The sequence below is a fragment of the Mustela nivalis genome (assembly GCF_964662115.1).
Source record: "Mustela nivalis genome assembly, chromosome: 10".
Classification (NCBI taxonomy): Eukaryota; Metazoa; Chordata; class Mammalia; order Carnivora; family Mustelidae; genus Mustela; species Mustela nivalis.
In genome coordinates this window covers 68763962-69052319 of record NC_139029.1, presented here as the reverse complement: position 1 = coordinate 69052319, position 288358 = coordinate 68763962, and the positions used below count along the sequence as shown (strand labels likewise).

Genomic DNA, 288358 nt, shown 5'->3' with positions numbered 1-288358 from the left:
TGAAGAATACTTTAAGAACTGGTTTAAATCCTTTTCAGAGCTGGTTTAAGTGTCTAGAAGTCTCTCTCGGTGGAAATGCTCCTCTGTTGCTCATTCCCCTTCTTCGCAGCCACCACGAAAGGGTCTGTGACCGTGCTGGAGTCCTCGTGGGAATAAACGCTTGTGTTGTGCTGTGAGGCAAAGAAACGGTGAGGAGGCCCTGGGGGTTTGGGGTGGGGGGGCGCTCTTGGCCCTACACGAAGTGTCCCTGTGTGGCACTGCCCATGAATTCCTGGTTCTTCTTCCATGTTTTCAGCCCGATCCCTTTTCCCAGGAACGTCACCCATGCCGGTTCTCCTTGTCTGCCCACCCCCTGAACCAGCTCACCCCCCCTCCTGGAATTCAATGCTTCTGAGCTTCCAGTGGGCTGGAAACCTGGCTGCCGAGAGAACACAGACCCCAGGAGCCTGGGGGGGTGGAGGGGGGGCTTTGGTATTTGACCCAGATACTTTCTTCAATGACATATTTAAACCACTCGGAGGCAAATTCTCCCTCTTTTTCTATTCCTCTCTCCTTGCCTCCCACTCCCTCCTAAAAAACCAGCTAGGTTTTTGAGGAATCCTGAATGCCTGCCAGGAGTGTGGCTTATCATTTGTGTCATTTACCGATTATAGATTCCTCAAGGGCAGTGGCTTTCTTAACATCTGAGCCTCCGATCCTGGTCCAGTGCTTTCCTGGTAGTAAGATTAAGATGCATAGATCATAGGGTTTAGTGACCAAAAGCAATCAAGCCTTAGGGATATGACAGAGGGAGCCAACTTCCCGTATGCTGTCTGTTTCCACAGATCAGTCACCGGCTGTCAAGTAACCTGGATGTCCGTGGTTTATGTAAATGTGAACAGTCTGTGTTCGTCCTGTTCCTCAGGTACGTGTGGGGCTCCGGGCTTGGCGGTGTGGACGTGGTCTCTGTTTGTAGCTCCAGATTCTGGGAGGTAACCATGAGCTTTAACTAATTATACCCTACATCACCCCCAGGAGGTAGGTAATGATTATAGATGTGCTGGGCTGAAGTAACTCAGAATGTCTTAATAATCACTTAATAGAATCTTATCATGAGAAGCAAATTGCATTAAATGGGCAAATGAAGTTGACTGTGAGAAGCAGAGTTAGGAAATAAAATGCTATGGGGGGTTTTATATGGGAAAAATCCAATTAACACCTTTTTAAAAGAGTTGGCCCCATGGCTTTTTCATATCCCTCGCAGTGCCTATCACAGGGTTATGCCCTGAATGAATACTTTCTCAATCAATGTGAAGGAAATTATGGGTAAAAGGGGGGGTGCCTGTGAAGGGTACATGGGGGATGGGGAGGCAGGTGCAAAAGCCATCTGAGATCACAATTCCACTTAGCAGCAAATGGCAAAATGATTTGATTGTGAAGCCACTGGGACAAGCTTTACAAGGAAAGACCCAATTTTCCCCTTTATTTTATTCTTAAGCAAAACGGCTGGTATGCAAAATGCCGACCAGGTATTGTGTATGCTCAGTGGATGGGCACTGTTTATCCAAATCTGGGGAACCATAGTGTTGAAAGGGCCAAGCCTGGATGTTAAGGCAGCAAGATAACAAAGTTGGTGAGAGGAGGGGTCAGGTAGTGTAGGGTCCATATAAACATCCTAGGTTTGATGGCTAGAATTTTGTGTTAGCCGGGAAGATAGGGAGACACCATGGAAGCTGCTATGAAACTCTCGTGACTCTGAAGACACAGAGGCAGGTGAACTGTCCTCCACTGAATGATTCTGGGGAGCATAGCGGTCAGTAATGGAGCTGGGCGTCAAAAAAACAAAAAACAACATGGAAGGTGGTGGAAAGGCATGCACAGAATCGAGAGAGCATGTCCAAGATCCACAGGTCCAGCACGATATGCAGGGCGATCCATGTAAAGTGGCAGACCAAAGCAGCACCCAAAGGTGGATGCTTGTGCCTGAGACTCAAACTGGACCCTAGTTGGAGCAACAAGAAAAATTGTGCTTCAGAAATAGCACACAGGATCAATGGGTCCTAAAGCTGAATCCCACAGCCAGAACACACACATATATGTACATATGTATATATACATTCATACAAATGGAAAACTCCCAACTAGCCCATGAGGACCCCCTAAGGAGCGCTGAGTGGAAAGGGGAGAAGAGTGAGCCTTCGCTTTTTCTACATACAGCTGCGTTATTTAATTTCTTCCTTTTTATAAGGAACATGCATCCAGGTAAAACAATTACCACATAGTATGTTAAAAAATAAAATGGGAAGGTAGTAGAAGTGCGTATCACTTAACAGAAAGGACACTGGGACTTTGATGTTTGTGAAGAGAAATTGCCTCCCTTGTTACTTGAAAGATGGACCCTAAAGTTGTTTCATAATGTTTAAAGGGGTGCTGGGACTTATTTTTCTCACAACGAAAAAAAATTCTCTTTCTTCTGGATGCTCTTGTAGCTCCAACCATACTAGGAGCCTTTTTGTGACCACCGTTTGCTTGCATTTCCTTTACTTAGCACCTCACGTGCTTACTGCAGCGATGCCCTCCTGCACTGCGGGGGGTCCCTAAATCAGCCTCATTTCTCCGGTCCTGAGACCCAGGCGCCACTCTGGCCATTACCGCCTAATGGCATGTTCTGTTGCTTATGTTTGTCTCATATCTTTGATGGGCAGACCTCGGGGATGCATTTTCACGTCATTCTAATTGAGCACGGAACATTCTGTTTTTCTGCCCTGTCGGGATGACTAATGAGAGAAAACAAGCAGGTGCAATGTGTGGTCAGGGTCATTTTCCTCCCGTGGAAGACCAGCAGCAGCAGAGGGCACAGCAGCAGAGAAAATGAAGAGGTGACCCACACTTGTCCAGCATCGCCCCAAAACTTGAGTTGCCTGCTGCAGCTTCCTGGACCAGGCTGGTTCTCCCCACAACATCTCCGCATTAATAACCTAATGGATTCTCCGAACTGTGCTCAGATGTGAATCACCGATGCTTCCAGAATGCAGTTAGGCCTCTCAGCAGAACAGATTTCTGCTGACTCCTTGAGGAATTTTAATAACATGTCATTTAGCAAATTAGAAGGTGAAGCAAATTAAATACAGTAAATCAAAGCAAAGCTGGAAAAACAAAGTAGATGCAAGCAGATCTTTTCAAAGCATGCAGATTTGAAAATGTAAGGTTTCCAAAGGATTAGCAAAAAAAAAAAAAAAAAAAGGGAAAAGTTACCATAGCAACTCCTGAAGTCCTCCTTGCTCGCTAGCCTCCTCGAGGTTTCAAATGCTCCGCCCCATCGAGGGGGAGAAGTGGGACACGTTTAAGGACGGTTTAGGGTTGGGTTTGTTTGTTTTAAATAAGGGAGATAAAGAAACAGGCATGCCTGTAGAGGATTACAGTTCACCTTTAAATGCCCTGAGCAGCTCTCTAATGCAGATTTCAGGAAAAGAACAGAAATGCCTTCAGTAATGAAGACTGATCGCTAGGTGGCGCTGTTGTTCCGCTGCTGGGGCTTTCCCTTCGCTAGAGAAGCATTTTCCTTACCCAAGCAGGTGCTCTTCCCTGAGCCACCCTAACATCCATGTGTTCAAAGAAGTATCTATAAAGTATCTACCAAGTGGTAGAAACATGTGGGTTTCTCCACTAAACAGGTGAACAGAACAGTCTGCGGAGCTCCGAGAGCAAGAGAGGCAAGTGATCAAATGCAATAATTACACGATGTGGTCAGATCAGGCTTCTGAAATAGAAAATAATGGTGGGCAACTGCCTTTACACAAACTGGTCAGGAAGACCTTTCTGCTGAGTTTTTAGGCTTCACTCCACCATCTCCCACACACAAAGAGATGGAGGATGAGGACCAAGCAAAGGGAGGGTGGGGGTCACCTTGACTGGGGCACAAGCAAGGAAAAGAGGAGTGTGGGGAAGGATAAGCAGAGAAGGGCTGGATGGTACAGAAACGTGTAGTCACGGGAAAGCTGAAGTCAAAGTTCAGCTTTTATTCTTAGGGCCAAGGGAAGCCTATGGGGAGTCTCAGTAGTAAAGTGAGGTTATTCAACTGAAATAGTTTGCTTTTCACACGGTTTTAATTCCTGTTTTATCACCTTTATTTTAGATCTGTGGAAACACTTAGGAAAAAAACATATTCAGGAGAACAATTTCACATTTTTATGCAGCTATTTTTTTTATAGTTATAAACTATAGGATATAAAGCTTAAAATTTTTGCTGGTGGGGAAGAGTTTAAGAAGTCGGAGAGAAGCAGGCAAAATATTCAGTGAGAGAACACTAGGTTTTGATAAGTCAGAAAGCTGAATTTGGCAGCCCCTCCTCCTAGCACTTCATACTGTGTTGTCATTACTTTCTACCTTGTCTTCTGCTCGCACTAGACTCTGGGCTTGGAGGCAGGAGACACACTTTAGAGATAAGGACTCTCTTGTCCTTCTGAGTAACAAATGATTAGCATAGGAAAACCGTAGACTCCAATGTTGGAGGGTGGGATGGATGAATGGAGGAATGGATGGGCAGGTAAAAGGTAAGAGGTGCCACAGCTGGATAAGTGAGACTGACTTCAGCATTTTAGTGACACTTTCTCAAAGATAAATCATTTTCAACTTCCAAGTGTAAAACAAAACATTTCTCTGGCCTACTTGCAGATGTACCAAATATCAATTGAGCACCCCCTGTGTATTAGATCAGGTATACAAACATGAGTAAAACATCGTAACAATCCTCAAGCTACTTACGGCCAATAAAGGACATGAGACCAAGCATAACTGATCCACAGTTTATTTTTTTGAGATTTTATTTATTTGACAGAGAGTGAGAACTGGAGAGAGAACGTGAGAGCGCACATACATAGAAGGAGAAGGAGAGAGAGAAGCAGACTCCCCGCCAAGCAGGGAGCCTGATGTGGGGCTCGATCCCAGGACCCTGGGATCATGACCTGAGCAGAAGGCAGATGCTTAACCCACTGAGCCACCCAGGTGCCCCAATCTACAGTTTAGAAAGTGTTATGCACACAAAATGAGGTGTGCAGGTGTTGAGAAGAGGAAAACTTTAATAAAAGTGACATGTGAGGGTGCCTGGGTGGCTCAGTGGGTTAAGCCACTGCCTTGGGCTCAAGTCATGATCTCAGGGTCCTGGGATCGAGTCCCGCATCGGGGTCTCTGCTCAGCAGGGAGCCTGCTTCCCTCTCTCTCTGCCTGCCTCTCAGTCTACTTGTGATCTCTCTCTCTCTGTAAAATGAATAAATAAAATCTTTAAAAAAAAAAAAAGAAAAAGTGACATGCGAGGTCCGTCTCAAAGAAGGGGAGCTTCCCTTCTGGGATGACAGAGCCCTGAGCCTCCACTAAGAGCTAGGAGTGGCGGCTTCTTCCTGAACAGGCCGTACCTAAAGGAAAAGGAATGCAAAGCCTTTTCCTACCCTCTCCCCATTTTGCGAGTCCAGGGTGCTTCTATCTCCCAGGGCATCTAGACAGCCCACCTTCCTAGACCGTAGGCCACCATTGAGTATGTTCTGGGAGAATGTTTTTGTTTTTCTTCCCTGTCAGGGTGACTTTCTGTCAACGCTCTGAGCAACGTCCCTCATCAGGTAGGAAAATACAAGTCAAAATACCACAAAATGTTTGGGTCAGGGAGTCAGCCAGAGCTTCACAAAGCCATGGGGCCTTTTAAAATGGCTCCATTTTGTTAGAATTGTTTACAAACATGTGATTTCCACCGATAATAGATTTTAGTCCGATTCTGTTTTCTACCTTATTGATGGTTTATGGAAGATTTCAAATGCAGGTTTTGAAATCCATATGGATGGAACCAAGTGGTGGATGGAACCAAGCGGTGTATAGCTTGTCATCTAGAGCTCAAGTCGCACTGAGAACTCTGCAAGGTTTCCTTTTTAGGATGGGACTATGGAGAGTAACACATTGAGAACAAAGAATGAAACTCCTCCTTTCTGAACCAATTGAAGGCATTTTAATGATTGCATCCCAGCCTCAGCCCGGCAGGTAAAAAGTGATTGCCCCTCTTCTAAAGAAGGTCCGAACCAGCCTCTAAAACAAAGCAAAATACCCTGTATGCTGTGTGAAACACAGTAGAGAATCTGGAATGCAGGTGAGCCCCGGCAAGTGTGCACAGAAATGGCAAATCGTCCCTCTCCCTATGGTTCTGACCTTGTTTCCACAAATTGCAGGCACCTCACCGCCAGTAAGATTCCAAAGGAAAGAATGGAGATTTTGTCTGTCCGCCCTCAGTGCCAGTGGTCAGGGACAGCAAGAAACAAGCTGGTGAAGTGGGTTCAAATGCACATTCGGTCACTTCTTCACATGCTCAGATTTCCTAGATATGTTATTAATTCCAGCTACACCAGCGCTTCCCAACACTGCCGCCCCAGCCGAGCAGCCTACAGAAGGGGAAGCGTGTGGCGTTATGTAGCTGTAGGTATGGCAGCCACGAGGATTAGGTTAGAACCTCTCGCAGTGGGTCAGGTCAGGGCTGGAGGCTGGGGAGAAGCCATAGCTGCTAGGCCATGTCAACCCACCTGGAAGACTCTGTCCTCCACCAGCAGCCAAGGCCACCTCTGTTCCAAGATTCCTGAGACTTTCTGTAGGAGATTTAGGGAATAGTTGAGTCTAAAGCCTTGGGTCTTACAAACACCAGCGCCACTTGGCTTCATCACAGAGGACCTCTGGCTCGCCTGCTTACAACTCACCATCCCCAGAATTCTCAGGAGCAGAGCTGATCTAGAGATAATCCATTCTTGGGCCATGGCCACAAGTCTCCATCTGGATCTATTCATGGCGGGAATGGGGGGAGAGTGGGGGGGAGTGGTGGTAGAAGCCCACTGGGCTCAGCAGGTAAGGCAACCCGACTCATTCTAGGCTATCTTGCATCCAAGAGCCTTGGGAAAGTGAGTATGAGCAGTGGAGAAATCCATGTTCTCCCTCCTGCTTCACAGAAGAAAGTGTTTTCTTGTCCTTCGTGAGTAGGATTGCCTATGTAAATATCCAGAAATGAAACCACAGGTAACCAAGCAGTGCTGACCCACCTGCCGGCAGCCTCTTCCAGAAGTGGAACAAACTTGTGCATTCCCAGTAAACTGTCAGTCAAGCCAAAACAGTTAAGATTTTATTTTTAAGTAATCTCTACCACCAGCGTGGGGCTTGAACTCACAACGCTGAGATGAAGGGTCCCACGGTTGTCAGAGCCAGCCAGGTGCTCCCAGGTTAATTGTTACAAAACTTAAGCTGAGTAAATAAAAACTGAATGAACCGCAGCTGACTGAATGGAAACATGGGTTGTTCGCCCTGTGTGATGGTGTTCCCCTGTGGATTCTCCTGTAACTCCTCTTTGAAATCTACCCTTGAAATGGACCATGTGAATATGTCACAGCAGGATGCCTGAGGGGGGGAGGGCTGATTGGCTTTTATCCCGGAGTGGGAAAGGAGGGCCATGTTCAGCACATGGTCACCGGCATAAATTCATGCTTTTCCCTCACTCCTTCACATTGTCAGCAGGCTCCAGATTGGTGCTTGCAGACAGCTGGGGCCTTTGTTTGCGGTGGGAGGAAGGGGGGCGCTAGCCAGGAGTCTCTTCCCAGGGTTTCTGCTGCTTAGGACAGTGTCCTGGCCTCAGCTGCTGGGCCAAGGGTGGGGCCGGATGATTCCAGATGGCAGCTACTGAGTGTCTGCACCCCAAAGCGGGGGGCAGGGGGCTGCCTCAGACTTGCTGGAGCTCAGGTTAGTCCAGGAGGTTCCTGGATTCACAGAATCCAACAGCAATAGGCTTATGTAGGGTTCTATTATAACACAATTTTTTCCAATATCTCCATAGTTACTACCAGAAAATATTTACTGAGCTAATTTTGACTAAATACCAGGCACAGTGCCAGGCAACAAGTACAAAATCAGCAAGACAGATCTCAGCCTTAAGGAGAATGGAGAATGTAGATAAGTAAACAAATAAATAAAAAGATATTAGCACTGATGAAAATATTGGTATTAGAGGTGAAGGAGTTACTCATCAGTGCCTGTCTGAATTGGCCAATTTGAGCTCCGTTTTGAAGGGTGAGTCGGAGTTTTCCAAGTGAACCTGGCTGGGGACTCCAAGCAGAGAAATGAGAGTGTGGGTGAGTAGGTTGCCTTTGGAAAACTAGGTGCACTTGTTTCTATTCCCGCTTTTACAAATTACCATAAACTCAGCAGCATAAAACCATACAGATTTATTACCGTAGAGTTCTGGAGGTCAGAAGTCCAACATGAGCTAAAATCAAGGTGTTGCGTTCCTTTCTGGAAGCTCTAGGGAAGGGTCTGTTTCTTTGCCTGTTGTAGCTTCTAGCCACTGCCATGTTCTTTAGCTCATGGACCCTTATTCCATCTACAAAGCCAACAATGACAGTTTAAGTCTTCCTTATGTTCTCTTTTCTCCTCATTATGTCTCTCTCTGACCACAGCCAGAAAAAGTTCTCTGGTTTTAATGATTTATGAAATTAGGTTTAGCCCACATGAGTAATCTAGGATAACCTCCCTATCTCCAGGTCCAAAACTTCAATCACATTTGCTAAGTCCCCTTTGCCATTTAAGGCAACATAGTCACAAATTCTGTGAATTTGGGGATTAAGGGGTACACGTCTCTGGGGGGCCGTACTTCTGCCTCCCATACCGTGCATCAGTTTACCGAGTGACTTGGATGGGCCAGCATGATTAGAAAGGGTAAGTTGGAGCCCGATCATAAAAGGCCCCTGTGTGTTGATTTAAGTAGTACTCAGTTTATCCTTTAAGGGACCAAGAGCCACTGAGGCTGTAAGCTGGGGGTTTCCCTCTTAGAGATGTCTTTGCTGTACTGGTTGGTCATAGGAATCAATGGGGGGATTGTTTGTTAGTAAGGCAGACTTGAGATTCTCATTGAGTAGGTCCAGGGTGAGGGTGCAGGGACTGGTTTATGACCAGTCGGCTTTCCAGTGCATGACTACAGAAGGTAGTGGAGAATACGGCAAGTCTGGAGGTGAGAGACCAGTGAGGAGGCTGTGTCGTGGGTCCCAGCGAGAACTAACGAATGCCTAAACTAACATAGCAAACAGCTCTGCGGATGGAAACAAGTAGGCGGATTTCGGAACATTTAACAGGGAATTTTGGCAGAACCATTAGTGATCTATTGGATGCTGTGCTGGCAATGCATGTTGTAGAATCAGACAGATGTGAGTTCAAATCCTGGCCCCGGCCATCCCCTATAAGCTAGTGGACTTTACTGAAATAAAATCTCTGAATTCTAGGATCTTTGACTATTGCATGAGGACAATAGTATGAAATTTACAGAATTTATATGGATTAGCAAAAATCTATCTGAGGCGCCTAAAATATAAAAGGCACTCAGAAATGGCTGCCATTCTTTTTTTTTTTTTGACAGACAGAGATCACACGTAGGCAGAGAGGCAGGCAGAGAGAGGATGAAGCAGGTTTCCCGCTGAGCAGAGAGCCTGACTTGGGGCTCAATCCCAGGACCCCAGGATCATGACCTGAGCCAAAGGCAGAGGCTTTAACCCGCCGAGCCACCCAGGCGCCCCATGACTGCCACTCTTATTATTGTTGTGGTGGTGTTTGATGTTGTTTTATGGTTATAAAAGGCGGTGGTGGCTGACAGAGAGGCTAAAGATAACTCTCGGGGTGCTGGGCTTGGACGGCCAGAGGACTGGAAAGGCCACTCACCCAGACAGAAAATCAAGGAGGGGGAGCAGACTGGGGGTGCATGAGTTTTGGTCCCGAACGAGCTGAGCAGGAGGTGCAGTGGGATTCCGGGTGGAGAGTCCAAAACGGAGAGAGAGATACAGGTTTGGAGTCAGAAAAAAAGAAAATCTGGGTAAGAGCTACGGTGTTTTTTCCATGGATCCGAAAGATGTCTTTGAACATGAGCCGCAAAACTGTAGGAATCAAAAGAACTACTAATTCATCAAAGCCTTTTTACTGCTTAAATCACTTGGTGTGTTATAATAATGCAAAAGTAATTACCATGTTCCTGTTAACATAATAATACCCTGACAACCGAAAGGCGTGCTTAGACAACCACAAGGCCCTAAACATTCATTCTGAGCCCTCACAGAGCTGTTTGGTTTATGGTTTTACAAGTTTGCTGGAATCGGGGTCACGAGGAGGTTAATAGTCGGAGCTAGGATTCCTCTGGAAGCATGGCGGCAGCCCAAGTGCAGTTCTCTGCAGCACCTGGTTCACTCTCTGGCTTTGTTAACCCAACCCTGGACCACCTGTGAAAGGCCTGCCTGTATCGTTAGCAGTGCCCACTTTGGGATCTGCTAATTCGGCTCTCCTTCCTGCTAGAGCTTTAAGGCGTCCATTTCTTCTGTCTATGGACTTGGGAAGAGGTCCAATTCCTGTTTCTCACTGGTACCTGAGGACCCGAGGGTGAAGCCCAGCTGCCTTGGGGTCCCCCGAGTCTCTAAGACATATGATCCTTGCGACTTGGAGTTCATCTCTAGAACCTCCCTTTCAGAGTCAAAGCTTTGGTAGTCTACAACTAAAATCACTTGGCAGATACCCTCATCTAGGTCCCCTTCCAATCCCTCTAACCCACAAGCAGAAGAGCTCGGGACTGGGAGTCAGAATTTCTAGGACAGAGTGCTGGGCTCCCCATCTTCCAGCTGGGTGACCTGGAACCAGACACGTAACCTCTCACTAGAGCAAGATGTATCCATTCCATGTTTTCATTTTATTTTAAATACATATCCCTTGTTCAAATGAAATCTGAAGTAGAAGCCAAAAGTACAAAGCAGGGAACAAGGCACTGTGCCATAGAGGTGTGAGGATGGCAGTCCCAGCGTCTGTTCACTTGCCCCCCTCAACCCAGCGGAGCCCCTGAGGCAGCCCTGGGCATCTTTACACAGTACACTGCAAGAGGTCCCTTAGTGTTCTCATGGTCTACCCTTCAGAAGTTCTGTTCATTCCATCTCCTTACTGGAACCCGTCATTGGCTACCCAGGGGTCCAGAGATCATGTCTAAACTCAATCTTTCATTTCAGGCTCCCCCCAGCCTGACTTGGACTGACCCTTCTGACTTCAAATTCTACTACATCCACCACTGTGACCCTCTGGTCTCATGATGGTCCCTGAATCATACTTACGTTGTCCTGCCTTTTTACTCAACTCCTCTCCCTGACTTACACATGTGTTAGTTGTCCGTTGCTGCTGCCCCACATGACCATATCTCAGTGGCTTAAAAATATACATTTGTTATCTTACAGTTTGAGGTCTGAGGTCAGACACAAGTCTCTCAGGGATAAGTACCAGTGTTGACGCAGACTCCTTTCTCTTCCGGAGTCCTTTCTCTTCCTTCCAGCACCTGGTGTTGGCCCTTTCTCCATCTTCAAAGCCAGCAATGTTGGCATCTCTCTGAGCTTTTGTTCTGTAATCACACCTGCCTCTGCCTTCCCTCTTCTCCCTCCCTCTTCTACTTCTGTGGATCTTTGTGGTTACAGTGGGCCACCCAGATAATCCAGAATAATCACCCCACCTCGAGACCCTTGATCACATCTGTAGAGCTGTCTGATGTAATCACAGTTTCCAGAGCCTTGAACAGTTTTGAGGGCCACAGTTCTGCCCACCACACAGCCCCGTAGCCATCCATCCACGCGCTGTGTGAGTAGCAGACTTGACTGGGGAGTGAGGAAGATCGTAGGGATAAATTAATGCTTCATTACAGCCACCCAGACTACTGCAAAGGAACTCCCAGCCATAATCTTGTGGGTCTTCCCACCTCTGAGGGTGGTTCTCTGGCCATTTCCCACACTGAGAATGGTCACCTCATTCTGTTCCTCCCACTGCCTCTGCCCCCTCCCCCTTTTGCTTCTCCACTCTCTTCCTCTCCGCATTGATTGACACTGAGAATTCTAGGTTCTTCTCACTCTGTTACACAAAACACTTAAACTTCCTCCAGCCCGGGCTTCCAACCTCGGCAACCTTGAAAGGGCTCAGCTGAACAAAATGGCTTCTGTCTAATGAGAGTTACCGCCTCAGAACATGATTAGTGTTGTCAGTCCCAATTTGTCCCTCATGGCAGTGACATGATAACATGGTAACTTGTCCATAAACATGGTGCCACTATCCACGTCAGTGCCACATTTATACATTTTCTCTATTTTAGATGAAGATACCTCATAAAAATGTTTTAGGAGTTATTGCCGGGGGTGGCAAAAGAATGGAAGCTGGAGTTCATACTTTCCCTTCTCATGAAAGTAGAGACAGTTGACGTGAGTGATGACTCTAAATAAAAATGTGGACTTTTCAAAGACTGGTTAAAAACTGTAAGCTGCATCCCTCCATGGTACTCCAGGATGAACCCTGTCTGCATTTTAATTGATATAATTAATAGATGCAGTGTTAAAATCTATTATTATTTTTTTCTTTTTTAATTTTTTATTTCTTTTCAGCATAACAGTATTCATTGTTTTTGCACCCCTCCCAGTGCTCCATGCAATCCATGCCCTCTATAATACCCACCACCTGATTCCCCCAACCTCACACCGCCTGCCCTGTCAAAACTCTCAGGTTGTTTTTCAGAGTCCACAGTCTCTCATGGTTCACCTCCCCTTCCAATTTCCGTCAACTCCCTTCTCCTCTCCATCTCCCCTTGTCCTCCATGTTAATTATTATGCTCCACAAATAAGTGAAATCATATGATAATTGACTCTCTCTATGCTTGACTTATTTGACTCAGCATAATCTCTTCCAGTCCCATCCATGTTGCTACAAAAGTTGGGTATTCATCCTTTCTGATGGAGGCATAATACTTCATAGTGTATATGGACCACATCTTCCTTATCCATTTGTCTGTTGAAGGGCATCTTGGTTCTTTCCACAGTTTGGTGGCCATGGCCATTGCTGCTATAAACATTGGGGTACAGATGGCCCTTCTTTTCACTACATCTGTATCTTTGGGGTAAATACCCAGTAGTGCAATGGCAGGGTCAGAGGGAAGCTCTATTTTTAATTTCTTGAGGAATCTCCACACTGTTCTCCAAAGTGACTGCACCATCTTGCATTCCCACCAACAGTGTAAGAGGGTTCCCCTTTCTCCACATCCTCTCCAACACTTGTTGTTTCCTGTCTTGCTAATTTTGGCCATTCTAACTGGTGTAAGGTGGTATCTCAATGTGGTTTTAATTTTAATCTCCCTGATGAATAGTGATGATGAACATTTTTTCATGTGTCTGATAGCCATGGCTCCTTTTTAAGCAAAACTCCCAAAAAAGAATTTCCCTTTCTGTATTTTCATTGTTAGTGTATAAGAAAGCCATTGATATCTGTACATTGACTTTGTATCCTGCCACGTTACTGAATTGCTGTATGAGTTCTAGTAGTTTGGGGGTGGAGTCTTTGGGTTTTCCATATAAAGAATTATGTCATCTGTGAAGAGAGAGAGTTTGACTTCTTCATTGCCAATTTGGATACTTTTATTTCTCTTTGTTGTCTGATTGCTGTTGCTAAGACTTCTAATACTGTGTTGAACAAGAGAGGTGAGAGTGCACATCCTTGTCATGTTCCTGATCTCAACGGGAAGGCTGCAAGCTTTTTCCCATTAAGGATGATATTTGCTATGGGTCTTTCACAGGTAGATTTTATGAAGTTCAGGAATGTTCCCTCTATCCCTATACTTTGAAGCGTTTATTATTAACACTAATAAATAACCCCCCACACCCCTGCACATATGGAGTCCTGTTTTTTAACTTGGAAAGGAGATTGCCTTTTCTTTATGTTCTGGGATATAGAGGGTGGGTTGTGTTTCCCACCACCAAGTGAGAATTGGTGTAAAGGGAGGTGAGTAAAATAACAGATATACCCTTTCACCCAGGATGTTGGAACAGAGCATTGGCATAATGGATGGAGTGTTTTAAAGCCACACATTAGTATTAACATCTGTGCAAAAACAAGCTTTCAAACTGTGAACCAACAGGATTTACAGCAGACTATTAATTCTCATTCTGCTGCTGAGTTGGATGTGTATTCTCAACAATGAGTCACTCACAGACCCGAGTTCCAAGAAACAGCAATGTACAGCCCCTTCCCCCAAAGAAACACCGGGGAGACCTCTGAAAATTAATTCTCACTCTTGTAACTAATGACAGATCTTCCTCCGCTTATGATGGGGTTACCAATAAACCCACCATAAGTTAAAAATACTGTACGTTGACAATACATTTAATACACTTAACCAACCAAACACACATCATAGCTTAGCCTAGCCTACTTTAAACGTGCTCAGGCCACTTAGCTCACAGTTGAGCAAAATTATCTCACACAACACCTATTTTATAATAAAGTATTGAATATCTCATACACTTTATTGTAAAGTATTGAATATCTCATACACTTTATTGTTTTTCACTGAAAGTGAAAAACAGAATGGCCATATGCATATAGAACGGTTGTAAGCATGTTGGTTATTTATCCCTGTGATCTGGGGCTGTCTGGGGGCTGTGGCTGCTGCCCAGCGCCACAAAAGAATATTATGCGTGTATGACCAGGGAAAAGATCAAAACTTTATAATGCAAAGTACAGTTTTTCCTGGAATACAAATCACTTTCCCATGGTCCCAAAGGAACCCAAAGGAAACAAACATTTTGTTTCCTATGGTTGGCAAATAGAACCCTTTTCCTATAAAGTTTGTGAACAAAATGTGAAACTTTCCTTTATATAGTGGGGACTACCAGGAGAGGCCGTCTGTGGGAATGTGAGAGTATTGTATACCTTTTCCAGTAAGATGTGCCGTGATTAGGAGGGCCCTGCTCATTGTGGTCAGGATATAGTGGAGAAACATGGAGAACAACAAAAGCTTTCACTTCCAAGAGTACAGCTAACTCATCACTATTTGTTAAGACAGAGGAAGGGTTAAGTCACTCAGTTCCGGGGTTCCGGGGTGGCTCAGTCTGTTAGGCATCTGACTCTTGATCCCAACTCAAGTCATGATGTCAGGATCATGACATCATGGCCCTGCATCAGGCTCCATACTCAGTGGGGAGTCTGCTTCTCTCTCTCCCCACCTGCCACTGCCCCCCCTACCCTGCTCATGAGCACTTGCTCTCTGTCTCAAATAAATGAATAAATCTTTAAAATAAAAATCTCCCAACTTCAAGAAGTGAATCAGTTTCATATCTTTATCACTTCTGCCCACCCAAACAAAATGAGTATCACCCATGCAATTTTGAATATCACCTTCATCCCTCAATAATTAGCTCGTCATTCATTCATGTGGCAAATACTCATCAGGCACCTGTTGGCATTGTGGTTGGTGCAATGAAGGAGAAATGTACTTGGCAAGGAGTACATCATTCAGGCCAGAGGGCAGGAAGGGGAGGCATTCGCTCAGGGCAGTGACTATAGAGCTAGGCCTCAGTGGGGAGTGGAGAAGCATTGGAAAGCAGGGGGGTGATTCCATACAACAGACGAAGGAACCAATGGAAGGGGAGAGGTAGAAGGTACATCAGAGAAAGAGCAATGACAGGTAGAATTAGATCAGGAGAAGGCGGGGGAAGTTTGAGGTTAAGGACATAGGACGATTGATTAATAGTGAATGAAAGAAAATATTTTTTCTTAATCCTTTGACTCTAGTATAAAGATACCAAAAAGCAATATAATAACCAAAATGAAGGAGGGAACTGTTTTGGAAGAACCTTAGGAACTCCTGGGTCCCTGACAAAAGAGTCTGGGGATATGGCCACAGGAGTTGGAGGAACACTTTGATAGAACCAGGCACCCAGCCTATAAAGAAGGGGATAGCTTAGCTAGCAAATTAGAGCACAAAATTTAGGGCTGGTTTGGGAACCCCTGGACCGAATACTGTCCAGCTGAGGATATGGAGCTGGAGAAGCCAGGTACATTATCTGGAGCTCTGCCAGTCCTAGTGTCTCCAGGTCTTAGGTTCCCACACCTCCTCTCTGCTTCACCTCTTGGGAATTCCAACAACTGTCTTCTCAACCCCTACCCCAGTGATTTGGAGCACAAGGACTCCAGCAAGGGGTTCTGGTGACCTCAGTTCTGGTCCCAGCCTCTGACTTTCCTGTCATAGACTAGAAGTCAGGTTCTGAAGTCTCTTCTGGCCCCAGACTCTATCAGTCTTGTGTCCAGGACACCTCAGCTCCAAGATGGAGCTAAATCTCTAGAGGAGTGAAGTGTGTAAACCTGGCGATTCACAGACCTGTACCCCTGGGGATGAAAATACATTATATGTTTATAAAAAATTTAAAAAAAAAAACCAAATCTCTAGAGGAGAATGTTCCAGCATGAGGATACATCTGAATTTATAGAGCAGTGAATCCACAGAAACATCCTGTGCTCCCCTGAGGGAGCCATGATGAAGCCCCATGACAACCATGTATGTCCGAGAGACTAATCTGTGGTGTTGTGTAAAGCTGTGGATTGTTTTTTCATTCCTGCTTAGTGTCCCACTGTGTGTATCTACCAGAATTCACCCATTCTTCAGGCGATGGGTGTACAGTTGCATTGTTTCTATTTGGAGCTATTACAAATAATGCTGCTGTGAGAATTTTTGCATCTGCCATTGGACTCACTTGCATCAAATGTCTGTAGTGTGTCTGGTAGTGGAGTGGCTGTCTCACAGGGCATGTGTACATTAAGCTCTGGTAGATTTATACCGTCAGAGATGATTGTAAAGTGATTTCACCAATTCTACACTTTCATGAACAATACACTAGAGCTTCTGTACCTTCAGTCAACATGCAGTATTGAGAGACTTAAATTTTTGCCCATCTGGTGACCTTGTGGTTTTCATTTTCATTTCCCAAATGAATTGATGCCCATCAGTTGATTATTGGCACTCAGGACTTCCTCCTATGTGGAGTGACCATTCAAGTCTTGCCCATTTTCTAATTAATTTGTATGAGTTCTTTATATATTTTAGATACTAGTCCTTTGTGTATTTTTTTTTTTAATTTATTCCTTTGAGACAGAGAGAGAGAGCATGAGCTGGGGGAGAGGAGAGGAAGAGGGAGAAGCAGGCTCCCGGCCGGGCCAGGAGCCCAATGCAAGGCTCCATCCCAGGATCCTGCGATCATGACCAGAGTCAGAAGCAGACACTCAACCATCTGAGCCACCCAGGAGCCCCTCTGTTATGATTTTATATTGCAAGTATTTCCTCCCATTCTGTTGCTTGTCTTTTCATTCTTAATGATGCTTCTTAATGAATGGAATTTTAAAATTTTAATGTGGTCTATATTTCAGGGCTTCTCAAATACCTGTGGCAGACCCATTTTGGGGGATGGGGAGACTTTAATTTCCAGTCAGCCATAGACTGATGTTTCTATGAAATACAATACAAATCATCTAATATTCAACTTAAATAGAAAACACATTAAAATATTTATTTATAAAAGGAATAAATATTTATATAAAGGGGGGGGTAAGAGAATTAAGGGATGTGAAAGTTCTAAAGCCAAGTGAGTAGTTTCAAGCTCCTTCATAATTACCTTTGTCTGCACACAAACCCTCAGACCCATGGGCACACACTTCCCTGGTCTGGCAGCCACAGAGGTCAGGCCAGATCACAACCAGTCAGGGGGAGAGCAGCCCTTGAAGGCTCTGGCCACCTCCTACCCTGGTTTAGTTCGCTGGACTTTCCACACCAACAATTCAGTCTCTACCTCAGATATCCATGGACCTTGCCAGATAGCATCACTCAAACCTCCTGGCTAAGGCTGCCCTTTATTTGAGCCAAAAGAAATTGCCCAACTTTGAATTCCATGCCAGTTCTTTTTCTTTATTTAATTTTTTAAGGAGAGGCATGGCTGGAGGAGCAGAAGGAGAGAGAGAGAGAATCTTAAGCCGACTCCACTCTGAGTGCAGAGCCCAACACAGGGTTCAATCTCACAACCCTGAGATTATGACCTGATCCAAAATCAAGAGTTGAGCACTTAACTGACTGAGCCACCCCCACACCCGAAATCCCATGCCAGTTCTCAGCAGATCTTGCCTGTGTGATGATCACAGTCTTAGGCAGGATAGTGATTTTAAACATATATCCTCCCGAGAGAGAAAGAACGAGGAGGTGTTACTGCCTCAGAGGATCACGCCTTTACAGCTTCCTCCTCTTTTTTTGATGGGCTTCTGGTGAGAAAGTATATTTCTCAGGCAGTTGTAAAGACAAAATGGAAGTATAGAGACAATTACTGTCAAAATTAAGCCAGTCCTTTCTGCTTTCTTCACTCCCCAAATAGGATTTAAGTACTGGCTTGGAGGACTATAGTGTATGCAGTCATTTCCCATAACCATGACAAATAACTACTATAAGGTCAACATTATTTGGGTTGTAAAGTAAAATTCCAGAGTGAGCATGAAACTTTATCTTCATAGCCCAGGCAAAGAAGCTAAGGCCCCAGAGGTTTAAATAATTTCATTCAATGAACAGTAATTTTTTATAACTTTTTATTGTGAAATAAAACAAAAATACAGAAAACCACACAAAACAACATATAGCTTAATAAAGTATCACCGGTCAAACCCTTGTAATCACCAGCCGGTTGAAGAAATAAAACTTCACCAACACTCCAAAGATCCTTCCACGTGCTCTGACTTTAGTAAAGTTAAAACTTTACATTTCTTCAAAAGTAACCATGCTGTTGATTTGTACAAATAATGAATGTCCTTATGGTTCTTTATGGTTTCACACCCAAATGCAGGTCCTTAGTGTAACTTAGTCTCACTCATTTAAAAGGTTTTGATATATCTCTCTTAATCGATAGCTTCTCTTTCCCTTTTTTTTTCCTTACACTTCCATTAAAGAACACTGGCCATTTGACTTAGAGCATTGGTTCTCAAACATAAACCTGCATCAGAATCACCTAGAAAGCTCATTACAGTATAGATTGCTGGACCTCACTTCAAGAATTTCTGATTCGGGGGCACCTGGGTGGCTCAGTGGATTAAGCCCCCACCTTCCGCTCAGGTCATGATCTCAGAGTCCTGAGATCAAGTCCCGCATCGGGCTCTCTGCTTGACGGAGAGCCTGCTTCCTCCTCTTTATGTCTCTGCTGGCCTCTCCGCCTACTTATGATCTCTCTCTGTCAAATAAATAAATAAAATCTTAAAAAAAAAAAAAGAATTTCTGATTCAGTAGTTCAGGTTGGGGCTTGAGAATTTGCTTTTCTAGCAAGTTCCCAGGTAGGTGTGGCTGGTCTGGGACCACACACTGGGACCTGTGGAATTTTCCACAGTTATGGTTTTGCTGATTGCATCCTTAAGATGCATTCAAAATGTCTCGCTGTCCTCTGATTGGGAGCTGGATTCAGAGGCTTGACAAGATTCAAGTTCTCTTCCTTTGGGGAGAATAGATATCATGTGTTCTTTCATCAGGAGACCCAGAAGGTGTGGATGGCTCTTTTTTATGATATTAGCAGTGATGGATGTTCACTAGATACATTAATTCACTGGTAGTTGCAAATTAGTGACATTCAAATGATCTAATTTAGTTTTCATTTATTAGCTGGAATAATTTTATAAAGTGATGCTCTCCTTTTCTACTCTTTGGTGACACAGTGGTAAAGTTCACATAGGAAAGGCAGGATGAATGTTTTATTCTTTCCATTTATTTACCCGTTTTCCAGATAATAATAGTTTCCCTATTATCCTCCAAAGTTGACCACTTATTTTTATATTTTAAAAATATTATGAACTCATCAATTCAAGTATATTTTATGTGATGCATTCATGGTAGTTATTGTCATTTACTGGCCTCAAATTACTCCACCTTTGACCAAGGGAAACCTCTTCAAGATGGCCCTTGGGGTTTTTTTTAAGATTTTATTTATTTATTTGAGAGAGAGAGAGAGAGTACATGCATAAGCAGGGGAAGCTGCAGAGGGAGAGGAAGAAGCAGGTCCGCACTGAGAAGAGAGCCAAATGCAGAAGTCAATCCCAGGACCTTGTGATCATGACCTGAGCTGAAGGTAGATACTTAACTGACTGAGCCACCCAGGCGCCCTGGCCCTGAGTCTTTTTGACACAACGTTGTAGTTTTTGACAGTTTCCTTACTGTCTGGGATAACAGAATCTTCTAGGATCATTTTGTGTATTTCTTGCCCCATACCTGAAATCAGCTGTTTCTCCAAAAATAAGAAGTCTTGGTTTCTTGAAATAGTGTTTCAAGATGATAGTCTGAACATTAGGGGTATTCATAGGTACCTGGGTTTGTCCCTGTTTCTAGAGCTTTTCCATGAAGACATACAGATGTACACACACCTATGCACATGCACACACACTCACACATACTTGTTTTTTAAAGATTTTATTTATTTGATAGATAGAGATCACAACTAAGCAGGGAGGCAGAGAGAGAGAGGAAGAAGCAGGCTCCCTGCTGAGCAGAGAGCCCAATGCAGGGCTCCATCCAATGCAGGGCTCGATCCCAGGACCCTGGGATCATGACCTGAGTCAAAGGCAGAGGCTTTAACCCACTGAGCCATCCAGGCGCCCCATACTTGTTTTTTAAATACTTCATGTGTTCCTACTGACATTTCCATTCGCATATCAAAACTATAAATATCAAGACTCTTTTCTTTCATATAAGAGCTCTGGTTCTCAGGGAACCTGCACAGCTCAGTTGTTAAGCATCTGACTTAGCTCAGATCATGCTCACAGGGTCCTGGGATAGAGTGTTGGGTTCCCTGCTCAGCAGGGAGCCTGCTTCTCCTTCTCCTTTTGCCCACCCCCTGCTCCCTAGCTCCCTACTCGTGCTCTCTCTCTCTCAAATAAATAAGATCTAAAAAAAAAAAAAAAAAAGGACTGATTCTCAAGAACACAGTGGGTGATAGGATTAGAATATCTCATCAGTATTCACTGGCTTTATCCCACATTAGAGTCTCAGAATAACAAGACTGACGCTATCACCACGAATTATGATTACTGAAAATAGCTACCCATTTTTTGCAATGTTATCCTTATTCTCATTCTCTCTCTTTTTTTTTTTTTTTTTTCAAGTATAGCTGCTTTACATCTACGTTGTCACACCATACCACCCTGACATGCGGTACTCTCTTCCTATCAGCCGGCAATCAGTCTCAATTCAACAACGAACAACACCTTCAGTCCTCACCATCAGCCAATACTTCAAAGTCCCTGGAATCATTTTGGCTGTCTCGGGAAGGGCTCAGGGGGACAATATTCTCTGCCTTCTTGTATGCTGATAACAGGTTGTGCTTTTTATACTGGAAAGTCATTTTGTTGGATATAATATTCTTTCATTTTCTTTCTCCAAGCATCTAAAATATGTCATTATTCAAATTTCTACGGCATGGAGTGTTACTGTTGAAAAGTCTGAAGACATTCTATTTTCATTCCTTTATCAGGCACTTGCTCTTTTTGCTTAGATGTCCAAAGGCTTTTTTCTTTTCCTTTAAAATCCAGTAATTTGATATACCATGTTGGTCATCTTGGGTTGCTAGGGTCAGTTAAATGGTATCCTCTTTCATGATATACTTTCAAATCTTTTTTTTTTCCAAGAATTTTTTTTTTCTTGAATTAAAGTGTTAAGTATTTTTTCTCTGGCATTTTTCCCCCTTCAGTGGCTCTTATTATCTGTACAGATCTTTTTGCATGTTTGAAGTATTTGTACTTCCTCTCAATATCTTTTTGATTTTTAACATGTTTCTTTTTCACCATCAACGTCTCTTAAGACATATTTATTGTATTGATTTCCTTCTGTGTTCTTCGCAGCTCAGATATCATATCGAAAATAACTTTTTCTTTCATTCTTCATACTGAGTTCTTGAGTTTTGTCAAATCTAATTTATGCTGTTTTCTTATAATCTTCTTTTCTGGATGTATTTTAGCTTGTTTTGAAACAATAGGCTACCAATTTAATTTATTTTAAAGGCACTGTCTTTCTTGTGTGCTTTATTGACTGCAAGGGATAAGTCTGTCCCTTATTCTCTTTGTGACAACTTTCTTTGGGATTTGATCTTGATTCCTTTCTGCGGCTCATTTTTATTTAATATTCATTCAAGATAGCTTTTCTAACACCACAGAGCTCCCCCTTCTGTTTACTTGGTTTTTGTGTGTGTGTAGGTTTAGAAAATGTGAAGAATTGTTTTCTAAGATCTGGCAATTTCCTTCCACGACTTTTATGTGTACTTCTCTTTCCTTGATCTCTCTTGTCTGTGTCCTGCTCAACTTTTTGATTCCACTTCTGGAAGAGTGTCCTCAGTTTGAGTCCCTATCCTAGGAAACCACTGAAAAGTTTGAAGCAAAAAAAGTGACACAATCTAACTTAGGTTTTACAAGGATCCCTCTGGCTGTTCTGTGAACGGAGACAGCAGGGAGAAAGCCAGAGGTAAACAGGGAGACCCATTAGGAACCATCGTACTACCAGAATTGACAAATTTTATGCCTGAGGAAAGCGAGAGGCAGATGGTTACAAGGTTTCCTCTGCTCTTGGAGAGTAGAGCATTCCTACCTTCCCTATGCCAAAATGGCACAGAGTGCAGAAATAGTTACCTTCGTTTATATGGAAAATTTTTTTGAGTGTTCCCAGACCCTAAAACTAACCTCTCTTAGGCTTTTCTGATACTTCAGGACATATCTTGCTAACAGATGCACGAAAAAAATTGAGATAAAGCACAGAGGCTCGAAGACACAGTTCACAGCTGTGGGCTTCCAGCTGAGCTCCTGAGTATAGTTCCCAGTTACTCGGGAAGGAGTTTAGTGGCCCTGCTCTGCTTCAGGGGCTGGGGGGAGAGGGGGGTGGGGGGGTGGGGACGGAGGGGACACGCTGCCTCTGGGACAGCCTGCTGTGACCTCCCCACTTAATGCTGCTTTCACTTTTCACTTTGTGGTTGTAACCTAAACATGAAAATACTCTTCAGCTCTCTTTCAGTTAGCAGAAGCAGGTGCTAATGTAGGGCTTTCCTAAAAGCAAAGTGGTATAATGTGAACTTTCAAAAAGCAGGGGATGCCCCTGTAACTTTCCTGAGCCTCACAGCTGACAAGCGGCAGACAAGATTTTCAGACCCAGGCGCTTGGATTTCAGAATCTGTAGTAGACAGCTGCCCCCTGAGGCTGCCCCCCATGTTTCAGACCTTCTGTATACATTTTTGTAGTTTTCCACGTTAGAAGCCCCAAAGCAGCATTTCCCAGATTCCTTGGGGCTACAGAGCAGAGGCCTGTAACTTGGGTTTCACTCATCAGACGCACCCAGGATGGTGCCTAGTTAAATTTTTCATTTGTTATTTTTTTTATTGCGATGTAATTCACATACCATAAAATTCACCCCTGTAAAGTACAGTAGCGCTTTACAATGCAGTAGTTTTCAGTGTATTCATCATGCATGTGGCCACTACCAGTATCTAATTTGAGAATATTTTCATCACCTCCAAAGGAAACCCCATGCCACTACCAGTCATGTTCCGTTCCCCCTTCCTCCCGTCCCTGGCAGGACTTATTTCCTTTCTCTCTTCCTGGTTTTGACCGTTTGGACATTTCATGTTAATTACATAATATGTGGCCTTTTGTGTCTGGCTTCTTTCATCTTAGCAGAATGTTTTTAAGGTGCATTCATATTACAGCATGAATCAGGCTTCATTCCTTTTTGTGACTGATAATATTCCATTGTATAGATGTACCAAATTTTGTTTATCCTCTCTTCTATTGATAGATAAGCAGGTTGTTTTTACTGTTTGGCTATTAAGAATAATGCTTCTAAGAGGGATGCCTGGATGGTTCAATCAGTTAAGCACCTGTCTTCAGTTTAGGTCCTGATCCCAGGGTCCTGGGATTGAGTTCCCCATTGGGCTCCCTGCTCCAATGGGAGCCTGCTCCTTCCTCTGCCTGCTACTCCCCCTGCTTGTGCTCTCTCTGTATCTCTCTGGCAAATGAATAAATAAAATCATAAAAAAAAAAAAAAAAAAAAGAATAATTCTACTATGGACATTCATGGGCAAGTTTTTGTATATTCACATAATTTTGACTCTCTTAAGTTAGATTTGAATTTCAGATAAATAATGAAAAATATTTTAATATAATTATAGCTCAAATATTGCATGTGGCAAACTTTTATTTTAAAATTATTTGCTATTTCTCTAAAATTCAATTTTAACCGGGAATTCCGTATCTTATCTGTCAACCTTACCGAAGGGAGTCTTGGATAAAGAATGCAAGAGAAATGCAAAACAATGAGAAATGCAAAACAATGCTAACAGTGAATTCCATCAAATAATTAAGAAAGAAATGATACTAACTCTACATTGTATCTTCTAGATAATTGAAGAGGGGGAGCACTTCCTAGCTCATTTTCTAAGGCCAGTGGCATTCAGACAAAGACATTATGAGCAAAGAAACTCTGGGCCAATACCCCTCCTAAGCATAGATGCAAAAGTTTTCCGCAAAAAATATTTGCAGCCTGCTCCCTCCCGCACAACCCCGCCCTGAGGATCGCTCTAGAAGCACTCTCTGAAATTCAAGAGTATCCAGGATGGGTGGTACAAAAATCATTATTCTAGAGTTCACATTCTGCCCATAGATCAAGCTACAGAGAGTGACATACTGAGATGAACTATTTTGTTCCTGTGTAGAACTCTTTCTTTGTTTTCCAGAATTAGTATTTTAAGATTCCCTATCATAAATGGTGGTATGAAAATCATACATGTACATAGGATGTACACATTTCAGTAGGAATATTATCAAGGGTCTTATCCATGACATTTCATGTTTATAGGAGACTCAGAATCAAGGAAGACTATATTCTTCTCTGGAATATTAAGTTTTCCTTTTACTTTATCTTATGGAACATTCTAAATCCTGTAATCAATTGGGTTTCTCACTTCCTTTACCACTAGAAATACTAAAGCCAGATTTGTGGCTCATCTCCAAAAAACAGAAAAGGACATTGTTAACATTTTGTGTGCTAATCTTACCTTTGGCTTTGCTATCCTCTTAACCTTAAGAGTGTCCTATTAAATTTTTTTTTCAAAAGACATAATCTGTAACATATGTGTGTAAGGTGTTCCAAATTCCTTGTAGAACACGTGGTTCTGTTTCTGCGGGTAGACCAGCCAGGGTTTCTTTACAGTGTATGCTGATAACAGCAACTAGCAGGATCCTTGACAGCCTAGATTCAGAAAACTATATGATATTTTAAATTACTATTTTGAATGGGGGGAAAAAAAAGATGTATGGTGTGATTGAATTCCAGAATTAGAATGTCAGGCTTATAGCACAGAATTAAATCCTGGAGCTCCCTGCTCGACTTCAAAGTAGGTGCTCTTTCTCTTGGTTAATTAGAATTTAATGACAAATTCTGGTCCCTCTGGAATTTGCCATTTGAGCAGATTTGGGGGGGCAGGGCTTGATATTTCAATAAATACAATTTTCCTGGAACTTCCATATATCTGTGTTAACTTTTCCTTAAAGCCAGGAGTGATATGATTATTGTGGAGAGGTAGCTATGGATTTTGTACACTGTTTATATTTTTAAAGAGAAAAAAAAAATAACCCCAGGGATTTGGCAAAGCCACAGATGCACATCCCATTTTTTCCCAGAGTCAGTCTGCTTTAAAAAATAAACAAAAAAATATAAACCCTGTGATGGTTAATACTATATGTCAACCTGGAGGATGTTTTTAGGTGGGATTCAAGTTTAAATTGGTGAACTTTTGAAAGCAGATTGCCCTTCTTAATAGGGTAGGGCCTCATGTAATCAGTTGAAGGGCCGGCTAAAACAAAAGACCAACAACCATCTGAAGCAAGAGGGAATTCTCCACACAGCCAGCCTCTGGATCTCAACAACGCATTGGCTCTCCCAGAACTGCCAGCCCACACCACAGATTTTGGGCTTGCTGACCTCCGTTATTACATGAGCCAATTCCTCGTAATAAATCTCCTTCTCAACATATACACATATCTTATTTGTTCTCTTTCTTTGGAGAGCCTTGAATAAGACAAACCCACAAACCAACCAACCAAAGTTGTGTTCCTACTTCAGAAACAAGGAGTTATAAATTCTACTTTATGTCTATAAAACTGTGAGATATAGCACATTCAGATCTCTTTTTCACTTTGAGAGAAGAGAAAAATAAATTCTTTCAACATGCTTGCAAGACTCCACATGCTTTCAGAATAAACTCACAGAAATATTACTTAAATGTCACTGCAAGGAAAACAGGCAAGTTTTGTTTAAATAGCATGTCAGAGATTGTATTTGGTTGTAAGTGACTGAAACCTCTAAAAACAGTGGCTGAGGCCTATACAAAGGATGGAGAAGGCCACCAGGGACCTGGGTTCCTCTGGGCCTCAACACCCACCACTTTCAGTATGCGACTGCCATGCTCATGAATACGATGAAAGTTTCACAAGCTTCATACTAGAGAATGGGTAAGGCGAAGGGCTAAAAGTGCCTAAACCACTTTTTTTTTTAAAAGCTAGGTCTATGGATGGTGGCTCAGTTAAGTGTCTGACTCTTGATGTTGGCTCAGGTCTTGATCTTAGGGTCGTGAGATCCAGCCCCACAATGGGCTCCATGGGGCGTCTGCTTTAAATTCTCTCTCTCCCTCTCCTCCTGCCCTTCTCCCAACTTACACGTGTGCACTCTCTCTCAAATAAAGAAAGAAAATCTTTAAAAAAAAAAAAAAAAAAGGAGCTTTCTAGAAGTCCTGCCCAGCAATTCTGCTTACAACTCCAGCCTAAGGCTAAAACCATGTCTCTTCATCACTGTTAGTTACACAGAAAATGCAGTTGGGCTCATTGTCACCTTGAGCAGAACTGGGAATCTCTTGGTCATAAAGAAGGGGAGAGCTGATGCTAGGTAGGCAGTAGGAGTATCTGCTACTAAAAATTATGCTCAGGAACCATGAAGTCATTCCTGGGATTTGAACTGTTTGGGTGTCCCTGTGCCCTCTGAGTGCCCGGTAGGAAATTAGCTAAGAAAAAATTCAGCTTTTGTCAATTTCCTGGTTACCTTCCTATGGACATAACAGTCCTGAGTGCACTGGTTAAGAAAACTGAAAGGTCACCCTAAACCATCAGAGAATCAGTGTTCTGTGCCTTGCTTTAGGATGCTCTGCCAGGAGGTGGCTAGATGTGAGATGATGTGGGGTGAGGTGAGGTCCGCTTCTTCAAAATAGCTGTGGGATCCAGCTTGGCAGGCCAATGGATATATTCGGGAACATTTCTGAACTCTCTAATTTTTTTCTATTTTCATCTTAGTGATCCAAGAAGAAATTTTTTTTTGTATATTATATCAATAAAACTTCTATGATAATATATACATGAACATTTTAATAGAATCAGACATTACTTAAGGAGGCATTTCTCAGCTTGGAGTTTGCAGACACATTCTTAGGGGCTGTAGCGCTGCTTTCCTTAATGTTTCTGGTCAGTACTCAAGTTTGAGCAACCTGCTCCAGTGGCTTTGAGCAAAGGCTTTTGAAGAGGGACCTACCTGGCATCACTAGTGTCCATTGACAGCTTCGTTTCCTTGGAGGTGATGCTGAGACACTTGGTCCCGGCACTAAGGATCAAGCCCTTCTCACAACACTGAGTCAACAGGCACTTTAAGAGAATACCACGCAGGGAGAGGGTGGTTGGGTTGTGGACACTGGGGAAGGTATGTGCTATGATGAGTGCTGTGAAGCGTTTAAACCTGGCGATTCACAGACCTGTACCCCCGGGGCTAATAATACACTATGTGTTAATAAAAAATAAAAAATTAAAAAAAATAAATACTATGCCTCACTTTAAAAGGAAAAGAGAGAGAGGGAGAGAGAGAACTACCACGGACGGAAGCAGGATATAAAAGGCATTTGGGGGCGCTGCTCCTGCTAGCAGAGGGAGCTGCCTGGGACATCTTCTGCTCCTTGTGTCCGCTCTTGCTGAAGGGAGCCGCCAGAGGGCGCAACCTTGCTAACAGGAACAAACCAACCCGAGAGCACGGATAAAAAGGCAGGCTGGCTGGGAGAAAAACCCGTGGCGAGGTTACCCAGGACAAGGACCACGCTCGGTCTTATTAATTACTGAAATCCCAATACTGGGCCACTGACCTGGTACACGTTATTGACTTAATAGTTTAAAGAATGAAAGCATACAATCTCCTTGTATGCTTTCATACAATGAATAAATGTATGACTTACATCATGATGAATGTAATGAATGATCACATTCATTCATTAATGTATAAATGAATGAATAAATGGATGGTGACCAGACAAAAATGATTAATATTTGGATTCACAATCATTTACTATCCCCTTTCCTGGGGATTTAGTTTTCTGCCTGCTTAGCTTCTCTGCCTCCCTTTCCACCTTCTGAAGAGACTTCTGTCTTCCATAAACTTGTTCTTTGGGCTTTTATGATGAAAAATAGAGAGACAGATGGGTTAGCGGGTGGAGTTTGGCTTTCTGGTGCACTGTCTCAGCGCAATTCCCTCTGTTCTCCGTGGATCCTCCCACTTCCCCCATCAGAACCCACAGGGATGATCACTAACACAGAATTCTAAGGCTGAATACGGATTTCTTTGGCGGTTGTCCTCTATCCCCCAAATACGTGTCTGCATAGTAATAAATAGAGGAGACACTAGATCAAGAGCTGAAATAATCTAAATAATGTGGTACTGGCAGGTAGAGGAGTTTTGAGGGCAAGTTTGAGGAGAGAACCATGAGGCTTATGACAGAGTGTGGGAAAGGCTAGAAAAGGTGGGGATTTGAACAAGTGTCGACATATGTTAGGATCCCATTTAACGTTCTTTTACAGATCTTCTCTTTTCAGAGATTTTCTTCACCTCCCAGAAAGCTGATAGAGTTCCCTTTGGCAGTGCTTCTTGAATGTTAAGGCTGCTATAATACTAGAGCATACTAATCTCTGGGTTTAGAAGGATTGCAGAGTAAATAAATGAAGAAACAAAAGGACAAATGAAGAATGATAATGTCTCTTCTTCTGTCTCACATTCTAGTGTGAGTCATCCTTGACTTAAGGAGGAAAATGGAGGTTGTTAGCTTTCCCTATGGGGACAGGGTAAGTTTCTACCAGGTCACTGAGCTCCAGGAGCCCAAAGAAACTCTGGGAGAGATGCAAACCAGGTGTGGCAATCTTGAGTCACAACTTGGAACTTTTTTCCCACCGAAAACTAGCCAGAATGTATTCTGTTGCTTTTACTAAGAATGCTATTTAATTCAGGATAGATAAATACACAGAGATTATATATGTATCTATAAATACACGAATAGTCATCTTTATAGCTAAATAGGTTAAAAAGAAAACCTCGATATGATAAACATGACTTACTTACCTGAAAATATGCTCCTCTCAGTCATCCATTTTCCCCTCTTGTTCTTAACATAGCTAACTTCTAAAAATATCAATGGGGGTGCCTGGGTGGCTCAGTGGATTAAAGCCTCTGCCTTCAGCTCAGGTTATGATCCTGGGGTCCTGGGATTGAGCCCCACATGGGGCTCTCTTTTCAGCGGGGAGCCTGCTTCCCCCCCTTTTTCTGCCTGTCTCTCTGCCTACTTGTGATCTCTCTCTGTCAAATAAATAAATTTTAAAAATAAAAATATCAATGAAGGGTGCCTGGGTGGCTCAGTCATTAAGTGTCTGCCTTCGGCTTAGGTTATGATCCCAGTGTCCTGGGATCCAGTCCCGCATTGGACTCCCTGCTTGGCAGAAAGCCTGCTTCTCCCTCTCCCACTGCCCCTGCTTGTGTTCCCTCTCTTGCTGTCTCTCTCTCTCTGTCAAATGAATAAATAAATAATAAATAAATAAGTAAGTAAATCTTAAAAACATCAATGAATGATATTTGAATAAGAAGATGAAGCACTGAACTTTATAAATTAAAAGGTTGGTGGGTTTGTTTGTTTATAGTTTAAGATAGTTTTAGCCACATCAAGAAAGGGCATGGCCAAGACAGTGGCTTATCCCTCCTGCCTCTGCCTGACATCCTGACCACAGTCTGTTCATCAGGTTCAGGTTGGGTCTATAAGGTCTGCTTCAGAATTCTCAGCTAGGCCTTTGAGTTAGGGTAGGGTGTGGGTGGGAAGGCAAGCCCTGAGACAGTTAAACTGCTCCCTAAAGCAAGTGATTATTTACTGAGAAAGGGTTGTCTTGGTCTAGTCAGTCATGAGTTCCACAAGCCTAGCATGGAATAAAGAGGGAGAAGGAAAGAATGAAAGTCATTGCCAAGGTACTGTTGGCCAGGAGGAAAGCCAGAGAGGATTCACTTGTGGCTCTGACGCCCACCTTACCCCCTCAGGATCCAGCCAAGCCCATCTTGGCAAGGGCAGCTTGGACAGCAACCACCAAACATGTCTTTGGCCTTCCTTCAACTCTTTTAGCATCTACAATTGTGTTAGAGGTGACCACTTAGTCCCCATTGCTCATGTGCCCACAGAGGGAAAAGAATTTCCATTCTACTATCCAGAAGAAAAGAACACAATCAACTTCCTTCTGCCCCTTCGCTACCTCTTCCTCAGGGAATGAGGAGGACTTATCAAACCCATGAACTTGGTAATGGAACTGAGCACACGTGATTTGCGCGCTCTCTCTCTCTTCTTCTGAGCTGTAAGCCTCCGAAGGCTATGTCTGTCAGCTCCACTCTACGTCATAAGTTACAGGGCCTGTTCCTATTGTGGAAAGGTAGCTTGTCTGAGTCAGTCCCTTGGTGGATAAACTTCTAGAAGAGGGAGAATTGGGGCAAATTCTACGAACTAAAGCCACAAATCTAAAGCCATTTTTGTGTCGTCTGTATCTTATTTCTTAATTCATTTGAACTTTGGCAGGACCTAATACAGTGACAGATGTGAGGAAGAGAGGAACAATAATAATTATACCACCCTCAGCAATGGCTCAACTTGGCCGACTCCATATCTCTTAACCCATGCTGTTCAAACCGACTAATAAGAGACCAGGTGGCATATGGTGGCTTGCCAGCATTTGTGAAAAATGGGGGTATCTGATTACTTCCTCACAGATGAAAAAGGAGATGAGTGTTAACCTTTGAGTGGCCAGAATCTCTTACTCCAGTCAGTCACAGAACATGGCTTCCTGCACATCATCAACTCTAAGGCAGTAGGACAAAACACCAGTCAACCATACCGAGAAGATCTAGAAACCATGGAAGGCTATTTAGGGCCATATTTGTCATCAGCTGGAATATAAACCTAGATTTTAGTGATGCATCAGTTCACAGAGTTTGGGAAAGATGTCCACGGTGCACATGTTGGAAAACCAGGATGCCAGGTCTTTTCTGGCCCTATAAAGAGATTCAATAGGAAGAAGAAGGGCATTAAGTCTAATCCTTCTTCAGTTAAGCCTGGGAAGATTAAAAGAGGAATTCCCAACTATGAATTAAACTTTGAAAGATCACTGTCATTAGAATTTCATATTTGCTAGTCAGAAACATGAAGAGGATGAAGCGGGAGGCAGATTTGCTGCCTTTTCAGGGAAAGAAGAGCCAACTGCCAAAAATGGAAGAAAGCCATAAATCTGGGCACTGGCCTAATTGGAAAAGTAGAAAACAAAATAACCTATTGCAATTTAGTCTCTGGATGGAAGGCTCTGAAGATATAGTGTGCATTACCAACACTCTGTAAGAGAGTCACATGAGAGTAACCCAGTTTGACCTCCAGTGAAACCCTGGACTTGGTGGAGAGGGACCCAATATGGGGTGGGGCGGGGGGTGGGGGGCACGTGCAGAGAAGATACTGAGTCAGCAATTCTCTTCACACATCACCCCACCCCGCACCCCCAGCCCGCCTTCAGGCATTCTGTGGTTCCACCTATGCAGGCTGGGACATGGTTCCCTAATAACTAGCAAACACCATGGAAAGGGACTTTATGGTTCTTAGTCAAAGAAGCAGCTTCTTTCCTCAGTTATATTTTTTCCTAGGCTGAAGGGCATGGACACAGTTTTCATCTCAAATGAGATTTGAATAAAGTGTGTATAAAACGGCAGCAATCCTGATAGCACCGACTAGGTATTTGACAAGAGGTATTTCTTACTTTTGTTTTATATATTGAATACTCAAAATTACTAATCCCCACAAGAAAGCTCACCTGAACACCCACTTTGTTTAAATTTCATGTGGAAAGACCTTTGACCCTTAACTATTTGAACATTTGGCCGTAGCAAAACAAACAAACAAAAAACCCCTATAATTTCTATAAGAGGACCTTTCTTTTTAACCAATGACCTGATTCAACTCTGTAAACCCCATAGTTACCACTAATTCATAGAAATTTGACAAAGAAAGTTTCAGCTTTTCATGTTGGTGGAGAACATGGTGATCTGTAAGGGGAAAAAATAACATTATTCTTTACTTTCACGGAGCTAGAACTTCTGGGAATATGTGAGATTGTAAAGTTAGGGAAATATGTGCCCTTTTGGTTCCTTCACTGTTAGAATACAATGAGTTCTTTTTCTCTTGGTCTTTAACTTGGGTTAAGAACTATAGGTTCAGGGGCGCCTGGGTGGCTCAGTCATTAAGCGTCTGCCTTCCTTGGGCTCAGGTCATGATCCCAGGGTCCCGGGAGTCAAGAGTCCCACACTGGGCTCCCTGCTCATCAGGAAGCCTGCTTCTCCCTCTCCCACACCCCCTGCTTGTGTTCCTTCTCTCACTCTCTCTGTCAAATAAATAAATAGAATCTTTAAAAAAAAAAAAAAGGAACTATAGGTTCAAAGAGATATTTGTTTTGAGGAGGGAGTGTATGCTGGTTTAGAAAGCGCTGTGGTAGTGGCAATGTTTTCAGCTGCAGCAGCAAAATTTCTTTATCTTTGTTGTTCACCGGATTTGCGTTAGAATGATACTTTGAAAATTCATTAGACCGGTGATAACACAATGGCATTTAACCTGATACTCAGAGGGCCCAATGCCTTCATGGCCCTGCTCTGTTCACACAGTTACACACCAATAAAGGGCCTTTTCATTCTATTCTTTGCCTGTTCTCTGAAAGCCACTGCTAAGGATTTTTTTTAGTCTCACGTCTCCTAACAACACATTTTTTTAGCCCATAATAACTGATGTTTCTGGCCAAAATCCTGGTTTAATCCTGATTTAATGGTTTTCGAAGTTCATACGCATAGACTGGTCAGGTTGGATTAGGAGACAGCACAACACGGATTGCTCGCTCCTGCTTGTGCCTGAGTTCCTAGTACAGGGCCTGGCACATAGATACTCACAGATCTCTACTACAGGCATGAAGGCATAAATCGGTAAAGCCACCAGCACGGTGGGATCACCAAACCTACAGCAAGAGGAGATGACTCAGAACTCAAAGCACAAAATTTACTTTTACTAGCTTCTGTTGGGTTTTTCAAAAAAAAGGCCTTCCTTGACACTTGCACCTCCCCCTAAAAATTCAAAGTATGCCAATGGGTGAATGCTATATGCTTACATGTCTCCTGGTCTGCAGTTACTTGCTCCCACTGGTTCTGTTGGAAGAGGTTTTATGTCTTTGTGGAATCTAATGAGGCATAAATCTTTGTACCTGTAGGTCCACACTGAAGGGTCTTTCATTCCTTTGGGGGCTGAGTTAAAGGCGGACATTCAATATGACCATCATTCTGGATGTTCTGAAACCTGGCCAAGGCTGTCTTAAAGCTAATTATGAGAATCTGTGACCGTTAAATCACTCAGCTATGTCTGTTTCCCATTCATGCCTCATTAGAATGGAAGCAAAAACAATTGAAACATTTATGGACGTATTCTCCATCGTTTCCTCCCCTACCCCTTTCATCAGCTACTCTTTCTCTATCTTCTCAGAGAAGGACTATGATAGGAGGAAACAAAGAAGAGGGTACTTTTTCCAGTATGTGAGTTGTAAAAGTGCACAGAAAAATATGGGAGGGACTGTAGTTGAGGAAGAGCAAGGGTTCCCCAGGTTGCAAGAGAAAGCAGTGTTGAAAATGATAGCTCCCTGGGAAGTTGTCTTGGTAGGTCTTGGAGAAAGACCCTGCACCAGCTCCTGGGCTCGGTCTGGACTGGGGAGTAGTGGAGAAGGATGAGGCTGGACAAAACCCCAACTACGATTGTGAGGTGCAGAAGATATTAGTCTTTGCTCTCCCAGAGAGAACCTCAGAAAGTAGGGAAATCCCAACGAAGAAATGGCCTTGGAGAAGCTTGGATGGCCCACTGGGGTGGGCGCAGCAGTATGCATTCCAAGGACCTAAAACGGACCTAGAGGTAGGTTAGTGACCCACCCAACCTGAAGACAGGAGAAAGAGAGCGAACGCAAAGATTAGTGGGTCATGGGGCACCTGGGTGGCTCAGTGGGTTAAGCCGCTGCCTTCGGCTCAGGTCATGATCCCAGGGTCCTGGGATCGAGTCCCACATCGGGCTCTCTGCTCAGCGGGGAGCCTGCTTCCCTCTCTCTCTCTCTGCCTGCCTCTCTGTCTACTTGTGATCTCTCTCTGTAAAATAAATAAATAAAATCTTTAAAAAAGAAAAAAAGATTAGTGGGTCAAATGGGATGATGGATGTCTCAGCAGATGGTAAGTGCGAACAGAAGACTTGAGGATCAGATAGACCGTCCGCCACCCAAACCCCCAACTCTAACACTTGGATTTCTAGACACCTCTGCAATTTAGATGCAACTACAGGGAAAAGTTTGAGAGTATCTTAGAACTGACAGGTTTTTCTATTATCTTTCTAGAAAGCCATGTTAAAAGAGACATTAAAGAGGGCACGTGATGTGATGAGTACTGGGTATTATATAAGACTGATGAATCACTGAGCTCTACTTCTGAAACCGGTAATACAGTATATGTTAATTAATTGAGTTTAAATTTTTAAACAAATATTTTAAAAAGAGACATTATGTTTAGTTGTAGAAAAACAAAGCTGGGGGCACCTGAGTGACTCAGCTGTTAAGCGTCTGCCTTCGGCTCACATCATGATCCCAGCGTCCTGGGATCCAGCCCCACTTAGGGCTCCTTGCTCAGTGGGAAGCCTGCTTTCCCTCTCCCTTGATCATGTTCCTGTTCTCACTATCTCTCTCTGTCAAACAGATTAAAAAAAAAAAAAAAAAAAGCTGTTTCTTATACATTTGTATTTGTAGGCCAAGATTTAGACCCACAATATTTAAGAAAATTCGAATTGGCTAACAATTATTGAACACTCATCAAGTGATGTACCTGGCATCGTTTTAAGTGCTTTATGCGTGTTCATTCATTTAGAAGAGAGCTCCTTTGTTTATGAAATTTGATTTGATTTTTACAATGTCCTTATATAGATCACTTTAAAAAATACTGTAGTGTTGGGGCACCTGGATGCCATAGTCGGTTAAACATCCAACTCTTGAGCCCAGCTCAAGTCTTGATCTAAGGGTTGTGATTTCAAGCTCCATGCTGGGCATGAAGCCCACTTAAAAAGATATACCGTAGCGTATTTCCTTTTTTAAAAATTTTATTATTTATTTGCTTATATATTTAAGTAGCCTCCACACCCAAAGTGGGGCTCAAGCTCGAACTTGCAGGAGCCAATCTGGCACCGCACAATAGTGTATTTCTAACAAGAATCATTTCCATTTTACTATTTAGGACTGGATCATCTAAAAAGAGGTTTTTATTCTGGATAAATTCTAACAAATACAAAAGTGGAGAGGATAATATTACAGAACTCCATGTACCCACCTCCCAAGTTTTAGAATTATTAACCATGAATAACCAATCACATTTCCTATCTTGAACCAAATCTTAGAAATCATATCATTTTCTCTCTATATATTCAGTATGTGTCTCTAAAACATGAGGCTTCATTTCATGAAATATCCAGTGTTTGAATATCCCCAATTGTGTCAAGACTTTCTTTCAACATCATTAAAGTCAAGATCCAAACAAAGTCCACACATGACACTTGGTTGATAGGTCTCCTGTCTGTTTTATTCTTTAAGCTTCCCTCTCCTATTTCTAACCTTGTATCTTATTTTTTGGAAAATCCGTGTCACCTGTCTTGTAGATTTTTCCACATTGTGGGTTTTGCTGATCTCGGCCTCATCATTTAGGATATTCCCACGGCTGTTGATTCCTGCAGTGCTTGCTAATCTTGCTAATTTTTCTGACTACTCCATCCTTGCATCCTACAATGTAGCAGAGCCCTGACTAAAAACAAAACCAATTTACAATGGAGGTTTGATAGTGGGAGGACGTCATCTTTACTTTTAAGGATGCTGAAGCTTTCACCTGTGAAGTCTAAATCTCTCATGTTTTGCTGAATGAGAAATCCCCACTTCCACCCAACTCCGTAGTCTATCTGAACAGTGATTTGCAGATGACTCACCCCTTGTCTCCGAAATCTGCATTTAAACAAAGATAAACATTAACACACGTAAACCATTAATTTGTCTTGGCTTTTGTGTCATACTCCTGTGTTTCTAATTTCATTTTGTTTACCAGACAATGTCTGGTGCCCTGGGATTTGTGATATGCTAATCTGCTCCCCATTCACTGTGGGATTGAGGTCATCCCTCTGGGAACAGGCTTTCATCTGATTAGACATATTGAATGGCTGATTTATTTCCATTCTGGCCTCTGTAGAGCAGACAGACAGCGGGCTCTCCTTTGGGAGAAGGTGGGCCTGGTTCTAGACAGCATTTGATATACTTGCAGCTGAGAACTCCGGAAAACAAAGCGGAAAACAAAGCGGGGGCGGGGGGGGGTGGGAAGAGGGAGGGTGTGTTGTCTTCAGGCAAGGTAGTTGGCAATTTGCTGATGGGAGAAGCCGTCTTCAGGTTGACATACTATAGTTGACATGTGTGAACGCTGAAAAGGTACTATTATTATTTTAGCTTTGACCTTGTGGGTGATAATAGCGTTGACTTTCAGTCACTCAGCTGGCCTCAGAGCTCTGCTATCGCTAATGCTCTTTAAAGGCTAACGGCCCTGTTAGGTAAGGCATACAGGTTCTAGGCGGCTAACCACATCCTTAACTTGACTTTGTTATAAATAATTCCCGCTTACATATAGCTTCCAGTCTATTTTATCTCTGGGGTGAGTACAGTTATTTTTAATGCATCTGAGTTCTAGTTTATAACAAATGAATTTGCAAGCAGAAAAAAAGCTTAGAGAAATGAAAACCCAGAACCATATTACTGGAGAAAGCACCTCTTGTGTTTGAATGTTCTCTTTTGAAGAAAGATATTGGTGCACTCAGGAGTAGAAACTGGTGAACACTGCTAGGCCGGGAGGGATATCAGAAGCTTGTGAGTCCTCCTAAAACTGATGAAGTCCCAGAACCTAAGTCAGGTTCGGTGGGGTGAGGAGGTTCGGAGCCGACGACTAAAGAAAGAATTCTTAAGACGTCGTTGGTGCAAAAGGTGATTTATTAAAGCACGGGGACAGGGCCCGTGGGCAGGCGGAGATGCGGCTGCCCCGGGTTGTGAGGGGTGGTTGGTTATATACACAGGAGTTGGGTAGGTGAGGACAAAGGGGTGTTCAGAAGGGCTATTGGGGCAAAGAATACTGTCAGGATATTGAAGGCTTAGTTGCTATCAAGTAAAGACAATTGCAAGTCTGGTGGAATGTTACATTCCTGCTATCAAGCATCCTTGTTAATGAGATTTAGGTTTAGAAGAAATTTAACTTTATTTACTTTTCCTTCTACTTCCACCTCCTTCGGTTTTTATGGAGGGGAGGGTAACATTAGGCTTGAGGAACTGAGTTCTGTGTCTTTGGAAATTGGGCTATTGATACGGTAACTTCTTTGTTGTAATCTCAAGGACATTTGCAAACCAAGGGAGACTCCTGTTTTGCAGGATTGCGATCTCAGCAAGTTAACTATTTATCATTTTATGGCAGTCAAGGGTGCCTGAGGAATGCTACACCTATGGAGGGGAGCAGATGAAGGGGGGGGGTGCAAGGCGCCAGCTCTTGCTTTGTCCTCAGCCAGCCTCCTGCTCCCTCATCAAAACCATGGTAAAAATGCCTTTAAAGATTGGAGGGAATGAAAAGGAGGCTGCTTGCGAGGTAGGGAATAATGCTTAACTTTACAGGCTTGGCAGTTTACAAAAGGCTCTGTCTTGCATTTTCTCATTTGAACTTCATGACAACCTCGAGGAGTGGGATACTATGACCATTTTTCAGAAAATAAGAGAGGTAAAGGGAGAGTAAATGGATCACAGAGTCAATAAGTAGCAGCATATGAAAGGAGGTCTTTGGAGCCCCTCTGCACACCCCCACCTACAAGGCCTCTGCACTTCATGGGCTCAGCCCTGCCATATTGCTTATGGCTGCTCTCCCCAAATCCAGACACCCCATCAGTCCCTCTCCTGAAGCATCACAGTAGCTTCTTCTTTTTTTTTTTTAATATTTTATTTTTATTTTATTTTTTATTTTTTTTATAAACATATATTTTTATCCCCAGGGGTACAGGTCTGTGAATCGCTAGGTTTACACACTTCACAGCACTCACCATAGTGCAGTAGCTTCTTAACTGGTCTTTCTTCCTTTCCCATCCCTCTGAGCCAACCGAAGCTCAAACTCTCAACCACTTTTTTCCTCCAGACTCTCTGGTAGTCAGAATAATGCCCCTTACCCTGGAAATGCCTATATTCTAATTCCTGGAATCCATGAAATTGTTACCTTACATGGCAAAAGGGACTTTGTGGGGTTGATTAAATTAAGGAACTTGAGGTGGGGAATGGCCTTTTGGCTGATCATCCTGGATTATCTGAGTGGGTGAAACGTAGTCACAATGGTCCTTATAAGGAAAAGAAGGTCACGTGGTGAGGGTGGGGTTGGAGACAGGGAGAAGTCATGGAGGGATATGAAGATGCCAGGCTGCTGGCTTTGGAGGTGGAGGAAGGAGCCACAGCCAAGAAATGCTGGCAGTCTCTAGAAGCTAGAAGAGGCAAGGAAATAGTCTCAATAAGTTATGGAGGACGTATGGCCCTGTTGGCACCCTGCTTTTAGCTCCCTGCACCCATGTTGGATTTCTGCCTTCCATAATTATAAGATAATAAGTGTTTATTGTTGAAAGTCACTAAGATTCTAGTAATTTGTTACAGCAGCAATAGGAAACTAATACATACTCTATATACTAATACATAAGAACACGCCAAGCTTGTTCTGACTTTAGGGCCTTTGCATTTGTTTCCTCTGCCTGGAGTACTCTGTCCTAAGAGTTTACAAGGACCATTCCACCTGAAGTATCCTGCCTGCCTGTCACTTTCTGTCACATACTTTATTTTATTTTTGTCATATTATTAATACCATCTGAAGCTACCTTCTTGACTAATTTGTTTTCTTTTTGTTTCAGCCAACAGCAAGTATAAGGTCCCTGAGAGAAGTGTCTTATCTGGCACACTTTTGTTGCTATGTCCTCGATATTGGGGACAGTGTCACACAGTGTTCCTCTGTCTTACTGTAGGCAGACAGTAAGCAATTTCAGAGGAAGGTTAGGAAAAGAAGTAGCAGAACAGGTACACAGACTCGGGTCAGTTAATTTCTAAATATTTATAAGATGGATCTCTTTCTAAGCCACCTCCTCTCACTCTAGAAGGTTTTTTCTGGAAACTTACTGGATTTGGAAATGAGTGAGAAGTGAAAATATCTCACCATGCCTTTCTCTTCATGGTTATCATTTTGTTAGTTTCCAAGTGAGGAAAAGAATGGATCCATTTTAGAGGTCCTTGTTGACTATGACACTCTAAGACCTTTACAATACCTGGGACATTTTTACTGTATACAGAGTAAATTCAATGTATATATTCTATTTTTGTAATTAGAAAACTCAAATGTCCATTTAGCTCCTTTCCAAGGGGCCAAATCTAAAGAATAATGAAATTTGAGTGATTCCTTACAGAGATTTCTCTCCTCCCCCTACTTGTATGTGTATTAACAGAAACCATAATGCCATGCATTTGCATGGGGTAACATGGATCTTCTAGAACATGTCGTTTGGCATTTGTCAGGGAACTATGGGTATCAGTGTTTCATAGATGTCAATGAATTGTCCTAGGGTATCTCAAAGAGCTAGGAAATGTTAATAAGTGGAAGGGTTGCTGAGCTCTGAGGGCCTAGGCAGAAGTCTGCAAAGGCATTCCCCAATCTCAGCATTACAGTGGTTGATGTAAGTGAGAGGTAGGGAGATGCAGAAGAGAAGGGGAAATGACCCCAGGCATACCAGGCATATAGCACTCCCCATGGACAGCTTCCCAGGGGCAGGAGTACTGTCTCTTTCTGAGTCTCTCCATCCAGAATCCCATGAATGGATCTCACTGGGTTCTATGCCTGCCCCTTACCCAACTGCCATGGCCAGAGGGCACAGTACTCTGTACTTGAGACTACTGTGGAAGGCGGGAGCAAAGCTTTCTGAAGGGAAACAGGATGCTGTTACCAGAAAAAGAAATAGATGCTGGGCAGGCAAAAGCAACATATGTCCTCTACCTTCCCCAAATGCTGAAGGTGGAGTTTCAGGCACCAGGACTTGGATAAGGGAGATATTTCTGAAGTGCTTTTTTTGGGTCCTCAGATAACACCATGTTACCACCAACCTACTTAAAAAGCATTAAAGAGCCATCTGGCCTGGGTTTGACTATTCTATCCATATTGCTTGCAGTTCTAGCTTAAATCCCTTGGCTTGTAAATCAGGTAGCAGCATTGAAATATTCTGAATTCTGAAAATGTTGAGATTATAAATAGTTTATCCTATTTTATAAATGCAAACAGCAATTCCGAGAACTCTAGCATCTCAAAACCTCCAGCAGGGTTTCTGGGTGTCCCTGTCTTATTGTGTTTGTATTATATAGTTTTAAAAAGAGGACATTTTATTATCAAAAATTATTCTTACACTAAACAAACCCTATAGCAAACTTTCTGGACAAGTAAAAACTCCAAATGCTTATTTTGGTTTCTTTCTGGTTTTTTACAGTAATCTCTACATCAAAGATGGGGCCCCAACCCACGACCCCAACCAGCCAAGCACCCCTGCTTATTTTTGTTTCTTTCTTTTCTTTTCTTTTAAAGATGTTATTTGTATATTTGACAGAGATCACAAGTAGGCAGAGAGGAAGGCAGAGAGGAAGAGAAGGAAGCAGGCTCCCTGCTGAGCAGAAAGCCAAACTCGGGACTTGATCCCAGGACCCTGAGATCATGACCTGAGCTGAAGGCAGAGGCTTTAACCCACTGAGCCACCCAGGAGCCCTTATTTTTGTTTCTTAAGCCTATGTTCACTTGAATATTTCAGAACCGTACTCGTGTTTGTTTGTTTGTTTTTACTTCCTCTACTAGTTTTGTGGAAAGTGTGTTAAATTTAAAGTGAGTTAAATTTAAAGCGTTTTTTCTTAAGCAAATGAAAAGTGAAGGGTATTAATTGTATTGCTCTGGTAGTGTCTCGTGTGTTGCTGATTTGCAACATATAGATTAGATTCTTCTTACCTTTTTCTAAATTTTACCTTACAGAGCCCTTGCTTAATATTATTTTATAATATTTTATTTCTCATTACTTATATTTTATACTTCATAGATGATTGGACGAGGTATTGACATTTATTTTACGGACTCTGGTGACAGAATAAATTTGTAATTTAAATATATTACAATCATGTCTTCTATGATTTGTCTGCCACCCACTTTTCCCAGTTCCTATTCCACCTAAGAACTATATTACAGGTATCTATTATTTTCATTTATCCTGCATCCCTTTTTCTTTGGTAAGAGCACCAGCCAATTTCACTGCTCCTCCTTTGTTCCACATGGTTCTGGGGGGACTGCTAATTGTGGTAACATTGACTCTGGTGGAGGATTTTAGTAGTGGTCCAGGCTGGCGTGGTTGACCATGGTCCTTAGGACATAGTGATTGGTCCAAGGCGGGCACATCACCTAAGCTGAAACAAATAAAAACTCTTCCCAGAATTTTCTGAAATAGATACCATTCTCACCTCTTTTTGGTGGCAAGCAATAAGGAAGTGCCCAAGAGCTACCATTTTCCATGTTCCCTACCTCGTGGAGAAATCTCGTCTACAGTAGAATAGAATGTGGTCAACTGTGCCAAGGGAGGAAGACGTGAGAGAAGGAGACAGAGAATGCAGGCAAATATTTTTTCAGGATAATATAATGGAAGAAATAAAAGGCCAGGAGAGGTGAAAATATAGTTATTTTTTAAAAGATTTTATTTATTTATTTGAGAGAGTGAGAGAGCAGGGGAGGAACAGAGGGAGAGGGACAAGCAGACTGTGCATTGAGCATGGAGCCTGAAGCAGGGCTCGATCCCATGACCCTGAGATCATGACCTGAGCCAAAACCAAGAGTGGATTGACTCAGCCACCCAGGCGGCCAGAGAATATACATAAAGAAGTGCTTATAATGCAAGACCATGGACTCTAAGCTAGGTCAGGAGGGAATGAGAATCTGAGGAATAGAGACAAACAGAGTGAGAGGACAGTAGGGTCAAATGAACAAAGTGCCTAGAGGAGTAGAAGGATGGTTTGAGCTGAGGTATAAGAAGGCAAGTGCAGGAAATACAGAAGTAATGCACTTGAAACTGAGATAACTGAGGGCTACAGTTGTAAGTGACAGGGTCTAAGGATAACTGGGTTGGTGGCTGAAGTGGAGCGACAGAGGAAATGACCACTGCAAATAAAGAGGCTGAGGAATGGAGACGCCATGAGATTGGATGGACCATTCAGGTAGGAAAATGGAAGAGAGAAAGGGAGCATACCTGGTGTGGAAATGTCGAAGAACTGGAAGATGGGAGAGGGCCACCGCAAGAGGGTCTAAAGGGACGTGCAGTCTGATGGCATCAGCTTCAAGGCAGCTCACGGGGGAGATCAAAGAAGAAACCATAGTTTGGAAGTGGCAGGGAGAAGAAAGAAGAGGACCTGTACCACCTTCTGGCCCGGTTCGTACATGGTGTGGGAGAGGAAATGGCTGCCACTCATGAGGGCTGCAGGGAATTCAGCGTCCTCGGGGAAAAGCCAGGTTTCCCTCTGAGCCAGAAGGTGAAGGGCCTGGTCAGAGAAGACAGTGGGTATAGGGCACTTTTCTGATGACAGAGCCACGTAGGGATTATGATTTGAGCGGTGAATTTGACTTGGGAAACTTGGGCTTCTTGAGTTCACCAAGATAAACATCTAGACAAGACAAGGTACCCTGGTGGCAGCTTAAAGTGAGGGGATAATTAATTCTAATTATCCTCAGAACTTGACTCAGGCAACTCTTCGATGAGGAGAAAACAAGAATTAAATTTATTGGAATCCAGTTGATCCAATAATAATAATAATTCCAATTGGAATCTAGTTGTCCATCCTTCTTCCTTAACAGCTGGAATTGGGCCCCTTCTTATCCCCACTGATTCTGTCCTGACTTAGGTCCTCATTACTTCTTCCCTGCATTATTATGGTTGCCTCCTAATGGGTTTCTCTTGCTGACCTTGCCTCTCTCTAATGCATTCTCTACCATTTCTGCCAGAGTGTTCTTTCTAAATCACTCATTTAATCAGGCACTTTCTCTGTTGTGACCCCACTGAGGGCTGCTCTAAATGCTTCAAGATAAGATCCGAACGTCTTGAGGGGAATGGCCCTCAGTGAGCTGACCCTTGTTCTGTCCTGCAGCCTCATGGAGCCCAACTCTCCCACAGGCTCAGGCTGTTCTCTTTGTCTGCAATGTTTAGCCCCCCTTTTTCACTTGATTACCTTTATATTCATTCTTTTAAAATAGAATTCAAATCTTTGAAAGAGTATACAAGAAAATGGCCAGCCTGGTTATGCTGAGAAGGGAAACTGGGCATCCTGGTGGGGTGGGGGTAGGAAGTACAAGGGTAACCTTTCATAACATGCCCCTTTGCACATTTTGGATTTTATGCCATATGAATGCATTGCCTCATCTTTAAAAGTAATGAAATGTAAGAAAAAACTTAAAGCATCAAATGGACCAAAAAAAGATATATATAACTGTTTCCTCCTCTCTCAAATCTTCCCCAACTGGACACTTCCCTCCATTGAGTTATCACTGTGCTTTCCATGTTCCTCTAGCATTATCATTCTATATTGTAATAATTGCAAACAGGTAAGCAGACTTCATACTATCATAGCCTAAAAACTCCTGGAGGAAAGAGACTCAGTCTTAAACATTTTTGACTCTCTGGCACCTTACCTCTAAGCTTTGGTACATAACAGGTGCTTGGTAAAAGTTTGTCAAATTAATGAATGAATAGAATTTCTGTGCAAAAGGGAAACAAAAGATGTGGAAATAATCCTGGTTATTTTTACAAATGATGAAATCAGGCCTAGAGATGTTATTTATTAAGGATTGGTAGCAGAATAAAACTAAGAATCGAAATTCTCTGGAGTCTAATTTTAGCCCTTTCACTCTAGATAGCCAATATGGTGTGAATGGTTTCTACATATTTGACCCGAGGCCCTGGGTTTTCAGGGAATTTCTGATTTTCAGTAGACTGCTGGTTTAACCTCCATTAGGTTATGGGTCCTAATTTGGCTTCAGAATCATATAACCTAGGTATCTCATAAATTTGACTTTAGAAATCATGAAACCTGAGGTGCCTGGGTGACTCCGTTGTTTGGGTGTCTGACCCTTGGACTTGGCTCAGGTCGGGATCTTAAGGTTGTGGGTTGGAGCGCTGGGTTGGGCTCTGGGCTTGGCAAGGGGTCTTGTTTGTTCCTCTACCTCTGCTCCAGCCCCACTCATGCTCTCTTTCACTCAAGTAAATAAATAAAATCTTAAAAAAAAAAAAAAAGAAATCATATAATCTAAGTAGCTCATAGAACAAGCTTATATTCACAGAACTCACAGGAAAATCTTGTAGTACAACTCTTTATCTTAAATGTAGTTTTAAAAGCTGTGTTTTATGTTACATTTTCCTCAAACACACAGTGTGGTAGGCATAGCTATACACAGTGTCTGTAGGGATGAAAGAACAGCATAGGGAAAAGTGCCCACGTCCACTCAAAGTGGTATATTCAGTTCTCATTTGTCAGCATTTACTTGCGGACTCTCCAGGGCATGAAAGCAGTGACTAATTTTATTTTATTTTACACAGAAGTCATGTTTTTATGGTTAAATGGTAGTGTTAGTGATTACCTGACCTAGATTTTAATTGGCCAAGGAAGATCTTCTGGGACTTCATGATCACTGGTCTTCAAACTTTGTGCTTACACACCTCCCTAAAAGAATTTTGAAAAGAACTTGTATCCCTCCTGTGTTTTTATGTTGCCACTTGTGATTTTCATCATAACTTCGCAATGGGTGTGATTTCTAGTGTATTGCAACTCTTGAGGTTTTAAAATAAAGTTGTTAGGTCTTTTTCTATGTATCCCAAAGAATTTAAATCCCACAGAAGTTGTTACCCAACATTACTCACTTAGATATATATAAACTAGCCTTTCTCTAAAACAGTCAGAAAATTTATATTTTTCCTTCTTCTTGAACTCATTTCTAATTTCCCCACAGAATGGCATTTCGTTACATATTTTCATGCTTGAAACATTTTTATCAATCATTACCTCATTCTGTGTAGAGTGGACATTTTAACTACATATTTGCATAATTTTATTCCCTGTGATTCCAGGTTCTAGGTGTTAAAAATGTCTCTGGATGGAGTTATCACTAAGATTATTTGTCGTACACAATTGATCGAATGGTGGCTATATTAAAAATTGATAACTACCTTGAAATATTAAATATAAGAACTTATTGGAATTGTATGTGTGACTGAAATGGAAGGGGCCTTTTCTTTTCCAGGGGATTTGTATATGAATATTATTTATATTCTGAGTGTATTACTGAGATCTGCTCCGATTCTTTTCATGCATTTGACACTTTGTATGGATAGAAATGTTGAGGTGCTTTGTTCACAGAAATAAGTAGATGGGAATGGGAGGAATTTGCTGTAGCGGTGTTACTCAATTCTTTGAATTCTCCATTATGTGCCAGAAGTCATGTGATGATCTATCATTTGAATTATTTTTAAAGCTCTGTCAGGAGACAGTTCACCACTTATCATAGTCATCTCTTTCTCAGGACTAACACAGGCTTCTATTTTTCCGTGTTTTTTTACACCTGGGTCAAATCACCAAAGGAAGGAGTGGGATCTGTGAGAACGACTTTCTTTTGCTAAGTAGAAAAATGGCAGTTGTGGAAAGGGGGTGGAAAAGAGACTGCAAACCTCTTCTCAGGCAGATACATTTTAGGAAATTGTAGAAATTGAGGCTGTGGAATTCTCTTCAAAATATACCCATGCTCTGTACCACTTGGAGAACCCCATGTAGGTGGGTGGAGGGTAGTGAGTACATTTCAAAAATTACTCTTCACCAATCAGCAAGCATTTGAACAAAAATGATTGGACAGCACCAGAGATAAAGGCGGTCCTAAGAGGTTGGTAATGACAGGTGGTTAAATAAATGAAAAAGAAAGTGGGTAAGTTGAAAGGGCCCTGTGAGCTCCAGTTCTGAAAGGTACCTTCTGTGTAATTTTGCACAAATTATTTAACCTCTCCCTGCTTAAATCCTGACTTAGAAATAAAGGCAATAATGATACCTGCCTTGTAAGGTTGTCGTGAGGATTAAATCAATTCATATGCAAGGCACTTAGAATGCTTGACCAGTAGTAACCACTCAGTACATCATCAGCCTTAATACTAGTTAATGATTAAATATGACACGAAAGTGAGGGCGATAACTCCTGAGAAAGTTAAAATTTACTACTACTTCGCTATTACTGACGCGAACAGGTGTAGTTGGTACATTAGTGAAAAGGGAGGTTTCCACTGCAAATACATGGCAGAGTGAATATTCTCGCTCGCGGTTTGCACTCTTAACCATCAGGCTACGCTGCCTTTCCAAACGCAAGGGCAACAAAAATAAATGAAAAAGAAAGTGGATGAGTTGTAAAGTTGTTCTTCTGCGGTCAAAGAGCAGCCTTACGTTAGGCAAAACGTATAGTATGTTTATTTGCATCGTGGATTGAAAAGCGTTCTATATCTTCTCTCCTTCTCTTTTGTAAGCACAGAAAAGTCCCATTATTTTCATCTAGGACACCGCCCTCCCCCCCTGCACATATACTTATTACTAAATATATCATCCAACTTTTGGTGCTTAGAGGTTTGGGGGTTTTGCCTTGCTACTGTCACTGGGGCCTCAGACAGATCCTGTTCATCTGTTTTATCTTTGTTAGATAAAAATTAGAGGTTTTTTTCTGATATTATTTTATTTCCTTGGTATTTCTAATTGTCCCCTCCCCCTCCCCATTCTAAACTTGGGTTTTATGTTTGATAGCATATACCATAAGTTGAAAAACACAACAAAGAGCTTGAAACCCCTCATTTGAATAACATCGACTTCAGGAACAGCTGCTAAGATAAAATAAATCCAAGAGAGCTCAGCAACCAAAATGCAATTGCTTTTCTTTTTAAAGGGACAGGCAGATTCACATGTGATTCTCTGTCTTAAGCTGTTACTTTAAATCAATACCATATTTTAATTGATATCGGAGTTTTTCAAATCTGAAATTTGATGTGGGCAGTTTACCCAGCAGATAGTGGATTCTATTCCACAATATTTCAGCTTGAGCAATTATTTGATGACATCACTGATAGTGGTTTCTAAAGCAGGAAATAAAATCCATCAGAAACCAAGTCTCCAGATTTCTTTTTCACTGACACTTCAGGAGAAGAAACTTTGCCTAGCAAGAATAAATAATGAAATAAAAAAGAAGTTTAAAAGTAATATAAAATAGAATAAAATAAATAAAAATTTATGAATAAATAAATAAAAAGAATAAAAAGATATGAAGTACTTTGTTGATTGCAACACTCAGCTTTTGGTATTATGATTCTTATTAGAAAAAACTCTTCATTAAAAGTTATATAAAAGTCTGGGTTATTATTTTTATTTTTTAAAGGTTTTATTTATTAGGGAGAGAGAGAACATGAGTAGAAGGAAGGGCAGAGGGAGAGGAAGAAGCACCCCTGATCAGGGACCACCCCACCCCTGCCCTGCAACATGGGGGACATCTTGACCTGAGCCGAAGGCAGACACTTAAGTAAGTGACTGAGCCACCCAGGGTCCCCAAGACTGGGTTTTAAATGATAAGTAAAAGCCTTCTAAGACTATCCAGCATATTAAAATATCATCTTATAGAATGTATAATAATAAAGAGATCATTTATTCTATAAAGATGTCATTTGCCTATAAAAAGATTTATCATAATTTTCTTTGAAACACCTGGTTTCACTAGAACCTTTAGAATATGATTTGATTTCTGAATGAATAATTTACACGTGACTTTTTCTGAAGAATATCTATAACCTGTAGAGCAACTACTAGGAAGAAAACAGTGGTATGGTCTAAAAATTTCAAATAGCAAATCATTTTGTGAAAAGCTGTATTGAAATATGCTTTAATTTTTCTGTGGTTTCTGGCCTAGTTAAATTAGTAAAAAAAGAAAATATAATTTAGAAAAACAATGATATCTTAGCTATATACATATAACTCAAATTATAGAAACCATTCCACATTTCACCCACTTCTTGAATTATTCTACTCAATCACTCCTTTGCTAATAATCCCTATTCTTCATTTTTCATTTTTTGGCTCACTTGACTATTTCCACTTGTGAGACTTGACTATCATACCCTCTGGTCACTTTATTCAAGTACTATCAGATAGGATGTTTTTGGCTGCAAGTAACAACCTAACAAGCAGTGACCACAAAGCATTTATTGTTTACTAAACTGAATGTCCATGGGAAAGGAAGCCTCAGGATGATTTGGGAGCTCAGTAAGGTCAACATGGACCCAGGCAGCTGGGCTAGTCTTTCAGCCCAAGAAGTCTGACTCAAGAACCTTGGCTACACTCTACTTCTTCCCTAAAATACTTAGACTGTGACTGTTCTGTCTTCCTGGGAGATTCTGAGTTCCTGTTGTGAGCAGGGACCTTATATCCCTCAATGCTTGGCACATGGTAATCATTCAATAAATATTCATTGAGCCATTGAGGAAAATTTCAAGTGGAGAGAGGCTAGGACTATGTGAAATAAAAGGGTGCGTTGGGGCAGAATTAAATCAGTTACAACTATTCAATTTAATGCTGGATTTTTGTGCTCTGTGGTTTTTAAATAGGTTTCAGTATAACTAAAAAGGATTTGGGGTCATTTATAGCCCCCCCCCACGTCCTTGGAGGGTCTTTTGTTGACTGATCAGTGCTCTGGGCTTAAATTTGCAAGTTTAGAAGAGTAGAATGAGTCAAGTTGCTCAGAGAAAGGTTTAGAAGTCACTGTAGTCAGCAAGGTTAGTTTTCTGCTTGTGTTTGTGTATGTACTGGGGGCGGGGGTCAAGGGTGGGGGATGGTGGTGGTAAGCAAAAACAAGGGGGCTGAAGGTGACACCCAACAGCAGATATGTATGATTGGTAACATTTAATTTCTGTATTTTATTATTTTTAAAATTCCAATATAGTTAACATACAGTGGTACATTAGTTTCAGGTGTACAATACAGTGATTCAACAATTCTATACATTACTCAGTGCTCATCACAACAGACACACTCATTAATTCCCTTCACCATTTCACCCATCCCTCCAGCCACCTCCTGGTAAACATCAGTTTGTCTCCTATAGTTGAGAGTCTGTTTTTTGGTTTGTCTCTTTTTTACTTTGTTTTGTTTCTTAAATTCCATACGGGTGTGAAATCATATGACGTTTGTCTTTCTCTGACTTATTTCAGTTAATATCTTACTCTCTAGATTCATCTTTGTTGTTGCAAATGGCAAGATTTTTTATGGCTAAGTAATAATCCAGTATATATGTGTCTATCTAATTATATATTTATATCTATATCTATCTATCTATATGTCACATCTTCTTTATTGATTGGCGAGTTTTTAAAAAGTGAAGTGTTATACACTATGTGATGAGACCCCATAAGTTTTCAGTAAAAATATAAAAATCATATACATAGTAACACTGGATACTAAGGGAGATGAGTTTGTGTCAACGACTTGTGCTAACATCCTCTATGTGTTTTATATCAGAATTCAGGACAGTCTCGCTTCATGTTCAAAATGCTCAAAATGATGGCCCAGTGTGTGTGTGTGCTACGTGTGTTTGCTGCATTTACAAAGGGAAGTACGCTTCTCTCCTGGAAAGGCAGGGCTTGAGAACTACTCTGGTTGATACCTTACCACCTTTCTATGATAGTCTCTTATGATCCCTTGAGTGATTTATGCATAGTTGAGTTTTGCACCTCATATTTTAAAATTAACAAGTCAATATCTGGGGACAAGTGGAGAGTTGGAAACCAAAGTGTGAGAACTTAATAAAATTCATCTGGCCTTCTTGCTCAGAAAGAAACCTTACGAAAAAGAGAAATAGGAGAGCAAAAACCCTCAGCAGACCAGACAACAATCTAAAGCACTAAGAATGGGATGCCTGGAAGGTGATCAGGCCATTGTCTACTGTTCTGCCTGTTCCAGTTCCTGGGCGGCCTGTTGGGGTGGGGCAGGTCATGTGGAGGGATAGTTTTGTTTTGAAATCTTCACCTCAGTGGAGATGAAAAGAAAAGGGAACGGCAGTGGTGGGTTTTTCTGCAAACCCAGTAACACTTTGTATGTGGCTCAGGACTGTCATTTCAAACTGGATGACTGCTGGCCCAAATCCAGAGGGACTGGCCAGAAGTGAATCATCTTTGGAAATGCGGCACGATGCAGAGAGTCAGTCAGCTAGTGAGGGGAGCCCTGTCTAGCCAAGTGGAATGCCAACTTTTAGAAGTCAGAAAGCAGAGCTGGTGGTCTGGTCTCTGCCTTTTGCCAGGCTAGCGGAGGGAAGATGGCCCCAAGGCCTTACTCCAGCTCCTTGTCCCTGTGAAGTACTCCCTCACCACCCCAGCCCACAGGGAGGACTCTGAAGTCCTTTGGGTCTTGAAATCCATCCTAAACCTATTATGCAGTTAATTACAAACAGGCTTAAATTGATCTTATAAATAAAGTGAGGCTATGAATAAGAGAGTTATTAGTACAATATCCAGTAAGACCTTGTTTATCCATTGTGCCACTCCTGGAAAGGTGGTCCTGGCCAGAACACAGAATAAATAAAAGTGTTGCCATTAAGGAGAAGTGACTCAGCCCATCTTCTCATCTGTTACAGCATACAGGCTCTGACAAGAAACATTCTCATCTCCGTCCAGAAATTGTTGCGGTTATTGAAGTCATCCAGATGGTATGAATTGCCACAGAAAGCCTTTATAAATTTGTTCATTACTCTCCAAATTTAAATATACACATCAGGAGAAGCTGTGGGACCTAAACTTTTCCTGTGCTATGTGAAACACTGGTTTCTAAGGCACACATATGAGTAAATAGGGAGTGGGTTATTAATACATGTACTAAAGTCAGAGGTCATTTCAGCAGAATGAAAATATTTTAAAATTACAGGAAGTCATGCTTGTAAAGATTCGTGTGTAACAGAAGCTAATGAAATGTAAAGCAGATGTTCCTTCCCTCCTATCTCATTCCCTCCCAATCTGACAATCACTAGTTTGGTCAGCAACCCTTCCGTGCGGGCACGAAGGGGCTGTGGCTGTGGAGACAAGCACACCCAAAGTCCCTGTCTTCATGGAGCTTCCATTCTTGTGGGAGGAGACAGACCACAAATAAGGAAACAAGTCGACAAATAGAATCAAGCCTGGAAAGCTTACCTTATGTATGGAAGTGAGGTCTGAATGATGAAAAAGGATCAGAGTTTAAACCTTTGTGGGAAGAGCCTCCCAGGTGGACTGAATAGTAGGTTCAAAGGGGCCAGAGGACCGAGAAGGGGACCGCTGCATCTCTGGAACTCTGTGTGCCAGAGTGAGATTTCCAAGAGGGGGATGGGGGCCAGATCATGTGTGTAGGATTGGGTAGGGAGTTTAATTTCATGCTAAGTACAATGAGAGGTCATTGAAGGTTTTTATTGGGGGTGGAGGGGAATAAACAATCTGATTTTCATTTTTGAAAGACTCTGATGTAGAAGGTGCAAGAAGTTTGAAGACAGTTTGGAAGAGATTCATTCATACACATACATACACACACAAACATATATATATGTATATGTTTTATAAATACTTTAAAAATATATTTATGTATATATACACATATATACACACATACTTTTTCTGCAACGTTACTGGTATACATTTTTAGAACTCTTCCTCTTTGAAATTATGTTCAGAGTCAGTTTATTGTCTTAGAAAATCAAACACATCTTGTTTTTTGACCTTTATCTATCCAAATGTAGTTACTTCGTTGGAAAAACACACGTTTGGCACTTTAACATGGCTCCAGAATGTGTTCATTAGATTTGGCTCAGGATAACTTTCGGATTGTCCCAAAACTCAGATTGATTCTTAAAGAAAGAATTTGTTTCAACAAATTCAGTACCAACTGATGTGATACCTTTTGAGCAGCATCTATGGACTAGGTCATATATATAGCCCATCAGGGTGATGACTTTGAAATGAAAAACCATTCATTTGAAGTTATGTTTCTTCATTTACCAGATAAGTACTGAGCACCAACCACCAAGTACCAGGTACTGTTTTAGGCACTGGGGATACATCAGTAACAAGCATGTGAGCAGTCTGGAGGAGATAGGCAGAGACAGGATAGGTTAACTCAGCCGCTCAGTGGTGTTTGGGTTCTGGGCTGCTTTTCCTGTATTTTTCTTTCCTTTCCCTCACTATTTTGGGATGTGTAGTCAAATGCTCTACCACTGAGCTATACCCCCGACTATTTTGGGATGAACCACAACAGCTCCAAACATGTCTTGCTCACTAGAGGACGGCCAAAGCAAGAGATGAAGACAAGACTTTTCGGTTCTCAGGGATAAAACTCTTCCCCCAAAGTCCAATACCCTCCCACTTCATATTATATACTCCCCAGAATTAAGTCATATGCTCAGCTTCTAAACTGGTGGTCAGGCGGCACCTGGGTGACTCAGTGGGTTAAGCCTCTGCCTTTAGCTCTGCCTTCTGCTGTCATGATCTCAGGGTTCTGGGATTGAGCCCCACATCAGGCTCTCTGCTCAGCATGGAGCCTGTTTCCCCCTCTCACTCTCTGCCTCCCTCTCTGCCTACTTGTGATTTCTCTGTGTGTGTGTGTCTAATAAAATCTTTTTTTAAAAAAAAGAATAAACAAACTGGTGGTCAGAAAACAGGGACAGAGCATCAAGACAGGTTTAGACCAGTGGTTCTCAAAGTATAATCTTAGGAACCCTGAGGCAGGGGACATTGCCAACTCCCTTTCAGGGAGAACGCAGTCAAATCAATTTTAATTATAAGGCTAAAATGTTATTTGTCCTTTTTACTGCCATTCCTTTATGAGTGTAGAGGCCTGAAATAGTACAACAGACTGAATTCAGTGGATATAAAAATCAAACTACCTTCCATTAGACCAGACATTAAAGAAATCTACAAATTTTTAAAATCATGATGCTCTTCGTTGTATTGGAGGAAACTAGTTATTTTCCATAAAAATGTGCCATTTATATTAAGATGTAATTTTTATTTTTTTAAGTAAACATCTTAAATTAAAAAAATTTCTAATAGTATAAATATCAATTGATGTAACCCATATAAACAAAAGCTCCTTGAGGCCCTCAATCATTTTTAGGAAAGGAAAGGGTTTCCTGAAACCAAAAAATTGAAAACTGCTATTCAGAAAGATCAGATACATCCTTGGGGGTGGGGGCGGGTTGGAACTTTCCAGAGCTCACTTCAGCCTTACCCAAACGTTCTTAGAATCCAGCTCTGTTAGTGGTTAGATCACAAAAGTGTGTGCCAGGCTCTACTTACTGAATTGATTGACCTCAACTCTTTTAGCTACCTAAGAGTGAGCACTCCCTTTTTCATTGTGGCGGGGCGGGGGCGGGGGTGGGATTGGGGGGAAGATGGTCAAAATGAAGCCTTGTTATGTCAAGAAAAAACTGTGACGTGACATTAAGCTGTTTCCTAGGATGGGAAGAGGTGTGGAATTTTGCAGGCGGACAGTGGACATTTCAAAACCCCTTTTGGGAGGAGTAACTCCCTTCCGCCCCCATCAGTATCCTAGGTTAGTGGGTTAGGTAATCACTGGTAGATTGGTTTCCTCTTCCCCATTAGCCCTGGGCTCATAGCGTTCTTAGGAAGATGGACCCTAACAGGCTCTTTGGGCGTCCTTCACCTATGCTTACCAGCATACAGCCAGTCTCCTGATGGCTTAGGCCAAAAGCAAAGACGATTTCGTTGTGCTCGGGAAGTTGTCACCACAGCGCGCTCATTTTCTTGTCTCAGTCTTTCATCCAGGATTGGGGGTCAGTGCGTGGCCACTGGGGGCGGGGGAGGTGGGAGCACGACTCCGACCCTTGTTCCTCAGTGTTCGTATTTCTTGTTTTTGTCTCATACTATTTAGGTTTCAAAGTGCTCTCAGAAGCCTCCTTAAAATACCAAACCTGTTTCTCCTCTCTTGAGTAAATTCATTGGCTTCACGAAAAACAAAATGCATCAAAGCACATCTTTGTATTTATAACTCAACTCGTATTCCTGCGATTTCACCATCTGATCCCCTTTTTTTCTCTGGCCCCCTTTCCTCCCTGGAGAATTTTAGGCGGACATGGAATAGGGGACGAGCGGATCTGACCCTGGCTACCGGTGCCGCACAGGCATTCATTCTCTCTGCACATAGTTTGCCGAGTGGGTGTGGGACATTTCTGCATCAGCTCGTAGTTCACGAGGGCCATCTGTTAGTACTCTCGCTCTCTTCTGCCCAGGTCCGTTTCTTTGCCCTAATTTTACATCTAATTTAACCTGGGCTGGGTTGTTTGCAACCACAATCCCCGACGCCTGACGCTCCCTTCCCCTGGGCCTGACCTAATTCTGGGTGCCGGCTGTTGTTTGGTTTATTTCTCCACTTTTGCCAGCGCACGTGGGTCTTCTGGGAGCCTCACTTTTGCTTCTCGGGTGGGTGCTGGGGTTCACTGAGGCTCGGAACACGCGCCTTAAAGCAACCACGACTCGCTTCCCCCACGGAGCCCAGGGGCCCCAAGCTCTGCCCGCGTAAGGAGGGGGCGGGGAGCAGGACCCGGCCGGGTGAATCACAGGGCGTAACAGGTGCCGCAGCCGCAGCTGCGCCCGCATCCCGCTCCGGCTCTGGGGATAAGGTTTTCTTTTTCTCTAGGTTTTTTTGGAAGGGGGGTGGGTAGGAGGCTCCGGGGGCCAATGCAGGCCGCGGTTGTTCATCGCCTAGCAACTGGCGGAGCCAATGGGAGGCGGCGGGGCCTGCGGCGCTGGCGGCGCGGGGGCGGGGTGGGAACCTTGCGAACCTGCCGAAACAGGGGGTGGCCGTGAGGGGCGGAGCGAAGCCGCGCCGGGGGCGGGGAAGGCGGGAGCCCGAGGCGGAGGCGGGGCCGCCGGCGCTGGGCGCTGCGTGCCGCCGCGCCTGTGCGGGCCCTCGGGGCTGCGCGAGCCGGTCTAGGTCGGCGAGCGGTGAGTCCCCGCCGCTCTCGGGGGACGTGACGGTGAGCGATCCCCCCGCGACGGGGATTGTGACGCGCCCGCCCGAAGAGGGGCGGGGGCGCCGGCAGAGTCTGGGTCGGGCGCCGGCGGGGAGCCGGAGGGCGGGCGCGGAGGTGAGCGCCGGCACCTGGCTCGGCGCCCCGCTTCTCGGCGAGAGGCTCGGCGCGGCCGTTGGGGCCGTTGGAGGAGGCGGGCGAGCCTTGACCCCGGCAGTGCCTGGAGGAGGAGGTGGGAGGTAGGTGCCAGCCCGGGTCCGCTCCCGCAGGCGGTTGCCACACTGAGCCTGCGGGAGGGCTCTGGCCCGGGGAGCCCAAAACCTTCTCTGGGATGGAGAGAGGGTGGCGCCTGGTGTGGGATGACGAGCGACGCGGGGACGTGGGGGAGGAGGGGGTGGCCAGTTTGGGGCTGCGGTGTGTCGCTCGCGGAGGCTGCGGAGTTTGCCGGCTTCGGGATTTGTTGGGGCGAGCCGCAAGAGGCAGTCCTTAGAATGAGTTACTGAGTGGCCCGTGGCCGCTGCAGGGGAAGAGATCTAGTTAAAAGTCAAGGGGAAGAGCTTACATCATCTGAACGGCAGGCAAGTGTGAAAATATTTTGGTATAGAATTTTATAGTCAAGAACGGTAAACCGAATGGTGAGCTCCCTGCCCGCTTTTGAGCCTATGCTGGTCGCCGTTTTGCAAGTCACTTGGGCCCAGGAAATGCAATCAGCTAAATAATCTGTGTTTAGCACATGTAATGGGGGGGGGGGGCGGGAATCTTTAGATTGTTACCTCATTCCAAGGTCCAGAGTTGTGATTGCCAGAATGTCATCTTGCAACGCCGATGCGTTCTTGTTGAATCGTTCAGAATTGAGATCTCGCTCTGGGGATGGGGAGCGCCATGGGGAGAGGATTAGAAGAGGCAGTCCTCCAAGAGTGGATCAGAAGTGTAAGTGGAAGCTACCTGCAGTTTGAGATTGTTGGGCTTCCCTGACAACACAGATTAGAGTCTGTCTCTGGAGTTGGTTGTGAATGATGGATGCCTTGGAACATTGCGTGGCTTGGGAAAAAATTCTGGTAGTCTTGATCCAGAACTGAAAGGCAGGTGTGACTTGACACATTTACGAGACTGAATAAAATTTGAAGGGGAGGAGCGATCTGGAGAGAAACAAAAATGCCGTTAGAGTTAAACTTTAAGTCAAGCTGTCTTGAAATTTAGAAGAAGTTAGAGGTAGATTTAGGAACTTGGATTCAGTCAGCAAAAGTTAATCCATCAGAACTCCTCTCCCAGAGCTATCATAACACAGAGGCCTGGGGAGCTTAGGTTATTCATTCACACTAAACAAGTAAAAGCTAATGACCAATCTGACCCTCTGTTGTGCTTGCTGTCAGTAAAAGTTCCTCAAACAAAATGGTTCTTTGAAAAGAGGATTAGCAGCGGGTAGTTAAAATGACGGCTCTTTGGGGGACTTGTGGGGCCTCTTCAGCCAAGTCATTTTATCCCTTCCTTCCCTTCTCTTTCCCCATCTGTGCCTTGAAGATAAAAAAGCCCCAGGATTAAGTAACGTGGGTGCAGCAGCTTGAAGATAACTGCAGAGACTGTTATTGTAAGATGAAATGTGAAGATCTCCTCATAACACATCGTGCCTTGTGACAAGACTTGTTAAAGCACATTCCCTTCCAGACATGCTGAGGTGCTATATGAGAAACTACAGTGTTCCCTGTTCAGATGATTTGTCAAAAGCCTGAAGGCCACCACAAAGATGATATTCTTGGGTTCTCAAAAAACCTGACCTAGCTGCTCTTTGGCAAAGCTGGATATGACATGGGTTTCATTAAAGTAGACATTTGAGTCTTCTGGGTAGTATGCACCTACAGATTAAAAGGTTGAAAGATACTGACCCAGAGTTGTCTGATTTTAATTGATTTCCCGTCCTTAAATTGGAGACATTCCAAAGTGTTTTAAGTGATTTGGGGGGGGGGGTGTATCTTTTACAGTAGTTGTGAATATGTCTTATTGGTTTGACTCTTTGCTCAGGACACCAAGGATTTTGATTCTCTGAGGGCCTTTTTGTGTCTTTTTTCATGTGATGGTGATTATGATTAGATGGTAATGAATTCACAAGTTAATGAGATGAACTGGAATAGAGAAGTGCACTATTCATTATTGCTAATGGAAAACAACCTGAAATCTTTACTTTTGATAGTGGGTCAACAGTATACATGGTACCAGCAGAAATACTGAATCCTGCTTTAATAAACGCTTTCAGAGCTGCTTCTTGCCAGGCCTGAAGAGAGAGAAAAGATGAGTGTTGCCTTGAGGAGTTTGTTTTTAGGAAATTAACAGTGCAGTAAGGGAGAGAGAGCAAAAATAGAAAATGAAAATTGCAAATATGACAAGGCTTTAGGAAGGGGAATTTCAGCTGTGTCTTGACAGAAGAGGAGTTCACCTGGTGAGTGCATGGTGTCAGGTCCTGCCGAATACACAGTTGAGGAAGTACTGGTGGATTGGTCCTTGGAGGCAGGTGCGGGGTGTGAGTGATGAGGTTAGAGAACAGGGCTGTGACCTTGACCAGTAGGTGCTAGGGAACCTTTAAATGATAAATGATCCAGGGAAGGTACATTTGATATTTAGAAGGGTATTTCCACCAAAATTGGTGATTTGAATGATCTGAAAATGTTCTGAACACAGTCTAAGTAGCATCTAGGAGACATCCATCCTACTCAGCAATTAAATATTTGAAAGATAATTCATTGAAGCCCACAGAAACTTGAGGAAGGCAGAAATGATTATTCATACAACCAAGTTTTATTGAGTATGTTTTACTTTTAAGACTGGGGGAATAAGGATACAAAAATAAAAAAGATACAGCTCTATTTTCAAGCAACTTGCAATGTGATAAGAGCTAATAAAATTATAATGCAGTACAGAATCTTAGTGTCCTAAGGGCCATGGGGAAAAGAAAGATTCCAGCAGTGTAGGATTCTGAGATGAGAGAAGCCACAAACTCTCTTTCAAATTAAAAATAAGTTCTTAAGTAGAAATTAAACTACAACCAGTTAGCCAGTAATATTTACAGTTCTCATCTGTTAACTCTTGCTTCCCACAGTGCCCTCCCTCCCTCTAACTCTGCTGAGTCAGACTTTGGTTTTGACTATCATACTATTAGCTACACAGTCTTAGGTTACTCTTAGAGCTTATTTTCTCTGTGCTTTAGTCTCATTTGTAAATTAGGAATAATAATATCTACTTCTTAGGGTTGTGATTAAATAAGAAAATATGTTAATATCCAGAATGGTGCCTGGAAAAATAAATGTATCGGGTATTTAATATTATTTATATTTGATATAAAAATGCTATAATTGAATAGGAATTAACTCAAGGACAGTTTTTTTTTTTTTTTAGTTGCTAGTGAATACATGAGCATCTAATAAAACCTTTCTACATTTAAAGAAGTCTGTTTTCACATTCTGTGAAATGAAGCTTCGTGAGCAAATGATTTATTGTCTCCTTATTTGCTGATCACTTTTCTAAAATCCGATTTTCATTTCTACTGCTCAGCTTTGTCATAAAGTCACTAATTGCCAAATCCACCGTATTTTTCTATTCAGATCTTGCTCTTTCACGGCATTTGCTCTGCTGTTCATCACCCCATCCTCTTTAAAAAAATTTTTTTCCCTTGGCTTTCCTAAAACCCACCCCTGTTTTTATCTCCTATATCTAGGTCCCTTTGGCTCACCTGCTACATGTTGATGTTCTTTGGGGTTCTTTCTGCTGCCTCTTTTTTCTTTTTCTTTTTCTTTTTTTTTTGTCACTTTTTTCTGTGTGGATTCAACTACCCACATATATGTTGATGACTCCCTAATTCTGCCCTGACGTCTTTTGATTTCCAAGCCCTAGAGTCTTATCTCCATTTAAATATCTTATGAGGGCTTCTTAAACCCAGTAAGTTCTACACTGAGGTCATTATCATCACATACTCAAACCCAATTTTATTAAACTTACTCCTCTGTTCTCTTTATCTAAGTGACTTTGTTCTCTATCTACTACCAAAGACTGACTTTTACATGAGAGAATAAATGCCTCCCTTTTGTATACGTGCTGCTGAAGTGAGCACAAACCTCCCTTTTGTATACTTGTCATCATGTTTGTCAGTCCAACTTCTGAAGTATTTACCTGACCTTCACAATTCTCATTATCATGGCTAAGACTATCAGCCAGGCCCTGACCATTAATTGCCTAGTTAGGTATAATACTTTTGTGCCATGGCTGCTGAAAATGGAACCTTAATGTTTTGGAAACATCAAGCTGGGAGAATATTGCTGGAAGTGTATTACGCTAAAGAAATCATAGCACTATAGATGAATTTAAAATCAGGTATAGAATTTAACAAGTGGGCAGTAGCTATCTACAATCCAAGATGGGCACCAGGCATTGCATCTGCTCTTTATCTGAGAGTTAGTCTATGTTATGAGGATCCCAGTCTTGAGTTTGTTGGTCCTTTGCCAATAGATTATTTGCTTGTCTGTACTTTCCTATCTATAGGCTGTCATCTTCAACATTAATCTTTTATTCTGTATTCAAGTTCTAGAAATATCCTTGCACATAAGATCTAAAATATAAACTCAAGAAGACATCCTAGAAATCTTCAATAAATGCAACTCATCATCAGCTGTGTTATTTTGTAATGAAGAGTTGGGCCCAGAGAATTTATATCATTTACTTGGGATACTTGGTGAGAGTCAAGAGGAGGACAGGATCTGTGAGGCTTTGGAATCATAAATAGCTAGTTTTTATTCTTAGCTTCCATATTATTAAAAGCTAAGTTTTTATTTCCGCCCCCAGGTTTATAAGTAGACAAGTTACTTAATCTCTCTGAGTCTGATTCTTCCATCAATAAAATGATGTTCTATGTCCTCCTTTCTGGGGCCATTGTAAGGATGGCATAGCTGATGACCCACATCAACTGAAAGTTGAGTGCCCCCCCCCCCAGTTTCTTGTAATTAACTAGTACGGGAGTTTCAAGTCTTCCCTCCTTGTCCATGGATCCCATGTAGATCTGAATGGCTCCATAGGTGCTCTGAAACTATAGCCGAAACTGCTTGTTCTTATACTTTTAAGATGGGAGAGTCACTGGCTTTGGATTCTGTGACCCCAAACAGGTTAGCCCCTGCCTTGGCAGTTGTCAGTTTGAGGACCCAGAGCTCTTAGTGTGTCATAGCCAGGACTGGGTAAAATTTAGAAGCGTTTGACATATTTGAGGAACAGTGTATATATATATATTTTTTAATTTATTTTTTATTTTTTAAAATATTATGAGACAGAGTGCACACACACGTGCATTCGTGCATGCACACGTGAATGGGGGTTTAGGGGTAGAGGAAGAGGGAGAAGCAGATTCCCTGCCAAGCAGGGAGCCCAATGTGGGGCTCAGTCCTGGGACCCTGAGATCATGACCTGAGCCAAAGGCAGCTTAACTGACTGAGCCACCCAGGTGGTCCTTTATTTTTTATTGTATTTTTTTAATGTAGGCTCCATTTGGAGCCCAGTGCAGGGCTTGAACTCATGACCCTGAGATCAGACCTGAGTTGAGATCAAGAATCAGATACTTAACCAACTGAGGCACCCAGGCACTCCTGTATTTAAAAAAAAAAAAAAAAAGAAAAAGAAAGGAAGGAAGGACTTTCAGGTACAAAGAATTAGTTATATGGATTGGCTTAGGACATATTTTTGTAACTGATATGTTTACTTAGTTTTAATACTCAGTACTAGCTACCATAAGTAGGACCTTGACAATAATCTCTATATGACCATTAGGGCCCATCCAACCCTTTGCTCTACTTGTCTCACCTGAGGCAACTGTTTACTGAATCTTTTTTTTTTTTAAGATTTATTTATTTATTTGAGAGAGAGAGAGAGAGAGAGGCAGAGTGTGAGTTGGGGAAGGAGCAGAAGGAGAGGGACAAGCCGACTTTGCTGAGCCCAGAGCTGGATGCAAGGCTTGTTTGTATGTTGCTGAGATCAAAACCTGAGCCAAAATCAAGAGGCAGTCACTCAACTTCCTGAGCCACCCAGGCACCCCCTGTATACTGAATCTTACAGCCATCATTCTCTTGGTATCTTTTAAAACATAGCTTTACTGCATCTCTGAGTTTTCCAAACACATTCACGATTAACACCTATGTCACATGCCCTGTCTTCTGCGGCGTTTTTTCACTTACTATAATGCTGAAATTCATCCACTTAGTATTTGCTGACAGTCCTCTAGATTGTGTGTCACTGCAGCTTCTGATTGTGGCATGAGATTCCATTTTGCATATGTGCCACAGTTTACTCATCCTCCTGTGGAGGGGTGTTCACATTGCTTCCAGGGTCATGCTCTTGTGCTCCTTTGCTCCTGTGAGGATGCCACTGTTGATGTTCCTGCCTCTTGGCACATAGATGCAAGAGTCTCTCTGAGATTTGTAGCTGGACATGGACTTGCTGGGTTGTAGAGTGTGTGAATAGGATATATCAATCTCACCTGTCGAATTTGTTTTTCAGAGGTTCTCCCTCCCACTGAGGTTTAGTAAGCCTTAGCCAGACACTCTCTAGGACTATTATGTTCAACCTCCACCGAGTACTCTGGAATACTTTTGCATTATTCCTGAAATCCATTCCGCAGCACACTTAAGTCAGAATCCTTTTGGCATTCCATATTCTAAACTGCTTAAGTAGAATTCTAACTTCTTCTGAAGCACATTCTGCAGAGTAGAACCATGATCTCATGTTTGATGCATCAGAATCCCATGGAGGTTCTGTTAGAACACTGATTTGTAGGTTCCACTCCCAGAGGTTCTGAATCTTTAGACCTAGAGTGGGACTTGAGAATTTGCAATTTTTTCTTGAAGATGTTGTTTGAGAGAGACATTTTATTTGAGATGATGACCCGAGTTGAAGTCAGAAGGTTGACGGACTGAGCTACCCAGGTGCCTGGAGAATTTGCATTTTTAACAATTTCTAGGTGCTATATTGATGCCACTAGTCCTGGGACCACAATTTGAGAACTGTAACCTATGACTGAATTTGAGGTGAGTCATTGAAAAAGCTACTACAGATAAATGATTACAGAATTACAAATTCATGAATTATGGTAGGTTTTGTTGTTGTCATTATTGTTATTCCCATTGTCTTTAATACATTTAGGAATAAAATATCAATGAATGGTAACTTTTTTTACTTGATTTTTTAAAAAGATTTTATTTATTGACAGAGACCACAAGTAGGCAGAGAGGCAGGTAAAAAGAGAGGGTGAAGCAGGCTCCCTGCTGAGCAGAGAGCCCGATATGGGGCTCGATCCCAGGACCCTGAGATCATGACCTGAGCGGAAGGCAGAGGCTTAACCCACTGAGCCACCCAGGCACCCTTTTTACTTGATCTTATTGGCTACTTTCAACCTTACAAAGTAAAATAGATGTTAAAACAGTGTTTCTTTTTTGTTCTTAATCCTCTTGTAAGAATATGATGCTTTCTTACCTATACATTGGAAGAATTTGAAAGTGGTGGATCATCTGTAAACTATCATGCTCTTGATTGATATACAGGGCCACCTTGCTACTTCCCTGGCACCAATCAAGACTGAATTGAACACCATTCCAAGGTGCAGCATGGCTTAAGTGTGGATTGTTGTCTATCAAAGTATTAAAGGAGTATACCTCACACTAGTAAGTCATTGAACTTAGTTGACATTTGTTCAGCGAATGTTTTACTGGATCCTACCATGGGTCATTTATGATAGTTCATGGCAAAGCAGAGTACAAACAGTATGATACCAGGCCTGTTGACCAGGAGCTCTGTTTAGGTGGTGGAAGAGAAGTTTCAGTACAGGGAGATCTACCTGGAAGCACAAATTGAAGGGAATGGCAGTTCGGGGAAAGCTTGGCAATTTGACGTCTCTATTCACTAGATTTTTTCAAAAATAATTTTTTTGAATTGCTATAACATCTAATGTTTTGTCTGCTCTTACGTAGTTCACATCCCTGTCACTCATTTGGAATAAGGATGATCTGATTGTAATTTCATCTCAAGGTGACTTGGTAGAAAAGTGAGTACCTGTGTTGTGTTCAGTTTGAAAAGCAGCTCACGTACTATATATTCCCTCATCATCTACAGTAAAGACAGTAGGGTGTAATAGTTAAATGTGTTGGAATCTTGGCTTTGTCACATTCTAGCTGTGTGACCTCAGGCAAGAAAGTTCTCTGGTTCTGTTTTGTCCTCTGTAATGGGGTGGATAACTATTTGTGCTATTGTGAGAGTAAATGAGTTAATACACGTAAAATGCTTTAAATTGTTCCTTGTAAATGGTTTATGCTTAATAAATTGTTATTAGGATTTGGTAGCATCTCGTTTGTTGAACAAATGGTTGTGAAGACCAGGTGTGCACATTGTTATAACAATGTAAAGAAGACATTTTGATATGAATAGCTCTACTCAATTCCATATGAAGTCCCATGAAAATGTAAAAAACATAGATAATAGGCAAAAATTCTCTAACGATCATCTAGTTCAACCTCCTTATTTTACATATGTGGAAACTGAAAACGAGAGAAATGGTGAGCAGCTCAGGGTTGCTCAGGAAATGCTAGAAGTGGCCCTGAGAACCCTAGGCCCTGCCACCTGGACTCATGCTCTTTCTCCATCCTGTGCGTCTTCCCTGATGTGACAGTGCCGTGAAAGACAAACAAAAAACGACAATTAACAAATCATTTGGGGAGCCACGACCAAAACAGATGAAAAGATTAGCAATAGACGTCAGTGTACAAAGAAATATCAGATGGTGTGGCATAACTCTAAGTACACACCTCTGTGACTTCATCAGCTGCTCTCTTGAAGGAGAGAAATACACCTATCAGTTGCTTGAGTCATGGAAGGTTGGCAGAGTAAGAACATTATTTTTTGAAAAGAATCTCAGTAGTTATAAATCAAAGTCAGTCTCTCCCCTCTTTTCTCCTACCAAGTTTAGATTAAAATAAACCAGAGGAACAGTTCCCCTTTACCAGGTCTGCCAGTACTTTTCTGTCTTTCCTCTTCACAGCCTTTGGGGTTTGGGGTGGGGAGATGGGGCGAGTCTTCCCTGATGGGCTAGATCCCCACAGATTACCCTCCAACAAAGCAGGGCCTCAGTGTGAAGATTTGTATGCATGAATATGTGGGAATGGTGCTGGAAGTGTTAATTCATTGGTGGAAAGAATTTCTCATTTGTCTACGTTATTTCCACTAAAGGGTAAGGGTGCTACCATCTGGGATTGAGGTGGGAGTATTTCCACACACAGTATCTCATTAATTCTGCATGAATCCACTGCCTCTAAGAATTTTACAAAATAATCCATGCCCCTAAAACACTCCAGCTCTGTCAAAAGGTACTATTGAAGAAGTGAATGTAGGTTAGGTCCACCCCTCCCTCTACCCAGGATTGTCATATGAGTAACAGTTTGTAACTTTCCTAGACCTTTCTCCTAAGTTTAGGTAGTATTTAGATAGTATAATTTTAAAAGAAAATGGTGATCATACAATTCTTATTATCCATAACTTGTTTTTTTTTCTTTCTATACATGCAGATCTGCCTTAATAATCCCAAAGTAGCCCATCTTTTAGCTCTACTATCCATATTGGCTTTTGACTATTTGTGGGTGACATTTAGATTGTCTCTAGTTCCTTGCCATTATGATTTGCTTGCTTATTTGTATGATGGGATATGTAGTAATAGACGCCCAAAAGTATAATTGATTAGTGGAAAGGTTTATAGATTGCAAATTTTTGTAGACTACTAGATTGCCATCTAAAACTACCAATTACTGACCGTTGCTAACCATTACTGACCACTGTTCTGTTGCCCTTTAATAATTGGGTATCTTAGTAGCTCTAGGACATTCGTATACTTTCTAACCAATTTTTGCCCAACAGAGCTGCAGATTGATTGGTTAATCTGGAAATAAATATTTCATACTTTTTGTTACTTATGCCATTCTACTGTTAATTTTGGTGGTTGAGAGTGATGCTATTCACACCCATTGCATCTGCTTATCACTGTAATTGCTTTTTAAAAACATGGGTTTTTTTCCCCCTCATTTTAAGATAAGCACATTCACTTATAGAAAATTTGGGAGACACAAAAAAGTAAGGATTACCCCTGTGTGGGGGGATTACTATATAAAGAGATAGAGTTCTTTTTTTCTTAACAGATTGGTTTTGTTTTCTGTTTTTTCCTGTTCTTATATAAAGTTCTATGTGTATAGAGCAGAATTTATACCTATATGTATATACTCCTATAATTTGGGGCTTTTTTAAATGACCAAATAAGGTCATGTTAGATAATCATTCTGTGACTTTTTTTAATTAACAAATACCAGGAAATGTTCCCAAGTTACTAAACTATCTAAGAATAGCTAACATTTATTGAGCACTTGCCATGTACCCAAGACCCTGTGTTAAGCCCTGTGGATGCATAAACCTATTTAATAAGGTTATCAATTAAATTTTAAAACTTAGTGTGTTACTTAGCCATATGATAATCCTTTGAGACTAAAGACTGTTTTTACTCTCCTTTTGCAAATGAGGAAAATGAAGGCCAGAAATCGTTCAGGGCTACTTCATTTGTGGGTGGTGGAACTGGGGTTTGAAACCAGGTGGTCTGACTTTTAACCATGTACTTTTAACCATGATAGCATACCGGTTCTCATACTGCAGCAACGGTGGATTCCAGTGTGTATGTAGGAAGCTTAAAGTAGAGCTCCCAAAGCTACGAAGAGGGTGGCTTTCTAATGGCAGATTCTGGCCTGGAGATTCAGCAGGATTGTATGCCTCAACCCAAAGAGATGCACACGCAGTTTTTCCCATAATTTGTGTCTTCATGCCATCTCGTGTAGTCCTGGCCCAGCTGAAGGTACCGGTTAGGGAGTGGTGGCCTTAAGGATCCAGGGGAGGAGTACTGCTTCCCGGGCCTCTCATCCCCGGAAGCAGCAGAAGAGGATGGGCCCTCGAGTCTGGGGAGGAGGCAGCTAGCCCCTCTGTGCCTTGATTTTCTTAACTGGAAAAAGGAGATAATGTAGGATTGTTGTGAGGATTGGCTTTATAATACATGTAGAACATTGAGAACAGCGTCTGGCACGTGTTTGTTCCATCAGTTCCCTCTCCCCAGGTCCGCGGTGCTTAGTTTTCACCTGTGACCTCGTTACATCCCCACAGCCACCCTCCAGAGAAGCTGGTGTCATCCCATTTTCCAGGTGAGGACACCTGGTCACGCTATGAGCCCAGCTCCGTGCACGCTGTACTCCTGGGTGTCAGTCCCTGGAGCCACAGACCCAGCCAAGAGGGGCAGGTGGTGAAGGGAACACCGAGGTTTGAGTTTCAGCCATTCAGATATTATTCAATTTTAAGTTAGGAGGAATTTGTTTCTGTGGGAAAGTACACTATTAAATTCTGCCACTCCAATGAATTCGTTTGGATTTTAAATTTGTAAAAGATGCATTTTCTCAGAAGTTGAATTAGTGTGTTTCTACACTGAAGTGCACACCTGAATGGTTTTGTGTAAGGCAACAGCAGTATATTTAATGGAATTAAAATCTGTATTCTCCTTTGAACAGACATATAGATGGTGGTATTAATTTTTAAATCATATATTTGCTTTTTGAGAGTAATGACATCTATTTAAAATATGCTGATAACAATTTTTAATTTTTATGACATTTGTAAGATAGGAACACTATTTAAAGGTTTTGTTTTAATGATTTTATTTTCTTAGCCTAACAATTTGGTAACTCTGACTTTGTGAGATTTTGCCCAAATGTTTAATAGGTTACAAGTCCTATACAATATTTAGAAACCTAGATGGTATACTGTTACTGCTTTCCTGTATAATGAAAGTCTTTTATTTCCATACACTTGATTGAAGTTTTAGACTTCTGACTAGGTAGGCAGTTGCGCCTTCTCAAGTTTGAATATCAAATGAACTTGAAAAGAATACTTAAAATATTGTATTGTGTGAAGGAAATCTTATAATCAAGACACTGCTTATGTTTCTGTTGAGCTCTCTCTCAGCTGGTAGATGTGTTAGAGACTTAGAAGATGAAGAGAGTAATACTTTCCTTTTAAGGACTCACATCTTCTGCCTCTTTTCCATTGCTGTTTTCCTTTATCTGCCGGTGCTTGCTGGAGTGAACATTTTGATTTACCTGAGTTACTGAGTCTTGCTCTGTTAAGATTAGTGGAGGGAATACAGGAGTGTGAAATGTGTAGTACGTGAGAGTCTAGGAACGATGAAACAAATTAGTAGAGAATCAAGAGAACCTGTGTGGAAGGAATAATGGTGGTGGTTGTTCTGGGCTTGGAAAAAGTGTTAGATTTGGGTTAGGAGAAAGGAAAGCGCAGGCTGGAAGTGGGTGGGCCATATGTGGGACGCAGTTCATTTTATAAACATTTACTGAGCACCTGCTTTGTTTCAGGCACTGTTTGTTTCAACAAAGATCCCTACCCTGTAGGAAAGCCCATAACTTCCTGTAGAATTTCATAAACCATTGAGGGAGGCATCCACCTATAATAATATAGAGTGATTAATTGTACTACTGAGTGATATTGTCATAAAGCTGATTGTTGCACTTGTAGTATATGATGTCACTTTAGTTATGTTTCAGCTAAAGACAGATGAATTATGGAAGGGACTCAGAAATGTATATATATTTTAAAAATCTTATCTTGGTTATCTATTGTTGCATAATAAATTACTCTAAAACTTTGCAGCTTGAAACACCAATATTTATTTTCCAGTTTCTGTCAATCAGTAATCTGGGTGTGGCTTGTCTGGATGCCTGTAGCTGAGGAGCTCTCACTAGGTGGTGGTTGAGGTATTGGTCAAGGTTGCAGCCATTAAGGTCTAACTCCAGGAGAAAGAATACTTCTAAACTCACTCTGTGACTCTGGGCAGGCTGCAGGTCCTCCCAGGCTGTTGTCTGGAGACATCCTTTAACCTTGCCCCACCAGCCTGTCATGGGGCTGCTCTTTCATGACAGAAAGAGGGATCCGAGAGACAATGGATGATAAGTGATCCCAAAAGGAAGCCATGTCTTTTAATCACCTAAATTTGGAAAAGAAATCCTCTTGCTGTATTCTATTTGTTAGAAGCTAGCCACTAAATCCAGCCCACAGCCAGGGAGTAGAGGCACCCTAACGTGTGTACACCAGTTAACAGGAATAGTTGGGAGCCATCTCAGAGGCTGCCTACCCCCAGATTTTACAAGTGATTATTGTATATTGAGACCTTGAGACCCTCCTTCCCTACATTCTCCCCCCCCCCCTCTTCTGGATAAAAGGAAGAGGAAAAACTAGCCAAGGAACTTTTCTGATGGGGGGGGGGGTGTGATTAACCTGAACCACAAATATTTTTACTGAACATCTATAAACTTTTGAGTTTTGATGTTGTTTTAAAACGGGAAGATGAGTTATTTCACCCTCATTAAACTTTCTATAGAACTGATCTCCTTTCTGAAAATTGTTTTTAAACTTTTTTAAAGCATAGTGTTTCTAAGTGAGAAAAAAGCTGTTGTTTGTGGTGTAGCAGAGCAGTTTGTAAGTATGCCTCAATTTAAGTAGTAGGCAAGTCCCCTTAAGGATTGTATGCTCTGAGTGGAATAATTTCAGGTGAACTGTAGGACTCATTCTTTTATTTATTTATTTTTTTAAAAGATTTTATTTATTTATTTGACAGAGATCACAAGTAGGCAGAGAGGCAGACTGAGAGAGGAAGGGAAGCAGGCTCCTTGCCAAGCAGAGAGCCTGATACGGGACTCATTCTTTTAAAGAAGTTTGATAGAAATCTTTTGTATTCTTTTAAATAGAGGTTTGCATGCAGTGTAGATATGTTACGTGGTGACAGAGTGATAAAAGCATTTTTGAAGAACAGATCGATGTCCAGGCTTCACAACCGATTAGAAATGGTGGCCTTAGGCAGTCCTGTTAGTGTCCCTGAGCCCAAGTTTTCTGTCTATAATATAGGGAAATATATATGAAAGAAAGTGTTTTGACATGAAGAATGGTAGATTTATGAAACTTATTAAAATCTTCATTTCAGAAAGGGTATAATTATATTAAGTTCAAATGTCTCACTACTTCCCAATTTTCTGTCAGGATTTTAACCTAGAAAATGCTGTTAGATAATTCTTAAGGTCTGCGTAATCCTTTTATCCAGGAAAGACCACAGTGCCCTTGCTTATTTACATCCGAAATATGGCAACACGTTAGGGAAACCAAAGTAGTTCCTCAGAAAATAGTAAGATAGCATTTTAACTGGAGTTATTGCAGGGTTTCTGCAATTAGTAAGATTTTCTGTTATGTAGCCTGACTGACTGGAATGTACATTGAGAAATTCTTGGGATCAAGGAAGTTTATTAGGTGCCTCTGTACATGTTATCCTCTAGGAAGGAATAAATGCATGTCTGTCTGACTTAAAGATTAGGAGGACGAATTCTTATGGGTTACTTTATAGATTTGTTTTTCTTACTTTAAATTATTTCAGGGTTATTCCTCAACAATCTTAGATGAATAAAATGACTTTTACAGGGTGGCCAAATTGTTTAATCTTCTGGATTTGCTCATAAAATTCACTCCTGAAGGTGACCTGTCTTAGAATCTGGGTGGCTTCCCTAACCATTGATGTAAAGAGAGAAATGGGGGTTACTTGAACCAAAATGTGATTTACTGTCAGCTTCTTCCCTTTCTTCTTCTATAATGAAACCTGTAATAAAAATGCTAGTTATACCCAGGTTCGTTCTTGTATTACTTGTCATCCGTGTGCATGGTCCACTTTCGAATGCTTCGCTCTGACTTGATTAGTCTACAGTGTGGAACTTCACTGTGTGCTCCAGCACTCAGCTTTAACCGAGTCCTTCTTGGCTGCTTTTGTAGCTTTCAGGTTGTAATGCACCTGTGACAGTATTAGACTTATGCAAAGCAGAGTTGCTTCTGTTACCTTTTTCCTTTTGCTTTTGAAATTCGTATTGATTATCGTATCTTTATAAAATAGTTTGTAACCTTCAACAGTGAAATTTGACTGCTTGAGCTAGAATAGAGTAACTTGCTTAAATTAGTCTCTTGGTTTTGGCTTGGATATTATAGTCTGGTTAGGTAACTTTTATCACAAGCACCCTCCTAATGTGTTATTTGGTGCATCATTGAACAGAAGAGAATTTGTAGAAACTGTAAGATTGTGTGAAATCATATACTTTTGGTGACTTCTTTGTTTTGTAGTGCTTCAAAGTGGAGTCTGGGTTTTCATTATGAACATTTGACTAGACCTGAATATTTCAGAGTCGGTTGTTGTTTTTGTTTGTTTGTTTTTTGTTATTCTAATTACAGGGCAGGGAACAATTCACTGCCTAAACCTGTTGATGCGGGAGAGCTGAATTCAGGGAGAAGAATAACTGACTGAAATTACAACTTTAAAGGATGGATGTATATTAGACATTTTGGTGGTTCATCTTTCTGTATGATGAGAAAAGGCACGTAAGGCAGTGTTGTGTCTTATTTTAAAAAAACAACAGGAACAAGGTGGTCTTGGAAAAGTGTCTGTGTGTATTTTCTTCTGATCCCATCCCTGCCCTCAGCCTAACGAATACAAAGAATTAACCCCATGGCCCAACGTGTTTTTATGAGTATATCTGTCCCCACATTTTCTAAGATGCTCAGCTTTTATTAAGAGCCTTTTTTGTTGCAGGTTTTGAAATTCTGTCATTTAAACCAAACAGATCTGTATCCAGATGATGGTGGTGATGGTGGTGACGAAGACAACCAACTGACACTCATTTCGTGTGTCCCATATGCCAGGCCGTGTGCTGAATACTTCTTTATGTGCATGATCTCACTTAATCCTCTGGGGAAACTGTGAAGTGAAAGTCATTATTATGTCACCAGTGAGGAAACTAGGGCTTGGAAAGGTTGAGTAACTTAGCCAAAGTAGAGCTGGGTTAGAGTGGAGGGGTTTATTGTCCCGTAGATCCCGTTTTGTTTATGCCTGCTATCTCTGGAAGTGAAAAGTAAAATCATTGTCATTTTGGTACAGACTCAATCTTTATCCTGTTCCTCCTGTGGCTGATGGCAGCCATATAAGGACAGGGGGAAGAGTTCAGGGTACTCTCAATAAGGCACAAGAGTAAAAAAATATCAAGAGTCCATGCCAGACCGGGTAACCCCCTGTATGTGTGTGACACTAACATGTAATACACCACACAGCAGCATTTGCACTAGTGTATGTGGCAGGCCACTCTGTGGCCTAGGAGGCATCTTTGATTTCTCTTTTGCCCATATTTCATTCCGTCTTCCAAGTTCTGAAGGTTCTATCTCCAGAACCCATTCCTGGTTTATCCATCTGTGTCTGCTTCTGATCGAGCTGTAGTGAAAACTGGCCTTCTTGCCTGAACTATTGCAGTGGCCCAATATCTTCCAGCCTCCCACTGTCGCCCACCTGTAATAAATATACGCAAGAGGGTAGAGGGTAGAGTAGCTGAAAGGGATCTTTTTCACACCCTAAAGAAGATCCTGTTGGCTTTCCTGCCTAAAGTCCTTCACTAGCTTTTCATCGCAACTTAGAGAAAATTCAGCTTCCTGCCGTCTATCCTTGTGTACTGTGCTCCAAAGGCACTGGCCTTCTTTATGGTTTTCATACTTACCAAGTTCGTTTCCATTTTGGGTCTTTGTACCTGCTGTTTCCTCTACCTGGTCTGCTCTGGTCATTGATCATCTTGTGGCTGACTGTATATTATCAAATATCCGCATCCCGGTGCAGCCAACCTTGGTGAATCTGAATATCCCACTCCAGTACTCCCTCACGTTACTGTATTTTGTTTTCTTTATAGTTCCCATCACTCTCTGTTATGTTAATTTATTGCTTTGTTATCTGTTTCCACCCCCCACTAGAATGTGAACTTGAGGGCAGGGCCTCCCCTGTGCCTAAAAGAGTGTGCCTGTCATGTAGCAGCACATTTAAAAATCTATCGAATGAATGAAAATTTTCATCTCACTTCAGCATTCCATTATGAATATTTCTACATAATCTCTTTAAAAAAGATTTATTTATTTATTTGAGAGAGGGAGCAAGCGACAGAAAGCATGAGCGGGGGCAGGAGAGGTTGAAGAGCAGACGGAGGGCGAGAAGCCGATTCCCGCACCTCAGAGCAGGGAGTCTGATGATGCAATGCGGGTCCTGACCTCTGGGCTCTGAGCTGAAGGCAGACGCTTATCTGACCAAGGCACCCCTATTTCTCCACAGTTTTAAATATTCAGAATAGGGGTTGTGAACTCTGATTCACAGTCCAGATCTGGCCTAAAGACTTATTTTACTTGGCTTATTAAAAAATGTTGTCGTTAGGGGCTCCTGAATGGCTTAGTCAATTAAGTGGCTCCCTTAGGCTCAGGTCACGATTCTAGGGCCCTGGGATCCAGTCCCACGCCAGGCTCCCTGTTCGGTGGAGAGCCTGCTTCTCCCTCTCCCTCTCCCTGCTGCCCCCCCAACTTGTGCGTACTCTCTATCTCTGTGTGTCAAATAAATAGATAAAGTCTTTTTTTTAAAAAAAACAGCCATTAGAAATATAATTTACATCCAGTCAAGTGCCCAGATCTTAAGTGTACAGTATGGTGGCTTGTGCAGCCTTCTCTGAGCTCAAGATGCAAAAGGCTCTCTCACATCCTGCTTCCAGCTGCGTCCCCTTCCCATAGGGTACCTTGCATAATCTTTTTAAGTAGCTCCTCACATTTACGAATTGCGAGATTTCACATAAAAATTCAGAATTCCAACATCCCTTGAATGATGGAAAGGTAGCAACACACGATCTGTTTTCTCTTTTGGCCATTATATGGCCATAATAATGTATTATAGCTGAGAAGCAGGTGTCCAGAGTGGTGGCACCAGTGCTCTCCAGTTTGCCTGTAGCCTTCAGTCCTCCTTCTACCCCTAACTTTGAAATCAGTTCCTAGTTGCCATTTATAATTTCATTTGAATTTTTTTATGATGGAGAAATATTTATTTCTTCCATTTTCTCTCTAAAAAAGTAGAAAAGTGACGGTAAGCTAAAAATTTGTGTGAAATGGTTACATGGAAGGTCCTTAGACTTGGTCCACTTCATTCATATGTATCGGTAGCCCACCCTAATTCCACATGGTTGTGTTTAAAGGTGATCTGTTGTATAAATGTGTCATTTATTTAACTAGGCTCCTGTGGAGCATGTAAGCTAGTTCCAGTTTTTTGACATTATCAAGAGCAACGTGTAGATGAATCTTTGTACAAATCATTTTTTTAAAAGGTTTTATTTATTTGACAGAGAGATCACAAGTAGACAGAGAGGCAGCCAGAGAGAGGGGGAAGCAGATTCCCTGCTGAGCAGAGAGCCTGATGCAGCCCAATCCCAGGACCTGAGATCATGACCTGAGCCAAAGGCAGAGGCTTAACCTACTGAGTCACCCAGGCGCCCCTGTACAAATAATTTTTTTTTCTTTTCTAAGGTTTTATTTAAATTCCAGTTAGTTAATGTAACAGTGTAATATTGGTTTCAGGGTACGCTTCAGGAATTTGCATGTCATCATCCTTGTGCAGGGCCATGCTGATCTCTGTATTGTTCTGATTTTAGTGGATGTGTTGCCAAAGCAAGCACAAATCATTTTTTTCTTAGGATAAGATTTTAAAAGTGGTATTTCTGGGTCAAAATATATTTTGTTTGTAAGATGTGATACACATTGCCAAATTTCTGGTAGTGGGATGAATTGATGTGATCTGTCTGGAGAACAGTGTGGGGAAGTATGCTTTTTCTATAGTAAATAAAAAATTTTTTTTCTGCTCATGTAGTTAGTAAAAACAAAAAATGAAAATGCTAGCTAAGAAGTTTTTCATCCTCTTATCTGTAGAAATAGCTTGTATTTTATTTTTAAGGATATATCGAAATCTTTTTTAGTACCATGTTTAGTACCATGTTGTACCTTAGATTTACATTGTGAGTCAAATCATGTACTGTGTACTTTGTATATGAAGTAATGTGAATACCTTGGTAGAACTCGATAACCCTTTACTCCTGATTCTTAAACACACACACCACACACACACACATACACACATACACATACACACATACACACACGGTTATAATGAGCTCTACCATGCTCTATATGGGAGTATATGGAAATAAATAATGCAAAATCCTTTTTACCCATTGATTTTATATTTGCTTTTATATTTTTGGTTAAATGCTACTGTTTTACAATTTGTTTTTTAAGGAGATGCCTACATAGAAGGGTGACAGCAGCTGGACTGAATGTTTCACTGTTGAACTGGTTCCTCAGGTAGCCTGGCTCTGGTGACTGCTATGGGAGAGTGGATGACTGTTACAGACCCACATCTGTCTTCAGGTAATAGAGTCTAAAAGGAGTGTAAACTAAAGTGGTTTTAATTGTAGTGGTGAATTTTTAAATGAAACTGTAAAATAATTACCATAAGTATTGAAGATGTGACTAGAGAGAGACATAAATAGTTGTAAAATATCCAACTTTTATCTTCAGAAAATTCATATGGGAAAGCTAAGAATTGTGCCATAATTAGTGGGGTTCAGTGCCTTTGATAGATGATGGTTTGTTATTATTTTGGAGAAGAATGTTTATGTGTTTGAAATAAATTTATTGGCTACTTCAATATGTTGCTGTAATTTGTTCCTTTAATACATGACCTTTGACTCAGGTGATTCTTATCTGTTATTTTTATAAGTCTGAAATACTATAAATTAAAGTCGTATATTGTAGCTTAACATGCCTACTAAGGGCACTCTCGTATCTTCTTGGAAAAAAGTTCAGTTGACTCTTGGATAACATGGGTTTGAAACGTGTGGGTCCATTTATACATGGATTTTTTTTTCGATAAATGTAATATAATACTGTAAATGTATTTTCTCTTATGACTTTCTTAGTAACTTTTTTCCCCAGTTCGCTTTATTGTAAGAATATACTAATGTTGTGCATATAACATGCAAAATATGTGTGAATCAGCTGTTACTGGAAAGGCTTCTTGTCATCAGTAGGCTGTTAGCTGTGTAGTTTTGTGGAAGTCACCAGTAGCACACAGCTTTTCTGCTGCGTGAGGGTTTGGTGCCCCTTACCCCTGTGTTGTTCAAGGGTCAACTGTATGTAGTTTTCATACAAAGAACAGTTTTGCCTTAATTTGAAAATTGTTAAAAATATTTATATAATTCAAAATCTTTGGTAATGGAGGTAGTTTGCTTTGCACGTTTTTTTAAGTTGTTTAAGTAAATGCCTTTTATTCTTTCAGAAAGCAAAAATATCTGTCAATATACCTCAGAAACAAAGATGTCTCCATCAAGTTTATACTCACAGCAAGTGCTATGTTCTTCAATACCTTTATCAAAAAATGTGCACAGTTTTTTCAGTGCCTTCTGCACAGAAGAGAATATTGAACAAAGTATTTCGTATCTTGATCAGGTAAAAAAAAATTTTGTGTGTGAGAAGCAATAGCCTGAATCATGTTATATAACAAAACATATCAAAGTTATGAGAAAGCACTTGTCAAGCACACGTATATTGTTATGACTTGGCCTGGGCCTTACAACATATGAGACAGGCAAAGAACTGTGGTGAGCATTCCATGTGAGTACATGGTAAACATGTTTATCAGGAGCAGGGTGGCCTCCACATTGCCCTAGAGACTTCTCCGCTGGACTCTCTCCATTATTTTACTGATACACTAAGTTCCTTGTCCAGGACACAGGCACTTGTAGAGTAGAGGCTAAAAAGAGCCTCTCTCAGTTCTCTCAGTTTTTTGTCCTTTAGGATATTTACAGTTTTCTTAACTTAGGATAGTTTTTATTATTTCTGAGAAAAGATTTCTATCTTTTGTTTCTATACTAAGTCATTTGGTAACCAACTTTGAAGAAAACATTTTCTCTTACCAGGAATTGACTACTTTCGGTTTTCCTTCATTATATGAAGAATCCAAAGGTAAAGACACAAAGAGAGAATTAAATATAGTTGCTGTTTTAAATTGTATGAATGAGCTACTTGTACTTCAGCGGAAGAATCTTCTAGCTCAGGAAAATGTAGAAACACAGAATCTGAAACTGGGAAGTGATATGGACCATCTGCAGAACTGCTATGCAAAACTTAAGGTAGAACTTGCATGTCGACCTGTATTACAATAAGCCAAATGTCTCATAAGCTAAGCTAAGTGATAGCTGTTTTCTCTTTAACATTTTTTGGGTTTTATACATACATCCTACAATGCCTGAAGGATAGAGGTCATTCCTGAAGGGGGGATCTGTGGTGAGCTGGAGGGGGTAGTTAGTGGCCTCCAAGGTTATAAAAAGGCTGTGAGTTATGGATAATACTTTAATCTTAATCAGAGAGACCTAGGGAAGGTCTTACGAATTAGAGTGCACTTGAAGGCTGTAATTCTGCATTAAAACTTTTTATACCCTCCCCAATGTCCATGTGCTTTGGTGAGTGCTGTGAAGTGTGTAAACCTGGTGATTCACAGATCTGTACCCCTGGGGATAAAAATAAATGTTTATAAAAAATAAAAAATTAAAAAAAAAAAAACCTTTTTATACATGGGTAACCTTTGCCAAATGTTTAAGTAGCTAGTGAATAATTACACAATGATATTGGTGATCCAGACCTGTTTAACCTTTCCTCTGAGGGGTTGCTTATTAGGACAGCCCAGAGTATAGAATGTTTTCCAGGAAATCTTCTAATTCTTCTCTTTTAATTTGACCTGAGCCAAAATCTGGTATTTTTCTCTGGACAGAAATGTTTGTTCAGTGGTAAAAGTTGCTGATCTGTCCTTGAAGAGCTTCTGGATCTAGTATACGATTCATTCAATTCATTGAGCAAAATTTATTGAGTATTTTTGCGCCAGGCACACTGGGTTTCACAGAGGAGTGAACCCGGTCCCTGCTCCCAAGCAGATTGTAGCATAATGGAAGGAGATACATTGAACCATAATTATTTGCTTCATTAGTTGTTCTTTGCGTGGGAGGTGAGGGGACACTTCACAGAGAGTTCACATTTGATCTCAAGTTGGAGGAGTAAGTATAAATTTGCTACTGTTTGGAAAAGGTGTTTTAGGCAGAGGGTATATAACCTGTAGAAAGCATAGAGGTAGGAAAGAGCATTTGACTTTCAGGGAATAGTCAGTAGCTCTGTAGGGGCTGAAGTGGATGATGATGATGATGAATGACAGAGGTGACACCGGGCCCCAGGCATCCGAGGATGTGAGAGGCTCCGTGCAGAAATGCGAAGGCACCAAGGAATGTAAGTGAGAAGAAGGTATCATTGGTATCAGGTAGATATCAGCCTGGCAATATGGTGGAGAAACTATGGGGAAGGGGCAGATTTGTATTTGGGACAGAGGTGGGGAGCCCAGAAGTCTTGGTGGAAAGGACAGCTGTTAGCAGGCCTTAGCAGCTGCCAGAGCCAGAGAGGTTTTGGACTTGAACTAAGCTAGCACCAGTGGAGAGGTTAAAAGTGAAATATGAAGCAAATGTGGGAGGTAAAATGGGTAAAGTTTTATGAAAAATTGAATTTGGGGAATAAGAGAGTCATGAATTTAGGATACCGGCTCAGTATCTGTCTCAGGTTTATAAAGGATGATAGTATGAGATAAGTGATGTAGTAGGGGGGTGTGTAGATTTGCAGGGCTGATGGGAGTTCAAGTAAACCGTTGATAATCACTCAAAGTGAATCTGATTTGACATATATGGGACATAGCAACTGGCCCAGTGCCTCTAAGTTTAGTCATTCCAAATGGTCTGGCATGATAGGAAGTCATAAACATTTTGAAGAAGAAGGTGCCAAAAATTCTGGTAACTTTGGAGTTATCGGAGGTGTGTTCCTAAATTTCACAAATTCCTAACTCTCCTTGAGGCCCATTGTTATAGGTATTGTGCAAGTTGTTATTTGTGGTCAGTTATGCCATAACTTGAGTGACTTTTATATTTTATAAAGATAAGAGGATTTTAAAAATATCCCAGTGGCCTCATGCAGAACTTGGCACATTTCCTCAGGAAATGTGTGGAATGAATTCAAAATGAACATCTTATCTTGTACTGATTCCAGCAATGCTGCCATTCCCTTCTGGAAAAAAAAATCTTCAGAGGTTAGCACTTGCAAGGGAGAACAGATGTTGTGCTGGATTCCTACCCTTTCTGACCTGAACGGTTCCCATTTTGCTCCACGTCTTCCTAAAGAGCTTCCTAAAGAAGCTCCACATCAATTTGATTCTTTCTCAAAGAATGTACCGTAGACTGTAGAAGTGCTAAAGAGTCCGAAAAGGAGATTTAAAAAGCGTCCAGTGGCAGCATCACTGGAATAAGTGAAGATTGTCTTTCAAGGGATGCACTTTGAAACTCATTTGTATATATATAAAAAATGTTGGTATTTTAAGAAATTGCCATATGACATTTAAACTTAAGTAAATTTATAACCTTACAGTATTGTCTTATATTGTTTTAAGTGAACATTTTGTGTGCCATTAAACAGCAGTTCTAGCTAACAAATCCTAGTTTGTGTACGCTGTTTTTACTAATCTTTGAAGAATTCATTTATTCCGAGTCCTATGTCAATTTTAATCACAGTTGCATGTGGATGTTTTAGGAACAACTGGAAACCTCCAGGAGAGAAATGATTGGGCTTCAGGAGAGAGACAGACAGTTACAGTGCAAGAACCGGAATTTGCATCAGCTACTGAAAAATGAAAAAGATGAGGTGGGTTGTCAGTTATTGAAGATGAAGTTTAAATGATTTTTTTTTTTCCTTTTGGATTTGACATGACCATACCCCACTTTAAAACAAGAACATTAATTCATCCTTTGTCAGACTGGTACAGTGCACCTCTGTGTATAGCATTGCAGCATATTTAACTGAGCTCAGGACCTCTCCCTGGCACCCCCAACCCCAAGTGGATTCATGGAGTTTAGTATATTGGTCCATAGCTTGTGACAGCCAGTGTCCTCTGCTGTCCATCCTGGACTCTGGTGCATTACAACTTGTTCTTAGGCACCAGGGTGCTTTAAATGCAGATCTTTTATTCTCGGCCATACCTATACTTAATATCTGACATGCCTCTTCTATCTCTGTATTAAATACTACCATTGTTCATCCACTCAAGCTATTAGTTACTTATCTAAATGGGCACAAGAGTTACTATTTTTTTTAAAAAAAGCAATTCACATTACAAAACTTATTTCTGATTGTTATCAACATCATGATTTTAATTTCATTTCTGCTACAGTGACTTCTTAGTATTTGGATCTACAGAGTTAATGCATTTGAAATTACCATTTTTTAATGTATATAAGAAGAAATCATTATGTTCTTACCGCTCTGCACTTTGACCCTGGCCATGTAATAACTATAAAGACACAATATTTATTTTCAATGTTTTTTTTTTAAACTAAAATTAAGGACTTTTAGGGGAGCTTATTTCTTTCATGATTTTATAGTGATTTAGGCAGATTGTTTTGTCATATTTTGACTGTTTAGTAATGCAGTTAGTGGATAGTGAAGTATCTTAAACTGCAAGGTTGCTTATGCATTTCCTTGGGTTGTTTCACTGAAAATTTTGACTAGATCTGCAGATTACACATAAGTGATTTGAATATAGTTAATCTTTAGTAGGAATTGAGTTAAACATCATCTCCAGCAGAGATTAAAAATGTTTATATAGAATAGAACACACTTCCTATCTAGGACTTCCTGAGAAGCCGCCATAGATATAAACACGGAGCTGCAGGGCCGGACGCATAATAGGTACTCAGCAAGTGTTAGAGCCGGATCATGTCTGCTGTTTGGACTTACTCTAATTTGAGAACTGTTCATGATCAGATAAAAACAAACCTCCTTATGTGTTGTGATGTGCTAGGGCTAGTTTGTCACAGATTAACAAGGAATCACGTGAGTCAAGTCATTTACACAGTATAAGGAAGTCACTGCAGATAATCAGGTTAATTCTTGTTTCAGACGAAGCTTTAATCACTTTAATACTTCTCTAAGTGTTTCTGGTTTCTAAATGAGCAGAGTCTGTATGTAGCATAAAAAGGAGCACTGGGTGTTGTACATAAACAATGACTCTTGGAACACTGCATCAAAAACTAATGTATTTTATGGTGACTATCATAACACAATAAAGAAAAGGTAGAAAAATAATTTAGGAAGTTAGCAGCTCTACAAATTTCAGAATTAAGAAGTAAAGACTTCATGTAATTCACCTAATAATACTTTAAAAATTGATTTCCAGTGGTTATTGGGAAGGAAGAATAATCCTAAAATAAACTGTTTTATGAGGAGGTGAATGCTAGGACTTCTCTTTTTTGAATTTACAAATCGTACCTGTGGTTATCAATCATAAAGGGATTCATTTGATCCAAAATGCTTTTTTCCAGGTACAAAAATTACAAAATATCATTGCAAGTCGAGCTACTCAGTATAATCATGATATGAAGAGAAAAGAACGTGAATATAATAAATTAAAGGAACGTCTGCATCAACTTGTTATGAACAAGAAGGATAAAAAAATAGGTAAGAAACCAACTGGTTAATATAAAGGAAATAAATAAAGCTAATATGCTAAAAAATAAATGAATAGATGGAGCATGATAACTCATGAAGTATTATTTTTATGCTTTATGCAGTTGTTTGTATATGGTGTGTATCCATATAAACTAGAAATCGAGGCAGCACAGTAGCAAAAATAATAATTTTGCTTTGCTTCCTTTGTTGCATATAATTACAATTTTTTTTTTAAATATGACAGTTGTAGTTCCATAGAGGAAAAACTAAGCCAGAGGATCTTCTGATCTTCCATAACAAAGAACTGATCATATGAAAACTCAAGATGAGTGTCTTGAGTGTCAAAACAAGTGTGATTTTAGAATTGAGTTCATAAAATTATTTATCAGACCAAATCATTTACATCAGTTCCTTTAAATAAGTGTTGCTGTGCATTTTTGAAGCAACTAGTCTGAAGGATGGACTGTGAATTTTATGCTTATGGTTGTGCTTAAGGTGAACTTTTTTCTAGTGTTACTCTTTTGAAAATCAATTTGCAGCTTCATCCGAGTATGTGCATAATTTCAGGGAAATCACATAGGTGGAAAAGTAGAACTGTGTGCACATGCACGTGTGCACACACGCACACACACACACACGCACGACTACCACTGCGCAGATACAGTTTTGCTGGCCTGGGAAGATAACGGCACAGGAAATCCAAGCATTGATTTATCAGACAGTGGTTTCCAGGTGGACTGTAGGTCGTGTTCTAAGCCACAGTGTACGGTAATGCCCTGAACTGTGGTTTTCGAAGCTGAGCTTGGTGAGACTTGCTGACACAACAGCTGATGAGCAGGTGTCTCAGGCTGTCCTGTGGTGGGCCGTGTCTGCTGTCAGCAGGCGGCTTGGTGCTGGTGGCATCCCCATGGATCTAGTGGAGCAGAGCTCTTGCACTCAGTCAGCTAGCTTATTTTATAAAAATCACTGAAAAATGAAAGCATAATAAGCAGTTAAGACAGCATTGGAAAATCTTTAGGTAATCAAATTTAAACTTTGTTGGTTAACCTCATGTTCATTCATGAATTAAATACAGAGCAGGAGGAAATGCTGGAAGTATAAAATGTAACACCTGATTAGAGAGGTTTATTAAAGATGTGACTGGTAACAGAGCCCTTATTTTATGGGAGTCTGACTGTTTCCTAGTCCAGACCTAACTGGAAGTGACAGTTTCGTAATGATTTTATCAAGTCTAAACTTACAGTAACTTACTGTCTTCTTACTTCCTTCTGATGGCAACTGCTTCCATCCCCCGCCAGACAGAAGAGAAAGTAATACACAGGGGCCTTGACTCCTTTGATGATGAGAACACAGGGCTTGGCAGACTTTTTCTGTGAAGATTCTCCTAGTAAACATGTTCAGGTTTATGGAGTCTATAGTCTTTGGTCACAGCTGTTCACCCCTGCATTTGTAGCTAAAACAGTATTAACACATGGTCTGGCAGTGTGTTAATGAAATGTATCTAGAAAATCAGGCAGCTGGCCTGCAGGCCATAGTTTGCCAACCCCAATGATAAAATGAATAATGATAATAAAATAATACCAATCACTTTGTTAAGTGTTGTAACAACTTCTTTTACTCTTCACAGCAACTCTTGGGTAGATACTTACATTATTCCCTCTGTATTGATGAAGAAACAGGCTTCATAGTTAAATAACTGGTCAAGATCTTAGTGCTTCTCAGGGATGGAGAACTGGAACTTGAAATCCGGGCTGTTTGAGCCCAAGTCCTAATCTATACCAGGTTGACTTGTGTGTTCAGTCTGTATAGAGTGTGTTAGAGTTTTATACACTTAAACGTATGTATGGTAAGAATTGGTTTTGTTTTGCATGTTCGTGTTTGTAGCTATGGAAGTTTTAAATTATGTGGGGCGAGCCGATGGAAAAAGAGGCTCCTGGAGGACGGGTAAAACTGAGGCCAGGTAAGGTCCCATTTAAATTGATATATTTCATTAGTGTGTTCTTTCTATAACTGCATTTTCATACTGACAGTTTCTTCCTCAGGAATGAAGATGAAATGTATAAAATTCTCTTGAATGATTATGAATATCGTCAGAAACAAATCCTAATGGAAAATGCTGAACTTAAGAAGGTTCTTCAGCAAATGAAAAAGGAAATGATTTCTCTTCTTTCTCCCCAAAAGCAGAAACCTAGAGAAAGAGCAGATGATAGTACAGGAACTGTAAGTGGCTCTTTCCTCTCTAATAGAGTTTCGGATTGCTAAGTCAAACAATTTAGACAGTAGCTAGGTATTCCCATTGGGGACACCCTTGGTATTTTGGACAGAATGCTCATTGCTCTGCTACCCCTAGTCACTGTGACAATGACAACAGAATGTTCCTGTGTGTTTCTAGACGTGGCCTGAGAAATGATGTAAGTGACCTTCCAGGGACTTACTCTGTGCCACACACTGTGATAACCACTTTATGAACATGTCTCATTTCATTTTTCTAATTCAGTGTTTTGCATATCATAATTATCCCCATTTTATAGCTGAGAAAACTGACGCACACTCGTCTCATTAGCCAAGTATCACAGGTGACAGAGCTAGGATTTAAATTCAAGTTTGTCTCAGCCCAGAGTTCATGTTTTTAACTACTCTGCTGAGTATCCTCTAAATAGTTTAGGTATTGTGTACTTTAAGCAGGCTTGACTTTCGGAATGAAATGTTTATTAACTTTGGGAACCAACTCATCATTCAGTCCAGAAATTTGCAGAATGAACTTTATGTTCTGGTCCCCGGAAAGAAAAAGCAAAAAGGAATTTCGACTTCTTCCTTTGTCTCATTTGGGACTGTTAGAACAAACTACCACAGACTGGGTGGTTAAAAACAACCGAAAATTATTTTTTACTGTTCTGGAGCTGGGAAGAACTCGGGATACTAGTAGGGACAGGGTCTGGGGAGAGTATGTCCTCCTGGTTGCACATTGCCGGCTCCTTGTACCCTCACCCTCCCATGCTGGGAAGAGGAGGAGCTCACCGGAGTCCCTTTTTAGGGGCACTCATCCCACGCACGAGGACACGACTTTTCATGACCTCCTCACTTCCTAAAGGCCCCACCTCTGAACACCTGCACATTGGGCCTTAGAATTTCACCATGAATTGAGGAACATGAACATTCCGTCCATTGCATCATTCAAGAAGCTCTTTTGGGGAGATGGGGCATAGGCCAAAGTAATGGTTACACATCTTAGGAGCTGTAATAGGGTGATACAAACGTGCTGAGCAGAGGAAGTGTGGCAATCAAGGAAGGCCTCACAGACAAGAGTGACCTTTGAATTGGCTCCTCAAGTTTTGGGGGTAGAAGTGTGTGACACAAGGAGGTCTGAAAACAAATCATGTAATGGGGAACATTTCTTTTAACTCAATCGCTTTACATGTTTAAATTCTAGAGTCAGGCAAGTGACTAAAATCTGAAAATAAAGTTGATGGGGACTGCTAATTATCAGCAAGTCATCAGAACTTATTTTATAAACCTGTATGAGGGGATTATTTACCTTGTGGTATCACGATTAAGCACATCCCACCTTCTACCTCTTTTTTCCTTCTTTAAAAAAAAAAAATTACCTGAATGTCTTTGAAACTCCCAATCCAGGACCTGCTTGACCTCCGCCTTTTCTGTCCAAGTCTGTCACTTTTTGTTGTGTACGTGCACAAAGCCCTCTCCAGAGTGAGCAGTTCCCATTACTCCCGCAGCGTCTGCAGTTTTTGGCCCCACCTTTACTAACATTACCAGCGTGTATTCAGCGCAAGTAAGGAGTAACTCAAGGAGCCCTTTCTCAGATGTTTCAATTCCCCTCTCCTTGCCACTGCAGCCAGTGGGGAGTCTCCTGTATAATTCTTAAAAATTCAGGTGTTGACCTTTGGAGACGCAATAATCTCTTAAGTAGATTTCTTGTTTTTAAAAGATCTGCTTTTCTAGAATTTTTTTCTCTTGCAATTTAATTCTATTCCTTCTTTTCTTTTAAGGATTTTGGAGCTGTTATAGCAAGAGGAATAAGATTAACCTTAGAATGCCCAGGTAGCCTTGAGGTTTCATTAATTTATTATTGTGCTTAAGTATAGCTGCAACACATAGCCAAAAATCAAGTTAATTTTTTATTTTCAGTGTGTGGTTTCAGTTTCATTCAGTCTGGGCAGTATGAAGCAATTATTGTTCATTTTTTTAAATAATGGAATTATAGTATTCTGGCGTGCTTTAACACACAGAAGGTGTGGCTCCTTGGAAGAATTCCTGGCAAGTAGCTCCAGAGGCAACTTAGTGGCTCCAACCTGCTTCCCCTGGGAGACCTTGACCTCTGGCAGCCTTTGATACAGTTCTCCCCCTCTGAGTCACTCCCTCATTCCTGCCGTACCTGCCTGTGGGAACAGTCTGATCAGCATTTCTTTCATCTTTGATCTGTTTTCTTTTTTCCCCAGCAAGATATTTTATTGTTCATATCAAGGAAGTATATCTCTGTCCACTTTCCTGGATGTTAACAACAAATTTAGGACTTTGCAGATTATTATGCAGATATGTGTGTGTGTTTATAATAATACATATTATTATTTATGTAGCTGCAGATTATTTTGACATAATATATGTTAGTATTTTTTGCCTATGTTCTTTATCCTGCTTTGATTCTGTATGATTCTTTGTCAGTGGTTTGCTGTATTTTCCTATGATTTAGTGTCTTGGTAGAGTAAAAAGAAAAAGAATCCCTAGTTTTATTTTTTTAAATTATATGAAAAAAATAGGATTCACAGTTGCTTTTATTTTGTAGATAACCTCACTGGTTTATTTTTTTTAAACAGACTAGGATGGCAGATAAGTTGATCTAACTTCAGATCTCAATTCTACCTCTTGGCTATATGATAATGGGCAGTATCTCTACTTCTCTAAGCATCATTTTTCCCACATTGTAACATGATTTGGGAATTAAGTAGCATGTGAGAGCTCTAACATAACACTGGACAAGTAGAGAATAACTCTTCCTCACACAGCTCCGTGACTCTTATCACTAACTATATTTGGATTCAAAGTCATATTTGATGAGGCCTGAATTAGAGAATTTCTGTCTTTAATATTAGGTCATATATGCATAAGAGACAGCACAGAAATGATTTTGATAGGTATCTCTGATAATCAGTTTGATTACTACTGTCTGAGTATCTGGAGCCATTTTAAGATACTAGTCTTTCCTTCTCAATCTCTCTTGCTCATAGGTTATCTCTGATGCTGAAGAAGATGCTGGGGAACTGAGTAGGGAGAGCATGTGGGACCTTTCCTGTGAGACTGTAAGAGAGCAGCTTACCAACAGCATCAGAAAACAGTGGAGAATTTTGAAAAGTCATGTAGAAAAACTTGATAACCAAGGTAACTTACTGTCTTGGTGCCTGCAAAGTGAGTTGTGACACTTGGTTCTTAATTTCAGTCACTTGGAAATTCACGTCAGGGGCTCAGACCCTGAAGTACTGGAGCTCAGTTTGGTGGCTTGAAATAATCCACCAAAGCTTCTATCTACTTCTGGAGGTGAGGTTTGAACCTCACTGAGAAATACTTTCCCCTCAGTGAATCTTTCTCTGAACCATCGATTCTGAGTGCAATGTACAATTGAATAAGGTGAACTGAGTCTCTTCCCAATCTTGGAAATTAAGAATTTATTCGTGATATGGTATAAATATGAGCCTTTTGCTTATTATTCCTAGATATTTGCATACTCCTGGTTCCTACTAATTTATTTTTAAATTACTTTCAGAATAATAGATGTTTAATATAAAATATCAATTAAGAAATATATGAAGTAGAATATTCAGGTTTCTGTTTCTTGTTCATGACACTTTACAGTTTGGTGCTTATCTTTCTGGATTTTTCTGTAGGCATTTACAAAATATATATTTTTTGAAGATTTTATTTCTTAATTTGATAGAGAACACAAGCAGGGGGAGCAGCAGGCAGAGGGAGAAACAGACTTCCCACTGAGTAGGGAGCCCAATGTTGGACTTGATCCCAGGACCCTGGGATCATGACCTGAGCCAAAGGCAGACACTTAACTGGCTGAGCTACCCAGGCACCCACAAAATATTTATTTAAAAATATATTAAAAAACTGGGGTGCCTGTTTGGCTCAGCATCTGACTCTTGGTTTCAGCTTAGGTCATGATCTCAAGGTTGTGGGATTGAGCCCCATGTGGGGCTCTGCACTCAGTGGGGAGTGCTTGAGATTCTCTCTCTCCCTTCTCCCTCTGCCCCTTCTGCTGCTCATGCACATGTACTTGCACTCTTTCTCTGTAAAATAAATGGAATAAGATCTTTAAAAAAAATATATATATATACACACACATACACATATATAAACAGAAATTGAACATTACATATTTTTTTCTACACTGCTTTTTTCATTTAACACTGTATTTTAGACACCATTCCCTGTCACTGCAGATAGTATAGATTTACACTAATGAATGTATTCTTAATATTTATATTTGTTAAAGTTTGCATGCTTTTAAATCAAGAAAAAGTTTCTGCTCAGTAAATGAAGTCTGTTGAAAGAAAAGTTATTCTAAATGTCAGAAGTCATAAAATCACTGTCAGTTGTCTTCAGTAGTAAAGGGTAATCAGCAACATTTTGTGCCAAAATTAATTTACATGAGATTTTATTGATGTCAGTCTCCATCTCTTAGTAAATGGCAAGTGTGTTTAGACTTTGTTGAGTAGGAATTTACAAGCTTTGTAGCACTGCATTGATCTTTGAAGAGGAGTCCAAAGTGGTTTATGGATTTGTTAATTTTCTCTTTTGTGAATATCGATTGTCCATTATTTTAAGATTTTATTTATTTATTTGAGAGAGTGAGCAAGCGAGAGAGAGAGAGAGAGAGAGAGAGTGTGCGCGAGCAGGGTGAGGGACAGAAGGACAAGCAGACTGCCTGCTGACCAGGGAGCCCAATGCAGGGCTTGATCCCTGGACTCTGGATCATGAGCTGAGCTGAAGCCAGATGCTTTTAGGTTATTAGGACATAGTCTTGGGTAAGTAGGGATTATAGATTAAATGTTCATAGTAGAACTATTAGTAAAGATATCATTTTAGTCCCAAAATGGTACGAATTTGTAGTTGTCATGAATACCTTATAATAAGTTGCTTTGCTTTTTAAATTTTTTTATACTGCTAAAATACTATAAATTTAGTTGTATTATTATAGCTTATGAAATTTTTAAAGGGCAAAGGGAATAAGTACCTTTTAGGAAAACCTATGAGAGTCTAGAAAGAGAAGTTCTGAGAGCCTTGATTTTTAACTATAATTCTAAAAGCACCATAAACTGAGTGGTGTAAAAACCTACATCAAATGACTGGTTTTATGTTAGTTTCAAAGGTACATCTAGAAGGTTTTAACGATGAAGACGTCATCTCACGACAAGACCACGAACAAGAAACTGAAAAACTCGAGTTAGAAATTCAGCAGTGTAAAGAAATGATTAAAACTCAGCAGCAGCTTTTACAGGTTGGTGTGAGTTGCCTTTTCAAGCTGTTTTCCTGTGAAGAGTGGTCAGGATTTTAACTGAGCCTTGCTAGATTGTTCCTCCTGCATCTCAGAAGATCTGGAGCGTTGGTCGTTTTTCTGCTCTCAGCTCAGTTCTTGGCTTGCTGACAGGTACAATGTACGCTGTTCCTCAGGCGGGACTTGGCCAGCTGGAAAATGAGAATCCTTGCTTGCCTTTCTGGGTTTTCATCATTTCTTCCTTCCCTGAAAGTTTGACCCTGCTTCCCTTGCTCTAATTTTAACGGGGAGCATTGCAGGGACCCCCTGGAACTTACTATGTTTCCAAATTTAATAGCAGCAGCTCGCTACTGCGTGTGACGATGACACCACTTCCCTGCTACGAGACTGTTACTTGCTGGAAGAGAAGGAGCGTCTCAAGGAAGAGTGGTCCCTGTTTAAAGAGCAAAAAAAGAATTTCGAGAAGGAAAGACGAAGCTTTACAGAAGCGGCTATTCGCCTCGGCCTAGAGGTATTTTCAACAAGTAGCTTTCCTTGCAGAGCTTTGGGGAGTTCTAGGGAGGTGCAGCAGACTGCATCCAAGTTCTGCCTTTGGTTTTTTCTTTGCTATCCGGTGTTTGTTTTTTCCAAGTATTTTACCAGTGATCTTATAACTGGAAGGGATTGTAAGCACATGAACTACTTTAGAAGGATATTGTTCTGCCTTTACCAGATTTGGGAATTGAAACTTTTCTTTTTAGAAAACCGTAAGCATCCATTATCCCCTTTGGGTGGGCTTTCTACTAATGAGTGTTTAGCTTCCTACAGGAGATCTCTCTTGGACACTTGTGATCTGGCCACTGTCAGTAGCTACAGCATCAAAAGACAGTGCGACTGAGAGCCTGTTTGTTGTTTAGGAAGCGGGAGAGGGGAGTATGAATGGAAGCTCTCCCCCCCCACCCCAGTGATATGTACATACCCCTTCTACAGCTCGCTTTTTAACTGAACAATTTGTTAACCCTCATATTTCCCTTTCAAAAATTGTAGAAGTAATGTGTTGAACATGGTTCACAAAGCCACAAAGTGAAAAAATATCACCCATTCTTACTGCCAGTTTCATTCCTCAGAGGTAACAACTAACTTGTAATTCTTCTGGGAAGTACTATTTTAACTTTAATATACTTCAGCCTTTTCCCCTTGATAAAAGTCTGTTGATTCCCCTGCTGTGAAAAATAAAGAATTTCTATCCTTACCATACCTCCCATCTATACTGTTCCTCACTGTGTGTGTGTGTGTGTGTGTGTGTGTGTGTGTATATATATATATATATATATATATATATATATATGACTTCTTCATCATATTATTAACATTTTTAACCTCACTTTTTAAAAACGGTTTCTTATGGTTGACTTTTTCTTTAACTATTATATTTAATGCTTCCATTTCATGTTTGCTCCTCTTGAGACAGTGTCCGTTTATCCCAATGAAAGCTGAAATTCTTTTTTTTTTTTTTTTAAGATTTTATTTATTTATTTGATAGACAGAGATCACAAGTAGGCAGAGAGGCAGGCAGAGAGAGAGGGAAAGCAGGCTCCCTGCTGAGCAGAGAGCCCGATGTGGGGCTCGATCCCAGGACCCAGGGATCATGCATGACCTGAGCTGAAGACAGAGGGTTTAAACCCACTGAACCACCCAGGTGCCCCGAAAGCTGAAATTCTTGGAGTCACCCTTGTTCCACTTCTCTTGTCCCTCTCCTTCCCAGTTTTTGTCTGTGCTTTTCTTTTTCATTGTCAAGTGTTAGCCTGTGAAGTAATCCAGGTGTAAGTACTTTGGGCAAGACTGAGACTTAACACTTGAAAGAACACTGACAGCATCATGATTCTGTAAATGTTCATTCTCTAACCTAGTAATACATTTGGCCACATAGAAAATATTCTGTGTTATTAAGACTGCCGCCTGGAAGAGAATCTTTTATATATACCTGTGTAGTGAATCCCTTGACTTTCTTTGTACCTTTATGATTTCCTGACTCACATTCAGCTTATGTTATTTCTCATGTTATCTTCTTTCTTGGGTTCCTTTTTCAATTTGCTATATTACCTTCTTGAGTAATTATTTTGTAAGTATTGTGTGAGTGAAAAGTATACTGAATTCTAGAATATCCAAAAATAAATTCATATGATTGGTTTGTCTGGATACAGAATTTAGTTTCCAACTTTTTCTCTCAAAACTTTGAGTTACTCCCTTTCTTCGGCTGTTTGGTTTTACTAGTGAGAAGCCTGGTTATTATATAGCCTACTTATACAGTACTTTGTCAATATCCTGCTTTGTTTTTGCCTTCTCTCCTTCTTTTCTCCATCTTTTTATCTTAAAGTTCCAAAATTTTACTAGGATATATCTAGGCATAGCTCCTTTTCAGCCTTAAGACACTGTATTTCTTCCATTTAGGGATATTTTCTTTAGTTCTGTATTTTTTCCTTCTCTAACTTTTCTTGCATTCTGGAATGATTTTACTAGGCAAATGGTTGGCCTCTGACTATATCTATAGATTAACTTTATGTTCTGAATTCAGAGATATTTTCTCACTTTTAACTCTTTCCTTCATCCACTGAGTTTTTATTTTAGATTTGTTTTTTTTCTTGTGTCCTCATTTTTTGCTTTTCCTTATATAGCACTATATTATTTTATAGATGTGTTCATAAATCTGATCATTTGTGTCAGAATTTTTTTTTTTAAAGATTTTATTTATTTATCAGAGAGAGATGGGGGGAGAGAGCAAGCACAGGCAGACAGAAAGGCAGGCAGAGGGAGAAGCAGGCTCCCTGCCGAGCAAGGAGCCCGATGTGGGACTCGATCCCAGGACGCTGGGATCATGACCTGAGCCGAAGGCAGCTGCTTAACCAACTGAGCCACCCAGGCGTCCCAAGTGTCAGAATTTTTTTAAAAGGGCCTCTTGAACTATCTTATCTCTGGTCCAATCTCTTTATTTTGGCTATTTTTCTGTCATGCTCTTAGTTTTCTTCAAATGTCTGGCGATGCATGATTTTGTATTGAATTTAGGAATGAAAGACTATGTTCTGTTTAAAGTAACTAGCATGGAAGTCCTCCACAGCTGTGAAAATCTGTCTCATCAATAGCTAACTTTCTCAGAAAATTTGCACCAGCATTTTCTCCTAACTTCAGGGAACCTATTTCTGGGTCTCTGTCTCCCACCTGATTCAAGAGATACTCTGGTTACTTGGTGTCCTGTTCCCAGCTCTCTGTAGGAGAAACTATCTGCCAGTGGGCATTGGGGCCACTGGGGCCAGGGAAGGATGAGAAGGAAGCGTGAGCGACCTGAGGGCTGAGGGTGAGTTTAGGATTATCAACTGTTGGAAAGGGGAAGGTCTGACATGTGCCCTCTTGTGGTTTAGTGGTGATGGCTGCCGGCGCTGGTAGATGGTAGAGGCTGAGAGCAATGCCTGGTAAAGTTACAGCTCCTTTTTCTCAAGGGATTCATTTGCAGTGCATATTTTTCTGTTGTTTGTAATTCTATATTTATAATGTTCTGTATGTTCAGGAGTTTAACTAATATGCTATGATTTTTGTTTTTGGATTGTCCATTTGAGTTTACTCAAAACAGATGTGAAAATAGTGATGAGTTGTTTATTGATTTTTTTCTTTCTTAAATATAATTTACTTAAATAAAATTTTTCTTAGTTTTCTAGGTTAATTCATTTGACTTACAAAATCTGTATGATAGCCAGAATGCAAACACCAACAACTACAGAAGTCATGGGAAATGCCAACAATGTGAATGTTGAAATATTGACCAATATTTCTTTGGTTTGCTTGTTATGATAGAGAAAGGCATTTGAAGAAGAAAGAGCCAGTTGGTTAAAGCAACAGTTTTTAAATATGACTACATTTGACCACCAGAACTCAGAAAATATGAAACTTTTCAGTGCCTTCTCAGGAAGTGAGTACTTCGTTAACTCTTTAATCAGAAAATGCATGTAAATAGATACTGTCCATTATTAATAGGCAACTTTGCAGATCACCAAATATTTTTAAAACTAGATCCTTATATGTTTATGGAATATGCAGAAGAGATGGCAAGATTAGATCAACCAGAGTCAAGGGCTAGAGGGGCCACCCACCTTAACTTGTTCTACCCCAGACCTCACCCCCTGCAGAAGATCATCATAGTTAATACCCTTCACCTTGTTGATACCTCACCATACACACTTACTATGTTCTTTTTCTCTCTTCACAGGTTCTGATCGGGACAGTCTAACAGTGCACTCAAGGCCCCGGCAGAAGAAGCCTCACGGCGTGTCTAATGGATCTCTGGTTTGCGCATCCAAACTTACTAAGTCTCTTCCCGCTTCTCCTTCTACTTCAGACTTTTGCCAGACACGTTCCTGTGCGTCTGAGCATAGGTACTGGTCTATAGGTGATCTTTGCATGTTTCTGTCCCACTGCTGGAGTTGCATTGTTGAGGGCAAGTTGGCATGTCTGTGGTGTTAGCAATGGTAGTGACTTTGGAGAGCATTTAGTAGGTTGATCATTTGTTGTGCAAGTATTTATTGGGCAGCCATCGTGTAAGGACACCTGTTAGGTGCTGGGAAGACAGTAGTGAGCAAGGTAGACCTGGTTCCATTCTGCTGGGAGTGAAATCATATGATGTTATTCATTTCACTTCACATCCAAAGAACAATTTAAAAACAGTCTTATTTACAGGAATCACTTAGTATTTTGAATTCTTTAATTTTATTAAATAGAAGGATATTTTCATCATCTTTGTAGAATATTATATTTTAAAATTTCTTTTGCTATTCCCATTTTATTGGTGTTGAAGGGCAAAGAACTGAGAAAAATGTCCTCATAGTGACTGGTAAAAATCTGTGCTCAAAAATGACAGGGTCACAAAAAGTTGTTCCCCAACCCCAGGAAACCCATATATTTCTTTTCTTTTTCTTTTCTTTTCTTTTTTTTTTAACCCATGCATCTCTATTAACTGGTACGTTTTGGTATTTTTCTCTGTGTCAAGTTGTTAAATCACCTTATAAGGTGGAAAATCAGCATTTTGCCTCAGAGCCTATTCCAAGGTTAATTAGCTAAGCACATAGAACATTCCTAGTGAGAGAGGAATTGAAAAGAGCAAAAGGATACTTTGGAAAGAGTGGTGGTGATCTCTCCTCTTAACCAAAGTGGGAGATGGTAGCATGAGGGGCGGTGTGTTTGGCAGGTTCCCTAGAGAGCAGGTTTCGGAGCTCTGGTATGCTTGACCTGTGGTTGTGAGAGGCTAGTCTGGATGTAAGTGTTGAAGAAGCCCATTAGCCCGTGGACCAAGAATTGTTGAATAAATGAATTTAAAAATGAAAATATGAAGCTTAAAAAGAATAAGACCCTGTATGTATTGTTAATTTGTAAAAAGAGTAGGATTCTAAATATTGAGGGGCCAAAAAGAGTGTGGGAAGAGTCCTCCAGGCAAGTGTTCCACCTGAGGCTGAACACTGGTGTGTTTGTGGAGGACGAGTGGTGTTAGTGAGCAAGACCAAGAGGGGAGAGGGGTGGTAAAGGGTGGGCAGATGTCACACCCTGTAAGGCTCTGGGTGAGTAGATGAGGAAACCAGTTTTATTATGTAGGAGTTCAGCTATCTACAGGTGAAGAGAGAATAAAGTCATGATGCCCTGTGTACCCATCACCCAGCTTCAACAATTATCAACTCGTGACCATGTTGTTCATCCTTAACCCCATTCTGCTATCCCCACACACATGCACATATTTGACTTCTCATTTGTGAAGTATTTTAGTCTGTATTTGTAGGATTGGATTATTGTTCTGAGGGCAACAGGAAAAGCATTGGAGATGGATAAACAGGAGAGTGAAAAAAAAATCTGTTTGAAAAGGTGACTGTTTTCTTACATGGGAAAAAGACTATAGGATCCCATGCTAGATGCCAGGAAACACAGTTAGGAGGCTCCTGGGGAGCTTCAGTGAGAGGGTCACAGTTTAGGCAAGGGTTGTAACATGAAGGCAGACCTGATGGGATCAGCTAAGAGCCGACAGATTGACTAATGGGTGAGTTTGGGGAGTGAAAGTTTGGGATTTACAATAAAAAATACTGTAAGCTCAGTATTGTCTTATACAGAATGTTATTAAACTCCCAAATTTGACCAATCAGAACCACCTGTATAAATAACACAAATTCTAGTTACCGTTTTCAGCTGTGTTCTCTATCCGAGAAAGAACATAGCAGTTGCCTCGATTATTTTTATGTCTTATAATTCTTACTTTTTAATCTAATTATTTTTAGTTAAAAAATATTTGCATTAATAATCCTTTAGGACATTATTTTGTGCTAATAAAGGTAAGTCCAGCATTTAGTACCTACATGAGATTTCAGTGATGATACATTTAGAGCACTTAAAACAGTACTTGGTCCATTATCAGCCATATTGGTCCATATTCAGTAGCAGGCTATGAAAATGAAAATACATGTAAACATATATGGATTATAAAAGTGCTTTTCTCCTTCATGTATTCTGAGGGTTAAACATCAGTGACATAGAAACATTTTTTTTTTAAGATTTTTATTTATTTATTTGACACAGAGAGAGACAGCGAGAGAGGGGACACAAGCAGGGGGGAGTAGGAGAGAGAGAATAGGCTTCCTGTTGAGTTGGAAGCCCAGTGGGTGTGGGGTTTTGATCCCAGGACCCTGGGATCATGACTTGGGCTCAAGGCAGATGCTTAACCACTGAGCCACCCAGGTGCCACCTAGAAACAGAATTTTAAGCCTAAAGAAACTCCATTGAGCTATTCATGTTCATGGTCATTGGCTTCTGAAGATAAAACACAGAATTGAGTTACTAGTTATCAGGAGAGAAGCTGTGGAGCTTGACATAGTTCTCAAAATTTTAAGTTATTTAGTAAATTTGGACTCCTTGCTCCTGAAACACCTTGGATCTGGGTTTGCAATAAGATTATAACAAAATGATAGGAGTATTTATAGCTAATTTCTACATCAACAACCTCATTGCTTCTACACTGTAGAATGGAAAATTTTACACAAAGTAATTTAGGTACAGAATTACAGAGAAAATTTAGTTGATCATTGAGCTTATTTTGTCTGAGATGGCAAGGTTTCCCAGGGCTGAATTATAAGCAAGTTCTTTTTTTCTTTTAAGTATTGGCAAATAAGCGTAAATAAAATTTTTAATTGTTTTGGGTTTCGATTTTTAGAATTAAAACAACTTTTTTTTCTTTTTCTTTTTTTTTTTTTTTTTTTAGGATTGGCACATTGAGTTTGAGTTAGTAAGCCAAAGTGACAAAAAATGCATATTTAGGGGAAAAAATGTATATTTGTGGAAAAAATTATATAGGATATTTAGTTGGTAAAAATGTTTCATTTGTTGACTTAACTCCTTAGATCTGAAAGTAGTCATTTAGGCAGATTTTTTAAAAAAGATTTTATTTTTTATTAGAGAGAGAGAATGGGTGAAGGGGGTGATGTGCAGGGACAGAGGGAAAAGTAGATTCCCCACTGAGCAGGGAGCCTCACCTGGGGCTCCATCCCAAGACCTGGGATCATGACCTGAGCCGAAGGCAGATGCTTTAACCCACTGAGCCATCCAGGCACGCCAGATTTTTTGTTTTGAGGTTGGTCGCAGAATACCTCTCAGATTGTGTCATTGAAGGGTAGCAGCTGTGTCTGTGTTCAGACACTGAGATTGTTACCCCCAGACACAACTGAACATTGGTGTAAGCGCTTAATGTGTGTTAACTCAGTTCCATCCGCCTCTATGAGGTAGATGCTATTATTATTTCCATCTTACAACTGAGGAAGCTGAAGAAACCGTGACTAGTGAGCTGAACAGGCCAGGGGGGATGAGCCTAAACCCTCTGACTTTAGAGTCTCAACTCCTTACTGCTTGTGTCAACACTCGTTAAATAGCTGTGTGGGGCAATGGCTGGGTGGAGGAAAGCTTGCATGAGCAAATGGATGTGTGAGGAATAAAACAGATTATTAAATAGTGGCAGGAAGACAGGGACATAAGGATATATGAGCTTTCAAATTTCACACGTTGTGTCTATCTTAGGCCTCAGCTGTGTAGAGAATGTCAGAGTAGACCAAAGAAATAAGTAGATGGGTAAACAGATAAAAAGGTAAATAGGCTAAAAGTGACAAATTAGGACGTTTTGAAACACTTCTTTGTTCCTAATCTGTGTGTCCTCAGATTTTACTTAGCATAGGACAAGGGGCGGTTGGACCTTCAGGCAGAGCTTAAGTATAAAAGAAGGAGGAGATGATTATTAAGATCTGTCTTTCTGATGGAGGCTTAATACTCCATAGAATACCCAACTTTTGTAGCAACATGGATGCACTGGAAGAGATTATGCTGAATGAAATAAGTCAAGCAGAGAGAGTCAATTATCATATGGTTTCACTTATTTGTGGAGCATAACAAATAGAATGGAGGACATGGGGAGATAGAGAGGAGAAGGAAGTTGGAGGAAATTGGAAGGGGAGCTGAACCATGAGAGACTATGGACTCTGAAAAACAATCTGAGGGTTTTGAAGGGGCGGGGGGTAGGAGGTCGGGGTACCAGGTGGTGGGTATTATAGAGGGCATAGATTGCATGGAGCATTGGGTGTGATGCAAAAATAATGAACACTGTTATGCTGAAAGTAAATAAAAAATAAATAAATTAAAAAAAAAAAAAAAAGATCTATCTTTCTTTTCCCAACAGCTCCATCAGTGTACTGAACATAACTCCTGAGGAAACTAAACCAAATCAGGTTGGAGGAGAAGGTACAAGTCAGAAATGGAGCATGGCCTCGGGCCCTGGATCACAGGAAGGTTGCTACAGTGGCTGCTCCTTGACCCACACGAACTCCCATGTAGAAAAAGATGACTTACCTTAGACATGCAGCCTGGACTTGTTCTCACAAACACGTTCACCAGATTGCACATCTCAGCTGAAACAGGGTGTGTCATAAAGTCATAAAGTCCGTCGTCTCTGATAATTTAAGATGGTCTGAGGTGTTTGTTTGGACTTTCCTGTTCCTCCCCCAAAGAGCTAAAATGTTGAATCTATTTAAAAGGATATAAAAGCTTTGGATATGTATTTTTAGTAACAGAAGCATCTGGTTCTGTGAATAGAGGAATGTATATGTTTGGATGGGAACAGAAGCACTAGAATGAGTTTCCTCTTATAGGTATTAAAAAATAGCACTTTTAAGAAACTGATTATTGTAAATGTTTTAATTTTGTCTCATATGTAGTTGGCATTGGAAGTTTAGCCTTTACTTGAATGTACACTGTAGATTTTTAACAAAGCAAGTTCTATATTTATTATGTTTAGTGTGATTTGAAATTTCCTCTTTCATATGTTTTAAATAAAGTGAAATTTATGTATGTTTTGTACATAGATATACATGATTATGTTAAGAGGCTTTAAGATTTAAAAATTTTACACATCCATAATTATAGTATTTCATGCCAATAAAATTTTTTTAGTGGTATTCTGTTTACAGATGTGTTAGAGCCATTGCCACATTATGTTCAAGAATTTTTTGAATGCATCTGAGCAATAAATACTCAAAAGCTGTTCCATGAAGCTGACTTCTTTAGATAATTATCAATACCATTACATTTTTGAGATTTCTAGAGCAGCAGACTTTTATATATTTTGGATATTATAATTTTTCGAAGAACTTCTGATGATAGGTAGGAGAAGCAAGACAACAAAAGTACCTTGGATAAACAATTAAAGAATATTGTTTTAAGGTATTTGGGGTGAGAGAAGATATTTAAGGTACCTGAATAGAGATATTTTCTTTACTACATGAGGACCAGTCCCGCAACCACAACTTCGGGCTTGGTATAATTTGGGGTATGTGCTGCTCATGATAAATCTGACAATGTGAAAAGCACCCGATTTTGTCTAAATATCATCCTACCACTCTGGACAAACTTGAGTCCTCTTGCTTTCAGAACTGCTTGCATGTTTCTGCATGTTGTTAGTGACGACGATAACTGTAGGCCCGGGCTTGTTCCCAGAACTTGGACCACAGAGCTTCAGCGCTGAGCCCTGTGTGCGCATAGAAGCCTGCACAGATCAGCCTGGCTTGAGCCTGCAGGGCTCACCTGCCTTCCCATTCTCTAGTGCGTAGTCAGTCACAGACATAATTCACCCTGTAGGGCTGTTCTGTTTAAATTCAGCATGTGAAAAGTGGTCTTATTTTTGTCCTCCACCTACTGTATAGGAGTTTGTGTAGCAGCAACCATTTTTTCAGGGCTGAGAGACTATCACTGAGTATCAAACAAGACATTAGTAAAACTGCCTGTAACACGATAACCACATTTATAGTCTCAAAAAGCTGGCCCTTAAAGGCAAAGCAATCACTCACGACCTTCAGTGTGATGCATGGTCACTTCTTCACAGTTTTAAGTATTAGAAATGACAAAATTACCAAGATCATACCATATCCCAAAAGAAGAAACAGCTGAGCTTTTTTTTTTTTTTTTTTTTAATGATTGAAGAAAAGCAATCAAATTTTAAAAACAGTCCATGATACATTTGTCAGGAACTTTTTTGTCGGGGGTTTCCCTCATAAACTTCTCCAGAAAAGAACACTTTCGTGTTTGAAGTAAGTCTCACTCTAGGGAATAGTGCATTCCATGACAATGGATTTCTACAGAGGAGCATCTATTTTTTGTTCTGTTTCCATTTTTTAAGTTGGTTGCATTCTCATAGTGGAAGGAGAAACTCCCACTTACTTTGAAATCTAAGGTGTGGGGGAAAAATACAGTGAAATAAAAGCCCAGTTCATTGTACTTTTGATCAAAAGTCTGCACAGATAGCTAGAAATTGTATGTTTGACCTGGGAGCATCCATTTTGCTTTACTGTAAATTCCAACTCCAAAGGGATTCCCAGTCACACTGAACTTCCCAGATTATGGGAATGGTTTCTATGTTGGAAAACTCCCGACTTCACACCTACAACTCCTGGGATTTTGCTTTCCTTCCCTTTCTCTGGGTATTTGCAGTGTACTTAACAATCCAGCAATGCTGCGGTCTTAGGTTGAGCGATGATTCAGTCATGGTACCACAGGGAACCTTAGCTTTCAAGTTCTCCTAATACTCTTAAACGTTTTCTTGTTCATCAACATGTAAATCCGCAACCTTGCACCTCGTTTGTTTTTACATGCCATGCATTTTGAATTCCTTTTTTCATTTTGAATTTCCAAAGGACAAAAGCGGCCACCAAAATTAAGAGAAAAATTGTATTTCCTACTCCTTAAAATTTTTTATCTTGAATTTATGATGATGAGAAACTTAGAAGAATCATCATACCAGAAAATTAAGATTAAAATTTAACTGAATGAGTAGGTGTTGTTTTTTGGTTTTTTTTTTTTGGTAGAAGCAATGTAATACATATTTAGATTTGCAGAATAGTCCACAGCAAATTGTTTTCCTTATGGTATAATTAAAACACTTGTTATTTCAAAAGAGTTCCATGTTTCCTACCTTAGCTTACCAGTCTTGGGTTTAGGTTTGTAGTAACATGGCTATTGTGGGAAAACACGTTCCGTGCTGTGTGATGGTGCTAGGAGGTCTTAGGTGTGTATGACCAGAAAGTGTAAGCCAGCAAGCCCATTGTGTGATCGCCCTGTTTTAAGATCTTCAGAGTCCGTTCGTAGGTTGGGTTTAAGGTAAGCATGGGTCACCAAGGCTGGTAAATACACTTTTCTCTGTATTTGTCCTTAATTTATATCACTGTTTTCCTAAGCATTTATGAAGTACCTGTTGTATGTCAGGACTTACTGCTATGTTTCTAGATAGTTAAGTGCACACACTACCACTGTGAGCCTCTGAGTTGGATGGAGACTGACTATTTAAACCTAAACTAGAACAAAGAATGGGACATGCCATTCAGGCATTTGGTCTTGTAATAGAGCCTGGACTGATTTTTCTGCACATGATAGTGACACGGCTGGGCAGTAAAAGTCTTTACATTATTTCCTATGGGATTTACTGTGTAATTTATCATTTTGTTTTGCTGGGTTTTCATTTTGTTTTTTACAATCAGAATACTGTCCTGCAGGGACGCCTGGATGGCTTAGTTGGTTAGGCATCTGCCTTCGGCTCAGGTCATGATCCCAGGGCCCTGGGATTGAGTCCCAAATTGGGCTGCCTGCTTCTCCGTCTCCCTTTGTTGCTCTCCCTGCTTGTGCTCGCTGAATGTCAAAAAAGTAAATCTTAAAAAAAAAAAAAAAAAAAAAAAACGGCGCCTGGGTGGCTCAGTGGGTTAAGCCACTGCCTTTGGCTCAGGTCATGATCTCAGGGTCCTGGGATCGAGTCCCGCATCGGGCTCTCTGCTCAGCAGGAAGCCTGCTTCCCTCTCTCTCTCTCTCTGCCTGCCTCTCCATCTACTTGTGATTTCTCTCTGTCAAATAAATAAAATCTTTAAAAAAAAAAAACTGTCTTGCAAAGCAATGTAAGATTTTTCTCTCCACAAGAACATATATTACTATCTAATAGAAAGTACATTTGCAAAGATTTGGGACATGTTAATAAGTTATAAGTTAGTTATAAAACTAAAATAGTTTATTCTAGTTCTTTTCTAAATATATTTTTCAGGAGGGATACAAAAATGAAGTGGACTATTGATAAATTATTTGATAAATTTAAAAACTATTTCACTTGACTGGTCAAGATTTTATATTCTTGACATTTACACATACGTGAATTCAGAGGATTCAGAAAGTACTGTAAATGCCTGTAATAAGTCCCTGGTAGAGGTCCACCTCAGTCTTCTTATATTTAAGATTCAGAAATATTTGTACCTAGTATGATGCTTGACACATGGTAAAAAGGTAATTTGATAACAAGAAATAAATAATTTAGCACTTGGCTTCACTGGCATGAATACACTATCAGATTCTCAAGAGTGTAAGAACCTGGAGGGGGGGAGTCCTATTTTCAACCCCATCTAGCTTAGTTGTTTGTGCAAACTATTTAAGACAGAATGGGCCATGTTACAAAAAAAAACAAGAACAAAACCCCACAAAATCAGTGTGGCTCAATACAAAAACTCAGCTCTTGCTCATGAAATTCTTCATGTGGGTGGGGTAGTCTTCCTCCATCTTCACGTGTGCCATGCGGAGCACGTGGCCTCCAACGTTGTCAAACCAGGAAAACCGCAGCCTACAGGTGGTGCTGGGTGTTTCTACAGACCAGACCTGAAGGAGACCTGCCTTCCACCTACATTGCTTTGTTCAGAACCTAGACATATGGAACCAGCCTGACCTCCCCTGAGACTAAGAAGTATGGACCATGAACCCACGTGCTGGGCGCTGATGGTTTGCCGCTACCTGATGCAGGTGCGTTTGATAGCTCATCCCTTCAGTCATTTAAATAACCGCCGAAACCTATTACCTGGTGCGAGAGATTTATCACTGAATTCAAAGGAGTCAAATATTCTTAATTTTGGAAAGGAATATATTTTAAGGAATGTATTTAAGGCTTCCTTTACCTTCTCTAAACTTTTCATTATCATGAAAAGTCCTGAAGTGTCCAGATGGTAGTTTTACAGGTACTAAAATTTTCAACATTCATGTCCTCTTTTGATTCCTTGAATAACAGAATATTAACCTTACTATTTTTAAAGATTTAGTAACAGACTCAGAACCTAAGACACATAGCTAATAACTGGTAAAATGGGAACTTGAAACCCCAATCTTTTGATCCCTAAATTTCCAGCTTATTCCAGGCCACTAAAGTGCCTTTTGGGATCCCTTTTTAAGTGAAATTGTTTGGTTCTTAATCCATAATTCGCCACTATAATTTTCTGCACTAAAGGTATTGATCATTCAGTCTGGGTGCTAGGCTCAGTCTTGTTTTAGGGAATAGTTATCATGATAATCCCATTCAGAATTAGACATGTATCTTTTCAAGACTGGAGCATTAAGGATCTAATTGAAATAGTTCATAGGACATAATAACCTAAGGGCCACTGGAAAATCCCCAAGATATACCTAGACAACCTGCCCTTTCTGCCCTTTGTTCACTCTGCACTGTGTTCTTGTGCCATTTCCCTCTGTGACCACAGTCACAATGACCAGAAACACTGTGCACAAGTAGTAAAGAGAATTTTTAAATGTCACTGTGTGGTGAAATGGGCATTGGGGTGCAGTTTTGTTTTGTTTTGTTTTTTAGGATTTTATTAATCTGACAGAGCACAAGTCAGGGAAGCAGCAGGCAGAGGGAGAAGAAGAAGCAGACTCCCCACTGAGTAGGGAGCCCAACATGGGGCTCAATCCCAGGATCCTGGGATCTTGACCTGAGCCGAAGGCAGATGCTTAAGGACTGAGGCCCCCAGATGCCCCTCGTGGTGCAGTTCTAAGTAGCAGTGGAGTAACGCAACAGGAGCATCACACAGGGCCCTGTCCCAGCTCCGCTCCACCATCTTGGCAGGAACGCCATCACAGTGGGCAAATACATGAAAATGACTATGTTAGCACAAACCTTTAGTTGTGGTCTCTGAGGTTGAATCTTCACTTTTTACATGCCTCAAGATCTTCTTTTGTGGGTAACAGGAGTGGGCTTGACCGGGCCTGGGGTCACCATCCCAGCTGCTAGACTGCTCTACATAGGGCATAACTGGCAGTTCCAATGCCATCGTCACAGCAGACTTCTGCCTGAGCCTGACTGTAAGTGGTAGAAACCCAGTTGGAAGTAACTTAGGTAAAAGGAGAATTTGGCAGCTTGACTCATAAATCACCAAAGAAACATTGGTGATGTGCTCCAACAGAACACAATGCCAAATCTGTGGTTGGAAATATAGGGCAAAGGATCCTTTCCATTAGAAGAAGATGCTGGCAAGGCCGGTGGAGGCTGCCGGGACCCCAGGCCCATGTGAGCAGAAACCCAGTCCTAGAGACCAGGCCAGTGGTTCACATCCACAGCTATGTGGCAAGAAATAAGTGACAGTAGGGTATTAATGCTTGCAAATGAATTCCTTTTTTCAGTGTTCCTTAGAGCACATTCAAGTGTTCAAGTATATCCCTGTTATCCTTCCCACACACTGCACTTCATTAGGTCTCTTGAGAACAACAGAGGCCTATTGGGGGAAAAAACAAAACACTAGCCTGGGCAGCCAGACTGCGATCAAGAGAGGGCCTGCGGCACTGGGCAGCGCTGCCCACCCGAGAGTCAGTGGCGCGTGTCAACATGATCCCATGCTGCCTACGGGCTGCCCCTGTTGGCTGGTTTGCTCCAGAACGAGATGGTTCTCAACCTTAAGGTTGAAGTTCATCACTTCCGCTTCAAGTTCACAGAATTATTCTTCCCGCTGAAGTTCGAAAAGAGTCTTCCAAAACTTTTCTCCTGGCCTACGTTTTCTCCTGGAATTCCTCGGAAGAATGGTCTGACCCATTGCTGGCTGACCCCTGGCAGTGGGGGGAGATCTGAAATGAGGTCCCCAGAGCCAGGCAACTGGGATTCTATTGTTGACCTTCTGGAAGTTGCCTGTGTAGGCTACCCTTTTACGAGACGAGACGCAAGGGCACAGTAAAGCGAGAAGAATTTGGGCAGTGGTGTGACGGCAGGTGACAGGAGCAGCTCTGAGGATTGCGCCTTTAAAGCCTACTTTCTGTTCTGTTGATACAAAGAGGGGAGAGCAGGGCTCTGTCCGCAAACAATCACCTGTGCGGAAGTCCTCTCTTCAGCTCCCAAAGTGGAGTGTGCTTTCAGAGGCTGAGCTCACGTCACGGAATTGGCTCAATTTAAGATCTGGGAAAATGCAGTTAGCCCTGGTTGTTTGGTGAGGCTTCTGCAGGAGGCTGGTTTTCTTCTCTCCCCCAGGGTAGGATAGTATTTTAGAACATCTCTGTGTTGGCAGAGTCTTCTGTGCCAGCTGTCACCTGCAGTAGCTAGAGAGGACACTAGGGTGGGGAAGGTGTCTGAGGGGCCTGCAGCAGAAGGGCTGGGCCCCAGGGGTCCTACAAGGCGGCTGGAGCTCTAGGTGCAGGTACTGGGCATCTGAACTCCTCCTGGAACCTGCAGGCCCAGGGAACGGGAGCTGCAGCCTACAAGAGTCAGCCCTGGATGCAATGGATCGCTTGCTGGGGGGGTTAAAAAAAAAAAACAAAAAACAAAACCTCTTTCTCCGCTGCACCTGGGGAATTTTTCTCTTTCAAAGAGAAGAAACCCAATGTGAAAACTCTTTAGGTGAGTTACTGAAAGAGGCAAAAATAAAATCCCCAACAGGATTCCAAAAGAATTCTCATTTCTTGTTTTGTTTATTTGTTGGTCCTTCCAGGGCACTGCATTTTCACTTGTCCCGTCCCCCAGCTGGTATTTGAAATGTCTGCAGTTCCTGGTTCAAGCTGGAGAACCTATCGCCCCCTGTCCGCAGGCATCCTGGCAGAGACTTGGGTGTGGTGCGGGGAGGGGCAGAGCAGGGTGCCCCGGCAGTCCAGTTTGACCCCTAAAAGGGGTCGGTGTGCTGTTTGGGGATAATACAATCAAATGACGCTACCAGGAGGCATGTGGTTCTCTTCCGTTTGAGTGTGTATTCTACGAACAGCCAGTGTCTACGGTAATAACAAAAGGATAAGGCAAAGTATGTGGTGAAACATTCTTACCATTGGCTCAGCCAAGTCAAAATCAGATGCTCATCTTCTGTGGGATCAAGATTAAATATCTGAGTCCTACAGATTCTTTCTGTGTCCTAACCCAGCTCAGGGCTCAGTCTCTGAAACTGATCAAGAAAGCAGTTGTGTGCCTACCAGAAAGTTCAGTCTTCATAAATAAAGCTCAGGTCAGAGTCTTTCTCCCAACAGTGTCTTACAGAGATAATCATCCCACCAGTTCCGAGAAATGTAGAATCTTCAAGTGACTCACTTAATATAGAAGCAGCCTATTAAGTTGTCTATTTTGAAATCTCAGTGTATAGAATCTTCAAATGGCTTATATGAGTGTCAGCTCTGTTACGGCATGTGAAGAGCATTATTAAAAAGATTCTAAACCTATAAAGAATAATGGGCTCCTCCTCCCACTCCTGAACATTTAGAGCAGAGTCTGAGATCCTTTCCCGATGTCTCCTGCACGGGGATGCTGTCTCACTACGCAACAATTCCAAGACAACACTCCTTCCCCATCTCCTGCTAAAGATGCTATGAGGGCGGGCTGGTTAGGAACCATACTCCAGTCCTGGCCCTGTCATGCCAAGCTGTGTGCCTTTGGGCAAGCTGTTCAACCTCTCTGAGCCTTGATGTTGTTTATTATATTTTTTCAACTGCACAATAGACAATTCCAGCCCAGTCCTTGATTGACAAGATTGAGACAGTGCCACTAGAAGGATCATCTAGTTCAAAGTCTCCTCCATCAAGCTGCCCATACTCCTAGCTCAGAGGTTTCAACATTGATGCAGGACCATCAAACAAGTTGAGAAAATTTGCAAATGTAACTTCAAGACTCTTTGGGGCCCAACAGCAAACACGAAACATAACCTCTAGTTAACATTACCATTCCCTGCTAGAGATGAACAAACAGATTAGGAGAGGTCAGATCATCTAAGAACATTACTAGTACATAGCATAAGAACAACCCAGGCCTTGTGGCTCAGTTGGTTAAGCGTCCGTCTCTCGATTTTGGCTCAGGGCATGATCTCTGGATCATGGAATCAAGCCCCATGTTGGGCCTCGGACTGGGGAAGGATCCTGCTTAAGATTCTATCTCTCCCTCTGCCCTTCCCACCTCTCTCTCTAAAAATAAAAATTTAAAAAAGAACCCAGGCCTTTATCTCTGGGTATTACAGGTTTTCTACCTGATTCCCCAGAAGAGATCAGACCAGCACGGCGCAGCCAGCTTAGCTAGTGTCCCCGAGGAGGTGGTAGCTTTTACTCCCTGAAGCCTTTATTTTCACCGGGCAGAAGGTCAAGGGGAACTCAGCCCTTCGCGTTCCCACGGAGGAAATGCTACCAGGCACTGCTGAGCAATATGGATCTCACGAGATTTTCAGTTGGAGGCGAGATAAAGGCCAGAGGATTTGACCTTGTACCCCCATGCCCCACAACATCCTCGCGGCCACAGACTGGGCTCCTACAATCCCCTCTCTCTGCCTCAGCCCAGCCAAGTAACCCAGAGAGGGAAGGAGAACACCTACAATGCCGCCTGTAACTTTGATATGGATTCTCTACTGCAGTCCGACAGCCGGCCACACCCAGGAGAGAGACAACTTCCAAATTCCCGTAGAGGAGAGTCTTGCTTGGAAGCCTCAGTGTGGCTGGAAGGCGGTGGGAGTTGCCTTGAAGCTGCATCTGTAAAGCAAGCACACTGTTTGGTGATGTGTGTGTGGAGGAAAAAGAAGAGACTTCAGCGTTCTGCCAGGGGCCAGAGATGGGCCCTGAGACCTACTCCTGCCCTAGGGAGCTCACAGACTAGAGGCAGGAGACCACCCAGGATGAGTCAAACAGCAGTGGGAGGAGCTTGGGAGGAGGTGCCAGGCAGGAGCTGGAGCCACACCACGCTGCATTGAAACTTCTAGTTAGGTAAAGCCAACAGTGAGACGGGTTTTCTTTCCCCCTCATCCCACTGGCCACTGCCGCCTACTTGCTCCCTGTAAAACAGCAACTTTAGCTTATGTGTCCCCCAGCTGAGATGAAAAAGACAAGCTTCCTTGGGGCCAGATTAACCCGTTTATCAAGCTAAGAAGCAGCCACGCCTGGCTTTTAAGGGCAGGAGGCCCTTACTCTGCCCTTCGGCCTTTCTGTCTTCTCTTCCCAGGGCCAGTTCAACACCGGGCCTGACTTCTCAAACAGCATTGCTCAGTTTGAGTTCACACTCACCATAATAGACACTGCTGAATACAGGAAAAAACAATCAAAACACTAGATGAAAAATACTTTAGCGTGTGCTTATCTTTGAATGGCGATATTAAAGTTAATAATTTTCTGTGCTTTCTTTTTTTTTTTTTTTTTTTTTTTTTTTTTACAATGAATAAGCATTCCTTTGGAGAACAGAACATAATTGGTGTTGCAAACAAAAAGCCAACATGAGTGGAGGGAAATATGGATGAACCGGCAAGGCTGTGAGAAAATGGAAACCCCAAACCAAACCAAACCAAACCTCAGAAGACCAGGCCAGGTCCCCGGACGGGACCCCCGTTCCTCCACATCCTGGCTTCTCAAGCTGCAGCCCCTCCTGCTGCCGCGCTCTGCCCCGCGGGTCCGCCTCTGCCCCGCACCCGCCCGCCAGAGGGCGCCGTGGGGCCGCCGCCCCGCGTCCTGGCCCTGGCGACTCACAGCCCGGGCTGCGGGCGAACCCGCGCGGAGGTGAGGCACCCGGCACAGCGAAGCGGACTCCGGGTGGGGTGGCCGCCGGCAGACGCGCATCGCACTTCACCCTGCCGAGCACAGGTAACCGCCGTCAGGGCCCAAGCTCCCCTCTCCCCCGACCGTGCAGCCGGGCTGCCGCGGGCTCTTGCGCCTCTCCCCGCGCGCCGCAGCCTCGCGCAGAAGCCGGCCGGCTCACCTCCGCGCCTTCACCGCCCACCAGGGGAGCTCGCGACTGGACCCCACTGCTCCCGGGAGGGATTGCTCTGGGCTTTCGCAATTTAAAAAATTAGGGAAGTAAAACATACACAGTAATATGTAGTCGTGAGAAACCCCAGTCACGTCTGTGTGCATTAAAACACCAGCCTCCAAGGGGCGCCTGGGAGGCTCAGTGGGTTAATCCTCTGCCTTTGGCTCAGGTCATGATCTCAGGGTCCTGGGATGGAGCCCCACATCGGGCTCTCTGCTCAGCAGGGAACCTGCTTCCTCCTCTCTCTCTGCCTGCCTCTCTGTCTACTTGTGATCTCTCTCTCTGTTACCGGAAGAAATAAAAAATCTTATAAGAAAACCAAAACAAACAAACAAAAAAACAACCAGCCTCCCTTCACCACCACCTTCCCACCCCCTCCATAAATAACTAGCAACAGGTTCTTAAATGCACTTCTATCCAAGTAGTAAGTCTATCATTGTGGCTTTCTGTATGTCTGTCCATCCAGCCGTCCATGTATTCATCTATGCCTGGAAGAAGATTCATCAAAATGTTAACGGAGGTAATCTGTAGGTGGTAGAATTAGAACGATTCTTCTTTTCTGAGTGTTCCACAGGAAACTGTGCGTGGGAGGGGAGTTGTTACCATATTTAAATCGCACGCATCCTGAGGCTGCCCTGACCTCTGCCAAGGGCGGACTCTTTGTCGTGGGCTGCTCCAGGTCTCTTGCGTGGAGAGATGGGGCAATATCACGTCCCGGCTGCACGGAGCAGCCCTGGGGGAGTGGGGCCAGTAGCAGAGCCCAGGGTTGTGTCTTTGTGATGAGCGACTCTACAGGGACTTGGCTCCTGCCTACCAGTTTTTACCAGTTTTAAGGGCCGATTCATTGGAAAATGCTGCCGGCCTCTGGGAAATAACAATAGAATCACGGTGATGGTTTTATCAAAACTTTCTGGACTGAGAACCTATTGGAAGGGGCTTTTTTTTTTCCCCTTTGTGATCCTTGAAAAGTGATTTTGAAATTTTTTTTTTTTTATTTTAGAGGCCAGAGAACCCAAGTTCCGATTTGAAAGCTGGTTTTAACCAACCCTGAATCTTTATGGTCCTTGAGAGTTATGTAGCAACTACAAGTCTCTTCCTCTCTCCTTCCTGGTTTCTGAAAAACAGAAAAGGGGTTGGTGATCCGTTCTAAAAACACGGAGCCCAACCAGGTCTTCCCAGGATGTTTGTGGGGGGCAGGTGTGCAAAGCCTGCAAGGCTCCTTTTTAAAGCTGCTTTTCAAAGGTGGTCTAGTTGGACTTTTGTATATTTAACCGATTTATTAAAAACACGTATATTTTAAAAACTACAACTTTAAAAGAAATTAAAATGTTTGACATTTTGGTAATTAGTGGAGGAAACAAAGAGCTTTCCTTTGCCTGGTGATCAACCATTTCCAATAAATCGTTTCAGCACCAGCCAACATGATCAGCACAGGGTGAGACAGGATAGAGAACCAGGCTCCCCCCACACCCACAGGCCCCTCTCACCGCCCCACCCCCCTCTCACCGCCCCACCCCACACCCGCAGCACAAATTGCAGGGAATCCATAGAAAACCTCATTTGCTTCCAAGATGGTGGGAAAGGCCTAATCCAACTTTAGGGATTCCCAGACTTTGACATTTCACCAACAAATAAAATTCTGAAATAAATTTAGAGACAGAGATGGTGTGCCAGCTTTTAATTTTGCCAAGTAAGGTCATTCAAAAAGAGCCTGTCATCTGCTGTCACTACTGTTTGTATAAGACATGACACGCTGACATCAACAGGACATGATCTCAAAATAAAAGTCTTAAAAAAATAAATTTCACCTTTTAAAATATTTTACCATACTTTCTTTAATTTTCCGTGTTTCCAAAGTGAAAATGTTAGCAGCTTGCATTTTGCTATTTTTGTGTCTTAGCTACTAGAGCATAAGAACCATAAATGAGTCTTTATTTGATAGGAACTTTTCTTACACTATTTTTGGGCTATCATGTTGAATATCAGTGAACACTGCCAAGTACACTGAGATGAGAAATAGTAGATGTTTGGCTGAATTTATATTAATTCCTAATTTATACTAATCCTAAGATCCAACACTAATTCTGTACCCAAACTTTCCAAGTTAGACAAGGATACCACCATTTATTTGATTATTTTTGAAATTTTATTTTATTTCAATTCAATTAATTAACATATAGTGTATTCTTAGTTTCAGAGATAGAGTTGGATATAACCCACAATGCTCCTTACATCACGTGCCCTCCTTAATGCCTGTCACCCAGTTTTCCCGTCCCTTAACTCCCTCCCATCCAGCAGCCTTCAGTTTGTTTGCTATAGGTAGGAGTCTCTTTTTAAAAAAAATTTTTAATAAACATATAATGTATTATTAGCCCCAGGGGTACAGGTCTGTGAATCGCCAGGTTTACACACTTCACAGCACTCACCATAGCACATACCATCCCCAATGTCCATAACCCCACCCCCCTCTCCATAGCCCCCTCCCCCAGGCAACCCTCAGTTTGTTTTGAGTGATTAAGAGTCTCTTATGGTTTGTCTCCCTCCCAATCCCATCTTGTTTCATTTATTCTTCTCCTGACCCCCAAACCCCTCCCATTGCATCTCCATTTCCTCATATCAGGGAGATCTTACCATAGTTGTCTTTCTTTGATGGACTTATTTCCCTAAGCATAATACCCTCTAGTTCCATGCACGTCGTCACAAATGGCAAGATTTCATTTCTTTTGATGGCTGCATAGTATTGCATTGTATATATATATACCACATCTTCTTTATCCATCCATCTGTTGATGGACATCTAGGTTCTTTCCATAGTTTGGCTATTGTGGACATTGCTGCTATAAACTTTCGGGTGCATGTGCCCCTTCGGATCACATACCCTTCGTTTGTATCTTTAGGAGTAAATACCCAGGAGTGCAATTGCTGGGTCATAAGGTAGCTCTATTTTCAACTTTTTGAGGAACCTCCCTGCTGTTTTCCAGAGTGGTTGCACCACTTTGCATTCCCACCAACAGTGTAGGAGGGTTCCCCTTTCTCCGCATCCTCCGCATCCTCTGCCAGCATCTGTCATTTTCTGACTTGTTAATTTTAGCCATTCTGACTGGTGTGAAGTAGTATCTCATTGTGGTTTTGATTTGTATTTCCCTGATGCCTAGTGATGTGGAACACTTTTTCATGTGTCTGTTGGCCATCTGGATGTCTTCTTTGCAGAAATGTCTGTTCATGTCCTCTGCCTATTTCTTGATTGGATTATTTGTTCTTTGGGTGTTGAGTTTGCTAAGTTCTTTACAGATTTTGGACACTAGCCCTTTATCTGATATGTCATTTGCAAATATCATCTCCCATTCTGTCAGTTGTCTTTTTTTTTTTTTAAAGATTTTATTTATTTGACAGAGAGAAATCACAAGTAGACGGAGAGGCAGGCAGAGAGAGAGAGAGAGGGAAGCAGGCTCCCTGCTGAGCAGAGAGCCCGATGCGGGACTCGATCCCAGGACCCTGAGATCATGACCTGAGCCAAAGACAGCGGCTTAACCCACTGAGCCACCCAGGCGCCCCGTCTTTTGGTTTTGTTAACTGTTTCCTTTGATGTGCATAAAGTCTTTTGATCTTGATGAAGTCCCAGTAGTTCATTTTTGCCCTTGCTTCCCTTGCCTTTGGTGACGTTCCTAGGAAGAAGTTGCTGCGGTTGAGGTCGAAGAGGTTGCTGCCTGTGTTCTCCTCAAGGATTTTGATGGATTCCTTTCTCACATTAAGGTCCTTTATCTAGTTTGAGTCTATTTTTGTGTGTGGTGTAAGGAAATGGTCCAGTTTCATTTTCTGCATGTGGCTGTTCAATTTTCCCAACACTATTTGTTGAAGAGGCTCTCTTTTTTCCATTGGACATTCTTTCCTGCTTTGTCAAAGATTAGTTGACCATAGAATTGAGGGTCTATTTCTGGGCTCTCTATTCTGTTCCATTGATCTATGTGTTTGTTTTTATGCCAGTACCATCCTGTCTTGATGATGACAGCTTTGTAATAGAGCTTGAAGTCTGGAATTGTGATGCCACCAACTTTGGCTTTCTTTTTCAATATTTCTTTGGCTATTTGAGGTCTTTTCTGGTTCCATATAAATTTTAGCATTATTTTTTCATTTCTTTGAAAAAAATGGATGGGATTTTGATAGGGATTGCATTGAATGTGTAGATTGTTTTAGGTATCATAGACATTTTCACAGTATTTGTTCTTCCAATCCAGGAGCATGGAACATTTTTCCATTTCTTTGTGTCTTCCTCAGTTTCTTTCATGAGTACTGTATAGTTTTCTGAGTATAGATTCTTTGCCTCTTTGGTTAGGTTTATTCCTAGGTATCTTATGGTTTTGGGTGCAATTGTAAATGGGATTGACTCCTTCATTTCTCTTTCTTCTGTCTTGTTGTTGGTGTAAAGAAATGCAACTGATTTCGGTGCATTGATTTTATACCCTGACACTTTTTACTGAATTCCTGTACAAGTTCTAGCAGATTTCGAGTGGAGTCTTTCGGTTTTCCATATATCATCTGCAAAGAGGGATAGTTTGACTTCTTTGCTGATTTGGATGCCTTTAATTTCTTTTTGTTGTCTGATTGCTGAGGCTAGGACTTCTAGTACTATGTTGAATAGCAGTGGTGCTAATGGACATCCCTGCCGTGTTCCTGACCTTAGAGGAAACGCTTTCAGTTTTTCTCCATTGAGAATGATATTTGTGGTAGGTTTTTCATAGATGGCTTTGATAATATTGAGGTATGAATACTTTGAAGAGTTTTGATCAGGAAGGGATGCTGTACTTTGTCAAATGCTTTTTCAGCATCTATTGAGAGTATCATATGGTTCTTGTTCTTTCTTTTATTAATGTATTGTATCACACTGATTGATTTGCAGATGTTGAGCCAAACTTGCAGCCCTGGAATAAATCCCTCTTGGGTGTGGTGAATAATCCATTTAATGTACTATTGGATCCTATTGGCTAGTATTTTGATGAGAATTTTCGCATCTGTGTTCATCGAGGATATTGATCTGTAATTCTCTTTTTTGATGGGATCCTTGTCTGGTTTGGGGATCAAGGTGATGCTGGCCTTATAAAATGAGTTTGGAGGTTTTCCTTCCATTTCTATTTTTTTGGAACAGTTTCAGGAGAATAGGAATTAGTTCTTCTTTAAATGTTTGGTAGAATTCCCCTGGGAAGCTCTCTGGCCTTGGGCTTTTGTTTGTTTGAAGATTTTTGATGACTGTTTCAATCTCCTTACTGGTTATGGGTCTGTTCAGGTTTTCTATTTCTTCCTGGTTCAGTTTTGGTAGTTTATATGTCTCTAGGAATGCATCCATTTCTTCCAGATTGTCAAATTTGTTGGTATAGAGTTGCTCGTGTATGTTCTTGTAATTGTTTGTATTTCTTTGCTGCTGGTTGTGATCTCTCCTCTTTTATTCATGATTTTATTTATTTGGGTCCTTTCTCTTTTCTTTTTGATAAGTCTGGCCAGGAGTTTATCAATCTTATTAATTCTTTCAAAGAACCAGCTCCTAGTTTCGTTGATTTGTTCTATTGTTTTTTGGGTTTTATTTCATTGATTTCTGCTCTGATCTTTATGATTTCTCTTCTCCTGCTGGGTTTAGGCTTCCTTTGTTGTTCTTTCTCCAGCTCCTTTAGGTGTAGGGTTAGGTTGTGTATTTGAGACCTTTCTTGTTTCTTGAGAAAGACTTGTATCGCTATATATTTTCCTCTCAGGACTGCCTTTGCTGTATCCCACAGATTTTGAACCGTTGTGTTTTCATTATCATTTGTTTCCATCAATTTTTTCAATTCTTCTTTAATTTCCTGGTCGAATCATTCATTCTTTAGAAGGATGCTGTTTAGTCTCCATGTATTTGGGTTCTTTCCAAATTTCCTCTTGTGATTGAGTTCTAGCTTCAGAGCATTGTGATGTAGAAATATGCAGGGAATGATCCCAATCTTTTGATACCAGTTGAGACCTGATTTATGATCCAGGATGTGATCTATTCTGGAGAATGTTCCATGTGCATAGGTAGGAGTCTCTTATGGTTTGTCTCCCACTCTGATTTCATCTTATTTTATTTTCCTCCTCCCTTCCCCTATGAGCTTCTGTTTTGTCTCTTAAATTCCACAAATGAGTGAAATCATATGATAATGTCTTTTTCTGATTGACTTACTTCACTTAGCATAATACCCTCTAGTTCTGTCCACATCATTGCAGTTGGTAAGATTTCATTTTCTGATGGCTGAGTAATATCCCATTGTGTATATATACCACATCTCCTTTATCCATTCATCTGTCAATGGACATCTAGGCTCTTCCATAGTTTGGTTATTGTGGACATTGCTGCTATAAGCTTTGGGGTGCACATGCCCCTTCAGATCACTACATTTGTATCTTTGGGGTAAATTCTCAGTAATGCATTGCTGGGTCATAGGGTAGCTCTATTTTCAAATTTCTGAGGACCCGCCATGCTGTTTTCCAGAGTGGCTGCAGGCTTGCATTCCCACCAACACAGTGTAAGGGGTTCCGCTTTCTCTACATCCTCCCCAATACCTGTTGTTTCCTGTGTTGTTAATTTTAGCCATTGTCACCAGTGTGAGGTGGCATCTCATTGTGGTTTTGAACCACCATTTATTTTAATTTTAGATTGCTTTTGTTGTTTCTGTTGGGTTTGGACTTTTAGTGCTTTCTAGTAATTGAAGACCCTTTTAGTTGGATTCTTATCAGTTGAAGGCACTTTGCTAGTGACCACCCAAAGAATTGAGCATTTTGGTATCATATTCTTTCATCTAAAGGGTTTTCCAAATTATGATCATTGCGTTTCAAGAAATAAGTGCTTTGAAAGTGGATTATACTAGCCACATGCTTAAGTTGAGAAGGGGTGGGGGCAGCAGATGTTGGGGGGAAGGGGAGGGATCAAGGAGTGGAAGCAGAGGTGAATGGTGAGGACAATAAGGATCAATTAAAGAGCACCTGCGTGGCTCAGTCAGTTAAGCATCTGACCTCAGCTCAGGTCATGATCCCAGGGTCCCAGAATCAAGCCCCCAGGTTGGCTCTGAGCTCAGTGAGGAGTCTACTTGTTCCTTTTCTTCTCCTTCTGGCCCTCTCTCTCACTCATGCTCTCTCTCTCTCTCTCTCTCTCCAATAAAATCTTTTTTTTAAGAAGTCAATTAAAATGAAAGGGATGCTATATAAAATTTTTTAGCCTTTTCTAGAATTGAAGCAGATACTGGAACCAAAAATCAACATTGCATTTCTTGAAAGCAATCAGAAAGGGCATTAAATCACCCAGAAGTTGAAAGCTGTTTGTGGGAGAAGGCGCGCCTGATCTGCCATCCCTTACCACATGGATCTTAACCTGTTGGCATTGCCCAAGCCCCGAGGCCTGGCAGCCTAATGACAAGGCAGTTTCCTGGATGGTGAGGGAGACAGAAGGTTTTCTGGGCAGAGGCTCTGCTGTATTACAGAGTAGTAATAGAAACCTCAACCTTAAATATGACTTTTCCCCCAAACCTAACATTAGCTGGTGTTAAAGTATTTTCGCCAGGGAAAGCAAAGGCTTTTAGTGGTTTTACCTTGTCCTGAAATGGAGACTTTGACCCAGGTTGTGGTTGTCTGGGAAAAGGATGCAACCTGAGATTTTCTGAGCTTTTATTTCCCAAGAATCTTCCATCAGAATGGACTTTGCAGAGAATTCACAGAACTTTGGCACTCCCCATCTTCATTCTTGACCCTGTTGCCTCATTCTTTTTTGGTCCAGCCATCCCAAAACCGTGTCTGCAGCTGTCACTTGGACCCACCCACTCCTAAGTTGGGATTTTTATCCCTAACCTCTTTCCAGAGCTCCAGATGTGTATTTTTGTCAGTTGGCTGAACATCTTCCAACGGGTGCCCTAAACTCAGCCTATCCCAAATCAAACCGATCAATTCTCCCCACCACGGACAACAGCCTCCTCCACCTTCTTTGTCCCTTCCTTTGCTTTGGTTAGCCACGTTGTCATTCATTCCATTGTTCAAGCTGAGGACCTCAGTGTCATCCTCACCTCCATCCCTGTCCTTCACCCCCATTTTCTAACTGCCGCCAAATCCCATCCTCTCCTGCCCTCCCATGTCTGTTCTCCATTCTCTCATCTCCACCCCACAGTTACTGCCCTGCTCTGGGCCCTCACTGCCTCTCACCTGCACTGGGGAACTGGCTTCTATCTGGTCACAGGATCACAGGAACATCCCACCAGAAGCTGTCTGCACAGCTGTCAGGGAGATCCCTGGAAAACATCGCTCAGTTTCCATCTGTCTCTTGCTTGAACCAACAAAGTTCTGGATACTAGAATGTAAGCAAAAGAATCATGAGAGGTTTCTAAGAATTTCCACAGGAGGGATATAAAACGTGTCTTTACTCCTTTTCTTTTGCCCCTTTTCCTATCCTACAGCCTGGAACAAAGGTGTGTGGCTTCCACTTTGGAGCAGGAACGTGAGGGGCACACCCCAGGGCAGGAAGAGCAGCCTCCATGGAGGGTACCATGGAGCAGAACTGCCACAGCCCTGGCTACCTACCTCTGGAATGTTCTGTGGGAAATTGTGGCAGAGCAAATGCATGCTGCCTGTGGCAGGCTCTGAGTAGCTCTTTGGACATTCCTCAATCATGGTCCTTCGCTGAGTCATGCTCACTGGTTTGCAGATCTCTCTAGAATGGGACCTGGCTGTAGGGGGGTGGCGGGGCTGCAGTGTAAGCAACTGTGTGCATGTGTCCTCCGCATTCCTCTTTGTCTACTCGGTCTGGCACAGACAGAGCAGGCCCCTGGGGAGCATTGCGGAGCTAGTGAGTACTGAGGAGGGCTCCAAAGAAAGCTCCGTCCTCTCTGAGCCCGTGGGGTGGGCTCTACAGACTCCTGCCACTTGCCAGCTGAGGGCATCAGGCACAGTGTGTAGCCGCTCTGTGCCGTGGTTGCCATCTCCGCTGAGCCGCCCAGCAGCGCCTCCGGTGTGTTGCAGGGATTAAAGGGCAGTTTCTGCCAAGCACTTAGCACAGGACCGGCCCACAGTTGGAACTGGAAGAGCAGCTGTTACCATTTCGTGGTTGTCTCTCTCCGGATTGCGCATGCTCGGTCCCTCTTCTTCTCTCCCCGCCCTGTACTTTGCTTTTCATTAACTTCTCAACTCAGATACATCTTCTGAGCCCCCAGGACTGTGCCACACAACACAGTCTCCACGCCTGCGGGGAGCTCGCTGGCTTTGGTGGAGGCAGGCAGGGAAACCGGAGCTGCAGCACAGCTGAAAGGTGGAAGTGCTCACGGTTTCCACGGAAGCACAGGGAGGGCAGGCAGTCACCGTGGGCAGGGGCACCGGTGGAGGACCACCCTGAATGGGAGTGGGGAGGCCAGCACAGAGTGGTCTGGCCACTGCCAGTGCGGTTCAGTAAGACTCGGCCACTGGTTTTCACACTGGAGCAATCCTCAGAATCCCCTGGAAGCCTTTGGTGAAATGCAGATTGCGGGGCCTCCTTTCCTGTGTCTCAGATTTACTAAATCCAGGGCAGGGCATGAGCTTTTGCGTTGTTGTTGTTGTTTTAAGATAGATTTATTTCAGAGAAAGAATGCGCTCAAGCGCCCTTGGGAGTGTGGTGGGGGGAGGGGCAGAGGGAAAGGGAAGGGAGAAGTTCAAGCCCACGGACACTGAGCATACAGCCCAAGGTGGGACTAGACCTTATGACCCTGAGCACACAACCTGGACCCACCCAAGAGGTTGCTTAAGGACTGAGTCACCCAGGTGCCCTTCTGGACTTCTGCATTTTTAAAATTTTATTTTACTTATTTATTGGACCGAGAGAGAGACACAGTGAGAGAGGGAACACGAGCAGGGGGAGTCACAGAGGGAGAAGCAGGCTCCCAATGCGGGGCTCTATTCCAGGACTCTAGGATCATGACCTGAGCCAAATGCAGCCACTTAAGGACTGAGCCACCTAGGCAGCCCCCTTGAGCTTTTGGGTTTTTAACAAGTTTCCAGGTGGTCCTCCTGTTGCTGGCGGGGACCACACGCTGAGCACTGGGAGTGGGAGTAGGGAGCCGGAGTGGTGGGAAGGCCAGTGGACTTCACACACCAGCCCTGGAGCTCAGATTCTGTAACAGCAGCGAAAGTCAGAACTAGGGAGCGGTTTAAGAAGAAGAGCGGGCAGTGAGACCTGTGTTGCTTTGAAGGGTACAGGACTTCAGAAGGGAAGACGTGTCGGGAGTTGAAACCAGGTGAGCCGTGGGCGGTGTGGATCCCGCTGGGTGTGGTGTCCCCACTGGCCCCTCTCCCTTTGCTGCTCCTTCCTCTTGCTCTTAAAGGAAGAGGAACAGCCCTATTTGTCCAGGCTTAAAACTTCCCCTTGCCCCCAGGCCATCATGCTATCTCCTCTGGAAAGACTGTCTTCCAGACTCTCCCCATTCCCTTCCTGTTGGACATTGTTTAAACCAAACCTTCAAACACATAGGAGCTCCCAGAATCCCACTACCTATCAGCTTCTTTCGGCTGCTATTCTTTAAAAAATACATTTATTTTGGATTTGAGTATAGTTGACCTACAATATTCCATTAGTTTCAGGTGTACAACGTGGTGATTCTGCAAACCTATATGACCCATTCCTCTCCTGGGCAGCTCTGTCCCCATAGGATGCTATTACCATACCATTGTCTCTCTTCCCTGTGCTGTGCCTTTCATCCCCCTGACTTCTTCATTCCCATCCTGCCAGCCTGTGCCTCCCGCTCCCCTTCACCCATCGTGCCTGTCCCCCACCTTCTTCCTTTCTGGCACCCATCAGTTTGTTCTGAGTACTTAGAGGGTCTGTTTCTGCCTTTTGTTTATTTGTTTGTCTTTTTTTTTTTGAGATTTCACATATTGAAATACGGATAACTTTTTTTAACCAAAACTTCTCAGTGAATGGTCATTGTGTGCCCCATTTCTTCACCCCGGGTCCCGCACCCCCTAGTCTCATCTGCACCTCCCTGAACGGTGGAATGGTACCTTGTGTTAGGGTCTGTTATCAAAGGAACAAGACTGAGACAAGGTGAAAGTTATGTAAAGCTTTATTCTATGCCAAGTATTAGAGATCAGACTGATCAGCCAGGGGAACGAGACTAAGCATTAGAAGTCTGACTGACTGGCCAGGGCCGTGTCCGAAGAGAGCAACCACCCCCAGCTTACAAACTCAAGAATTGACTGACTGACCAGTCAGAGCTGCCTCCGAAGAGAGCGACCCCTCCCAATCTTACAGACTACCTTTTATTGGGTGAAACTGCAACCCGTATCTTGGTATTTCAACCCACCAGGTTTGTGTGTCTTTTGTTGATTGGCTAGTTTCATCCGGACTGGTGACATGTTATTCAAGATTACGCCATACTAGGAACTCTTACAAACAGTATTTCCTGGGAAGGCTTAGTCAGTTAACATATTCAGTGTGAATAATAAGATCGTCGTCCTTCCCAAGATGGAGTCATTTTGGTTTGGGCAAGACCTTCTCATTGTTACAATCAGTACTTCATACTGAAGTACTCTATCTGGCCTGACTCGTCCTTGTATTCTGGGCTCTGTTATTAGGAACTAGCCGACTACATTTTACTGGTTTCCTGGACTTGCTTCTAAGTAAGTTTCTCTGGGGCCGGGGGGAGGGGAGGTCAATTTAAGTTTACTGCACAAACAACAAAATGGCTCTTTAACCAAGATGGAGTCGCTCTGGCTAAATAGGTCCTTACGCCTTGTTTTTCTCGATTGCTTTAATAGCTTCACCACTCCTCCCACCAACATGTTTTAAAAGAACCCACATACAGAGCTCTAGTAAAAATAGTTAATAAATGTGACAAATGTCTCAACAGAATTAATTTTTAAGCCTCCAAGCCTTTGTTAACCTTCCATCTGCAAAACCGCTTACAGGAAATCTGTATGTGATGGGAATATTTTATTGTCCCCGAGTTAGTCAGCACAATCCAATTTGTCTGAACTGATGAAATTAAAACAAAATGGAGACTTAGGTAAAATATTCCACAGAGACGTTATGTCTGCTACTCTGCTGGTCCCTGTAGAGCTCAGTTTCTTAGAAACAGGATTGACTTACCTTTACTTTATTACTACAGTGAAATGTGCATGAATTGTCCATCGTTTGTTTCTACATTTTGGATTTTCTTAAAGGCTTGAAATAAAAATGGGTCCTTGGGAGTCTGGGAGCAGAAGCAAAGACTGCTCTTAAAGGTTCTTCATTCAGATATATAAACAAAATTTAAGGAAACTTCATCGAATCCAGTTCAAGCTCTTGAATGTATAATAGCGATTGGCTTCTTTCCTAAAGAGGCCGTTTTCTAAATGTTGCTTATAGCCAGAGACCTCACATTTCTGTTTTGAACTTTTCCCCTTCTTCTGGGCCATTCAGATATTCTGAAATGTCTGCTAAGTGAGTTTCTGATTCAGGCAGGGTGCTGTTTGCTTCATAGTGTCAATGAATTAGAAGAGCTAGGAAGTTTATGGGAACCAGGGATGCCCATTTCTTTTTCCCTTTTTTTTTTTTTTTAAGATTTTATTTATTTATTTGACAGAGACACACCAAGAGAAGGAACACAACAGTAGAGGAAAAGCAGGCTTCCCGCCAAGCAGGGAGCCGATATGGGGCCACATCCCAAGACCCTGGGATCAGGACCTGAGCCAAAGGCAGGCGCTTTATGACTGAGCCACCCAGTCACCCAGAGAGGCCTATTTCTTATTAGTAAATTCTCCCCTTTTAAATAATTCTCCTCCACTTTCTTCCTGCTGTGGCTTTGCAGAAATCCACAGCTTTCTCAACTGTCCATGTTCTTCCCTAGAAGCAAAAATAATGTTTCTATTTTTTTAGTTTAGGAGAACACCAGCAATTCTTCCACCATTATCAGAATTTTCTAAGTAAAGGGCTCCTCTCTCTTTTTAGAGAGAGAGAGAGAGAATGCTAAGCAGGCTCCATGTTCAGCATGGAGCCCAAAGTGGGGCTCCATCTCATGACCCTTAGATCATGACCTGAACCCAAGTCAAGAGTCTAATGCTTAACCAACCCTGGTGCCCCCAGGAACCTCCTCTTTTAAACATAATTCTGGTTTCATTGACTTTAGAGAGAGGGACAGAGCAGAACACCTGTGATCTTAACTTCCAAGCCCCACTTCCCCTGGATCCCTCAGAGAGTTCCCAGGAGGAGAGACTCACCCCCAACCCTGCAGGTAGAGCAGAGCCCCTGCTGCATTCTGAGGGGGGAGCCCCAAAAGCCCAGTGGGAAGGTGCTTGAGGAGGGATGTGGAGAAGACAGGTGGAGGTGTTTTCTTTCCCTCCAACTCTGGTGACCCTCCCCAAATTAGAAGAGAAAGTTGCTCACATTATTTTATACTTGAGGCAATCCAGTGAAATCCAAGTGTTAATCTTTCTGATTTAGCTGTTCTCTCAAGTGCAAAGGATTTAGAGGTCAATGAAAAGCTGCCAGAATATTGTCTCTGTCACTCTGGCTTCTGCCAACTTAATTTGAAATTGGCTTTCTCAGCTCTTCTTTTCTCATCTGGGTAGAACCCAGACAGATTTCTGCCTGCAGACGACAAAATCCTGCCCACCCCACCCCAGATCTGCTTCTTCTAGTCCAGGTTGGGAGGTTGGCTCAAAATGACATTGGTGACCATTTGGGCCACTGGGGGTTGTCCCAAGGACAAATCAGCTGCTGCCCAGGGCCTGATGGTTTTCCTGAAGACTTGCAGTTTTTCAGAAAGGGAATGGTAGGGAATTGGAGAGAAGCAATAATAGCTGAAAGCCTAAAATACCCTGGAATTTCGTCAGGTATGACATCATGGAACTATTACCAACTCTTTGAAAGTTATCCCAAGGCTGTATCCTTATATAGATCTTTATATGTATCCTTATGCAGCCTTTCACTGGCAGATACTTGCTAAATATTTATAGGATGAATTAATAAACTCACTGTTAGAATGAACTAAATAAACCCTTGATAAATACTAGGGATGTTCTTTATATTTTCTTTCATTTGTTTTGCTTTGAAGAATGTCTTCGTCATTTTCCACAATCTTGTTTTCAGATTTAATTTTGTTTCCAAACTGATGAATACAATGGCCACTGGCCCAAAGACCCCTTCATAGCATCAGCAAAGGTGTCTGCTTTAATGACATTCTATCGCTCTGATACTGTTAAATTTGAGCATACCAGCGGGAAGCTTGGAAACATTCATGCGTCTGAAAATATGTCAAACACTCAGGAGCCCAGGATGTCGCATGTTGCAAGCGACTATCAGGAAAACAATCAATGTATGAACTGAAGAGGTGGGTGTGAACGCCACTGCCCCGGGCTTGCTAACATTCCTCTCAGCTTCCTGGTGAAGATGATCTCAAGAGAGGTGGAGATGGCCAGGTGTCATTCCTCTCTGCTGCCAGGTAGGGACGGTCAGACAACAGGTGTTCAGATGACCTGTGGAGATAATCAGGTGACACTCTTCCCAGCTGCAGGAGAAGATGGCCAGATTGTTTTTCTCAGATTGCTTGTACTAAGCAGTTCTAGAATTTGCCCACCCAATATTCCAACTAGGAAGACCCCAAGCACAACTGGGTGATCATAAGCAAGACCAAGGATGTCAGCCCTTGCCAAGGGAAGGGTATGGGGAGCAGTGGGATAGTGTACATGAATGGCCCCCAGTCCACACTCAGGCAGGTCCCAGGACAAGAGCTCCCCAGCACCTTCCTAGACCAGCAGCCCAGGGGCCATGGAATGCAATGCCCACTCTCCTGAATCAATGCTGTATTGAGCTGCTCAGTGATTTTCAAACTGTGTCCTACATAGTCTGAGATGTTCTGCCCAGGAGCCCTGGTGGGGGGTTGGCATATGAGTAAAGCTTCAAGCGCCCCCACTTCTAAATTGAACAGCCTGCTTTTTGGTTTTTTATTGATTTTGTATGGTAGGTTTCCAGTCTTCTGTTAGAAGGTAATTCGGCATTCTTCAAGCAATAATGATAGTCCAGGAGACCAAGATAAGGGTTCTGACAGTTCTAACACAGGACCTTTCCTCCTGTAGGCGCTCAACACGTGTTCTCTAGAGGCTCCCCTCTGCTTCATTAGAGGCCCTTCCACACTGGTTTCTCTGAAGGCCATTTCCAAATCGCAACACTCGGGACTGAGTTTCCATTCCTGTGACTTTCACTGCAGGAAAACTGAAACCGACCTGAAGCTGGACCATGTTTTGTTTGTTTGTTTGTTTTGTTTTGTTTTGTTTTTTTGCTGTTTATCCGAACCAACACCTGTTGTTTACTGATCACCTGGCTCTTAGTTAGCCCTGGATGAATGTTTGCTAAATGGTTGAATAGTTAAGTGAAAGATGTGTAATCCTATGCAAGTTACTTGCCCTCATTTGTAACATGAGCTTAAATCCACCTCCTTTGCAGTTTGTGGTGAGGAGTAAATGAAAGAAGACAGGTGAATTGTTTAGCATATAATAGGATCAAGAAATGTCATTTTATTCTCTTCTCTTTCACATAATCAGTAGATATCCTGAGTGTACTTGGTGGAGGTAATTTCATACATGAAGAACCAGGCAGTGAAGAACACGCCACAGCAGCAGAGTCGGATGAGGGAAGTTGTCCACATGCGCTGGGCTGGTATAGCTCCTCGTGGCCTCCAGTTTCATTTTGCTGGAAAAGGATATTCCACCATTCTGCCCTGAGTTTTCATCTGCTGCTTTGGACCTTCCTTCTGGGTTTCAGGCAGAGGCTGTGATGGCATCAGGAAGGTTGGCCAGAATGATCATGTAGAAAAGTAGATCATGTAGAAAAGTAATCTCTGGATGAGAAAGATGGCAGCCGAGACAAAAGGAGTCTCTTGGTGAGTTGTTTTTAAAATCTGAAAATACATTTCTGGGAGCTTGAACAAAGTGGAAGATTTACACATAAAAAATATGAATCAATATATGAACAGATAAATAACCTGGTTTATGATCTGCCTACAGACAGTAATGGAGCGCATAGAAAGTGAAAGGGATCCCCCTTCTCTGTAAAGGCTTCATCTTGCTCTGGACACAGCCACTCTGAAAGCTCTAAATGGGCCATGGGATTTCCATGAGTTCAGAGCTCCACTTGCTTCAAACAGACACTTTTTTTGTCCTCTTCTGGGTTTCAGCATTGGGTGAATGGCTATAGGTTAGGAACATAGTATTTCTTTGCTTCAGAGTGTTGCCATCTTCAGACAGTAAACACTGCTGTCCTCCAGTGAAGCTTCCTGCCTCTCAGGGCTGATTGCCTCTACTGTGTGTGTGTGTGGTGTGTATATACACACAAACATATATAAAGTATATGTGCGTGTATTTATATATCTAATATACATCCATATTAGATATAATGTTACTTCAAGATGAAGAGAATTGGGGGACAGCTTCCTTCTAGTCCTAAAAGATTTCCTAAGAGTTTTAAGGATATTGTGCTTTATTCATAGGCTTTGCATCTAGTCTGGATATAAAAATTGCACTATGACAAGAGTGGTTTTATAATTGAGAGGGCGAGGTTAGCCTAACTGCTGAACTAGAGGATGATATGTATATTTCAGATACAATTTGGGATCTAATGGTTCAGTTTAAATTGGGTCAAATGCCAGTAAAATGTTAAAAATTTTTTTTTTAATTTTTAGAAAGATTTTATTTGCTTGAGAGAGAGAGAGAAATAATCTGCACAAGTTGGGAAGTGGCAGGCAGAGGGAGAAGCAGGCTCCACACTGAGCAAGGAGCCTGATGTGGGGCTCAATCTCAGGACCCTGGGATCATGACATGAGCCAAAGGCAGATGCTTAACCGATGGGGCCAACCAGGCATCCCAAAATAATATTATTTTTTTTATTAAATTGTTTTTACATGATATTCTAACATGCCACCTTTTTTCTCCCTAAGTTTATGCTGGCACACCACTCTAACATTATCTGTCAACAAAATGGCCTTGGACTGCATAAAAAACACAAGTAACCTTGTCTATGGAAGTAATGCCAAGATAAACAGATAAACAAAGGATTTAAGGTTGAGTGTGTCCCTAGCTCAACAAAAAATGGAGACATTTTCTAGTTGTACTCATGTCTTTAACAAACCTCATTTGGTTGTTCCCCAAGAGCTAAGAATCGAATCTTAGAGAAGGCCGTTCCACCTGTCTCATCAGAGTGGTTGATGACCCTCATGGTCAGGTCACCTTTTCCCATACCCTGGGGAAGTGACGTGCTGATAAACTGCCTCAAAAAGACAAAACCAAACCCAACAGCAACAACAAAAAATAAATTCTGATTGATTTGTGATATTTGCCAACGTCTCCAATATAAGGACCCCTGTTGTGGCCATTGTTGTGCTACCAACAGTTACTGGTTTGAAGAATTCCTGAGCACTGGACAGTGAGATCTGGTAAGCTGATATGGGCTGTGTCAGATGCACCTTCATGTCTGTTTTTCTTCTACTCTCCTACCTCTGGGGCTTTATACCTGCTCTTCTGCCTGGAATGTTCCGGAGATCTTTCTCCTTACATTGCAGACTGGCTTTTCAGCTAGCATTATTGGAATCCTCCGGTGAATGAAACAGTGATATAAAATAAAGCACTTGGAAGAGTGTCTGGTATGCAATGAATGCTATTTAAGGAATGTTTATTAATATTCTTTTCCTTCACTGACCATCAAGACCGAATTAGGAGTTCATCATGTGTATGCTGGGCTTTCCTGTGCTTCTGTCAAGTGGTACCCCCCATGCTATATTGTTCAGGGTTCCTTCCTGGCCCTTGTCGGCTCAGGCTACATAATGTTTACTGTTGCATCCCTGGAGAGCTTGGTGCCTGGAAACCGGAAGACACTCAATGTATACTCATAGCATAATAACCGGCTAGGTCATTGAATCTGTTGTTTACTACCAGCGTGAATTAGAAATCAGGAGGGTCAGTGTGCATGTCAAGAAATGATTATGAGAAACAGGTAAAGGGGATGATGCAGTGATAGCGAAAGAGACTCTCTTTTCTGAGGCTGTATCGGCTTTATTCGTGTTGACAGAAAGGGCATTCTTTGATCCGAGCAGCCAAATTGGGGATGCTCAGTTTGAGGGCTGCTGGTGCTGCCATTGACAATTACGTTATCGCGCAAGGTGCTGGCTTTCTTGGCATTACAAGAACACTTGTGATTTCAGGAACTCACTTTCTGTTTTGTCAAGATCCTTATCTTACATATGTATCTGGCGGGGGAGGGGGAGGAGGTAGAGGTTACTCTAAAATAGCTCTAATGAAACCTTTTTTTTTTTTTGATTGACTATAAATGCTTCTTAACCACTTTGGGGTTACAGATTCCTTTAAAAGAATTTGCTAAAAGCTTCTAACGAAAACTACTCTGTGCCCATACATACACCAGTCTTAACACACAATTCACTTGTGCACTTCCAAAGAACCCCAGTTTAAAGCTGCTGTCTTCCTGCATTTGTCTGATTTATCTTCGTGACAATTCTTTGAAGTTGGTATGGGTGGAAGCAAAGAATGATGAGTTCATTTGCCCAGAAAACATAATGGTAGTAATTACATAATTGACCAGGATAACATATAAATAGCCTCACCTAGCCATCTGGAGTGACTATTGCAAACTGAAGTGCTATTTTAAGGGAACTTGCTTTAATTATGAGGTAATATCTTTATTCATTCATTCATTCACTCATTCTTCCAAGATTTTATTTGAAGTTAAGTTTAGTTAACATATAGTATTAGTTTCAGGGGCAGAATTTAGTGATTCATCAGTTGCATAGAACACCAAGGGCTCATTACGCCAAGTGCCCATCACCTAATTACCCCGTGCCCCCTTCCCCCAGCAACCCTCAGTTTGTTCTCTATAGTTAAGAGTCTTTTATGGTTTTCTCCAATCTCTGTTTTTATCTTATTTTATCTTATTTCCCTTTTTTTCCTATTTTATTTTATCTTACTTATCTTATCTTATTTTATTTTTCCTTATTTTATCTTCTTTTATCCTTATCCTTATTTTATTTTCCTGTGTTTCTTAACTTCCACATATGAGTAAAATCATATGGTATTTGTCTTTCTCTGACTTATTTTACCTAGCGTAATATATTCCATCTCCATCCATGTCATTGCAAATGGCCACATTTGCAAATGACACACACACATACATATATATAGATACGTATATATGTGTATATCTCACATCTTCTTTATCCATTCATCAGTTAATGGACATCTAGACTCTTTTAATAATTTGACTATTGATAATGCTGCTATAAACATTGGGGTGCATGTGCCCCTTCAAATCAGTATTTTTTTTAAAAGATTTTATTTATTTATTTGTCAGAAAGAGAGAGAGAGAGTGCACAAAAAGGCAGAGGCAGAGAGAGAAGCAGGCTCCCTGCTGAGCAAGGAGTCCGATGCAGGACTCAAAATCCAGGACCCTGGGGGATCATGATCTGAGCTGAAGGCATCTGCTTAATAGACTGAACCACCCAGGCATCCCTCAAATCAGTATTTTCATATTCTTTGGATAAATACCTAGTAGTGCAATTGCTGGTCAATAGATAGTTCTATTTTTAACTTTTTGAGGAACCTTCATACAATTTTCCAGAGTGGCTGCACCGGCATGCATTCCCACCAACAGTGTAGAAGGGTTCCCCTTTCTCCGCATCCTCGCCAGCATCTGTCATTGCCTGACTTGTTAATTTTAGCCATTCTGACTGGTGTGAGGTGGTATCTCATTGTGGTTTTGATTTGTATTTCCCTGATGGTGGGTGATGTTGAGCACTTTTTCATATGTCTGTTTGTCAGCCGTATGTCTTCTTTAGAGAAATGTCTGTTGATGTCTTCTGCCCTTTTCTTGATTGGATTATTTGTTCTTTGGGTATTGAGTTTGATAAGTTCTTTACAGATTTTGGCTCCTAGTCCTTTATCAGATATGTCATTTGCAAATATCTTCTCCCATTCCAAGGGTTGCTTTTTAGTTTTGTTGATTGTTTTTCTTTGCTCTGCAGAAGCTTTTATCTTGATGAAGTCCCAATAGTTCATTTCTGTTCTTGTTTGCCTTGCCTCCGGAGACCTATCTAGTAAGAAGTTGCTGTGCCGTCGTCAAAGTGGTTGCTGCCTGTGCTCTCCTTTAGGGTTTTCATGGATTCCTGTCTCACATTTAGATCTCTCATTTGTTTGGAATTTGTGTGTGGTGTAATAAAGTGTCCACTTTCATTCTTCTGCACGTGGCTGTCCAATTTTTCCAACACCATTTGTTGAAGGGACTGTCTTTTTTACATTGGATATTCTTTCCAAAGAATATCAAAGATTAGTTGACCATATAGTCGTGGTTCTATTTTTGGGTTCTGTATTCTGTTCCATTGATCTATGTGTCTGTTTTTTGTGCCAGTACCATACTGTCTTGATGATTAAAGCTTTGTAATAGAGCTTGAAGTTTGGAATTGTGATACCTCCAGCTTTGGTTTTCTTTTTCCAATATTCCTTTGGGTATTTGGGCTCCATACAAATTTTAGGATTGTTTGTTCTAGCTCTGTGAAAAATTCTGGTGTTATTTTGATAGGGATTGCATTAAATGTATAGATTGCTTTGAGTAATATAGACATTTTAACAATATTTGTTCTAATCCATGAGCATGGAATGTTTTTCCATTTCTTTATGTCTTCCTCAATTTCTTTCATTAGTGTTCTGTAGATTTCAGAGTACAGCCTTTTATCTCTTTGGTTAGGTCTATTCCTAGATATGGTTTTTGGTGTGATTGTTAATGGAAGCCATTCCTTGATTTCCCTTGTTGCTGCTTCATTACTGGAGGATAGAAATGCAGATTTCTGTACATTAATTTTATATCCTGTGACTTTGCCGAATTCATGTATCAGTTCTAGCAACTTTTTGGTGGAGTCTTTTGGGTTTTCTACATAGAGAATCATATCATCTGCAAAGAGGGGGAGTTTGATTTCCTTGCTGATTCAGATGCCTTTTATTTCTTTTCGTTGTCTGACTGCTGAGGCTAGGTCTTCTAGTACTATGTTGAATAACAGTGGTGAGACTGGACATCCTTGTCTTGTTCCTGACCTTAGGGGGAAAGCTCAGTTTTTCCTCATTGAGAATAATATTCACCATGGAGTTTTTGTTATGGCCTTTATGATGTTGACATATGTTCCTTCTATCCCTAGTTTCTTTTCTTTTTTTTTTTTAAATTTTTTATTTTTTATAAACATATATTTTTATCCCCAGGGGTACAGGTCTGTGAATCACCAGGTTTACACACTTCACAGTACTCACCCAAGCACATACCCTCCCCAATGTCCATAATCCCACCCCCTTCTCCCAAACCCCCTCCCCCCAGCAACCCTCAGTTTGTTTTGTGAGATTAAGAGTCACTTATGGTTTGTCTCCCTCCCAATCCCATCTTGTTTCATTGATTCTTCTCCTACCCACTTAAGCCCCCATGTTGCATCACCACTAGTTTCTTGAGGGTTTTTATCAAGAAAGGATGCTGTATCTTGCCAGATGCTTCTTTTGAATCTGGTGAGAGGATCATATGGTTCGTATCCTTCCTCTTATTAATGTGGTGGATCATGTTGACTGACATGCAGTTATTGAACCAGGCCTGCAGCCCAAAAATAAATCCCACTTGATTGTGGTGAATAATCCTTTTGATGTAATCTTGAATTCTATTAGCTAGTATCTTGTTGAGAATTTTTGCAACTATGTTCATCAGGGATATTGGTCTGTAATTCTCATTTTTAGTGGGGTCTTTGGTTTGGGAATCAAGATAATGCTGGTCTCATAGAATAAGTTTGGAAGTTTTCCTTCCATTTCTATTGTTTTTTGGAACAGTTTCAGAAGATTACGTAATAATTCTTTAGTGTTTGGTAGAATTCCCCTGGGAAGCCATCTGGCCCTGGATTTCTGTTTGTTGGAAGATTTTTTTTTTATTACTGCTTCAGTTTCTTTGCTGGTTATGGATCTGTTCAGGTTTTCTATTTCTTACTGTTACAGTTTTGATAATTTATATATTTCTAGGAATTTATCCATTTCTTCCAGATTGCCCAAGTTGTTGGCTCATAATTGCTCATAATATTCTCTTATAATTGTTATATTTTTGTGGTTTTGATTATAATCTCTCCTCTTTCATTCATGATTTTACTTATTTTGATCCTTTCTCTTTTCTCTTTGATAAATCAGGTTGGGGGTTATCAATTTTGTTAATTCTTGACAAGAATCACCTCCTAGCTTCATTGATCTGTTCTACTGGTTTTTATTTTTATTTTTATATCATAGATTTCTGCTCTTATCTTTATTATTTCCCCCTTTCTACTGGTTTTAGGCTTTATTTTTTGTTCTTTTTCCAGCTACTTTAAGTGTAAAGTTAGGTTGTATATTTGAAACTTTTCTTGCTTCTGGAGATAGGCCTGTATTGCAATATACATCCCTCTTAGGACTGCCTTTGCTGCATCCCAAAGATTTTGGACTGTCATGTTTTTGTTTCATTTGCTTCCATGTTTTTTAAAATTTCTTCTTTAATTTCCTGGTTAACCCACTTATTCTTTAGTAGGGTGTTTTTTTTTTGTTGTTTTTTTGTTTTTTTTTTTTTAAGGGATTGTTTATTTGAGAAAGAGCACGAGCAGGGGCAGAGGGAGAGAGAGAAGCAGGCTCCTCACTGAACCACTGAACAGGGAATCCATTGCAGGACTCGATCCCAGGATGCTGGGATCACAATCTGAGCCTAAGACAGACCCTTAACCTACTGAGCTACTCAGATGCCCTAGTAGGATGTTCTTTTACCTCCATGAAGTCTTTCCAAATTTTTTCTTGTGGTTGACTTTAAGTTTCATAGCATTGTGGTCTGAAAATAGGCATGGTAGGATCTCAATCTCTTTGTCCTTGTTGAGGCCTCGTTTGTGATCCAGAATGTGATCTGTTCTGGAGAATGTTCCATGTGCACTCAAAAAGAATGTATGGATGAAATGCTGTGAATATATCTGTGAAGTCCATCTGGTCCAGTGTGTCATTCAAAGCCATTGTTTCCTCGTTGGTCTGCTTAGGTGATCTGTCCATTGCTGTGAGTGGGGTGTTACAGTCCCCTACTATTATTGTATTATTATCAATGAGTTTCTTTAAGTTTGTTATTAATTGATTTATATATTTGGACGCTCATAAGTTGGGGGCATAAATATTTATAGTTGTTAGATCTTCTAGTTGGATAGACCCCTTTATTATGATATAGTGTTCCTCTTCATCTCTTATTAGAGTCTTTGGCTTAAAATCTAGTTTGTCTGATATAAGCATGGTACTCCAGATAAGGTAATATCTTAAACATTTTATCAAATCCCTAGAACCTCTGCAGTTTCATTTGGACACGCCATGTTCGGAATTGTCATTGCCATTCTTGCGTTCATGGCTCACTGTTGCAAACAGACGATTGGAGGAGTTGTAAATTGGCCTGAGACCCAATAATTATATCAAATTCAATCTTTTCAATTTTATAATAATAACTGCACACCAAATACACGTGTTATCAATCTGAACTTTCTCATGTTTCTGCTAATGGAGATGGGGTGTTGGCAAAGAGGGCAACAAAAACAATTTTGTTTATATTTGCAGTCCATTTTGGAAACTGCTTTCTTCTCCTAATTTTTTTCCTTGCCTATGCAAATAGTTTGATGGATTTCTATTCCCTGGAAACAAATCATGGCAGTGGAAGCCAGCAACTCTTGTCTTCTCTAAAAGGAGGGATTAAGTTTGGGGTTTCCATTGCCTCTTCTGTTTCTGACATTCCATGGTTGTCTGATTCTGTCTTGGAGACTTTGGAGAGGCAGGAAAAGGCCAACCAGGATTAAACTGTTCTGTAGATAATCAACTATTTACATTTTAGCAATTAAATATGAAAACCTTCTGTTCTCAATCTCTTACCACGTTTCACAAGAAGAGTGAGAGACTGATCTCTAACAATGTCGTGGACAAGTAGACGTGTAAGAAATGAAATGCCAAATCTTACATAATCCTGTGCATTTCAGGAAGAAGTGTGGACTATTCTGAAACAAAATATCTATGTGAACAACTTTTCAAGAACAAAAATATAAAGAACCTCTTCACCAGAATGAGAATGTTTCTTAGATATCATTGCTGCAATGAATCTATTTGGAGATGACAATGTTATAAGCACCTTGAGAGGTAAGTGTGACTTTAAGAAAATAGCAGTATCATTGGGGCACCTGGGTGGCTCAGTGCGTTAAGCATCTGTCTTTGGCTCGGGTCATGATCTCAGGGTCCTGGGATGGAGCCCCTCATCGGGCTCTCTGCTTGGCGGGGAATCCCCCCCGCCCCGCCTGCCTCTCTGCCTACTTGTGATCTGTCTCTCTGTCAAATAAATAAATAAACTCTTAAAAACAATATATCAGTATCATTAATGAGTACAGTACCACCCACCTCCTTTTCTCTAGAAGTTAATTCTATTTATTTAAAAGGATCCTCCGGGACATAATTTTGAATGTTGTCAGGAATTTTCTTTCTTATGTCCAATTCTTCCAAATTCCTGGAGACAGCATAAACAATATCCAATATACTGTACCCCTGTGTGTTCACGGGGAAAGAACTTGTTCACTCACATGGCACTGGATATCTGAGTTAATTCTCCATATGTCCTATGACTCACTTTGTAACAGTAAACAAATCATACTTAAGAATGGAAAAATATTAGCAATCAGAGATTGGAATTATCTGGAGCCTTGGCTGAACAGCTTGGAAGAATTTTTTAGAGCTGTTTCAGAGATAGCTTACCTCTATCCTCCCTCCCGTACACACACACCTAACACAAGGATCTTGAAAACACAGGGGGAGAGTCTCTGAGTACACACCAAACCCAGAATAAGGAAAGATAGTTCCAAAGAAGGAGCTATGTCCAACAACACAGGTTGTGATGGCTCTTTATCTCCATACAAGGGAATGTTCCAGGCCCAAGGCACTTTTCAGCCATTGCTCAGGGGTCATCAAACTGCTCCCAAGTGCCTTTCCTAACACATACCTATCTCTTACCAGCTGTGTTGGCCAAGTTATTGAACCTTGCTGAGTTGTTCCCTCATCTTTAAAATAGAAGGTAATAATAGCAATGACAATAAGAATACCTACTTTGTAGGGTTTGAGAATTACATAGGATAAGGAATATTTTTTAAAAACCTATTAGTATCACACCCAGCACAGAAGTGTTCAGTAAATGTTCCCAAAAAGTCAAGGACCTGAACTTCGGTCTGTCCCCAATGCAATGCTTTCGGGGTGGAAGGAAGTAGAGACATTCACTTACCCATTTCACAAACACTTATGGAATGCCTTTTATGCATCAGACACCATTGTAAGTAACAGGAATTCAGAGATCAAGAAGAAAAACTAAATCCCTTCTGATGGTTAAGATGCCACTAAACAAATAAATATACATTGGGGTTGATGAGTGCTTTGAAGAAAAATAAGGCCAAGTAGGGTGATTTCAAGTGAGGAAGAGCCTTTCAGAGAGGCTGGTCAGGAGATCTATGGGGAGGTCACAGATGAGCAGAGGTCTGAAAGGAGTGATGCGAAGAGCCTTGAGAAGCTTGCGGGAGAGTGTTCAAAGCAGAGGGAGTGGCTCCTGCAAAGGCCCTGAGGAAAGAACAAGGTGGGGGACGTCAAAGAATGTGGAGAAGCTGCAGGCATGAGAGACAGCAGGAAAATGACAGGCAGAAGCCTGCATTGTAGAGCATCAGAAGTCATGGTAAGGACATGGATTTAGTCTGGAATGTGTTGGATAAGAATACCATAAAAATGTATTACCGTTTCAAAAGAGAATTCTGGCTTCTTTTGAGGGGATAAGAACAGAAGGATTCAAATAGGGGTTATTACAGCCGGCACGGAAAGAGCCAATGGGTATTTGGACTAAAGTGCTGATGGAGGAGACAAGAGATGTTTTGGGGAGAGTTTGAAGATGATGGTTGGACGTACATGAGAGAGAAAGGGGGCTTTGCCTGAGCAGCTGGTGATTGGCTAGGGAATGACCGAGGTGGGGAACACTGCGGCAGAAGCAAGTAAGGGATGGAAACCAGGAGCTTAACTTCGACCGGGCAAGTTTGAGATGCCTGTGGAATGTCAAATGGCAGGATGAAGTAGGTCATTAAACGCGCAGATCTGGAGCTCAGGCGAGGGATTATGGGGAAGATAAAAAGCTGGGGTTCATAAGCATGTAGTTTGTACTTACAGTCATGGGACTGGGTGAAATCATTCAAAAAGTGAGTATGGATTAAGAAGAAAAGAGATCAAAGATGGGACACTGGCTCAGAGGTCAGAAAGACGAGGGTGTCCTGCGAAGAAGTCTGGGGAGGAAGAGCCCCATTCCCACTGACGGTAGCAGACGTGGAGTCCTAGAATGCGCTCCTTTCTGGCCCGCAAGTCCCGTGGTGTCATCCAGGCCTCAGCCCAATGCAGCCTTCGCTGCCGCCAGCTATGAATTTAGAGGGATTAATACAGAATAAACCTAGGGCATTGCCCTACTCAACACATATTCATTAAATAGTATGTATGAATGAATGAGTAAGTGAATATCGACAGATTTTATTTTATTCCTCTTTAAATGTTTTCAAACACTTACTTGCATTTGATTTTTCTCCCTGGCATGAAGGTTGCATTTGCTGCATTTTAAGGTCTGTCAGAGGCAATTTTTGATGAAGTCAAAAATCTTTTCTATTAGCTTTGATGGCTTAAACCATCCAGAAATTTATAAACTAATAATGAAAATATTTGATTCTTAAATAAAGGGATGTGCAAATTTTATATCTTGCAATTTCATTGAATAAGATATTAGCGGTACCACCTACTAATAATATGCATTTGTTCATTTTATTATGAAACCAAAACTTACGTAATACTTACAGGTCCAAAACACACTCTTAGCTGTGTGTGGGATCTAGTCATTGATACCCCTCTAAGAACAGTAATGAAAATTAGTACTAATATGTGTCAGGTACAAAGTTTTCACATGCATTCCCTTTCTTTCATGATTCTCCTAGCATCTGTGAGAGTGAGACTGTTGTGACCTGTTTCATACAACATAACAATTCAAAGAGTTAAATAACATTCTAGTGGTCAAATGATTAGAATTAGGCAGAACTGAGATTCGAACCCAGCTCAGTGTGATTGTGGAGCCTGGACTCTGTCTCGCTCTGCTCTGTGACCCCTTTTCATGAATTATCATCATCATCAATATCAATTTTACTTATAGCATAAAACTGAAAACATCATGCAAGCTTGGCCCACATAAGCATGTGTCTCCAAAAAAGAAAAGAAAAGAAATCACAGTGGAATTCTGGAATTTAGATGGAAACCGGAGGTAATCCCGTTCAAGATTCTGTCAAAAATGGTAAGGTTTTCTGTAATACCTTCTGGAAAGCTCGAGCCCAGAACTGGCCGTGGGTCTTCAGGGAGGCAGAGCAGCACCCCAGGGAGGACCAGAGCGGCAAAGTCACAGGAATGGGCAACCTCAGCGTCCCCGTTGCCTCCCCAGTGAGAGCAAAAGCAAACACTCCTGGAAGAAAACAAAACCCAGCTACAGAAGGTCTTGAGCAAAATGAGCCATAATACTGAGAGCAGGGACAGTCGCCGGACAGCCTCTGTGCCCTGAGCCCGGCACACGCGGTCAGGGGCGGTGAGGGGGTGGAAGGGAGCTCCATGGCATCCTCACAAAGGCAAGGGACTAAAGTTGGTGGTAATCGTGCTCCAGTTCAAGACTGAGCTTCACACATCTATTTGCAATATCTAGAGAGGTATTGTATCTGAATCTATTACTCTTCACTGGACGTGTTTTGATGAGATAATATATATATATTAAAGGGCATTGTGGACAGCAGCATGGCAGCTAAAAATAATTACTTATGTCTTACTGTTAATGATATGACCGTGATCACAAATATTATGAGTAATTCAAAGTGTAACTTAAAAACTCCTTGCCACAGACACTATTGGTTATTTTGCCGTTATTAATTCAATATGTAAATTAAATGGGCCCTATTTCCTATCCTTTTGGATTCTGTCAATAGTTGCCATTCGGTAAGGTTCTTACCTTGTGAGGATGACCAGCTGGACTTTTGCTTTGCTTTCCATAATGATTCTACCTGTTGTCAGAATTCTTAACTGATCTTAGCTGATCTTAAATGATTATTGTAATTGCTTCCCAGTACTTGCTATTTTAGTTTTTTGTTATATGGCATTTAATGAGGCTTCAGTTTTGATTATAGAGTTGATTCATTCAAAAGATTTTACTTAGCTCTATTTCTCCGCCTAACATTACAGCAGGACAGTGTCCCATTTCATCTCGCGGTATCATCTGCAACTCATTTCCCTTTGTTCAAAGATTCCACTGGAGAGCTAAAACCAAAATTCAAATTGTCCCATGGATAGAAGATAGGTCTTATTCCTCAGTGAATTCCAATTCTAAAGGAACACATCTTCCATTGATGAAGAAAACAAGCAGGCCTGAACTAGGATCACCGAGGCAATGGAGATGGGATTTAAGGAATGTACAGTTATGGCCACAGCTGTTTCTCGGTCATGCCAGAACAACTCACTGTACTTTTCTTCTTGCATTCGAAAGAGATACTGGGAAAAAAAAAAAAACCACCACCAACAAAAAACCACTTAGGAGCCAGAGTTAGAAAACTTAACATCTTAATCAGAATTTTCAATTGTAAGAACTTTAAAATTGGTTTTGAAACTAAAACAGTAAGCCATAACATTGCAAAATACTGTTATTGCTTCATAAAGGCACACTCTAAATTATAAACTTTCCTATATGGCTGATCTTATATTCGGTGAAAGCCCAATTATTTCTGAGGACTTGGTCTTCGTTCAAAATAAAAGATTACACCCCGAAGCCTTAGAGACAACTCCCTGATGTACTCCTAAGCTGACAAGGAAGCATTTGCAGAGGGTCAGAGGCATTTCTGTCAATTCTGTGAAAAGATTTTGCATCCTAGCGTCATCTTGAAGTTTATTCTGATTGCTTTTGGATTCAAAAACGAGAGCTGTGAAAAGCAAAGAGAGGCAAAGCGGCCCTAGCAACAGCCCCCAGACCAGCCGCTCCAGGGACACCTCTGTCCCTGTTGGTCCCCACTGTCTGGCAGCAGGTGAATGGACACTGTTTTGGCGCTGTCCATGCAGGCAGACAGAAGCCATGTTAAAGTGTTAGGCTGACAAGATGTCAGATTTTCCCTTGAACGTCTCTCCTTTGAGTACACAGGGACACATCACATGGTCTGAGTCTGGGCAGGCAGGACGGACAGGCTCCAGTGAGGTAGAATTTCAAGGGATGGATGTAAAGTCTTTTTTTCATTAAGCAAACTAATTTCATGGGTAAAAGATGAAAGAGATCTGGTCGAACAATACTTTGTGTCAAACAAGACACAGCAGGGATTTTTAGTGGGTCATGAGTTAGTGACGAGCCAACAGGTACATCGCTGCCCCAAAGCACAAAGGCGTGTCAGCTCCTCAGAGGTAACGGTTTTGCATGATCTTTGTTGGCTGGATCATGCCTGACCTGGAGGGTACAGATCACTGCGTACCACGTCCTTAAAACTTGTCAGGAAAGGTTCCTGGTGGGATGGTGAAAAGTCTGAAAACTATATTATATGAAGAACAGTTGAGGGAATTTGATTTATTTAGTCCAGAAAAGGAAAGATTTGGAAAGTGGAAGAGGAGGAAATATTGGCTGTTCATGTTCAACACCTGAAGAGCACCTTGTGGAAAATTCTGTCGTAATAGCTCTGGAGGTTCCCCCCCTCCAAAGGAAAACCCAGGGCCAAATAGGGTAATAGTAGATGATTTCCAGCTCAAGGTCAAGAAGCTTTTTGTAATTGTTCCTTTCCCTAAAGTAGGCTGGGGTGCTTACTCAGTGGGGTGGTGACCTTGTCATACTGGGAAGACCGGGAAAAGGGCTGAATGCTATCAAGGGTAGGAGGGGAAGATGGCGGTAAGGTGGGACTCTGAGAGCTTCTGTTCAAAGTGTGGGAAGAATGACCCCTGGAGATTCTGGAAGGCATCCTGGCCCACGCTGCACACTCTGAGGGTAGAGTCTTGGACCCTGTCACCCTAACAGTGACTGTTTTCTCCATCGCTGCAAAGCAGACTGTAGTCTTGTTATCTAATTTAAATCTCCACCTACCAAAATAACATTGCTGTGGTTGCTGAAAATGGCCCCGGGATGCTGTGTTCCTCTATCTGAACTGGTGACTCATGCTCATGGGCATGAAGAAATGGGGCTCCCAGGCATCCAACCAGCCTGAGCCTTGCTCTTCTCAGCTGTGGGACCGAGACTGAATAGCATACTTAAGATCATGGCCTTCTGAGCTGCACTAAGTTCAAAGCCTAGCTTCACACCTTACTCTCTGTGCGAAAGTGTTGTTTAACTTCTGGGACCCCTCTGTCTGTAAACTAGAAATGACAGTGGTAGAGTCTGTCTCATGGGTTCTTGTGAGAATTAAGTGAGCAAAGGGTATTACCTACTTTGAGCAGAGCTCACTGCTGTTTTTATTAAGGTCCACATGAAACGTACCTGCCCCAGGCTGACACCTGCTCCCTTGTTTTCAGACAGCCTCCTTCTGTTCCCTTCTCAACCCTGAATTCCTGACGCTCTTTTTGCAGTTCTGGAACATTTTGAGGATTTCTGTAGTTTACATTGGTTGTTTCTCAGCTTTCCCTGCTGTTGGGGTTTGGGGTACTTGCCTCTCGTGCTTTCCAGCTTCCAAATATGTTGCTGTCATCTCCTTGTCCTTGTGGGCTTAAGTTTTTATTGGAATTTAAGCACGAGAGGAAGCAAAATTAGATGTTTGTATTCGACAGGATGGGAGAGCAGGATAAAAAGTCAGAGATCTTAAAGTGCTGTTTTTCAAAGCTAGGAGGGCACAAGATACCCCAGATAGAGATCCGGGCACTTGTGACAAAGCTTGATTAGGATGCTAAGTGGTGGAATTTCTAAAAAATAATAAAAAAATTTTTAAAAGATTATAGTAAGTGGTGGTAAGCTGCCTGTCTTCTGACCCTTCACACAAAGGAAACTTTTAAATAGCAATTTCCCTTGAAACTCTTAGGAGAAAGCTTATATTCTTTCTCTGTCCCTTGAATTTGTAACTCTCCTCCTGTCTTTAAAAAAGAAAATGTAAACACCCCAGGAGGTAATCAAAACATGGCCCACAGGGGCCAAAGAGAAAGAAGGTGTGGGGGAAGGCTTTTTGAAATCCAGACTGCTTGAAATGATAAGGAAAACAACTCTGTAGGTAGGGAAAGGTGGAGGTGTATGAGAACGGTATAAGGAACGAAAATACATTCCTTTACTGAGGGGAAAAGAAACTAATTTTGTCCTAAATCGAGGTTGGTTTGTTTAGAGAGGGAAAACTTCGAACAAAATTCTGAGTGAAAAAGTCGTGGAAGGTTTTTGTGAAGGGGAATCTTTGGAAAGGAGATTTACGGGTGGTCAGGACCGATGAAGACTGGAATAAGTAAGTTTTAAAAGTACGCTGGTAAAAGACTAAAATGTGGTTTTCTCTCTATTTAAGAAGGCAACATTTTCTTGGATTGTTGGTCTGTTCTTGATAAAAAAAAGTTATAAACAAAGGTTTATAATTAAATTTAAAAATTATAAACAAAGGTTTATAAATACATTAAAAACAAGGTTTCTATGTTTTGTCTTTACCAGGTTTATAAGGAGCTCTCATCAGATTTTAGCCATGGCAGTTTTTAAGTCTTTTGTTACCTGCAGAGTTGCTGTTTTACTCTGCTGTGTTGGCCAAATGCGTTCCTGCAAAAGTGCTTCATCTTCCAGGAGATTCATGGAAAAGGCTTTGACAAGTACAGGTTTCTGGTAACTACGATCAATTTGCCTTCACGTAGGAGGGATGATAATAAACCTTCCAAGTGTTCCCCCAAGGCCATATGCATAGCCCTACACTATGTCATGGGATGGTGGCTGGGGACCTATCCCTGGTCTCCTTCCTCACATCAGCACAGTGTACATCAGTGACCATAATATTAACATGAGGGGTTTGCCTCTGCCGTAGGACTTTGCTGGAGCTTCTGCAAGGAAAAAGATGGACAGGAAATCCACAGAAAATTCAAGGCCCAGGCGCTGCCATGAGGTTTTGGGTTTCACCTGGTCCGGTAAGAATTACAGTGTTCTAAACGTTATGATTAATAAGGTACAATCCTATCCAACCCCTAAAAATGTGAAGGAGGTGCGAGCCTCTGTAGGGATTCGGGGGTTGGGGAGGACTTTGATTCCCGACCTGGCATAGTACCTCCATTTCTTACTCTGCCGGGTAAAGAAAGGGCACATGTGGGACTGGGGATCAGAGCAGCAAGCTGGTTTTGAGAAAGCAAAAATAGGAGCAGAGCATACTAAAGCTCTGGGCATCTCCTAAGTAGGGCTAACATTTAGGTTAAACATGCTTGTGACTCCGATGATATGGATAGACAGAGGGGAGTGCCCCTAGCGTTTTGGTCCCAGTTCTGGCAGGGGGCAGAAACCCAGTAGCAGCTCCTAGCAATGTACACAGCGCTCCTCCAGGCAGGGCCTCTCCCTCAGCAGCGTGGTCTGGCTGGTGATTATGCGTGAGCCCGGACTGGACCGTTAACCCTGTATGCTGACAGCTGCGCTGTACCAAAGGGATTAGTGCTGCGGCTTGGACAATGGGAGGCCAAGGTGTGAAGGATTACGAATAAGCCCTTGGGCGGTCAAGATGTGTGGGAAGACTCTTCAGTCCATCGGCAAGATCTTGTCTGAGGCAGCCCTCACTGGTTTCCATGCTGCGGCTCACAAGGCACGGATAAGCCCTGGCAGCGGGGAAGCTGATGCCCTATTTCAGACGCAAGCTTTAGCCAGTCACCCTTCAGTAGGTGCAGCAGACTGGGTGCACAGAAGGAATGGCCATCCCAGTGCCCAGGTGGGATGGCGTATTGCCAACAATGCCAAATTGCCCTTCGAATACAGCGACTTCAGTAATGAGGGAACAGACTCTCCTGTGGGTTCTAAACAACACCCAAAGCAACTGCCGAAAGAATCTGGGGCATTCGAAGTTCCCAACTGGTGAAGAACTGGCCAAATGATTATAGCCTCCCCCCCAAGTGAAGATGCTGTATATGGCCTGGTTTGTGTGGACCCTGTGTCTGGCCTAACCCAAGCCTTCCCCCGCTGTTGTGCACAACAGGCTGCCGCCATTAGGGGATTAGAGAAACTGAGTACTGGGCATGGGTACCCGCATCATACAGACAGCACTGGGGAGTTACATTTTGAAGCTCATGATATATAAGACTGGGTTTAAAAAAAAAAAAAAAAGGAGGTTTTGTTCCCCCTTATGATCCATAAGCAACAGGGTTGGTAGAAAGAAAAAAATATTAAAACAGCAGATCAAATTATTAACATCTAAAACTACCTTCCCCAGGTTGGTTTTATTCAAATTGATTATTTGAATGATTAATGATGAGGACCAGTTGCCCCATATGTCAGAATGGGGACCCCCTGCCAAGGCCCCCAACACCAAAGGGGTGTGGAAGTGGCAGGAAATAGCCATTGCTCCAACTCCTGACCAGGGGACAACATGCTATGCTGCCGAGAACAGCAAGCCCTGTCATGCCTGGGAAAGGAATTCTCTCCTGGACTTTGCAGCGGGGCTGACAGGGCTGGCGAGTTACTTCACATTCCTGCATGAGGAGGAACTGCTCACTCTCCACTGGGATCCACTGTCCTGCTGCAAGCTGGACTTGCTGGAATGCATTATGCCTGAAATGGAACATCCACCCTGAGAGAGAAGGGAAGGTGGGGGTCCTGTTCTGGCATATTCTGTCCTCAGTCTATCTCCTCATGCCTGACCATGCTGTGTCTCTTGGCCAACAGGCATAGTATGTACAGCTGAGTCAAATTCCTAGATTGCCAACCTCCCTCTCTCCTCAAGCCGAGGTGGGCACTGTCTCCTGGTGTGATTATCTGGCTGATGTCTGTGTTCCCTCCACAGGCTCGGAGATGTTAGAGCACGCATAGAAACCCTTAGTAAATTCTGTCAGCAAGCCCTGAATGATAACCCCCCAAATCTGTCCTTCCTGAACACTGAAATGACTCTAATGAGAAAAACTGTCCTCTAAAATATGATGGTCTTGGACAGTATTCCTACCTCACAAGGAGGCACCTGTGCCATTATCAAAACAATGTCCTCAGCTCATGCCCCATGAGTCTGCTAAGGTATCATCCTAATTAAATCACATGAGGACTCAGGTGAATGTCCTGAGTGGTCCAACTCCCAGCCTAGGGGAATTAATAAGTTGGTGGTTTGGTCCTGGGGCTCTTGACAGAAAGAGTTGTCACTGATTTGGGGAATTATTGTCTTCATCTGTGATTTCTGTTACCCGCGCCTGTATTGTTGCTGTGGCATCTGCCCCTGTTGCAGCAGATAGACAGCAAAAGGGCTGCCTCCATGTTAAGGAAAGCCCTTGCTGCCCACTCAAGGCTCACTGTGGAAGAGGGAGGCACCAGGGGTGGAGTGTTGGGGGTGTCATCAAAAAGACATGCCCGCCAGTTGACCTGGGAGCACTCTGAGGCTCCTCACCCCCTCCTCTGTCTTTGAACTGTGGGTTCCCCATGACGTTCCTGCTCCCAGAGGCTGCTCCAAGGTCATAACCTTGAGATAGTGATGCAGTATTGAAAACTGCATCACATAATATATGTGACTAGGCTCAATCAGGACCCCTTTATAAGCTTTTTAAGATTTGGAGAGCTGCTGCAGGAATCCATTCATCTTGCCATCACCCAAGATAAGCCCCATGTGTAAGCTCCTTTGCACTTATTAAAACTGCCACGTGCCAACCTGGAGTGACCTGCCTCTTTCTTCCATCTCTCCCTGGCCTGTGTGTGCAGGGGCCAGTTTTGGAGCACACCAGGAAAACTCCAGAAGCCCCCTCCCCACCGCACCCCTGCCAACCGTGGTGCTTAGTCATCCCTATCAAGATTCCCTACTTCTCCCCTTGGGGGCCCCACTTCCACTTTCAAACTGTATAAGGAGTACAAAGGACCATGACACAAAGGTACAGAGTGCTGAGGGGATATAAATGGTACCGATGATATTGACTTGGCTGAGTCAACAGGTCTGCTGGGGGCCAGAGGCACTGGCTTGTGGGGCAGGTGTCCAAGGCAGCCTTTCTCCTTCACCCCACCTTCATGTCGCCATTGGCCTAGACTGCCTAGCCCTTCCCATGTCAGCCCCTCCCAAGTTCGCTCTGCTGGGAGGCAGGGCCTGCCTTGCTGAGAGTCTTGACCTGAGCCAGGAGGTGGAGGAACCCAGTCCTGCTGCGAGTGACTGCTGTCATGTCCCCTCTGCAGCTTGGTCACCGGTGCCTCCTCGCCCGCCCACCACATGGCATCCCCGGGATCGCTGTGCTGCTGCTGTCCCTGCTGCCATTCTGGGCAGGGGCCCACTGCCCTTGTCAGGACCCAGCATTGTGCCAACCCATCACCCAGCACCCTGATTTCGAGGTCAGTGCCTCTCCCTTGCTTTTTCGGGACTGGTCCTTATGGCCTGGTAAGAAGTTAGAGTAAACCCGAGCCCTAAGAAGAGGTGGTGTGGGTGCAGTCACCAACTTTGATCACTCCCAAAGGGTCTCTGGATGGATTGCCTTCATTATATGATGAGGAAACTCGAAGAGGTTGAATAACTTTTCCCAGGTCTCACAATTAGGGCCTGCCTAAAAGAGGCAGGCAGGTATTCACAGGCAGGTCAGCCCAGGTCTAACCCTAAATGAAAATTCCTTCGTTGCCCTCAGGGCCTCTCGGATGGCACTCTGCATACTAGCAAGGACCTATTATGATGAGGTATTTCCAAGGTAGCAAGTTCCACTGTTTTCCAAGAGAATGAATATCTAGTATGAGAGATCTCAGCTCTCCAGGAAATCAGAATGCAGAATATTCTCCTTAACCTTTGCTTTTCCCTATCTACCAGCCCTTTCTTAAAGGCCCCTCAAGACCATCCAAGAAGGATGATAAAAATTATTTTCTTTCTATCCACCTAACAATTTATAAGGCTTTGGGGAACTTTAATTGGACACCTTTTCACAGGCAATATGAAAATCAGCTGACACCTAGAGTTTGATGCCTGCAACAGGAGTTGGAGGGGGAAAGGTTTAATCCTGTGAAAAAAGATAGAAACCTTCTTTATGAGGAGCCTCCGTACCGTACTGTTCTCCAGAGTAGCGGCCATCCATTCACATTCCCACCAACTGTGCAAGAGCGTTCCCCTTTCTCCGCATCCCCTCCAACACCGGTTGTGTCGGGGGTATTAAGGAGGGCCCTTGTTATGATGAGCACTAGGTGTGGTGTGGAAGTGATGAATCACTGACTTCTACTCCAGAAACCCATGTTGCAGTGCATGTAGGCTCACTAAGATTTAAATTTAAAACAAAACAAAACAATGAATACAGTTACGCTGAAAAGAAATAAAAAATTAAAAAAAAAAAAGAAGGAGAAGAAGGAGAAGGAGGAGGAGGAGAAGAAGAAGAAGAAGAAGAAGAAGAAGAAGAAGAAGAAGAAGAAGAAGAAGAAGGAGAAGAGGGAGAAGAGGGAGAAGGAGGAGAAGGAGGAGAAGAAGAAGAAGAAGAAGAAGAAGAAGAAGAAGAAGAAGAAGAAGAAGAAGAAGGAGAAGAGGGAGAAGAGGGAGAAGGAGGAGAAGAAGAAGAAGAAGAAGAAGAAGAAGAAGAAGAAGAAGAAGAAGAAGAAGAAGGAGGAGGAGGAGGAGGAGGAGGAGGAGGAGGAGGAGGAGGAGAAGGAGAAGGAGGAGAAGGAGAAGAAGAAGAAGAAGAGGAAGAGGAAGAAGAAGAGGAAGAAGAAGAGGAAGAAGAAGAAGAAGAAGAAGAAGAAGAAGAAGAAGAAGAAAGAAGAAAGAAGAAAGAAGAAAGAAGAAAGAAGAAAGAAGAAAGAAGAAAGAAGAAAGAAGAAAGAAGAAAGAAGAAGAAGAAGGAAATTTCCTAAAGGAACGGTCAGGGACCTTAACGGGGTAAAGGCCGCCTTTCTTCTGGGCCATCGGTACAACTTAGCCAATGAAAAGCCACTGTACTTCAAACTCTCGGTTTACTCCAATCGACTTTTTGTTTATAACAGCCTAACTCCCTCCTTTCCTCTATAAAAAAAGTGTTTTTCTCCTTTGTTTTTTGGTTTTGCTGTAGCTTGTTTGTTCTGGTTTGCAAGTCTCCACAGTTCCCAAATAAACACTTCTTTGCTGGTAAGATAGCTGACAGTTATATTTTTAAGATTGGCAGTACTTAGCTGAGGTGGGATCCAGAGAAGAACCCCCCAACCCCCCATCCCCCAGCAACAGCCCAGAGGCTGATAAGGAAAGAGGTGCTGGTACCCACAAGCCTGAGCTCATTGTGTCCTTGCCCACACTGGGTTTTTTTTTTTTTTGTTTGTTTGTTTTTTTAAGACTTTATTTATTCATTTGAGAGAGAGAGAGAGAGAGATCACAAGTAGGCAGAGAGGCAGGCAGAGAAAGGAGGAAGCAGGCTCACTGCTGAGCAGAGAGCCCGATGCGGGGCTCGATCCAGGGACCCTGAGATCATGACCTGAGCCGAAGGCAGAGGCTCAACCGACTGAGCCACCCAGGTGCCCCCACACTGGGGTTTGAAGGTAAGTCTTGTCCTGGATTTCAAGCTCCACGCTTTGTGTTTGAATTTCCTGGACATTATTTGGGATTTGTTTTAGGGCTTTGTTTTTGTTTTTGTTTTCTGGGAATACTCCCTTGGCCCTTGGTAGGACTCCTGTTTGCAACTGGATTGTTCCTACTGGAACTGTGCTGGCCTTTGGTCTGATTCTTTCCGGAACCAGGCTGTTCCTGTTGAAACTGCTGTTGAGGAATTTTTCTTTTTAGAGGAAAACCTCCAGGAAATGGAATCCCAGTCATCAATCTGATTAAGAGCATGCCCCAGCCAGGCTCTGGCTAGTTTTGTTTTAAAACTATGGTGTCAGGGCCTTTGGCTCAGCTGGTGATCTCGGGTTCTGGAGCCCAGCCCCATGTGGGGCTCCCTGCTCAGTAGGGAGTCTGTGTCTCCTTCTGCACTTCTCCCTGCTCATTCTCTTTTGCGCTCTCAAATAAAAATCTAAAAAACAAACAAACAAACAAAAAAACCAAAATCGGTCTCTCCTGTGTGCATTTATAACTAAATGGACTGACTTAACCCAAATGTAGAGTATCAGTGGCCATTATAGGGAACTTCCATCTCCCTAAACTTGCTTAACTCAAAGTTAGAAAGCTATGGCTCCAAAACAAAAAACTGAATGGGATGATTATTTTAAATGGTACCTCAAGCCTTCCAAATATTCTCAAGATTCTAAGTTTGCGTCTTTGCAAGATATTATTTCTAATATGAGGCAAACAATTGAAAGGCATCAAAATGGCTTCTGAGGCCCTTTTCCCTCCCTTATCTTCTTTGCAGACGTGAATCCGTCTCCTCCTTCCTTTCCTGAGTCTCCTAAAAACCACACTTTATTTAAAAAAAAATTTTTTTTTTTTAGATTTTATTTATTTATCAGAGAGAGAGAGGGAGGGAGGGAGCACATGAACAGGAAGGGGAGAGGGAAAAGCAGACTCCCCGCTGACTGCTGAGCAGAGAGCCCCAGGTTGGACTAGATCCCAGGACCCTGAAATCATGACCTGAGCTGAAGGGCAGACACTAACAGGTTGTCCATTTTTAATTAGGACATAGTCTTGAATAAATATGGATTACAAATTTCCACTATTAAATTAATAGTAGAACCATTAGTAAAGATACCATTTTAGTCCAAAAATAGTATGAATTATCATAAAGGAGAACATTCCTTTGAGCTATGGCAGAAGTTTGACAGAAATATCAGTGAGGGGGGTTACTTTGTTCTCTTGGAGTGAGTCTGAAATGCCCAGGAACCTTAAGAGCCAGGGCAGCTGACAAAAATATGGCATCTAATGCATTTTGGACATAGGCATTTTAAGATTTATTTCCACTGGAGATAAGGACAGCCCATTGTCCCCAGAATATTCCAAAGTCATGAGATACCCCCAAAACATACCAGCGAACAGTATAAATGTTGCAAATTTTATCCTTGGCTAAGGTATGAACTCAAGTAAGGACATATGGTTCAGCCTGTTGGGCAGAAGTATCCAAAATGTAAAGGTGGTTTTTCAGTGATTTCGAAAGGAGTTGTAATAGAATACTCAGTATGATATTTACGATTTTCATCCTTTAGATAAGACCTATCAGTTAACCATAAAAAACTTGTGCTGGTTAGAGGAGTTTTATATAAATTGTCACAGGGATTCAGAGGTAATCTGTCAGCACTAAGCAGTCTTGAGGGGTTTCATCTGGATTCAAATGTACTCCTTATTCTGAGATCAGGTACCTCAAGTATCAAACCCGAGTTTGAGAAAACTGCAGTTTTTCTTTGGAGACTTTATGTCTCTTTAAGGCCAAAATGTCAACAGGTGGATGCATTCTTCCTATGCAGGGATTTGAGAAGGGGAGAAGAGAAACAAATCATCTGTGTATCATATAACAAGGTAGAGCCTGCAGAAAACTCTGTCATCCACATCAGCTTTTAAGGTTCATGAAAAGTTAAAAGGACTCTGTGAAACCCTGGGCATTATGGTTCAGGTATATTTCCTTTCTTCCCAAGTGAAAGCAAAGAGATATCAGCTGTCCTCATCAACTGGTATACTAAAAAGGTGTTGCATAGATCAATTACAGTGAAACATTTGCTTTCAGTGAGAATCCATGTTAGTGATTATGAGGGGGAAGTAGGAGCCACAGGGTGCCAAGAAATAACAATGTTATTTATTGCTTGGAGGTCTTGCGCCAAATGTCTGTTCATGTCTTCTGCCGATTTTTAATTGGATTATTTGGGGTTTTGGTGTTGAATTGTATAAGTTCTTTCTATAATTTGGATACTAACATTTTATTAGATATGTCATCTGCAAATATCTTCTCCCATTCAGTAGGTTGTCTTTTAGTTTGGTTGATTATTTCCTTCAATGTGCAAAAGCTTTTTATTTTGATGTAGTCCCACTAGTGTATTTTTGCTTTTCTTCCTCTTGCTTCAAGAGATCTATCTAGAAAAATGTTGCTACAGCATGGCCGATATGAGAGAAATTACTGCCTGTATTCTCCTCTAGGATTTTATGGTTTCATGTCTCACATTTAAGTCTTTAATCCATTTTGAATTTATTTTTCTGTATTACATGAGAAAGTGGTCCAGCTTCATTCTTTTATGGATAGCTGTCCAATTTTCCCAATACCATTTGTTGAAGAGAATTTTTCTCATTGCATATTCTTGCCTCCTTTGTCAAAGATTAATGTCCATATAATTGTGGGGTGATTTCTGGGCACTATATTCTGTTCTTTGATCTATGTATCTGTTTTTGTGCCAGTACTGTACTGTTTTGATTACTACAGCTTTGCCGTGTATCTTGAAATATGGGATTGTGAAACCTCCAGTTTTGTTCTTTTTTTTTTTTTTTTCAAGATTATTTTGTCTATTCGAGGTCTTTTGTGGTTCCATAGAAATTTTGGTAGTATTCTAGTTCTGTGAAAAATGCTGTTGGTATTTTGATGGGGATTGCTTTAAATCTGTGGATTGCTTTGGGTCATATGAACATTTTAACAGTATTGGTTCTTCCAATCCATGAGCATGGAATAGCTTTCAAGTTATGTTGTTTTCAATTTCTTTCATCATTGTTTTATAGTTTTCAGAGTATAGGTCTTTCACTTCCTTGGATAAGTTTATTCCTAGGTATTTTATTTTTCTTGGTGCAATTGTAACTGGGATTGTTTTCTTAATTTCTCTTTCTGCTACTTTGTTATTAGTGTATAGAAATGTAATGGATTTCTCTATATTTTATATATGAAAATCTTACTGAATTCATTAATCAGTTATAGTAGATTTTTGGTGGAGTTTTTAGGGTTTTCTATATATAGTATCATGTCATCTGCAAGTGGTGACTGTTTTAGATTCTCCTTGCCAACTTGGATGCCTTTTTCTTTTTCTTGTCTGCTGTGGCTAGAACTTCCAGTACTATGCTGACTAAAAGCAGTGAGTGTGAACATCCTTTTCTCTTTCCTGATCTTAGGAGAAAAGCTCTGTTTATCACCACTGAATATGATGTTAGCTGTGGGTTTTTCTTATATATTGAGGTATTTTCCCTCCAAATTTGTTTGTGGTTGAATGGATGCTGTACTTTGCTGAATGCATTTTCTGAATCTGTTGAAATGATCATATGGTTTTCATCCCTTCTCTTGTTGATGTGATGTATCTTGTTGATTGATTTGTGAATATTGAACCACTTTTCTAGCCCAGGAATTAATCCCACTTGATTCTGAGGAATGATTTTCTTTAATGTAATGTTGGATTTGATTTGCTAATAGTTTGTTGAGGATTTTTTTGCATCTTTGTTCATCAGAGATACTGGCCTGTAATTGTGTGTGTGTGTGTGTGTGTGTGTGTGTGTGTGTGTGTGTCTTTGTCTGGTTTGGTTATCCAGGTAATGCTGACCTTATTAAATGAATTTGGAAGCTGTCCTTCCTCTTCTATTTTTTTTGGACTGGTTTGAGAATAGATATTAACTCTTTTTTAAATGTTTGGTAGAATTCACCTGTGAAGCCTTCTGATACTGGATTTTTGTTCGTTGACCATTTTCTGATTACTGATTTAACTTCATTGTTGGTAATCAGTCTGTTCACACTTTCCATTTCTTCCTGATTCAGTTTCAGGAGGTTATATGTTTCTAGGAATTTATCTATCTCTTCTAGGTTGTCCCAGTTTTTGGCATATTGGCATATTCTTTCTGTGGTACTAGTTGTTACTTCTCTTTTATTTCTGATTTTGAGTCTTTTTTTTTTTTTGATAGTTTTGGCTAAAGTTTATTAATTTTGTCTATATTTTCAAAGAAGTGGCTCCTGATTTCATTGATCTGTTTTAATTTTTATTATGTCCATCCTCTTACTGGTTTGGGGTTTTATTTATTCTTTTTCCAGCTCTGTTAGGTGTAAATATAAGTTGTTTGAGATTTTTCTTTGTTCTTGAGATAAGCTGCTATTATTCTAAAATTTCCTCTGAGAACAGCTTTTGCTGCATCCCAAAGATTTTGGATAGTTATGCTTTCATTTGTCTGCATGTGTTTTATTTCCTCTTTGATTTCTTGGTTGACCCTCTTATTGTTTAGTAGCATATTATATTACCTCCATGTATTTGTGGTCTTTCTAGATTTTTTTTCTTGGGGTTGATTTCTAGTTTCATAATATTGTGATCAGAAAATATGCATAGTGTGATTTCTATCTTTTTGAACTTGTTGACTTATTTTGTGTCCTCACATGTGATTTATTCTGGAGAATATCCCATATGCCTTTGAAAAGAATGTATTCTGTTGTTTTAGGATGGAATATTCTGGATATATTTATTAGATCCCTCTGGTTCAATGTGTCATTCAAAGCCACTATTTCATTTTTTTAAAAATTTTTTTATTTTTTATAAACATATATTTTTATCCCCAGGGGTACAGGCCTGTGAATCACCAGGTCTACACACTTCACAGCACTCACCAAAGCACATACCCTCCCCAATGTCCATAATCCCACCCCCTTCTCCCAAACCCCCTCCCCACAGCAACCCTCAGTTTGTTTTGTGAGATTAACCACAATGAGATATCACCTCACACCAGTCAGAATGGCTAAAATAAACAAGTCAGGAAATGACAGATGCTGGCGAGGATGCGGAGAAAGGGGAATCCTCCTACACTGTTGGTGGGAATGCAAGCTGGTGCAGCCACTCTGGAAAACAGCATGGAGGTTCCTCAAAATGTTGAAAATAGAACTGCCCTATGACCCAGCAATTGCACTATTGGGTATTTACCCTAAAGATACAAACGTAGTGATCCAAAGGGGCACGTGCACCCGAATGTTTATAGCAGCAATGTCCACAATAGCCAAACTATGGAAAGAACCTAGATGTCCATCAACACTATTTCATTTTTGATTCGTTTAGAGAATCTATCCATTGATGTAAGTAGGGTGTGAAAGTCCCCTCCTATTGTATTGCTGCTGATTACTTCCTTTGTTATTAGCTGCTTTATGTATGGGGTGCTCTCTTGTTGGGTACATAAATGTTTACATTTGTTATATATTCTTGTGGATTATCCCTTTTATGGTTATGTAGTCTTTGTCTCGTTAGTCTTTGATTTAAAGTCTTTTGTCTGATTGATACCTGCCTATTGCTGTCTCTGCTCTCTTTTCATTTCCATTTGAATGAGAAATGCTTTTCCATCCCTTCACTTTCAATCTGCTGTGTCTTTAGATCTTTTTTTTTTTTTTTAAAGATTTTATTAATTTATTTGACAGAGAGAAAGATCACAAGTAGGCGGAGAGTCAGGCAGAGAGAGAGGAGGAAGCAGGCTCCCGCTGAGCAAAGAGCCCGATGCGGGGCTCGATCCCAGGACACTGAGATCATGACCTGAGCCGAAGGCAGCGGCTTAATCCACTGAGCCACCCAGGCGCCCCTGTGTCTTTAGATCTAAAAGGAGTCCCTTGTAGGAAGGATATAGATGGGTCTTCCTTTTTTTTTTTTTTTTTTTTTTTGGTAGGCTCCATGCCCAGTATGGAGCTCAATGTGGGCTGAAATCACGAGTCAGATGCTCAACTGACTGAGCCACCCCGGCACACCCAGGTCTTGCTTTTTTATTCATTCTGTCACCTTATGTCTTTTGATTGTTGGAGCCTTTAGTCCATTTACATTCAAAGTAATTATTGATAAGCATGTACTTATTGCCATTTTGTTATTTGTTTTTAGTTGTTTTTGTAGTTTTTCTCTGTTCCTTTCTTCTCTTGCTCTCTTCCCCTACAGTTTGCTGGCTTTCTTTAAGGATATACTTGGATTCCTTTTTCTTTATCTTTTTGTACATCTATTTCTGTTTTTTTGTTTGATTTGGTTACCATTATGTTTATATATAAAATCTTAGGCATATATCAATCTGTGTTAAATGGATAGTCACTTAAGTGTGAATCCATTTTGGAAGCACTAAATTTTTACTCTTCTCCCCTTCATATTTTCAATGTATGGTATCCTAATTTACATCTTTTTATTTTGTGAATTCCTTGACTGATATTTATAGATACACTTAATTTCACTGGTTTTGTGTTTCCAACTTTTCTTACTGTCTTTCCTTTCCATTCAAAGAGTCCCTTTTAACATTTCCTATTTCCTATAGCACTGGATTAGTGGTGATGAATTCCTTTAACTTTTGTTTGTCTAGGAAACTATTTAGCTTTCCTTCTATTCTGAATGAAAATCTTGCCGGATAGAGTATTCTTGGTTGCAGATTTTGTTTGTTTGTTTGTTTTTTAGCACTTTAAATATATCATGCCACTCTCCTCTGGCCTGCAAAGTTTTTGCTGAAAAATCAGCTGATAACCTTATGGGATTTCCCCTATGTAACTGTTTGCTCTTGCTGTTTTTGAAATTCTCTGTTGATCATTATCTTTTGCCATTTTAAACACTATGTGTCTTGATGTGGACTTCCTTGGCTTGATTTTGTTCGGGTCTCTCTGTGCCTCCTAAATTTGGATATCTGTTTTCTTCCCAAGATTCAGGAATTTTTCAGCTATTACCTCTTCCAATACATTTTTCTGTCCCCTTTCTCTCTCTTCTTCTGGAATCCCTATAATGCAAACGTAATTATGCTTGATGGTGTTATTGAGTTCCCTTTAACTTATTTTCATTTTGGGTTTATGGATGTATGCCTCTTGTTCAGCTTGATTACTTTCTATTAGTCTGTCCTTCAGGTCACTGAACTGATCCATTCTTCTGTTTCTTCTAGTTTACTATTTATTTCCTCTAGTGTTTTTTAATTTAAGTTATTGAGTTCTTATAAAAGAACCTGTTTTATTCTTTTTGATGTTTTCTGTCTCTTTGTTGAGGGTCTTCCCTCTCTTCTCAAGTCTAGAGAGTATCTTAATGACTGTCACTTTAAATTCTCTTTCAGGTATTTTACTTACCTCTATTTCATTCAGCTCTCTTCTGTGGTTTTGTCCTGATCATTCATTTGGGACATATTCCTCTCCTCATTTTGACTAACTCTTTGTATCTAGACTAGGGGAGGGAAATGGTGCCTACCAGCTCATTTGTCGTTAAAGCCTCCTAAAGATCCCTGCCCCTCCAACACACACTATTATTAAATCTGCTTCTTATATATCTCTGGTGTTTTTCAAACTGCTGCTCTATGCTGTGTCTCAGTGGAGCCGTTTGGTGTGCTGTCTCTTTAAGGGTGAGAACTCAGTTGCCTTTTGCGCTCTGGGTCTCTCAGAGCCAAGCCAGCTGATTTTTTTTTTTTTTTTAAGTTCCAGGTATTAAGCCCCTTTGATTGTAAGAACTCATGAAATTTGGCCCCTCCCATTTTCAAAGCCAAAGATTAGGGGGACTTGTCTTCCGAGAGTGGGTTCCTTGTGCCTGGGGTGGGGTCTGCTCCCCACTGCTACCTGTACCTGTGGTATCCCTCCCTACCATGGACAGTCCTGTAGGTCAGTTTGGCTCCTGACCACATCTCTGTCCTTCCTGCCCTCTTTGATGTGTTCTCTTCTTTTATATTTTGCTGTGGAGACTCTGTTCTTTCAGTCTATGGGTTGTCATCAGGGCTCAGAAATAAGCATACTTGGGTAGAGCAATCTTATCACAATGTACTCTCAGGAGATTTTGTTGGATAAAAATTCCTCTATAAAGTCTTCTTTCTCACTGGGAAGACCCTTACTAGGAATTGCAAACTAATCCTTGTGCCAAAAAACTCCAGGGAATAGACTCTTGGATTCATGTAATTCACCTAAAGAGAGCACCAAACTATAACTGGACCTGATGGCATAAAAAAAATAAAGATTTCCTGGAATTGAAGCAGGTGACATCTGATGAGACAGCTTTCTCAGGATTCCTGGACCAGGCCTGTATACCTTTTACTCACCATTGATGCTTCTTTCTCTTTTATGGGAAGACAATGCCTCTTCTTTATTTCCCAAGACCTTATAAAAGGCAGAAACCTCTTTTGATTATAGCTTTTTGGAAATCGCTTCATCATGATCCTGGGACAAATTCGTTTGCCACCTGCTCTATTTTTGAAGGGTTAGAAAGTTCAGAATTCACAAGTCTTTCATCTGAACTATCGACTAACTTTGGATTCTTATCCAGATTCATGGTTTCTGAGTTTGCAACCATAGACTGTATTTTTAATAACACATTTGATTCCAAATGGTTCTTTGAGATAACAATACTGTTGTAAAACATCTTTGAGTTTGTGCTGTTTTGTAAAAAGTTCATCAGCTACTGCTTCACATTTATTCCTGCACTGTAACTTCTCATGATGCCTCATTAATTCTTTTTTAGTGTTGTCTTCTAGTTTTTATGATTCTGTTTTCATGGTCTTTATAATTGGAGCTTCCCAGGAGGGATACATGACTCCAGGTTTGCCTTCATAGGATTCCTCTCCCATAAGTTGGAATAAGTGTCAATAAATATTTCAGTGGCTACTTCAGACCTAGAGTCCTGGTTTAGAACCATTACAGAAAATGGAATTGGTATGTTACTTCTGTTTTTTACATATAACTTTTTATTTTGTTGCCTGTCAGACTTTAAAAAAATGTTGTATCCACTAACGTGATGCCAGCTCAACCCTTTGAGATGATTTCTAATACTTAGGACCTTGAGTAGATACTACTTTGGTTGAGAGATCCTGAGAGTTTCTCCCTCCTAATCTTCCTTGTTACTCAAATGTGACCTTCAGGGCTTTCCAACTATAGAAGTACTTTCTCTCCAATGTAGGCTGTGGCAGCAGGGGAAGACCCTTCCCCGTACTAAGGAACAAAACCACTAAACGTGGGATACTTCCCTCTTGATGAGTTATGCTTTCAAAAAAAGATCTTGATCAAAAGTGGGAAATGTGAAAATTAGTAAAAGGAAACCTCACTTAGAATAGAGTTGGGAGGCCAACAGGGGGAGCCGCCATGTCCTGGCGGTTCTGGCTCATCAACAGCAGACCCAACAGAAGATGCCCGGGTACCTTGCACGTGGATACTACTTTACTCAGCAAGAAGGATTTCCTCCTCCCCCAGTTAAGCCCAGGTAATTAGAGACTGTCACAACTTAGCCAATGAAAAACCACTATATTTCAAGTTTCTAGTTTACTCCAGTTGACTTTTTATTTATAACAGCCTCCTCAATTTCCCCGTTTCCTCTATAAAAAGCATTCCTCTCCTTTGTTCTGCAGATTTACCAATGCTGTTCCCATAGCTTGTTTGTCCTGGATTGTAATTCTCTGCTATTCCCAAATAAACTCCTTTTTTTTGCTGGTAAAATAACTGGCAGTTTTATTTTTAAAGCTAACAGTCCAAAGGGCAATTCTTTTTTAAAGACTGGAAAATTTCCAGTTCTCAATCTAACAGATTTTGAAGCAGAGACAGTAAAATGCCAGTAAAAAGGTATATGTATATTGCTTAGAAGAAGTAAAGGTGGTAAAGTGTTTGTAAAGAAGCTTAGTGTGACAACCCTAACATCTGAAAGACTTATTTATCATGGCCTCCAATACCTCTGCGGTCTTATTCAAGGGAGCAAAATTTTGTTCACTTACATGTTCATGATAAACAGTCTTTTTTGTTTCTGACCTATATTCTTCAAACAAGATGCGACTACATTGCTCATTTTTCCCTTATGTTTTACAGTTGATTCATCCAGTTACATTTTTAGGATTTCTATGATATCACAACCTCTCGGTATTCAAACTTAATCTAAACAAATTCAATCTTAATGATCAGAATTAAAATAGGGGATAAGGTTTATGATGGAAATATGAGTCTAAAATCTCCAGAAACAGTGAGCCATTCCAATTTCACATTCTATTTTTATTTTGGTGGGCAACTGCCTAAGAGAAAAATGGGTTATGCATAGTTAATTCTGAAAAGTAAAAAATAAAAACTTAAGGCTACTGGGAAAATTTAAGAAATGTCTGGTTTAATTCTTATACCCAGTTCTCTGCCACCCCTCACCCATCCATTCTCCTCACGGTGACCCAAGGATTCATGATCTCTCCCCGTTTCTCATTTGTTAATGCAAATCTTATGTCCTTCCCCTGCTTAAAACACTATAATGACTGCCCATTCATCACAAGATAAAATAGAAAATCCTCAGTGATCTACAAAGCTGTACTTGATCTACCTGCCTTACTAGTCTTACCTGATTTCATGTTACTTTCAGGATTTCTGTTCTCTAGCCCCATTGATACTAGTTTGGTTCCAGAAATTCAGAATTCTTCTGAGGTATTGAGACATTCACCTGTTTTGCTTCCCTCCGCTGAGAATGCCTTTTTATGGGTAATCCTCCATCATGTCTAGGTCATTGCCCAGATTTCAGTTTTTCCCCAAAGTGTGTAGTTCTCAGAAGTTTCCTGCCCTACCAGGGAAGCAGGCCCCTTTATATGCTGTCATGGCTGCCTGCATTCCCGTGCAGCCCTTAGCACTATTGTAATTGAACAGCTTATGAACCTGGTCTCTTTAACTTCTGTCACTAATGTCTAGCAATATGCATTCCCTAAACCTTACTAGAATTCAATAAATATTTCCTACATCAATGAATTAGTGAGACTTATGTGCTTCTTGAATTATCTGTGGGGGGAAAATACTGGTAAAATATAACGTCCACCAGCTTAGAATTATTCTAAGAAGTCTGTTTTGCCAAAACCATTCATAGTAAATGCACTCTCTGGTATATTTGTAGAGGTGGAGTGGCTCTATCTGCAGCAGCCAGAAACGAGTATTAATCAACCTTTCTCTTACTTTACTCATTCAATTAGTTATAAAGTCCTATTAATTTTGCCGTTAGGATCCTCCATATCTGTTCATTTATCTTATTTATCTCTACCTTTCTACAAGTTTAGAGGTCACCATCATCTTTGCATAGATTCTTCTAACAGCTGTCCTGTTATTCTTTCAGTTTTAGTGTCTCTTCCCACTTTAGCTGAAGGTGTTTTTCTAAAATGTATATATAAATGCATACCTAGAATGTATACATTCTCCTTTTAAAACTCTTTCCCTCAGGTTAATGTGCTAATTTCTCTGCAGGTTTACAAAGCCTGTTAGGACTTAACCCTGCCTACAACTCTTGGGCTCTTTACTGCGGTCTCCTGCCAAATTCAAGGTGTCTGCTACACTTAATACGTACTCATGCAATCACTGTGCTTTCTCTGCCTTCAGGTCTTGGCTCTTTCCACGATTTCTTCCTGGCCCTACTTTTGAGGCCTGGCTAATTTCTCCCACCACCAGTTATATTAGGGACACCTATGTCTTACTTGCTGTTGTACTCTTAATGCCTGGCTTATGATCAGTGTTTAATGTTATTTTGGGTGATCAGCATTGTATTCTAGGTTCAAGAGATGATGCTTATCTTTGTTGTTTTGGCAGGTGTTTGTTTTTGATGTTGGAAGTAAAGCTTGGAAATTTTATGATTGGTCCCAGATTACAACTGTGGTGAATTTTGGAAAATATGATCCAGAACTTATGTGTTATGCTCATTCACATGGAGCCAGAGTAGTGCTAAAAGGTGAGTTACAGTTTTTACCAGATGTGTCTGGCCAATTGGTAAGTTGACTTGTATTGTTTGCCATCCTGACTTTCCAGAAAATTCCCTTTTCATGTTTATCTGGTTTATTTATTTATTTATTTTTATGTTTTTTTTTTAAATTATTTTTTTAATTTTTTATTTTTTATAAACATATATTTTTATCCCCAGGGGTACAGGTCTGTGAATCACCAGGTTTACACACTTCACAGCACTCACCAAAGCACATACCCTCCATTGTCTTACAATTAATCTTAGATACTAATTCATTTCACAGATAGTTATTCTTAAAGAATTAAGCTACTATGATTTTGAGCAAAATGTGAATCATGATTAGCATGATGACTTTTAGCTAGTCAGTCTTCAATTTCTACTTCTAATTTGAGAATTATGTTACTTCTTATTATTCATAATGGTTATTTGGGGGATTGAGACTTTATTATTATTTTGGTATATGATTTCTCTACTTGGAAAACTTAAATTGGGGACTTAATATTCCAAACTAATGAGATGTTTTAAAGGGTTTTTGAAATAAATGTCATTAATCTGCAAAAAGCATATATGCACAAAGGATGTATATTTCTTCCATAGGAGATGTACCCTTAAAGGATATCATCAATCCTAGTTTCAGAGCATCCTGGATAGCTCAAAAAGTTAAGTTGGCCAAAACACAATACATGGATGGAATTAATATAGACATAGAACAAGAAGCTAATTGTTTATCACCTGAATATTATGCATTAACCAATTTAGTCAAAGAAACCACAGACTCTTTCCATCGTGAAATTAAGGGATCACAGGTAAAAGTTCATTTTTTTTTTTTTGGAAACTCCTTATTTTCCATATCAAAATGTATTCATGAAGGTGTGACTAATAGAATCTCAGTTTTACTGAGTAGGAAAGAATTTCAGCACATATATTCTAAAAATATTTTCTGGAACTTTTGAGGTTCTTATTAGAGAAGTTTTACAGAATTTTAAGGTGCTCTGTTCTCTATCCTTATGAAGACACAGCATTGTCTTGCAGCAGGTTAGAGATATTAAATAGGCAATTAGATCAGCAAGAATAAGGACGTGCTTAGCTGTCCAGGCTCTGCTTTCACCAGGGCAGGACTCCTGCCTAAGAGTAGACATAGTCCTGGGGGAAGTGTCTCACTCACTTCATAGGCTCTGAGTTACTTGTAAAGCACCTGATGTCCAAGAAAGCTCAAAGGACTAACTTCATAGAGTTAGAGCTATGATAGAGGCCTCCGCGTTGCCATAGTGAGCAAGATTAGAGCGGAAGATTACAGCAAAAGGCATCTTGCCAGGCAATATATGGGTAATAAAAGATAATGTGGCCCTGGATCAGTGATCTCAAACCTGGTCGCATATTAAGATAACCAAGGCTTGTCTCCTCCCTTCCCCTTCTTATCCTTTCCCCGCTCCTTTCCTCCCTCTCCTCCTCGCCCTCACCCCCTTCTCTTCTCTTCTGCATCCTTCTCTCTCTCTCTCTCTTTTAAAGAGAGAGCATGCATGCATGCAAACAGGCAGGAGAGGGGCAAAGGGAGGAGGAGAGAGAAATTTAAATAGGCTCCATGCTCAGCACAGAGCCTGGTACCAGGGCTTGATCTCATGACCCTGAAATCATGACCTGAGCCAAAATCATGACCTGAGCTAAAATCAAGAGTTGGACACTAACCAACTGAGACACCCAGGCACCCCAAGCAAGTCAAATGAATTTTTTGTTTTTTCAGTGGGTATAAAGTTATGTTTATACTACACTATAGTCTATTGAGTGTGCAATAGTATTACATCTGAAAAGTAATGTAAATACCTTAATTAAAAAGTACCTCATTGCTAATGCTAACCATCATATGAGCTTTTCAGCAAGTTGTAATCTCTTTGCTGGGAAATGAGCTTGCCTTGATGTTGATGGCTGTGACTGATCAGGGTGATAGTTGCTGAAGGTTGGGGAGGCAGTGGCGATTTCTTAAAACAATGTTTGCTGCACTGATGTACTCTTCCTTTCACAATTTCTCTATAGCATGCAGTGTTGTTTAAATAGCATTTTACCCACAGTGGAACTTCTTCCAAAATTGGAGTCCATTCTCTCAAATCCTGCTGCTGCTAAATTGCCTAAATTTATGTGATATTCTAAATCTTTTGTTGTCATTGCAACCATTTTCACAGCATCTTCACCAGGAGTAGATTCCATCTCAAGAAATCACTCTCTTTGCTCATTCATAAGAAGCAATTCACATGGAAGTTTTATCATGACACAGTAGCCTTTCAGTCACATCCTAAGGCTCCACTTCTAATTCTAGTTCTCCTGCTAGGTCTACCTCATCTGCAGTTACTGCCTCCATGAAAGTCTTAAATCCCTCAACATCCTTCATGAGAGTGGGTATGAACCCTCCTGTTCCAAACTCCTCTTACTGTTAATATTTTGATTTTTCCCATGAATCCCAAACGTTCTTAATGACAACTAGAATGGTGAATCCTTTCCAGAGGTTTTCAGTTTACTTTGCCCAGATCCATCAGCAGAATCACTGTCTATGGCAATTATAGTCCTATTAAATATGTTTCTTAAGTAATAAAAGTTGAAATTTGGAATGACTCTTTGATCCCTGGGCTGCAGAATGGACCTTGTGTTAGCAGACATGGAAACAACATTCATGTCATTGTCTATCTCCAGTGACCAGGTACATTGTCAATGAACAGTCACATTTTTTTAAAGATTTTATTTATTTATTTGACAGATAGAGATCACAAGTAGGCAGAGAGGCAGGCAGAGAGAGAGGAGGAAGCAGGCTCCCCGCTGAGCAGAGAGCCTGATGCGGGGCTCGATCCCAGAACCCTGAGATCATGACCTGAGCCGAAGGCAGAGGCTTAACCTACTGAGCCACCCAGGTGCCCCGAATAGTCGTATTTTGAAAGGAATCTTTCCTCAGTAGTTCTCAACAGTGGGCTTAGAACATTCAGTAAACCGTGTTGCAAACAGATGTGTCCTCATCCAGGCTTTGTTGTTCCATTTCAGGCTGAGTAGATTTAACGTAGTTTTTAAGGGCCCTAGGATTTTCAGAATGGTCAATGAGAAGTGGCTTCAACTTGAAGTAATTAGCTGCTTTAGTCCCTACTGAGAGGCTGCATGTCTTATTAAGACTTGAAGCCAGCCATTGACCTCTTTCTAGGTGTGGAAGTTCTAGATGGCATCTTTTTCCAATAGAAGGCTGTTTTGTCTATCTTGAAAATCTGTTGTTTACTATAGCCACCTTCATTAATGATCTTAGCTAGATCTTCTAGATAACTCGCTACAGCTTCTATATCAGCACTTGCTGCTTCACCTTGCACTTTTTTTTTTTAAGATTTTATTTATTTATTTGACAGAGAGATCACAAGTAGGCAGAGGTGGGGAGGGGGAGGCAGGGTCCCTGCCGAGCAGAGATCCCAACATGGGGCCCAATCCCAGGACCCTGAGATCATGACCTGACCAAAGGCAGAGAGAGGCCTAACCCACTGAGCCACCCAGGCACCCAACTTTTTCTTTTTTTTAATGGAGAAAACTTGTTCCCTTAAGCTTCATGAGCCAACCTCTGCTGCTTCAAACTTACTTTTGCAGCTTCCTCACTTCTCCCAACCTTCACAGAATTTAAGGCCTTATGCTCTGGATTAGGTTATGGCTTAAGGGAATGTTGTGGTTGGTTTGATCTTCCATCCAGACCACTACAACTTTTTCCATATCAGCAATATAGCTGTTTTGCTTTTTTACAATCCATATGTTCACTGGAGCAGCACTTTCTATTTTCTTCAAGAACTTTTTGCTTTCACAACTTGGCTGTTTGGCATAAGAAGCCTAGCTTTTGGCCTATCTCAGCTATTGACATACTTTCCTTAATCGTTTCTAACTTTTGATTCGAAGTGAGAGATGTGTGACTCTTCCTTTCACTTGAACACTTAGAGGCCATTGTAGAGTTATTAATTTGTGTTTTTTTTATTATTATTGATTTGTTTTAATTTCAGTGTTGTGTCTCGGGGAATAGGTAGGCCAAGAGGAGGGATGGAGACAGGGAAACAGCCAGTGGGTAGAGCAGTCAGAACACACACATTTATGGGTTGTTTGCCATCTATATGCGCATGGTTTGTTGCACCCTAAAGCTCTTACAAGAGTAACATGAAAAATCTCTGATAACAAATCAGAGCAAATAATGAAAAAGTTTTGTATATTGTGAGAATTACCAAAATGGGACACAGAGAAATAAAGTGAGCAAATGCTTTTGGGATAATGGTGCTGATAGACTTGCTTGATGCGGGGTTGCCAAAAACTTTAAATCTGTAAAAAAAAAAAAAAAAAAAAAGTGCATTATCTGTGAAGCACAATAAAATGAGATATACCTATACCAAGACTATAAATAATGAGATTTTTTGAAGGTGGAGACAAGCTCTTTTCTATCTCACACAATGTTAAAAAATGTTTAGCGAATAAATGATACCTGCCTTTCAAAAACTTAAAATTTAAATAGGAAATATATACATATGAAATATATATTCTATTCCATATAAACAAGTTTAGAGTTCTGGTTTAAGAATCACCAGATAAAATATCTCAAGAGATTGATTCAGTAGGTCTGGCATAGAGCCTAGGAACAGTATTTTTTACCAACTGTGTTGAGAGATTTTGTTACAGTTGGTCAACATGAATTTGAGATTCATTGGAAAATAATAAAGGATGTAAGGATTGATATGCCTGTGGCTTTATATAAATAAAGGAAGTTTTGTCAGTGTAGAATTTGGCTTTTCAGCTGAGTACGACTTATTTCTTTCCCCTCACCACCTCTCCTCTGCCAACTACTAGTTCTCTGTATTTAGAAGTCTGTTGTTTGTTCCTTTGCTCACTTTTTTTTGTTTCTTAAGTCCCACATATGACTGAAATCATATAATATTTGTCTTTGACTTATTTCACTTAGCATAATACCTTCTAGGTCCATCCATGTTATTGCAGAGGGCAAGATCTCATTTCTTTATGGCTGAGAAATATTCCATCATACATATAGACATATAGACAGAGAGGGAGGGAAAGTGGGAGAGAGAGAGGGGGAGACAGACACAGAAATACTCCCACATCTCCTTTATTCCTTCAACTATGGATAGACACTTGGATAGCTTCCACATCTTGACTATCATAAATAATGCTGCAGTAAACATAGGGATGCATATTTTTTTAAATTAGTGTTTTCAATTTCTTAGGGTAAATACCCAGTAGTGGAATTGTTGGATCATATGACATTTCTAATTTTAATTTTTTTGAGGACACTCCATACTGTTTTCCATAGTGAATACACAAATTCACATTCTCACCAACAGGGCAAAAATGTTCTCCACACCTTGTCAATACTTAAATTTGTCTTTTTGATATTAGCTGTTTTTTTAATTTTTTTTTATTTTTATTAAAATATTTTTATTTATTTATTTGACAGAGAGAAATCACAAGTAGATGGAGAGGCAGGCAGAGAGAGCGAGGGAAGCAGGATCTCTGCTGAGCAGAGAGCCCGATGCGGGACTCGATCCCAGGACTCTGAGATCATGACCTGAGCCGAAGGCAGCGGCTTAACCCACTGAGCCACCCAGGCGCCCCTGATATTAGCTGTTTTGATAGGTGATATCTCCGTGAGGTTTTGATTTGCATTTCCTTGGTGATTAATAATGTTGAGCATCTTTTTATGTGTCTGTTCTGTTGGCTACTCGTATATCTTCTTTGGAAAAATATCTATTCAGGTCCTTTGCCTTTTTTTTTTTTTTTTAAAGATTTTATTCATTTATTTGTCAGGCAGAGATCACAAGTAGGCAGAGAGGCAGGCAGAGAGAGAGGAGGAAGCAGGCTTCCTGCTGATCAGAGAGCCCAATGCGGGGCTCCATCCCAGGACCCTGGAATCATGACCTGAGCAGAAGGCAGAGGCTTTAACCCACTGAGCCACCCAGGTGTCCCCTTTGTCCTTTTTTAATTGGACTATTTGTGTTTTGGATTTTGTGTACATTTTTTATATATTTTGGATGTATCATTCACAAAGATCTCCCATTCAATAGGTTTTCATTTTGTTGATGGTTTCCTTCACTGTGCAAAAGCTTTTTATTTTGTTGTAGTCCCAATAGTTTATTTTTGCTTTTATTTCCCTTGCCTGTGAAGGCGTATCTAGAAAAATGTTGCTAAGGCTGATCATAGATTACTAGCCATGTTTTCTTCTAGAATACTTTTGGTTTCAGGTCTCACATTTAGATCTTTAAATCATCTTCATATATGGGTTGAGAAAGTGGTCCAATTTCATTCTTCTGCATGTTGCTGTCTTATTTTCCCATTAACATTTGTTGAAGAGATATTCCCCATTGTATATTCTTGCCACCTCTGTTGTAGATTGACATAAAAATGTGGGCTTATTTCTGGCCTTTCTATTCTGTACCATTGAAATTTGTTTTTCTTTTTGTACCAGTACCATACTGTTTTGATTATTATAGCTTTGTAAAGTATATTTTGAAATCTGGAATTTTGATCCTTCTAACTTTGTTCATTATACCATAAGGAGTTTAGTATTATTTATTCTAGGTCTATTAAAAAAAAAAAAACCTGGCGCTTTTATCTTGAAAAGGATTGCATTAAATCTGTAGATGGCTTTGGGTAGTATGGACATTTTAACAATATTAATTCTTCCAATAGCTTTCCATTTGTGTCATGTTTAGTTTCTTTCATAAATGTTTTATAGTTTATAGAACACAAGTCTTTCACCTCCTTGGTTAAGTTTATTCCTAGGTTTTTTTTTTTTTTTGATTCTTGGTGCAATCATAAATGGAATTATTCTTAATTTCTCTTTCTGCTACTTCATTATTAGGTATTGAAATGCAACAGGTTTCTGTATATTAACTTTGTGTCCTGCAACTTTACTGAACTCATTTATCAGTTCAAGTTTTTTGTTGCAGTCTTTAGGGTTTTTTATTTATAGTATCATGTCATATGAAAATAATAACAGTTTTACTTCTTCCTTACCAATTTGGATGCCCTTTATTTCTTGTTTGATTGCTACAGCTAGGACTTCTAATACTGTATCGAAAGTGGTAAATGTGGACATCCTCTGTCAAATAAATAAAATCATTTAAAAGAAAAAGAATTTTCTGCATCTATTGTTATGATCACATGACTTTTATCTTTCATTGTGTTACTGTGGTGTACCATGTTGTTATGTGGATATTGAACCATCCTTGCATCTCTGGAATAAATCCTGCTTGCTCTTAGTGGATAATTCTTTTTTTTTTTTTTTTAAGACTTTATTTTATTTATTTGAGAGGGAGAGAGATCACAAGTAGGTAGAGAGGCAGGCAAAGAGAGAGGGGGAAGCAGGCTCCCCACTGAGCAGAGAGCCCGATCCCGGCTTGATTCCAGGACCCTGAGATCATGATCTGAGATGAAAGCAGAGGCTTAACCCACTGAGCCACCCAGGCGCCCCAGTGGATGATTCTTTTAATATGTTGTTGAATCTGCAACAATATATTGTTGAATATTGGTTTGCTAATATTTTCTTGGCTTGTTGTTTTCCCTTTTTTGTATTGTCTTTGTCTTGTTTTGGTGTTAGTATCTCACATAATCAATGTGGAGTTTTTCTTCCTCTTTTTTTTTTTTTTTTTGTAAGCAGTGGTGAAGACTTTGAGAATAGGTATTACCTCTTTTTTCAGTGTTTAGTAGAATTGACCTGTGACAACATCTGGTTTTGGACTTTTGTTTGTTGGGAGATTTTAGATTATAAATTCAATTTTGTTGCTATTAATTGGTCTGATCAGGTTTTTTATTTCTTCCTAATTTCTTTTTGGGAGGTTCTATATTTCTAGGAATTTATCCATTTTTTTAGGTTGTCCAAGTTACATATAGTTTTTTGGTAGTAGTTTATTATAATCTTCTGTATTTCTGTGGAGTTGGCTCTTCTATTTCTGATTTGAGTCCTGTATTCTTGACAGATTTGGCTAAAGTTTTCTTACCTTTATCTTTTCAAAGAAATAGTCGTTTCACTGATATATTTTTTTAATTCTTTCATTTATTTATTAATCAGATCTTTTTTATTTTCTTTGAGCTTTTTTTCCCCCTAGTTCCTTTAGGTGTAAGGTTGGTGTGTCTATTTGAGATCTGTCTTGTTTCCCAAGGTAGTCCTATATTTCTATAAACTTCCCTCCTACTACTGCTTTTGCTGTGTCCCATAGATTTTGGACCATACTATTTTCATATTTGTCTTCGTATATTATCTGTTTTCTCTTTGTCAACCTATTATTATTGTTCAGTGGCATGCTGGTTAGCCTCCATGTGTTTGTGTTTGTTTTTTCTATTTTTTTTTTCCTGGTAATTTCTAGTTTCATTCCATTGTGGTTGGAAAATATGCTTAATATGATTTCAGTTTTCTTGAATTTATTAAGACTTGTTTTGTGGCCTAACGTAATTTATCTTGGAGAATGTTCCATGTGTGTTTGAAAAGAATGTGTATTCTGTGGTTTGGGATGAAATGTTATTTATACACACACACACACACACACACACACACACATTATTTATATGTGTATATATATAATATATATATGAAAACATTTTTAAAATATATATCTGTTAAGTCCATCTAGTCTGATGTGTCATTGAAAGCCACTGTTTCCTTGTTGATTTTATGTTGGGGCGCCTGGGTGGCTCAGTGGTTAAGCCACTGCCTTCGGCTCAGGTCATGATCTCAGGGTCCTGGGATGGAGTCCCGCATCAGGCTCTCTGCTCAGGTTCCCTCTCTCTCTCTCTGCCTGCCTTTCTGTCTACTGTGATCTCTCTCTGTCAAATAAATAAATAAAATCTTTAAAAAAAATAAAGGAATTTAAAAAAAAAAATTTATTAGGGAAAGCATGCACACAGGTGGGAGGGGCAGAGGAAGAAGGGGAGAGAGAGTCTTAAGTAGACCCCATGTTGAACATGAAGGCTGACACAGGGCTCAGTCTCACAACTCTGAGATCACACCATGAGGCAAAACCAAGAGTTGCACATTTAACCAACTGTACCACCCAGGTGCCCCTTTAGTAATTATTGGTAGGTATGTACCTATAGACATTTTGTGTTCTGATTTTTTAGGTAGATTTTTTCTCTCCCTTTCTTCTTCTCTTGCTCTCTCTCTGTAATGGATGACTTTTTTAGTGTTTTGCTTTATCATTTTTTTGGGGTATCATAAGTTTTTGGTTTGTGGTTACCAAGAGGTTCATATATAATATTTTAAGTATATAGCTGTCTATAATAAGTTATGGTCAGTTATGTTCAAACACATTTTATATGAACTTCATTTTTAGTCCCTCCCATGTATATGTGGTCGTATTTTGTATCTTCCTATTTTGTGAGTCCCATTAACTACTTTTTTAGATATAATTGATGTTACTACTTTTGTCTTTTAACCTTCATACTAGTTTTATAAGTGATTTCTCTACTACCTTTATTGTGTTCCTTTCACTCATGAAATTTTTTCATTATTTTCTTCTAATATGGCCTTTTTCTTCACTTAAGGGAGTACCTTTACATTTCTTGTAACTGTGGTGATAAATTTCTTTAACTTTTGTTTGGGAAACTCTCCCTCTCCTTCAATTCTGAATGATAACTTTGCCAGGTAGAATATTCTTGGAGGTTTTTCCCTTGCCATGCTTTTAGTATATCATGCCAGTCCCTTCTGGCCTCCAAAGTTTCTGCTGAATAATACGCTGATTGCTGGGGCATCTGGGTGGCTCAGTGGGTTTAGCCTCTGCCTTCGGCCCAGGTCATGGTCTCAGGGTCCTGGGATTGAGCCCACATCGGGCTCTCTGCTCAGCAGGGAGCCTGCTTCTCCCTCTCTCACCTTCTCTGCCGACTTGTGATCTCTGTCAAATAAAGAAATCAAATCTTTAAAAAAAAAAGAAAAGAATACGCTGATTGCTTTAACCTTTGTATGTAACTAATTCTTTTTGCTGCTTTTAAAATTCTTTCTTTAATCTTTGACATTTTAATTATTATTGTCTTGTGGCCATCCTTGAGTTCATCTTACTTGGAACTCTCTGTGATTCTTGAACCTGAATATTTCCTTCCTTCCTAGGTTAGGCACATTTTCAGCTATTGTTTCTACAAGTTTTCTGTCCTCCTCTCTGGACCCCTAGAAAGTGAATGCTTCTTCTTTGGATATTCAAGATAACAACCCTTAAGCTATCCTCTCATTTGGAGCCTATTCCTCTTTGTCATTTGCTTGACTTTGTGTTTGTTTCTATGAATTAGATGGAAGAGCTACTTCTAAACTTGAAGTGATCTTTTTGTATGATCATCCCCTGTGTACAATGTAGCACTTAGTGATTTTGTGTGGCTGGAGCTGTGGCTGTCCTTTAGGTTAGGACAACCCTGTTGGATGGTCAGAGGGGAAGTGGGCATGGTCTAGGACAGTCCAGGGCTCTTTGCAGAGGATGCCTTAGCAGGACAGCTGATGCTTAAGGAAGGTGGGGGGTCTTGGGGCATCAGGTTCAGGGGTACCTGGCAGGGTGGCTGGAGCAGAGGCAGGAGGAGGCCAGGGTGTCCCAAGGTGTTTTGCTTCGGGTGTACCCTGTCAAATCACCTGGAACCATAGCAGTGCAGGCATGGAGTATTTTAGGGTGTTTTGCACCTGTGTCATTTTAGTGAGCTAGATCTGTAGTAAGTATTGGCCAGGGGTGTCCTGTGTTGATTGTACTCAATCTGCATTGGTGGGATAGTTGGGGCTGGTATGGGCTGGGAGCCCAGGGCTTACTGAGGTAGTAGGCTGGCTTGGGTACTCACCCAGACCCTCTTCCTATTCATGCTATCAAGGCAGAAAGGGAAGGTAAACCATGGGGCTCTCCAGGCCTTCTGATCCAAAGAGTTCCAGCAGCTCTCCCACTGTCTGACAAAGTTCTAGGACTGATCTTATATATTCTGGTTGGTCTTTTAAACAGTTGTTTTTTTCCTCCTGTGCCCCAAGGCAGAAAAATCTGCTCATGGTCTCCTAGTGTGTGTGTGTGTGTGTGTGTGTGTGTGTGTTTTCATTCTTCCCCACTGCAGTTAGTAGCATCAAGGGGTGGGGATTTCCTTTGTTACTATGTCTCTCTTGCTGTTCTCTAGGTGGTGTATTTATTTTCTGTTGTGTAAAAGCTGTTCAGTCAGTCTTCAGTTCTTCAGGAGGAATTTTTTTTAAGTTATTTTTTTTTAAAGATTTCATTCATTTATTCATGAGAGACTGAGAGACAGAGGCAGATGGAGAAGCAGGCTCCCTGCTTGATTGAGCAGGGAGCCCGATGTGGGACTCGATCCCAGGACCCTGGGATCATGACCTGCGCCAAAGACAGTTGTTTAACCGCCTAAGCCACCCAGGCACCCAGGTGGAATTGTTCTATAAAGAGGTATAGATTTGGTGTGTCTATGGAGCAGGTGATTTCTGGGTTTTCCTATATCACCATCTTGTACCCTCCCTCCTAAGATGTAAACAATTTAGATTAAGAATAGCAAATACCTGGTATGCAAGCCATCATACTCCTCTCCTGTCAAATTTTGTTCTTGGAAAACTTTTCCTTCAGTCTCTAGATTGCTGTTACTAATAGGTTGAATTAGTGTGTGGTAAACAATTTCTTTGCTAGCTCTGATTATCCTACAGTGAAAGGGCAAGGAGGAAGAGACTGAACAAAGACTTTGCAGTAGGAATATTTCTATGTCTGGGGGGCAAGTAGAACAATTTGGGCTACTCTGTTAAATTCAATTTTAAAATTAAGGGGAGCTACAATTATGAAAACAGGTCAGATTATGGAATATCCAGAATGTCAGACTGAAGTACTTGCATTTTATTCTGTATGTTTGTATTGGGTTTACATAGTAGAAAGTGTATGGGGAAGGTTATTCCATAATAGTCTAGAGGGGAAATGGAGACCAGTATGGACTAATCCAGGTCTAACAACTTGAGATCTATAGTTTGGATTAGGATGATGGCATAACCTTAACACTAGGAAGTGTTTAATAAATATTAATTAATGGAAAGAAAGAGGCAGAAAGCTGTTCTCTGGCAGAACAGAGAAACCACTCTGTTCTCTGTGAGATTAGTTATGTGGGGGGTGAGAGAAGTCCAAAGTTCTTAAACTGGCCACCAGAAAAAAAATGACTATAGTCTAGAAGGAGAAATGAGTTTTGGGGGAAAAATGATTAAGATTATAGAATTATGGTCATTGAATTGAAGAGTTCATCATTTTTTACAGGTAGGAAAACAGCTTGAGATGTTTTTAGTGACACAGACCTAGTTATAATAGAGCCAAGAGGAGAACCAAAATCATTTTGATTTGTCTAATATACTAATGTTGCTTTCTCCAAAATAGGAGATGAACTATGACAGAAAGTGCAGGTAAAAATACTCTTAATGCTCAGGAGGGGATAAGGACTTATACAATGGATTTGAAATTTAACTGTTTAGAGGTGATCATTTAGTTTTTCTATTACTAGAATATAGCTCCTATTTTATAATAGGTGAGGCAGTGATAAAATGGGTTCGGATGTGTAAAACAAATACACTTTATAACCTATTTTGCTGTAGTGCTATTGAGGAAAGCTTGTACTTGTAAAGCTGAACTTCCTTTAGTGCTGATACTTAGACAATTATAAAATTTTGATAAAGTCCTAAAAGGAGTAATAAATTGGCCAAAGTATAAAAAAGTTTTAACTGAACTATCTCAATTTTTGTAATAATTAATGTGTCTAATGAGAGAAAAAAACCTTTACTGAAGCTTTAGAATATTTGCACATATATAAAATAAGGCTAATTAATACTTGGCTAAGGCAGTAAATACTTTAAACAGACTCATCCTTGTTGAAAATTGGCTCACCAAAATTCATCACTCAAGTTTTATTTGACTATTCCCATAAAATAAAACCATTTAAGTGATTTGTTCAACATTTTGAGTTAATTTATCCTTATATCCATAAACCACTATCCTTTAACTGTAATGTTGGATTAAACCTATCATGTAATGTAATTGTATATCAGGGGGTTAAACTCCCAACACAGGTCAGTAAACTTGTGCTAAGAGATGACCTATCTAGCCTGCATGATATTAAAAAAAAAAAAAAAAAGTAAAACAACCTTTTGTATTTGACTTATTTTAGTGTGGTTTCTTTACTGCCTAGTTGCTTGGACGCCTCACCATACCCTACTGTCATTACCTATTTCTTTCCTCAGTTGAGTTACTAGTCTAGCCTTTGAAAACTTTTAAGTTTAAAACTTCTCTTTTACACAGAGCCCTGCTCCTGGACATCATATCTGGCCAGATATTATCTAGGTCAATCCATATGGGCAGAAATATCTTAGAACTGTTCTATACGTGTCAAACCCTATGTTCATATATGTAAACAGTCTTTCCTCTTGGATAGTATGAGGCAAGAAAATATATAATGAAAAAAAAAACAGACAAAATAAGCATATTTGATCATGTTCCATAAAATGGCATGTATTTTCCCGCAGGTAACCTTTGATGTATCTTGGTCTCCAAAGTACAAAGGCAGGTGCTATAATTATGCTGGAATTGCAGATGCTTGTGACTTTCTCTTTGTGATGTCTTATGATGAACAAAGTCAAGCCTTGTCAGAATGTACTGCAGCAGCCAATGCTCCCTACAAGGAAACATTAACTGGTAAGAATCCACAAATGATAACTTAAACAGTAAGATTATTATTTGTAAGTCATTTGTATACCTTTTCCATTTATAAAGCTGCTTTGAAACATGAGTATCATTTAATTTGGAGAGCTTTCAAGTTTTACATTCCAAAGTTTTCACTTAGTTCTTTTAAAAATCTTGTGGGACAGGGCGCCTGGGTGGCTCAGTGGGTTAAGCCTCTGCCTTCAGCTCAGGTCATCAACTTAGGGTTCTGGGATCGAGCCCCACATTGGGCTCTCTGCTCAGCGGGGAGCCCCTCTGTCTGTCAAATAAATGACAAAAAAATCTAAAAAAAATCTTGTGGGACAGGTATATTACTAATCCTCTATAATAGATCAGATGATGAGTGTTATCATTGCACTGCTATTCAAGCAGTTGACTACTAACTTCAAGTCAACACTCTTCTCCCAGAATGACATGAAGGAGATCTTTGCTTATCTAGAATTTGACAGGATATTTTTGTTGAAATAACCAAATAGCAAAGATAATTATAATGTGAGTACCTACTATGCATGATTGATAGAGGATTGTCTTACTTGGCATTTATTAATGCTCATGCTATATTAAAAATGCTATATTAAAATTCTTAATTAAGAATTAAGAATTCTAATTCTATTAGAATTAAGAACACTTCTGTCATTCATATAATGTGGGTTTTGCATTAGTATCCCATCAGCCAACTGAATAAAAGATTGCTTGCTATCTTTTGAAGTCAAGTGAAATTTTCTGGGATAATTGGCCCTGATTAAAGTGTTGACTAATAAATAAAAACCTTTTAATTTAGAGATAAAAATCTTAAAGCCTAGCCTCATCACATCCAAATTAACAGTCTAATCATATGCATATGTTATTTAAAAATAAAAAAATTCTAATTACAAAGGAATTATTTAACCCAGTGTTCCCAAACTGTGTTTCATAAAGGAGATAACTGTGTTCTATCAATACAAGGCTCATTATCAAGTATGTTTGAGATTTGGATATTTAGCATATATTTATTTAAAGGCTCTGAAAAATAGCAAATTTAGTTAATCTTGGAACATTCTTGGTGGAAAAACAAATTTACACTGGGCACAAAAGGGAATGACCAGGAATTTGTTCATCTTTCTCTTTGTTGACTAGAGCAAAGGGGGGCATTTCTTGTCCCTGTCTGTAATTATACTTCTAGAAAGCACAAGTGTTCCATGCTTTAGATATATACTACGAAAAGTTCTGAGAGGTGCTTAGGTAGCTCAGTCAGTTAAGTGTCTGCCTTTGGCTCAGGTCATGATCCCGGGGTCTTGGGATCGAGCTCAGCAGGAAGCCTGCTTCTCCCTCTCCTGCTCCCCCTGCCAAATAAAAAAAAAAGTCTTAAAAAAAATTATTTGACAGAGATAACAAGTAGGCAGAAAGGCAGGGGTGGGGGGAGCATGTTCTCTGCTGAGCAGAGAGTCTGACTCAGGGCTTGATCCCAGGACCCTGAGATCATGACCTGAGCCGAAGGCAGAAGCTTAATCCACGGAGTCACCCAGGCACCCCCCTGCCAAAGAAATTAATAAAATCTTAAAAAAAAAAACTCTTAGACCATCCCTGCCAGAAAATTTAAGAACTTTTCCGAATCTAGAATACCAAATATATCTTAGCACCTAATACACACACATTAGCTTGCTTTCCTGAAATGTCATTCTTCCTAGAATTAAATTTTGTGAAATTTTTGCTTCAGTTTGACCTCTTGAATGTTTCTATTATTCAAAAAGAAATAATTTATCAAATGATACAGAATTTATAGTTCTTAAGGGATAATGTTTAGAATGTCATGTTAGGGAAACACTATTAGTATTTTGCATAAATGTACCTGGCTTTTCAGACTTCGATTCTGAATGGTTGCATAGCTTGTATAAACCCATTAGTAGAATATAAAAAGAAAAACACATGTTTTTTTCTGTCCCAATTTGATTAGGCTACGATGACTACATCAAGATAGGTATTAACCCTAAGAAGCTTGTAATGGGTGTTCCCTGGTATGGTTATGATTATACCTGTCTAAATCTACTGGAGGTAAGTAAGGATTATTTCTTATATAATTTTTTTCTTCCTATTCTTTAAAGCCTGTTTTAAGTTTGAGACTAAAAAGTAGTTTATTTTTTAATTATTTAATCCCATGGAAGTTTCTGAGTATTATATATTTCATTTCAGTAGTGAAATTTAACTTTTATACTGTATAGTCCATCTGTTTAGAGTATACATTTTATTTCTAATGTAGTTTTTCTGATTTGGTTCCTAAGATTTGCTTATACGTATAACATGAACATTTTTGTATTTCTAGGATCGTGTTTGTACCATTCCAAAAGTCCCTTCCTGGAGGTATTCTTGTGGTATTACTTCAGGACATCAGGTGCCCTATAAAGTAATTATGAAGCAAGTCAATAGTTCTGTTTCTGGAAGCCACTGGGATAAAGATCAGCAGGCTCCTTATTATAATTACAAAGTAAGATTTTTCACAAATTATGAACCTTTATTTTATCCATTTTCTTTTCTTTTCTTTTTCTTTCTTTTCTTTACAATATACATATTACTGTTTATATGAATAAACTTGTCTAATCAGGACTTTACTTTGCTGGTGAGCAGTTCAAGTTATGGTAATAATGGAACTGCTCTACATGGGCCACTTGTCATATCATAAACAGGATTGCCTTAATAGTTGATAATTATCAACTGTGGCTTTGGACCAAAAGAGGTTACTAGGTCTGTCAAAGTAGCCTAAGGATTCTGATGAGACTGTTTTATAGGGAGCTCATAGCATGATGCTGAGACTAAGAAATGCATTAGTGGAAAATGGTATAAACAGAAACTTAAAGAAATAGAGTACATGACCAGAGCAATTCTGTCAGGTAGTGTTTGATAAAAAGGAACTGCTATACCAAAGAGGCAAAGAAAAGTTACATTTTTCATAAATGAGACTTTTCCACACTTCAAAAATCTAATTACAAACCATCTTCAAATTTACTTTAGATTTTGTCACTGTGAAAGGAGCCCTAAAATGTTATGATGTAAGTTGATTTCAATATGAACTTACATTCTTTATTATTCTGGTACCCATTTATGAAAAAACTATAAAAATTTATATTTTATATTTAATATTTTAACTGGTATACAGGCATGCACATACATATCAATTATACAGAAAGCTTTGATGTAGAGCTTTCTAAATCTTGAAAATTACATACTTACTCATTAACTAGGCTTATAATTTGTATAACTAATTAAGATATTTATTAAATTAGGGTATATTATACTCCTGTCTTTGCCCAACAGTGTAATAGTTTATACTCTTTTTGTAGTCCTTGACTTATTTTTACCTTGATGAAAAAAACACTTTCTTTAAAGTTTTAGAATTCAGGAAACATTTTGATAAGCCTTTGAAGGCCATTCATTTAATGGTGTTTTAGACAACAATCTGGTTATAAAACTTTCTTTTATTGTGAAATTCCATAGGAAGCAAAATCAAATTTCTTGCTGTGACTGAAAAGAATCATTCTACTTTTTTATGCTCTTTCATCATACACTCAATATTCTTGAAAGCATATATATTCCATGATCATGCATATGTTAATCTTACATTTGACTCAGTTTTTCATCCTTCACTATTTTGAAGCATATGAAATTTCTTAAAAGTATCAAAAAGGTTCAAAGTAGCCTTTTTGCCATAATAATGGCAAAATTCAGAGATCTAGGATTTCGGGTTTGCCCCTAAATCTGCAAAAATAAGTTCTACAGTTGACTTTTAATAGTGAATCATAATTTAAAATTTTAAAGAATGTGAGATATGCTTGTAGTGAGTGAGTCTACTTAAATACCCCACAGTTTATTCATTTACCAAGTGCCTAATGTCCTGTAATCATCTTAGGGGACTATTCTAATTCCAGTGGTGCTACCATAAACAACCTATTACTGGTATCTACTGAGAACTGCCTTTGAAAGTGTCCCAGATGTTATATAAAAATCAGTAAATTGGGGGGAGGAGTCAAGATGGTGGAGAAGTAGCAGGCTGAGACTACTTCAGCTAGCCAGAGATCAGCTAGATAGCTTATCTAAAGATTGCAAACACCTGAAAATCCATCGGCAGATCGAAGAGAAGAAGAAAAGCAATTCTGAAAACAGAAAAACAACCACTTTCTGAAAGGTAGGACCGGCGGAGAAGTGAATCCAAAGCGACGGGAAGATAGACCCCGGGTGGAGGGGCCGGCTCCCGGCAAGCGGCGGAGCAACCGCGCACAAAATCAGGACTTTTAAAAGTCTGTTCCGCTGAGGGACATTGCTCCAGAGGCTAAACCGGGGCGAAGCCCACGCGGGGTCAGCGTGGCCTCAGGTCCCGCAGGGTCACAGAAGGATCGGGGGTGTCTGAGTGTCGCAGAGCTTGCGGGTATTGGAACGGGAAAGCCGGCTACAGAGACAGAGCCGACAGTAAGCTCGCAGCTCGGTGTTACCTTGAACCAGTCGCAGGCTCGGTGAGCTCGGAACGCGGCCGGAGGTCAGGCAGACGGGAGTAACTGGGCGCTGTTCTCTGAGGGTGCACTGAGGAGTGCGGCCCTGGGCTCTCGGCTCCTCCGGGCCGGAGAACAGGAGGCCACCATTTGTATTCCCCGTCCTCCGGAACTCTACGGAAAGTGCTCAGGGAACAAAAGCTCCTGAAAGCAAACCCGAGCGGATTACTCACCCCGGCCCCTGATAAGGGCAGTGCAATTCCGCCTGGGGCAAAGACACTTGAGAATCACTACAACAGGCCCCTCCCCCAGAAGATCAACAAGAAATCCAGCCGAGGGGCACCTGGGTGGCTCAGTGGGTTGAGCCGCTGCCTTCGGCTCAGGTTATGATCTCATCAGGGTCCTGGGATCGAGTCCTGCATCGGGCTCTCTGCTCAGCGGGGAGCCTGCTTCCCTCTCTCTCTGCCTGCCTCTCCATCTACTTGTGATTTCTCTCTGTCAAATAAATAAATAAAAACTTAAAAAAAAAAAAAAAAAAAAAGAAATCCAGCCGAGACCAAGTTCACCTACCAAGGAGTGCGGTTTCAATACCAAGGAGAGTAGCAGAATTCCGGCGGAGGAGAAAGCCAAGCACGGAACTCATGGCTTTTTCCCTGTGATTTTTTTTTTTAGTCTTGCAGTTAATTTAATTTTTTCTTTTTCATTTTTTTTTTTTCGCCTTCGGGTAAAATTTTTTTTTTAACTGTTACCTTTTTCTTTTTAAATGATTTTTTACTAGTTTATCTAATATATATATATTTTCTTTTTTATATTTTTCTTATTTGTTTTCTTTTTTTAAATTCTTTTCTTTTTTCTTTTTTTTTTTTTCTTTCTTTCTTCCTTTTTGAACCTCTTTTTATCCCCTTTCTCCCCCCTCACGATTTGGGATCTCTTCTAATTTGGTTAAAGCATATTTTCCTGGGGTTGTTGCCACCCTTTTAGTATTTTACTTGCCCCTTCATATACTCTTATCTGGACAAAATGACAAGACGGAAAAATTCAACACAAAAAAAAGAACAAGAGGCAGTACCGAAGGCTAGGGACCTAATCAATACAGACATTGGTAATATGTCAGATCTCAAGGTTCTAGCCGGGCTCGAAAAAGGCATGGAAGATATTAGAGAAACCCACTCGAGAGATATAAAAGCCCTTTCTGGAGAAATAAAAGAACTAAAATCTAACCAAGTTGAAATCAAAAAAGCTATTAATGAGGTGCAATCAAAAATGGAGGCTCTCACTGCTAGGATAAATGAGGCAGAAGAAAGAATTAGTGATATAGAAGACCAAATGACAGAGAATAAAGAAGCTGAGCAAAAGAGGGACAAACAGCTACTGGACCACGAGGGGAGAATTCGAGAGATAAGTGACACCATAAGACGAAACAACATTAGAATAATTGGGATTCCAGAAGAAGAAGAAAGAGACAAAGGAGCAGAAGGTATACTAGAGAGAATTATTGGGGAGAATTTCCCTAATATGGCAAAGGGAACGAGCATCAAAATTCAGGAGGTTCAGAGAACGCCCCTCAAAATCAATAAGAATAGGCCCACACCCCGTCACCTAATACTAAAATTTACAAGTCTCAGTGACAAAGAGAAAATCCTGAAAGCAGCCCGGGAAAAGAAGTCTATAACATACAATGGTAAAAATATTAGATTGGCAGCTGACTTATCCACAGAGACCTGGCAGGCCAGAAAGAGCTGGCATGATATTTTCAGAGCACTAAATGAGAAAAACATGCAGCCCAGAATACTATATCCAGCTAGGCTATCATTGAAAATAGAAGGAGAGATTAAAAGCTTCCAGGACAAACAACAACTGAAAGAATTTGCAAACACCAAACCAGCTCTACAGGAAATCTTGAAAGGGGTCCTCTAAGCAAAGAGAGAGCCTACAAGTGGTAGATCAGAAAGGAACAGAGACCATATACAGTAACAGTCACCTTACAGGCAATACAATGGCCCTAAATTCATATCTCTCAATAGTTACCCTGAATGTTAATGGGCTTAATGCCCCTGTCAAAAGACACAGGGTATCAGAATGGATAAAAAAACAAAACCCATCTATATGTTGCCTCCAAGAAACTCATTTTAAGCCTGAAGACACCTCCAGATTTAAAGTGAGGGGGTGGAAAAGAATTTACCATGCTAATGGACATCAGAAGAAAGCAGGGGTGGCAATCCTTATATCAGATCAATTAGATTTTAAGCCAAAGACTATAATAAGAGATGAGGAAGGACACTATATCATACTCAAAGGGTGTGTCCAACAAGATTTAACAATTTTAAATATCTATGCCCCCAACGTGGGAGCAGCCAACTATATAAACCAATTAATAACAAAATCAAAGAAACACATCAACAATAATACAATAATAGTAGGGGACTTTAACACTCCCCTCACTGAAATGGACAGATCATCCAAGCAAAAGATCAGCAAGGAAATAAAGGCCTTAAATGACACACTGGACCAGATGGACATCACAGATATATTCAGAACATTTCATCCCAAAGCAACAGAATACACATTCTTCTCTAGTGCACATGGAACATTCTCCAGAATAGATCATATCCTCGGTCCTAAATCAGGACTCAACCGGTATCAAAAGATTGGGATCATTCCCTGCATATTTTCAGACCACAATGCTCTAAAGCTAGAACTCAACCACAAAAGGAAGTTTGAAAAGAACCAAAATACATGGAGACTAAACAGCATCCTTCTAAAGAATGAATGGGTCAACCGGGAAATTAAAGAAGAATTGAAAAAAATCATGGAAACAAATGATAATGAAAATAAAACAGTTCAAAATCTGTGGGACACAACAAAGGCAGTCCTGAGAGGAAAATATATAGCGGTACAAGCCTTTCTCAAGAAACAAGAAAGGTCTCAGGTACACAACCTAACCCTACACCTAAAGGAGCTGGAGAAAGAACAAGAAAGAAACCCTAAGCCCAGCAGGAGAAGAGAAATCATAAAGATCAGAGCAGAAATCAATGAAATAGAAACCAAAAAAACAATAGAACAAATCAACGAAACTAGGAGCTGGTTCTTTGAAAGAATTAATAAAATTGATAAACCCCTGGCCCGACTTATCAAAAAGAAAAGAGAAAGGACCCAAATAAATAAAATCATGAATGAAAGAGGAGAGATCACAACTAACACCAAAGAAATACAAACTATTATAAGAACATACTATGAGCAACTCTACGGCAATAAATTTGACAATCTGGAAGAAATGGATGCATTCCTAGAAACATATAAACTACCACAACTGAACCAGGAAGAAACAGAAAGCCTGAACAGACCCATAACCAGTAAGGAGATTGAAACAGTCATTAAAAATCTCCAAACAAACAAAAAATAGAAATGAAAGGAAAACTTCCAAACTCATTTTATGAGGCCAGCATCACCTTGATCCCAAAGCCAGACAAGGATCCCACCAAAAAAGAGAGCTATAGACCAATATCCTTGATGAACACAGATGCGAAAATACTCAACAAAATACTAGCCAATAGGATTCAACAGTACATTAAAAGGATTATTCACCACGACCAAGTGGGATTTATTCCAGGGCTGCAAGGTTGGTTCAACATTCGCAAATCAGTCAATGTGATACAACACATCAATAAAAAAAGAACAAAAACCATATGATACTCTCAATAGATGCTGAAAAAGCATTTGACAAAGTACAGCATCCCTTCCTGATCAAAACTCTTCAAAGTGTAGGGATAGAGGGCACATACCTCAATATCATCAAAGCCATCTATGAAAAACCCACCGCAAATATCATTCTCAATGGAGAAAAACTGAAAGCTTTTCCACTAAGGTCAGGAACACGGCAGGGATGTCCATTATCACCACTGCTATTCAACATAGTACTAGAGGTCCTAGCCTCAGCAATCAGACAACAAAAGGAAATTAAAGGCATCCATATCGGCAAAGAAGAAGTCAAATTATCACTCTTCGCAGATGATATGATACTATATGTGGAAAACCCAAAAGACTCCACTCCAAAACTGCTAGAACTTATACAGGAATTCAGTAAAGTGTCAGGATATAAAATCAATGCACAGAAATCAGTTGCATTTCTCTACACCAACAGCAAGACAGAAGAAAGGGAAATTAAGGAGTCAATCCCATTTACAATTGCACCCCAAACCATAAGATACCTAGGAATAAACCTAACCAAAGAGACACAGAATCTATACTCAGAAAACTATAAAGTACTCATGAAAGAAATTGAGGAAGACACAAAGAAATGGAAAAATGTTCCATGCTCCTGGATTGGAAGAATAAATATTGTGAAAATGTCTATGCTACCTAAAGCAATCTACACATTTAATGCAATTCCTATCAAAGTACCATCCATCTTTTTCAAAGAAATGGAACAAATAATGCTAAAATTTATATGGAACCAGAAAAGACCTCGAATAGCCAAAGGGATATTGAAAAAGAAAGCCAACGTTGGTGGCATCACAATTCCGGACTTCAAGCTCTATTACAAAGCTGTCATCATCAAGACAGCATGGTACTGGCACAAAAACAGACACATAGATCAATGGAACAGAATAGAGAGCCCAGAAATAGACCCTCAACTCTATGGTCAACTAATCTTCGACAAAGCAGGAAAGAATGTCCAATGGAAAAAAGACAGCCTCTTCAATAAATGGTGCTGGGAAAATTGGACAGCCACATGCAGAAAAATGAAATTGGACCATTTCCTTACACCACACACAAAAATAGACTCAAAATGGATGAAGGACCTCAATGTGCAAAAGGAATCCATTAAAATCCTTGAGGAGACCACAGGTAGCAACCTCTTCGACCTCAGCCGCAGCAACATCTTCCTAGGAACAACGCCAAAGGCAAGGGAAGCAAGGGCAAAAATGAACTATTGGGATTTCATCAAGATCAAAAGCTTTTGCACAGCAAAGGAAACAGTTAACAAAATCAAAAGACAACTGACAGAATGGGAGAAGGTATTTGCAAACGACATATCAGATAAAAGACTAGTGTCCAGAATCTATAAAGAACTTAGCAAACTCAACACCCAAAGAACAAATAATCCAATCAAGAAATGGGCAGAGAACATGAACAGACATTTCTGCAAAGAAGACATCCAGATGGCCAACAGACACATGAAAAAGTGCTCCATATCACTCAGCATCAGGGAAATACAAATCAAAACCACAATGCGATATCACCTCACACCAGGCAGAATGGCTAAAATCAACAAGTCAGGAAATGACAGATGCTGGCGAGGATGCGGAGAAAGGGGAACCCTCCTACACTGTTGGTGGGAATGCAAGCTGGTGCAGCCACTCTGGAAAACAGCATGGAGGTTCCTAAAAATGTTGAAAATAGAACTGCCCTATGACCCAGCAATTGCACTATTGGGTATTTACCCTAAAGATACAAACGTAGTGATCCAAAGGGGCACGTGCACCTGAATGTTTATAGCAGCAATGTCCACAATAGCCAAACTATGGAAAGAACCTAGATGTCCATCAACAGATGAATGGATCAAGAAGATGTGGTATATATACACAATGGAATACTATGTAGCCATCAAAAGAAATGAAATCTTGCCATTTGCGACAACATGGATGGAACTAGAGCGTATCATGCTTAGCGAAATAAGTCAAGCAGAGAAAGACAACTATCATATGATCTCCCTGATATGAGGAAGTGGTGATGCAACATGGGAGCTTAAGTGGGTACAAGAAGAATAAATGAAACAAGATGGGATTGGGAGGGAGACAAACCATAAGTGACTCTTAATCTCACAAAACAAACTGAGGGTTGCTGGGGGGAGGGGGTTTGGGAGAAGGGTGTGGGTTTATGGACATTGGGGAGGGTATGTGCTTTGGTGAGTGCTGTGAAGTGTGTAAACCTGGTGATTCACAGACCTGTACCCCTGGGGATAAAAATATATGTTTATAAAAAATAAAAATTAAAAAAAAATGATAAAAAAAATCAGTAAATTATTTTAAATCACAGGCCATTATATTTTTTAGTTCTTATCTTTTCTTCTTTTCCTTAACCTTTTTGCCTAGTTCTGTTCCTTTCCTCTGTTATCCCTTATCCAATAGAATACCTACCTTCTAAGAGAGACAGTGTTAGTACTAGATAGAGGCAGTTGATGCTGGGGAGGACTTTACAGGCTAGTTTATGGTTCTTAATTCTGTAAGACCTATTAAAGGAGATATTTTCCCCACCCATTACCTTTTTATTTGGCAAATTCATCATAAACAAAATCATCCCCTGAGCTCCTAACTAGGCAAATTTTCGGGAACTGTAGATTAAAAAAAAAGCATAAGCTGGTTTTAGAGGACCATAGCAGTGATCCTCCTTAACTATGTCTGTACATCAGAATTACCTAATGGGATAGTAAAACACAAAACAAAGACATGTCCTAGGTTCCAGCCCTAGAATATTTTGATTAAGTAGGTTTCATGTGGGTCCCAGGAATTTGTATTTTGAAAAGCTCCATGAGTGACTCTCTGATGGTCGCTAACCATCAGATCAGACCAAGGAAGAAATCTCAGGACATGAAGGAATGAGAGCATGAGAAGGACTTTAAGTATAGTACAGACTATATTACGAAGCTCATTTGTGTAATCTCTGCTGTTGTAAAAGTACTACAGTCATATCTAGAAAGTATCACATACAGAACCATGAAAGCATAATGTACTGTGCCCTAAAATTTCTATTTACTTCATTGTATCCTTTTTGAATCATTGGATTTAATATTGTACTAAACAGTTTAATTTATTCTTATAGGATTCTTCTGGCCATTTTCATCAAGTGTGGTATGACGACCCTCAGAGCATTTCTTTAAAGGCGGCATACATACAAAAGCGTGGCTTACGAGGCATTGGCATGTGGCACGCAAATTGTCTTGACTATTCTGGAGATGCTGTAGCCAAACAGCAAACTGAAGACATGTGGAAAGTCTTAAAACCAAAGCTGTGACAGATAAACATCTTCTGTCAAACTATTAAGATTTAGAAAAAATGATCAGTTTAAATCAGTTTCTTGAAGAGAATACAAATGTCATGTCACATATTTTAGTTATTCTACTTAAAAGCAGATAAAGAAATGCTTTGTTTAAAAACAAAGGTAAGAAGTCAACTTTATATTACTCTTTTATGTTTAACACAATTTATAATTAGGAAAAACTTTTTAGGATTTTATTATGCTAATTTTAAAAATACGTGTAATTGGAAGTAGAAATTATTTGCTCAGAATAAAATTTTTAAAAACCTAGACTTGGAGAAGCACTTTGCTCTATACTTTTTGTTCAATAAATTTAAAACTTGCAATTTAGTATCTTTTAGGTTCATCAAGCTGATGCACTTAAACTAATTTAATTAAGTCTCCAAAAGGGGGAAAAAGGATGAAAATAAGTAATATTTTGAATTAGTATTTTTCACTGAAACTATTTTTATGAAGTTATAGCAGAAACTTTATTTACCCTTCTAGTTATTATTCCTTCATTTATGAGCATCTATAATTTATTTCCTCGCTAGTTTCAATTGGCATTTTATTTTTAATTTTCTAAGGACATTGGTTTCTCAATTATTTTCTCTGCACAATTAAAATTTTTCTAAATGTACAGAGGTCTCTGTTTTCTTCAGGGTAATTAAGAATATTGTGTTACACTTATATTAGTTCCTATAAACACATTAAAAATTTGCTTCCTTGAATTCTGGTTTTACATAAATCTGCCTTCCCTGTATAGTCTCCCTGCCTTCAAATTGGAATAAATGATGATCCAGTTGTCTGTTATTGAGACTACTTCATCTTCTATTTACTCAGTTATTTATCACAGAGAAAAACCAACCATTTCCATAGTATTAGCTGAATTAATACTGTCTGTATTTCTAAACTTTTAAATTCTTAGATACTAATCTGTATCATAGCCTGGACGTAAGTTCAATATCCCTATTTTATATTCCCAGATTGCTTTTAATTAAAATACAATGAACAAACTGTCTCTATTTAAAAGAGAAAATTATATAGTACTATAAAATATGTAATATTTAAAAGCTTCAAAAATAACCAAATAGGCACCATTTTGCTTTTTTACATCTAATATTTCCTGAAACACTTTGTAAAACCCGCATGAAAAGTGAAAATATATAAAACTTATGATTTATATAAATTACTGCGCCAAGGAGAACAATGGTTAAATTTTTTGACAAGTTATAAATTAACATACCTAATGGAGACTGTAAAGATGTGTTAATTTTCTTCTGTGCCAGTTCAGCTTTCAATGTGCGTAAATCTGAGACTGCTTGCTTTCTCATCTATAAAAAGAATCACCTTTCAAAAATGAACTTTCATCTTACCCTTCTAAAATTGAGAGATGCCTAACTAACACTGCTAGTGAAAAGATCTAGACCTGCACTATTCAGTACAGTAGCTACCTGCCATGTGTAGCTACTTATATTACATAAAATTTACATAAAATTTATATTATATATTGCATAAATATATATTATATATTACATAAATACTACATTATATATTATATATACATTATATATTATATATTACATAAAATTTAATAATCAATTCCTTAGTTACACAACAAGCTACCCTTCGAAGTGCTCAATATCCTCACGTGGCTACTGGTTGCTGTATTAGTGCAGATACAGAACATTTCCATCATTGCAGAAAGTTCTAATTGGACAGTTCTGATTCTAGATCTATTTTTGATAAAGAAGTGAACTTAGAGCTTTCATATAATTATATGTATATGAAAATAATCAGAGCATAATTACTCCCAGAACAGGTAAAAAAACTAAAAATTAAATGGCATTCAGTGGTTTGTCAGACTTATTTATGGATGACTCAATATATGAAAATTACTTTTAAACTATTAAGACTCTGCACTGATTCAGAAGGTCCTTTTCCTTTAATTCTTAGTGAAATTCTACTAATTTTACTTTGGCCTTGTTATAACCTTTATACCTTTACACAGGGTTCAATTCCTGCATTTTTCTAACTCATACTCTTGGTTGTTAAGATAATAATTTTAAGACAATCCTTTGCTATCCTTACGCTAAATTAAATTTTGATGCCCAAAAGTAAAACACTAAAACAATTTATTTCAAGATAAATGTTACCTGATTAGGAGAAATGCAAATTACCTTAACTTCTATTATAAGTTTCATTTTGTCAGTATCCAGTTTTCTCTTAAGTTGGTCAATTGCATGCTGTACTTCGGTGATCTGGATGATGAGGTAATTCTGTGTGAAATACATAAAGACACCCTTATTTAGTAAAACATCTATTTTTATTGCCTTGTAAACTATGAAGTGATAATTCCAAAAAGGCAAATCATAACCTATTGCATAAAATAAACTCATTGCTTGGAGTAAATTTCTTATGTCTTAAGGACCACATTCCCTTCTGTTCTACCACCTTTATTCATGTTTTATAAAAATATGTAGATATCTGTACAAATTGCACCACAAAGGCAAGAACTATTACTACAAAAACTATTACTACAAAAGGAATATACTAGGTTTAAGATACTAGGCTTTTGAAATTGTCAACTTTATTAGTTGAATCAGATTAGTATTTCTTTAAAATATTTAATAATGAAATACTATATTTTATATAAGAAGACTTTCTGAGGGGGTTTGGGAGAAGGGGGTGGGATTATGGACATTGGGGAGGGTATGTGCTTGGGTGAGTGCTGTGAAGTGTGTAAACCTGGTGATTATCCCTGTACCCCTGGGGATAAAAATATATGTTTATAAAAAATAAAAAATTAAAAAAAAAAGACTTTCTGGTTATTTTTGTTTAGAAAGGTTTTGAAGTATAGTAGTCCACAAAAACTATTAAAAATTTTAAGCTGTCATTGTGGAAAAAAAATTGATAAAACAAAAAAATCAGCTATGCTGCTAAAATGGATTACTTGAGCCTATTTGAGTTTTACATTAGGTTTATCTAAAATGGTAAACCTTTACTCATAGAAACAGAACAGATTCCGGGGATGGGTTGGTAGAGAAGCAGGGGAAATGGGTGAAATTCTGAGGATATAATGCCCAGCATGATAACTATAGTTAACAATACTGTATTGCAGGGGCACCTGGGTGGCTCAGTGGGTTAAAGCCTCTGCCGTCGTCTCAGGTCATGATCTCAGGGTCCTAGGATCAAGCCCTGCATCGGGCTCTCTGCTCAGCAGGGAGTCTGCTCCCTCCCTCTCTCTCTGCCTGACTCTCTGCCTACTTGTGATCTCTGTCAAATAAATAAATAAAATCTTGAAAAAAAACACCCAATACTGTATTGTATATTTGAAAGTTTCTTAGAGAATAGACCTTAAAAGCTCTCATCACAGGAAAAATAGTTTATAATTAAACTTACCGTGTGAATCATTTTATAATATATACATATATCACTTTATCCTAATGTTATATGCCAATTATATCTCAATAAGACTGGGAAAAAATAAAATAGCAAACTTTCAGTATTTCATCATGTCTAAAGTCAAATCCATACTCTTAATCATAATTAACATGCAATCTTTTTTGGTCAACCAACAAAAATTGATAAATGGCCTTGAATTTATTTGTTTATATACATAATAACTCAATTAAAAAGTGAAATTCATGTCTCTGATCTATCAAGGTTCAATACTATCTCAAGAAAAAAAATCAAAATATAATTCAATAATTTTCTTAATATACCAATACCTTTATATTCTGTGGGTGTTATTAACTAGTCCCCAGCTAAAGAAAAGGAATGTAGTGCAGACTTTTGACCCCTGCCATATTGCATCAGGTATTCATCTCTTTCCCACGGATTCAAAGAAAGTGACCCTATCCCCAGGTACCGAAGTAGATCCTAAGTAGTCTGAATAAACACAGAGTACTCCCTGATAACTACTATTAATCCAGGTTCAACCTGGTTTAACCCCCACTGGGCTAAAGGAAAAGTTTTATATATTCTTTTTTGGGAGGCATATAGTCCTACTAGCTATCGGAAACTCTACTGGTACCATGAGGAAAAGCAGTCTTATAATGAAAATAATAGGGGAGAACTACTGGAAGCACCTAGCCCTTTAAAGACATCATTAAGCTGCTGATGGTATTTTCTCAGCACCCATTACAGGAGATCATAAATTTTCTTATTGTTGAAGCCAGGTTAAGTCAAGGTTTTGTTACCTGTAGCCCAAAGCATCCTACATGTGATAATACTAACAGTGATAAACCACGTATTTTGAGTAGAACGTCTCTAACATAATATGAACACATTTAGTAATAAGTACCTTAGAGTCTGTGATGTTTGCCAAATTCTTTGGTCTCATCTTGATCTCCCTGGATTCAAGTTGCATGAGCAGTTTTTTATAGTAAAGTTCCAAATCTTCTCTAAGTTTTGTTAAAACTTCCTCTAGTGATGCTGTGATTTTCTTTGTTTCCAAATATTTTTTCTTCCAACCATCACAGGCTATAAAAAAGCAGATTATAGTGTAAGTCTGACTAAAGGATTAAACTTTTCCATCTGGAAAGGACCCTAGAGTTAATTTAAACCCTTCTACTCCCCTAACCTTCTTCCCTCATATGTTGAGGAAATTAAAGCAAAGATTGAAATGTTTATTAGATAATAAAAGGATTTGCCTTACAAATATAGTAGTGATAAACACAGGAACCAAACGAAGTTCTTTAAATTTGTAATTACTTCTGAAAAATCTTCATTGAAAATACCACCTATAGCAAAACGTGTGTATTTATTTTGATCACTTTTTTCTTTTTTTTTTTAAGATTTTTTTTTTTTTTAATTTATTTAGTCAGAGAGAGAGAGCGAGAGCGAGCACAGGCAGACAGAGTGGCAGGCAGAGTCAGAGGGAGAAGCAGGCTCCCCGTGGAGCAAGGAGCCCGATGTGGGACTCGATCCCAGGACGCCGAGATCATGACCTGAGCAGAAGGCAGCTGCTTAACCAACTGAGCCACCCAGGCGTCCCTTGATCACTTTTTTCCAGAGAAAGGCATACTGTTTTTTCAGCCCTCCAAAATGACTTATGTTTTATAAAGTAAGCTGATTCTGATTCATCACTTATTAAAATTATTCCAAATATATTACCAAAACTTATATAGGGCAGGAATTTCTTAAATCTGAGCCCCTTAGTTGAGAAAATTAGAAACTTAATACTGCCAGTTTAGGCTCTCACTTTGACACCAAGGAGATTCTAAATACAAACTTAACAGGAACACAAATGGCATGCTATTATATCAAAATATGGGTTTATTTTTAAAAGATTATCAAAGAAATGAAAACACCAATTTAAAAAGTCTATAAGGAGATTTGATTAAAATTCAAGATTCAAGAGTTTTATTTCCCTCATGCCTTATACCCAGTCCTTCAGCAAGTTCTATTGATACTATTGCCAAAATACTTCCAGCATCTGGCACATTCTACCTTCTTCAAAGCTATGTCCCTAGTTAATCCACTATCATCTTTTTTTAGGATTTATCTTGAGAGAGAGCATGCATATATATATGTGTGCTCAGAGAGAGAGGGAGAATCTGAAGCAGACTCCCTGCGAGCGCAGAGCCAAAAACATGGGGCTCAATCTCTGAGATCATGACCTGAGCTGAAATCAAGAGTCAGATGCTTAATGGACTGAGCCATCCAGGCACCCCCACTATCATCTTTTGAAAGTCCATTAGTTTCTAACTGGTCTCTCTGCTTCCATTCTTGCCCCTGTAACAGAACAGGCTATTCCATATAGCAGTCATTCTGATCTTTTAAAAATATTTTTTAAATCGTATAAACCTCTGGCTTAAAAATCCTCCAATGGCTTCCCACCTTACTTAGAATAAAATCTAGATTTCTTGAATGAGACTATCTGTTCCTTGCTGACCTCTTGATTTTATTTTCCTCAACATTACTCTGTATTTCGTTCCAGCCACACTTGCCTCATTTCAGGTCCTTACTACTGCAAAGCTTGTTTCCATATCTGGACCTTGACATTTTAGGGTTCCTTCTGTTCAGACTTTCCCCCTCACCTATTTTCTTATCTGCCTGCCTCCTTATTAATCATATCTTTATGACACCACCTCAGTGATGCCTTCCTTGAAAACCCTAGCTCAAGCAGCTCTACTGTGCCATCACCCTTTACTATGCTCTTTTGACTTCTGAGCTCTGCTCAGTAGCTCATACTGTCTTATTTGTTCACTCTCTGTCTCTTCCCATTTAGAAGCAAGCTCCTTAGGAGCAGGGCCTTGTTTATCTTGTTTGCTGGTGTACCCTCAACATTTAAAACAATGCAGGGAATTGAGGCACATAACCTCAATAAATATTTGATGGCTGATACATGGTCTTCTATCTTGAAACATTCCTGTTGAAATAGAAAGTGAATGATCATTCTCATTTTATAAACAGAAAAAGGGAGGCACAAAGAGAAGAAATAAGTAAAAGATAGATCTGGCATTAGAATCTTGGTCCTAAGATTTTTAGTCCATTACTCAAATTTGTCTGATAAAGTCACTTTGAACAGTACAACAAAGCTGAGTCATTGCCACCATTTCCAGAGTAACACTTATTATGAGATGGAGCCTGCAGAAGTATCTCTGACATTGTCTGTAACTTTTAGTCAGTTATAGTACTAAAGAAATAGTCTTGCTGTAAATTGAGGATCCTAAAACGAGTTAATTCCATATATACCCTTTATTCATACAATCCTCAAATACAACTCAAAATGTTGTCCTTTCAAATCCTTCAACATCTCTCAACCCATTATTCTATACTTTCTCCATTCTGTCTCATTTTTCCATTTCTACCAGTCCCAATAACACTTGTTTCTAATTCTGTTGCAAGAAAACAAGCTATTTTTCTACCTAATTTTTCTCATTCGTTCATTTACTCAAAGCAGATAGACATATACCACAAAATTAACCATGTAGGGAAGACTAAGATCCTGAGATTGCTAGAGTAACTGATTCTAGAGTATTCTAGAATATGAATCCTGAGATTCTAGAGTAACTGATACTTAAAGCTGAGATTGAATGATTAGTAGGAAAAAGCCAGGTTACCTGGGATGAGGGTAGATAGAAGGAAAAGAAGATGTAGCTGGCAGAGGGAAAAACATTTCTGAAGGCCTATAGGCAAGAGGAGGCACATTTCAGATTCTAGCATCCTTAACACTTTTCCTGGAAGCCTTTCTTGATCTCTCCCATCTAATTTGGGTGTTTTCCCTCTGTACTTCTAGGTGTACAATTATGTAATTCCTTTATCATAGCATCATCAGGATGCATCATTGTTTTCCTGATTATCATTTCCTCACTGGACTATAAGCTCTTTGAGGGCAGAGTCAAAATTGTGTCTGCTTATTATTTCATCAGCCCCTAGAACAGTGGCTAAATTCAGTAGACAATAATGAATAAATGAATGCCAATTATAAAAAATATTTGAACTTAAATTAAAAAAAACTTTCTGTAAAGCATGTTAATGATAAAATATAGAGTGATAAAAGGTGTAATAAACTTTACCATGATATCGCTTCAATTTGCTCTGTTCACATAGCTTTTCAACTTTTTTTAGAAGTTCTTCTCTAATTCTTTCCAGATATCTTCTTTCTTCCTTTACTTGTTTCATCTGTTCAATAATCTTCTCTCCTAAAAGGATAACCTTTTAGGTGTAAAACTTAAGAGTACTTAAAATAGCAAGAGTAAATTTTACCCAAAAGTCTGTTTTTTTGTTTTTGTTTTTGTTGCATTTGCCACCATGGAAAATACTGAGGAGTCATTTCAGTTTCTAACAGGAACACAATGAGGGGATTTTCAGATATGTAAAGAATATAGTATGTCTCTTCTACATTTACATATATGTGTAGAAATTAGGTAAAGTTGAAGTAATTATGCATCTTGGTTTAATTCTTTTGGTAAATTTATCTTTTTTTTTAAAGATTTTATTTATTTATTTGACAGAGAGAAATTACAAGTACACTGAGAGGCAGGTAGAGAGAGAGAGGAGGAAGCAGGCTCCCTGCTGAGCAGAGAGCCCGATGTGGGACTCGATCCCAGGACCCTGAGATCATGACCTGAGCCGAAGGCAGCGGCTTAACCCACTGAGCCACCCAGGCACCCCGGTAAATTTATCTTTGACCTAGACTTGTTGTTCTTGATGTATTTTTATATATAAAAATCTCATTAATTTTTGAGAGAGAGAGAGAGAGTGTGTGTGTGTGTGTGTGTGTGTGTGTGTGAACAGAGGGAGGAAGAGAGAAAAATCTTAAGCAGACTCTGCACTGAACACAGATCCCAATGTGGGCTCACTCTCACAACCCTGAGATCATGTCCTCAGTGGAAATCACGAGTCAGATGCTTAACAGACTGAGCCACCCAGGTGCCCCCCAAAATGTATATTTTTAAAAGCCCAAGTAACATTAGTGATTGTTAAACATATGCAGTAAAAACATATCATTCACATACTTTAAAATAAATTTTTTGTGGTAAAATAAACATCAACAGTTTTAACTACTTTTAAATGTACGGTTCAGTGGCATTATGTACATTCATGATGCTTTGCAACCATCACCACCACCTATCTCTAGAACTTTATCTTCCCAAATTGAATCTCTCTAGTCAGTAGGCAATAATTTTCCATTAATATTTAACTTCACCGCACAGAATCATCTGTACTTAGTGTCAACATACTTACTTTCAATCTGTAATAAAGATATATCAATTATTCCTGGAGAAAGAGCAGGTTGACAAGGAAGTGAAGGAAAATCAATAAGATCTGGTAGGGTGATACACTCTTTTTTATCTATCTGTAAGAAAACATGAAAATCAGTAGGATCTGATAGGATAACACATTACTTTTAACCTATTTGTAAGTATTTGATAATTCACCACAGCAATGCTTTTTTTTTTTTTTAACTGATATGGTGACAAACTCCCAAATCTGTATTTGTAACTATAGATTATCTCTTGTGCTCCAGTTTCTCCACTATTCCTTGGACATTATACACAGGCACTTCATTTAAAATTAAGAGTGAAAAAAAAGGAATCCATTAATCCTTCCTAAACATGATTTCCTTCCAAGATTTCTTAGTTACTTATAACTTTAAAATTTTTCTAAGACGACTACTTATTTTTTTAAAATTGGGTCAACTTTGATCATTTATATTCTACTTTGAAAATTAGGAAATGTATTACATTTTCAAATTTTAGGAAATATTTTATTCTCATATCCTTTATCTGCTCTGTATTTGTGTTTGTATCACCTTCACCTTTCCTAACTTTTGTGTTACCACCCTTTTATGATAAAGTACCCTAAGCCATACCAATGTTGATGTTTCTCCCACTAGCACGTCATAGATCTTGAGTTGTTTTCAGTTCTTTCTGCTAGGTTTTTCATTTCTGTAACTTCTTAGTTTCTCCTATCTTCATTAAGCCCTTACTCCTCCTTTGTTTTATTGTTCTTTTTCTAGTTTTTAAGGTTAAGCTCAGATTCTAATAAAATAATGGCGACCACCTAAATTACAATCTTTCCATATATCTTCCCAATTACTATAAAAGGAAAGCAAATAAAATTACCCATAATTTATGTCTATAGCATAAGTAGGACACAGACTCCTTTAATATACACATACTTTACTTTACATATACATGGGGAAATAAACACCCTAGATGAGGAGAGTGCGCTCAGGAGCCCACACCTACAAGCAGATGGGACTCTGCATTAGTGACTACTATACAAAGATAATACAATAAACATGATTTACTCTTTAAGGAGAGGACCCCATGTGCAGAAGAAATACTGAGAGTAAAGATAAGATCTTTTAAATCAGAGCACTTGATGAGGAGGCCAGAAGAAGGGGTTTATAAAATATAGGGGGCCAGAGGTGCTAATTATGAGAAGACAGATTCTAGGAGAGAGGAAAATAATTGGAAGAGGGTGTTTATTCAGGGCCAAGTGGTAAAAGAAAGTGGCCAAGATAGCTCTGCTGAATTAAATAGTAGAAGAGAATTCAATGAAAATAGACAAAAAAGACCCCGTTTAAAAATAAATTGCTGCACTTCACTACAGCAACAGAAGAGGGAGCTCCTGATCTAAGAAGCAAAAGAAACCACCAAACAGCATTCCCTGTCCTCTGTAAGAACACCTGTTATTACTTACAGGAAAAATCCAACACAAGTAAACATAAACAATATCTCAAAATAATCTAGCATTCACACAGATTTATTTTTTAAAACCCTCAAAACAGAGAACTAAAACAAAACAAAATAGGCAGCCATGAAATAGAGAAAGACTTAACAATAGTTCCAATATAGATTAAACATAATTAAGCAAGCATTTGCAGATACAACAAACAAAATAAATCAGAAATTTTAAAACTCAGAATAAAATAGGAAAAACAAGAGGAAGATGTGAAAGTTGGCTGAACTGAAAAAAGAAATGAAAGGAAAAACAAAATTGTCTCAGAAATGAATAAATTAGTATCTAATAAAGGAAAAAAATATGGCCAAAAAGAAAAGGATAGTGGAGAATACAAATAAAAAGAGCAAAGAATATGAAACACAAAAATTAGTAAAATATGTCTGTTTTCCTATTTTAGTAAAATACATCTATTTTACTATTTTTATTTATATCTAATATGTTATTTAGAGAAAGTAACATATATAAAAGGTAAAAAAGAAAACAAAACAACAGAATGGATCTGCTATTTGAATTGTTTTCTGAAATTACAATTTTGTTTACTTTTACTTTTTAAAAGATTTTTACTTATTTATTTGACAGAGAGATCACAAGTAGGCAGAGAGGCAGGCAGAGATGGGGAAGCAGGCTCCCTGCTGAGCAGAGAGCCCGATGTGGGGCTCGATCCCAGGACCCTGACATCATGACCTGAGCCGAAAGCAGAGGCTTAACCCACTGAGCCACCCAGGCACCCCTGAAATCATAATTTTAAAAAACATTCCTGGTATAAAGAAGTCCCGATTTTCACACTGCAAGAATCCACTGTGTACACAGAAAAACCTGACCTAGAATTCTCAATTGAGATACAGTCTGGTAAAACTAGTACACATTAAAGGAAACCTCTGGCCTTCCAGACAAATCTACACAAGCTAGTTTACAAAGAAAAGAAAACCAGTCACCACACTTATTAGTAACATATAAAAAAAGACATCAGTAGAGCAATATTTCAAAGAAATTGAGAGGAAAAAAGATGTAAGCTAAGGATGTAATACCCAATCAAGCTATCCTTCAGGTATCAAAATTCTACAGCAAGGATTAATACATTTTGTAAAGGGCCAGAGACTAAGTAATTTAGGGTTTGTAGGCTACATATGGTCTCTGTCCTGGTTTTTCTTTTTCTTCTCAATTCCTTAGAAGTGTAGGAAACAGGGCGCCTGGGTGGCTCAGTGGGCTAAGCCTCTGACTTCGGCTCAGGTCATGATCTCAGGGTCCTAGGATCAAGTCCCTCGTCAGGCTTTCTGTTCACTGGGGAGCCTGCTTCCCTCCCCCTCTGCCTGCCTCTCTGTCTACTTGTGATCTCTGTCAAATAAATAAATAAGACCTTTTTTAAAAAAAATGTAGAAAGCACACTTAGGTTCAAGGCCTTTACAAAACAGTCTTCAGGCCCTAGTTTACTTAACTCTGCTCAAAGTTTTAAATGCGGAAGAAGAGAATATTACAGTGAGGTGCTTTTTAAAATTGAGCTTAATCCAACCAAGAGATGATTGAAAAATCTTCTGCAGTAAGTATTTAATATATTTAACTACAATCTGCAACTAAAAGAAAAGGTGAGGGCATAAGACTATAAGTATGGTATATAAATGTGATATTCTCTGATACAGTAGAAATAACAGAACTAAAAATACATGAGAGAAGAAAGGAGATTTTTTTGATTGCCCTGAATATAACAGGAGTCAGTGAATAATTTGAGGTAACAAATCAAAAGCAGAAGCATACATTTTTAAAAAAGGAAAAAGGAGGGCACTAAGAATACTAGCCATCAATGTACTAGTGTAAAGATAAACACTAGAACAAAAATACAACCTTTCTAAAAAAAAAAAAAGAGGAGGGGGAGAAAAGTACAAATAAACTACATAGTAACTCATAGTAACATAAAATAAAATGACAAATCTCCAGACAAACACATCAGTCCTGTCAATAATATAAGTAGACATAACTCACCTACTAAATGAAAAATATTTTCAGACTGTCTCACAAAGTAAAACCCAACTCTATCTAGGCTGTACATATAAGACATACCTGGGGCACCTGGGTGTTTTAGTCAGTTAAGCATTTTCCTCTGCATCCGGTCATGATCTCAGGGTCCTGGAATCAAGCCCTGCACTGGGTTCCCTGCTCAGTGGGGCATCTGCTTGTCTCTCTCCCTTTGTCCCTCACCCCAGCTCATGCTCTCTCTTTTCTCTCTGTTGCTCTGCTTCTCTCATTCTGTGCTCTCTCTCTCTCTCTCAAATAAATAAATAAATAAATATCTTAAAAAAAAAAAAAGACATACCTAAAATAAAGCAATTCAGAAAGGCTGGGAAAAAAGTGGGGAGGGAAGATGAGGGTATGCCAAATAAATGTATATAAAAGAAAGCATATCTTGATATGCAATAAAGGAGAACTCAGGCAAAAAAAAAAAAAAAAAAAAGCACTAAACGAGTCAAAAAAGTGCAAGTGATCCTAGTATTCAAATTAGAACATTTTCCCAAATAACAGAGAAATCTAAGTAAATCAGAAACCACAGGAGATGCCAGGATAAATAGTAACACACTAATAATAGGAGATTCTGATATACTATTCTCAATCTAAGACCTAACAAGAGAATGTGGAAAAAAATAAGGATATGGAATACTTAAGGCATTCAGCAAAACAGACTATAGACAAGACAGAGAGTAGGGGAGGATACTTGCAGCATAGCATAAGCATCAAAGAAATACCTCCAGGGAATTAAAAAAAAACATACTAAACAGAAACAAAGAACAAGCAACTCTAAAGAAACATTTGAAAAGGTACTTTCAAAAAGTTACCAAAATGGAGTCCATGAAATTATTAAAACATGATCAACTTTAAGAATAATTTGGGCAATTAAAATTCAAACCATGGATAGCATTAAGCATCCACTAGACTGTCAAAAATTTTAAAGCATGAAGATAGCATGTTTTATTAATATCCAGAAACAACAGAACATTTATTTGCTCTAAAACCAAAGGGCTCTGAGCTGTGATTCTCCTACCAGAGCTTGCCTCAGACTCCATTCAGCATTCCAGTCTACTACACATCAGGCAGTACTGTATGACCTGGCCTTTAAAACCTAAGTGGCAACTTGCAGTGTCTCTCAGATCACCTCCTGAACCTTCTCTTGCATTGGGCCCAAAGTTGGCAGTTTTTTAGATTACTTGATTTAAAAAAAACCCAAACAAACAAAAACCCAAAACTGAAGCAGCACATCCAAATGTGGCAAATCTTTCTCCAACTTCCAAAGAGGTCCATCAAATGACTGATTCTCAGTGAAAACTAGGGCAAGATATATAAACCTCACTTTCACTCTAAAATGCATACCTCAATATGTCTCACCCATACCATGGAACACCCAAAAATTTCACTGAAATGGTTGACTCCTGAGCTTTCTTGAGGCTTATCTCCCATCCTCTAACCTTAAACATTTTATGCTGCAGTTTTGTAGTTATAAATATTGTTGTAATATTGCATTTAAACAAAAACTTTAAAGTCATACCTGATTGTCCTCTGTTCTAATGATATTAACTCCATCATCTTCATTTTTCCAAAGAAAAGGACTTAAAGGGAATGACAGATTTGAAAGTCATGTTAAAAAACGATTCCATGAACATTAGCTTTTTGCATTTTACATATCTTACTTGATATTCTGTAAACACAAATATAACATTAAAACCTTAAAAAGCCTGAGACCAATAGCATATTATCTTTAATGATCATTAAACTCATTAATGATCAACACAAACTATGTTTAATATGAGTAAGAAAATCATATTTACTATAGCTAAATTCAAATCACATTGTACTGTCTATAGCAAAGTAAAATAATTAAAAATTTTGGAAAATTTTATTTATAGTTCTTTTGTGAATGATTGTTTATAAAATCCCTTATCTTAATTTCAAAATACTACATATGCAAAACTGTTGTCTAAATACTATAATTCTGAATGAAATGATTCCATATGAAACTCAAGCATGCTGGTTAGTTTACCCATAACCTAGAATCTAAGTGAGGCAGAAAAATTAATTCTAAGAAAGTCAAGTAAAGGCAAATTTTTCTGTCATTACACTGCCCTGATAAAATAATCACAATGGAAATAAATTTAAGTGCTAAATTATTGATTATATTGGATTATTATTAATTCTATTGTTCATATATAACAGTAGAGATTAGATTCAAGGTCATTTTTATTAAAATATTACTAATTTCACTCATATGTTTGTTCTGATTAGAAGTCCTTGTAACAGTACTCTGGATATCTTTTTTTTTTTTTTTTTTTTTCATTTATTTGTCAGAGAGAGAGAGAGCATGAACACAGGCAGACAGAATGGCAGGCAGAGGCAGAGGGAGAAGCAGACTCCCTGCCGAGCAAGGAGCCCTATGTGGGACTCGATCCCAGGACGCTGGGATCATGACCTGAGCTGAAGGCAGCTGCTTAACCAACTGAGCCACCCAGGCGTCCCTGGATATCTCTTTCTTATAGTTTAGACTATGACACATAGAATCAACATCTGTAGTAATTACCTTTTTTTGTTGCTAAAATAATCACTATTCGATTCTAATGATCCTGGAACTTCAGAATTTCCAATTTGATTTTTTCCAGTCTGGTTTTCTTTTGGAGTGGCTTTCCCCCCAGCTGATACTGCTGTTCATCCATGGCAAATAAAGTTCATAATATTAAGAAAATAGTAAAATGAAAGTTCATACAAATATGTATATATATATGTACATACTATAATCTTGTCCCATGTTTCAGAATTTCCATGAACTCTACTATTCATGATATAAGGCAACAATTTCCAAAGTGAATTTCATGAAACAGTTTATGGGAAGAATTCTTTGGTCAATTCAGTTTGGGGAAAAAACGGATTAAGGAACCCTACCAAGAATACCCTGCCCCGCTACACACACACACTTGCAGGATTTCTGTGTTTATGTACAGTGTGAATCTGCAAGATGGGGATAAATTGGGTTTTACTCAAACTTAATTGTCTTCAGAAAGTTTTTGCCAAAATCATCTTTTGAAATTATATTGAGGAAACTTCTCTGGAAAATGCTGCTATAAATACAAAGCATATAATGTCATTTGTTATTTCACATACATTTCTAGCTATAAAATCTCCCTTCATTTTAACAAAATTTCCCCACGTAGGAAAACTATGCAATGCCTTTAAAATGTTAACATTAATGTTCTCTATATGATCTATATGAACAAAAGATCCATCAACCTGAAAGTGTTAATACAGATATTTTTCCCTTGGAAAAATCAAATTTTTTAATTTAGAAAAAAATTAATGGTCATGTTAATAATTGAAAAATCATTTATAATGGTTGCCACAAAATTTTTCAACCCATACCAATTTAAGTTTAGTCTAGCTGCTACATTTCCCTTTGAAATATACATTTCAAATGCACATTTGAAAATCTTTTTAGAACAAACAGGGATTTTCTAAAGGATATATTCAATGCAAAATGAACAAAACCCAGATATATCAGCTATTTTAAAGCTAAGAGTAAAATACCAGCTCCCCACCCTGCCAAAGAAAGAAATAACAATGCAAAATTCAGATTTTGAGTAATTGTGATAGGGATATGGCTAGTGGATCTCATTCCTAGTAACAGTATAGAGCATGATGACTGCACCATTCAATACCTATGCAATTTAAAAACATAAAGAAAGGTCTATTCACTTTGAAAAAATCATAATAGTGCTTTGAGAGATATAGTAATATATGCATAAAATGTTGCAAATTCAGAGAAAAGGAAGTGATAACCGTGAAACTATGTTTTGAACTGTGAGATGTTTGCCTGAAAAAGAAGAGAGTAAGAATAATTTATGCAAAGAAAATGGCATTTGGAAGATACAGTGTACCAATATATGCAGTATTTTTGACAACAGTGAAAAGTTCAGTATGACTCTAGCACAGTGTTATAAATAAAGTAAGGCCTCTAGTCAGACACACAGGAGTTTAAGTCCTGACACTGTCACAGCAGGTGTTATTTCTCTAACTCAAGTCTCCTTATTTATTCCTAAAATGGCAAAGTACATGTAAAGCACGTAGCACAGTACCCAATCCTCAGGAGTTTCTTGATTTCAAGTTCTGATTTCTATTCCCTACTGCATTTCATAGTTTAGGTCTTATTACCTCGGTCTATTGTCCATAATGTAACCTAAGTTGTTTTTCCAGAACTGAAATTCAGCCATGTTACTCCCATTAAAACAAAAGAGGAAAGAATAGCCAATGGAAAAAAAGACCGTCTCTTCAACAAATGGTGTTGGGGAAATTGGACAGTCATATGAATTTCCCCAACACAATTTCCCCAACACCGAGAAGAATGAAACTGGACACTTTCTTACACCACACACAAAAATAAATTAAAAATGAATAAAAGGCCTCAACGTAAGATAGGAAACCATCAAAATCCTAGAGAAGAACATAGGCAACAACCTCTTTGACATTGGCCTGAGTAACTTCTTACTAGAGATGTCTCTGAAGGAAAGGGAAGCAAAACCAAAATGAACTCAAAAACAAATGAACTCAAAAGCAAAATGACTTCATCAAGATAAAAAGCTTCCACACAGCAAAGGCAACAATCAATAAAACTGAAAGGCAACCTTTGGAATAGAAGAAGATATCTGCAAATGCTATATCTGATAAAGGATTAGTATCCAAAATCTATAAAGAACTTACTGAACTCAATACCTGTGAAATAAATAATCCAGTTGAGAAATCAGCAGAAGACATGAATAGACACTTTTCCAAAGACATACAGATGGCCAACACACACACATGAAAATACGCTCAACATCACTGATCATCTGGGATATACAAATCAAAACTGCAATGAGAAACCACCTCATACCTGTCAGAATGGCTAAAATCAATGACACAGGAAAGAGATGTTAGCAAGGATGTGAAGAAAGGGGAGCCCTCTTACACTTTTGGTGGGAATGCAAGCTAGTGCAGCCACTCTGGAAGACAGTAGAGGTTCCTCAAAACATTAAAAACAGAACTACCCTACAATCCAGCAATTGTATACTACTAGGAATTTACCTAATACTGATTTGAAGGAACAAATGCATCCTGATGTTTATTATTAACATTATTAATATTATTAACATAGCATTATTAATTATTAACATATAGCATTATTAACAGTAGCCAAACTATGGGAAGAGCCCAAATGTCCATCAACTTATGAATGGATAAAGAAGTTGTGATGTGGGGACACACACACACACACACACACATAAATATATAATGGAATATTACTCAACCACGAAAAAGAATGAAATCTTGCCATTTGCAACAATATGGATGGAGGTGGAGTGTATTAGGCTAGGTGAAATAAGTCAGAGAATGAAAAATACCATATGTGCAATTCAAGAAATGAAACTGATGATAATCGTGGGGGGGTAGGAGGGAAGGCAAACCAACCATAAAACAGACTCAAATATAGAGAACAATCTGAGGGTTGTTAGAGGGAAGGTGGGTGGGCAGATGGACTAAATGGTGATGGGTATTAAAGGCCTTGTGATGATCACTGGGTGTTATACATAAATGATGAATCACTAAATTCTACTCCTGAGACTAATATTACACTAACATTATTAGTGTAATATTATTAATATTACACTAATATTAGTAATAACTAATATTACTAACCAGAATTTAAATAAAAACTTGAAACAAACAAACAGAAGCTCAGATGGCTTTTCATTGCCTAAAAATCCCTTAGTTTTGGAACCAAGGCTCTTGCAGTCCCTACCTTCTCTCCAGTTGTACTTCATGGTATTTCTTCCTCCCCTTCTACCCCCAAACTATAGTAGTAGTAGTAGTAGTAGTAGTAGTAGCAGTAGTAATAATAGGAGTAGGAGTAGTAATAGTAATAATAATAATAATAATAGCTAAAAGTTACAGAACCAATTACCCCATTAGGCAAATCCTGAAAGCTCCATTCATATCATCATCTATGTGAAAGAAGCCTTCAGGCATTAGGCAGTGAACAATCTGCATGGCCAAACATTTGCAGCCCTGGGTTTGCAACCTGGGTTTGAAGTCAGAGTGCAAAGCACTCCCTATGTCATCTTAAAGAACATGGGCTTTAAGTAGCAATCAATGAGTCTTTCAAAGGTTTTCAAGCAGGGAGATAAATAATCCAGCCTGTAACAAGAATAATGATGCTGACTACATTCTGGAGGATAGACTGGAAAACAGATTATAAGCAGCAAGGCAGCTACAAAATGGCTTTCAAGTTTCCTTTACTCTAAGAATCTATTATTCTATAGTGAGGAATATTTCAAAGTTTGAACAACTAGAACAATAATGACTAAAGTCTGAACAACTAGAAGAATAATGAAGCCAAACAAGAAAGCATACTTGTTTGGAGGCAACAATAAAGTATTAAACACATTAAAGTTGAGACACAAAAATGTGAGGTGTGTAGCACAGACCCATGGGAAGGAACAGAAGATATCTAATGGAAGGGAATACCCATTTTGATATGAAAATGGGTAAAGCATTACTCTTTTCTCCGTTATTAAACAACTTGTAAAACATACTATGTACTGCCTTCCTAGCTATATTTGATTATGCTAGACCTCAGATATTTTGCATTCTCATGCACCACAAAAGAGTAATTTGGTATTTTAAGAAACTGCACAACAATCAAATGGGAAGGATACATATGGAAAAAAAATTAAGGAACTTTACCTCACATCACATGTAAAAATTAATTCCTGATAGATTAATAAATTAAATTGGAAAAGCAAACACAAAATGTTTGCTACTACCCATAAATGAAAATACCAATAAAGTTGATTATATTAAAATTTAAGAACTGCAGTTCCATTTTTGGTTAGAACTATACAAAGATGAAACAGTGCTCCAACTTGAACAAGGAGAAAAAGGTACATAACCTATAAAATAATAACTTTTCTTGAATTCATTGGAGAATTATATTTTCAAGGAGTTGAATTCCAGTTTCCTTCTAGGGGAAAATTATTTCCTCTATGGCAGAGCACAGGAGGAAGGGGTAACTACCATTAAAAGAAATAAGAAAATAGTTAAAATTTTAAGGCATTCTAAAGGCCAATGTAGGCTACCAGGATAGTTTAGAATCTCTGGGATCCTCAGACACAAAGGACATCAATACTTAATAGCAAGCTTCTTCCCATATGCCTGTATCATACTCACAAGAAAGACTGGGGGTAGAGCAGGTAAACTGAAAGAGCCATCGGTGGCACATAGGTATGAAACCCCATCCTTCTCAACACTATCTTTTCATACAAAGTAAGCCACTGTGGGGAGGAAGAGGAAACTCACCCATCTCAGAACCCATGCAAAAATCTATTGAGACTCATGGAGGAATAGAGGCAAAAGCCATCAGCAAGCAGGTGACTCTCCTTCCAACAATATTAGCTTTGAAAAGTCTTTGGGGAGGGGATAGAAAACCCTCTCATCCCCAGTTAGAGGCAAGGCCTAAAGGAAGGGTAGAAGCCAAAGCTGTAAGGATCATATTGAGCCCAGGATCATGCACTGATATAAAGATTAGGTTTATTATCACTGGGTGGGGAGAAAAAACTCTCTCTTAAATATAAAAAGTCATTTTTCTCCTTACTTTTTATTCTTTAAAAGTTGACTAACAGTGTAAATTAAAAATGGTAAAAATGTATTGTGGAGTTATACACAGAAGTAAAATATACGACAACAACAGCACAAAGGAACCAAGGGAAGAAATAGTAATACTGCTGTATGGTTCTTATCTATGATGTTGTATATAATTGGAAAGTAGACTTCAAATTAAAAGTGTATATAATGTATACCTCAGAGCAAATCTTTTCTTAAAGGGCCAGATACTATATATTTCAGGCTCATGGACCATTTGGTCTTTATCATAACTACTCAAGCCTGTCATTATAGTGTAAAAACAGTCATTGAAAATATGTAAACAAATGGGGATAAAAGTATATGTTTATAAAAAATAAAAAGTTAAAAAAAAATGGGTATGGCTGTGTTCCAAAAATATTTATTAAAAACAAGCCAGAGGTATGGATTAAAATAAAATAAAGTAGGGGTGTCTGGCTGGCTCAGTCGGTGGAACATGCAACTTTTGATCTTGCGGTTGTGAGACTGAGTCCCACACTGGGTGTAGAGATTACTTAAAATTTTAAAATTAAAAAAAAAATTTAAGTATAAATATAGGTATTTGCTTACCTCTACCTCATAGCAACCACTAACAATTTTCTAAAATAAGAAATAGTAAGACAATAGTGGATATATAGTGAGCAAAGAGTGGAGATAAAAGTTAATTATAAAAAACTTCTCAATCCAAAAAAGGCAAGAAAATGGAAAAACTAGGAAGATAGAAGACACGAGACAAATAGAAAACAAAGAGTAAGACCTGAGCCGAAGGCAGAGGCTTTAACCCACGAAAGCCACCCAGGCAACCCCCAAATGTTCATATTCAGAGTAAATAAATTATGGTATAGTCATAAATGAAATATTATACAATGAAAAAATGAAATGGTGTTTTATGTGAAAGATGACTGAATCTTACAATGTTGGACAAAAGAAGCAAGTCAAAAATAAAATACTTTCAATATGATTCCATCTTAATGCAACCCAAAACATACAAAAACTGAACTATTGTTAAGGAACACATATTCAGGTTGTAAAACTGTAAAGAAAAGCAAGAAAACAATGATCACAAAAAAACATAGTAGTAGTTATCCCTAGGAAGAAAGAAGATGTGACTAGAGGAAGACACACAATGTTGAAAAGTTCTTAAAAGAAAAAGAATAACAACAAGAAACACAGCCTTAGAAACAGCCATTAAACTTCTTTTAAAAAAAATAGGACAAATGCACAAAGCACTTAGAAAAATGTTGCTTGCAGCAGTATTCATAATAGCAAAAACATTGATACAGGGTTGGGTACATAAATTATGCCACAAGGAATTCTATAATGATGTAGATCTGTATTTATTGATAGGAAAGATATACAATATATTCTAAAATATAAAGAGGGTCTAAGAGGGCCTGTATCCTCATTTTTAAAAGCTAAAAATATTTATTACATACAAGAACTGAAAAAAATAACTGGAAGAACATATACCAGAATACTAACAAAAGCCATTTCTGGATTGTAGAATCATTTTTAAACTTAATTTTCTTCTTTATATAGTTATTAGTGTTTCCAGAACTTTTTTAAAAATGAGCATATGCTGGCCAGCATACTCCTTTTTGGAGGAAAGCATCAAGAAATTAATATAATTTAAAAATTACATTTTCACAAAATTCAAGGGTTAAATATTCCCACCAAGGATTTTTTTGTGTGTTTTGTGCAAATATCTGGCCAGTAAAGCTCAGTATATGAAATATGACACTACTCACAGCTTTATGTAGGGCAAATGCCCACTTCATTAGCTACTTGACCTTGTACTTTTCAGGAATGCTGGGATTCCACTCTGAATTTTTTTCCCCAGGTATTTTCCCTCTTTAAGTAATATCCTGACTAGAAACCAATATTTAACACTGTAGCAGACACAAGCCTAGATCAATGAGGTAAAGATTCTGAGTATCTCACTGTCATCAAATAAAATAGGTGGATCTCATCCACATGTCTCATCAGAAATAATAACCCACATCAGAAGGGAGCTATAAACTTACAATGTAAGAATGACTATAACTGAAGATGGAGAAAAATGCAACTGATGAAGAACATGCAGCTGTAACGGATGTTGTCATTAGTTGGAAGGATTCATTTATAAATGTCTAGTGTATTTGTTTTTCCATCATAAACAGTTTATTTCTTTATGCAACATTTTTTTTCAATAAGTTCTTATAGTTCCAGCTTTATTTATATGTTTAATTTTGTTTAATTATCTACCACTTTTTTAAAAAAATATTTTATTTATTTATGAGAGAAGGAGAGATAGCAAGAGAGGGAACAGAAGCACAGGGGAGCTGGAGAGGGAGAAGGGGCTGGATTCCATAGAACGCTGGGAATCATGACCTGCGCCAAAGGCAGATGTTTAAAGACTGAGCCACCCAGGTGTCGCAAATATATACTTTTTAAGAACTGAACTATCAGTAAATTGATTAATATAATCATATAAAGATTTGTGATTCTTTGAAATACAAATGTTTTGGTTTGTATTTGATACAGTTGTGGCTAAGATCTTCTCACTCATAGTAATACTACCAAGGTTCTATGCAGTGATCACTTCCTTTCTCCTCTGGCCTTAACTTTATCTGAAGCTATTATAAAAGAAGGTAGTAAAGTTTACTTAAGTGCAGTAAGTATTTTTATTTGGCTTTTTCACATACTAATTGTTTTTTTTCTCCCACTTGGTGAAACTATTTTTTAAAAACCCCAACTGGAACTATAGCTTTCGTTTGCTATTGCTACATTTATAAGGCTAGATTTGCCCAGAATTTGCTTACAGGCCTGACTACTAAAACGTACTATAATAACCTCTTTGTTTTTCCCATTCCGGTTGAAATCACCTTCTTCCTGATTCTTGTTGAGAAGCTCTTTCAAAGTGTTTACTAAAAAACTGGGATCTGTTCCAGGTTCTTCCTTCAACAAAGTTACTCTAAGTGGTCTGTGGATTATTCCATCAGCCTCAGCAACACCATTATTACTTTGCCGTCCATCTAAAGCAACAGTTGATGCTGAATAAATATTTCCTAAATGATCCATTATAGGAAGCAAATATAATTCTGGTTGAAGAGCCTAAAACATACAGAAAATTTTATAAAAAATTAGTTTGTAATTTAAAAAGCAGTAAGTTAAAAAATTAACATAAATTTAAAATGTTACATTACATACATATGGAGGAGCAAATGATTTGAGTTTCAGTTCTGATTCTTGTTTTACCTTCACCTAGAAATAAATGACAAAAAAAATCAAGCTTCTGTATGTTTTCAGTTATTTTTATTCCCTTTTTTTTATAGAAGGCACATATCTGTGACATAAAAATCAAATCTAAAAGCTGGTAACTAAGGCTAGAGTCTAGAAAATGTAGAACATAATCCTATTTCTATTCACTGTACAAAACATAAAAGAAATTCTATGTCATTTAATAGGTTCTATAATCATGGCTATGATTATATGGTTATACGATTATATGGCTATGATTATATATGACTATAAGTCCACTTACATGGACTCACTTTATGTCAAGCACTATTTTAGGTGCTTTACATATATTAGCTCAGTTAATTTCCACAATTCCATGTGATAGGCACACATATTACACATTAGACAATAAGACTGAGGAAAGAGAAGTTAAATAACTTGCCCATGATTTTATAACTAGGAACTTTCCAAATTGGGATGCAAAACCAGATAATCTGGTTCCAGAGTCCAATGTTGTAAATTTTATTTCCTAAATATATAGCCCATAGAGTTCATTTGTTATCCATCCATCCATCCATCCATCCATCCATTCATTCAACAAATACTGAGGGCATACTATGGGTCAGGAAAACCCAAACTATGGGTCAGAACTATGGGTTCTATATGGTGGGAGATATGATGGTAAACAAGGCAAAGTCCTTGTTCCCATGTAGCTTATATTCTACTTAGGAGAACAGATGTTAAATAAACATGATTTAGGATAGTGAAATGTGATTTATGAAAACGAAAACCTGATGTAATAGAGAGTAACTTAAGAGAAAGAACATCTAAAAACTAGGTGGTCAGAGAAGGCCCTCTTGAAAATATAATACTTGAGGCTGAGATCTGAATTATGAAAAGAAAAAGAAAGCTATTTGAAAATCTTAAGGAAGTAATTTCCAGGCAAAGTGCAAAGAACATAAATCAGAAAGAAGTTTGTTGTATTTGGCGACCAAAGATTTTTGTGTTTGAAATGGAAAACTAAGAAGAAAAATAGCAACAGATAAAATCTGAGAAGGAGCCTGCCTATTCCTTATGCCCTCTATATCTCTGGCTTAACCACTACAAAGTCTCCTAATTAAAGCCTGCTAGTTACAATTCCTGCCTCTAGTCTTTGAGGGCTCTCATTGTGTCATCTTTTGCTCAAAAACTCCCAACACTTCAGAAACAAAATTCATTAATCTGGCTTTCAAGACTTTCAGCAAATCACTTCATAATTTATTCTCTACTATTCCGTTTTATACCATGTTCCAATAAAAAGGGCAACATTTACTCTTCCTTAATTGCTTGTTTTTCTACTTCTGTGCTCATTCTATTTTCTCTGCTTAGAAAGCTTTTCCCACCCAACAGTTTTGCTAGGTCAAATATTTATCTTTCAAGATCCAAACTGAATATAGTTCTTTTCTCAAAGTTCTCTATGTCCCCTCTTCTCCTGCTGGAAGTAATCCCTTTTTCTTCTGAATATACAAAATACACTATTTTAATTATGTGTTTTCTCTGCACACTACAGTGAATACTCTTTAAGGGCTGGATCCATAGCCAGTTGTTTTTTTTTTTTTCATTTTGTTTCTAGAAAAACACCAATAAATATTTGTTACAAAATAATAAAATATTAGAAGGATTTCAGAAGTTGATTTAAATTATCTTTATTTAGGTCTCTTTCAACCCAGGATTCTGCAATTATAATTTGTATTTTAGATATTATGAAAAAGAACAAAAAGGAGAATTGTTTTTTCTTCCTTGAGAAAAACTTAAAGGTAGATATTTAACCATACTGAACAGACTTCAAATGACAAAAACTTCATATCTAGCTGCTGATCCTGAGAATTCCATACAGCAAATTCCTTTACAGTACTACTTTGATGGAAAATGCTTTTTTCCTCCACTATCGTTATTTAATTTGTCCAAAAAACACTGAAATACCTCTAATTTAATTTTAGGCACTGGTTATAAATACAATAGTGAATTAAATAAAGTCCCTGCTCACAGGGAGTTATAGTCTAATGGCAGAATCAGATGTTAAATATAAACAATCACATAAATACATACTAATGACATAATATGTTAACTAGAGGGGAATAGGAATATACTGCATTTTTAATATAGAAAGTCTTTTTGATTAAAGAAATAAACCTTATGTAGTTAAGAGAAACCAGCAACTTGGAGATCTGATGGCTTGCTAGATTAAGAATTTCAAGTAGGAAAACTCTTAGAAAATCCCACCATTAGGGGCACCTGGGTGGCTCAGTGGGTTAAGCCTCTGCCTTCAGCTCAGGTCATGATCTCAGGGTCCTGAGATAGAGACCCACATCTGGGCTCTCTGCTCAGTAGGGAGCCTGCTTCCCCCACTCTCTCTGCCTACTTTTGATCTCTCTGTCAAATAAATAAATAAAATCTTAAAAAAGAAAAGAAAAGAAAAGAAAATCCTGCCATTAAACCACAGAAACTATAAACAGGAGTGTTCAACAGATAATAGTAGCTGAAACAAACAAACAAAATTGTTGGGGTCCTATAATTTCACATCAAATAGGGCTAGCTGTGGCCCAAACAATGAAGCCCATTTTTGTCCAGAACACAAGTACTTACTTAAATGTTTTAGGGGACACCTGGGTGGCTAAGTTGGTTGAGCAGCTGACTCTTGAGCCTATGACAGGCTTGCATTGAATGTAAAGCCTGCTTAAGAGTCTCTCTCTCTCCCTCTGCCTCCCACCAGCTCATGCACACACATGCACATACTCTCTCTCCATTAAAAAAAAAAAAACTTTAAACACTCATTTAAATCTAAAAATACACATTATTTATATAATAACATTTTCAGTTTGTCTTCCTTTTCTTCCCAAGGAAAGCATAGCCCAAAATATCCCCCATCATTTTAGTGCCCAGTAATATGCCAATAAGTCCCATTTTTTCTTGATGATCTGTGTTTTTAGTGATTTTTCATTTTGTTATGATTGATATTACTTATCCCATTTGTTAAGTTATGCTTCCTTTAATCAAAAGGAAAAACAACTTTTTAAAAAGATTTTATTTATTTATTTGACAGAGAAAGAAAGATAGGCAGAGAGGCAGAGAGATGGTGGGGGCGGAGCGGGGGAAGCAGGCACCCCGGTGAGCAGAGAGCCTGATGCGGGGCTCCTTCCCAAGACCCTTAGACAATGACCTGAGCCGAAGGTAGACTGAGCCACCCAGGCACCCCCAAATGGAATAAAATTAAGAAGACTTACCACAGCTAGATTATTTCCAATGCATTTCAGAAATAAAAATTTTTCTGCAACAGCATCTTCGCCAAGGAACTCACCAAGTCGTTCTCTCAGGGCTTGTAAAGTTAGGTGAGGAGATACTCTGAAATATCATGACATTGCCTTATAATGGAAAATGAAACAGGTTTCAGCTATACTACAAATTCTATAACGTTAGCTATCTCAAACATAAATACTAATTTAATGTATCATATATAGCTCAATTTATTTTTACATTGTCTGGCACTTTATAGAACTTCAGGAAATTTAAAAAAATAAAATGATTATACAAATAAATACTGTTTATAAAAGTCTTTCTGTACTGAAAAGGAAAATGGTTATCTACTTTTCTCATCTGCCTCCAGACTGTATTATTAAAAAAAGAAAACTCTGCTATGTAATTTATATACTTTAATACATAAAGAATGATTAAGCCACAAATATTTATTTTGGAAGCTTGACAGAATGATCCAGTGCTTAAAAATTTCTTTGATAATCAAATACTGTCGGACTCCATGTCTTTGTTCATTAAGAATATTTCACTCCTCAACATCTAAAATTTAAAGCCATCATTTATGCTACTGTTTTGGGTTTTTGTTTTTCTAGGATTTTATGGGAAACATTATATAATTAATTAATTCAACCACAAAATATTTATTGAGCCCCCACTATATATCAGGCATTGCTCTAAAGGATGCAATCAACAAAAGAGACAAAAATCTCTGCCCTTACAGACTTTATAAATCTAATGGTGGGAAAGAAAATTAGACAAACAAACAAAATATAATTCATAAGACACTGCTAAGTACTATGAAGAAAAATAAAGCAGGGAAGGGAGGGTAGCTATAATTTTAAATATAGTGATTAGAGAGGATCTAAACAAAAAAGTAATATTAAAGTAAAGAGTTAAAGAAGAGATAGGATATATTAGGGCAGAAGCAGCATTCTAGACTAACAGAACAGCAAGTAGACACGGATCCTGAGGTAGATTCATGTCTGATGTGTTCCAGAACAAAAACGACACTAGTATTCTTGAAGTGATGGGGAAGATAAGGAATAATGCCATGTGTGCTTTCTATGTGTACATATACTTACATGTACATATATGTAAGTTTACATACACATATAGTCTCTTTCTATTTTGAAACAGTTCAGTAAAAAAGTCATTGTGGATATACTGATCTAACCACTATTCAGAGATCTTCAACAGGTTTCCAATTTCAGATAATTTCTCTCTTAATTCTCTCATTCTCTTCGTGTGTAATGATAGTAATATACCTGTTATACCCTTTTATCTGGGTGGCAGTGGCACCTATGGCACATATGTTAACTAAGTAACATATGTTTCTAAAATACTTATTAACTGTTATATAACATTATTTATTGATAGTATTAAGTTAGAAACTGGATCCATCATACGGACCAGAGTGTCTCACTTATAATGTAAATTTCCAAAGAAACATTTTTCTCTGCAGAAAAAAAGACTGCTTTTTCAGGCATTATAACATGACCACAAAATACTTGCCTTATAAATCCAGCTGAAATGAATTTGTTAACAACTTCTATTGAAATGGTATTTAGCTTATAGTTCCACGATCCTTCAGGGACATAAAAAACATGAAGTTCCACCAACTAAATAAATAAATTGAGAAGAACATCAGTTAAAATATTTTTAAAGTGAAAAAAATCAACCAATCTCCTCTAGAATTTTAAGCTTAATAAACGTAATTGAAATAAACATGGAATACATGTATTTTTCTGAGCAGACACAGAAAACAAAGTGAAGAGCCAAAATTTTGGTTAGTTGGCTACTTGGCACTTGGAGCACATCTCCTTAGAAACAATGTCACAGATGTGGTCCTAGGGTACCCTAACATCTCTGACACAGGTTTCTTTCTGCAGCTTGGAATAAGAGTACCAGCCCACCAAGATCAGTTTTCTGGTTACCAACCTTTTCCTCTCCCCTGATCCCTACCTACTCAGTTCTGTTGGGGTAATTTTGTGGAATCCTTATACTTTACATATTGTCTCCCTAACAGAGTTGTGATGATTGCTAGTTCTCAGCAACTGCAAACGTGTGAATACTGTGGTTAAGGAAATATTCTGTTTCCCAGAATTCTAGGAAGAACCTATTCCTGATGGTGATAGGGAAGGAAATGGTTGTTCTTACATAGGTCATGTCTGTCAGCTTAGCTTGCCTGTGCTTATAAATACAACTTTCTTTTCTATTAATGTTTTGTTAAACCTCAATTAGAATACTTTGTTTAGAAGAATATTTAGATTACTACAACAGAAACAGGACAATTATAGCAAATATTCCAATCTTTTAGTCTAAGGAAGTTATTCATTGCATATTAAAATTTAAATGATTATACTCTACAATATTAAATATCTGAGAAAAACTTTAAATAGTTGAATATAACCAATTATTAAAATTAGAAATTTTTATATTGAACTGAATGTTTTGCTCGTTTTTATAGACCAAGTAAATTATTTCTATACATTTGATATATGTATATATCTGATGTCAGGCTTGCCACATGCTGTATTTTGAACACCAGAGCATTTAAAAAATAATTCCCCAGCTACACTATACTATTCATAGCTAACACTATACTATACTATTAATACTATAATATTTAATAGCTACATAATATTTGCAAAACCTTCAGAAGACTTAAATATGACTTTATCTTTTATATAAATGCATTAATATTTTCTAGGAAAAAAATTTATTAAACATTTTACTCTATTTTTGTATAAACCAAGTAAATTCTGTCAATAGTTTTATAATAATTCATGAACTATAATTCAAAGTGTTTGTACAGATTTAATTCCATAACTGAATGAGTAGGCAATACAGAGAAAATATACATAATAAAACATTTCTTTAACAAAATTTATAGTGAATTTGTGTTTATTCATTCCCTCAGTAAATATTTACTGAATGTCTATCATGTGCCAGCACTGGTCTAGGCATTAGGAATACATAGTCAATAAGACAAAGATCCTTGCCTACGTATAGTTTTACATTCTAATGGTATCAGGGCAAGAAGAAGGGTGAAACAAGTGAAGCACTCACCTCAGGTACAAAATTTAAGGCTATGCCAAAACCTCAGTAATCAAGACAAATAACATTAAAAAAAAAAACTACTCAGTGCAAAAAAGTTCACGATAAACAAAATCTCAAAAATTTAAATAATGACAGAATTTACTACTAGTAGTAAAGCCTGAGGAAAAAGGAAAAAAATATGAACTTCATTACATGTTTCTTTGAAAATATATATTTCTTGATGGTCAACTGTTTTCAGAATAACCTAGTAGTTGAAAAAAATACTGAAAACTTCAAAAGGATGTATTAAAATTCAAAACATTATTTTAAGGTCAAATATTCTCTTTATGTCAAATCATGAATTTGTTATAATTTTACTTTCCTGGCTTTCATGGAAGTTCATCAGTAATATTTTTATCAAAACTATTAGCCATTTAGGAATTTTTATGGTCAGGCTGCCTACACTCTAGTCTCTGTACCTGGGTTTCCTCTCTGCAAGCAGAAGAGCCTACACGACCCTACTCGGCTTCCCTGGGGGTTTATAGAATAAATAGGATAATGCATGTTTACGTAGGGTTATAATTGCCCTTATGACACAAACTCGTGTATTGGGCAGCAAAGTGAATGGTGAATTTTGCCAAAGTAAATTTTCCAATAAAAGAGGCTTTTAAAGTAAAAAACAAACAAACAAAAAAACTATTAGCCATTTAAAAATATACTAAAATATATGTTTATGGGCACATATTTTGCCTTTTGCTTCAGGCTCCAATATGGGTAGGCATGGCACTATCAGATTCTATTTCCATTTAAAATGTTGCTATTATGGATTTCTTGCATCAGTTTTTCATTTAAAAAATCTTTTATTGAATTATTTATCTTAATTATGAAGGGTTTTTTTGGTGTGTGCCCTTAAATTTTATACCCAAGGCAAGTGACTTATTTGCCTCAGACTAGTCCCAGACCTGTGAAGGGCACAAACAATAAACGATAAATATAAAACACTGATAAGTTATACAGTATATGAGAAAGGGGTAAGTACTAGGGAAAAGGATAAGAGCAGAGTAAGGAAAATTGGATGCTAAAAGGGGAAGTAGGTTTCAGTTTTAAATAGCCTGGGTAGGTCTTATGGAAAAGGTAAGATTTAAGACTGCAGGGGAAGAAACAATTAGCCAAGTGCTGATGTAGAGGGAGAGTTCCAAGAAGACCTAAAGCAAAGGTCTTTTTTTTTTTTTTAATATTTTATTTATTTGATAGTGAGGGGGTGACGAGAAGTCGGGGTGGGGAGGGAGCACGAGCAGGGGTAGGGGCAGAGGAAGAAGCACACTCCCTGCTGAGTTGGTTCCCAGGGTCCTGGGCTGATGGTAGACGCTTAACCAACTGAGCCACCCAGGCACCCCTAAAATGAGAGAGTGCTAGTATGATTGAAGCAGAGAACAGTAAGAGATAAAATAATAAAAATGAGGAGCACAAGGAACAAAATAAATAAGGTTTTTCAGGCCACCAAAAGATCTTATTTTCAGAAAATGGGACGCCAATACAGGGTTTTAATAGAAGGACATCTGACATTCATTTTATAATTTTAATATGAAAAATTCTAAACATACATACAAATAAAGGAATAAAACTCTGAATACCCAAATACCTACTAAGTAGATTCAAAAGTTAACATCATACCACATTTACTTTCCCTCTCTTTCTCTTAAAGGCAGACTGCCACATGCAGGCCTTATTTGGATGTGTTTGAAGTGTGGGAAGCTTGACTACCCTAACTTCTCCCTACATATGGACCTTGAGAGCTTGTTTGGAGGTTCTAGCAGGCAAGCGCAGCTGCTCCTATGCCCTTGACTGAAGAATGATCCATCTTTATTGGGGAAGGTCCTCCTCTTAACACAGCATGCAGCTTTGGAAGGGATGAACATGGAGCTGTGAGGGAGGAAGAGGACACCCCCCTCAGCCAGCCAAATCAGCCAAATCAACCCTGGTGATCAATGGGCTGACAGATGTCACAGATTCTCTCAGATCCTCTATCCCATTCTTGATAAACCATTCAAAGTAAATCAGATGTCATGAAAATATAATCCTAAGTACTTTGGCAGCCATTGCTTAAAAATAAAGATTTGTCCAAAATAATCACAGTACGATTTTCACATTTAAGAAAATTAACAATCCTTTAATGTAAAATAATATCCATTCCATATTCAAATTTCCTCAAATGTCCGTTTTTCCTCAATGTTTTTTCATTAATTTTTTATTTTTTATTAACATATATTTTTATCCCCAGGGGTACAGGTCTGTGAATCACCAGGTTTACACACTTCACAGCACTCACCCAAGCACATACCCTCCCCAATGTCCATAATCCCACCCCCTTCTCCCAAACCCCCTCCCCCCAGCAACCCTCAGTTTGTTTTGTGAGATTAAGAGTCACTTATGGTTTGTCTCCCTCCCAATCCCATCTTGTTTCATTGATTCTTCTCGTACCCACTTAAGCCCCCATGTTGCATCACCACTTCCTCATATCAGGGAGATCATATGATAGTTGTCTTTCTCTGCTTGACTTATTTCGCTAAGCATGATACGCTCTAGTTCCATCCATGTTGTCGCAAATGGCAAGATTTCATTTCTTTTGATGGCTGCATAGTATTCCATTGTGTATATATACCACATCTTCTTGATCCATTCATCTGTTGATGGACATCTAGGTTCTTTCCATAGTTTGGCTATTGTGGACATTGCTGCTATAAACATTCGGGTGCACGTGCCCCTTTGGATCACTACGTTTGTATCAATAAAAGAAAGAACAAGAACCATATGATACTCTCAATAGATGCTGAAAAAGCATTTGACAAAGTACAGCATCCCTTCCTGATCAAAACTCTTCAAAGTGTAGGGATAGAGGGCACATACCTCAATATCATCAAAGCCATCTATGAAAAACCCACCGCAAATATCATTCTCAATGGAGAAAAACTGAAAGCTTTTCCGCTAAGGTCAGGAACACGGCAGGGATGTCCATTATCACCACTGCTATTCAACATAGTACTAGAGGTCCTAGCCTCAGCAATCAGACAACAAAAGGAAATTAAAGGCATCCATATCGGCAAAGAAGAAGTCAAATTATCACTCTTCGCAGATGATATGATACTATATGTGGAAAACCCAAAAGACTCCACTCCAAAACTGCTAGAACTTATACAGAAATTCAGTAAAGTGTCAGGATATAAAATCAATGCACAGAAATCAGTTGCATTTCTCTACACCAACAGCAAGACAGAAGAAAGAGAAATTAAGGAGTCAATCCCATTTACAATTGCATCCAAAACCATAAGATACCTAGGAATAAACCTAACCAAAGAGACACAGAATCTATACTCAGAAAACTATAAAGTACTCATGAAAGAAACTGAGGAAAACACAAAGAAATGGAAAAATGTTCCATGCTCCTGGATTGGAAGAATAAATATTGTGAAAATGTCTATGCTACCTAAAGCAATCTACACATTTAACGCAATTCCTATCAAAGTACCATCCATCTTTTTCAAAGAAATGGAACAAATAATGCTAAAATTTATATGGAACCAGAAAAGACCTCGAATAGCCAAAGGGATATTGAAAAAGAAAGCCAACGTTGGTGGCATCACAATTCCGGACTTCAAGCTCTATTACAAAGCTGTCATCATCAAGACAGCATGGTACTGGCACAAAAACAGACACATAAATCAATGGAACAGAATAGAGAGCCCAGAAATAGACCCTCAACTCTACAGTAAACTAATCTTCGACAAAGCAGGAAAGAATGTCCAATGGAAAAAAGACAGGCTCTTCAATAAATGGTGCTGGGAAAATTGGACAGCCACATGCAGAAAAATGAAATTGGACCATTTCCTTACACCACACACAAAAATAGACTCAAAATGGATGAAGGACCTCAATGTGCGAAAGGAATCCATCCAAATCCTTGAGGAGAACACAGGCAGCAACCTCTTCGACCTCTGCCGCAGCAACATCTTCCTTGGAACAACGCAAAAGGCAAGGGAAGCAAGGGCAAAAATGAACTATTGGGACTTCATCAAAATCAAAAGCTTTTGCACAGCAAAGGAAACAGTTAACAAATCAAAAGACAACTGACAGAATGGGAGAAGATATTTGCAAACGACATATCAGATAAAGGACTAGTGTCCAGAATCTATAAAGAACTTAGCAAACTCAACACCCAAAGAACAAATAATCCAATCAAGAAATGGGCAGAGGACATGAGCAGACATTTCTGCAAAGAAGACATCCAGATGGCCAACAGACACATGAAAAAGTGCTCCATATCACTCGGCATCAGGGAAATACAAATCAAAACCACAATGCGATATCACCTCACACCAGTCAGAATGGCTAAAATCAACAAGTCAGGAAATGACAGATGCTGGCGAGGATGCGGAGAAAGGGGAACCCTCCTACACTGTTGGTGGGAATGCAAGCTGGTGCAGCCACTCTGGAAAACAGCATGGAGGTTCCTCAAAATGTTGAAAATAGAACTGCCCTATGACCCAGCAATTGCACTATTGGGTATTTATCCTCAATGTTTTTTCAATCTAGAATCCAATCAAAGATATCTTTGCATTGGGTTTGTCACATACTTCAATAACTTAATCCGCAAGTTCTTCCAGACCTATATTCTTTTTCCCCCTTTTCATGGCATTAACTTTTTGAAGAGACTGGGCCAGTCTCTTTAAGACTTTTAATAAAGTCTTTAAGATTTTTAATAAAATCTTTAAGATTTTATTTATTTATTTGACAGACAGAAATCACAAGTAGGCAGCGAGGCAGCAGAGAGAGAGAGAGGAGAAAGCAGGCTCCCCACTAGGCAGAGAGCCCGATGCGGGGCTCCATCCCAGGACCTGAGATCATGACCTGAGCCGAAGGCAGAGGCTTAACCCACTGAGCCACCAAGGCGCCCCTGGGCCAGTTATTTTAAAGAATGTTTTGCATTCTGAATTTACCTTATAATCTCAAGATGGCATTTAACTTAATTCTCCAGTTTTTTTTAAACATAGTATAATTTTTAAAATCATTTTTTAAGTCATGAAAAGTGTATTCTTTAATCCCCATCCCCTATTTTCCTCATTCCCCCAAGACCCCTCCCCTCTGATAACCATCAGTTTGTTTTCTACAGTTAAGAGTCCGTTTCTTGGTTTGTCTCTCTCCCCTTTTCTTTTCTCATTTACTTTGTTTCTTAAATTCCACATGAATAGGATCATATACTATTTGCCTTTCTCTGACTGACTTTGCTGAGCATTATACTCTCTAGCTCTAACCATGTTGTTGCAAATGGCAAGATTTAATTCCTTTTTATGGTTGAATAATATTCTGTTGTATATAAAGATATATAAAAACTTCTTTATCCAGTCACCTACCAATGGACACCTGAGCTGCTTACATAGATTGGCTACTATAAATAATGCTGTAATAAACATAGGGGGTGCATGTACTCCTTTGATTCTTTGGTAAATACTCAGTATTTTGTATTCTTTGGGTACTCAGTAGTGTGATTACTGAAGGGTAATTCTATTTTTAATTTTTTTAGGAATCCCCATACTGTTTTCCATAGTACCAGTTTGCAGTCACACCAACAGTGCAAGAAGATTCCTTTTTCTCCATTATTCTCTTCAATGCTTGTTATTTTTTACTTTAGCCATACTGACAGATATGAGGTGATATTGTGGTTTTGATTTGCATTTCCTTGATGATGAGTGACGTTGAGCATCTTTTCATGTGTCTGTTGGCCATTTGGATATCTTTGGAGAAATGTCTGTTCATGTCTTCTGCCCATTTTTCATTAGATTGTTTTTTGGGTATTGAGTTGTATTAGTTTGTTATATACTTTGGACACTAATCCTTTACCAGACATCATCTGCAAATATCTTTTCCCATTCCTTAGGTTGCCTTTTAGTTTTGTCAATTATTTCCTTTACAGTACAGAAGCCTTTTATTTTGATGTACTCCCAGTTGCTCAGTTTGTTTTTGCTTTTATTTCCCTTGCCTCAGGAGACATATCTAGGAAAATGTTGCTATGACTGATGTCAGAGAAATTACTCTCTTCTAGGATTTTTATGGTTTCAGGTCTTGAATTTAGGTCTTTAATCCATTTTGAGTTTATTTCTGTGTATACTGAAAGAAAGTGGCCCAGTTTCATTCTTTTGCATGTGGCTGTCCAGTTTTCCTAACACCATTTGTTGAAGAAACTGTGTTTTCCCCATTGTATATTCATTCCTTCTTTGTTGAAGATTAATTGACCATATAATTATGGGTTTACTTCTGGGGTTTTCTGTTCTATTCCATTGATCTATGTGTCTATTTTTGTCAGTACCATACTGTTCTAATTGCTACTGCCTTGACAAATGACTTGAAATCTGGAATTGTGATTCCTCTAGTTTTGTTTTTATTTTTCAAGATTGCCTTTGCTAGTCGGTCTTTTGTGGTTCCATACAAATTTTAGGATTGTTTGCTCTAGTTCTGTGAAAAATGCTATTGGTATTTTGATAGGGATTGCACTAAATCTGTAGTTTGCTTTGGGTAGTATAAACATTTTAATATTTGCTCTTCTAACCCATGAGCATGGAATGGTTTTGCGTTGTCTTGAATTTCTTTCATCAGAGTTTAACGGTTTTCAGAGTATAGGTCTTTCACCTCCTTAAGTTTATTCCTAGGTATTTCATTGTTTTTTGGTGCAACTGTAAATGGGATTATTTTCTTAATTTCACTTTCTGCTGCTTCATTATTATTTTATAGGAATGCAACAGATTTCTACACATTGATTTTGTATTCCATGAATACTGAATTCATTTATGAGTTCTAGTAGCTTTTTGGCAAAGTCTTTAGGGATTTCTATATATAATATGTCATCTGCAATTAGTGAAAATTTTACTTCTTCCTTCCTTCTGCCAATTTGGATGTCTTTTATGTCTTTATGTTGTCCAATTGCTATGGCTAGGACTTCCAGTACCATGTTGAATAAAAGTGGTAAGAGTGGACATCCTTATTGTATTCCTGCCCCTGGAGGAAAAGTTATCATCACTGAGTATGATGTTGGCTGTGAGTTTCATACAAGGCCTTTGTAATGGTGAGGTATGTTTCCTCTAGGTTTACTTTGCAGAGTTTTTATCATGAATGCTTTGTTGAAAGCTTTTTCTGCATCTATTGAAATGATCATGGGTTTTTTAGCCTTTATCTTATTGATATTACATATCACATTTATGGTTTTGTGAATATTAAATTATCCTTACATCCCAGGAATAAATCCCACTTGATTGTGGTGTATGATTTTTTTAATGTATTGTTGGATTTGGTTTGCTAATACTTTGTTAAGGATTTTGCATCTATATTCATGAGAGATTAGCCTGTCGTTCCTCTTCTTCTTCTTCTTTTTTTTTTTTAAACAGTGTCTTTATCTGCTTTGGTATCAGGTTGATGATACTGGCTTCATAAACTGGATTAGAAGTTTTCCTTCCTCTTGTATTTTTTGGAGTAGTTTGAAAAGAATAGGTATTAACTCTTCAAATGTTTGGTGGAATTTGCTTGTGAAGCCATCTAGTCCTGGACTTTTGTTTTTTGAGAGTTTTTGGATTACTGATTCAATTTCATTGCTTGTAATTGGTCTGGTCAAATTTCCTATTTCTTCTTGCTTTAGTTTTGGTAGGTCATATGTTTCTAGAAATTTATCCATATCTTTTCACTCGTCCAATTTGTAGGCATATATGTTTTCATAATATTATATTACAATTGTATTTCTGTAGTGTTATCTTTCCTTTTGCATTAGTGATTTCGTTTATTTGGGTCCTTTTTTAAAATGAATCTTTCTAGAGGTTTATCAATTTGGTTGATTTGGTTTCATTGGTCTATTTTTTTTTAACGTTATTCTTTATTTCTATTCTAAACTTTATTACTCCCTTCCTTTTGCTGGGTTTGTTTTTCTTTTTCTAGCTCCTTTAGGTGTAAGGTTAGGTTGTTTGAGATTTTTCTTGCTTCTTCGGGTGGGCCTGTATTGCTATAAACTATAAATATCCCTCTTAGGACTACTTTTGCTGCAGCCAAAGATTTCCGACCATTGTGTTTTCATTTTCATTTGTTTCCATGTAATTTTTTATTTCTTCTTTCATTCTGAGATCCCTATAATGCAAATGTTATTATGCTTGAGGGAGTCACTGAATTCCCTAAGAATATTCTCAATCTGCATATTTTTCCTTCCTCTACTTTTTTCAGCTTGGTTACTTTCCATTACTTGTCTTCCAGGTCATTAATTTGTTTCTCTGATTCATCTAGCCTGCTATTTATTCTATTAAATGTATTTTTAATTTCATTTACTGTGTACTTCATCTCTGATTAGTTTTTTTTTTTTTTTAATCTCTTTGTTAAGGGACTCACTGAGGTTCTCCACTCTTTTCTCAGTCTGGGAGTATGTTTATGATCCTTACTTTAAATTCTCTATCAGGCATATTACTTACAGGTTACATTGTAGTCTCTTCTAATGGTTTGGTCCTGTTCTCTCATTTGGGAGAAATTTCTCTGTCTCATTTAGTGTGTCTGTTTCTCTGTGTTATTTTCTGTGTCTGTTTCTCTATGTTAGGAAAGTCAGCTACTTCGCTTGCTTTTAACAATAACAGCCTTATGAAGAAGAGATCCTATAGTGTCCTGCAGTGCAGTGTCCCATTCCCCAGCACCTGGAGCTTCAGGGAGTGTGTCCTATGTGTGTTGCATGTGCTCAGCTGTTGTGTCAGTCATCTGCAAAGGCTCTCCTTGCCTACTGTATCATTTTGTCCCCAGCAGGAATGGGGTGCATTTTAACAAGGCATATGGTCATCTGCTTATGAAACAAGACCTGTTCCTGCTGCTGTCAGAAGTGAAGTCCTGAAAAATGCATGGATCAGCAGATTTGGTATTGGCAGGGTTTGCACCAATCTTCTGGGGGAGGAACCTGCAGCACTAGGACTGAAGCAAGTGGGACTGGGAAGGGCTGATATGCCAAAGCATGAGGGTAAGGGCTTGATGCAAGCAAGTCAGGTAACAAGTTTTGGTACCACACTGTTCTTACAAGTAGCCACTATTTATTCTGGGGGATGGGAGAGGTAAATGGCTCCTGCCAGATCCTTTGTTCCTAGAGGGGTCTCTGGTGATCCCTATGTCTCTGGGCTATGCTCCAAGATAAGCAGATCACTCTCCTTCTCTCAGCATTTTTCAAATTGCTGGTTCTACCTTGTGTCTGCATGCGCTGTTTTGTGAGCTCTTTATGGGCAGGGAGTCCACTTCCTACTGCCCTCCCTCCTCTCTCAGAGTAGAGCCTACTGATTTTTAAAATTCCAGGCTTTAAGCTGCACTGGTTGTTAGAACTCAAGAAATTCAGCTCCTCTTATTTACAAAGGCAAATATTAGAGGGCTTCATCTTCCCTATTTGTGGCCTCCATGGTGTAAAAATCTATTTTCTGTCCCTCTGCATACCATTGGTTCTCTGCCTATTTAAGATGGCCATGGTCCATTTTGCTCTCAGATTATGTCTTTGGCCTTCATAACTCCTTTGGTGTGGCTTCTTCCCTACCTTTAGTTGCAGAGTTTGTTCTGCCAGTCTTTTTCATGTCACTTTCTGGGTTATTTACATGGACATGAATATTATCTAGTTGTATCCATGGAATGAGGCAAGCTTAAGGTCCTCCTATTCTTCCATCTTCCCACCCAACCTCATTTCACAAGCATTTTTTAAATGAAGTCCTCTATGTCTTGTAAACAGTTAACTGTATAGCCTTCAACTGATGCAAATTAATCACCTGGGAGCAAGAATACTTTATAAATGGTACCCTGCCTTTCATACTGCTTCACACTAGGACATATATAATGTCCTAATTGCAAATTTTGCTTTATTTAATAACGATTAAAGGGATAACAGATTAGGTTGTAAGGGACAAGAAAATGGAACCTGTTATGAAGCTATCTGAATAATTAAAGTGGTCAGTTTTTTTAATATAATTTGAAGCTAAAGTAGTACTTTGGAAGTGAAGTTTGAAAAAGAATTACAACTCCAAGGCATTTAGCCTTAGATACTCAAAGGATGGATTTGCCATCACCTGAGGGGGAGAAAGTCAAATAGAACATGTTTAGGGGAGGGGGAAAAGATGCATAATTCAGTTTGAGACATGCTAATTTTAAGATGTCTACTGGCCATCTGAGTGGAGATGTCAAGTAGGCAGCTGAAAATACACATCTGCAGTTTGGGAAAGACTAGATTGGTGATATTAATTTGAGGATCCCTAGCATCAAGCTGGTATTTAAAGCTATCATATTGAATGAGATCATGAAAGAATGAGTACAGGTACAGAAGAGAACAAAGAGCTGGTCCCTGAAATTCTCCAATATTAGAGATCAAGAAGAAGAATAAAACCCAGGAAAGAAGACTGAAAATGAACAACAAGGGAAGTAGAAGGAAAACCAAGATATGTGTATGCTAAAAGTCAAGTGAAGGAATTATGTCAAAGAAAAGTGATGAATAGTGTCAACTGTTTGGCACAGATAGATGGGAATATACGGGATAAGAATTAAACAACATATTTAGTAATGCAGAAGTGAATTTAACAGGAGCAATTTTGGTGTAGTAGTGGAATGAAAGTGATTACAGATGGTTTAAAGATAAAATGGAGAAGGTATTGAGGGTATGAAAAGGCATGAAATAGTTGTCTAGAACAGTAGAAAATTGAGTTGAGTGGAAGACAGTCTGATTGCCTACCAGTAAAATGTTCTAGTTTAGATTCAGGTCTTGAAATTAAAGTGAGAATAGTCTTCATGTTGATATACTTTTTTCCAGCCATGTCCTATTGTAGGCATAAGTACAGTATAGGTAAAGAGTTCAATAAACCAGGGTTTTTGTTTTGGCAAGTAGTATGATAAAATGAGAGAGATGCAAAGGTCAAAAGTTTGAGCAAGAGAGTAATTAAGACTGCTCTATGGTCTATGGTATTTAAGCTATGGAGGGCATCACAAGGTGAAGAATTAAAAAAAAAAAAAAAAAAAGCAATAGGATCAATGCACTGGGGGTTCCAGTACAATAAGCTAGAGATAAATGAACTGTAATAAAATAACTATACTCAGACAATGAGATACATAGTGGAGTTAATATCTAAGACTTCATGTAATCCATATTTTTTCTTTCTTGGAACTCTTCAAAAGCAATGTTAAGCAAGTCTTATATTTTCATTTAAAAGATTTTCTTACCTCTGAGGAGGAAGGTCGGCTTGGACTGAGGGGCATATTCACCAGTGTCTGAATGGGGTAATTATCAGTTGGAATTCTGTGGGTTTTTTTATCTTTCTTCATTTAAGTAGTATTTATAAAGATTTTAACAGATTTTTGACTTCTTTAAGATAGCATTCCACTCATTTCTGGTCTTTGATTCATGTGAAAAGTGAAAAGAAAAACACAAAAGGCTTTAAAATTGACCAAAAGTGAAAACTTTAGGAATGTATACACTCTTATTATAGTAATTTAAAAAGACATATTATTAGTAAATAGGACTGGTAATGCAATAAAATAGTAATGCAATGAAATATATCCTATACAACTAAATAGAGAGCTGAATTATGATAGACTTATGATCAGATCATATATTACCATTCTAAACAATTCATTTTAGAATAGAAACAAATTAAAATACTATTTAGAATATATGAATTTAGAATACTATTCTAAACAATTAATTTTTAAGTTTAAAAATTAAAGTTAAATATATATAGTATTTTATATGAAGTAGAACTATGTTTCTGGAAGTGATGAGACTAAATTTGTACAAATGACTATAGAATGATGTGAAACCATTTTACCCCATCTATTTCTCCCTAGGCTTAGATGCCTCAATAGTAAATGTGATTATTCCAGATGAAAATGCCAGTCTTGAATTATTTTAAGCTATGTTTCTGTGTTGTTTCCTGTATTTTTCTCAGAGGATTTAGAGCAGTTTACAAGAATACCCAGTAAAATTTAAATTATAGGGGTGCCTGGGTGGTTCAGTGGGTTAAAGCCTCTGCCTTCCGTTCAGGCCCTGATCCCAGGGTCCTGGGATCAAGCCCCGCATCGCGCTCTCTGTTCAGTGAGGAGCCAGCTTCCTCCTCTCTCTCTCTGCCTGCCTCTCTGCCTACTTGTGATCTCTGTCTGTCAAATAAACTATTTTTTTAATTTTTTATTTCTTTTCAGCATAACAGTATTCATTGTTTTTGCACCCCTCCCAGTGCTCCATGCAATACGTGCTCTCCCTAATACCCACCACCTGGTTCCCCCAACCTCCCACCCCCTACCCCTTCAAAACCCTCAGGTTGTTTTTCAGAGTCCATAGTCTCTCGTGGTTCACCTCCCCTTCCAATTTCCCTCAACTCCCTTCTCCTCTCCATTTCCCCTTGTCCTCCATGTTATTTGTTATGCTCCACAAATAAGTGAAACCATATGATAATTGACTCTCTCTGCTTGACTTATTTCACTCAGCATAATCTCTTCCAGTCCCATCCATGTTGATACAAAAGTTGGGTATTCATCCTTTCTGATGGAGACATAATACTCCATAGTGTATACAGACCACATCTTCCTTATCCATTCATCCGTTGAAGGGCATCTTGGTTCTTTCCACAGTTTAGTGACCGTGGCTATTGCTGCTGTAAGCACTGGGGTACAGATGGCCCTTCTTTTCACTACATCTGTATCTTTGGGGTAAATACCCAGTAGTGCAATTGCAGGGTCATAGGGAAGCTCTATTTTTAATTTCTTGAGGAATCTCCACACTGTTCTCCAAAGTGGCTGCATCAACTTGCATTCCCACCAACAGTGTAAGAGGGTTCCCCTTTCTCCACATCCCTCTCCAACACATGTTGTTTCCTGTCTTGCTAATTTTGGCCATTTTAACTGGTGTAAGGTGGTATCTCAATGTGGTTTTAATTTGAATCTCCCTGATGGTTGATGATGATGAACATTTTTTCATGTGTCTGATGGCCATTTGTATGTCTTCATTGGAGAAGTGTCTGTTCATATCTTCTGCCCATTTTTTGATATGATTATCTGTTTTGTGTGTGTTGAGTTTGAGGAGTTCTTTATAAATCCTAGATATCAACCTTTTGCCTGTACTGTCATTTTCAAATATCTTCCCCCATTCCCTGGGTTGTCTCTTTGTTTTGTTGACTGTTTCCTTTGCTGTGCAGAAGCTTTTGATCTTGATGAAGTCCCAAAAGTTCATTTTCGCTTTTGTTTACTTTGCCTTTGGAGACATATCTTAAAAGAAGTTGCTGTGGCTGATATTGAAGAAGTTACTGCCTATGTTCTCCTCTAGGATTCTGATGGATTCCTGTCTCACGTTGAGGTCTTTTATCCATTTTGAGTTTATCTTTGTGTACGGTGTAAGAGAATGGTGGAGTTTCATTCTTCTACATATAGCTGTCCAGTTTTCCCAGCACCATTTATTGAAGAGACTGTCTTTTTCCCACTGTATATTTTTTCCTGTTTTGTCGAAGATTAATTGACCATAGAGTTGAGGGTCCATATCTGGGCTCTCTACTCTGTTCCACTGGTCTATGTGTCTGTTTTTATGCCAGTACCATGCTGTCTTGGTGATCACAGCTTTGTAGTAAAGCTTGAAATCAGGTAACATGATGCCACCAGTTTTATTTTTGTTTTTCTAACATTTCCTTAGCAATTCGGTGTCTCTTCTGATTCCATACAAATTTTAGGATTATTTGCTCCAGCTCTTTGAAAAATACCGGTGGAATTTTGATCAGAATGGCATTAAAATTATAGATTGCTCTAGGCAGTACAGACATTTTAACAATTTAGTATAGATTGTTCTAGGCAGTATAGACATTTTAACAATTTAAATATTTTTTTCAAATTTAAATTATATAAATATATAATAAGAATTTAAAAATAAGGTAGCTGAATTACTATAAAAAAAATAATCAAAGTTGGGTAAGCCTTAAGGATATAAAAAGATACCAATACCAAAACAGAAGTCTTTCCAAGATTTCAAAGCCATTGATCCACCTTGATTTATATTAAATTAGTGAGTAAATCAAACAAAATTTAAAATTTCTGTGATTTGGTACTGATTAAAGCTTTATGAAATCATACCAAAGATCACTAATTGTTCTAATGGTATCAAAATTTAAAAATTATACCCTGGGACAAAACATCTTTTATTATTTTAATTCTTTTTTGAGAGCAAGAGTGTGCACAAATTGGGAAGCGCAGGGAGAAAAGGAAACAGAAAATCTGTTTTTTTAAAAAAAATATTTTATTTATTTATTTGTCAGAGAGAGAGGGAGAGAGAGTGAACACAGGCGGACAGAATGGCAGACAGAGGCAGAGGGAGAAGCAGGCTCCCTGCCAAGCAAGGAGCCCGATGTGGGACTCAATCCCAGGACGCTGGGATCATGACCTGAGCCGAAGGCAGCGGCTTAACCCACTGAGCCACCCAGGCGTCCTGGAAACAGAGAATCTTAAGCAGGCTCCACCACTCAGCACACAGCCTGATGCGCAATCAGGCTCAATCTCACAACACTGGAATCACAACCTGAGCCGAAAGCACCTAGATACTTAATTGACTGAGCCACCCATGCACACCATAACATCTAGTTAGTTTCATACTTCAGACCTAAAGACATAAACAGACTAAAGTATAGGAATAGAAAAAGATATTCATGTAAATGGAAGTTAAAGAAAAAAAAAGCAGGGGTAGCAATACTTATATGAGACAAAATAGACTTTAAACAAAGACTGTAACAAGAGACAAAGAACATTATGTAATGATAAAGTAACCAATCCAAGGAAAGGATGTAAGAATTGTAAATATTTGTGTACCTAATATAGGAATACCTAAATACTTAAGAGAAATAGGAACAGACATGAAGGGAGAAATTAACAGTAATACAATTATTAGTAGGGGACTTTAACATCACACTTCAATGGATAGACCATTCCTTCCATCAAGAAGGAAACTGGCTTTGAGTGACATTATACCAGATGAACTTAACAGGTATAGAGAACACTCCATTCAAAAACAGAAGAATATACATTCTTTTCAAGTGCACATGGAACATTCTCTAGGATTGATCACTTTAGGCCACAAAACAAGCTTCAATAAATTTAAGAAGACTGACATAAAAATCAAGCATCTTTTCTGATCACAACAGTACGAAACTATAAATTACAAAATACATAAAAAATAAAAATACTGGGAAAAATACAATAATGTGGAGATTTGAAAACATGTTACTAAACAACCAGTATCCAATAAAGAAATCAAATAAGAAATCAAAAAACCAGGAGACAAATGAAAATGGAAATACAATGGATCAAAATTTTTGGGATGCAACAAATGCAGTTCTAAGAAGAAAGTTTACAGAGGTATAGGTCTTACACAAGAAATAAGAAAAATTTCAAACAACCTAATCTTATACCTAAAGGAAGTAAGGAAGAAAGGAAATCAAATCAGAGTGGAAATAAGTGAAATAGAGGCTAAAAAAAAAAATCAATGTAACTAAGAGTGGGTCCTTGAAAAGATAAACAAAATTAATGAACTGTTATCCAGATTCATCAAGAAAAAAGGCGAGAGGACTTAATAATATCAGAAATGAGATATATTTCTTCATCAGAGAAATACAAAGGATTATAAAAGACTACTATGAGAAATTATATGGCATCAAATTGGACAACCTAGAAGAAATAAATTCATAGAAACATAGAGTATGCCAAGATTGGATAAAAAAGAAAAACTCTGGACTGATTACTATTTATTTATTTATTCAATCAGTAATCAAAAAGGTCCTAACAAACAAGTTAGGACATCAGGTGGATTCACAGGTGAATTTACCAAACATTTAAAGAATAGTTAATACCTACTCTTCTCAAACTTTTCCAAATAGATAAGATGAAGGAAAACTTCCAAAAGCATTCGACCAGGCCAGCATTAACCTGATACCAAAATCAGACAAAGACAACACAAAAAAAGAAAAAACCACAGTCCTTTCTCTGATACATATAGATGCAAAAATCTTTTACAAGATGTTAGCAAACAAATTTCAACAATAAAAATTTAAAATTTAAAATAAAAAATTATTTACCACCATCAAGCAGGATTTATTCTAGGGATACAAGTGTGCTCCAATATGCACAAAGCAATCACCACAAGAAGTCACACTGAGAAAGCATAAAAACCATATGATCATTTTGATAGATGCAGAAAAGGCGTTTGAGAAAATATAACATCCATCCATGATAAAAACTCCCAATATTATACGTTTAGGGAGCTAACCTCAACATAATAAGGCCACATATGAAAAAGCCACAGCTAACATCATACGCAATGGTGAGAAACTTAGAGCTTTTCCTCTACTCTCAATTACAAGACAAGAATGCCCACTTTCATTGCTTTTATTCCACATAGCACTGGAAGTCCAGGCTGCAGTAATCAGAAAGAAAAAGAAATAAAATTCATCCAAACTGGTAAGGAAGAACTTAAACTGTTACTATATAGAGCTGACATGGTAATATACATAAAAAAAACCTTAAAGACTCCATTAAAAAACTGCTAGAACTGATAAATGAATTCAGTAAAGGTGCAGGATACAATATTAATAAACAAAATCCATTGTATTTATATACACTAATAATGAAGTAGCAGAAGAAGAGATTAAGAGAACAGTTCCATTCACAATTGCACCAAAAAGAATAAAATACCTAGAAATAAACTTAACCAGGAAATGAAAGACCCATACTCTGTAAACTATAAAACACTGATGAAAGACATGACATTGATAACACAAAGGGAAAGACATTGCATGCTCATGGAAGAATATATTATTATTAAAATGTCCATACTACCTACCCAAAACAATCTACAAATTCAATGCATTCCCTATCAAAACACCAACAAAAAGCTAGAACAAATAATACTGAAATTTGTAGGGAACCATAAGAGATCTGAAATAGCCAAAGCAATCTTGAGAGAAAAGAACAAAGCTGGAGGGATCACAACCACAGATTTCCAGATATTCTGCAAAGCTGTAGTAATCAAAATAGTATGGTATTGGCACAAAAAGAGACATAAAGATCAATGAAACAGAACAGAGAGTCCAGAAATAAAACCATGCTTATATGGTCAATTAATCTACAACAAAGGAGGCAAGCATATACAATGGGAGAAAAGATAGTCTCTTCAACAAATGGTGCTGAGAAAATGGGGCAGTTACCAAAAAAGAAAGAAAGAAAGAAAAAGAAACCAGACCACTGTCTCAACCCATACACAAAAATAAACTTAAAATATCAAAATATGAGATCTTAAGAAAACATAGGCAGTAATCTCTCTGACATCATCCTTAGCAACGTTCTTCTAAATATGGCTCCTCAAGTAAGGGAAATAAAAGGAAAAATAAGGGCGCCTGGGTGGCTCAGTGGGTTAAAGCTTCTGCCTTCAGCTCAGGTCATGATCTCAGGGTCCTGGGATCGAGCCCCGCATTGGTCTCTTCGCTCAGCGGGGAACCTGCTTCTTCCTCCCTCTCTGCCTACTTGTGATCTCTGTCTGTCAAATAAATAAATAAAATCTTAAAAAAAAAAAGAAAAGAAAAAAATAAACTATTAGGCTTACATCAAAATAAAAAGCTTTTGCACAGTGAAGGAAACCATCGACAAAAAGGCAATCTACTGAATGTGAGATTTTTGCAAATGATATATCTGATAAGAGGTTAATAGGCAAAATACATAAAGAACTTACACAACCTACACCAAAACCACAAGTAATCCAACTGAACAATGGGTAGAGGAGCTGAGTAGACGGGTTTTTCCAAAGAAGGCATATAAAGGCAGCAGACACATGAAAAAACACTCAACATCACTAATCAAGAAGGAAATGCAAATTGAAACCACAATGAGATACCACTTTACACGTGTCAGAATGATTGGAATCAAAGAGACAAGAAACAAGTGTCGGTGAGGATGTGAAGAAAAAGAATCCCCCATGCACTGGTGGTGGTAAGTCAAGTGGGTGCAGCGACTGTGCAAAACACTAAGCAGGTTCCTCAAAAATTAGAAACAGAAACACCACATGATCCAGTAATTCCACTACTAGATATTTACACAAAGAAAACGAAAACACTGATTCAAAAAGAGGTATGCACCGCTATGTTTATTGCAGCATTATTTATAGTAATCAAAATATGGAAGCAACCTGAGTCCACTGATAGATGAATGAAGATGTGGTATATATACATACAATGGAATATTACTCAGTGATAAAGAATGAGATCTTGCCCTTTGCAACAATATGGATAGAGCTAAGTGAAATAAGTCAGACACAGAAAGACAAACACCAAATAATTTCACTTATAGGCGGAATCTTAATAAACAAATGAATGAACAAAAAAAACAGATGCTGAAATACAAAGAACTGATGATTGCCAGAGGACGACAGGGAGGTGTATTTACCCCTCTGTCTCTCCTTGCCTCTCTGCCTACTTGTGATCTCTCTTTCTGTTAAATAAATAAATTAAAAAAAAATATTGTGAGAACATTGCTGATAGATGGTGAGTACACTTACTGTGGTTAGCACTAATATATGCAACTGCTGAATCATGTTATACACCTGAAATGAATATAATATTTTATGCTAATTACACTTCAGTAATAATAAACAATCTGATATAAAAAATGAGCAGAGGGGGACGCCTGGGTGGCTCAGTTGGTTAAGCAGCTGCCTTCGGCTCAGGTCATGATCCCAGCGTCCTGGGATCGAGTCCCACATCAGGCTCCTTGCTCCGCAGGGAGCCTGCTTCTCTCTCTGACTCTGCCTGCCACTCTGCCTGTGCTTGCTCTTGCTCTCTCTCTGACAAATAAATAAATAAAATCTTAAAAAAAAAAAAATGAGCAGAGGAGTGGTGCCTGGGTGACTCAGTCAGTTAAGTGTTCGACACTTGATTTCAGCTCAGGTCATGATTTCCGGGTCCTCTGATTGAGCCCCACTGGATGTTAGGTCTGCTTAAGATTCTCTCACCCTGGGGTGCCTGGATGGCTCAGATGGTTGGACATCTCCTTCAGCTCAGGTCATGATCTCTAGGTCCTGGGATGGAGCCCCACATAGGGCTCCTGGCTGGCTCAAAGGGGAGCCTGCTTCTCCCTGTCTCTCACATGAATAAAACCTTAAAAAAAATTCTCTCTCCCTTTGCTAACATTCTTTCTCAAATAAATAAAATCTTTAAAAAAAATTGGGCAGAGAACCTGAACAGGAATTTTTCCAAAGATGCACAAATGGCCAATAGACATATGAAAAGATGCTCAACATCACTAATCATTAGGGAAATCAAAACAGCAAGGAGATAGTACTTCTCAGAATGGCTAGTTTCAGAAAGACATGAAATAACAAGTGTTGGCAAGGATACAGAGAAAAGAAATTCTCATGCACTACTGGTGGGAATAAAAACTGGTGCAGCCATTGTTGAAAACAGCATGAAGTTTCTTCAAAAATTAAAAATAGAATATAAAAAAATAGAAATACCTACCATCTAGTAATTCTGCTACTTCATATTACCCAAAGAAAACAAACACAAAAAACTAACTTGAAAATATATGGACCCTTGTGTGTTTTTTTTTTTTTTTTAAGATTTTATTTACTTATTTGAGAGAGCTAGCGAGCAAGCACATCCATGTGAAGGGGGAGGGCAGAGGGAAAAGAAGCAGGCTCTCCCTGAGCAGGGAGTCTGATGTGGGGCTCCATCTCAGGGCCCTGAGATCATGACCTGTGCCAAAGATAGACTTTTAACCAACTGAGCCACCCAGGCACCCCCATGCACCCCTATGTTTACTGCAGCATTATTTACAATAGCCAAGCTATGGAAGGAGCCAAGTATCCACCAATAGACGACTATAAAAGAATATGTAGAATATTACTATGTAGTAATATGTAGAATATATAGAATATTACATATAAAGAATATGTAGAATAATGGTATATTACTCAGCCATGAAAAAGAATGAGATCTTGCCCTTTTCAACATGGATGGACTTAGAGGAGATTATGCTAGGTGAAATAAATCCAAGAATGGCAAATACAGTATGATTTTCCTTATATGTGAAATCTAAAAAACAAAGGAATAAACAAAACCAGAAACAGACCCACAATTTTAGAGAACAAACTTATGGTGGCCAGAGGGAGGCAGGTTGGGAGGACAGGCACAATGGGTGAAGAGAAGTGGGAGGTAAGTTTCCAGTTACGGAATGAATAATTCTCTGAGCTGAAAGGTACAGCATGGAATACAGTCAATGGTACTGTATAGTGAGAGGTGGTAGCTATACTTGTGAGCACAACATAATGAATAGAATTGTCAATTTAAGAAAATTCTGGAAAGCTTTATTATTTCATTATGAAATGAGGCATGGGTACCTGGATGGCTTAGTCATTTAAGCATCTGCCTTTAGCTCAGATGGCAGATCCCTAGGGATCCGGGGATAGAGCCCCACATCCAGCTCCTTGCTCACTGGGGACCCTAATTCTCCCTCTCCCTACCGCTCCCCCTGCTTGTGCTTTTTCTGTCAAATAAATACATAAAATCTTAAGGGGGAAAAAAAAAGAGGAAACAGAGGCTCAGCGAAATTAAAGTGGCTCGCCTGGGATTACCAAGGTAAGTGGTAGTGCCAGAATTTACACCTTGGTTTATAAACCTAGTGATTACATCTATCGTATGAATTCATATACTAAAGCACATTGTACATTTTTGTAAAAACGATTTAAACTGTTTAGTAAAGAAGCTGGGTTTTATTTTTCAATTGGGGTAAATTATATGTGGATTTTCTCACCATACAAAAAATGTGTAATGTCTTAGTGATGAAATTATTCACATTTGTTGAAAACATCAGGGTATTTGTTGATGTACTTGAGTTGCTGAATAGGAAACACTTGTCCTCGGTGCTGTGCCATAATAAATCTGTTTCCATGGGTGAAACACACTTTGGTTGAGCCTATTTTGCTTGATTAGAACCCACTGTTTCTCTCTCCAGGAACTCCTCTGAAGGTCAGTTTCAGGCAGCAGGTGATGAGATACAACTGAAACGTAGAACAAACTTTCCCGAAACGCAAAAGTGGTTTGTCAAGGTATAATAGGCGTTAATCCCCAAATGAAACGGATAACAAGAGGAGATGGTTGTCATCTTCATCAAGTACCTTGGCTTGTTCACCTCTTCGAGAAAACCAAGAGGTAAGAGGCGAAAGAAGCCAAATCTCGAAAAGCGCTTTTCCCTAGCAAACCAGCACCCCTGCTCCCGGCTCCCACAGGTCAGTTACAGGAACCTCCGTGCCCCCTCTCCGCCTCAGTGGTCTGACCGCCGAGAGGAGGCTGTAAGACGGGCCGCCCGTTGAACAAACTCGAGTCCCTTAGAGACACGTCTCCAAGGAGACAGGGTGTCAGTGAGTCGCACCCGGTACTTTTGGCTCCCACATACTCTGACTGGGACCTTCTCTTCCCTCAACCTCTGCCACCAACGCCGTCAGCAAAGCTAGAACCTCCTTGTCACCCCGCCACCACACTTTTATAAACTCCCTGACTTCCCTCACCAGTCCTCTTCAGGGTTCCCCCTCGGGTATCGGCGGCTAATAACAAACTTTTCTTTTTACCTCTCCTAGGTTGGCCTCTCGGAGAGGAAGGAGAAAACGGGCGTCCACTCGCGCTCGGGTCCCTTAGCTACTTGCCCACAGTCCGCTCCGCCCCTTCTCGCTCCCTTCCACCCTCGCCCAGACTCCGCTCCCCCAGAGGGTGAGGCGCTGGAACCTAACGCGAAGGAAGAGCGCGCATGCGCGCCGCGGGTGGAGCCGCTGGGCAAAGAACCGGAAACTTAAGAGACAAAGTTCCGAGCCCCGCCCCCCGCCGCGCTGCCCCACCGTCTGGCCCCGCGGACCCACGAACGGACGGACCCACGCACGCACGAAAATCTGCCCCGCTCCTGAGAGCGCCATGTCTGGTTCCTCCAGCGTTGCCGCTATGAAGAAAGTGGTTCAACAGCTTCGGCTGGAAGCCGGGCTCAACCGCGTGAAGGTGAGCGGGGGCGGGCGGCCGAGGGGGAGGGGAGGGCGGAGGCGGAGGGTAGGATCGGGCGGCCGAGGTGGCTGGGATCCGCGGCGCTGGAGTCCTGCTCCCGCTTGGCTTGGGGAGGGCGCGCGCTCGGCGGCGAGGATCCGGGAGCGGCCAACTTTAGAGAAGTGGCGGCGCGGGTTGGCGCCGTGGCTTCGGGGGTTGCTTAGTGCGCCCTTCCGCGGCCAGGGCTTTCCAAGGCGGCTGGTCCCGGGGCTGAAAGGCGGCTTTCCGCATTCCGGTCGCCCTTCTCTCTCCCTCCCTCTGCAGTGACTCGGTGGCTGGCTTGGGCAACAGCTGCTCCTCCGAGCGCCGTCCGCACCCTTCCAGTCGTTAGCTTACCAGACTCCACCCTTTCTTTTCACTGGACAGTTTTATCTGATTTTTAATTTAGAACAGAATCTGTTTTCAAGTTAGAACGCTCCCAAACCCTCTACTTTTAATACTAGATTCTTACCTCCCGCTCTTCTTACCTATCGAACACAGACTTGAAAACGAATTTTTGCAAACACAAACTTCAGGTTAAAGAAGCACGTTTGTTTTCAAAACGTCCCCAGTGCCCCAGTTACCACTGGTGCCCTGTACAGCCTCGTACAAAGCATTTCATACCTATTTGGCACAGTTTGCTGTGATCTGACCTTGGGAGTATCTGCTAGTTTGCATATCTTACTGATTAGGGTGGACAAGTTTTACTTGTTTTGCCGTCTGGGTAACACTGACCTTAGGGATTTACTTTGGGGAAAAAAAAACCTTTTTGTGTGTGTTGGTAGGATAACCTGACGTTGAAATGCTATTCCAAAGTTTCTCCTGATTTTTAAAATCAGTAGATTGGCCTCTTTCTGGAGGAGGTCAGTTTACAAGTGAAACACTCCTTGTAATTAAGAAACAGAAGAATATAAATCATGCACTCCGTTGAAAGAAATAGCCAATTTCCAAGATGACTTGATTAGGTACTAGAGGCTAGTGTTTACTTCTCTCTGAAGTGTTCTGTGGAGTAAGCTGCCTCCCATTTACCTATTTCCTTAAATAGAAATGTCAGGGACCTAGCATACTCAGTTGTGGTCACCTCAGGACGGAAGGGAAATTCCCATCAGTTTTGGTGTGGGATTCCCCTCCCATCCTGGGCTTAATTGCTGTAGACTCCGTTGCTGTTTGGAATCCATTTCTCTCATATCCAGATTACTTAACTCATCCCTGTGGTTTATGGTCAGTCTTGGCTGGATTTAACTCTGAATTCGAAATCAAAAGTTTAACCTTTACATTATCATTCAGGTGTGCCTTTATCATAGTTGGAGTGGCTCAGGAAAGAAAAATTGTGGGGTGGGGCATAAAAAGGGGGACTGGTTGAAAGAAGTTAAGTGTTCAGTAGGGGTACTTAGTCCTTGTCTCGAAGTGAAATGGAAGCCCTCAGAGTACTATGAGGGTTTCACTATGAAAAACCCAGCTTCTCCAGTAACTCTCTGCAGAGTGATGCCTGCTTCCTATACTTCAGTTCTTCAGGAGGCTTCTGCTCAGGAGCCTTAATGCCACCATAGGTGATTTGGTTTTAGAGTTCTAGTTCATCTGCAAGGGGCTGTAGCAAAGAAGGAAGTGAATCCTGCTGTGGAACTTTCAGTGAGCTTTTCTTTAAATCCGTTGTAACGTGTAGTTAGTTTGATTTTATTTTCTGTACCTATTTTATCTATGACTCTGTGCTAGATGCTTTTTTGGGTGATCTTTAACTAGCACAGTTTATTGTTAAACCTTTGTTTGAGTACTCTTGATAGAGATTTTCACAAACGCTTGACAAATCCTACTATATGTAGTGTGACCATACATTGTATAGCCAACCCAGGACACTTCTGAGAGTGAAAGAGGGCACTAATAATTCTGCCAGGATTATAGAGTTTCAACATCCTGGATGGTGAATATTATAATGCTTTCGGGGCTGGCAGCTTGTTTGACTTTTAGAGCCTTTGTCTTAGTTCTCCTCACTGCTTGGAATTCTGATTGGTTTCTCACATATTTATTTACCTGGCTGTTTGTCTTGTCATTAAGATCTCAGTTTAAATGTCACCTCCCCAGAGACTCCTTCCCTTAAGGCAGGATCTAATCACTCTTTACCAAAGAGTTCCTTGTCTGTGTTTTCCTCTGAACTGTCTGTCACCTCCATAACAAGGACCTGGCTGTTCTTGGTATTCTCAGTGCCTAGAGTATATTTGGTTCATACTAGCGCTTGAGAAGTTTGTGAAAGGGAATTAGTTAAGTTGGAGCCTGCCTCCCCTTTAGGCAGAAAGTTAATAGATACTTTATCCTTACTGCTAGTTAACTTGAATGAAACCAAGTTTTAAGATTGTGCAGAAGATACCATGCATACCCCCCACTTTAGCTATACCTTCTTTTGGTGGGTAAACAGGGTGGCCATTTTTTGTAGCACTTGGTACCAGGTATTTACATACTACTTTACACAGTTGCTAAATAAACCTATGGAACTCATTAGAACTCTGGACTATTGGATAGGCCAAACATACAGCTAGGTTTCAAATTTGAGATTCATCTCAGGATCATGTATCTTTTTACTAGGTAGATGTCTGGGCTACAGCAGTAATCTGCAGTAATCTCTTATAGAGAAGTGTGATGCTCTCACCTCCCTTTCAAAGGCAAATGCCCAGCTGAACTGGACACCTGCTCTCACCCTCCTTGGGGACAGTTGAAACTAAAATGATTATTTTTCCCATCTTCCTGAAACCTCAAGACTGAGGATATTATATTCATTTGGGGCATCTTTTAGTTATTCTTGTTCTACATCTGAACCATTCAGTTCTTTGTTTTGGTATCCTATATCACCTTACGAGGATATATACAAATAGTAGACGTTTAAGTGATACTTAAGTCCCATTTGAGTGGCATTGCATATGTGTATGAAAATAGTTAAAAGCAAATACCTTGCTTTTTAAAGACAGGCGCTGCTAGTGAAGTTATTAAAATAATTCGAAGTTTGCTATCAGCCTTTCAGTCGCATGACACTAAGCAGAAAGCTGTCACAGTTTTGTAACCTCAAACAGCAGATGGTACATAATACCAAAACAATGAACGGAATGGTTCAGATTTAGAACATAATGTTCACGGTAGCATTTTTCCGATAATATTGCTTTCAAGACAAAGTAACGGTTGGCTAGAACTTTAACACATTTTTTATCGAACGTACTGTTTTTAATAAAAAGCAACGTGTTGAGTAGCCTGAAGGTGGAATACCTCTGAAGTTTATTAATAACTAGAAAGATAGGTTTTATTTTGCACATATACTTAGATCATTTGATGCTTTTAATAAGCAAGCAAAAGAAAACCTACTATAAACTAATTCTCTGTACATGTAGTGTTTTGAGTATGAGCTCAATATATATATGACTGTTGACCTTCATTTAGTATATATCTTCTTTTGACCTAGTAAAATGTTTACATGGGTGCCTGGCTGGATCAAAATCTTTTTAAAATAAAAAAGAAAAGTGTTTATTGCAGGTATTTCAGGGATTTGAAAAAACCTTCATTAAAACCTTATTGGCTCTTCCCACTACCCTCTCTCCTTTGGTCTCTTGCAGGTTTCCCAGGCAGCTGCAGATCTGAAACAATTCTGTCTGCAGAATGCCCAACACGACCCCCTGCTAACTGGTGTGTCTTCAAGTACGAACCCATTCAGACCCCAGAAAGTCTGTTCCTTTTTGTAGTAAAATGAATCTTTGGGATGGTAAGTTTCCCTAAATATTTAGAGTTTTAAAAAAAAATCTGCAGTGTTTATGGGGATTTTTAAATACTACCAACTGATTTGGATTAATTCTGATGTCATTCCTCTAATAGAACCCAGCTATAGTGCAGCATAGCAAAGAATTAGGAGTTGGGAATGCAAGAGAAAATCAAGAGATGGCTGAATAAACTGACATGGTGTCAACATTTGTAGTGGGGAATAACAGATTTTACTCTTTATTCTTGTTAAGTAAAGATAAAAGGAGGGAAATGAAGTGTATGAGTTCATGGTGGTAGGCAGTGGATTTGATTTCATAAGATTAAGAAACTAAAGAATTTGCCGGTTTAAGGCACGTGTCTATGTATCAATCTTTACTTTCCAGATCAAATGTCAGTGTGTGCAAAAATGTATAATGTTAACCAAGAGAGATGTGACCAAAAAACATGCTGTGGAGAATTTAAAATGTAATGCAAGGGTGCTGCCTTTTATAAATACATGGTACTTTAGTCAGAGATTTACTCACTAGTACTGACCTATGAGAAGCAATTTTAAAGAAGTGCTTTAAAAAAAAGAAAAAAGGACTGTGTGGCACACACCCTTTACAAACATTCTAACTCCTCAAAGTTCAGGAAGCTGCTTCTTAAAATACCATGTTACAGAATTGTGCCCTCCCTCATTAAGCTGTGTAGATTTGGTACTATAAAGGAAGGCAGCATGTTTCCAGTAAATAAAATGGTTAAATTGGTTAAGATTTTGAAACACCAGAAACCACCTTTGAGTATCAGGTTTTCCATGAGGAAGTAATTCTTATTAACAGCTTAACACATTGATTTTGAATAACTAATAGTTCGTTGCCTCTAGCAATATTAATTCTTCATGGCAGTTTTTGGAAATTTCATATTTTTATGGCTTATAAAATATTCTTTTTTTAACCTCTTTTCCCTTTGTATTTACTTTACAAAGTGGTTTGTTTTCATTTGATATAAAATACTGTTAAGCCTGGCTTCTTATCTGGGTCTTAACAGTTTCGTTTTACAAAAGTCTACAGATGGGTGTTTAAATGACTTGCTCAAAGTTATAAATATAGCTAGGATAGGAACCCAAGTTTCAAAGTAAAATAATTGCTACTAATCCTGGCAGTATAATAAAATAAGTTTGTAGATAAGATTTGAAACACCTTAGTCCAGGAAAAGGACATTTGGATGTAATAGTATTTCTGCTTAAACCTCACTATCTGCAAATCCCCTTGTTCACATGCAGATTCTCAATAGGTCTGAATTCTAGGAGTGAAGTATTTCTTACAGACTTCCAGGTTATATGGATGCTGCTGGTCCTGGGTGGCCCTTAGTGAAATGGCCTGGATGCAAAGAATCTACATTCAGTCTTTATTTTCATATCTTTTAAAAATATATAGCTTTTATAATTTAAATTAAGATAGTGTAGCTAATTTAGCAATAGGTAGAGTACAAGAATTATAGAAATTACCATGATCACACAATCACTGTTAATATTATAATAGATCATAATAGAATATATTATAATAGATTAGATTTTAAGAGGAAGAAATATTTATGGGCTGGTTTACAAACACTGAGGATCATAGTATGTACGGTTTTTATTCTGTTTTTAAAAACCACTTGAATTTTCTTATTTCATTATTTGCATTAAAAATTCTTTGTAGGGGCGCCTGGGTGGCTCAGTGGGTTAAGCTTCTGCCTTCGGCTCAGGTCATGATCTCAGGGTTCTGGGATCGAGTCCCACATCGGGCTCTCTGCTTGGCAGGGAGCCTGCTTTGTCCTCTCTCTCTCTGCCTGCCACTCTGCCTACTTGTGATTTCTCTCTGTCAAATAAATAAATATCTTAAAAAAAAAATTCTTTGTAAATGAGATTTTCAGTTGTTGTATTATAACTTAAACGTCATTAAATGTTGAGGTTTCCAAGCTTGAAGCTACATTGAGGCAAATATCTTGGTCCTCCTATGTGTAGTTTACCTCTTTCAGATAAATTTCTAAAAATAAAATTATTTAGGGATGCCTGGGTGGCTCATTTGGAAACTTCTGACTCTTGATCTTGGCCCAGGTCATGAACTCAGCTTTGTGGGAGGCCCAAGAGTAGTTGGCCTGTCCTTCTCCCTCTGCTCTCCTCCCCTGGCTTATGCTCTCTCTCTCTCAAATAAAATCTTTTAAAAAAGCAAAAAAAAAAGGAAAATTATTCAATAAAGGATGACAATTAAAATTTAGTAACACTTCATAACTAGGAGCAGGCTTTCCACCTGAACCTTGAGAATGCTCTTTTGTTGAGCTCTTGCTAAACATTTCTCAGGCTGTTCCTTATTTTCTGCCTATCTAGTTTTTAAAATTTGCCCTAATTCAGATGTTAATTGAAGCTAAACATTTTGTTTTTACACCACTGATTCTGTTTAAGCTTCTTGCATTTTTGTTTTAAAATAACAGAAATTTTCAAGTAAGTAGAACCATGTATCAAAAAGAAATTTTAAAAAAGATAAACTTTTTCTCCCTTTCCATATAGATGTTATTCTCTTTTAAGGAATTACTATTTTGTTTTTGAGATTTGTGTTGATCCATGTAAATTGTTTTACCTGCTATAGAGTATTCAACAATATGTATCAACCCTGGTTTATTTATCTATTCCCTTATTGAGTTACATTTAAGCTAGTTCTAGTTCTTTGCTATTAAAACACCACTACAGTCAATATCTGTGTACGTGTTTCTCTTTTATGTATAGGTTTATCTAGGTAAATGGAAGTGAGACTGCATCTTTCCTTAGTAGATATAGCCAGACTCCTCTCATCATTGCCAACTGCTCATTTTCTAGGGATGTTCAGATTTTTCTGAATTTGAGAGTTTTATATTAACTTTTTAAAAATTAGGACATAGAGTATCTTTGGGAGTGATCTTGGCAAGTTAATCTTTAAAAGTCCGTTATTTATAAACCTGAGTGATTTGTACTTCAGGGTGGTTATGAAAATTAAGAGGAAGTTACATTTTATATACCACAGAAATCTCCTGTTTTATCATTTCCCCCCTAGAAACCTTGAGATGGGTCTGCCTTTAACAAAACAAACAAGGGGCATCTGGGTGGCTCAGTGGGTTAAGCCTCTGCCTTCAGCTCAGGTCATGATCCCAGGGTCCTGGAATCGAGCCCCCTATCGGGCTCTCTGCTTGGCAGGGAGCCTGCCCCCACCTCTCTCTCTTCCTGCCTCTCTGCCTACTTGTAATCTCTGTCTGTCAAGTAAATAAATAAAATCTGTAAAAAACAGACAAAACAAAACAAAACAAACCAGGCTTAGTTTGGGGCACCTGGGTAGCTCAGTCATTCTGATCTCATGGGTCCTGAGATCAAGCCCAAAGTCAGAGTCACTTGGAGAGTATCCCCAATGGCCACACACACACCAGTGCTCACTCTCTAATAAATCTTTTATTTATTTTTTTTTTAAAGATTTTATTTATTTATTTGACAGAGAGAGAGATCACAAATAGGCAGAGAGACAAACAGAGAGAGAAATGAGGAGAAGCAGGCTCCCTGCTGAGCAGAGAGCCCAATACGGGACTTGATCCTAGGCCCCTGGGATCATGACCTGAGCCAAAGGCAGAAGCTTAACCCACTGAGCCAACCAGGCGCCCCTCTAATAAATCTTTTAAAAAATAAGACAGGCTTAGTTTAATTGAAAGCACTTTATAAGCTGACATGTAAACAAATGTCCTTAAAGTAATAGAAAATGTATTACTTTTCAGAAGAAACTATTGTGCTTTGGTACTTTACCCTAATTCACTCTTTTCTTTTCCATTTCAGGTTTTCTAGACCACTTTTCATGAACCAGTGACTATTCAAAGGAGAACTAAATTTGAAGCCTGTACAAAAAGCTTATCCCTGTAACACGTGCCATACTATATAAACTTTTACTTTTGTCAGTCCTTAACATCTACCTCTCTGAATTCTCATAAATTTCTATTTCATAAGGGTAATTGTTTTATATACACTGGCAGCAGCATACAATAAAATACTTAGTATAAAAGTTTTTTGGTTAATTGCTGGTATTAAATAGGCTATGTATTAATTTATTTTGAATACCTAAGATAAATGACAATTTCCCATTGTTATTAAGAAGGGGTTAAGTTTTAGTGCATTTTCTTACCAACTCATCTCACAAAAATTTATGCCATACATTTATTTGAAAGACTGTAGGGAAGTTGCAAGGTCAGGAGGAAGCTGATGATACTAGTTCCTACTCATGAGTTATTTGCAGGATAAACTTTGTTTTAATAAATTCCTAAACTCTAGGGTGTATTACCATTACACCTAAAAGCGAATTACTTCTTAATAGATTGCTCTCCTAATTAGGACAGTAAAGACTGGACATAGGAATGCCATTAAAAGATGTTAAGAAAAACATCACAGTTTCAAACATTTCTTGAATAGAATACTATAGTACAATGTAGTAAGGTACAAAGGACCAAGAAAAGAACCACAATTTAGCTTCAGTAATTTGCAACTGTTAAGTCCTTGGTAAACCATATTGCTTTAAAATTTTTACCACTCTGAAAGGCTTAAGGAAATATTAAAACATTCCACAAACTTGGCCTCCTAGTATATAGTCATGCAAGAAACAAAGTTATATGCCAGGTCCAAGATTAGTCTGCTAGAAAATCATTGGGTTAGTGTCTACCAAGAACTATTCTATTTTCTGTCCAGACCACATGTCCCATGAAAGTACACATGGGAAAGTTAGTTTGAATCTTAATTCTAACTTAAAATTACCTACAAATAAGAATTTTTAGGAATCTTAAGCTGCAACTTCTAAATTCACCAAAATGACTTTTATTTGTATTTGCTACAGTGAATGGCACTTGGTATTTTGTCCACATGTGAAAAGGTTTATGAAACCAGTAAATGACTTTCTGAAAAGAGTCTTCTGTCATAAATTCAAGATAGGTCTGTTTAGCACAATTCAATACTATTCCTTCAGTATTTCATAAATGGAATTTTCTTCTACTTGTATCCATTTCCCGGGGCTGAAATTAGAAGGGGGGGAAAAAAAAGTAAATAATTTATAGGTTAACAATCCTAAAAACAAAACAAAACAAAAACAAAAAAACCTTCTGGGTCCATTTCAGAGACTGGTCCACTTTCGAGGACCACTGATCTTTAGATAATTCAAATGAACCAGAGTTCATCACCAGACCAAACTACCCTATCAGAAATTTGCTCTTTTGAACTTACGGATGTCAGAAGCATAACTTGAGATGTAAGTACTCAAAAGCATAATGTACATGGTTTCCTTCTCATTCCATTCAAAATGATCTAAGTGGCTTTTGAAATAAGGCACATTACCTTATGGACCCATTCATATTCTCCATATTTAGAATCAAAGGTTCCTTTCTGAAGAGATCTTAATTTTAAGGTGAAACGTGGTCCAAGTTCTTGAATTCCCACTTTCTTTTCACTCTTGAATATGTACCTTCAAAGATAAATGAAAGAATTAAGAGAAAACAGTCTCAATGAATCAAATGTAATTTCTTCAATGTGATAAGAGTTCAAAAGAAAATTTATCTCTCATCTATGATATTTGTCACAATACACTGGAAAACGTTTACACTGAAATGTATTTCATGATTTAAGTCAAAGTCCAAGGAGTTAAAGTACCTTCCTCACCTATGAAATCTGAAGAAGATATAGTCCCGCTGATTGTGGAATGTGGCAACCTGCCTTCCAATAAACTGCGGATTATGGGGAAAGAGAGATGCAAACATACGTCCAACTGAATGACCCAGCCTCGTTGTAAAGTTATTCAAAATTATTTCAGGTATGTGTTCTGTAGGGTCCTTCCCTCTTCTCTGGAAAAATGAGGGGGGAAAAAAAAACAACACAACAAGGAATTAATCTATATCCTGATACTGCAAGTTCAAGTTTTAGAATTTACGTGACAAAAATTTTAAAGGCGTCTTTCTTGATGACAAACTATCATATATGAGTTAACAACCTCATGAAATAATAAAACAGATCTAAAATTATTTGCAGTGACTGTACCAAAAAGTCCTACTAGTAAGTAACCTGTTTCATAGTAATGAAGGCTACTGCCTGTATGCCAGAACTCAATTACAATCTCCTAAGAAAACTGCCAGTAGATAAAACTTGATTTAAGCAGAAGGACAAATGCCATTATAAAATGCCAATTCAATCTGTAAGTTAGAGTTGACTAACCATATACAGCAAGCAGATCAAAGCCAATTAAGGGATGAATAAAACTTACCTTAATTTCTTTACGCAAACGAACACTGCTCATTTTAAAATGAGCAGTTGGGCCATTTGGCAAGTGACTCAGAATTAATCCATCTGTTCAGAAAGCTAAGAACACATTGAACTCTGTAATTTAAATCTTAAATTGTATAAATACCTGGTCCTCTGTATGTCCAAAGGCTCCTAAAAATTTGTAGCTACTTGAAGAGGTAGATACGTGTATGCCTCTGGGTTAACAAATTTCCTTACCATACTCAAAACTAAAGTCCCACAAGTCAACCCAAATATTAAAAAAAAAAAAAAAAAAAAACCAAACCAAACAAAAAAACAGATTAAGCTATAGTAGTCCCACTTTTTCTCTTCACAATATAACAAATGAGTCATCACTCTCAACAGGGTATGTTGGGTATTCAACTAAACTAGGTGAAAAGAGCTTATGCCCACTACACTAACAGTAATGGTAAGACAAGGTGGGATTCTAGCATAATTTTAGCACAGCAAACAAAAAAGTTTACCTCCATGTTCAGAGGTCTTATAGCCCTAAAAACGCACTTTTATACATAAACAAGTACACTTATATGTGTTTTTTTTTATAGATTTGCAAGGTTAATATATGCTGTCAGCTTTGAATACTGTCCCATAAGACTAGAGACTCCCCCCTCTTCTTGAAATCAAAGTTATTAGTGTCTCTCAAAAGACAAGTTCTTATTCTTGGGATTACTGTGCCACAAATTAAAATCAATTAATTAATAACCATTTACTGATGATCTACTACAGAGATTTCTGCCAGACACACTAAACTATAAATTATACTTCAATTGGTAGGGTTAGCAGCCCAAGGGCTTTAAATGTCTGGAATGCAGCTACCTATATACAACATTCCTCAAGTCTTGGTAACACAATTTGATTATTCCAAATACTGAACCTGTAAAGAGGTCAGAATCAAACTATTCCAAATTATCTGCATATAGTTTTACAAAACAGATGTTGCCATCTTTTTATAAAGGCATCAACATTCAACCATTAAAAAAAAAAAAGGCAAAAACACATTCTCCCATTAGCCCATGGGTTATCTTCAACTTCCTCCTTCCCTTACCAAATCCTATTTACTGCTTTTACCCTCATAAATTCCTCACTTCCATAGCCACCCCTTCACCCTTACTGCTATTCTTAGTTGAGGTCCTTGAGAATTTCCACCTACATTAAAACGTTGGTCTGACCTCTCTCACCATTTCCAAGACTGTAAATCAAGTTTGTTTAAGTAATAAGATACGGAACGCAACTCTCATTTTATCTGTACCATGGTTTCTCATGCTAAGTGAAAAACAAACTAGATATACCTTGAGTCTTGACAGCTGTAGCTAATTTCATACTACTCTCACCACTGCTCACCTAAAGAACAAAGACATCAGTACAGCTCTCATGTGGCCCCAAACCACCTTTCTAATCTCTAATCTCCCTTTATGCCTCCCTATTTTTCCTAACTGGCAGGTACTGACACAATCTCTTGTACACTACACATATTAATCCTACTATATATTTTTTGCTCATGCTATTTCAGATACCTGCAATATTTAACTCACCTACGAAGGCCCACTTCACCAATGAGTTCCTTTATGTTTGTTACTGTCATATATGCAGGTGCACCCATGTTGGATGCGTATTTACAATAGTTAGATCTTGTTCAACTGTCCCCTTTCATTAAGATACAGTGCTCTTCTACATCTCATGTAGATTTTAAAGTCTAGTTTTAAGTCTGATACAAGCATTGCTACTCCAGCTTTTTTTTTTTTTTTTTTTTTTTGACATCCATTCTCTTGATAAATGTTTCTCCATCCTCTCACTTTCAATCAGTAGGTATCTTTAGGTCTAAAATGGGTCTCTTGTAGCCAGCATAAAGATGGGTCTTATTTATCTATCCATTCTGAAACTGTGTCTCTTTTGATTAGAGCATTTAGTCCATTTACATTCAGAGTAATTACCAGTAGATATGTATGTAGTGCCATTTTACTACTTGTTTTGTCACTGTTTCTGGAGATTTTTCTACTCAGAGTCCCCTTTAATATTTCTTGCAGGACTGGTCTAGTGGTCACAAACTACTTTAAGTTTTTGTTTGGGAAGCTCTTTCTTCTTCTATTCTGAATGATAGCCTTGCTGTACAGAATGAACATTATTGAATGTTTTTCCCATTCAGCACATTGAATATACCATGCCTCTGCCTTCTGCCTTGCCAAGTTTGTTGAGAAATCTGCACCAAGACTTCCCTTTTAAATTAGGGGCTTTTTTTGTCTTACTGGTTTTTAAGACTTTTTTATCACTATATTTTGAAAATTTAATTACAATATATCTTCGTGTCAGTCTGCTTTTGTTGATTTTGATGGGAGTTGTCTATGCCCCCTGGATGTGGATACCTATTTCCTTCCCCAGATTAGGGAAGTTTTCAACTATTATTTCTTCAAATTAATTTTCTGCCCTTTTTCCTCTCTCTTCTTCTGGCACTCTATAGGAATTATGATAGGAGTCACTCAATTCCCTAAATCTGTTCTCGTGTTCCATAACTCTTATTTCCCATTCCATAACAGCTTATTAATTTCCCATTCCGTAACAGCTTATTTCCCATTATTTTGTGTCTTCTGTATCATTTATCCATCCATCTGCCTCCTCCTCCCTGTTTCCAATCTCAGTTACTACATTTTTCATTTCTGAATCTTTAATCTCTATGTAAGGACCTTCCTGAAATCTTCCTTTTTTTTTTTTTCTCAAGGCCAACGAATATCCTTGACTGTTGTTTTAAATTCTCTAGCAGATGTGTTACTTTTATCTGTTTCACTTAGATCTCTGGCTCTAACATTATCATCATCTTTCATTTGGGATAAATTTCTCCATCTGGCATTTTGTCAAAGTCTCTGCCTTCTTTTGTGTTAGAAAACCCGTTATGTTTCCTGCTCCAAACAGTAATGGCTTTAGAAGTAGAGGTCCTATAAGGTCCAGGGCCTGGCACTTTAGGGGAGTGTCTCTGGCGTGTGCTCTACTGTTGTGTTTTGGCTGCTGTGTCCTTTAGGCCAATTATCTGCAGAGGCTCTCCTTGCCTGCTGTGGGCAGTATCTGGTCCTTGACCAGAATGTGGGGAGTTTTAACTAGGTGTGCTCTGATCTGTTTGTGAAGTGAGACCTGACAGTACTTCCACTAGAACTGAAGCCCTGCAGAACTCTGGTCAGGAGACATGGTGCTGGTCTTCTCGGGAAGGAGCTTGCCATGCTGGGACTGAAGCAACTTAATCAAGAAATGTAGTACCGCTGAGGCCCACTTCAAATGCCACCTCTTTTTATACAGTTAAAATTAAGCTTTAAATCTCACCTGCCACTGTTACTTAACTTTAGCACCTGTCACTTATATGAGTTATAATCATGTAAATGACCTTCTTCCCAACTAATCTGTTAACTCTTAGAAGACAGACTTCTTACTGATAAATACTAGTGCATACACACAGCAGATTATCAGTAATATTTGAGTTCTTCCTGACTTCTCAAATTTCATAAGGTATAGCCAAAAAGAATTTCTGGATCATTTGCACACTGAAAAAAGTCATGAAATCTCAGGGGGCTAAGAAAAGTAACGATAATTTCTTCTAATCTAAATCAAGACTTGAATCCTTCCTAAAACATTCCCACTGAATTGTTTCTGTCAAAAGAAAACTACAAAATCCAAAATAATTCCCAAGTACCTGCACTGTACAAAAAGCTTTCCTTATGTTACTGCTAATTCCTAACATAAACCATGAAGAACAGGAGTCACTATCCCTATTTCAGTAACAAGGAAAAGGGGTTGAGATGGGTTAGGCAGATTAGCCCAAATTTCAGAGCTAGGTGGCAGACCTTAAGGCTGGGATCACACTTGTGCAAAAACCCTAATGCACAGGCGGCATTCTGTTATAAAGACTGAGGTGAAACTTTTAATACCTTCCCAAAGGTCAAGAATGCAAAACAGTTTACAAGTTGCCAGAAGTACAGCATGAAGACTTATCTAGCTCAAATTTCCATTTAGAAATACCAAATAGAGGATGTAGGTCTCTCCAGAAAAAACTTCCATGCTTTCCCCTATACCATAACATTTACTAAAATGCCTACAACAAATGAGGCATTAAGCCTTGGAAACATACATTTAATGTGATCTTTGCGGGAACCCTAAAGATTTGGTACTATCTCTTATTATAGAATATGAGAAAACCAAGTACCCAAGAAACTTGAAAAAATTACAAAAGCAGCAAGTAATGAAGTCTGTATCTGACATCATACCTGTCTGACCCAAAGCCACTAGAATACAGTTTAGACAGTTGACAAAGCTCTTTTGTAGAGGTAATCAAGTTTGTATCTCCATAAATTGCCACCATGTGGCACTATTCTTTTATAGCAGCCCTTCCAGTATCTTATCATGCCCCCATATTCTAATTCCTACAGGCCAAATATCTCCAATTCTTTCAAGTTTTCTCCAAGCATCATCATTAGGAATCATGACTTAGTATTTGTAAGCCCATGTTAAGCCTCTAGGAATCACATTAACATTTCTATTATGTGCCTACAAATTATTCTCCTTTAAATTATTCTACATGTTTTTTTTCCTGGATCATGAAAAATAGTAACTAGCAGTCCTCTTTCCCTTTCCTTCCATTTGCCTGTCTTATTATCTTGCTCAGAGTAGCAAAGTCTCACTTACAAGTTGTGCAGATATTCTTTGAAAGCAGGATATGTGACCTTATTCAAAGTTTCTAGGCCTTAAATCTTTTTAACAAAGATGGACTTCCAATGCCCCTTACCGATGTCCTTATTAGTCTTAAAGACCATTCTCTTTTCAGAGAACACAAAAGCAATTTAGGAGGTCTGCTTTCCTAGCTTCTTCCAACACTTTGCCATCAACTGCATTACTACATATCAAATAGGAAAGAAAATGAAGTATCTTTGAAATTGTTAAAATCAACATCCAGGGGTGCCTGGGTGGCTCAGTCAGTTAAGTGTCTGCCTTCGGACAGGTCACGGTCCCAGGGTCCTGGGATCAAACCCCATGTTAGGCTTCCTGCTCAGCAGAGGCCTGTTTCTCCCTCTCGTACCAGCTTGTGCTCTCACTATATCTGATACTATCGGTCTCTTCAAATAATAAATAAAACCTCAAAAAAAAAAAATCCAGGCAAGATTATACCTATAAAAATTCTATTCATTAAGACTTTTAAAAACTGCATAATTCCATACTTAAAGCTTACAATCATGGGATACCCATCACATGCTTATGTGTGTGTGCATATATATATATTTATGTGTATAGGAAATATAATCTTACACTTGAATTAATTAGTCTAGTCATTCCTTAATATAAATTTGGTCTTTTTACTGATGGTACTTTAATGATATCAATTTATCCTACACGGTATTAATACATTTTGGGAAAAAGACAATATATAAGGAAAAGAGAACATAAGCTTTCTAAAGGCAACAGATGGTGTTAAGTGAAACTTAGTGCCTATATAAAATACCTAAACTAAAAGAAGGATACAATGTTTATTGAACTGATGAATGCCTGCTAGCAGCCTTAAAATGGTAATACTTTTTTAATTGCCAAAAACAGAGAGGAACACAGACCTTGCCACTTTATTTTGGGAGACAGTTTTAAGGCAGCAGCAACTACATTAAAAACATCTCTTCTGGAATAGTTAAATATTCAAGAGATTTTTGTTATTTGGGGTACATTAACCCATAATCTAATTTCTATAATATGGCCAACAAAAACATTACATTAGAAAGCTAGTTTTAGTCTATTTTGGCCTCTGGAAAGCAACTCACGTAAAGTGGATAATGTCTTTAACTTATACTGAAAATAGTAAGGCTCTAAAAGGTATTTATTAGGTTTTTAAAACATAGCTTTTAAACTATTTTTTTAAACTATTTTAAAAAAAAGGAATGTTCATTGATTGAAAAAAAATGTTATTCTGGCAACAGGAAAATCCTGTCCCTATCTTTTATGAACCCTTAATAATTTTAATAACTTGACCCATGCAAATGATCATCCTCAAAATTAATAAGTTCACAGGGGAGCCTGGGTGGCTCAGTTAGTTAAGCTGCCAACTCTTAATTTTGGCTCAGGTCCTGATTTCAGGATCCTGGGATTGAGCCCTGTGCCAGGCTCCACACTCAGGGTGGGGGGTGGGGGCAGGCAGTTCCTTAAGGACTCACTCTCTCCCTTTGTTCCTCTCCCTGCTTGCTTCATGCACATTCTCTAAAAATAAATAAATAAATCTTAAAAAATTAAATTACATTAATGAGCTCAGAGGCACTAGTTGATAAATAAGGAAAACAAAAGCAATAGCGAAAACAAATCTAGGCATCTTTATATGCTCTCTCATCTCCAAACAGGAAAAAATACCTTGGGTTCATGTCACATAGTTGCCTCAGATCTGAGACTCACAGAATAAGGATAGAGTATTCTTGGCATCTGAAACAGCAGCAAATACATAATATGGGCTCAAATATCTACCTCAAAAATGTAACCCTGTGACACCACCTCTGGTAACATAGAATCTAGCCATATCAGACTACCTGCAGATCCCCAATAGGGTCAGCTCCATCATGCCTCTGCCTTTATAAGTAAGTGTATCTGCACTGGGCACTCTTCTTCAACTTTATTCACCCATATTCACCTCAAGTCCCTCGTCCCTGATATCCCCAGGGCAGATTTTACCAGACTGTGCACTATATCTTGTATTTCTCTCTTAAACTGAACTATCCACGCTATAGTTTTGTTAGTTTACTTATCTATTTTCTCTTACTAGATTATAAACTCCCTGAAGCTCCTATTTACTTCTCCATCTTTTACTAAGGATTAAAATAATGTCAGCCTGTATCATTTACTTGATGAATACTTGCTAAATGAAAAGAAAAAAATTAGTTCATAGAATCTTGGATAGATACATAATTTTCTAGCTTAAAAAATTATATGTTCTTAAAGTTATAGAAAACATTTCCTTATTCTTTCAAATGTATTTTAAAAAGGGATGAAGGTGAAACAAGAAAACTTCTTTAATAAAACAAAAAAGGATACTTGGTGTTTTACGATCTTCATTAATAACGATCAGATCTGTAAAATCTCTTGAAATGCACTGTGGAATAATTTTTTTCAGAGCCAGTCCTCTTCTGTAATAAACATGTGAGTTTGGTATAACTGTGGAGAGCTGTTCACAGAGTCGTACTGTTCTCTGCAAAACAAAATAACAGAAATCTTTGACAGTGAGAAGGAATAAAAGTCTTAAGTGATATACATTTATAAGGTAAGAAGTAATGATTAATGTGTTATTAATAGAGGGCAAGGGCAGGGAAAGAATGGAATCTGAACAGTATTTAATCCTTTATTAAGGCTGATCATCCTAAAGCACTGGTTCTCAACTGGGGGTGATTATGCCCCACTGGAGAACATTTGGCAAAAGAGGTTATAACTGGTGGTAGTGATGGGGATGGCTGGTAGTGGTATCTAGTGCACAGAGGCCAGGCATGCTGCTAAACATTCTATAATGAAGGGGACCACCCCCATAATAACAAATTATGCAGTCCAGAATGCTAATAGTGCTAAGGCCAGTAAACTCTACCCTGAAGAATCATGCTTAGAAATGTATAATTTTATTTAGCTTATTCATAGGCATTATCTATTGAAATTACTAATAATTTAACTGAGATCTTCTGAAAGGAGTTCTTTTAAATAGTCTATGTGGGAAAGTTAAGAATTCAATAACTATACTGATTGATATGCTTACCCCATGAGGTCTATCTGATGTTGTGATGAGAATCTTGGGAGAAGTTTGTCTGTTGAAGTAAGAAGCAAATTCATCTGTAGCTTCATCATAAGCAACCTGTGAACAGAAAAAAATATAATTTTTTAAAATATTTTGTTTATTTGACAGAAAGAAACATAGCGAGATAGAGAACACAAGCAGAGGGAATGGCAGAGGGAGAAGCAGGCTTCTTGCTGAGCAAAGAGTCCAACGCGGGGTTTGATCCTAGGACCCTGGGATCAAGATCTGAACCAAAGGCAGACGCTTAACAACTGAACCACCCAGGCGCCCCTGGAGAAAATATAATTTTATATCAAACATACTCTACTATTAGGCCAAAATTTTAAAAGTAGCTCTAGCAGGATTCTATGGCACAGACTATCTTCCTGACTGATAGGGGATTTAAAGAAAGCCAAGAGGGACTTATATTAAGGGCAACATGAACAGGCTGAATGATTTTCTATCTGTAGAATACAAGTATAAAACTGGAAAAAATTGTCAAAAAACAACTTCAAGACACAAATTGAGCTGTGTTTATTCTTTTAAAATTTATTTATTTGAGAGAGTGTGTAAGCAGGGGGAGGGGCAGAGGAAGAGGAAGACAATCTCAAACAAACTCTCTGCTGAGAGCAGACCCCAATGCAGGACTTGATCTCATGACCCTGAGATCATGACCTGAGCTGAAATCAAGAGTGAGGTGTTTAACCAAATGAAACTCTGGTGCCCTGAGCCATATTCATTCTTGAAAAACGGCTAGGGCTATGGGCAAGGACATCAGGAATCTTGCTAAGAACTATTCCATTTCTTCCATCAACATGGCTGAGAAAATACTAACTTTATTAACTTTAGGTTTGATGGTAGGCAAGAACCAGCAATCTTGAATCTAAGGGTAATGGACTAGATTGGGGATAGGTGGGTCTGAAAACCCTTGCTTTGCTAGTCCAAGGTTGCTGGGCCAGTTCAGGGGAGATGTGGACCAGTCAGAAATGCAGAGCTAAGGAAGTGAAAGAGCCACAGAGGGACTGAAACAATCTCCACAAAATCCATACACATACATATGGGAGAGTTCTAAGAAACCAATTCACATGAAAGGCCAGGAAGGCTTGAGAACTGGCTCCAACTTTGAATGCAATCCTCAACCCACACTCAGCTCAGCTGACAGAAGTTTGGAAGCTCAAGGTATCTCAACACAGTATCCACCCAAAGCATTTATAAGGTAAGAAGTAATGATTAATATGTGTTATTAATAGAGGGCAAGGGTAAGGAAAGAATGAAATCTGAACATTAAGCCACACAAACACAGGGACAATCTCTAGGGAGGCAGCTTAAAAACAAAAACAAAACAAAACAAAAAAAGACAAGTAGAGACGTACAATACTGATAAAGGAAATTCAACATTTAATGTTTATGGGCCCTGCTCCTAGGCTCCCAAGGAAGCCAAGCTTTTACCAAGGTCAGAATGACTTCACTGAACTTCAAAGCATGGGCTCTCTCTCCCAACACACACTATATATTTGCCTTTTTTTTTTTTTTAAAGATTTTATTTATTTATTTGACAGAGAAAGAGATTACAAGTAGGTAGAGAGGCAGGCAGAGAAAGATGGGGAAGCAGGCTCCCTGCTGAGCAGAGAGCCCAATGTGGTACTTGATCCCAGGATCATGACCTGAGCCGAAGGCAGAGGCTTTAACCCACTGAACCACCCAGGCACCCTATATTTGCTTTGTTAACAAATACCTTTCTAAAAGAACATTTTAAACTAAAGGTGAGTAAAAGTCTCCCTAAGTTCTGTTTCCATACCTCCAAAGCCTTCAACCTTGCACACACTGAAACCATAAGATCAAATTTGTAATTTTCTGAATGTCTTCTGTCATGATGATTTATAACTCTTGATGTAACAAAAAATATATATAACCCTGTATTAGGGTTTCCTTCTCCAGAGTACTCTTCTTTGTCAAAAGTGTATATCCTGTAAAGCCTTCCTCAACTGGACTCTCTTTCTTTTTCCTTTTCTTTTTTTTTAATAGAAATTCTAAAAGATTTGTTCATTTTGCATTGAATCATTACACAGATAGATAGATGGGAAGGATAGAGTCATTACACAGTTTAAATCCAGGCAAGTTACTAGAACAAAAAAAATCAGTAACTCAAAAAATAAAAAAGTCCAGAGTGTCCAGCTTTCAGCCAAAAAATTAGGTACTTATTATGACTAATAATCAGGAAAAAAGCAACCAATAAAAACTGTCTCTGAGCAGGTCTAGATGTTGAATTTAGTGAAAATTTTAAAGCAGCCATAATAAATATTCAAGAAATTAAAAGAGGGGCTTAATGTAGATCTATGATGGCAGAAGAATCAATGAATTTGAAATCAGGTTAATAAATACCCAATCTGAAAAACAGAGAAAACAATCATTAAAAAAGGAACAAAACTACAGAAAACTACTACAGGACTAAGCTAACCATTTTAATAGTGTGAAAAGGAAGTCTTTGGGGAGCATGGGTGGCTCAGTCCATTAAGTGTCTACCTTTGGCTCAGGTCATGACCAAGCCCATGCCAGGCTCCCTGCTCAGTGGGGAGTCTGCTTCTCTCTCTGTCCCTGCTCCTTCTCTCTCTTTCAAATAAATAAATACAAGATCTTTAAAAAAAAAAAAAGAGAAGAAAAGAAAAGGAAGTCTTTGAAGGAAAGAGAAGGTAGAAAAAAGTATTTGAAGAAATAATGGGTGAAAAATTCCAACATACGGCTATAAGCTCAACAAACCCCAATAGGACAAAAAGAAGAGTAACATAAACACATCAAGGTCAAATAACGAGGAGCCAAAACCAGAAAATTTTGAAAGAAAAAAGAAAAATCATATGCAAGGGAGCAACTATTAAAATGGCTGATTTCTCATCAGAAATTATGAAGGTCAAAATGTAATAGTGTATGTTCCAAATACTAAAAGAGAAAAAAGTCAACCAAGAATTCCTTAATTTGCAAAATTCTTACAAAACTGAAGGCAAAATAAGCATATTTTCAAATAAACAAAAATGAGATAGTTAGCTATCAGATCTATTATAAAAACAAAAACATAAGGAGATTCTACAAGCTCAAAGAAAATAACACCAAATGGTAACTCAGATCCAAGGAAAAGAAGAGCACTATAAATGGTAAATACAAAGGTAACCATAAAAGACCTTTTGTGTGTGTATGTGTAAACGTTCAAGCTATACTGGTGTAACCTATTATACTTTTATCAGCATCATGTCTGTATTTACTTGGAAGTAGATTGTGATAAATTGAAGACATTATGCTGTAATTCCTAGAGAAACTGCTAAAAGAATCCTAAACATATAACTCAAAAGATTATAAGGAATTAAAATAGCATACTAAAAAATATTTTTAAATATAAAAGAAAGCAGTCAAGGAGAAACAATAAAAATACATAAAATATATTTAAAAAAGCAAAATGGCAGATGTAAACAATCAATAATTAACACCAATTAACACCTACATCAATAATTAACATTAAATACTAATTGTTAGACTGAATAAAAGAGCAATATCCAACCATACACTGTGACACTTTAAAAAATTCAAAGATATAAACTCATTAAAAGCAAAAGCACGAAAAAAGAACAGTAACCATAAGAGAGTTTAGGTGGCTGTGTGAAATGAGATAAAATAGAAACTAAGTAAAGAAATGTTGCAATAAACAATTTAAGGGAAGGGACAACAAGCGATATACTGGATTATAAATCAATACACTATGAAGATATAATAATTACAAATGGACTCACACCTGAAGGAAAGTAGAAACAAAAAAAATTTAAAAATAGGTATGTACCTAACAAAAGAACCCCCAAAGACATTAAGTAAACTGAAAGGAATGGAAGAAATGAATAACTCAAAAATTATAATTAGAGATTTCAATATCCTCTCAGTAACTTGATAGAATTAGAAATTCAGCAAGTACACAGAAAATAGGAACAACACAATCAACCAACTTAAAACAACTCTCTTAACAATCCACTTCGAAACAGCAAAATATACATGTTTTCCAAAGGAACACACAACATTCTTCAAAATAGATCTTGCGCTAGAACACAGAATAGTTTCTTTACTTGAAAATGACTAAAATCAACAGAGATTGTTCCAGAACCACAGTAAAATTAAGTTAGAAATCAACAGCAGAAATATACCTGCGAAATCCTCAAGTATTTAGAAACTGAACAATACACTTCTTGATAATTGATGAACCAAATTAGAAATCACAAGAGAAAACAGAAAATATCTTGAACAGAATGAAAATAAAAACACAACAAACATATCAAAATGTATGGGCTATGGCTAACCCAGTGCTTAGGAGGAAAACCATAGCTTATGTGATTATATTAAAAAGAAAGAAAAAGTATAAAATTAGTAACGTAAGCTTCCATTTTAAGAAACTAGAAAAAGGGGGCGCCTGGGTGGCTCAGTGGATTAAAGCCTCTGCCTTTGGCTCAGGTCATGATCCCAGAGTCCTAGGATGGAGCCCCACATTGGGCTCTCTGCTCAGCAGGGAGCCTGCCTTACCCCCTCTCTCTGCTTGCCTCTCTGCCTACTTGTGATCTGTCAAATAAATAAATAAAATCTTAAAAAAAAAAAAAGAAACTAGAAAAAGAATAAATGAAACCTTATATAAGTAGAAGAAAAGAAAGAATAAGGATCAGGGGATAAAACTAATGAAATAAAACACATCAAGCAAAAACCAAACCAAACCAAACCCTGATGAAATTACAAGAAGGAATCAAATCTTTCATTATAAGAGATACTTAGATTTCAACAATAAGAAAGGAAACACATCTTAAAACTTGAGGGATTTAACAAAAGTGGTACTTAGAGGAAATTTTGTGGACTTAACTGCTCATTATAGAAAGGAAGATGAAAAACAAGTTAATCAAATAAAAAGAATAAATTCAAGAGAGTAACAAGAAATAAATGATAAGGTGAGATGTAAATAAATTAGAAAACGAAGTTTCAAAATAAAGATGATCAGAAAAGTACTTTGAAAGAGTTAACAAAACAGATATGATCTCTGGTAAAAAGCCCAAATAAATAATATTAGGAATGGAAAGGAGCATTACTGCAGTCTCCCTTATATATATAGATATACATATTCTAAAAAGAGTACTGACAAACCAAAACAATGTGAAAAAGATAAAACATCTAATTAAATTAAATTTATTCCAAGAATGCAAAAGAGATTTAACATTAGGAAATCTATTTCATTCCTACATTCACACAATAAAGGAGAAAAACTGCATTCATCTCAATATTTGCAGAGAAAAAGTACATAATTATCTCAACATTTGCAGAAAAAGCACCTGTAACATTTTACATTCATTCATGATAAAACAAACAACCCTGCCAGCAAGAAAATGAATGGATTTTCCTTAACTTATAAGAAGAATCTACCATTAAAAACACAAACATTAATGTATGTATGTAACACATACATGTTAGAAGCATCTCTTTAAAATTAGGAACATGGCACAGATAACACTATTGCTATTTCTATGTATTTGACATGTTGGAGGTTCTAGTCATCACAAAAGAAATTATCAATGGACTGAAAGTTATTTGCAGAAATGATTAGTTAAGCATGAAATAAAAACAATATTTAGACAAATTATTAGAAACAAATTTAGGAATACTGTTTAGAAGATCACAATCCAAAAATCAATGGATTTTTATAAATCAGCAAATAAAACAATTTTCAGAAATGTGATTTACACTAATAAAAAACACAAAATATCCAGCAATAGCTCTAACAAGATTTATGTATAAAACTTGCATGAAGAAAATTACATGTATAAAACCAGCAATAGCTCTAACAAGATTTATGTATAAAACTTGCATGAAGAAAATCACTGAAATGCATTTTTTGTATAGAAGACCTACCTAAAAAAAAAAAAAAAAAAAAACAACATATAAATAGAACCCCTAAGTTATCTACTTTGACACGATTTATAATTTTATATGGCAGACCAAAGGTTCACAAAGTGAATATTCCTGAAGAGAGAGATTAGAGGATGGGGGTGGAGAGGGGCATTCTGCTCTAACAGATATCAAAATTTAGCATGAAAATAAATAAGTGATAAAGCAACAAGCTGACCAATTGCTCAGAAAAAGGCCAAGTATATATGGGTACTTGATTTATGACACAGCATTATAATCCACTGTGGGAAAGGTTGTAGTACTGGAAAAATGGTGCTGGGGAAACTGGTTACATATGGTAGGGGCAGGGGAAGAAAGAAAAATTGATTTAATTTCTCATGCCAAACAAAGAAATCCATTCCTGATGATTAAGCACATAAATGCGAAAAAAGCACAGAAAAAGTAAAAAGAACATCCACAAATTGGAAGATACTTATATAGCAAAGATTAGTATCCAAAATATTAAAAGAAGTCCTACAAATCAGTAAAATATACTATAGGATTAAAAAACCTGGGCAAAAAACACGAGATGGCATAACTGTAGCAAAACACAGTGCCTACCTGTAAAGATGCTCAACCGCATTAGGAATCAAGGAAATGCAAACTCAAACCACAATGCGATAGTCCTTTATCACTACCAAGGTATTGGTCAGAATGTAGATGGCCAGAAACACTGCCCTTATTCTATGCAAGTGAAAAGTGATACAAGCACTAGTTTGGAAAACATTTTGGCACCACCATATAAAGGTGAATATTTACACACCTCATAACCTAACAAATTCTCCCCTAGGTAAATATTGGGGAAAATTTCATATATATGTAGCCTCTAAACACCTGTGAATTCCAATTTATCTCCAGGCAAGACCCCTTCCGTATCGCGTCAATGACAATTCCATCCTTCTATCCGTCTAATTAATTACTAAGGCTAAAACCCTCGATACCGCTTTTGAATCCTCTTTTTCTCACATCCCACTTCCTATCTATCAAGAAATTCTACTGGCTCTAATTTCAAAATATACCTGGGGGGAAAAACCCAAACCTTAGAATCAAATTGATTCTCAACACCCATTGTAACCACTATAGCCCAAATCATCATCATAATCTTGGATTGCTTCAGTAGCTTCCTAAGTACCTATTTCCCCCTCTCTAAATTACATTTTCAGTATAGCAACCAATTACCTTTAAAAATCTATCTATCATATCATCCCTCTGTTCAAAACATCCAATGGTTCATTGCACTAAGTATAAACCAAGCCAACCAAGCCACTGCTCTGGCCTCTGCTCTTCCCAATACTGGCCCTTCTTCTATAACCCTCTCTCTTGCTCACTTAATTTCAGCATACTGGCTTCCTTGCTGTTCTTCCAAAACATACTAAGCATGCTCCTCCTGCCTCAGAACTTTTGCACTGTTTATGCACTAACTTTTACACTGGTCATTCCTTGGAAACCAAATGGGGCAGAACTGCAAGGAGGTCAATTTCTTTACATTCAAAAATAGCTGATTTCTTTATATCCTTCAAGTCTTTGCTAAAAGGTCATCTTCTCAATGAAGCCTACCCTGACAATCATTACATAGAACTGCAACCCTAATCAACAAAAAAATGGCCACTAGATATGAACAATTGATTAAAAAGAAAAAAAGCATAAAAAGATATTCAACCTCATTCACAACAAGTGAACAAAAAATTAAAACTACACTGAGATACAATCACCCATAAGACTGGAAAAAATTATTCGTAATTGCAAAATCTTGAGTGAAAGTTTGAATAGTACACATTTACATAATCTCAAAGCATAACCCCTCCCAAATACTTATTACAAAAGGGAAAAACAGAAGCCAAAATGGGAAAATCAACAATATATGACTCTTAATAATAGCATCAAAAAGAATATAAGATCACATCTAACATATACCTGTCAAAAATACATAAACCGAACATAATCAGGAGCAAATATGAAACTCCTATTAAGTGACATTCCATAAAAAATACCTGGATTGTACTCTTCAAAAATGTTAATGTCATTAAAAACAAATAAAGTGCAAGGACCTGTTCCAAATTAACGGAGGTTAAAGTCGTAACAGAATTGAATCCATGAGCTGGAATTTATCTTTTGCTAAAAATGATGCCATTTGGACAACTGTAGACAACTGAATAAGCTGTCTAGACTAGATAATAATCGATGTTAATTCTGTGATTTTGATAACTATACCCTGTGCTTATTAAGAAAAACATACTTGTTTACAAGTAAAATCCACTAGATTATGTAGGAGTAAACAGGCTTCATGTCTACCATTTATTCTCAAGCATTTCAGAGAATACAGAAGAAAAGCATGTGTGGTACAAATTAAAATTTAGGAAATCTAGGTGATGGGCATACATGAATTCCACTTTTCTATTAAGTCTGAAATTATGTCAAACTAAATAAATCATACACACACACACACACACACACATACTCCTATACATACAAAATTGCAAACTCTCTCTACTTCAGATAGTCCTCAATCTACTTTATTCAGATTCTTCTTAGGATTTATTTATTTTAGGGGAGGAGAGAGAGCACGCACATGTGGAAAGAGAGGGAGAGAGAAAATCTCAAGCAAACTCCCTGCTAACCACAGAGTCTGACCTGGGGTGCGATCTCACAACACTGACATGGTAACTTGAGCTGAAATCAAGTTGGATGCTTAACTAACAGAGCCACCTAGGCACCCCTCTTTCACCCTAGTTTTTAACTGTAGTAATCTATCACCCGCTAACACATAATTTATTTTACTTTGTTCACTGTTTATCTCTCTCCCTAGAATACAAGTTCTGGGTGGGCTGATATTTTGTGTGTATATATGGCAAACTGTTTGGTCCACTGGTGGAATCCAAGTCCCTAAAACAGATCCCAATACACAGCAGATGATCAATAAACATTTGCTAGAAGAGTGACAGACTGACTGAATGAATGATCATATCTAGAAATGTTAAGGAATGTCAAAAACAGTACTATCTGAGAGCAAATATAACCAAAACCAAATCTGCTATACCAGGAAAAAAAAAAAAAAAGTTTAAAAACCTTGATTCTCTCACTATACTGTCACCAAACAAAGGGCAAATGTGAAAAGTGACAAGTGGATGATAATCTTGAAACCAAGAGTTTTATGAGGACACAGAAAATATCACCAAATGTTATCCTTATATCAAAATGTCTAATACTACAAAAATCTGTAGTATGAGTAATGCTTTTCGAATGATATTAAAAACAGAAGTACTATGTAAGATACTAAATGACAAAAGTTTACCTAGGCATAAAATATCATACATTTCTAGAGAATAGAAATATATTTCTATTTTCTGCCTTTTTCTAGAACATTTGAGAAATTCAACTATGACATAATCTATAGCAAATAATATGTCAACATTATAGCTGAATCAGTCCATATACAATTTCACTAGCCAGTACTTTTAAGTGTCAATATGTGAACAAATGATTTATCAACTGTGGCCATCCAAATTTATTTAAGACTTATAACATTACCTCTTCATCATTAGGGTCTACTACAGTTTCATCATATACTCTCTGGTTGTCAATGGTCTTTGGTACGGGCTTTGGTGGAGCCTAAATAAAAGAAAAAAAATTAAGTTTTTAGAAGCAATTTACATAGCTAATTTTGCAGTCTGATTGGGGAAGAATAACAGAAATTTCCAAACAATCCAAAACCCAAATCTGTTCCTCATTCATCCCAATAATACTGAGTAAAAGGTTTTTAACTCTGAGCAGAGATATAAACATCCTAGAAGAAATACTAACTGAATGAAATGACTTAATACAATGCAAAAGTACCTGAAAGAAGAAACTGGAATTAAAAGAATTATCCACTAAGAAGAATATTAAACAGAATGAAAAAAATTACAGTTCACCCTTAACCAACATGGATTTAAACTGTGCAGGCCCACTTACAAGTGAATTTTTTACAGTACAAGACTATAAATGTATTTTCTCTTAACATTTTCTGAATAACACTTTCTCTAGCTTATTTTACAGTAAGCATACAGCATGTAATGCACATAACATATAAATATGTGTTAACTGATTATTTCTCAGTAAGACTTCAGATCAATAGCAGGGTATTAGCAGTTAATAGGACTTTCAACTGTGCAGGAGTGGAGATGGTCTGTCTGGAACCCAACTGCCATGTTGTTTAGGGGTCGGCTATACAAAGGTATATCTATATGCAGTTTTATTCCAGTACTTCCAGAAAGCTATGCAGAAATAAGTAACAAAGCTACAAGTCTATCTACTGAACTAGAAAGTTTGAGGCATTTACAGTAAGGAATGAAAGGGAGCAGCAATTTATATAAAAAAATATGCAACAGCACTAATATTAGTGGAAATGAACAGCAAATAGGGCAAATATCATACAAAAAGTTAATGACTACGACACTTCAACATAATGGAATATTGTTAGAAATGGCAACATGCTCACTCAGCTTAGACCAAAAAATTTGTAAATGAAATGCTAAGGATCAGGAACAGAGAACTATAAGCACACAGTGACTAAAATAAATTCAAAACATATGTATGCTAGCAGAGATATGAAGAAGTATGAACTGATAAACTATTTGGGATTTTATTTATTATTCTATGAAATAAATACTGAGTTTTGAAAAAATTTTTTTTTTAAGATTTTATTTATTTATTTGACAGAGAGAGATCACAAGTAGGCAGAGAGGCAGGCAGAGAGAGAGAGGAGGAAGCAGGCTCCCCGCCAAGCAGAGAGCCCGATGCGGGACTCAATCCCAGGACCCCGAGATCATGACCCGAGCCGAAGGAGGCAGTTCTAGGAAGTCATCTTTCAGTCAAAGAAACAAGAATGATGAAATTTCCCAATGGTGATCAGCATATTTGCTGTTATTGACTGAGTACTGAGGGTTGAGACTAATGTTGCCTGATAAGATTCTGCACATCAAAACAGTCTAATACTGGCAAGTCTGGTAAGTACTAGACTGGGATGCTTCCCCATTCCCAAAGTCAGAAGGATGAGTCTCTGTCTCTCAAACACATAAAATTAAGTAAAATAAGCACACTGAAGCAGACATACCATTTACGTGAAATTTTGAAAAAAATGCAAAACACCACTATTGTTTTCATCATTTAGGAACACAAAAAAAGAAGTGCACGGGAACAAAACACGGCAATTTCTTAAGTGGTTATCTTTAGAGGGGAAAGCAATCAGGAAAAAGCATACGAAAGACTGAATATTATTTGCCAATGCACTGTTTCTAAGCTGGGTAGAGAACAGAAAGGGGTTTGTTATTTTATTTTCACATCTTTTATACACTGGTAATATTTTATAATAAATTTAAAAGAAAGTGATACAACATAAATATCAGAGAGCACTCCTCAACATAAGACAGAAAGCAGGTGGCTAAAGATTTTACTTACCTTATCACCAAGAGCTTCTCTCTCTTTCTTAAGTTTTTTCTTAATTGCCAACTTTTCCTAAAAAGTTTAAAGACAAGAACAATATTGAGAAACCACCAGTTACATCACAAACACATACTGAACTATACATTACTAAGGCTATGAATACTTAAACTGAGAAATCTTTGTAACATATTAAACATCCTAACACAGATTTTCATACCTAAATTATTGTAAACCAAATAAGCTGGCCAATCAATAAAACATAAGTATCTTGCTCCTTCAAAAAGATCTAAATTGGCAAGCTCAAATATTTAAAGTTTTACTAGCTTTACCTTTAACTATAAAGTCTCAACTTAAGTAAAAATGTAAAATGTATGCTTAAAAAAGTTAACAAGTTTTTCTTATTTCATTTTGCATTCCTAGTAAGTTGGGTTCTAAAGAAAACCATGGGTATGCTGCTTACATCTTTTGGAAAGTACTAAAAATAAATGAGAATGGGAGATACATTTTCAGATTGCTTCCAATAAACCACCATTTGTTATCCATAAATCTTACAATCAAAATATGCTTTCAAAATTATTAAGAACTTGCAAGGTGAATTACACCTGTAATTACTGTAAATCGGTACCTTCCAGAGATTCTGAATAGAATGCTTAATACACAACAGAAAGTACACACCCCTCAAACCCCCCAGTGCCTATCTACCCTCCACCCCTCATCAAGTTTCAGATTAGATTACAGAAGACTACAGAAGACGTCTAGGAGACCATTCCGGCAAACCCGCTCTCCTAGAGGGACTTAGAGTATATATTCCAGTAGCACTCTGGCGCTTATAATGGGTAAGGCACAATCCACGGCCTCAAAAAAAATCCAGTATCTAGTAAGAGGAGCCAGGCAAGTGAAAAGAATATTATGTGTGTGAACTTTTACGACGTACAAAAATAAACAGATGCTTGCTTCCAATTGCAATTTAACCACAGATAAGTACCGTGATCTTGAGTTTTATTTATCGCTTCATATTTACCCCTATAACAGTATGAAGACAACCCTATAAATACCACTACTAGAAACTTTGCATAAATAATTTCGGTAAGAGTCCAGGAATCAGAGAAGCATCACTTTGGGTTTACGTAGTGCCCGTTTTACGGATTCTAGGAATCAGCCAAATTTAGGCGGACTGGGCTAAACATAGAGATGGGAGAATTTCGCGTTCCAGGTCTGGAGGGAGATTTTCGCTTCTACGAGAGCGGGACATCCTGGTTTCATTCTCAGAGGGAGAACCTAGAGGGGCTGAAAAGGAAGAGAATCCTTGACGCTCAAACGGCTGAAATCTAGAGAATGTCTCCAAAGCAGTGCGAGGGGACCAGGACACAAGAACTTCAGCCTCACTGCTCCAAATTACCTCCTCCCGCACCAGGAAGGCGCGACCACGCAAGTGCTATTCCCCGCCCCACCATCAAGCGCGCGCGTGTGAATAATGCGGCGCATGCGCTCGGCCGCCGCCGCCCCGTCCTACCTTACGTTGCTGCTGTTTCCACCGCGTGAACATTAAATGTCGCCGTTGTTTGTTCTTAATTTCCGAAATGCTGAAGCCTGGGGGGAAGGCGGCCGCTTTCGGGGGTTGGACCCCGCTTTCCGTCGCTCCATCCTCAGCAACTGCAGCCTCCTGGGGTTCTTCGGCGGCCGCTTTCCGTTTCAGGCCTTTCTTTCCTCGGCTGCCGCTGTTAACCCCGGTCTTCGCCATGGTGTTTGCTTCCAGGCGTCTGTACGGAAAGGGAAACAGCTGACCCCCGTGACTCCCTCACTTAAACTTTTACTTCCGGGGTCAAAAAGTTCTTAAAGAGAAAGGTGGAGTACTTTGTGATTTTTAGCCATTTAAGAAGGTGGCAAAATTCAGGGGTTCCTGAGTAGCTCCTTTGGTTAAGTGGTTAATCGTCCTCCTTCAGCTCAGGTCATGATCCCTGAATTCTGGAATTGAGCCCCTCATTAAGTCCCCGCTTAGCGGGGAGTCGCATTCCCCCTGCTCATGCTCTCTCGTTCCGGTCTTAAAATATAAAAATCTTAAAACAACAACAAAAAAAAGTGGCGAAATTTAGCTTTGAGAAAAGTTTTGGGGGGGTTGCCCTGCTGTCTGAATACTGAAATGATGAGTTTGTGGAATCCTTTATTGAGCGTCTACTATGTGTCAAGCCCTCAAAATATTGGAACAAAGCAGCCTTTGCTGTATAAAGTTTATGTCTTACTGGAAGAAGATCTGAAATGAGCACACAAATAGTGTAACACACGGTAGGGAGAAAATAGAATAGGATTAAAGGAAGATCAGAGGTTGCACCTTTTAAATAGGATTGTTAGAGTTGCCGTCATTGAAAAAGTTAACATTAAGCAAAGATTTGAAAGAGGTAGTGGGTAAACTTAGCGGTTATTTGAGGGAAGAGCTGTTCATGTGAGTAAAGCTGGTTATCTAGGAGAAAAGCTGTCCAAGCAATGGAAACATACAATTCCAAGCATCCCCGTCAATAGTAAGCATATGTTTGGGTAATGCGATGGAAGCTAGGATTAATATGAGAAAGGAGGAAAGTAGGTGCGGGAAGTGTTTAGAAGTAACAGATTGTGTAGAATTTTGTAAGAACTTGGGCTTTTCTGTGAGATGCACATCTGGAGGATTTTGAGAAAAGAAACAACATGATTTGACTTAACATTTTGAAAGCATCATTCAGACTTTTCTTCAGAGAATAGATTTTATTTAGGGGAAGGAAAGTGAAAGAAGGGGGGAAATGACAATGCTTGAACCAGAGTGGTTCTAATGGAGGTGGTGAGAAGTGATCCGATTTCTTTTGCAAGGTGGGGCTCCTGATGATTGAATGAAGTGCATGAGAGAGAAGTTAAGGATGAACCCCAAAACTTTAGAACTTAGTGACTGGAAAGATGGGTTCCCATTATTTGAGATGAGAGAGACTTTAGGTAGAGCAAATTTGAAGGGTAAGATCAAGATTTCAGTTCTGGAAGTAACTGAGTTTGAGACACTTAGTAGTCAACTGATTGTTGTTGTCAGTTGGGCTGTATGATTATGTAGCAGGAGAGAAAGGTATGGACTAGAGATAAAAATGTAGGTGTTATTGTCTATAGATAGTATTTCAAATAATTATAGCGAGTGTAGATAAAGAACTGAAAAAGAGAAGAGGACCAAGTACTGATCACTGGAACAGTCATACATAAAGAGCTGGAGAGAAAGGGGGACCCCGTAAAGGAGAAGAGAAGAGAAAATGAAGAGTGTCATAGAAACCAACAAAGTGTTTACACAATTATTAAGTTTTTCTATATTCCTCATTTTAATTTTATGAAAATGTCCTCCAGAGACAAAAGAATTCCTTTGGTTTATTGTTAGAAACTGCCTTAATTTGAAATAATACATTTCAGTATTGACATTGAGTGTTTTGATAATTCAGTAGTTTGGTGTCCATACTGCATTTTTTTAACCATTTAAGTTCTTTTAGATAGAATATTGAAAACATCAAAACTGCATTTTCCGGGATACAAACTCCACCAAAACCTGCTATGAAGCCAAAAGTCCAAAATTGTGATTAGAAAACTAAAATCATAATCCTTAGATACAAAACCGAATCTGACTTATACAATACAATAGGAAGGAAAAAATATTGAGCTTTAAAATTACTGACATATGGGTTGGGCTGCAATAAGTCATAAAAAATATTATACCACTTATTTAAAGAGGAATAACCAGCTCAAAAACAAGGAGGAGCAAGAGGAGCGGGAAGCAAGAGGAGACAAACCAGCTTATATCTAAAAAATATAGACTGAAAAAATATTGTGGAAGTATCTTCTAGTCTTAATATTTCGTCTCCCTATATTTAATATACCCTTTCCTCATAAGAACACTAATAAACCTGAAATGGAATTAGATAACTGTCTTAAATTTATTCAGACTTACCATACAAACGAGGCCATAGCTGCTTAACATAGAAACTTCCTATTTTTCCTTCATGGCTCATTTGTAATAACATTGTGTGAGTTGAATTAAAAGATTTCTGTGATCAGAATAAAATCTGAAAAAGTCACAGAAGTATTGGTCAATTCAGCAAATATGTATTTAAGCTACTCAATAAATGGACAGTGTGAATGACTATGATGGAAACTATGGGCTCTATGTTCTGTGTTCAGACCTTTACTCAGGCATCTGAATGCTATAAAATCTGAACTAAGTCACTTAATCTCTGTGAGCCTCAATTTCTTGATCTGTAAATGGGGCTAATTATACTGCCATGTAGAAACACATCCAGTAAATGCTAACTAGCTGTTTTTATAATTCTAGGTGTAAGAGACTATGCCAAACATTGTGGAGAAAAAAATACATCATAATTTCCCTCAAGTAGCTTATAGTTTAGAAGAAGAAGTTGAAGCACAATTCCCGCGTATGTATTGAATAATGTCAGTGTAGAGTGCTTCTTAACTTGATGTCCATTTCAGCCACTTGTTTTTTTCTCACTAATTGTTTCATTGTCTGCTATTTTCAGAATACATTCCCAATAGAGTATTTGTTATTTTAAAGTAAAATGCTTATTTTAAATATTTAATAATTTTTTTTTGCTTATTATTTAGTTCTGGTATATGAGATACCCTGAAATACAACTCCTAGACACCCAATGAATTAAATGATCCAAACTAATAAATGACCACGGTTCTGTTCAGAATATTGGATCTATTATTTTACAGTGTGACTTAAGCTCTTTATATCACAGAAATTATTAAAAAGGTACAAAATATAAATCGATTGTTTAAAAACAAGGGGCATCAGTTTGAGGTTTTATTTACAATGTGGCAAACAAACACAAAGTAAATTAATGCTTCCTGGACTTGAATTATGCCATATAATTTGTTGGTAAGAACTGTTAAAGAAAAAATCAACATGAAGGCCACGGTTCGAAAACACACCTAGACCACCACTCATAGTCATGTAACCAAAACTTAAACTATTCCTGATTTCCCCAAAATACTGACTGATCTAAAACAAAATCTAAGCTTTTCTCAGGTCAGTGTGCACCTTGTAGCTTCCTAGCCAATCAGCTACACACAAGTAAGCTTACACAGTGCTACTATGCTAAAAAGACAAAGTTTTTAGTAACCAATCACATTTTAAAAAATCTCCCAATGTACTTTCTCATTCAGGCTTTACAAACTGAGCTGTAGCTGCTAAAAGCTGAGCTCCTAGCCCCTTTTAGCTGAAGTCTCCCTTCAGTCTGTGAACAGTTTTGTTTCTTGCTCAATAGAATATTCATATCAAACAAAACTCTTGGAATTTTCTTTTGACAAGGACAGTAGGCCTATTACAGAACTAGCCTCTCATCTGTGGATGTTTCAGAGGTACCCAAGAGCTGTTTCTGGCACTTAAACTACTTAGCTCCAGGAATTTTGAGAGTTCTCCTTTTTATTTGTTCTATACTTAAAGCTATCTAAGTGATTAATAAGGTTTGTTCCTCGGGTCCTAGGGCTTTACTAACCCAGGCAGTAGGTTGAAAAGTTATTACAGGGATTTATAGTGTCAATATGACTCTCACAATAGCCGCTCTCCTTTGAAAGAAGTTAAAGTCAAGAAGAGCAGAATCAGTACAATTTTGGGAGGAGATGTTAGAGTCATACCCCTTCCTACCGGAAAATGAATTGGTGACTCAAACATGAGGACTTTCCAAATATTAAAAACCTGAAGAGTAATCATATGGTAAATACTGTCATCTCTGTGTACTCCACACTATGAAAGAGACATAAAGCATGTGCTGGCCTTTCCAGAAACCAGAAATATATTGGGAAACCGGAAGTTTTATTCCAGAAGTAAGTCTTCAGATTGTGACTTTGGAATAATTTCTAACCATTCCCTTGAAGCATTTTTAACTTTTTTGAGCATATTCTAAGCTTGGCCATGATGCTATAGGATACAAGGGCAGTTTTTGTTGTATTTTCCAAGTAGCTTGGTCCTTAACGGCAAGGTGAGCTGTTTAGATAAACAGAAATTTTTCTGCCTGCTAATATTTCTGTAGTGTATACAGTTCCACATATTTCTTGTCTGCTGATACACTTATATTTTATTTTTTAAATTAATAGGCTCCCCACCCAATGTGGAGCTTGAACTCAGGACCCTGAGATCAAGAGTCCCACGTCCTATCAACTGAGCCTGTCAGGCACCCCTGGTGATACATATTCTTGACTCTCACCTGACCAGGGAAAGTAGTACCACAAATTCAGTTTCACTAAAATATAATCTCCTAAAATGATTTCTGATTGGTTGAGTTCATCAAAGGAGCTTTTATTTATATCTTTGATTCAAATGTATATGGTGTCTCTGGCTTATGTTTCTGATAATGGAGTAACTATAAACACAACTTAAATAACAACCTGGAATGGCATTTATGTGTTTAAGAATTTTTTCTGTTGATTCATTCATTCAACACATATTTATTAAGTAGTAATTTGTATCAGTCCTCTAGCTATAGCAGTAAAAAATAAACTACTCCCTGTCATCAAAGAACGCCAGTGGGGAAAGACAAACACACAAGCAAATCCAAAAAGTGTAAAAGGTTCTATGACTGCTACCTTGTTGTATAATCAAGACAAAATTTAGAATTACACCTTCTCATATCTTTTAAGAGCCAGATTAAGTATACTTCTAAGTCCCTTGTTGGTAGCTGAGGACACATTTTCCGTAAAATTTAACCCATGTATAGTGAGTGATTTGATCCACCCAGACTAGAGACACAAATATTTGTTTCTTTTGTTTTCAGCCAATACTGTTTAATTTTTCTCCATATTTGCATTTTAATTTTCCAGAACCTCAGAAAGAATTTCTACATGAAATAAAATATTTTCTACTATACACTTCACGAACATAAAATACGACACACATTTTGGGCAACTATCAGAGACACAATATTTAAAATAAAAGGGTGTACGTGGGTGGTACAGTTGATTAAGTGTCCAATTTTTTGGTTTCAGCTCAGGTCGTGATCTGATTCCTAAAGTTCCACTATGTTCCAATTATACTCCAGGGAGATCTTATTAATTCAGTTTCCCTATCCATGCTCAGGGCGGAGTCTGCTTAAGATTCTCTCTCTTTCCTTCTTCCTCCCACTGCTCTGTCTCTCTCTTTTTCAAATGAATAAAAAAATAAAAGAAAGATACACTGTATGTTAACTAACTAGAATTTAAATTAAAATTTTAAAAAATGAAAAGTAATGCAGCATAATCCTTAGTTTAGATAGCATTTCTCAAACTTTTTGCCTCAGAACCCCTATACACTTTTTTTTTTTTGTAACATTTTATCCATCTATTTGACAGACAGAGATCACAAGTAGGCAGAGAGGCAGGCAGAGGGAGAGGGGGAAGCAGGCTCCCTGCTGAGCAGAGAGCCCTATGCAGGGCTCCATCCCAGGACCCCGCTGAAGGCAGAGGCTTTAACTCACCCAGGCGCCCCACCCCTGTACACTCTTAAAAATTATTGAGGACCCCAAAGAATTTTTGTTTATTTAGATTATATCAATATACACCATATAGAAATTAAAACTGAGAAAGAATTAAATATGTATTTATTTATCTAAGAACAATAAAGAAAGTCATTTCATGATAATATGCACACTCTATGGAAATGACTGTACTTAAAAAAAATTAGTGAGAAGAGTGGCATTTTTTACATGCTTTGAAAATTTCTTTTATGTCTGGCTTAATAGGAAATAGCTGGATTTATACCTCCTTCTGCATTTAACCAGTTGTGACATATTGTTTTGGATGAGGTATATAAAGAAAATGTGACCTCAAACATGTCTGGAAAAGGGAGTATTTAAGAACTTTTTCAGATAACTATAGGTATTCATCTTTGATATTGCATGAAAAATTGAGAAGTTTTAAGTTTCCTAAAGGTCAGTTGCACTGTGTAATCTGAAATCATATCAATAGTCTATATGTACTCTATCACAGTAAAATCTATGTCTGTCTTGCATTTCGAATGGATCTTTTACCCATGCAAGACTTTGTAACATCATGCATTTGGTAGTCATTTGGAAACAATTGGTTCACTGAGTTATGTATATCTTCCAAAAGTTGACACATTTCATTATACTACATCAAAAAATCATGTTTGTTAAAAATCAATGCTAATCTCATCAATAGTCTTCAAATACTGGTAAACTGTCAGGCTTACTGTGGTGGAGAAAAGTTTCCCACAATTCTGATTTTCACTAGGTAGGAACTTTGTCCCATTACCCCTACCCCAACCCCCATCACCGATGACAATGCAGGGGCTGGACACAGGGATTTAGAGGAGCTGTGGATGATAAGACCCTTTTCTTTATCTGTAGGACCCTGAAAGTTGGCTTACTTTTCCATTGCCGCCGTTAGTTAGCAAAGAGCAACATTATCAGAAGACTTGAATATATTTGGAGTCTACTTACAGAAGCAGTGCAAGAACTGCTTTGTCGGGTTCTTCCACCCTATTATTTTGTGTAGGATACAAGCTAGCAATCCACCATATGTTGGATCCTAAGGCGCATCTAGAGGGATCCAATGTTTATACTATTTGTTGCTTTTGACTGAGGTTTTTTTCCTTCTGGATCAACTGTGAAAGAGAATGTGTTCTCATAGCTTCTCTTTTCAATTTTTCTGAAGTTTCCTTTTTTTTTTTTTCCCTGTAGATCGAATAGAAATAAAAGACACCTTGGGGTGCCTGGGTGGCTCAGTTGGTTAAGCGTCTGTCTGATTCATGGTTTCAGCTCAGGTCATGATCTCAGGGTTGTGAGATCAAGCCCCAAGTTGGGCTCTGCACTCAGCTGGGAGTGTGCTTGAGATTCTCTCTCCCTCTCTTTCTTCCTCTGTCCCTCCCCTGCTCACATGCGCACTCTCCCTCTAAGATAAACAAACAAATCTCAAAAGAAAGAAAGAATAGACACCTTATTTATCCCTTTACACTCTAATAGGGATGGTAAGAGCTTATATAATGTTAGTCTGCCTTCACAAAAATTGAAAATTATAAGCTTCATTTAGGGGAAATAACAAATAATAGCTTTCTTGAAACAAATAGTAGCTTTCTTGAAATTTCCATCACAAGAGCCAGGAGGACCCGCTGTGACAGACAGAGGTTAGAAGATGGGAGACCAGTCTGAGGAACAAAAGATGTGTTTATGAGATCAGCATTAACAATAGTGATATGGGCAGAAATGGCAAAATTGGATTATACTCTTATCCCATCTATTTTTTTTTTTTCCGATGTCATTCTTACTAGATTGATACTAGGGTGAAAAAACGAACTTCAGGAATGAAAGGAGATCAGGAATGAAAACACATAAATGCCATTCCTTGGTAAGTGATCAGATTCCTAAAGTTCCACTATGTTCCAATTATACTCCAGGGAGATATTATTAATTCAGTTTCCCTATAATTATCCCTTCTTCATTCTAAAGGAATAAAAGAGTTCAGGATACAGATTGATATATTCCAAAGTTTGCCTTAGTTAAAGGCAGTCTTTCTATGACAGAGACATGCTAAGAAGTTCCAGTGTTCTCCAGGGATCACTAGATGCTGGAATACTTTGTACTTGCTAAAACTTTGCAAAAGTGGGCCAGCAGCAAGAGAATGTGTGCAGCATCTTAGAAGCTGGGTAAAAATGCAGAATCACAGGGTCCATCTTTAGACCAACTAAAAGACCCCTAGATGATTCATAAAGATGTTAAAGAAACACTGCTGAAGAAGATGTGTATTACATCCCTCACCCCTATTGATATCTACTGATCAGCCAGAGATCTTGTCTCAGGCCACAAATTAAAGGCTCATTTACAATGGTATTTTACTATTGTTAAAAACAATATTTTATTATTTTACAAACGATTGCATGACTTGAAGATAGAATAGTGAAAATCATTATGGAAAATTAATATATTTCTTTTATTTGCCAACTTAGTCCTTGCACACATTTGGAATGAGATTTAACAGGTTCCCTATCTGACTGATAGGCAGCATACCAATCTAAGGACCATAATTGTACCTTGTCAGAACAAAATGATTTTGCTTTCTCTTAAGCAACTATCAAAAAAAGGAACTTTCAAAAGTGCAGTACCAGGACCAGGAGCATCCGCATCTTGGAAGTCTTGGAAATGCAGATGCCTGGGCAAGCTCAGGCTCTTTGAATCAGAGGCTCTGGGGAAAGGTCTCAGAAACCTGTGTTTTAGTAAGCTCTCCAGGAGATCTTTTTTGCATACCCAAGTTGCAGACCCACTGATCTTGATCCGTTATCTTCTGATTCAAATAAGCAGACTATTTAAGGTTTTGTTTCTTTAGTAATTGTGATACTTAAGCTTCCCTAACTGGAAACCAAATCAGTCTGTATCTGTGTCTTCATGTAGGAAAATGTAGGTGCCCACCCTATGTGATACCAAAATAGTTATTCTCCCGTATATAAAAAAAATACCCTAGCAAAGACGATAAAGCCCATATTGATGCAATCATAGTCTTTAGGTAAATAGAGATAATGATTGACTATAAGATCATGCTTACTTTTTGCTTAAGTTAGTAAAGAACCTGACAATGTGATATGCTCAGGTGGCTCTTAGACTCTCAATTTATTTTTACTCACATTAATATTTTGACAATGATTAGCTTCATTGCCCCAAAATGGCTGATTTTCAAATCTCAGCTGAAAGACATTAAAATTTCTTTGCAACGTGGTATATGAATTGAATCATGGAACTGGAAAAAGGCAATAGCAGAAAATTAATAAACGCTGAATAAAGTCCAAAGTTTAGTAACAGTAACGTGCCACTATTGGTTCTTAGCTTTGAGGAATGTGGTATGGCAAAATAAAATGTTAAGATTAGGGAAAACTGTGGGATTATGGACATTGGGGAGGGTATGTGCTTTGGTGAGTGCTGTGAAGTGTGTAAACCTGGTGATTCACAGACCTGTACCCCTGGGGATAAAAATATATGTTTATAAAAAATAAAAAGTTAAAAAAAAAAAAACAATTTAATAATAAAATTAAAAAAAAAAAAGATTAGGGAAAACTGGATGAGGGTGTATAGGAGCTCTCCATATTATTTTTGCAATATTTTCACAAATTTAAAATTACTCCAAAATTTAAAAATGATTTAAAAAAAATATCAACTCTGCCTGATTTTTCACTTAACACAGCTGTTGAAGTATTACCAGATAAAAGAAATGAGAGAACTGCTCTCCACCAACCCAAGCTGCCCATTTGTCAGGTAGAGCACATTGTTTAATTCGTTTCCTTGGGGTGCCAGCGAGGGATGGCAGCTAATGGTCACCAAACACATTTGCTAAGTATATAGGACAGGCAATAAAAGCAGAAAAGGTGCTTGCTCTACTCTTCTTTCCTTGAACTTTTATGTATTGTTCCTACTTGAGTACTTTGTACTTGGTGATATGTTGTTTTAATAATAATCCTCAAATCATTTCATGGATGACTGTTCCCATCCACCCCCGCCCTCCTCCAGAGCACTTAATGCAGCCACTGCAGGAAGTAGGCATTCAGAGCTCAGATTTCTCTGACTAACTGACTGACTCAATGTGCTACCTGTAATTATATTTTAAAATTTAATCAGGGCAGTTCTAGGAACTCAAGGGGATAAAGTCAAAATCAACTACTCAAGTTAGGTTTGCATAAATTGTCTAGAATGAATAGGCCTCATCAAAACTTGTCAAAATGCAGAATTTGTCAGTGGAAACCAGAATATCAAAAATTTAAATCATCCATATAAAATACACTCAAGACTGAAGGTGAATAGTTCGTGATGAAGTTAACATTTCTAAAATAAATTTTGGACTGAACAGAAAGTTACCAGTCTTGTTTCTTCCATGCTTTTTCTTTTATTATATTTTGCTTTTTAAGGTAATTAAGGATCAAAAATACTATCTTGCCTTGGCTCTTGATGTGTGTTGAGAAAATCTGAAAAATGTGTGTAAGAGAAGGAATCCTTTCTCTATGTGTTCCTTGGTAGTATTTCTGTAAATAAAAACCAAAGCTACTTAAAAATATCAAGAATTGGGGCTTCTGGGTGGCTCTGTCATTCAGTCTGCCTTTGGCTCAGGTCATGATCCCAGGGTCCTGGGATGGAGCCTTGCCTCAGGCTCCCTGTTTGGCAGGAAGCCTGCTTCTCCCTTTCCCACTCCTCCTGCTTGTGTTCCCTCTCTTGCTGTATCTCCCTCTGTTAAATAAATAAATAAATAATCAAGAATTATGATACATCTAACATTAGAGGTACTCAAAATATTTCCAATATATCATCTCAGACCTTCTAAAATTCTTATAAGTAGATGCAAGGTAGGAATTATCACCATTTTTCCAATGGGAAAATGACAATTCAAAGAGACAAAAAACCAGCACTGATTAAACCACAAATTATAATTCTTAGGCCATCGCTCTTTCAACTAATCATGAGTCATGCCTTTAGATCCATATTACTTAAATTATTAAATGAACACAACCCCATACATGTGCATATAACTCATTTTCTTTTCTTGACTCTGCAGTGAATGATCAGGAACAAAGAACTTGAAGCGCAGTGTGGATCCTTTAAAAGAGTCAGACACATAAAGTTTGAAGTAGTGAATGTAAGAGCAATATTTGTTTTACACTGAACTCCTTCAACCTGTTTCTCTTGCCCGTATTGTAGAGCTTGATACAGTTTTGGCAAAATGAATTACTTTTTAAAGATTTTATTATTTATTTGGGAGGAAGAGATAGCAAGAGAGAGCACATGCATGGGGGAAAGGGAGAAGCAGGCTCCCCGCTGGCTTGATCCCAGGACCCTGGGATCATGACCTGAGCCAAAGGCACACTGAGCTACTCAGGGCCCTGGCAAAATGAATTTAAGCTAAAACAAACAAACAAACAAAAATATATATACATATATATATGTGTGTATATATGTATATATACATATATACACATTTGTTGTATTATTTCCCAAATATGTAATTAAACTAGGGAGACTTTCCTCAGGGGTTCCCAATTACAGAAAGTGGGAAAAAATTATCTTTATGATTCCTGGAGGTGAGGTAATAAACTGAAATTTATTTGATTGACACAATTACAAAATTGTTGGTCTAGAATGATTGATTTATCTTCCAGGTTTCTTTATCTGGAATAAATTTTTTTTCTCAGGAATAAGATTTTACATGGGCTTTCTAGCTTTCTATAAAATAAGGACATGCCTAACGAACTTGACATAGCTGACAAAAGACAGAACCTGTAAGGTCTCTGTATGGTTCTCTTATGTGGAAGGAGTCACCTCTTTTGACACCTTAACAATGTACCCCACAGCCTCTTGGTATTGGGGTCTGCGTACTTGTGTGTGGCCCTCTTGGGAAGGTACCAGCAACTTCTTCAAGTGTGGCTTTCTTCTCTGGTGTCTTCTGGGAAATCTGAACATCTTGCCACCCCAACTGGTGCTACTTCCCTCTGTTCTCCAATTCTTGTTTTTCTGCTGAGGCAAATTAGCCAGTCTATTGCCTTAGTAGATGTCCAATCAGCAATGAGATGCTTTTATCTTTTTCTTGGAGGCTTTTCTCTCTTTAAAATTAATTTGGATTTTCCAACTTGCCTTGTGGGAGGGGAAGAGGCACATCATTTGCCCCGGGTCCCCCTTCACGTTCCTCTAGTATATGTGTGTGCATGTGTTCATGGGCACATGCACACACACACACACACACACACACACACTGCAGGGAAGAAGAGAGAAGGAAGGGAGACTGATGTTTGGAATAACAACACCAGTTCTGCTGCATCTCAGTAACCCACTGATTATCTTTAGATGATGAAGGTTTGTTGATGCCTGTTGTCTTCAGCTTTGGAACTTTGGTAGCAATTCTGAGAACACAGAGAAAGAGAACAGTTTACCATCCTGAAACACTGACTATGAAAGATAAGGGCAAAGAAAGTCAATGGTGATTTCCCATTTATTTCCTTCATTCTGAAAAGGAAGGGATGATGAGACAAGGAAAAGTCAAGAAAGGACCAGGTAGTCAGGGTAGCGGAGAGGCCCTGACTTTGATTTTGCATATTTTAAATATGAGGTATTTCTTAAACATCTAGCTAGAGTTATCAACTGTTATCAAATGGCCTGGTGCTCCAAGAAGTCTGAGCAAGAAGTAGAAATTTAGGAGTCATTGATAGATAGATAATAATTGAAGTCATCAACACTTGTGTAACCAACTATAGAGGGTATAGCATGAGAAGAACTGTAGGTCTAGGACTTCTCTTTGAAGAACTCCAACAGTTATTCTGTTGAATAGAGGAGTATAACTTGGTAAGAGATTGAGAAAGACTAGTAGAAGATAAACAAGAAGGGTGTGACAGAATAGAACCCAAGAGATGAGAAGAATCATCAACATGTTGAATGCTTCTGAGAGATGAAGTAAGGTGAGGACTAAAACATCCATTGGATTTAACAACCTAGAGACCATTGGTTCAACCTAGAGACAGTCATTTCAAGGGAGTGGAAATGGAAGTTAGATTGAAGTGGGTCTAAAAAGCAGTGTGTAGTGAGAAAAGGAAGACAGAGCAGACAAATCCTTTCTCAGTTTGTTTGGGGGGGCAGTGACAGGGTGGTAGTAGGGAGAGTGAGGAGGGTTGAAGGAGAATGTTTCAGAGGTGAAGAGACTGAGTATGTTTGAAAGCTGATGCGAAGGATCCAGTACAGAAGACATGGAATTAAACACATAGAGAAGGCACTTGGGGTGAGATCCAGAGCACAGGAAGGGGATCAACCTTAGATAGAAAAAGGGAAAGTGAGAACGTATTGGTGTAATTTTACATAGATGTGTAGGTTTCAGTTTGGGAAACTGAGAGAGTTTCTGACCTATTAAGGTAGTACAGAGGAAGTCATAGGGTGAGATTTTAGCTAACTGAAAACAAAGACTGTTCATTATTATTGCTTTACCATCATCAGTGGAAGCCTTTAGATTCCAAATTCCATTTGACTTAAGGCATTTGCCAAGGTAAAATGTCTCTCTCACCCTCCAAGATAACCTCACATATTGTTTCAAACATACTGAAATAGTGCAGCTACTTTTCCATATCCAGTAATCTCATTTCATTCATTATTATACATCCCAACAAAGCTAAACCCTAAGAGACTGGGGAGGAGGAAAATACATTTCAGTGATTTCAGGAGTCTTAAGGCTTGATTATCATTAAGATCACTTAGCTTTGACCCTGAACCTTAAAGCTAGTGATTATTTTCATGACCACAAAAAATATCAGTTTGTAATAAAAACTATAGAAATAAGTTCAGATTTTCAAGCACTTTCCCATATAAACAAAGTGGCCATTTGGAGACTTCTAAAGAAACTTATAACATATCTTATTATATCGTTTTTACGGAGTGACCAGCATGCTTAGAAAACCAGAAAACCAGTTTTATCTAGCACTAGCTTTAGCTGGACTTACATACTTAGGTGTGAGGCAAATTACTTAAATTCCCTTTAATGAAAGTCAGTTTTGGAGTAAATGAGTAGAGACTTTCTGATACATGACTGATTAGTAAACCTTGTAGCTCTGATCCTAGGAAACGAGACTGACTAAAAATGTAAATACTGACTCATGAACCAACTGGATTCATTAGTTAGTTTTAGTTCCCCATGTTAAGTGGGGCAAAAAATTGTTTTTCAGAAAGGTTGAGATTTTTTCCCTGCCTTCCTTGCAAACTAAAAGGCAGCCTTTTGGGGGCCACTCAAATTAAGTAACCCCTTTGGACTCATATTTGATTATTTTCCAGTTACTAAACTCTTATGCAAGAAAGCATATTCAACTATCCCTGAGTGGATTTGGTTTTATGTTTATTCTCTTTGTCCCCACTTATTTATCAGTTCCTCGGGGTTATTCTCAATTACAATGGTTTTGAATTGTTTCTTATGTCCCGATAATTACTTCACCAAGAACCTGAATCCTACTATGATGAAAACAAACTCACGGTTACGTGCATTGTTATTATATTTCTCATTTACTATGTTATTTTACTGACCAAAAAATTGTGATAATGTGGTAGGAAGTACATTTTATTGCAAGAATAATGGCAGCTAACATTTATTTATAGCACTGTTCACATGCCAAGCAATGTTCTGAGTGCTTTACATCTGACTCATTTAATTCTCTCAACAGTTCCATGTGTTGGGTACTACTGTGAGTCTCATTTTTATAGATTATGTATCTGAATCACAGAGAAATTAAATTAAATTAAATTAAATATTTTGCCCAGAGTCATTGGAACCCAATCTGGACCAGATCCACACACAGGCAACCTGCCTCCTGCATATTCTTAGGGGCTACAGTATAAAATAATCCACTATATGAAACTGCGTGTTTCACTAATAATTAAAAAGATGGTAATATTTTGGAGTATACACTTTACCACTTCATACCTGAAATGAAGATAAATAAAAATTTGCAAAAGTAAGTAAGGCAAATAAAGTAGGCAGTAAGTGATGCACTATGCTTGCAAGTGGACATGGGGATTAAGGAAGGATGAATACTTGGAGATTCTAATGAAAACCTTTCATCCCACCTAGACCACTTTTCTCTTCCTACCGATGGTCTGCATATCGCTAGTAGAGACTTAACTTCTTTAGCTGATAATGCTGCATGACTCTCATACTAATGCCTTCTGTGGCAGAGTGGGCCCTTGGTGAATACTGGTGTCTGATTGGAAAGTACATTAGTTCATTCAACAACCATCCACTTAGAACCTACTCCCCCAAAAGCTCATGGATCTGTAGGGGAGATAAACACACACACAAATAACTACAACCCAGGAGAATAAATTTAAAAATAGAGGCATATGGAAGATGTATAGTAGGAGTACCAAAATGAAAAAGAGAAGTAGTGGGAGGAAAGGGTGATAGGAATAAGAAGACATCAGAGAGGCATCCCTAAAACGGAAGTGTTTGAATAGTGTGGGGGAGCTCTCCAGGCAGACCAGGAATAGGGAAAGCCATTCTGAGCAGAGGGTGTGGCACATGTAAAGACTCATAGATATGAAATAGGATGATGTGTTCAAAGAACTGTAACTCCCATTGTATTATGGGGACATAAGTTTCAGGGAAGGAAGGGAATTAAAGACGAAACTGGAGGAAGTGGGAAGGACTAGAAGAGCAGGAAGGAATTTGGAATTTTATAGGAAAGAACAAAGAGTCAATAAATGGTTGTAAGCAGGGAAGTGACAGCATGTATCGAATGCTCAGTCAAATTGAGCTCCACCTTCTTCCAGTTGATTATCACACATGAATAATGTTTTAAGCAGTAATCAAACATATGAGATTTTTGTATATCTTAAGTGGTCATCTGTAGTGGGCATATTCTGCTTACGTCTGCCTAGCCTCCATGCTTTCACTTTTTGTAATTATACCTTGTTTTTTCTTTGGGGTATTAACATTTCCCTGATGCCTACAATCTCCTATAATGATCAAACAAGACCGTCCTTAGCTGAAAGCTGAACAAAGGCTCTGAGCAAGCCTCCTTCATTTTCTCCAGGAGCTTCAGTTTTGTGAGAATTGACTCGAGTACGAGAAAAAAGATTATAGCTGATCCACTTGATGTCAGTACCCTGGAGGAAGCCCATACTTCCTGTTGTCCTGGCCTTTAAATTTACCTTAGTTTTCCCCTTCTGAAACTAGGTGCTCCCGGATTGCCTTTGATTGTTTCAACTTCTCCATAACCTTCCAGTACATTCCATTTTTGCTTGATGGTAATACATTCTTTTTTTGCTCAAACCAGGTGTAGTTTGTTTCTAAGCCAAGAACCTTGATGTAATACCTCCCCAGTGGTGAAACTCTGCTCAACTTTACTTACTGAAAATAGCTTGAAACTTTGTACTAAGGAGGTTTTATTCCCACAAGCTTAGACCCAGCAGGTAGCCCTTTCCTCTGTGGGTCTTGCTGCTGGCCTAATATGCTGGCAAGAAGTAGGATTAGGTTTGCTCTGCTCTCAGAACCTGCAGACCTCCTCCGTTCACCTTCTCTTCTCCCCTCAACCACCCATGTAGAACAAGGGGGATCTCTACTTGTAAGAACTCTCTTCCCTGTTTATTTCTGGCCAAGACACTTTTTCAATATTTAGCATAGAGACTTTCATCTCTTTCAGAGAACTACTGTGTTCTCCCAAGGTCCTGGAAGAGTACTCAAAGATTTGTAGGCCTCTTCTACTTTCCACTTTGCCCCAGAGCTACTCAGAGTCAATAAGCACATCATTTTCTATATCCTTGAACTGGGAAAAGGTTGGACATAGAAGAAAACTGAAAAGACACAAAAGAAGAAAAGAAAAGAAGTTCACACTTCCAAACACCTCAGTGGTTTAATAATAAAAATAGTGGTACCTTTCAAGACATCTTTGTTATCACTTTATAGTATTTTTTGGTGTATTTTGTTTTATTTAATATTTTACTCATGAGTGTACATTTATTATTAGATGTATTAGATTGTTTTCTTGGGTCTATAGTGGCTCTTTTTTGTCAGTATAATGCCAGCAAGAATTATGCCTGTGTCCAAAGATGAACAATCTTTATGTATTTTCCAAATCATCTGAAAGAGCTCTTGGAAGCCACTCTTCCTTCCTTTCAGAGTGTTTGGGGCACAGTCTGTCCCTCTTAAACTTTGGCTTTTGGGTCACTGGCAAGATGTTGTCTTAGTCATCTTTCTCATGAACACCCTATGTCTGCCATCCCAAGCTTCCTGTATGCATTTATGTAAATAAAATCCAGATGGGGAAATATATGGAGGTGCAATAAATGACTGTATTTGATAATGTGTCAGGACTGGAATTTAGAATGGTGGACTTCCTTTTCTAAGGATCCATCTCTGCCGCATCCCGCAATATTTCTCATCAGCTTATACAGATCTTTTCATAGACCCAGTCCTCAAGGGAGAAAAACAGTTCTTTCTCTAATCCTGATCATACTCTCATTTAGAGACAATTAATGTTGTTCCTTTCTCTGACACAGAAATTTGGAGCCTTGCCATACATAGAGGATGGAGGTGAAGAGGAGGGGTTAACAAAAACACATAAAGTATCACTTATGCCTTCTCTCCTCCTTCTACATCTGCATCTCCACCATCATCCTCCTCCTGCCCATGCCTTTCTTACTCAGGATGTTTTAGCTGATGAGGGACATTTCACAAAAGTCACAATGTTTTTTTTTTTTTCTCACCATAGCACATACTCTCCTCAATGTCCATCACCCGGCCTCCCTATCCCTCCCCATCCCCCACCCTTCAGCAATCCTTAGTTTGTTTCCTGAGATTAAAAGTCTCTTATGGTTTGTCTCCCTCCCTGGTCCCGTCTTGTTTCACTTTTCCCCTCCCTTTCCCCATGACCCACTGCCCTGCCTTTCAAATTCCTCATATCAGCAAGATCATATTATAATTGTCTTTCTCTGATTGACTTATTTTGATTAGCATAATACCCTCTAGTTCCATCCACATTGCTGTAAATGGCAGGATTTCATTTCTTTTGAGGGCTGCATAGTATTCCATTGTGTGTGCACACATGCACGTGTGTGTGTGTGTGTGTGTGTGTGTATACCACATCTTCATTATCCATTCATCTGTTGGTGGACATTTAGGTTCTTTCCATAGTTTGGCTATTGTGGACATTGCTGCTATAAACATTTGGGTGCATTTGCAATAATACCCTCTAGATCCATCCATATTTGGGTGCATTTGCCATAATATCCTTTAATTCCATCCATGTCATTGCAAATGGCAAGATTTTGGGTTTTTGGTGGCTGCATAGTATTACATTGTACATATATACCATATCTTCTTTATCCATTCATCTGTTGATAAAAGTCCAGTGGTTTTGAACATGTTCTTTCAATATACATAATAGAGCTATTGCTCATCATTACTTAGGTTCTTCTAAACAGAGAACTACTTCTGACTGCTTTCTCATTACCAGTAGTAAAGTTACCTTTCTTAAAGGATGACCCAAGAGGGGAATCAAAATTTGAATCTACCTCTTGCTACCATCATCAGATGGAGCTAGCTTGTACTTGTGACTTTGTAATGTCATTTTCTATTCTTGTTCATGTTGATATATATGATACATTATATATATGATTATATGTCACATATATGCAAATTATATATTATATATAGGTAAATATACATATTTGTGATTTCTTTTAAACTCTATGTCCTTAGAATTATTTGAAAATTTTTGTTTGATTTCTGCTGTTTTCTTTGGATACGGATGTAACTGATAGTATTATAAATGGCATTTTGGTCAAGAGGGATGGCAAAGAAAGCCTAGTTCATTCCTTTTATTATAGGCTCCTTCTAAGGAGAAGCTACACTGAGATGAAGGTAGCATTGTTTATGCTACCAAATGTTATGTGATTGTGGTGTTCTAGTATTTTGTTATTTCTGAACTTTCTGATAGAAAAATAAATATCTTTCTTCTTTCATCTAGTCACCTTAGAAGGGGAGGGTGAGAGGCAGTTTCATCCAATGATGGCATTTCTTTCTTTGGAGATTCGTTTTAATAATCACCTCAGCTTTGATGTCTATGTTTCCATATTCATTGCCATTCCTTGATGCTGGAGGTGATTTCCCTCATAACCTTTATCCTCATAACTTTACTCCCCAGAGGCAAAGGACACGCTTTGTGCCTGCCTATATTATGAAATACCTGGGTTTGTCTGACCCATCCCTCCATAGGCTGCACCACCCAGGACTCTATGAAAATGAAGTTGCCACTAACTGGAGGCCAGTAGTAGTCTTCTGGGTTCAGATGAGCCAAAACCAACATGGAACCCCAAAGGCCAGCCTGTAGAGGGTCATCTATGAACCTCCTCGAAGTAAGTTTTCAGTCAGATTATTACTTAATTCAGTGTTGGTTTTGAGATGCTGCTTCATTGAATTTCTAAAAATTTGATGCTTGGGAATAGAGAGATAGATAAATAGGTGAGGGGGATTAAAAGGTACAGTGTTCTAGTAAGATAATTCAGACATGAAGATTTCATGTACAGCAGAGAATAAAGTCACTAATAGGCAACAGCTTTGTTTGGGACAGATGGTAACTATCCTTGTTATGGTGGTGATTTCATAATGTATGTGAGTATCAGATCACTATGTTGTACATTGTGCACCTGAAACTAATATAATATGGTATGCCAACTATTCTTCAAGTAAAAAATTGATGCTTAGCATAGATGCATGAGGTGTTTAAATGTAAGACTTCATGGAATAAGAGTGATCATTAGGAGGCTCTCCCTTCTTTTCTCTAAGAGCTTCTTTTCCCTTTGTTGATATTTTAACTCAAGGCCTTGGGAGAAACACTTCCTAGGAATTACCTCTATTTATTTTGTTACAGTCCAGCCAGTAAGAAAAAAGAGAGTTGAAGGGGAATGGAGATGGAATTTAAGGATTGATGTAAAAAAGTATACATTTTGGGTTTTATGTGGCTCACTGCTCATCTTTATACTATAATCCATTTGATTCTCACAGGTTACCCCAAATATTCTTTACCATTTATTCATTCAACAAACATCTGTGAAAGTAGGATCTTTGCAAACAAAGAGGGAGAGATTTCAACGAGAACATAAGCTCCAGGAGCACAGGATTTTGTCTCCTTTCTTCACTGTGCCTGACACATAGGAGGCATTTCATAAATACTTCTTGTTGAATGTATATCAGTGTGCTATTAAAAAAAAAAAAGAAAAGAAAGAGATTCATTTAGGAGTAAGAGTTGTCCTAAGTACACTTAGCCCGGAATTGTGAATAGTGAAGGCCTATCATCCAGAAAAGGACTCCAAAGGAAGCTTGAGGCATCCAAGTGTCAGAGGAGGTATGCTCCTTTATGCTCAGACGGGGTGGCTATTTTGTGTTCCAGATTGGTTTTGCCTCAAAGGAGGCATGTGGTGAATTTCATGTTTTCATTTTCACTCTTGTTTGGAAGATACAAAGACTCTGATCTATAAAAACAATGAACTTGTTTTATTTGTTGTTTTTTTCCCCCCTGTGTTCATTGCGTGCTTATCTCTAAGGAATTCCAAGATAAAAGATAAAGATGGTTGTATTATGCCTGGCAACTCAGCACAGAAGTGTGAGCCGAGGCAGCCCTGGGGTGGACAGTGTACATCTGCCTATAGCTCCTCAGGCAGGGACAAGCTGACTTTCACTTCAGTTTCTGTGTTTGGATTTTGTATTTTCTGTTCCTCTCTTTCTGTATCCTTTTAGGGCCAGTTGTAAAGAAAGGGGGATTTGAAGATGGGGATCTAGGATGTGGGTGGAGGACTTGGCTGGCACTCTCTCTGTCACCCACTTTCTTTCCAGTCTGTCTTATTCAGGACATCTTTTTTCTCTTTGCTCCTCCAGCAGCAGAGTCAATGTGGAGAGCAAATGCACACTTGGCCAAGGGCATTCCCTACGTAGGAGGATACTATCATCTCCGTTTTGTGGTCTCAGGAGTCGAGACTTCAGAGTGACTTTTCCAGGTTACACTGTGTTTGCAGTGGGAAGACCAGAAATTCTGTCTGAAACTTGAGCCATTATACTGCTCTATAAAAAGCACACAACAGAGTCTAATACTTTTATGTTGCAGTTGAAGTGTTATGGGATTTCATTTTATAAGAACCTTAAATCCAATACATAAATCTCTCTCTGGTAAGAAAGGCTTTGTATTTTGGCTTTTTTTTTTTTTTCTCCCCCAACTCATCAGAGTTCATCCAAGGCAAATATTTCTAAATCAGCCAGTTGGTTAGAAGAGACACTGCAGTCTAGTGGGAAAAGCCCAAAACTAGGAATTAGGATCTTGGTTCTGGATTGGACTTCATTGCTCCCCAGCTGGATCCAGATTCTGTGCCTCATTTCCTTGGTTTATAAACTAAGGGAAGTGCATGAAATGGGCTGTAGCAGCACATTCAGCTCTAATGGTCTGTTTAGGCTCCAGACCTTTAGTCCCTCCTTTCTACATTCTTGAATAATGGAACATAAAGCATGGGAAAGAATCCTACCATCGGTTCCCTTAATGTTAGTACAGTCTGAGCTACACTGAATCTAAACAACCTCCTTAGTTTATAGAGGAAGGAGGTGAAAACAGAAAAGTCACGTTGCTTGTCTAAGTCACACAGCTAACCAGTAGCCGAAGCCTGACATTTTTATCAACCAAGAATTTTTTTCTCAGAAAAATTCTTATCTTTTTGTGGTGGTGATGGTAATAATGTGTGTAGAAGAAACATAATTTTTCACAAAAAGGTGGAACTCCTATTTTGGCTAAGATGGCATTGCCTTGCCTGGGTCTCTTAGTTGCTTAAGGATCCGACTTTTGGGTCAGCTCAGGGTCCTGAGATCCAGCCCAGTGTCAGGCTCCACAATCAGCATGGAGTCTATTTTGGATTCTCTCTCCTTTTTCCTCAGTTCCTCCCCCTGTTCATGTGCATGCTCTCTCTCTCTCTCTCTCTCTCTCTCTCTCTTTATCTCTCTCAAATAAATAAATAAATAAATCTTTAAAAAAATATAGTAGTGACTGTTGTGCAGAGGTTTTGTTGGTTGCTTAAAAGTTAAACACAGACCAGTAACTCCTGAAGAAGTAGATTACCCTGCTCTTTAAAAAACCAACATCTTAACATTTTTTCCCTTCTTACTTGACTTTTAAAATCATGTTCATTGTTCACATGGTAAAGGAGATCAGAAAAATCTATTTGGAAAAGCAAAAACCAGGAGTTCCGGTCAATGCATGGGTTTTAGAAAATCTGATGGATGAGTAGCATGAGCTGGTGTGAAAATGACAACTCTGTCCCACACACGGTTTTCCTGCTCTGGAATGAGTGTTGTCTGAGTAAGAACTCACCCAGCTCACAGAGGCTGGCTCTTCCTGACTTCTCTATTTCTTTGTTTAGTGTCACTCTTACCCAAGTTACTTACATGTCAAACTTTAGTCATTTCTAACCCTTCCTCTTTCTTCGATAATATTACAACAGTCTAAACTCTATAGATTCCTTCTTTGCAGTATGTCTTAAATCAGTTTTCCGTCTTTGTCCTATTATTTTTCACATATGTTAGATGAAGCTGTATTTTTATAAAGATTTATTTATCTATTTATTTATTTGACAGAGAGATAGAGAGAGAGCACAAGTGGGCAGAGCAGCAGGCAGAGGGAGAGGGAGAAGCAGGTTCTCCATTGAGCAGGGAGCCCAATGCAGGACTTGATCCCAGGACCCTGGGATCATGACCCAAGTAGAAGGCAGCCACTTAACCAACTGAGCCACCCAGATGCCCCTAAAGTCATATTTATTAAAAGATTTATTTATTTGCTTTAGAGAGTGTGTTTGAGGAGGAGGGGCAGAAGGAAAGAGAGAGTGGAGCCTGACGAGGGGCTCCATCTTACTACCCCGAGATCGTAACCTGAGCCGAAACCAAGAATTGGATGTTCAGCCGACTGCACCACCCAGGTGCCCCATAAAGTCAGATATTGTGAGCAGTTAAGAATATAGGTTTGGAGTCAAGCAGAACTGGATTTGAGTCTTAGCTCTGCTACTTTCTGCCTTTGTGTCATTCCTGAACCTCACTGACCCTGAGTTAACTTCTCTGTAAAATGGGGAACACAACTGTAATGGTCTCAAAGGCTTGTTGTGAGAATTAGCTGACGGAATGTATGTAAAGTACTCAGTCGAATGCCCGGCACATGATCAGTGTATAGCACATAATAATAAATGTCACTGCT

At 39.2% G+C, this 288358-nt stretch overlaps 5 protein-coding genes across 29 annotated transcripts; 3 read left to right on the top strand and 2 right to left on the bottom strand.

The window, feature by feature from the left end:
* The first annotated feature begins 55309 nt into the window (after positions 1 to 55309).
* SSX2IP (SSX family member 2 interacting protein) lies at positions 55310 to 98109 on the top strand. Of its 14 annotated transcripts, none has more exons than XM_082688193.1 (14): positions 55310 to 55456; positions 74720 to 74851; positions 75762 to 75931; positions 76402 to 76614; positions 79100 to 79210; positions 80887 to 81022; positions 82898 to 82973; positions 83056 to 83233; positions 86257 to 86407; positions 88393 to 88529; positions 88867 to 89037; positions 92352 to 92466; positions 92764 to 92929; positions 97249 to 98109. In XM_082688193.1, the coding sequence occupies exons 2-14, from the start codon at positions 74809 to 74811 to the stop codon at positions 97421 to 97423; spliced, it is 1842 nt and encodes a 613-aa protein (XP_082544319.1). In that variant the 5' UTR covers positions 55310 to 55456; positions 74720 to 74808; the 3' UTR covers positions 97424 to 98109. The 14 variants fall into 14 exon arrangements, with proteins under 14 accessions (XP_082544319.1, XP_082544316.1, XP_082544313.1 ...); XM_082688190.1 differs by having other exon boundaries at positions 88864 to 89037; XM_082688187.1 differs by having other exon boundaries at positions 83044 to 83233; positions 88864 to 89037.
* Positions 98110 to 107811: 9702 nt separating this feature from the next.
* CTBS (chitobiase) lies at positions 107812 to 183209 on the top strand. Of its 5 annotated transcripts, none has more exons than XM_082688154.1 (11): positions 107812 to 107927; positions 132117 to 132273; positions 135341 to 135448; positions 139805 to 139969; positions 140166 to 140265; positions 157591 to 157729; positions 158339 to 158547; positions 171249 to 171417; positions 173378 to 173475; positions 173744 to 173905; positions 182724 to 183209. In XM_082688154.1, exons 4-11 carry the CDS (start codon positions 139836 to 139838, stop codon positions 182913 to 182915), a joined length of 1203 nt encoding a protein of 400 aa, XP_082544280.1. In that variant the 5' UTR covers positions 107812 to 107927; positions 132117 to 132273; positions 135341 to 135448; positions 139805 to 139835; the 3' UTR covers positions 182916 to 183209. The 5 variants fall into 5 exon arrangements, with proteins under 5 accessions (XP_082544280.1, XP_082544279.1, XP_082544278.1 ...); XM_082688153.1 differs by lacking the exon at positions 107812 to 107927 and adding an exon at positions 123843 to 123962; XM_082688152.1 differs by lacking the exons at positions 107812 to 107927; positions 182724 to 183209 and adding exons at positions 123843 to 123962; positions 143474 to 143626 and having other exon boundaries at positions 173744 to 174181.
* On the bottom strand, positions 171201 to 235079 carry SPATA1 (spermatogenesis associated 1). Of its 7 annotated transcripts, XM_082688147.1 has the most exons (15): positions 234016 to 234171; positions 233202 to 233448; positions 210825 to 210931; positions 209285 to 209402; positions 205992 to 206045; positions 205667 to 205895; positions 197680 to 197800; positions 196654 to 196714; positions 191616 to 191727; positions 190445 to 190570; positions 187225 to 187403; positions 185099 to 185197; positions 184165 to 184252; positions 182166 to 182235; positions 171201 to 171397 (listed from the first exon to the last, which is right to left on the bottom strand). In XM_082688147.1, exons 2-14 carry the CDS (start codon positions 233337 to 233339, stop codon positions 182213 to 182215), a joined length of 1455 nt encoding a protein of 484 aa, XP_082544273.1. In that variant the 5' UTR covers positions 233340 to 233448; positions 234016 to 234171; the 3' UTR covers positions 171201 to 171397; positions 182166 to 182212. The 7 variants fall into 7 exon arrangements, with proteins under 7 accessions (XP_082544273.1, XP_082544276.1, XP_082544270.1 ...); XM_082688150.1 differs by lacking the exons at positions 182166 to 182235; positions 233202 to 233448; positions 234016 to 234171 and adding exons at positions 223599 to 223770; positions 234927 to 235079; XM_082688144.1 differs by lacking the exon at positions 182166 to 182235.
* On the top strand, positions 234140 to 242130 carry GNG5 (G protein subunit gamma 5). 2 transcript variants are annotated; one of them, XM_082688178.1, is made up of 3 exons: positions 234140 to 234433; positions 238048 to 238193; positions 242004 to 242130. In XM_082688178.1, the coding sequence occupies exons 1-2, from the start codon at positions 234353 to 234355 to the stop codon at positions 238171 to 238173; spliced, it is 207 nt and encodes a 68-aa protein (XP_082544304.1). In that variant the 5' UTR covers positions 234140 to 234352; the 3' UTR covers positions 238174 to 238193; positions 242004 to 242130. The 2 variants fall into 2 exon arrangements, with proteins under 2 accessions (XP_082544304.1, XP_082544305.1); XM_082688179.1 differs by lacking the exon at positions 242004 to 242130 and having other exon boundaries at positions 234155 to 234433.
* Positions 242131 to 243009: 879 nt separating this feature from the next.
* On the bottom strand, positions 243010 to 265466 carry RPF1 (ribosome production factor 1 homolog). Its single transcript, XM_082688167.1, has 9 exons — positions 265148 to 265466; positions 263650 to 263706; positions 261742 to 261822; positions 252241 to 252336; positions 251535 to 251688; positions 244462 to 244544; positions 243864 to 244045; positions 243543 to 243669; positions 243010 to 243223 (listed from the first exon to the last, which is right to left on the bottom strand). The coding sequence occupies exons 1-9, from the start codon at positions 265373 to 265375 to the stop codon at positions 243182 to 243184; spliced, it is 1050 nt and encodes a 349-aa protein (XP_082544293.1). The 5' UTR covers positions 265376 to 265466; the 3' UTR covers positions 243010 to 243181.
* Between the last annotated feature and the right edge of the window lie 22892 nt (positions 265467 to 288358).

Bases quoted from the DNA above. Each gene is read 5' to 3' on its own strand.
- SSX2IP (XM_082688187.1), top strand. From the start codon at position 74,809: ATGGGAGAGTGGATGACTGTTACAGACCCACATCTGTCTTCAG. The intron at 83,234-86,256 runs GTAAGTGGCTCT...TCTTGCTCATAG, and splicing joins CAGATGATAGTACAGGAACT to GTTATCTCTGATGCTGAAGA. The intron at 88,530-88,863 runs GTTGGTGTGAGT...CAAATTTAATAG, and splicing joins CTCAGCAGCAGCTTTTACAG to CAGCAGCTCGCTACTGCGTG.
- CTBS (XM_082688151.1), top strand. From the start codon at position 139,836: ATGGCAGTTTTTAAGTCTTTTGTTACCTGCAGAGTTGCTGTTTTACTC. The intron at 158,548-171,248 runs GTAAAAGTTCAT...ATTTTCCCGCAG, and splicing joins GTGAAATTAAGGGATCACAG to GTAACCTTTGATGTATCTTG. The intron at 171,418-173,377 runs GTAAGAATCCAC...CAATTTGATTAG, and splicing joins CTACAAGGAAACATTAACTG to GCTACGATGACTACATCAAG.
- SPATA1 (XM_082688144.1), bottom strand. From the start codon at position 233,339: ATGGAAACAGATTTATTATGGCACAGCACCGAGGACAAGTGTTTCCTA. The intron at 197,801-205,666 runs GTGATTTCAACC...ATGGATGAACAG, and splicing joins CAACAAGAATCAGGAAGAAG to CAGTATCAGCTGGGGGGAAA. The intron at 187,404-190,444 runs GTAAAGTTTATT...GCTTTTTTATAG, and splicing joins CAAATTGAAGCGATATCATG to CCTGTGATGGTTGGAAGAAA.
- GNG5 (XM_082688178.1), top strand. From the start codon at position 234,353: ATGTCTGGTTCCTCCAGCGTTGCCGCTATGAAGAAAGTGGTTCAACAG. The intron at 234,434-238,047 runs GTGAGCGGGGGC...GGTCTCTTGCAG, and splicing joins CCGGGCTCAACCGCGTGAAG to GTTTCCCAGGCAGCTGCAGA.
- RPF1 (XM_082688167.1), bottom strand. From the start codon at position 265,375: ATGGCGAAGACCGGGGTTAACAGCGGCAGCCGAGGAAAGAAAGGCCTG. The intron at 263,707-265,147 runs GTAGGACGGGGC...TAAACTTTTTAG, and splicing joins GGAAACAGCAGCAACGTAAG to GAAAAGTTGGCAATTAAGAA. The intron at 244,046-244,461 runs GTAAGTTTTATT...TCATTTTTCCAG, and splicing joins GTTTGCGTAAAGAAATTAAG to AGAAGAGGGAAGGACCCTAC.